This window comes from Meriones unguiculatus, chromosome 17 (assembly GCF_030254825.1).
Source record: "Meriones unguiculatus strain TT.TT164.6M chromosome 17, Bangor_MerUng_6.1, whole genome shotgun sequence".
NCBI lineage: Eukaryota > Metazoa > Chordata > Mammalia > Rodentia > Muridae > Meriones > Meriones unguiculatus.
The window spans coordinates 50858734-51147091 of record NC_083364.1 but is presented as its reverse complement, the minus strand read 5'-3'; the positions used below and the strand labels follow the sequence as shown (position 1 = coordinate 51147091).

Sequence of the window (288358 nt, the reverse complement as noted above, 5' to 3'; positions counted from 1 at the left end):
GTCTCCTGAGTCTACCCTCTTCATATGGAGCGGATGTTTCAGTTCAGAGGAAACTGCTATACAATAATGGATGCTACCTTAAAGTCTAAAAAAGTCCATCTCACAAGGAGAAAAGCAATTCCTTATTTCCTTCTGGTATTAGATAGATTATTTGTGGTAGAATAAAGGCAAGGATATTAGTATAGGCACATAGTCCCTCTCTCTCTCAAGTTTGTTTCCATTTGACTAATAAAATAGTCAACTTATATTAAGACATAAAAAGCAGAGAATATGAAAATTTAGAGATGGGAGAGCTTGAATGTAAATGTAGTGAGCTATGTTCTGTACTGTTTATCATTGTTTTAATCTCGATGGTGATTTGAATGAGAAATTTCTTCTGTCGGCCCACATATTTGAACACTTGGTTCCAGTGGGTAGCACTGTTTGAGGTGGGGGACATCTAAGGCGGTGGAGCCTTGATGGGGGAAATATTTGCTAAATATTTAATTACCATGTTGCTTTTGATCTGCCCTAATTCACTGAACTCCAGCAGGCTCTGGAAGACAAGTTGCCAGCCAGAAATGTTAATAATGAGGCTTATCTCTTGGTGTAAGATGGAGAACACCAGGGGCTAGGGAGGCAGAGGCTGGGGAGATTGCTCAGTTGGTAAACTGATTGCCTGGCAAGCATGAGGACCCACCTGAGCTCACTCCCTATAAAGTACACGAAAACACTGATCATGATAGTGAGTGCTTGTAAGCCCAGTGATGGGGAGGTAGAGACAAATGGGTCCCAGGAGCTGCTGGCCATCCAGCATAGCCTAACCAGCAAGCTCCAGGCAGATGAAGAAATCGTATCTCAAAAACAAAGCAAAGCAAACAAAACAAAACAAAACCCACAACCAACAAAAACAAACACGTTTGGCAATGTAGGAAAACAGCACCAGATGTTGACCTCTTGTGTCTGCACATTCATGCATACATGTCAATGTGAAAGCATACATGCATTCACTTACAAACAGAAAGGCGGCAGGGGTGGGAGTGGGGGTGGGGAGACATAGGTTTTAGCTGGGAGGCAGGAGGTAAGGCCTTCCTGTAGGGTTTGGGACAAGAAAAGCTTGCCATCTCGTAGGCACCTTTGGGGGGTCTTCCTTGCTAAGTTTCTTTTTGTCCTCCAGCCAGTTGCTGAACATTTTATTTCCCTAGGAAATAATCTTATCCATGCTTGTTGACAACTCTTTTGGACAATTTGCCACTCTGTGATAATGACACATTTCTCATTGGCATAATCAGAATGTGTCGAAGATTAACGCCACACAGGCCTCCTCTCACTATTAATAAGTAAAATCCTATCCACGCTTTGTTCCATTTCTGCAACTACAAATGAAGTCTCGGACCTGATTTTTTCACCTTTTCACGATAGTAACAGAATTCCTGAGCCTTATTTTTGAAAAAGGAAAGAAAGAAAGTCTTCACAATTAACAAAAGGAGTCTAAGAAAGATGAAGCAATGTCCTCACTCTCCTTAACTCAGAAGATAAAGCTTTCTGCATCACAAAACAAATTCAGATAGTCTGATTTGCTAAGGTTTTAAATTGGGAACGTTCACAGGAATATCAATCTTGTTTCCTGCGCAACAAGGAGACCTGTGTGAATATTCATAACCGTTTTCAGTTCCTTCTCGTCTCACTGCTAATATAAATTTGCCCTTGGAAGTATCATTGAAAGACAAGGCCCAACAGACTGAAGATTGTTGCCATTTCCTCTGATAAGGCCCAGAGAAATGAGGAGTTCTCTCGGCTTATCTTGCTAGACCCGACATTATTATAATAATTGACCCATCTGTGCTCTTAAGACAATATAAATACTTGCGGTGTTACAAAGTTGTACCCGAAAAGAGACTCTCTTGCACTTTTTTCTTCTTTTATAGGCAGGAGGGGAGAAGTTAAAGTCTACATCTGCAGCTTCTCTTGTTTTAACAAGGAGATTGAGGGTCTAATGTATCCCGAAATACATAATTTATACCTGTTTAAATCTACTTATAAGGCCATTAAGGAGGTTAGATGAGGAGATAAATGTAGAAGTAAACATTATGCAAAAGATGGAATGCTGAGATTTTAAAATGACCTCCTAAGGTATTTTTCTGGCAAATACTTGCAGAAGCCTGCTCTGTACTAATTGTTGTTCTTCTGTTCAAGCCAGCCCAGGATCCATTTTGTCCTTCTTACTTTCTATCAACAATGCACCACCCCTATTTTGTTTATGCTTCGATGCAGGACCCTCTTTTTATCTTACAAGCTATGACCTCGCTGGCTCTTTTTCTTGAACCTCATCTTTTGGGCAAGATAAAAGACAACACAAGATGTTGGAATGTTCTCCTAAAATGCATTCATAATCGAATGTCACTCAAGCTTGACAGGTGAGGGCATGAAATGATTAATTTGATTTGCATAAATTAATCCACGTAGAATTACTTAGACCAAAGTGTCATAGAAAAAACTCACATGGGGTACATTACAACAGTAAATTAACACATTCAATAACTGTTTGGTTTCACTTCTTATTTGAACTCCAGCATTATGTATAAGAAACCCGAGCGTGAGAGAGGTTAGCATCTTATTCAAGAACATGTATAGTATCTGTTACCCATTACTGCCTGCAGAGGTGATACTTGGACTGTCTGGTCGCCTTATAAGCATTGCTGAATAAGCTCAGTATTCCCGACTGTAATAAATTCTTCCATGTGTTTTGGCAAACCAGTTTGGCTTTCCAGCCTCCTGTCTTATACAGAAGCACTTGTGTAAACCTTTCTTGATGGAGGGAAGGTTTCAGAAAGGCATTGTGATTAAACACACAATGTAAAATGAGAAAGCTCATTCCTTCCTATACAAGTGCTTAGAGAATTTACCAAAATTTAATTGTTTGCCTACATTGGGGCAGGCACAGTCCTAGATCCTGAGTTTTGGAAGAGGAAAGAGGCGCAGCCTGTGCCCTGAGAGAACTCTGGGTTCTTTACAGACTCGATACTCTGAGCGGCTTCAGAATGTCACAGAACCCGCTGGCCCAGCCTTAGCAAGCCCTAACAAAGCTATGTTTTCTGTGATGTGGCCACTGGGCAACTTGGTGTTTCATTTCTCAGGAACCTGGAGCCCTGGGGTGAATTAGAATTAGCATTGGGAAGAAGTCAAAACTCCTATCAAGCCTTTGGATTAACGCCTGTCTGGGGTGTTCGTGTGGCTGGAACAACAAGTGCACTAAATATTAACAAAGCAATACTTCCAAACTGACTTCATAGATGCTGACACTGGGTCCTGATTGCTTTATTGGCTGCTGTTTGCTCATATTAGCTCCACTGAAACACTGCACATTTCTGCCTTGAAATTTTTATTGGCTTCATTTTCTATCCAGGATAATCAAACAAATAAAGATAATTGGGCAAATTAAGATGAAAAAAAAGCATGCTAATCACTTGTCATTGTGTTCTCATCAACAGATAAATTCATCTAGTAGCAACGCTACCATTTAATCTACTTCCTTTCAATTTGGGTAATGTCCTACTTTAATCAGGGGAAATAAACGCCTACTCAGTTATAAAGGAAGCTTCCATAAGATAGAAGAACACAAGATCCCAGACTATATGCATCTGCATTTTGTTCAATAGCACCTGCGCATGTGTCAGCAACTAAGAACCCACTCTTTATCTCAACTTTCAAGGGGTGAATGAAAGAGAAGTAAATTTTGTGTAATGATCAGTACTATGTGTTCTGTACAGAAAAGGGACCTATGCTGAAGAAAAGTCTAAACAAAGGCTAGGCTAAAATTCTAACTTCATTCCATGCCTCCAAAATTAAACATGCTCACAATAAATCGTTCCACTGGGTCCCTGGGCTTTATTAATTTAATCACAGTTTATTTATAGTAGGTTTTTTTCCTTTCATCTATAGATTTGGGGGCGGGGTGGGGTCTGGCCAAACAACATAATAACAAACAGCTGTTGGATATACCAGACATTTCCTAAGGAGCAAAATACGAGTAATGCCACTTTTCTCATTTTTGCGAGTTTTGAAAGCTTCTTGTCACTGAACGGTCTGTTCATAATGTGTTTGCCATGTTACATAAAAAGGCAAGATTATACAATGAGCTTAATCAGGCTCAGCATGTTGGAGACAGTTTCTCCCCGAGTATGACCAGGTAAAGAATTCCAATCAAAATCCCCATCCACATCAGTCCTGAGCTGCTGTCTTTCCCTGACATGCTGGACAGCAGCAGTTGCTCTGACATTTCCCCTTTGTTCTCAGGCTCTTCCACGGCAGCTCAGAAAAGTACTATAGTGAAACTGGAAGAGCTGAGACTCAAATCCTGCCACCTAAGAATCTTCTAGAGCATTGTGGGTTCCCTCTAGAATGTGCTTCAAAGCAAAGGGCTTTGTCACTTTTCTGACAAGACATTAAACCCTAGAGGAAAGCTCTTCCGCTTGTTCTACATTAAAATTCAGTTTCATGTTAAAAATAAAAGTTGAGCTAAATCAAACTGTTTGCCTCTTAATGTAAAATGCAAAATAACATCACATTGATTCGTGACCTCTTCAGGGAGCTATGCTGTTCCCCGGTCAAAATGTCTAACAGCTCAGGGGCTCTCTGCGTTGTGTTGAACCCAGAATCTATTTCCTAAGGTACACGCTCATTAGCAACTACACAGATATAACAGTGAAAGGGAGGATTTGATGATTTTTTTTTTAATTTATGAAACTTTTTCTCACTCAACACAGTTCTCCAACATATGAGAGGTGACTTCCTTTCTATTTAATTCATCGCCCTGCCTGCATGCTGCTTTTGAGAGAACTGTCCTAGGCACTTGTTCTGCAGATGTGGCCGCGCCTGTTCTAACGATACACCGTGACTGACTATGGCCTTGTGATGTTACCTGTCAAGCCGAAGCTTAACTGATAATGTATTGAACAATTAGATAACTTTTTAACCTTTGTCCAGTTTTTTGAAGCTATGTTATGATTCCTACCTTACTAATGAAGAAACTGGAAATTAGATACTCTTAAAAGTTGTTAGTTCATTAAGTTCCCCAAATCAGGACTCAAATACATGCTTTGTATCCATCCTGCTGTAGTCTCAATCATAAAACGTGCATTCAACCATTAGACTATGGGGTGAACACATGCTTATACCCACCTTGTTCTTCCCACTGTTACACAGTTTGTAATGCCTTGCCTAGAGAATGGTACCAACCACAGTGGGTGGGTCTCTCCATCTCAGTTAATGTAATAATATAAACACACACGGAGAGAGAGAGAGAGAGACATGCTCCCAAGGCAACCTAATTTAAGCAATCCATCATTAATACTTCCTTCCTAGATGATTCTAGAATGCGTAAAATTGACAACTAAAACTATCATAATCGTGTCCCCTTACCCCTTGTCCACTTGTCACACAAACGTCACTTTTTTTTTTTTCAATACAGGGTTTCTCTGTCCTGGATTCATCTTGTAGACCAGGGTAGCCTTGAACTCACATAGTTCCACCTGTCTCTGCCTCCCAGAGTGCTGGGATTACAGGCGTGTGCTATTGTGCCTGGCTGACAAACATCACTTTTAAGCCATAACGATATATGCTTTGTCTCATGTTTATCTCATAATATAAAATAGAGTCCCCAAAGTCTTTTTTTATTATTATTAATTACACTTTATTCATTTTGTATCCCCCCATAAGCCCCTCCCTCCTCCCCTCCCGATCCCACCCTTCCTCCCCTTTCTGCATGCATGCTCCTCCCCAAGTCCACTGATAGGGGAGGTCCTCCTTTCCTTCCTTCTGATCTTAGTCTATCAGATCACATCAAGAATGGCTGCATTGTCTTCTTCTGTGGCCTGGTAAGGCTGCTCCCCCCTCAGGGGGAGGTGATCAAAGAGCAGGCCAATCAGTTTATGTCAGAGGCAGTCCCTCTTCCCATCACTATGTAACCCACTTAGACACTAAACTGCCATGGGCTACATCTGTGCAGGGGTTCTAGGTTATCTCCATGAATAGTCCTTGGTTGGAGTATGAGTCTCTGGGAAGTTCCCTGTGTTCAAATTTTCTTGTTCTGTTGCTCTCTTTGTGGAGTTCCTGTCCTCTCCAGCTCTTGCTATTTCCCACTTCTTACTTAAAATTCCATTCATTCTGCCCGTCAGTTGGCCATCAGGCTCAGCATCTGCTTTGATAGTCTGCAGGGCAGAGTCTTTCAGAGGCCCTCTGTGGCAGGTTCCTAGGTTGTTTCCTGTTTTCTTCTTCTGCCTTTCAGAGGCCCTCTCTAGCAGGTTCCTAGGTTGTTTCTTTAACAATTTAAAACTTTAAAAGTCTAAAATTCCTTAACTATGACGGATTCCAACATATAATGGTAGAGATTAAACATTTCCCAATTTTTGAGTGATCAAACTTAAAAACCAAAATCCATCAGGGAAAATATCGAATCCTGCAGTTTCATGTCCAGCAATACAAAATATTTCTTATTAGTAATAGAATACAACAATCACCAGTTTCTACTAACACACAGTAATAAATTTATTACAATTTATTCACTTTGTATTCCAGCTGTAGTCTCCTCCCTCTTCTCCTCCCAACCCCACCCTACTCTTCTCCTCCCATGCCCCTTTCCCAGTCTACTGATAAGGGAGTTCCTCCTTCCCTTCCATCTGACTCTAGCCTATCAGGTCTCATCAGGACTGTCTGCATTGTCTTCCTCTGTGGTCTGGTAAGGCTGCTCCCACTGAGGGGTTGGTGATCAAAGAGCCAGCCACTGAGTTCATGTCAGAGATAGTCCCTGTTCCCCTTACTGGAGGACCCACTTGGAGACTAAACTGCCATGGGCTACATCTGAGCAGGGGTTCTAAGTTATCTCCATGCATGGTCCTTGGTTGGAGTATCAGTCTCAGAAAAGACCACTGTGCCCAGCTGTTTTTGTTCTGTTGCTCTCCTTGTGGAGCTCCTGTCCCCTTCAGGTCTTTCTGTCTCCCCCTTCTTTCATAAGGTTCTCTGCACTCAGCCCAAAGTTTGGCTATAAGTCTCAGCATCTGCTTTAATACCCTGCTGGGTAAAGTCGTTCAGAGGTCTTCTGTGGTAGCCCCCTGTCTTGCTCCCTATTTTCTCCCTCTTCTGATATCTATCCTGTTTGCTTTTCTGAATGAGGCTTGAGCATCTTACCCAGGGTCCTTCTTGCTTAGCTTCTTTAGTTGTACAGACTTTAGCATAATTATCCTTTATTATGTGTCTAATATCCACTTATAAGTGAGTATATATCATGTGTGTCTTTCTGCTTCTGGGATACCTCACTCAAGATGATCTTTTCTAGTTCCCATCATTTGCCTGCAAATTTCATGATTTCCTTGTTTTTAATAGCTGAGTAGTATTCCATTGTATAAATGTACCACAATTTCTGTCTCCATTCCTCCATTGAGGGACATCTGGGTTGTGTCCAGATTCTGGCTATTACAAATAAAGCTGCTACAAACATGGTTGAGCAAATGTCCTTGTTGTATACTTAAGCATATTTTGGATGTATGCCTAGGAGTGGTATACCTGGATCTTGAGGTAGCACTATTCCTAATTGTCTGAGAAAGTAACAGATTGATTTCCAAAGTGGCTGTACCAACAATGGAGGAGGGTTCCCCTCTCTCTACATCCTCTCCAGCATGTGTTGTCACTTGAGGTTTCGATCTTAGCCATTCTAATGGGTATAAAATGAAATTTTAGGGTCATTTTGATTTGCATTTCCCTGATGACTAAGGACACTGAACATTTCTTTAAGTGTTTCTCTGCCATTTGATATTCCTCTATTTAGAATTCTCTGTTTAGCTCTGTATCCCATTTTTAACTGGATTACTTGATTTGTTGCTGTTTAACTTCTTTAGTTCTTTATATATTCTGGATATTAGCCCTCTGTCAGATATAGGGTTGGTGAAGATCCTTTCCCAATCTGTAGGCTATCGTTTTGTTCTGATAACAGTGTCCTTTGCTTTACAGAAGCTTTTCAATTTCATGGATGTCCCATTTATTGTTTGTTGATTTTAGAGCCTGAGGTACAGGTATTCTGTTCAGCAAGTTGTCAATGGAATCAAAACGCAGACCTAGAAATAAACCCACACTTAGGGACACCTGATTTTTGACAAAGATGCCAAAACCATACAATGAAAAAAAAAAAAAAAAGACAGCATCTTCAACAAATGGTACTGGTCTAACTGGATAACTACATGTAGAAAAATGCAAATAGATCTATACTTATCACCCTGCACAAAACTTAAGTCCAAGTGGATCAAAGACTTCAACATAAAACCAGACATACTAAATTGTTAGAAGAAAAAGTGAGGAAGAGCCTTGACGATTTGGTTCTTAAATCTTTGAAGGTGGTAGGCATGAGGACTTTGAAAATATTTGGAGATGTAGGATAAGAAAGACTTGGAATTCTGCCAGAAGAGTTTAATAGAAAATTACCCTGGAAGTATAGATGACAATGAGTAACACAAATGAGGAGTCAAAACTACTCATTAAATTTTAGAGAGGAACACATATTCTACTGACAATTGTACCAGAGGTCAATCATGTTACATTCTGGTGAAGAACTTGACTGTCTTTTGTACCTTCTCCAAGAATTTGTATGAGGCTGAATTGAAAGGTTATGGACTAATTGATGGGTGGAATTTCAAGCTGGCTCAGCATTCAGTCTATGGCGAGAGTATTGCTGCCTGCTTTTACAATGAGAATTGTAGAAAGGAGCAAAAGGGAGAATGTAAGGACTTGAAAAACTTACAAATTGGCCAGAGATGGAGCAAGTTGAACAATCTGTACTAGAAGGGCTTGCTAAAGAGATTAGTATCATTGAAAGGAAGCCCAACACTTTGCATTACTATGCTTTCAGAGCATATGGAGACACCACTAATCACAAAGCCAGGGGTCTAAGAGTGTAAATTCACTTGAAAGACTTTCCCTTGAGGAGAGATGACCACTAGGGTATACTCTTCAGAAAGAGCTGTCCTAAGGAGATGATTCCCTAGGTTCAACCATGCAGGCATATGGAGGAATCCACAGTTGTGATCCAAGGTGAGGCAGGTGTTTCTTGAGCTGTTGCTGACCTCATGTTGTTCACATGTGAATAGTTTTGAGGCGTAAAGAATGCAATAGTTATAGGCATAGAGGTTTCCCTCAAGATTCAGTATCAGTTTGCACTCCCACCAGCAATGGAGGAGGGTTCCCTTTTCTCTGCATCCTCACCAGCATGTGCTGTCACTTGAGGTTCTGATCTTAGCCATTCTGACAGTTGTAAGATGGAATCTCAGGTGTTAGAGTCATTTTGATTTGCATTTCCCTGGTGACTAAGGATGTTGAGCATTTCTTTAAGTATTTCACCACTATTTGATATTCCTCTGTTGAGAATTCTCTGTTAGCTCTGTATCCCATTTTTTATTAGATTATTTGGTTTGTTGGTATTTAATTTTTTCAGTTCTTTATATATTCTAAATATTAGCCCTTCGTCAGATGTAGGATTGGTGAGGATCTTTTCCCAATCTGAAGACTGATGTTTTATTATATTGATAGTGTCCTTTGCTTTATGGAAGCTTTTTATTAATTGTAGACCTTTGATCCTGGGCTGCTGGTGTTCTGTTTTGAAAGTTATCTCCTGTGCCAATGAGCTCAAGGCTCTTACCAACTTTCTTCTTTAGCAGATTTAGTGTATCTGATTTTATGTTGAGTTCTTTGATCCACTTGGACTTGAGTTTTGTTCAGGGTGATAAATATGGATCTATTTGCATTTTTCTACATGTAGACATCCAGTTATAACAGTTCCATTGTTGAAGATGCTGTCTTTTTATCCATTGTGTGGTTTTGGCTCATTTGTCCAAAATCATGTGTGCCTAAGTGTGTGGGTTTTTTATTTCTGGGTCTTCTATTTGATTCCTTTTATCAACCATCCAATTTCTATGTCAGTACCATGCAGTTATCATTACTATTTCTCTGTAGTACAGCTTGAGATCAGGTATGGAGATACCTCCAGAAGTTCTATTATTGTATAGAATTGTCTTAACCATTCTGGGTTTGTTTGGGTTTTTTTTATTTGTTTGTTTGTTTTTGCTTTTGTTTTGTTTTTGTTTGTTTGTTTTTCTATATGAAGTTTAGAATTGTTCTTTCAAGGTCTGTGAAAGGTTATGTTGCATTGAATATGTAGATTGCCTTTGGTAAGAAGGCCATTTTTACTCTGTTACTACTGCTGATCTGTGAGTATGGGAGATCTTTCCATTTTCTGGTATCTTCTTTGGAAATCAATCTGGCACTTTCTCAGGAAACTGGGAATAGCCAGACCTCAAGACCCAGATATACCACTTCTGGGCATATACCTGAGAGATGCTCCACCATACAACAAGGACACTTGCTCAACCATGTTTATAGTAGCTTTATTTGTAATAGCCAGAAACTGGAAAGAACCTAGGAATAGAGGAGAGAGAATGTGGGAGGGAACATGGGACTGTGAGGAGAGGTGGAAGTGGCCTATGACTGAGATGTAAATTTAATTAATTAATTAATTAATTAAAAGATTTCAGTATCAGGTCTTGGAAGCTAGGCAATGCGTAGCAGGTTCAAGATCCCTGCAGGCAGCCCTCGTGGAACTCATGATGCACTGGAAACTCTAGGGAGTTAGAAATAGCAGAAACATGGACTATCTGATGTGTAAAGGAATGGATACAGAAATTGTGGTATTTTTACACAATGGAATACTACTCAGCAATCAAAAATGATGACATCATGAAATTTGCAGGCAAATGGTGGGATTTAGAAAAGATCATTCTGAGTGAGGTATCCCAGAAGGAGAAAGACACACATGGTATATACTCACTCATATAGTCCTATAAGATATGATAAACATAATGAAATCTATACACCTAAAGAAGATAAACAAGAAAGAGGACCCAGGCTAAGATGATCAATCATCACTTAGAAAGACAAATGGGAGGTGTATTGGACGTAGGAGAAAACAAGTAACAGGACAGGAGCCTACCGCAGAGGGCCTCTGAAAGACTCTACCTAGCAGTGTATCAAAGCAGATACTAAGGCTCATAACCAAACCTTTGGCAGAGTGCAGGGAACCATATGAAAGAAGGGGGAGTTTGTATGACATCGAAAGGATAGGAGCTCCAGAAAGACCAAATATATCTGGGCACAGGGTTCTTTTCTGAGAGTGACACTCCACCAAGGACCATGTATGGATATAACCTAGAACCCCTGCTCAGATGAAGCCCGTGGTAGCTCAGTAACTGATTGATTTCCCATAGGAAGAGGAACAGGGACTATTTCTGACAGGAACTCAATGGCAGGCTCTTTGACCTCCCCACCTCCCAAGGGAGGAGCAGTCCTGCTAGGCCACAGAGGAGGACTTTGCAGCCAGTCCTTAAGATACCTGATAAAACAGGGTCAGATGAAAGGGGAGGAGGTCCTCCCCAATTAGTGGACTTGAAAAGGGGCAGGGAGGAGATGAGGGAGGGAGGGCTTGGGAGGGAATGAGGGAGTGGGATACAGCTGGGATACAGAGTTAATAAAATGTAACTAATAGGAAAAATAGAAAAAAAAAAAAAGATTGGCCTGTAGGTAAGTTTGTGGGCATTTTTTAAAATAAGAAATTGATGTTGGAGAGTCTAGCCCACTGTGGATAATGCCACTCCCTGGGCAGGTGGCCCTGGACTCTATAAGAAAGCAGGCTGAATAAGCCTTGAGGACCAAGCCAATAAGCAATGTCCCTTTATGGCTTCTGCTATAGTTCCTGCCTTCAGGGTCCTGCCTCCAGGTTCTTGCTCTACTTTCCTTCAAAGATGGACTGTGCAGCTGCATTGTAGAATTGCAAGCTGAAATAAACCCTTTTCTCTCCACATTGCTTTTGGTTGTGATATTTTATGATAGCGATAGAAACATTAACTAAGACTTTGTCTCAAACATGGTTGAAGTCCAGGGTCAATACCAAAGGCTGTCCTCTGACCTCCATGGGAACAGCATGGCAGATGTACATCCATTTTAAAATACAAATGCATCCCTGTGCCCACATATTGATACACTGTATGTATACACACATGTATATGTATTGTATGCACACACATACTGAAAAAATAATAATCTAGATATGAAAGAATTAAATTAGATACATCTCCAAGATATACTGGCAAATGAAATAGTGGTGGCATAAAACAAATTGTGAAATTCCATTGTTACATTCATATCCATCTACACAAACACAAAGAAAATGGTGAATCAACACATGGGTCTAGAGAAGATTTGGGAAAGACATACAAATCAAAGAATGATTAGTGAGCAAAGGTTATGAACAGCTCCAGTTTTATTTAACATTCAAGATAAAATATACTTGAAGATGTTGGGTCCAGATACTGCTCTGCAGTAGAATTCTTGCAGAATTTGTCATTAGACAACTTCCAGAATTCTTGTATCACTTGTCATTAGATAACCATCAACTGTCAGCCCTTTCTAGAACTGCTTCAGTCTCAAAGGGCTGCTTTGCATGTAGCCACACAAATTATAGAATTCTGTGACCCATATTTAAAAATTGATAGACAGCAGAGTGCAAGACTATAGTTATTTTTAAGCAATATTGAATATTCGGATGGCCATTTTAGCTTCAGAGCTACCTAGTGAGGTCATCTGAGGATGTTCAGCTTACATCATGATGACTTTTTCTACTCAGCTCCCTTCCCTTCCCTTCCCTTCCCTTCCCTTCCCTTCCCTTCCCTTCCCTTCCCTTCCCTTCCCTTCCCTTCCCTTCCCTTCCCTTCCCTTCCCTTCCCTTCCCTTCATTTTCCTTTCACAAGAACTCCTGTGATAAGCATCCTATACTGGAACTTCTGGCTCAGGGCTTGCTTCTCACCAAACTTGGGAGATAACAATAATCTTTTTGTTATAATGATGACATTTCAGAAAGGCTATATGTCCTGCAAACTTGCACAATACAACCCACCAAGCTATGGCAAAAAAAAAAAAAAAAATTGGAGCAGTTTGTTTTGTTTCATTTTTTTTTTTAAGACAGGGTTTCTTTGGGTAGCCTTGCCTGTCCTGAACTCACTTTGTAGACCAGGTTGGCCTTGAATTCACAGTGATCCACCTGCCTCTGTCTTCCCAAGTACTGGGATTACAGCGTGGCAAATTTTAAAACTCCACTCAACAGGGTAAGATACAGCCACCATAAACTATAGAAAGTTTAGCAACTAGCTGTGTGTCTCCTTAAACCATGACTCCTGTTTCCCCCTTCAGAATGCAAATCTTCATGGAGCATGCTACCAAGAGGGACCATCCTCGTCCTAATTAACAGGAAGGGGTTGCTTTCTTTATCAGTCATTTTATGTTGCAACCCAGGGGTCAACAGGTACCCTCTTCTATCTGTATCTCTTTTCTCCTTACCTTTTGAGGCAGCTACTCTTACTGAGTCGAGCTCACCAGTTAGCTAGACCGGTTGGCCTGTGACTCCTTGGAATCTGATGGCATACACACACACACTGCTGTTCAGAGTTGTCCTTACAGAGGTGTGCCTGGTTTTTATCTGGAGCTGGAGATCTGAATTCCTGATGTCATACACACGAGGCAAGCACTCAACCACTGAGCCATGTCCTCAGCCTCAATTGTAATATATTATATTAGAATTATATTATGTTATGTTATGTTATGATATGTTATGTTATGTTTGTTATGTTATATTATATTATATATATAATATGTATATATATATATACATATATATTATAGTTTCTTGCTTTGTATTTCTAACTTCATCAGGTGGCCTAAAACAGTGGAAACTGAAGCAGCTCAGCCACTTTCACTGAGCCACTCTTGAGGAATTTTCTCGTGTTTTCTTGCTAAGCTCTTCATGTGTCACTGAGACATTCTCTTTAATGTGCTAAAGCTTATCCTGACCACTTCAAAACACTAATAGGATGGAAAAATCTCTCGCAGGAGTCAATGTAGCTTCAGTGCTGCAGGGCATTAATCCTGATTCTCGTTATAAATGCAAGGCAGGAAAGCAATGAGACAGATCATGCCAGGTTTTTCTACAAGAACCCTCCGAATGCTGTTAGCTGAACTGGGGTTTGAAATGCATACGTATAGATGATGAATACATTTTAAAGAGAGGAAAACCATGTAAAAATGATATCTTGGCACAAGCTCGGACTAACAGGCATATCCAACTTCAAGTCCCTGGGTGTCTTTGGACACCAATCTATCTCTAAGGTCAGAATTATCCTTATCTGTTCATTTATTCTTATTAGCAGGCTCATTGATCTGCCATAAATTAAATTAGTGTTCATTGCTGCCATGGCTTGAATGGGTGCCCTCCAAACTTTAGGTCTTGTCAATGTGACTAGGAACTAGGGTTTTTAAGAGGAGCCTAGGCCATGAAGATTGCTTTGTTGGGGATGGGGCCTTCATGGAGCCTGCTACTAGTTTTTCCATCTGGCTCCCATGAGGGAATGAAGGAGAAAGGCTCTCACCAGTTTAAATGCCACTTCCTTGGGCTTGGACTTTCTAGACTTCCGAACTGTGACAGACTAACTTTCTGTTCTTTGTAAGCTACCTAGTCTGTACAAGCTTGTGATAGATCTGCATATTCCATTTATTCTTGAATAAATGCAGGAGGCAGAGGGAGGATTCCATCCTTCTGGGCTTTCCAGAATTGTTCTCTACCTCCCATGTTTTAAGACAGGGTTAAAAGCAATCATTTGGTACAGTAGAAAACCTTGAAGTCAAATGCTTTGGTCTCATTTCTCATTTCTGCCCTTCACAATGCAGCCTTGTGGGTAAAAGCAAACAATGAATTCATAACTAGCAAGATCCATCAGTGCCACATTCTGTCACACAGTAATGGCCACCTTTTCATACTCTCGAAATGCCCAACTCATCCAACATTTGAATCTCTACAGCTATTCCCCATGCTTCTTCCACAAGTGCTTAACTACAAGACAACAAATATCAAAAACTGGATATATGCACAGGGGCCAAACAGGTGTCAATGAAGACATATGTATCTGCTTTGGGGATGTGCTGAAGTTCTGACAGCCAGGCTCAGAGACACTGGGTAGCTTGCCACTGTTCTCCGAGTTAAAGTGACTAGAGTCACTGTCAAAGGGGAGGTCCTTTTAGATCTACCCTGATGGGCAGTTAGCTCATTAGGTTTGAGATGCCTGGGAGAATTGGGCTATGACTTTGGTGGAAATTTTGTGTGAGATAAATAACATCCGCGCTGCACCCTGACGCCCTGATGACACACACCAGGAGAATTCTTAAGTTGATTTCACTGCGTTTTCACTTCTTGAAATTTATACTTTAAATTTATTGCTCTCAGATCAGTAATTTTTTTCTATCCTTAAGGGAACATATCATTTTGTTTTAGATGGCATGATGATTAATCTTTATTTTCAACTTGACATGATTTAGAATTGCCTAGGAGACAGACCTCTGAGCACATCAGATAGTGTACCCCTTTGAAAGGTTTAGCTGAAGTGGGAAGGCCTCGCATGTTGGTGGCAGCATTCCGTGAGCTGGGATCCTAAGAGGAATAAGAAGGAAAACTGAGCAGCAGCATTTCTCTCCTTCTGCTTTCTGACTGTGGATACAACATGACCAGCCCCATCCTGTTCCTGCCGCATGCCTCTCTGCCATGAGAGAATGTGTCCCCCAGGATTGTAAGCAAACTAAGCCCTTCCTTCTTTCTTATGCTGCCTTTGTCAGGTATTTTGTCACAGAATGAAAAGAATAACTAATACAGATGGTAAAACAAGTTCTGCGTTAACACCGCTGCCCTTACAAAGTTAATGGACATGAAAAGGTATCACAGAGGTGCTGTGCCTCTGTGCACACAAGCCACAACTTCATCATATCGTCCCAATAGAGGAACCAAAACTCCTGAGGCTTGTGGACCGTATCCAGGCGGTTCTCAGATGCATTCATCCCACACACATATCCTGCCACAGTTTTGTCTACAGAAATGGCCTTCTGCTCAGCTGCCCCTTAGGACCCAGACAAGGTTAATAGTTCTCTCATCTTCCTGGGTTCAACTCAGAATCCCACACTGGAATCATTAGAGGGTTACTTATTTATTCTGAAATTGCCCATTTGTATCAGGCATCAGTTGGTTTTAAAGCAGGTTAGACAGACTGGGGACATAATGATGGTTAGAGTGCAGATAATTTTCAGAAACAGATCTGTTAATATCTCCCCTCTTCCAGCCTAAAGAATCCTTTTGACAGGGGTGCTATAGGCTAGGTTTTCCTTTATCGTCTCAGACCCATAGTTCAGTGTAAATAGTTTATAGTCTGAATTGCTCAAGTCTTTTTGGTCTTGGCTTTTGACAATCAAGAGCAACTTTTCATTTGTTTTGTTGTTTGATACCTGCTGAGGCTGCGTAGCCTATTGACTAAACAAACAAGAGTGTTTACTCAGGCCTGCACAGTGGTGCACAGCTGTGATCCCAGCACTTGGGGAGGTAGAGGCAGGCAGACGGCTGTGAGTTTGAGGTCAGCCTGGTCTACAAAGAGAGTCCAAGACAGCCAAGGCTACACAGAGAAACCCTGTCTCGAATAAATAAATAAATAAATAAATAAATAAATAAATAAGAGATTGTTTACTAGATAACAAATAATGCTAAGAACCCATTCTCTGGGTTATTCCCTTAGAAGCTAGTTATAACGATTTAAACTGTGTCACTACAGAACTTCGCTAGGCGCAAACCAACTTCCTGAAACTATTAAGCCAAAGAGAAAATAAAGCACCCAGTCACTGTACAGTGCCACAACCCTCGGTCTCACTTAGATATTCTCCTCCTTTCACCACACTTTGTGCCCAAAGGCAGAACTCCGTACCATGGTGTCTAATTAAACCTGAGTTTTTGTAACCACTGTGGTTTCTGTACCTCTTCCGCCTTCCTGAGTGGCTCACCAACTTTTGATCAGTAAGCCCCATCCCTCTTCCAGTGAAGGGGCTTGAGCGCGATGGCACACTCGCTGGAGGGTAGCGCGTTGGAGAGTGCAATTCAGAACCTCGCATGGATTATTAGTGGCCAGTTCCACAGGTTCCATGTAGCTGCCTGACCTGTCTCCGGCCTCGACTTGACATTTTCTTCCATCCTGGAAGCTCTGACCACCTTTCACTTTGTCTTTGCTATGCTTCCACTCACACAGCTGTATGCAGAAATTGCTTTCGTTTTTTTTTTCTCTGCTTTCTCCGCCGCTATTATCCTTTAAATAATATGTTCTTAGGAAAGTTACCAAAAGTTCCGTTTTTTCCTAGCCACTGACTTAAAACACTTTGTAAGATTTGTTTATGCGCCGTTCTGTCCCTGTGGCAATTGGTTGGTACATAGAGATAGTCGTTAAATGAATGAATAGGCATATCATCCCAGTTGCGAAGCAAGACCCAAGCCTGTTATTTCACAGTGACCTTCTAGACCTTCATTTCCATTTTATCGTCATCCTTCTTTTTCCCCTTTAACGGCAATTCCTGCTTTCAGCAAACACTATACTCAGATAGATGGACGAATGTGTGCGATTTGCTTTTATCTCCCTCGGGGCCAATTACAGGCTGTGGTGATGATTTTCCCATGGGGTCACCCAGACCTTGTTTAATGAGCAACATGAATTCGCCAGGCAAAACCGTGTCTCAGGATTGGGGTCAGAGCCTGCAAAAGGAGCCGCAATATAAAACAACAACAACAACAAAAGTTTTTTTTTTTGCAAAACCCAGTGACAGTTGTTTTTTTTTAAACTCTCCACCAGATATCATTTATTCTGCTTTGTGATAGTTGCAGTATATCTTGTTAATGTAATTCCATACCAATGAAGGGGAAAAGAGCAACTCATTTTCTTATGAAATACTAGAGTTTTCAGGTTGGCTGGATGCTCTCAAGTTTGTCATCACAGGCCCTGCTCCTGTTCTTGTTCTTGGTCTAAAACGCGGGTCATCTGCAGGCCAGACGCCATTCTAAGTCTTTGGCCGTGCGCTTTTTCCCAGTTTCAGCTCGTGCGGTGTGCTAGTTAAGTCACACGTTGCTGCCACAGAACACCTCTAGAAAATGATGTGCAGGAGGAAAGGTTTTCCTGGCTTGCGTCTCTTGGGGTTCGGCCCCTCATGGTGAGGGAAACAGGGGAACGAGCAGGTGTGACGCCAGGAGCTTAGGGCCTTCTTCCTGGAATGCACAGGCCGTCGGGAAGCGCAGAGGTGGGCAATGGCCTGCAGAGAGTTTTCTCTGAGGCCTCGGCACACGGGAACGGCGCTGCCGATGTTCAGGGTGGCCTTCTCATCTCTGTTAAGCTAATCTATGCAATCCTTTGCAGGCCTGCTCAGAGGCTTGTCTCTTAAGTGACTGTAGATCCTGTCAAGTTGGCAGCCAGTGCTAACCACCACACTAGATCCTGTAAAATAATACTAAAATAGAACTTTATTGTCATGGACCTGAGGTACCGTTATACCTCCACCGGACTTCAAGTCTCCATTAAACTTTCGTGACAGCTGACATTCAGTGTAATATTTTCGACAACATATTTGGAAACCTCATTAAGACTAACATCTAGGGAATGTTATTTGTTCTGACCATAACAAATGGTATCAGGAAAACGTCATTAGCTATTCTTCTGGTAACACAACTTTGTATTATAAAATTATTATTTTGACCACAAGAGAAGTGAAATTAAAACATTTAGGGTGGTAACGGTTTGGAGACAGACAATTTACCATTTAACCAGGATTTCTTACAACCAAAATCACTGCTGATAGCGCTAAGGAACAGCCTGGAGCTGAAATCATTACAGTTTATTTGAAATTGACAAAAAAAAACAAATAAATGAGGCAGATATTTTATTTATAGACATTTTATTTAGAACATAATCGGCATTACCAAGAATCCACAGACAAGTATGGATGTAGAACATTTCCCTGCAAATAGCTCAGTTACAGCTGAAGAGCCATAAAATCGACATTAAAGATTGGTCACTTCATTCTTTTTTCAATACAGCATTTGGAAGGAAGAGCTTCCCTGATGATTTATATTTTTCTTAATAAACACTATGAAACTTATTATAAGATATGACAATTTGTTCAACAATAATTTTTAAAAGGATTCCATTGAAAACAAAACAACTCCAAAACTATTTAGATTTTTTTAAAGTTAGATTTTGATCAAGCTATGAAATTTGAGGGCCTGGATCTTAATACTCTTTTGGAAACTGGGTCTTCAGTTTAGTATGGGGTCAGCTGGGACAAAAATTAGGCCAGGGCCTCAAGGGGGAAGTGGGGTGTTGAGAGTTGGGCAGAAAGGGAAGGCTCAGAGGACACTGGATGCACAAGAAGGAGAATTATTGTGTGGGAACTCCACATTGTTCCTCCTTGCTGTTTGCTCACAAATTCTGTTTTGATAAAATCCTGGAATTTGCACATTGTCAGTGACGTTTATCAGTGACTCTCCAACCACTGAAATTAGGGTCTATACACATGGAAACAGCTTTCCACACCCCAGTTCTACTTAATGCTAAGGAAATGACTTAAAAAAATCTCAGTAGGACGAGGCTATCCATTAGAAGCACACTCTCTGTTTAAATCCTGCTTTGAAAAAAAAAATTAGAACATGCTTCTACGCTGTTTTAGAAACAGATGGTTTCAGCACATCAGAGCTGTCCCAGCTCATTCCCGTTCGTGTACGGACTGAAGAAGAGCAATTTTAAATGCTACTGTCAGAGCAGGAGGGAAGAATAATGTGTGACACATTTGGTTTGGGAAATGTACAAACACGGGTACGATCATCAGTGTTTTTCATGCTTGTAACACTGTCATTTTGACAACAGAGGTCATAAAGGAAAATCTGCCTAAGGTCCAATTACCTAGAGGAAAGGAAGTCCCTAAGACAGTGGTTCTCAACCTTTGGATTGTGACCTCACAAGCAAACTTCTATATCAAAAAGAATTGCATTATGATTCATAACAGTAGCAAAACTACAGTTATAAAGTGGCAATGAAAATAACTTTATGGTTGGTGGTCACCACAACATGAGGAACTGTATTAAAAAGTCACAGCATTAGGAAGGTTGAGAACCACCGTGCCTAAGCAAATGTGAGTGAATTTGCCAAGGAAGCCATCTTCCACCAACTGCACTATTTCCAGCAGAGACAGACCCTCCACCTTGCTTCATTTCCTTCATTTTGCAGCTAATCCTGGCAGGAGCTACAAACAGTAGCATCATGGCCCCACAGAGAACTAAACTCCCCAGCACAGGAAGAATGGAAATGGAGAAGAATTGATGCATTTCCATCCATCTGACCACATGGATCACAGCCCCAGCTCTGCTGGGCAAACAACAGAGTGATGAAGTGGAATGAGCAGAGTCATGGGTAACTTATTTACATGGTTCACTCAGAATCTATCATAGGCTGCTCTGCCTTGGACTCTGAGATAGACAATATGGAGACAACATTAATAAAATCAGACAATGCTGTGTCTTCTTGGTGTGTACAAGCTGGCAGGGGTCATTACGCAAATAAATTACAATAGAAGAAGCCTGTCTTGGTGAGCACAGTGAATGGAAGACAAAGTGGGTTTGCCTATGGCTTTCAAACAGCAGCGTGGTTGCTAATTCAGAAGACAGGAAGGCACTACCTTGCAAGAGAGGATCTGGGGAGCCTGTTTCTATGACGGTGGTGTGCTTGACTACTTCAAGGACACCAGAGAGGAGAGTTATGAAACTTGTTTTTACCAAGAAAAAAATATTATGAAGAAAAGCACTGAGTTTCACAGGTTTTTTTTTTTTTTGCTCTTTTTTAAAATTTTAGTTATTATTATCATTTATTACAATTTATTCAATTTGTATCCTGGCTTTGTCCCTCTCCCTTGTCTCCTCCAATTCTACCTTCCCTCCCTCTTCTATCCCTATGCTCCTCCCCTAGTCCACTGATAGGTAAAGTCTTCCTCCCCTTCTATTTGACCCTAGCCTGAATTTCATGTTTAATGAATTATGAACACTATGAAACTTTGGAATAAAATTGGGTACATCATTTGTTCCTTTCTCCTTATTGATTTTCATCTAGTATTAGTTTTTTTTATTTTGTTTTAAGACAAAGGCATACTAGCCCAGGCTGCCTTCAAACTATCTTTCTAACATTTTCTTTAAAACTTTCATTTATTTATCATCTATTTATGTATGTTTGTATCTATTTATCATCTATCTGTCTATCTACCTATCATCTATCTATCTTCTATTTTTATCTACTATCTATCATCTATCTATCATCTAGCAATTTTCTATTTATCCTCTATCTCTATAAATATACATACATCTATATACATATAAAAAGAGACAGAGAATGGATAGATGATAGAGAGATAGAGAGATAGATAGATAGATAGATAGATAGATAGATAGATAGATAGATATTGAGACTGAGATAGATAGATCCATCAATTTATCTGTGTATGTGTGTGTGTTGAGGTTGGGGGTCAGAAGACAACTTTTCAGGAGCCCGTTCTCTCTTCTACCACATGTGATCCAGGGATAACTGACGTCATCAGGCTTGGTAGCAGGGGCCTCTGCCCACTGAGCTGCCTCAACAGCCCTCTGACAGGTTTTGAGGGCTGGGATTGCAGGCATATGCAAACACAACCATTCTCCTTATTCTTTAAATTTTTTATTTTGAGACCATTGCAGATTCACACAAGCTAAGGAGTCACAATACAGCAATCCTTTATTAAACGTCTTTAATGGCAACCACAGCAGTCTACAGTGTAGTGCCAAAACACACAGGTCATTGATACTGACATTAAACCAATCAAGACCCCCATGATTGCCATCACCACACACACCTCATGTTGCTCCTGTACTCACTCTCGCTTTCCTCTTCTGTCCACATTTTTCCTGTTTAGTGATATGGCCTGTTCATTCTTTTCGCCAGGTTTCACTTTGGAAATACTCTGAGGTTGAGTTTTACTGCTTTTTTTATGTTCACAGAATATAATACTAAAAACAAAAATTAAACCAGCCACAGAAAGACAAATATTGCTTGGCTTCATTAAGTATGAAGTGCAAAAATGTCAAGTTCATGAAAGCATAATTAAATGCTGGTTGTGGGAGCATGGTAGGGGTGAGTTGGACAGATACTGGTTAAAGGTTAGGGACTTTAAGTTATAGGGAATAAATACTAACACTATTTTACATTATTATGAGTGTAGTTAATAGTACAGTATTATGTACTGAAAATGGTAAGCAGAAGATCTTATGACTATGCAAGATGATGGATATGTGAATTAACTTGATTGTGATAATGATTTAATAATGCATATTTATATCAACTCATCACAATATAGATCTCAAATAATTATTATTTTGTTGTTTTGTACAAATATTAGGTTAAAATCCTAATTAATAACTTCTACAGTATTTTCTACCACATATTTGGAAAATATTTTAGATGTTTAAAATTTACATAGATTCTGCAAATTTCTTCTTCTGCAGTGTTCTGTGAGAGGAAATTGACTCTATCCATCATTGCCTTGTCTCTCTAAAGAACAGATGGAGGAACACTATCACAGGTGTGAAGCAATCCCAGAGGTTTGTAACTCCGATGTCATAAGCCAGCTCCTCTTGCCCCTTTCAGGAAAAAGAACTCATCTGTGAGATGTTTATTTTTAAGAACGAGTGATGGTTCTCAGTGGCATGGCCCCAACCTTAGAATATACACAAAGTCAGGTAGTGTGGGCAAGTGGGTAAAGCTCACCATGCCCTCTGTTCTGCTGACCACAGTGACCAATGCAACCTAGGCCCAGCACAACAAGCAGTCCTCATTCAGCTTCAGCACAGGTGAAGTGGGAAGCTGAGAGGGAAGTCGCCTCTTTGTAAATGGAGAATTTACTGTGTTGGATTCAATTGCACCTCAGAGAAGACTTGGAAGAAACTACAGTCAATATACAGTGAGGCAAATAGAGATCACATACTCAGAGAGGTGCAAAAGCATCCCTTGTCTGAGTCCTGTGTCCAGCTGTCTACATACATAAGTGGGTAGCTTTTTTTTTTTTCGTTTCTACTTAAAGCTGTTTTGAACTACATGTGTCAAGTACTCCACTAAATGCATTCCAGTCCTTGAGTTATGGGCTGTAGAAGTGCAGCCACCACTGCATTCCAAACCAGGACCCACGTGCCTGCCAAAATGGAGCTGAATTTGTCTGACAATTTCTACGGGTTTCATTCCTACAGCAGGTTAAAATGCCATCACAAAGGATAATCCAAACACTGTACACGTGTCACTAGACTGTAAGTGTGGGGATCCCAGCTCTGCTCAGTCTGTACTCAGGAGCGTTGACTGGGCAGGTGCAGCATGCTCAGGGCCTAACACTGGGCCGAACGCACCATCGCACTTTGTTGCCACATGGGTACTTCATCTCTCATCATTCTCTCAAGCTCATCTACAGTCCAGGACAGTTCCAGTAGAAAACTCCAGACGTCATTTTGTGGAAACTGACAAATTGATTTTACATTGTCTGTAGAAGCACAAAGGGTCAGGACTAACTAACATAACCATAATGAGGATGCAAAGACCGGATGCCAAGACTGATTATGACAACGTTAGTAATTATGTGTGCAGTATAGGCGTGGAGCAAGCTAAGCAGAGCAGTGAAGACTCAGCAAAGCATTCATTCTTCTAGTTAACCTTTAAAACTAATTTTAGACATACAGAAAGTTGAAATGAAGAATGTCTTCCCAGTGTCCTCCAATGTCACAATCTTAGTGTTTTCATTTAAATGTTAAATTTGACATGTAAAATTGTTTTTATGTTTTAGTTTGTTTTTTTTTCCTAATACCTGTGGCCTTACAGATCAATTTTATTTTCTTCTTTGCAAATATTCTTACCCTTTTGATCTTTGAAGTTTTAGTATTTCTCTCAGAAGTCTGCCTAACCATTTACCTAACATATTTAACTGTTAATCTCATTCATACTTGTATATGTTCAATTTAATCGTATTATAATATTTTTCTCAAACAAAATTTTATATGTAAATCTTGTTAAATAATTTATATAAACTACACCAGCAAAATACTTTAAAAAAATAGAGCAATTATATAGTATCTGTCAGCAGAGGCATTTAAGTTTGCAACAGATTAAAACATACCCACACACAGTCAAGTCAATGAATCTCCTCTGTATTAATGAGTTTCTTATCTATTATTCACTCAGTAGTGGCATTCTATTTTTTTAGGTTTCATTTTTGTTTGTGTGTATGTGTGTGTGTACATGTGTGTATACACATATGGGCACAGGTGCCCACAGAAGACAAAAGATGGAGTTGGTGACCTGGAACTGCAATTAGAGGCAGTTGTGAGCCTCCTGGAATCGCTGTGGGTAATGGGAACCAGATTCAGGTCTTCTGCAAGTGCAGCAAGCACACTTCAGCCCTTACGTATCTCCCCAGCTTTATCATTCTGCTTTTAAGAATGGCTTGTGATTTCTTTAAATAACCAGAGATCATTTGTGGTCAAGCTAGGTGAGCAAATAAACAAATGATATTTTGGTGAAAGACTACATAATCAAAACAAGAACAAGCATCTTGGATGATGATATAACATCATGACTTTCTTATGTGGTCAAGAAACTTGTTAAAACGCTGTTTTAGAAAGCATGTTAAATAGTAGCATTAGCTGGATTATATGGGGTTCTCTGGAAATTACTTTGAAGCATAACAGGAAAAAAAATTTCCCCATTCTGACTTGTGTGACATAATGAGGGGACATATGGCATGAAATTACAATCCTGCAGAAGAGAGGCTCTGCTTGGCTTTGCCATTTTTTAAACTTGTGATGATGAGCAAGTTTTAGGGATCTTTATTCACAAATCTGGTGAATGCCAATTGTGTAGCAGGTGGAAAGTGTTAGAGGTTCCCACATTATGAAATTGCAAGAGTCTATGGAGAGGAGTCCTATCCCAATGGAAAAGGCTGTCTCCTTTTCTCAGTTATGATAAATAGTACTGCAAGGAGCATAAGGATGCGCTTTATTCTTTGAAGAAATAATTGTGTTTACATTGGTCATACACACTATAATGGAACCGCTGTGCCATGTGGTCTTCGTATTTTAATTTTCTGAGAAATCTTCACATTGATTCTTTAATATCCTTCCTTCCAACAGTGTTCAAGATTGCTTTTCTCCCAACAGCCTCACCAGCTATGATCTGGTGTCTTTTTAGTGACAGCTCTCTTGTCTCAGAGCCCACAGTTTCCTTGCTGCACCCGTTGCTCCAGGATTCACTTTTTACGTTGTTCTGTTGTCTTCTCTGTCTCATGCTGTATAGTGTCTATTTTCCAGCCTCATGGCTCCTTTCTAGTGTTCTGACTGTTATCCATGTTGACTCCATGTTGGCACGTGTATTTAACAGTAGGACCTGCATTTAAAAGAGAATACATGGTGTTCCTCTTTTCAAGCTTGAGTTGCTCCACCTAATAAAATATTTACTGGTTCTATCAAGTTTCCTGAAAATTACACAATTTTGTCTTTCTTTATGGCTGAATAAAATCCCATTGTCCATCTGTTCTGCATTTTGTCTATTCACCAGCTGATGGATGTCTAGGCTGATTCTGCTTCCTTACTGTGTGAGACAGAAGCATTAACCATGCATGTACAAGTGCCTCTGTAGCAGGATGTTAAGTCCTTTGGGTAAACACTCATGAGTGGTACAGCCAAGACATACAGTCGTTCTACTTTAACTTCTTTAAATGAATTTATTACCTCTCAGTTTTTCCCTTTTTAGTATAATGTTGGTTAAAGTTTGCCCTATCTAACCTTTATTATGTTGAGGTATATTCCTTCTATTGCTAATTTTTTGGGACCTTTTCTCATGCAGATACCTTGAACATTATCAAATGCCTTTTATGCATCTATGGAGATGACTAAGTGGTTTCTTTATTTAAGTCTATCCATGTGGTTTATTTCATTTGTTAATTTGTAAACATTATATTAACCTTGCATCCCTGGGTTAAAATCAATTTGTTCAGGGATATGAGCTTCTTAATTTGATTGTGAATTTGGCTTGCAAGTTTTTATTGATGTGTTATGTCCACCCGAGAGATGTTCTGCAGTTTTCTTTTTTTGTTGTGTCCTTATGCCGTTTGGATATCATGGTTATACTGGGTTTTTAGAATGAGTTTGGTAGTGTTCTTTCTCCTTCTGTTTGTTGGTGTTAGATCTTCCTTTAAAGTTTGGTAGACTTCTTCAGTAAATCCATCAAGCTGTGGGCTTTTTTTCATGGAAGACTTAATTACTGCTTCCATCTCATTGCTTATTATACTTCTGTTTTTACCATTTCTCGTCTCTAGATTTCTATCTTCAGAAAGTCTTACACATTTGAGAATTTATCCATTTCTCTAGGTCTTCTTACTTGTTGGCATTATGAAATATAAATGATACACTGAGGGAGTACCATGGTGGGTCCATGCAAAGGCATACACCCTGAGAAGTCACGCCACACAACAGATCTGGAATAAGGAGGTCTGTTGGGGAAAGGGAGAAGAGGGCATGGAGAAGGGGTAGAAGCAGAGAGAGAGGAGGGTAGAGAGAGAGAAAAAAGGGAGTGTTAAGAACAGAGAGAGAGAGGAACCTCAGGAACAGAGAGAGATAGCTGGGGAGTTCTTTTATCCAACAACCACGTGGAGGCAGCAGGTGATGACCACTTGGTGGTGGCAAATGATAACCTAAGATGTTACTAGGTCCCTGAAGTCCAATGATAACCTAAGATGTTGCTAGTGTGAATGCCCTGCACATTAACAGCTTAAACATAAAATTTCAAAGTATTTTTTGGCAACCTTCTGGATTTCATTGGAATCTGATGTAACATTCCTTTTTAATCTCGAATTTTATTCACTTAGATCTTGTTTTTTATTTCTTTATCTTATTGTTACTTTTTTAAATTAATACTTTTAACATTTCATACCTATTTACAGTATTCCTCCCCCGCCTCTTTTTTTCCTTTTGTTTATTTTGGCTAGAGATTTTCAGTGTTGTTAATCTTTTTAAAGAACACAAAATTATAATGGTTTAATGAGTATGGCTTTGTCATGCATTTGAAATTAAACATTATCATTTTTCAGTTTCTCTCTCCTCTCCTCTCTCTCTCTGTCTCCGTCTCTCTCAGTCTCTGTCTCTCTCTTTCTTTCATATCTTTCTTTTTGTTTCAAGACAACACCTCACTCTTTACCCCAGGTTGGTTCTAAACTTAGGGCAATCCTCCAGCCTCAACCTCTCAGGTGCTTTAATTATTAGTATGGGCCAGCATGCTTACATTTCTGGCTTTGTTCTTTTGTGTTATGATATTATTAGCAGTTTGTGCTTTGTATGTGGGTAGAATGGGAGTATTCTAGAAATTCTTAGGATTTGCTTTTCCTGGTTTTATTATGAAAGCCTTTGGTACTTTGAGAGAGACTGAATTGAATCTGTAGGTTTCTTTGAATAGTGCTGACATTTTACTTTTGTCAAATCTACCAATCTATTAACCTTTGTGTTCCCTCTATCTTTTGTCTCTTCAAATTCTTTCATCAGTGTTTTATAACTTCTCAATCTTTCACCTCTTGTTAAACTCTACTGGGTATTCTATCTCTTTTTGTAGCTTTGTAAATGGTTGCTTTCTTGGTTTCTATCCCAGACAAGTCACTAGTTTACTATGGCATCAATACTGGTTTTGTATGTTGGTTTTATATCTGGCAAACTTGGTACATTTATTAGTTCTACTAAGTGTTTGCCTGAAATATTTGGGTTTTCTAAATAGAGATCATGTTACCTGCAGTGACAGTTTGACAAGCACCTTTTCAACTTAAATGTCTTGTTTCTTTCTCTTACCTGATTGTTCTACCTCCAACTTCTGGAACTACGTTGAGCAAAGTAGTAAAATCCAGACCTTTGTATCATTCTAGATCTTAAAGAACCTTCAGTTTTCCTCATTCAAGATCATTTGAATAGCTAGTGACTTATTACAAAGAGTTTCCATCTGGAGGCATATTCCTTCTACACCAGAATTCTCAGCATTTTAAAACATTATTTTATTTTATTCATATAAATAGAGTATAGGAGATGCTAGGTCTAGGCACATAACATGTAGGCTAGAACAACTTTAAGGAGTCACTTTCCCTCTTGCCACTGTGGGTTCTGGGTATCAAACTCAGCCTTACACAGAGCTAGTACCTTTACAGGCTCAGCCATATCCTAACCCAAGAATTGTCAACATTTGTCATGAAGGAGATACACTATACATACCCACTAAATGAAGAACAAAATCCACATAATCATCTTGAAATACATGTACTTTTAAATGTGTGGTTAATATAACCTAGAACCCCTGCCCATGGCAGCTCAGTATCCAAGTGGATTCCCTAGTAAGGGTAACAGGGACTGTCTCTGACATGAACTCAGTGGCTGGTTCTTTGACTTCCCCTCAGCCCCTGAGGGTGGAACAGCCTTGCTAGGCCACAGAGTAGGACATTGCAGCCAGTCCTGAGGAGACTTGATAAGCTAGAGTCAGATAAAAGGGGAGGAGGATCTCCCCTATCAGTGGACTTAGACAGGGGCAGGAAGGAAATGAGGGAGGGAAGGTGGGATTGGGAGGGAATGAGAGAGGAGGCTACAGCTGGGATACAAGGTAAATAAACTATAATTAACATTAAAAAATTTTTTAAAAAAGGAAAAAAATGTGTGGTTAAGAAAAGCCTCACTAACAACATGACAGTTGATCAAAAGTTTGAAGAAGATGAGGGGAAAAAAACCATTCTCCCATCTGGAGAAACACATCCTGTGGAGACATAAACAAAAGACAAATCTCTGGGCAGGGCTTTTGCCTCCAGTTTTGTAGAAAGAGAAAAGTAGCCAATGTGGTTGATGTGGAAAAAGGAAGCCAAGAGCTCCAGTATCTGCAGTGAATTTATGAGGAAGGAGGAGAGAAGCAGGTTATAGAAATCCCTGAATCCCATCCAAGAACTTTCAGTGTTCTCTTGAGAATGGAGACTGAAGAGTGTTCTGAATGCTGCAGTCTGCTTTGAGCTTTGAGTCACTGGCTGCTCATTGGAAATAGACAGCAGAGGGAACAAGGTTGGAAATGCTGTAACAACCCAGACACAAGATAATGCATCCCAGAGCAGGCTTGGAATAGGCAAGGTAGGTTGGTAGAAAAAGATAACTTCTGAGTACATTTTCACTTAACTTTTTCATATATACAACTTTAAGTAACATATTAAATGCAGGCATAATTTTTACACATATGCCAAACTTAATGAATAACCACTAGCTATGATATTATGTATTTTAATTATCTCCTTTATAAAAACACAAAATAGGGGCAGGGAAGATGATTACGTAGATGAAGTGCTTGCTACCCAAGCATGAAGAGTGAGTTCTCATCTCTAGATACCATACAAATGCCAGGCAACTATGGCATCCTGCCTGGAACGCCACCATACAGGAAACTGAGATAGGAGATCCCCGAGAACGAGTTGAGTAATCAAACTAGCCAAGTCAGTAAGGTCCAGATGTCAGTGAAAGATTAAGCCTCAATACAATGTAGAGAGCAGTTGAGGAACACATTTGACATTAACCTCTGGGACACACATACATAAAAACACACACACAGTGTGGGAGAGGTGCATGATATTAGTGAGACTTATTCATGATATCATATGACAATGGTAGGAATTAATGGTCTGAACAACCGTGCTGAAATAGAAGCCAAGAGTGACATCCATTTTAAATACGTTTTCCTGAAAGTGAGTAAGGCTCATTACCATATGAAGAGCACAAAGTCTAACTTAAACAGGTAGGCTAGTGATAATTTGGGGATTGTTGACATTTGAAATGTTTTGTCTAACCAGAGATAAGAGTTGTCGGACTGTTGTTAACTTAAGACCTCACTACAGGCCAGTGAAAACGGCTCAGAAAAAGAGATTAGACTGTGTAGGACAAGTCTAATCTCCTGCTCAAATGAGGAAATTTGTCCCCAGGAAGTATCCATACCTTTATCTCCCTGAGTGTTTAAAGAGTCTAAAAGTTATAGATATGATGTTTACTAGGCTCACAGTGTCAGCCTGCCACGCCCCTGCTAACAGAGACATGTGTTATCTCATGTCACCCTAACAGTAACTCCATAAGCATTTTATTTTGATTTCATCAACATGGAAATTTAGGGGGGTTTTTTTGTTGTTGTTGTTTTGTTTTGTTTTGCAAAAATAACTTAGCCAGAGTCATACATGTAGTGAGAAATGCGAACATGTGCGAGAACCGGCATTTTGTTCTGTTTTTTACAAAAGAAATATTCACGACTCCACGGTCTCAATGTACTTTAAAGGTCGATGCCAAGAAATAGTGTGTGGCTGTACTCTAGTCATTTCCACGGCAACCAAAGCGCTCTCACAGACAATGTGTGGTGGCCAAGCATTAAAATCGCACTGCATATTGGAGCCATACATTTTCTTTTTGTTTCCAGGTGCATTCTGTGTGGACAGCCTGTTACTCACTTAACATTCCATATACAATAGACATTCAGACTATCAGAGGTTGAGGAATCTCAGAGACTGATCATTTTGCTTTAGAAATGAGAAGACTAAGACTCAGGGTCAAATGTCAGAAGAACCCAGTCCTGGGGCTCAGTCCAGTTCTTCCACAGAACAATTCTACCTCCCTGTATACTTTTCCCAATGTTCCCACTGAGTCCGCTGAGAAAGCCTTCTGTCTGTTGGTTTGATCTGAGCATCTCGCTTTGTCTAGCTGTAGCTGAACTCAGAAACAAGCTCTGAGTATTGAAAAATCTATTCCCTGTCCACTGGGTTTTAATGATTTAGATTTCCCCAGCAAGCATGAAACCTCAGCTTGGTTTTAAATGTCAGGACTTTCCTGTATTTCATTTTCACTTTTAAAGGTTATTCTAATATAAGTTTGGGGCAAGGAAAACCATTTCTCTCAGCCTGCACGTTATTTCTCTGATGTACTAAGTGTTCCTTTAAATTACTGTTTTTTCAGCCAAAAATTGTTTTTTACACAAAGCATATTTTTCTCATATATTTCCCAAATTACTTGTATGCCAATACAGTTTGGAAAGAAAAATGAATCTAAAATTGGCTCTACCTGTATCACCTCTAATCTACTCTTCTACTTGAAGCTTGGTTCTTCCACGGGAGCCAAACCCTAAATGTAGGGCAGCAGGTTACCAGCCTCTGCCCTGGGTGGGGAAGGATGCAAATTGAATCACTGCTTGTCCTCCTGTTAAGTCAACTGCCTCTACATTTTTATTGTTTCTTTTCCTTTGTCTTTGCACCTGTTTGTATCTGTGTATCTTCAACCTTATGAAAACTTTGGGAAAGAGTTAATGCTTTTTCTAAGAGTGTCATTTTTATGAAACAAATATTGTCAGACCCTGTAATATCATCATCTTCATGTTTCTCTTTCTCAAGGATCACCTTCCCTGCAGGCAACAATGAATTATGGAAATAAGACAGCAAAACACACTGAAGAATCTTATCAAATACTGGTGTGTTTCTAATTGAGCTACTACTCTTTGATAAATGGAAGTCAGAGGGTAATTAAGGTCACTTAGGACTCTCATATTTGGGGATACTATTACTCTAGAACCATAAAGAAAGTAAGTGCATAGAATTCTGATTAAGTACTAAGTACCATGAGTGGATGTACATTAAGTCCCTGGACAGCAGGCTCTACTGAAAGCATATAATCTGAAGAAAAATATGATAAATGTTGTGTGTTATGCTTTGAATGTGAAAGGTCTTCTATGGGCTCATGTGCTTGAGCACACCGTCCAAAGCTCATGACACTGTTTTGGAAGGTTTGTGGGCCCTTATGAAGAACCTCTCTAGAGGAAGTGAGTCACTGGGGAGGAGGGCCTTGGGGTTCTATAACCCAACTCTACTTCCTGTCTGGTCAAGGCTTCCCTAATGTGATCACAGCGAGACCAGCTGCCTCCTGCTCCTGCTGCTATGCCTGCTTGTCTTGATGATCTGTTCCACTCAAACCGTAAGCCTTCTCTTCCTCAGATGCTTCTTGCCAGCATGTGGTCACAACAAGAAAATGCTTACGGGAAACTGGATCACGAAAGCAGCATGACTTCACATGCAGATCAGGAGTTTCCTTAGACTCAGCATCCCAAAGCTAAGTTGTAGATGGCATGAGGGTTGTGGCTGGTGTTGGGATATGGGGGAGTTGGATAGTATCTTCAGGAGGAAGGGGGTTATGAGAGGGAGTGCAAGTCTGTAAGAGATGAAGGGTTGAGAGAGATGCAGTTTTGCTTTTTTCAGTCTCTCTTTTTTTTTCCGCGTTCAGCTAATCATAAACTAAGTTAATTTTTTATATTCACAAATTTCAAACTTATCTTCACAGGCCTGATCTTGGGGAAAGTTATGAAATAGATGTAATTTGTGGGGGTTTTGTTCATTTGCTTTTAGTTTGTGTGTATGTGTAGGTGTGTGTGTGTTTTGGCAAACTTTTAGGAATGTCTCTCCATCCCTACTCACCAAAGAGGTTTCTTCGGAAGCCATCCCAGGAGTACTATGTGGATGGTGTGCCCTCCTCCCTGACGCACCAAGCTATTCTTTGTGATGGAATGTGAGTATTCCTTGGCCTCTCCTCCACAAGTATTGCAAATCAGTTTAGGAGATGAAGAGCTGGAGGGAGTCTGCAGCACTGCCTACTACACAGGCTTCAGAAATCAAGAGGTGGCAGCTAAAAAAAAGCCCAAAAGGCATCTTAGAGAACTTAATGAGCCAGTTGGGATTCCCAAGGGAAAAGGTGGTCTAGGATGGACCCTGGAGCGCTGAGGCTTCAAGCTTCAACATACAAAGTAGACAGGCTGGAGGGAAAGAAGGTTTAGACACTCTTAATCTGTACCTCAGGGCAGAGACGATATCCTCAAGACTTTATTAAATGTACTGGACCAACCCTACCTGTGGGGGACACCACAAAGCAAGCTCTAAGGCAGAGCCCTCCTTCCAGAACTGGCTCTGTGAGGCTGACCTAGGCTTATCTACCCACATTTCTCTGTTGCCAGGCATTTCCTGTCCCACTCAGTCCATTGGGGGTGGTAGAGGGAAATTTCTCAGCAGCAGGTGGAAGGGTGTGACCTTCCTGCTCCTGCCCAGCTTGCTTCAGCAGCAACTCCAGCCCAGCAGAAATAGTTGACTCCCTTTGTTTTTTGCCCCATTTGCTCTGTGGCATGCTGTCTCCCTGACACAAATAAAATTGTCTGTCTTTAACATAAGCTAACACATTTTATGCAAATTGTATGAAATTCATGGAACCCTAAATAACTTGAGACACTCTGTCATCTGACAACACAATAACGTCCTGGTTGTCTGTCTTGCTGATATTCTGCTTTTATTTTATTTTAGTTTTCTATATTTTTTAATTTTATTTTTTATTAATTACAGTTTATTCACTTTGTATCCCAGTTGTAGCCACTTCCCTCTCAATCTCGCCCTCCCTCTCTCTTCTCTTCCCATGCCCATCCCTCATTATACTGATATGGGAGGTCCTCCTCCTCTTTCCTCTGACCCTAGACTATCAGGGCTCATCAGGACAGGCTGCATTCTCTTCCTCTGTGGCCTGGTAAGGCTGTCCCCACCTCTCAGGGGAAGATGATCAAAGAGCCAGCCACTTAGTTCATGTCAGAGACATGTGAGTTTCTTTACTAAGCAACCCACTTTGATACTGAGCTTCAATAGGCTACATCTGTGCAAGGATGTGAGTAACCCTTGGCCTCTCCTCCACAAGTTATCTCGATGCATGGTCCTTGGTTGGAGTATCAGTCTCAGAAAAGACCCCTGTGCGCAGATTTTTTGCTTCTGTTGCTCTCCTTGTGGAGCTCCTGTCCCCTCCAGGTCTTTCTATCTCCCTTTCTTTCATAAGATTCCTTGCACTCTGCCCAAAGTTTGGCTGTAAGTCTCAGCATCTGCTTTAATACCCTGCTGGGTAGAGTCTTTCAGAGGCCCTCTGTGGTAGGCTCCTGTCCCATTCCCTGTTTTCTTCCTCTTCTGATGTCTGTCCAGTTTGCCTTTCTGAATGACAACTGAGCAGCTAACAGGGTCCTCCTTCTTACTTAGCTTCTTTAGCTGTACAGATGTTTAATATGATTATCCTATATTATATGTCTAACATCCACTTATAAGTGAGTATATACCATGTGTGTCTTTCTGCTTCAGGGATGCCTCACTCAGGATGGTCTTTTCTAGTTCGTACCATTTGCCTGTAAATTTCATGATTTCCTTGTTTTTAATTGCTGTGTAGTATTCCATTGTGTGAATGTACCACAATTTCTGCATCCATTCCTCCATTGAGGGACGTCTGGGTTGTGTCCAGATTCTGACTATTACTAATAGAGCTGCTATGAACATGGTTGAGCAAATGTCTTTGTTGTATCCTTGCCTAGGAGTGATATAGCTGGATCTTGAGGAAGCACTATTCCTAATTGTCTGAGAAAGTGCCAGATTGATTTCCAACGTGGTTGTACAAGTTTATATTCCCACCAGCAATGGAGGAGGGTTCCTGTTTCTCCACATCCTCTCCAGCATGTTTTGCCACTTGAGTTTTTGATCTTAGCTATTCTGATGGGTGTAAGGTGAAATCTCAGGGTCATTTTGATTTGCATTTCCCTGATGACTAAGGATGTTAAACATTTCTTTAAGTACTTCTCTGCCATTCCATATTCCTCTATTGAGAATTCTCTGTTTAGCCTAGTTTAACCCAATTTTTTAATTGGATTACTTGATTTGTTACTCTTTAAATTCTTGAGTTCTTTATATATTCTGGATATTAGCCCTCTGTCAGATATAGGGTTTATAAAGATCCTTTCCCAGTTTGTAGGCTGTTATTTTGTTCTGATGACAGTGTCCTTTGCTTTATAGAAGTTTTTCAGTTTCATGGAGGTCCCATTTATTAATTGTTGATCTTAGAGCCTGTGCTGTTGGTGTCCTGTTCTGGAAGTTGTCTTCCTGTGCCAGTAAGTTCCGGGCTCTTCCCCACTTTTTCTTCTAACAGGTTTAGTGTGTTTAGTTTTATGTGGAAGTCTTTAATCCACTTGGACTTTAGCTTTGTTCAGGTGATAAGTATGGATCTATTTGCATTACATATAGATATCCAGTTAGACCAGCACATTTGAAGATGATATCTTTTTTTTTTTCATTGTATGGATTTGGCATCTTTGTCAAAAATCAGGTGTCCATGAGTATGTGGGTTTATTTCTGTGCTTTGCTTTCTATTCGGTTCCATTGATCCAGTCTGTTTCTAGGCCAGTACCATGCAGTTTTTATTACTGTTGCTCCACAGAATAGCTTGAGATCAGGGATGGAGTTACCTCCAGAAGATCTTTTGTTGTAGAGGACTATTTTAGATATTCTGAGTTTCATGTTACTCCATATGAAGTTGAGAATTTTTTCTTTTAAGGTCTGTAAAGAATTGTGTTGGTAATAAAATGGGAATTGCATTGAATCTGTAGATTGCTTTTAGTAAGAGGGCAGTTTTACTTTGTTAATCCTGACAAACCATGAGTATGGGAGATCTTTCCATTTTCTGATATCTTCTTCAATTTCTTTCTTCAGAGACTGAAAGTTTTTTTCATACAAGTCTTTGACTTGTCTGGTTAGAGTTACACCAAAGTACTTTATGTCTTTGTGGCTCTTATTAAGGGTGTTCTTTCTCAGCCCATTTGTCTTTTGTATACAGGAGGGATACTGATTTTTTTTTTTTTTTTAGTTAATTTTGTATCCAGCCACTTTGCTGAAGTTATTTATCAGCTGTAGGAGTTCCCTGGTAGAATTTTTGGCGTCACTCATGTATACTATTATATCATCTGCAAATAGTGATACTTTGACTTCTTTCCAATTTGTATCACCTTCATCTTCTTTAGTTGTCTTATTGCTCTAGCTAGGACTTTAAGTACTATGTTGAAGAGCTAAGGAGAGAGTGGGCAGCCTTGCCTTGTCCCTGATTTCAGTGGGATTGATTTAAGTTTCTCTCCATTTAGTTTGCTGTTGGCTATAGGCTTGCTGTATATTGCCTTTATTGTGTTTCATTATGTGCCTTGCATCCCTGATATCTCTAGGACTTTAAACATAAATGAGTGTTGGATTTTATCAAATGCTTTTTTAGCATCTAAGGAGATTGTAAAAATAATGTGTTTGTTTTTCTTTCAGTTTGTTTATATGGTGGATCATATTGATGGATTTCCGTATATTGAACTACCCCTGCATACCTAGGATGAAGCCTACTTGGTCATAATAGATGATATTTTTGCTGTGTTCATGGATTTGGCTTCTGAGAATTTTGTTGAGTATTTTTTGCATCAATATTCATAAGGGAGATAGGCCTGAAATTCTTTTTTTTGTTTTGTCTTTGTGAGGATTAGGTATCAAGGTGACTGTGGCTTCATAGAATGAGTTTGGTAATGTTCCTTCTGTTTCTATTTTGTGGAATAGTTTGAAGAGTATTGGAGTTAGCTTTTCTTTGAAGGTCTGGTAGAATTCTGCGCTGAAACCATATGGCCCTGGGCTTTTTTTTTTTGGAAGGAAGACTGTTGATGACTGCTTCAATTTCCTTGAGGGATAGAGGGCTATTCAATCTTTCTACTTGAGTTTAACTTAATTTTGGTAGTTGGAATATATCAAGAAAACTGTCCATTTCTTTTAGATTTTCATATTTTGTGGTGTATAGGCTTTTTAAGTAAGACCTAATTATTGTTTGGATTTCTTCAGTGTCTGTTGTTATGTCCCCCTTTTCATTTCTGATTTTGTTGATTTAGATAGTGTCTCTCTGTCTTTTAGTTTGGCCAAGGGTTTGTCTATCTAGTTGATTTTCTCAAAGAACCAGCTTTTGGTTTCATTGATTCTTTTAATTGTTCTCTATATTTCTAGCTTATTAATTTCAGTCCTGAGTTTGATTATTTCCAGCAGTCTACTCCTCTTGGGTATGTCTGCTTCTTTTTTTTTCTAGGGCTTTCAGGTGAGCCATTAAGCTGCATGTGTGAGATATTTAAAATTTCTTTTTGAAGGCACTAAATGCTATGAACTTTCCTCTTAGCACTACTTTCATTGTGTCTCTTTAATTTTTTTATTTCTACCCTGACCCAGCTGTCATTGAGTAGTGAGTTGTGCAGTTTCCATGTGCATGTAGGCTTTTTGCTATTTCATTTGTTGTTGAGGTCCAGCTTTAGTCCATGGTGGTTTGATAGGATACAAGGGATATTTCAATGTTCTTTTATCTATTAAGGCTCTCTCTGTGCCTGATTATATGGTCTATTTTGGAGAAGGTTCCATGGGGAGCTGAGAAGATGGTAAATTTTTTTGTGTTTGGGTGGAAGATTCTGTAGATGTGTGTTAGGTCCATTTGATTCATGACATATATTAGAGTCAATGTTTCTTTGTTTAATTTCTGTTTTTTTGACCTGTCCTTTGTTGAGAGTGGGGTGTTGGTATCTCCCACCATTAATGTATGGGGATCTATGCATGGTTTAAGTTTTATCAATGTTTCTTTGATGCCCTTGTACTTGGGGCTTAGATGTTCAAAATTGTGATGTGTTCTTGGTGGAATTTTCCTTGGTGAATATGAAGTGACCTTCCTCATCCCTTTTGATTAATTTTGGTTGAAAGTCTATTTTTATTAGATATTAGAATGGCTACTCCTGCTTGCTTCTTGGGTCCTTTTGCTTGAGGAACTGTCTTTCAGCCCTTTACTCTCAGGTAATGTCTATCTTTGTGACTTAGGTGTGTTTTTTGTATGCAACAGATTGTTGGGCCTTGTTCACACATCCATTCTGTTAGTCTCTGTCTTTTTTTTTTTTTTTGGAGATTGATGTTGAGAGAGATTAATGGCCAGTGGCTGTTAGATTCTCTGATTTTGATGTTGGTTGTGGTAGTGTGTTTGTGTGCTTGGCTACTTTTAGTTTTGCTGTAGTGAAGTTATTTATTTCCTATGTTTTCCTGAATGTGGTTAGCTTTCCTGGGTTGTAGTTTTCCTTCTAGTATCTTTTATAAGGCTGGATTTGTGGGTAGGTATTGTTTAAAGTTGTTTTGTCCCTGAATATCTTGTTTTCTCCATCTATGATGATTGAAAGTTTTGCTGGGTATAGTAGCCAGGGCTGACATCTGTTTTCTCTTAGGGTCTACATGATATCTGTCCAGGCCTTTCTGGCTTTCATTGTCATAGTCTCTGTTGAAAAGTCAGGTGTGATTCTGATGGGTTTGCCATAATATGTACTAATTATTTTTATCTTGCAGCTTTTAGTATTTTTCCTTTGTTCTGTATACTTACTGTTTTGATTATTATGTAAAGAAGGATTTTCTTTTCTGGTCTAATTTATTAGGTGTTCTGTAGGCCTCTTGTATGCTTATAGGCCTCTCCTTTACATTGGGAAAATTTTCTTCTGTGATTTTGTTGAAAATATTTTCTGGGTCTTGGAGACAGGAATCTTCCTTTTCCTCTAGTCTTATTATTCTTAGGTTTTGTCTTTTCATGTTGCCTTGGATTTCTTGGATGGTTTGTGTCAGGAATTTTTTAGAATTAACATTTTTTTTTTGATGGATACATCAATTTCTTCCATTGTCTCTTCCATACCTGAGATTCTTTCTTCCATCTCCTATAGTCTGTTGGTTATGCTTACCTCTGTAGTTCCTGTTTTCTTTCCTAACTTCTTCTCCATGATTTCCTCCTTTAATTTTTTTCAATTTTATCGTCAGATCTTGAACCATTTTGTTGATTTCCTTTACCTGTCTGACTGTATTTTCCTGCATTTCCTTCAATTCCTTCACCTGTTTATTTGAACATTCCTTTGTTTCTTTTATTTCTTTGAGTGATTTAATTATTTCCTCTATGAAGGCCACAAACTGCTTGGCTGCATCTCCCTGTATTTCTTTAATGATGACCATAATCTGTTTGACTTTATCTTTCTCTATTTCTTTAAGCATTTTATTTGTTTCCTCCATTATCCTCTTCATTAACATAGATGTAAGGTCGTCTTTAATTTCACTTATGAAAGAGTGTCCAGGGCTACTTGCCCATTGATAACTATGTTCTGGAGATGCCATATTGCTTTGGCTTTTGTTTGTTGTGCTTTTATGTTGGCCTCTACCCATTTGGCTGTCTAAAGTGTTGGCTGTTAGTTTCTGGTGCCTGCTGGAATCCTTGGGTGGGGAGAATCTTCCTTGGCAGGAAGATGGTTGTTCCTGAAGGAGGCCTCCTCAGAATTTTGGGTATGGTCACTGAATGGCTGTTGCTTCTCAGGAATTGCCACAGCTCATCTCAGGTGTATGGACCTATGTAGTAATTGTGGTCATTGGTAGTCAGGGGGGCTCTCCTCTTACCAGTAGAAGACCTGGAGACAGCTGCCCTGCCACTGGGTTTCTTGCTCTGAATTTAGTGAGCTGCTGCTGCTCTTACACTGTGTTTGCTGGGCACAGCCCTCCTGAAGAAACAGGGAGCCCTACAGTGTGGTCAGCTTAACTAGGGAGAGAGGTTACACTTTGGAACAGTGTCTGGGGGTTCATTCCATGGATTCCAGGCTTCTGTGGGTCTGAGGGGGGAGCTCTTTGTCCCTACACCCAAGCAGTAATCAGTGGCAGGTGAGTGCAGCACTCATACATGTGGCAGGAGGCTAGAGCTTGGAGCAAGCGGGAACTCAGGGAGTTCTCCAGTGATTAGCTGGGTGTCCTGAGGTTGGATCTGATATTTCCCTCAGGTTTTCTCCCAACAGGAAGATTCAGTCTGTGATGTTTTGAGGTCCAGAGTTTAGTTTGGGATGGCAAATAGAGCATGTAAGCGCAGGCAAGTAGCTCCATGCTGGTGACTGGGTGCCTGCAGGAATCCAGAAACTTTTCCTGAGAACTTTGAGCTTTTTTGAGGGGGAGGGAGGCCAGTTTGGTGCCCTGAGGTTGGACCTGTTGTTTCCTTCACTGTGGGGTTTCCTCCCAACAGGGAAACCCAGTCTCTGGTGTTTTGGGGCACACAGTTCTGTCTGGGATGGTGAGTCAGGTGTGCAGGCAGGTCTCTGGGCTGGTGGCTGAGTGCCTGCTGGAGCCCAGGAACTTTTCCAGGGATTGTCTGGGTGACCTGAGGTTGGTCCTGACTGCTTCCTTCACTGTGGGGTTCTCTCTCAACTGGAAATCCAACTCTCTGGTGTTGTGGGGCCCCTAGTTCAGTCTGGGATGTTATCAGAGCACATAGGCCTGTGACTCTGGGCTAGCAACTGAGTGCCTGCTGGGACTGGGAACTCTTCCGGGGTTTAGCTGGATGACCAGAGAATGGACCCAATTGCTTCCCACACTGTGAGGTTTCCTCTCTCCTTGAAAACACAATTGCTGGTGTTTTAGGACTCAGGGTTTGGTTTGTTGGCCGCTGTGTAGTCGCTGCTGTCCTGCTCGACACCACCATCTTGGATCCTTCCCTATTCTGGCTTTTATAATAGTGTCTCCCTTGTAACTTCCACTGCAAGGATACTCAAAACCCAGTAAGCCACCTACAGTTTACAAAGTAGAATGTCATCATACAAGTGCAGTGACATCCCTCGCTTTGTTTTACCTGTGATCATATTACGTCGGCGTACTTCATTATGCAGTATGTATATCACGTCTTGATCTTTGCAGAATACTTAAGGAAAGAAAAATCTCCAAGATATTTCTACTCCTTATACTTTCATTATTTTTTTAACTGTCATTTATCTCTTGTTTAAACCTCTATCCATATCTATGTCTACATTGATAATAAGTATAAAAGACAGGGCAGTCTTGTCTCTTCAGTTTTCCCAAGTTGTGTGCTTTAACTCTCATTTGAATATGAAAGCATAATCAGGAAGCTTTTGACATAAAGATAGTTCACATGTGGTCTTGGAAGCATCGGAGGTGTTTGTTACCATAAGAAAGCCATTCACAGACAGACATGCTAATAGGCCTGTGATATAGGACACAAAACTTAAAGGCCTTAACCCATCAAGAGACCCCATTCATCATTTCATCTTAGAGGAAGAGGATATGAAAAATGAAATGTCAGTGCTATAATATCAGGAGCATTTAAAATGTCAAGTGCTTGTTTTTAACACAGCCTGCCTATCTACTCTTCTGATCAAACTTCCAACTGGTATAGTAATTACAGATAATACACAGGGTTTTCATGTGCAATTGGATCCTGATTCATAAGCACTCTGATGAAAACATTCTCATTGCCCAGCCTTAAGTTCTCAGCTTTTTTGCTGTGCAGTTGGTTTTCCTTTGGAGCAAAACATTATTACAAACTCAAGACAGCATTCAGCGTTCAGCATAAGGAGTGAGAAATAGGGATAGAAAATCAAATTCTCAAATGGACCAGAATTTAGCCCCTTATAATATATAGATGCATCTGGAACCAGGACACAGCGAACAATGGACAACAGTACGCTTAATCCAAGAACACTGAACCGTGGAGACTCTGCCCGGGCAGTGCAGTTGTATTTCAAGATGCAGATTTAGTGTGCAAGAAAAGAAACATACAAGTCCTTTTGTGAACCTTTAGGTACAGGGATATGCTTTCAGTTTAATGATCATGTTGTATTCTGCAGAAAATCGCATAATGCGCAAATCAAAAAACAATGAGTCATCTGTGAAGATATTTGTGTCACTATGAATGCTGCATTCAAAGGCCCAGTGCATTTGTGGGAAAGAATGAAGCCAACAGCCTGTACTTGTGAAAGGCCTCAGTTTTTCTTTCTGTTGCCTTTCTACTGCACGTGTCGGGCTCACTATGAGCTCAGAAGACTGTTTCACGGTTACTTCAGTTCCACTATACACAGCCTCCTGCCTAGGCTGATAGCAGCAGTCAGCCTCTTCTGTCGTCTGTCTCCCATTATAGGAAAAGCCAAATCTCTTAAAGACAATTTCTAGGAGGTCTTGATCGTTTTTTCATTCTTTTTAAAAATTAATTACAATTTATGCATTTTGTATACGAGCTGTAGCCTCCTCCCTCATCCCCTTTCAGCCTCACTCTCCCTCCCTCATCTCCCTTGCCCCTCCTCCAGTCCACAGATAGGGGCAGTCCTCCTTCCCTTCCATCTGACCCTAGCCTATCAGGTCCCATCAGGACTGTTTGCATTGTCTTCCTCTGTGGCTGGTAAGACTGTTCCTTCCTTAGGGGTAGGTGATCAAAGAGCCAGCCACTGAGTCCATGTAAGAGACAGCCCCTGTTCCCCTTACTAGGGAGCCCACTTGGACACTGGGGTTCTTTATCTTTTCCCATAAAATTGATAAACCTTCTAAAGCCAGTTCTCCTGGAAAGCAACAAAGAGCTGTTAAGAAAACACCCACCCTGCTTGTTAATAGGCAGAGTATATTTACTAGTAGCTCTATTGGCTATCTCGTTCTTAGCCTTCTCATCTCTACTAGACCCTAAGATCTAGATATTTGGCAATCTTCATATGAAAAACCATTCAATCAATGTGTTCCAGGAAAAGCAGAGAATAGAACACAACACACTTTTATGTTTGTGCTTGGCTACAGTGGGTAATATGCCCAATGCCATAGGGTAAATATCCCTTTACATCTCTTCTTAATACTGGCTATGTGCCCTTTAGTTCTGAATATATGACTAGGTCATGGATGTAAGAGATTGTAGATTTGGAATTATTAATGTATGTGTGAAGTTTGTAGATGTGTTATGGTGCATGTGTAATGGTCAGAGGGTATCTTTGTGGGTTTGTTCTTTCCAGCTCTCTTTTATGTGCATCCTGAGAATTGGACTCACCTTTACTTTACCCGTGCACAGGTACATGCCATCATGTCTGGAAGTTTTTGGTTTTTGTCAATGATGAAGGTAACATTCAGGTCTTTATGTTATACATAAGCATTTTGCTCACTGAGGAATCTCCCTCCTTGCACATATCACTGGTTTTCTTCTCCTTTTTTGCTTTTTGTCTCCATTTTTTTACCAGAAGTATAGGGTAGCCAAATTCTGCTATCATCATGGACTGTGCTACATGTTTACCCACACAATGTTGCTTTTTCATTTTGAGGGTGGAGGGAATTTCTTGTTGACACAAATCATTTGGTTAGCGTTATGAATATGTTCTAATTGAAGGTTATAGGCACAGACCTAAATCCCATGGAAATATACCCAAAGGGGCTTGTAACCACGTATAAGATCAACCCAAGACAAATCAAGACATCCAGTTACTAGGGAATGAGCACAGAGCAGAAATCCAGCAGGAAGTGAAGTCAGATGCTGCTCTGTATCTATCCAGTAATCACAACTAATGGTCTAGGCAAAACTAAATGTAACAGAAGCAAGGAATGAAACCCCCAAGTCTCAGGGGAAAAACAAAACAAAACCAGCTATGAAATCAACCACAGTGAAGTTGGGAACAGTGCATATGAAAGAGTGTGGTAAGTGTGAGCTGGGGACAGGGGATCTCAGGGAACTAAATCACACCCTTGCTCTTTGCACAGGGAAATCACAGATGGCAAACTCCCAACCATCACATTCCTAGGGACTCAGCTTGAACAGAAGAGAAGTGAGAGTAGATATGAGGCTGTGAGAGTCCATTGTGCCTATTCGATCATGAACCATCATCAGTGTCGGCTTTGGTTAAATGCTGTGACTGAAAGTGACAGGCTAGTCACAGTGTCAGCTGAAAACAGCACAGGCAACTGGTGCAGAACCGAAGCAAAGAGATGGAATTCCTCACTGCTGATGTCTTTATTTCCTTGGTGCCTTTAAGATTTCTGAAATTAACATTTCTCATGTTACTAAATCATGGAAATATTTTCCACTAAAGAGTATTATGCCATCACCAACTTCTTTCTACAGCAACTTAATGTTTCCCGTTGCTAGGCTGTCTTTTGAAATTCTCCTCACTGTTTCCCTCTGGCAGTACACTTCTTCATTTCTTTATCAAATGTGTGGTAAGCCCTGTGCACAATCACCGTTTTCACCTCTGCCTGGTTGCACTGCAGCCCCATGAAGGATTGTAGCCACACAGACACCCCGGGAGCAATGAGAACTGCTTCTGTTGGTCTGCTCTTCATTTACCTCACGTCCTACTCTGCTTTCCGTGGCTGCAATAAACAATTGACCAAAAGCAGCTTGGTGAGGCAAGTCTTTATTTCATCTCCCAGGTCAGAACCCCTCACTGAGACAAATCAGGGCAGGAATTCACGTAGCACCAGAGGCAGGAACTGGGAGGCAAGCTGCTTACTGGCCTGCTCCCTAGCTTCTGCTAAGCTAGTTTTCTTATATAACCCAGGACGCCCAGGCTAGGGGTAGTATTGCCCACAGTGGCATACCCTCTTTAATCAGTTAGCAATATATATATATATATCCCAGATATGTCTGCAGGTCAATCAGATTGAAGCAATCCTCCAACCGAGACAACTTCATATAACTCTGGGCTCTGTCATTTTTGACAGCTGAACGAACAGGAGACCTTGATCCCTAAACCTTCTGTATTTGGCTATCAATCGAGTCCCAAACAAATTAAGTAGATGGTTTCCAGATGACCCTTGGAGGGAATCAACTGTGCGATCCTCCACTCCAATGAGTCATGGACTGGAAAAAGCTTGAGATGTATCTCAGCTGTACCAACCTTACCGAGCATCTATGAAGTTCTGGGTTCAATTCCAAGTACCACATAAACCAGGCATGATGGTCCGAACCTTAGAATGTAGAGACAGGACGATCAGAAGTTCAAGGTCATTCTTTGTTTCCAGTGAATTTGAAACCAGCCTCACTAAGTGAGACACTGACTCAAAAAAGGATGAGGAAAGGAAGGAAGAAATGAGAGAGAGAAATAGGGGCAAGAGATAGTTGATCTGGAGTCTACAGGTGCCAGGAGGACTCACAGTGGCTGCTGAATGTTTTATTTCTTTACTTTATACGTAGAGGACATTTCACTATGTAAGATAAGTTAACATTAGTTTATTTTTATATGCTGAAATAAATACACATATGCATACAATTGTTACCTACCTTATTGAACTGTGTGATGGACCCTCCCTCGGGCTCCTTTTGGAGCTGGACTGTCCTTTTGGACTGGACGTGAATTACAAGTGACCCCTAGGTCCAGCTGCATGATGGGTAATAGGAGAGCTACCCAGGACCCCTGATTTTAGTTCCACTTTTGTAGCGTGGGGTTCTTGTTAATACTCTTGGATAGTACACTTCCCCCACGAGCATCTAACCCTTTTAGAACAAAACAAAACATCCTCCCAAAAAAGCTCACACCTACATTAGCTCTTAAAAAGTCACCTTGGTGTGCAAAGAAAGCTGATGTTTTCAGCTAAAACTTTGTTTCATCAGAATTTGAAGAAAACACGAGCTGGGGGCTGGGAGATTAGCAAACAGGGGATGAGGCTGAGACAGATGATGAGAGCAACCAAATTTTCCAGGGAGAGTGCGGGGATGGGTTTTAACACTTTAATTTTAAATGTGTCCGAAAGGTGGCGCTCTAGGCACGGAGTAGCACCTCCCGTGCTCTGATCGCAGTATCCGCTTCTCATTCCTTCTCTGTACTGTTTCACAGCCTCCCAGTTTGATTCATTCTGACCTTGATGGTTTTTCACATTTTTTTTTCCTGACTGAAGTACTAGTCTTTCAGTTATTCATCCAAGGAAATACTTTCCTTTATATTCTTTCTCTATTTTCTTGTACCTAATATCTCTGCTCATTCAGGACTAGAGAAACGCTCCGTTTAATATCACTCCTTGGAGAGGGCAGATTCAATTCTCAGCACCCAGGTGGCAGCTCCCAACCGACTGTAACTCCAGGCACACCACGCACACACGTGCTGATACCTTGACGTACAAGCAGGGAACACTCCCATGCGTAGGAAATAAAATTTAAAACAATAGTAGAATACCTGCTTAGTAACCACGCCCTCTTTCATGTCTTGCCTGGCTTCTCTTCATTATCATAACTTATTATTATGAACCACTGAGGTCACCCTCTTTTCTGTGCTGTTTGGCTCCTTCTTATATAGTGGCCCAGAAACTTTCTGTATGTTGTGGTCAACATGCACAATGCTTCCTGAATCATGCCAAGGACAAATCCCAACCAGGGCAAGATAGAATGTGAGCTGCTTTCTTCTGGGTAGTGAAACTTAGAATCGGTTGCTTAATGTGTGTGTGTGTGTGTGTGTGTGTGTGTGTGTGTGTGTGTGTGTGTGTGTGTTTCTATATTCTTTCTCTAAGTAGCTTATACCTGTATGATTCTTTCTCGTCACATATTCATCTCTCAGTTATACAGCAGCGGGTTCTGTGCACCCAAGCAGTTCATGAGCTGGACATTGTTATGCTTTCACAGAGCTGATCTCCCTTCAGCTGCTTTCCTAGAATTACCTGTGAACCTCCCGTCTCTTAATTGTTCAGCTTTGACTTCTATCATGGCAGTTAAATAGCCATTGTTTGCTCTCTGTCACAAAGCACATGTTCATCTCTCTCTCTCTCTCTCTCTTTGAGATTTATAATCAAGTTGAAATTTTTGTGTATGATCTTGAAGAGTTTGTGGTGGGGGCTGGGGTAGGAGAATTTATCTTTGCTGCAGTAGTGTTTATGTTTTTTTAATTGACTATATTATCATATACTAATGCTTTCTGTGCTTGTTACTTTGCCATTGCTGTGACAGAACACCTGGCTAATAAGGGAGAAGTTCCTGCACAACTGACAGCCTGTCACAGCCAAGAAGACAGGGCACCAAGTCTCACTCCTTGTCTGTGGCAACAGGAGGCTGCTGGCTCATGTCTCCTCAGAGCAGGAAGCAGACATGGGAATGCAGAGCTCTGCAGGCTTTCTTCCTTTTCATTCAGCCAAGGGTCAGGTCCAATGGACCCTGCTGCCTGCATTAAAGGTCTGTCTTCTCACTCCAGTTAGACATTGTCTCTGAAACGCCCTCATAAACACACACAATGTTTCAATAATGACCTCCATGTTTCCAAATCCAGTCAAGCTAATATTTAAAGACAACATACTTTCTGTTTCATTTTGAGAAATCAAGTATATATAGCATTTTAGTACTATAATTGAACATTGATTTTTACCAACATTGATGTTTTCATAATAATGATAGTAAATAATCATTAGAAACTCTATTTGAGGGCCAACAAGATAGCCCAGAAGGCAAAGGTGATTTTGTCATCAGCCTGATGAACCTGACCTTGGTCTCCAGGACCCAAATGGTAGAAAGAGAGAACAGGCTCTCACAAGTTATTTTCTGACACACTTGCCTAATAAAATTTTGATGAAAGATCCATAGTAACTTGCACCACACACACATACACACAGACATGCTCTCTCTTCCACACACAGTCCTACAGTGATTTTAGGAACTATAATGCACCTGCTCTTGTCATATTCTTCCAGTTGAGACATCCCATTTCTTAACCACAACTCTGGTCTGAATACAATTTTTCTTTTACTGTCTCTTTAGTATTTTTATTTTAATTATGTGTCTCTGTGTGTGTGGGTGTGCATGTGAGTTGTGGCTGCCCCTAGAGGCCAGTGGCATTAGATTCCCATGATGCCAGCGTCACAGTTGTTGGGAGCTATTCAAAGAGGGGGCTGGGAAGTGAATACATTTCCTCTGCAAAAGCAGTATCTGTTTGAAATTGCTGAGCCATTTTCCTAGCCCTGAGTCACTTCTCCTTTCAACCTAGACCTCTCTGTCTTGAGGGTCCCTCTAACCAACAACCCTTCTTTTATTGGCTCCTTGTATTTTGCTCTTTGGGAATCACTCCAGATAGCAAACAAAAAGTCCTGCCTCAATGTCTTGTTTTCTGTTTTGTGTTATCTATGGCCTCAAACTATTGCTGTAGCAGCTTTTCTATGAAGATAGGTTTTTCCCTGTCCCTATGGGAACAAGAGAGTCCTCACCCTTCTTCAGAGGATGTCACTTTTCTATCATTTTTCCTTGAACTGGAATCAGCACCACTGATAGTATCAAACATCTTGCCCTGATTTCTTGAAATTCATTGCATAGACTGTCTAAAATACCCATATGCTCCATTTCCTCACAGAAGACATATCCTTGTACATCAGCGTTATGAAGTACTCTGTCATCTCCACTCCAATCTCTGATAACTTTAAGATTAAAAAAAGAGGAAGAAAAACAAAACCTACAGCACTTTTATCTATCTGATGACAGCATTTTCTGGTACTTATTCCAAGTAAATTTTCACTTGCAACGGCAGCTGTGCTATCACCCCCTATGAGTTGATGTTGGCCAAGGAGGCCACAGGGACCCCAAAATAATACAAGCCATTGTGATCGCACTTGGCTGCCCACAAGCACTAGATCTGAAGACCCAATACTGTAAACAGCTCACACTTTGGACATAGGACCCAGAAAAATCAAGATGGACCTGAATTGGAAGCTTCATGCCTGCTGATGAGCGTTCATGATATTGGAACATGTATCATGTTAAACCATAAAAGCCATCAATGATCTTACCCAGCTGGGGATACCACATGCTACAATACCAACCTGCCAGGCAGTATATGCCTACTGGCTACACAGTGTCATATCTGTTTTGGTGATAACCAGCTGCTTTCTGGTTGGGTTTCAGACCTATCCCATGGGAAGGAATTCAAACCTGGTATTGTAGAACTGGTAAAAGCTTGTAGCTGAGGAGGTCACAGGCCCTAAAGGAGGAGCCTTTAGTGTTGTTTGGCTGAACAGATATGTCAGTCTTCAGAATATTTGTATTTACAATAGGAGAGTGACAAAAGAGGGTAGTGGAAGTAACTATGATCACAATATACTAAATATGTACATGTTTTGTATATGTGTATTATATTTATATGATGTATATATATTTATATTTCAAGTAGTCAAAAACAATATTTAAGGTTTATTTAATCTTACATATATGAATGTTTTGCCTGTTTTGTCTATGCACCAATTGTATCCCTCATGTTTTGGAAGTCAAAAGAAATAATTGGATTCCCTGGAGCTGGAGCTATGAATGGTTGTGAGCTGTTTTGTGGTGCTGGGAGTCAAACCTGGGTGTTCTGCAGGAAAATCAAATGCTCTTGACCACTGAGCTATCTCTCTAGCCCAACTTATAAATGTTTTTAAGATCTCTGTCAAATTCTCTACCCTTCACTTCCTTAGTCCTTTTCACTTTCTCTCGGCCTCCCCCAAAAAGTCTGCAGAGGCTGACCAGGCTTCAAAGAGGCAGATCTCAGACTGATGAGACTCTAAATTGTTTCTCTAGGAGTGAAATTTTCACATGGTTTGTCTTTTCTCGGTGCTGGCTTCATTATAACTTCTTCTCAGCCTCCTTACCACCCCATTCTGTCAAACAGCGTGGTCATGTTGAGCTGCCATATTCTACATAGGAACACAACCATCTACTGTCCTCTTGTACCCATTGGAAGAGATGGCTCATGGTGGGCAAGCTGAGTCTTTGGAAGAAATTACTTTGGATTGGTGATGATCATTACTAGAACTCCCGTTTTTTATCTTTTTTCTTTAACCTCTATTGTTAGATTCTGTTTTTCAGAATTTTCCAGGTTTTTTATGTGTATGAGTGGTCTGTCTGCATGTACACCTGCAGGCCAGAAGAGGGCATCAGATCACATTACAGATGGTGGTGAGCCATGATGTGGTTGCTAGGAATTGAACTCAGAACCTCTGGAAGAACAGTCAGTGTTCTTAATGACTGAGCCATCTCTCCAGCGCCCAGATTTTCCAGTTTTAAGGACCATTTGTAGTTATGGTTTCTCAGTCTGAACTCAAATGTTCACCTACCCTTTACTGGTATCAAAACTACTTGATACAAAGTCTCACTTCTCTTGATCTGTGCCTTCTCTCTCTACCCATGTCTGAACAAGAAACACATCACTGAGGAGAAGCCCAGGCTTTATGTAGAAAAAGAAGATGGCAAACCAAGCATAAAGAATAGAAATTTAGGATGATCAAGCAGCTATGAAGGTAGATATGAACTACTTTCCAGGGAAATGTAGCCAAAAGGAAGGAAGATAAGTACGCTATCAGAAGATAGCACAACTGAGGGAAAATTTTCTACAGTAGAGAAAGCTTCAGTTCATTTGTAAGTCTATGGGAAATCTCAACCAGACAGGTAATAACTGACAGTGTGCCCAGGGTGGCTGGCATATTTTCCCAAATTCCTTGGATACTTATTCACTCTTTTATGTATGTGGAAAAGACAACCAATATACATTAAATACAAATATTTTCAATAAACATTTACTCAGTTGAACTTCAATTATTATAGAACCCTGAACCAGTCAAATTATAAAACCCAACTGTCACCCAGTGTTGCCCTGTGATATCCTTTTTTGGAACAAATGATACTCCCTACCTATGTGAACCAGAGAGTGGCCCCTTTACCACTGTTGTTTATGTCAATCTTATGAAGCACATATTGACATATGTCTAAGGATTCAGAGTATACTGGCTGTTGAGGGCTTGAAGTCTGAGGAGAAAAATCAGAGTTCAGCTTTGCTGGATGCAAATGCTTTCTGCAGCATTTCTACCCAGTGTGATAGGAGCTGGTGATATGTTGCTGTACATTTTGCTACCCAACCTGTCCTAGCTGTTAAAACAAGTAATAAAACAACATTTCATGTGGTTCTTAGTACAGACACTTAGAAATTACATTAATTGTATAGTATCCTGTAATGTATTCAACATTATCAGGTAACGAAAGCTACAAAGAGCCTCTTGGAAAAGATATTGTCATCGTCACGACCATAATAATCATGAAAAGAGGCATAGTTTTCAATTTCAGGTCAATTCTTCCTGTGTCTTAGGGATGAACATGAGAGTACGGTGAGGAGAGCCAGAGAAATGGCTTGCTGTCAGACCTGAGGACTTGCATTGATCTCCGGAATCCACATGGTTGAAGGAGACAATGAACTTCTGAAGGTGTGTCCTGCAATAAATGAAGAAATGAATGAATGAGTGAAGATAGATAGACAGATAGATAGATAGATAGATAGATAGATAGATAGATAGATAGATAGATAGATAGATAGATAGACAGATGAGAAAAAGAGGAAAAGTATGATTAAAACTGAACAAAAACCCAAGGTTTCTTCTGAGGCTTCCACCCTTAGTACCTCTGGTTCTCTATTCCTTCCTATGGGATGACAAATTGACAAGACAGAGAGATATATGCCTTAGAAGGACATTAAATTTCTCTCACACTCTGCCAGCACCTTATTGTCATGAATGCTGTCAGGAGACCCAGGGCAAGTGACATTTTTCAGCCACCTTAGAAGAAAGATTTAACTCCTCCCCTAAGGTAATTAGACTGTAATCCAGATTTGACATAGAAATGTAGGAGAGAACGAGAGAGGAATGGCCATCCAGGATTGCAAATGTTAGTGACTAAACATTAAAGGATCTTCAGAGAAATTGCTGGCAATGTATTTCAGTTGCAGGGGTCTCGGTGGGGTCACAGATTTAAACATGGCTTCTTCTCTGCTGCTTGGCAACCATTAATAACTTTGATTCTAAGATTGATAATTATGAACAAAGCTAGATTGCTTTGATTGTCCTTTACTCTTCTGTGTCTGGAAATCCCTCACTTCTGAAGGTGGTTTTCCTGGAGATCTATGACAACATGCTATCTTCCTCATAAGGAGATCTTTCTCAAAAACAACTACAACAACAACAAAACATTCTTTGAGCTGGGTATGATAGCACATGCCTTTAAGCCCAGCACTTGAAAGGCTAAGGCAGGTTGATCTCTGTGAGTCTGAGGCCAGCCTGCTCTACATAGCAAGCTCCAGGTCAGCCAGAGCTATACAGTAAGAAAAACAAAACAAAACAAAGCCAAATATATATTCTGCCATAGTTTGAATCTGAAATGTCCTCCAAAGGCTACAGTGTCAAAATCTTGGTCCACAGCGTATGGTGAAATTGAAGGTGGTCGAACCTTTTTGAGGTGGGGTCTGGTTGAAGAGAATTAGGACAGTAGAGGCATAGCCAGGAGGGAGGTAGTTGCACTCTTCTCTTTATTGGCATTCTGGTTGCTGTGAGTGAGCAGCGACTGTACTCTTCACCAGGATGTTCTACCTTGCTCCACACACAGGAGCCTACAGCCATGGACTTACAGCCCCTGAAATCATGGGCCATAATAAATCTTCCCTTTAGTAATTTGTTCTTCCTATAGTCTGTCAGAATGATGGAAAACTAATCTGCCTTCTCTTGACAATTTTGTGCCTTTGAATTTGGAGGATGAAGCAAGTAAGCACCTATTTGTAAAACTCTGTCTTCACTGTAATATAGTTCCCACTGCTAATCTCTTGATGTCTCAGTTAAATTCCATTTTCAACAGCCTTACTAGCTGCAGAAAAAAAAATGTATTATATCTCATCTCTGTTCATCTCTATTCTGCTGTAGTCTTTCTTTCACTTGCCATTGTATATAAAATTTGTTCATATTTTGGCAGTTAAAAGCATTTGTTGCTCTTGCAGAGAACCCGGGGTTAGGTTTCTGGAATCCACATGGTGGCTCATAACCATCTATAACTCCAGTGGATCTGACACTGTCCTCTAGCCTCCATAGGAACCAAGCATGCATGTGGTACGTGTACACATCCAGGCAAAACACTTGTACATACAAGCAAATTTGAAAAATATGATCTTAGGCCACCAACTTTTTAATAAGCACATCATCCTTTGCATTGATTCAGTTAAATGTTTTTCTCCTTCCACTCATTTTATAAGATATTATTAGCATATGCACTGAGCAAGTTATATTTAGCAATGTATATGAATATGCATATACATATATGTATGCAATGACAATTAATGAAAAGGAGGACATAAATGTGAAAAAAAGGAAGCTATATGAGTTTGGAGGGAGGGAAGAAAAAGGAGAAATGATGTAATTACACTACAATCTCAAAAACAAAAGAAAATGGCAAAAATAGGTATTTTTACTGTCTTTAGTGATTCTATGATATACATTATGAATTTTTTTCTTAATAATACTACTTCATGGCAAAAAATTATGTAACCTTGACTCTACTATAAACACAGGTTTTAGCTATAATTATCTCAATTAGATTAATATAGCTCAGCAAATTTCCAGGAAATTGTTTTTGGGTACTGTGGTAATGGCATTTTCCTAAGATTTGTATGTTTTCTTTCCACTTGAGTGTTGGTTAGAAATTTACAAAATATTTTTGATTTCTAATTTTGATGGAATCTGTGAGATAATGCAGAATCTTTAGAATTTTTTTTTTAAATTGTGAACTCAAAACAGCATGTTTTGCTATGGTATCCATATGCATTATTGTGCGTTATTTTTAGCACATCCTATGTTCTTTTTGTTGTTGTTGTTGTTGGTGGTGGTGGTGGTAAATGACACACTTGAGAGTAAAGAAGTAACAATTGTTACTGTTACTGCCCTGTTTTTTTCCTGTTAATGTCCTGTCCTTGACCTCTATCCATAGGTTGATTAACTTTATACACATTGACTTTGAGTTTAACCTTTTTAATTGTTTTACCCATTTGTTGAAATGTTTGGCAATGATTACAATATCTTTTACTTTTTTTTTTAACCATAAAGTTTGTTAGCAAGTCAACCGTTTCATATAAAAAAAAAATAATATGGACCGAATAATTTCTAAGACATTTAATTCTTAACTCTCTTCTATTTCATGTAAGTGGTTCAGTGTTTCACAGTTGGACTGTTTATTACACCCCTGCCTTTGTTGTGGTGCAATTTTCACTTAATGTTTTGTTTATTGTAGGATCCTTTTCACTCCAAACCAGAAAAACAGCCCAAACTCATTGAGGAAAGTGGTGATGGAAGCTTGGGAAGGGAAGGGGGGGGGGAATCTGGTCCTGTTTCTCCTTCCAAATAGTTGCCTTCTCTCTCTCCCTCTATCACTCCCTCCTTCCTCCTTCTTCCTCTCTCTCTCTCTCTCTCTCTCTCTCTCTCTCTCTCTCTCACACACACACACACACACACCTTTCATGTCATATATATGTATATATATATATATATATATATATAAATCTAGAATTTACAACTGAAAGGAGACAGATATCTATTTCCCCTGCTACCCTCTCTTTCCCTTGCCCTTCTCTCAAGCCACTTGCTCCCTCACATAGGCCCCTTTTGCTTTCTTACCCCTACACATGTTTCCTTAATATCTAGATTCCACGTATTCGAGAAATGTGATGTTTGTCCTTCTCAGACTGGCTAGTCCCAGTTCTACTCATTTTTCTGCAAACAACTTGAATTCCTTCAGAAAAAAAGAAAAAGTCCATTTTGTATATGTACAGCATTTTCTTTCTCTGCTCGTCTGTTAGTGGGCATCTGAGAGGGCTCCGTATCTTGCCTTTTGTGAATAGAGCTGCAGTCAGCAGTGTTGTGCAGGTGTCTCCATGGTACATTTTACTTAGACTCTGTCTGGGAATATGCAGAGTGGCATAAAAGAATCTCATGGTAGTGAGGTTTTATTTTTAGCTTTTTAAGGCGGCTCCATCTTGATTTCTACACTGGTTACCCTGGTTTACATGCAGGCAGTAAGTGTTCCTTTTTCTCCACCTCTTTGCTGTCAGTTGCTGTCATCTGTTTTCCTGGTGGCAGCCACTCTGACTGTGGTTGGATGGAATCTCAATATAGCTTTAATTTGTATTTCCCTGATAGTTAGGGTTAGTGAAAATTCCTTTCACAATGTAATTCCCTTTGTACTTATTCTTCTGAAAAAAACACCTTTTCTGTTCACTTGCCCATTTATTGATTGGATCCCCTGTCAGATATATTATATATTTGGCAAAGATTTCTCCCATCATTCAAGCTGTCTCCTCACTCTGCTGAATGCTTGCTTACTGTGCTGGATAGCTCATTTATTTTTGACACTGAATAATATTCCATTGTCTGGATACACCCATTCCTCCATTCACCCAGTGAAGGATATCTTGGTTGCCTTCAAATGGGCAATTATGAATAAAGTTCTAAATATCCATGTGCAGACTTTTATCTCTCTGTGCATGTTAAATGCTTTGAGCAAATCATAAGGTACTTGGACAATACAGGAAGGGTAAGTTACTTTTAAAGAAATCACCTTCTTGATTAGTTTCTTTAGGTATACAGATTTTACTCTGGCTAAGATGCTCAAACCTCATCCAGAAAGGCAAAGAGGATGGACATCAGAAGAGGAAGAAAACAGGGAACAGGATAGGAGCATACCACAGAAAGCCTCTGAAAGGCTCTACCCTGCAGAGTATCAAAGCAGATGCTGAGACTCATAGCCAAACTTCGGGCAGAGTGCAGGGAATCTTATGAAAGAGGGGGGAGATAGAAAGACCTGGAGAGGACAGAAGCTCCACAAAGAGAGCAACAGAACCAAAATATCTTGGCCCAGAGGTCTTTCCTGAGGCTGATATTCCAACCAAGGACCATTCATGGAGATACCTAGAACCCCTGCACAGATATAGCCCATGGCAGCTCAGTATTCAGGTGGGTTGCCTAGTAATGGAAACAAGGACTGTCTCTGACATGAACTCAGTGGCTGGCTCTTTGATCACCTCCCCCTGAGGGGGGATCAGCCTTACCAGGCAACAGAGGAAGACAATGCAGCCAGTACTGATGAGACCTGATAGGCTAGGGTCAGACAGTATGGGAGGAGGACTTCCCCTATCAGTGGACTAGGGGAGAGGGATAGAGGAGAAAGAGGGAAGGAGGGTGGGACCTGGAGGATATAAGGGAGGGGGCTACAATGTTAATAAATTGTAAAATAATAATAATGATGATAATAACAATAAATAATAATAGAAAAGGAAGGAAGAAAGGAAGGAAGGAAGGAAGGAAGGAAGGAAGGAAGGAAGGAAGGAAGGAAAGACAAAAAGTTGTTTAAGAATTGAAAGTTAGGTGGTTCCCCTTCCCCTGAGTTAACAGAATAAAACATTTCAGCTGGCACAAAAACAACTGTATTACTATTAATCACTTATTTCAAACCCTGCACAAAAACTGTTGAGCTAAGGGAGACCATGAGGGAGATAGCTGGCTCTGGGAAACTTGCAACTGTGTCTTTGCTATTTTCCCATGTAGCTTCAGCTCAAGAAAACGAGCTGCAAGCTGTGTTCTCTTTGAAACACTCATGATGTCAATACCTGTTTACACAGCAGGTGTAACTTAACGTACCCTTCCTCCTCGGAAACATAGAGCTTTGAATGTATTGGTCTGGGAAATGGCATGCCTTTGCTTTGAGCCTCATGCTTTTGTGAACAACTCGACTAAGACTGCAAGACACACACTGAGAAATCCACAGTGGTTCTGAGAAGGAAAGCCTGTATGTGTGATACTTTACTTTCACAGTCAGAAACCACATAAGATAACATTCAAAAATAAAAATAAAATAAAATAAATAAAAAATAAACAACCCCCATTTCACTACGATAGGTATTAGGTTGTTATGCTTTTTGACTTAGGCATTTTTATTCCATCAATAACCTTAATGTAAGAAATGATGTCTGCTTACAGAGGGTGAGTCTAGCCAAAGGGGCCTCCTAAACAAATTGGTTCAAATGTATAAAACACAGTGTTTTCATTTTTAAAAACCTTTTCTTCATCTGCTCTTCCTACTGCTTGCTGACACTTCACCTGGTTAAAAACGCCCCCCCCCCCCGCTCCCCTCCAAGACAGAGCTATGACTTATATACGGGAAGTAAGCTCTTAGAGAGCTGAAATCCACTTACTATGAGTGGAGGTACAGCTTTAGCAGGATGTGTCTGGCCACCATCTTTCAGGAGTCAGCCTAATGATTTGTGGGGAATAAGTAAGGTGGACAGTCTTCAAAGCCTTTCAAGCTGATCAACTGTCTCCTGGGCAGTTATTGAGTGAGTTTACTAGGGGACCACCCCCCCACCAAAAAAAAACCCATTTATTGGGGTCTTGATCTTCCAGAATGTCTGTAAAAAAAAAAATCTTTTCTTCGATGATGGTTTGCTTTGCTTTTTGAGTTCTGCTTTAGTGATCACCGCTCCTGATGCCCCCTGCATGACAACATGGTGACAGCTATCTTAAGCAATGCCCTTAGGACATTGGGTATTTTATTATTAAGCAAAATACCTGGATGGTCTTAACACCTGCCAATCCAGGCTCTGGACATTCTGAGCAAGACCTACCAGGAGATTAGTGTAAATATTTTCCACAGAATGATTTCTAAATGACCGAGCTAGTTGATTTTCACCCAAATCACTATTTGAGGTAAGAAAACCTCTCTGCTTAAAAAAGTTTCTCCTCTTTAAGACCTCCTGGAAGCTAGGTACTCCTCTGACTTCTATGCATTCTGTCCTGCAATCAGACAGTTCACCACAGTCAGATCTTCTTTCCTGCAGTCATCTATTAAAATTTGTGAAGAAATGTGCATGACTTGGGGAGGGTAATTCAATATCTTATGTTTGCACTGTATGAGAGAAAAATATGTAACTGTTCTCATCCTCCAAGGCGAGAACAAGATTCTTTAGGAACCAGTCCACAAAGTCTTTGGCATCTTCTTGAATACCATCTTTCCAAGTCCCTTTAAAAAAACAAAAAAACAAAAAACAAAACTTGAAAGGAAAGCAGCCTGTATTCTGCACCCAGCATCCTGCAACCTGAATCCTCGGAGCTGTTTCTCATCCCCTTACTTCCTCTGACTTCATGACCCGTGTCCCCCACAATAGCTTTTGCTACTTGCTCTTTTATTTCCAACATCTCGAAGGGAAATCCCTGGGGATCACCAACAGAATCTACACTGTCCGATTTCTCAAGTACCTTCAATCTAGCTATGAATAACATTTTTGGGGGAGTAACTCTGCAATAAATCAGAAGCAGTATTAAAATTTCAGCATTTTGAAATTCCTGTACTTATCAGTAAGTAGAAACTTAATCTGAACTGGACCAGCAGTTCTGAGTTTACACTGGCAACTACAACAGGGAGGACCTGATGAAAAAAAGAAAGAGTAAAAAGCTGGGGTCAGGAGGGCTGTGAGGGCTGATGAGACAAGCAAGTTTATTAGTATCATAGATCCACACATCTCAAATGAAGAAGCATAAAGCACAGCCGTAGAGTTCATCAGACAGAAAGTTTATGAGGATCTCAGAGCAGCACCTCTAGTTCCTTCTTAGTGAGGTGTATGCTGGGACAGTAAGCAACGCAGTCCACCACTCAGTGTCTGTAACATCTAACCACAGGTATACTGTCAAGCTCCAAGTCCTGGCCTCAGGCAAACTTTGGCCTCCTCAAGCCTTGGCCAGTCCATCACTGGCCTTGCCACACATGACCCTGGCAGACAGCAAAAGCGCAGCATTCCTTGCTCCATCCACAAGACCCTGCATGGCCTTTTGCCAACCTAGACTCCTACATGAAGCCATACATGTCAAGGGCAAGAGAAGAAAATAAATATTATTGAGAAGTTAAATATATTCATAGAAAGTTTGCTGAGCTACAGGGCACCTGTGTTGTTCAGAACTTTCTGGAGATGTCTAAGGTTTATGGCCTGAGGCTCACTAGCTCCCTGCATCAGAATCTTGTAGAGGTAAACAAATTCCTACATCACTACCATGAAACAAACAAACAACAAAAATCACAGCATCAAAGCTGTTCAAGACAGACTTGAAGAGACATCATTAACACACCCCTGTGCTGAGCCATATATATCCTAAAATCTGGGAACTGCAGACCTTAGTTATGTTTTTTACTCATATCTTATCACTCTCTATAGGCAACTTTGTCATCTTGCTAACTGTTCAAGTGGTTTTTTAATTGTGATACATTCAGATGTGAATTTGCATAACTCTATTAAGCCTAACCAGAAAAGTTATAACTCACAGATTAGTCCAAGAATGGTGATATAGTCCTAAGAAGATTGTCTAACAAAAATTAATTTAAAAATGATGAATGGTCTTTCCTTGCATTTCTGGAACAAATGTGAGTTGTCAGGAATCTATACTCTGTCTAGAGTGAAGACATGAGCACTCCAAGGTATGGCTGAAGGGAAAGATTTTTTTTTTTTTTTTTAAATAAGAGGGAAATTATAGCCAAAGGCATCTGGAAGAATTCAGAGCAAAGAGTGAGAGTAATAAACTAAACCTAGCTAGTAGTCTGAGGTGGGCCATAAAAAAGAGATTAGGGAAGTAAAAGAAAAAGGAAGATGGGGTAAGAAGAGAGAAAGGAGAGGGGAGAAAGGGAGAGGGAGAGAAAGAGAAGCAAAAGAAGAGAAAGGACCAAGAGAAGAGAGAGGGCCCACAGAAGGGACCAAGAGGGCATGGCCCAAAAGCTAAGGGAAGGGTAGCTCATGCACTGGAGAAGTTTAGAGTAGGGATGGGATGAGAAGGGCAGAGAAGAGCTACAGGAACTGAGTGAGCCTGAAGGCCAGCAGACACTTCAGTACGCTAAAAGGCACACAGTTAGCCATTTGTCCTGAGTGTGTTTTGGACATGACATGTTTTCCCAGAGCTAGCAATGTGGCTCTGCTGTGGAGCACATGAGATCCTGGCTCAGTCTTCAGCACCACAGGAGTAAAGCAACACAAGGATTTCTTTACAACCATCTCCTTCTTCCGTCTACTCCATGCACACCTCGCCACTGAGTGCTCAGCAATTTTCCCAGTTCCTTCACCACCGGATCTCACATGGCAGCATTTCATTCTTTTATCCCATTGGAATTCAGCATTATAAAAATTTTAAAAAAACTCATAGGTATGCCAGGCCAGAACTCATTCTTGGAAACCCAAGGAAAGGAAAGCAACAGAGCATGCACATTAAAAATAATTTTAATCCTGCATATCTATAAATTTATTTATCATGGCTTTAGGATAATGTGTGTTCTAGGAGAAGTTAAAGAAGAGTCTAGTGTGTGGAAACATGATAGCTTCCCAGACTACTAGAGAGCTAGGCTTCATTTTGCAGATGGGTTAGAAAAAATACATATGTATATGAATTTGATTTTAATGATATCCACATGAGAGCTATAAGCACATGCTGTTTTATATCTATAAGGAAAGTATAAGCATGTATGTTTACACTTTCCCTTCTTCCATAAAGAATATAATACTTTACAAATCTAATGTAATTTTAAAAATGAGAACAAGGTCCTAGAGAACTTTCCAACAGAAAAAACACAGGTGAGTTGTAGGGTCTCTTGCCATTATTACATTTCCGAAATATAACCAATTGAAGTGTGAGCAGAAGGCAAATGATAAAGCTTACAAGTACAAGAAAATAAATATTCATCTATTTTTACAGGTAAGAGACACTACACTTTCTTTTAGAAAAAGAAACAAAGAAAAAGCCCATGTCTCCAGGATATGTTCTATATTGCTGAAAGTGACCTTACTATGACAGATTGTCTTATTGTTCTCATTTTATAGAATACAGAAATTTCTTTCAGAAGAGTTAAATAAAGGAGCTAGGTAACAAAATGAGAATTCAGGTGACTCCGCCATCTAAGCCCAGTCAGCCTTGCTTGAAAGCCCTTATTCTTTGTAGCATCCAGGATTGCCCTCAGAACCTGTTACTGATAGAATCCTCTTTCTAGAAGAAGGCCACAAATGTGACTTGATGGGACACATTTGATGCAGTGTGCCATGCTAGGTTTCTGGTGTGAGCTGTTCATGAAAAGATAGAATTGTATAAAGAAAGATAGATTGAGGGACTGGCAAGATGGTTCGGTGGGTAAAGACTTACTACCAAGCCTGAGGACCTAAGTTCAGCTCCAGGAACCACACAATAGAGAAAAGAAACAACACCTACAAATTGTCCTTTGACCTCTACATGCTCACCATGGCAGGTGTGTACATACATAATAATGATAATAGTAAATGTAAAAAGAGAAAATAGGTTGGTGTGTCTAAAGACTCTCACATGCTAGAGCTTGTGCTAGCTGCATCCCTGGGACTGACTGAGGAAACTGGGCTGCATACATTATGCTACTTAGCTTCCAGGAGACTTTGAGACCAACATGGAAGTTTCGGGAAGCTCGTCTACACTCCACCCGGTGCCATTGGTCTTCTCCAGGAGGTGTTCATTCTTATGTTCTCCACCTGCTTCCCGTATTTCATGAGCATTTAGTTTGTTCTTCCTGTACCTCTCTGCTCACCAGCCTAGCCTCCAGCACCCACAAGCTACAGTTTCTCAATGAAATGTTCTCAGTTACTCCTCTATGACTTGGTGTGTCTTCGCTGGTCACATGTCAGTTAGTTAGGTTCATAGTCTTCACCCCAGTTCTTGACTTGGACTCTGTAATCATCTTTTGCTTTTGGCTCACCATCTCTATTCCCCCTCGAGGGCCTCTCACTTCCATGGAAGGCTGAAATAATCCTACTTTCCACCCTGTGAAATCCCACTGCAGATATCACCCAATCCCAACGTGCCCATGATGGTCCTACCATTGCTCCCTATTTGTCTCTTTCCCCAAGTGATTCCAAAAATAGATGCTTAAATGGTAATATATTTTGACGCTGTAGCCATGAAGATTTTAAAGTAACATTATTGAAGGAATAAAATTTCCATTCTAAAAACATTTCTTTGCTTCCAGATAGCAAACATCCTAAACTGGTATTGGTAATAATTATACTACAGCTGTCACAGTGACTGTAATAATCCCTGCTGTTACGGAGTACTCAAGAGTACACATAAGGCTGGGCACTGTGCCATGTGCAGATAAGGTCATGTGAACTACTGACCAAGAATCATGACATCTTGCCATCTAGTAAAATTAAGTTCTTGGAGGTTGAGAGTGAAGCTTCATAACAGGCCTTTTACTTAATATACCCAAAGCCGTGGGCTCAATCTCCAGTTCTCAAACACGACAAAAGCAACAAACACTGAAAAACAAATTGTTACAGCAACTAATGAAGCTAAAAAAGTCCACTTCTAACACAAATTCACCAAACTGTCAACTTCCTAAAAGACATTTTCTCCCACAACCCTAACTGTTAATTTCTCAGAGTTTGTATGAAGGTATTGAAATTTCACTCTGACCTGAAGGTTTTCATTCGGATGTTTTCTTTTATATAGGACATATCTTAGTGACACTTTGCCAGCTCTGATGGGCCAGTACAAACCAGACAGACTGAAACATCTGCCTGAGAGTGGTTATTGCAATGATCAGAATTAAAAGGGTAATAGAAGGAATGACTATGAGCAAAGTGCAATAATACATATACATGAGCATGTCACGATGGAGCCCATTATTTTGTATGCTAACTACAAATTACTTCAGAACATTCTGAAAAATAAAGATGCCCAGATAACTTACATATACACATCCTATGATTAATAAACAACAATTGTCAGTGACATGGAGTTTACACTTACAAACGTCAAAGAAAGAAAGGGCCACTCTAATCATGTCAACACTAATCCCTTTTGTGAAGTTTAAAAGCCCTGTAAGAGAGATGCTGTGTTCAGGGTTATGACCTAACCTAGCTTCTTCCAAGGATGCCAGTAGGAACAGCAAATATAATCTCTAGCAGACCCATAACTGCTAGCATGCCTGAGGAGTCACCTCAGTAACATAAGAATGCTCTGCTGACTTGGGAAATTGATTTCCTAATGTGATCTTTATGCAGATCAGACATGGCTGCTCTTGACTTGACCATGACTCCACACATTTCAGGAGTTCTGAGACAAAGGGCTTCCCATGTTTCTCAGACAAGTGCTTCATGATTAATAGGTTTCCTTGATATCGGGAAGCCCTAACCAGAATGCATCCAGCTCAGGAGATGTCTGCTGTCAAGTCTCTTGTGATCTTGGGAAAGGAGAGGTGAGAGGTCATGTCTGAGCACTTCTGAATGCACCAAATGCAAAAGACCACAGGTTGCAGTAACTGCAGCTTTTTACACAGAGCTATCTCTGCTATCAAACCTGTTTACTATTCCAAACATCTGTCTCCTAAAATTCATAGCAGATAAAATAAAATCCAGATGTGCCTTAATCCAGTCAGTCTGCTTCTTTAAAGTGTTTTACTTTCCACAAAATAATCCTGGGTCCATTAATGAGTAAAAAGGGTGAAGAGGGAACATAGAAAATGCAGACTAAATGATGGGATGGATTTGGCTATCCTTCTAGCTTTTAAGGCTGTGTTTTTCACTAGGTGTCAACTAGACATGACCTAGAATCAGCCTGGAGACAAGCCTCTAGGCATGCTGGTGAAGGATTATCTAGGTTGTATTAATGGAGGTGGAAAGACCAACCTTAAATATGAGTGGCGTTATTCCTGGGTCTGAGGTCCTGAACCGAGAAGAAAAGGGGAGAGGGGAATGAACATTCATCCCTCTGCACTTCTTGACTGCAGATGTGATGTGAGCAGCTACTGCAAGCTTGTGCCTCCATGATCCTCCAATTACAAGCCAAATAAACCTTTCTTTCCTCAACTTGGTTTTGTCAAGTATTTTGTCATGGCAACAAGGAAATTAACTGAGACAGTCTGAAAGTACAACTGTCTGATTAGAAGCTTATTTATATCATCCATCTATCTATCATCACATATCATCTATGTATTATCTATCATCTATCATCTATCTATCTACCTATCTATCTACCTATCTATCTACCTACCTACAAGCTATCTGATGTTGGAATTTCTTTTTACATGTCCCTCAGCTGTCTGGTGACAGGAAATGGGCCTAAGAATCAGTCTTTTACCACTTAGCCTGGTATTTGTAAGATTATGGTGGTACCCGTTCCTGCCTGTTCATCCAAGCTACCCAGATGGTTAAAAATCAAATCAAAGCTTTTCCTGGAGTTGATCTGAAGTAGAAAGTGTGTCCTAGAACATGCAGTCAGAATTAAGCAGCACAGCTTCAACAAATTTGGATACAATATGTATGTTATAACAGCTTATATTTTAGGATAGATATTGTCTAGTAAAGCTGACATCTTTCATAGGTAAAATCCTGTCAAAGCCATGGATGTAATGTCAACAGTTGATGTTATATATGAAAATTCTTTGTAAATTATAAGATTTTAAGCAAATATGGCATTTTATTGATGCCACCAGATATCTGACAATGCCCATGCCAGGGATTCTAAAGGGAGGATCCTTGGCCTTTATCCTGACGATTCTGTGGCTAAATAATCTGTGATACCATAGAAGGTCATGTATTTCCAGGAAGATACATGCATCCTATGAATATAGTAACAGTAATTGTGGTCACCATATAGACAAAGCAACCCAGCACAGTACTGTAGGTGGCAGAGAGTCAGGGGTTGGTGAATATTAGCAACTGTGACACAGGATTAGAGCCAAATTGACTGTTCCCATCTTTCTAGGCTTCCTATACCATGGGTACTAAGGAAGCAGATAATCAAAGGTCACTTCTGAATTTCAAGTACAGCTGAGACTCCCACACATGCATCCGGGTTTAGTCTGGGGTGACAGTCAAAACTCTGACTCTCATTTCATTAGTTTCATTCTGTGGCTGGCAACCATCCCAAACTGAAAATGTCATCCAAAATAACACAAATGAGCACGGGGATAAGTGAAAGCTAAGAAAAGTAGGAAAGCAAGCCCCAAACCCGGAGGAGCATCCTTTCCTCAGGGGAACACAGTTCAAGCTTGATAGGAAGCAGGCTCGTCAGCACGCCAGTCAGACTCGAGATGCTGAGGTCCGTCATCTGCATTCTGCAGACAAACATGCTATCCCTTTGCTGACTGTGCTACATACACTTTTTATTCAAAGATCATTCACCTACATGATGTCACATGCACTCAATGATAATGTAGCCGGCATAGGTCGAGCTGTCCCAGTTTGGGAAATAAAGCATCTGAAATTCGGAGAAGTTAATGGCATTGTCCAAGATTACACTCAGCCAGTAAGGGTCAAAGCTGGGACAGGAACCCACAAATCCCAATTCTTCTCAAGGTCTTTCTTCCACTGTTCCCTTATTGAGCTGTGACTTACTCAAATTAGAAAGGAGTCAGAAAGGGGTACATGCCAGTGATCCCAGTACCCTGGAGACCGAGGCAGGATAATTACTGAGCACTTATAACACATATTCAAGGCCCATTGCCTGCCACTCAGATTACCTGCCCCACTTGTCAGTGTTCACTCATTAGCTCACTCCTAATTCACTGGGTTTGCCCAGGGCTGCTAATGTAAAACAACCTGAAAATTTGTTCTGACTGCTGATTTATCTAGCCTGTGCATAGTCCCCCAGTATAACTAACCCAGTTTAAACTCTAGCTCTATTTGTGATCTCAGTCTCAGACCCACACATTCAGGAAAATGATTTACCCACCTCCAATAGACTTCTGAGGGTCACATTGGACAAGATGGCACATGCCTTTAATCCAAGCACTTAGGACCTGAAGCCAGAGCATTGCCAGGAGTTCAAAGTCATTCCAGGCTACAAAGTAAGTCCCAGGCCAGCCTGGGACTATAGAGTGAGGCCTTGTCTCAAATATACATACACAACACATACATGCATGCATGTCCACATACACTAACAACAAAAACAAATAAACCTCTGAAAGCCTTCATGAGGCAAGGTCTTTAAATTCTTATAGACCCATTTCCTTGCCCAACTTCAGTTCCTGAATCCTAATAATCAGGCCACCAGACCCCATATTTGCCTGGGAAAACTGGCCTCACTCCTGTCTTCTTCCCTCTGACATGACAGAGGGGAACTCTGATCTGGCTGAGGAGCCGATGTTCAAGGTGCAGCCCTCAGAGCCAGAGTGCTAACTTCCCAATCCTGCTATACCATATTAGGCATTGTTTAGCCTCTCTGTGGTTCAGGTTCCTCATCTGTAAAAGGAGAATCACAAAAGTAGCATTCATTCTATAATACATTACTAAGACTCTATGAGGTAATCAATGAATGTAAAATGCCTAATACAGTTACTGGGAGAGAATTCAAGAATGTCGGGTTTTGTTAGTTACTCCTTAATGATCTGAAGATACCTTGCCTTCTCCGGAAGCTCCATGACTTGGCTTGTATTGCATCTTCTGATCCCATTGATGTATCTTAGACAGCACAGTACTTCTGCTGTCTTATATCACAACTTCATCATTCTGTTTGCTTTTTCTCCACACAGACACTGTAAGTTGCCTCAGAGCACAGAAAGCCATGTTTACCTACTGACTTAATGTCACTCCATCTCCCCAAATAATGGGGTGTGATCTTTCTACCATTTCCTGCCTTAGCTGGGTAGAACTGAATTATCCGCCCAGCCATCCTTCCCACCCAGACTAGCCTATCGAGGAAGAGTCTAGATGGTGAGCCATGTTGACAAACATGATTTAAAATCGTGAAAATAGAGAAGTAGAAAAGCAGAAATCAAGAGTTCCATCTTAACTCTTGTACTTGGTGGCTTATACAATTTGGATCTCAGAGGATAGATGTTATGTTATTAAAAAAAAAAAAAAAGATTTAGGAGTGTGCATACAGGCAACTTTCCTGATTTTTCCTGCTTACTCCCAAACCAGACAAAGGCACCTTTAGCTGGGGAGGTGGACTATGACTATGGCAATGCATTTTGATTTAAAAAAAAAAAAATTCTCTTAGACTCTACGAGATGGGACTTCTGCTGGACCTCACAGCCAGAGTTAATAACACACAGTGAGGTGATTTAAGACCACTGTCCTACTGTGTACTCAGACTATGCAGTTTAACCTGGCTTTAAGGGAACAATGTAACAACCAACCATACTTGCTTTGATGGGATTTCCCATTCAACCAACACTTATAACCTAAACTAATATACAACTGTGATCTTAAGTACTTTCCCATGCCTCTGACCTTGAGCAATGCATCATTTGCTCATCATCATCATTTCCTGGAAACAGAGATAATGGGTTGAAAACAATCTCATAAAATGATATCCACCACAAATGTTGAACATCAGTTGGGTATTGCTTAATAAACAATGATGCTTGAGTATATTTTTTTTTTTTTGGGTCAGGATTAATTGGATCTAGTGACTTAATCCCTCATAAAACTCTGTTAAAGATTTCTGTAAAGTATCTCATCCCCTCCTCACATGGTGTTTTCTGTGCTGTTCAATAAAGACAGGGCAAAGCCCTTCGTTAAAGACAGGCATAGACACAATCAGACAGACAGTCAGGGACAAGTTTACAAGGTAGCCTTTAGGCAAGCACGGATTCAGACTCACCCAACAGACAGACAGCAGACAGACAGAGAGGACAAAAAGACACAGTGAGAACAAAATAGAGAATTCAAATTAGGGCTTGCTCTGAGTTAAATAACGCTAAATTGATTTTTTTCTTAATGCTACAGGGAGGTGGTGTTGCTGACTCAGACTTAAAACGTGTTAATCTATGCATAAGACAAGGAAAAGAAAGTTCTCAAACATCAGCACAGTGATGTCTACCGAAGGAAAACATCTGTTGGTCCTTCTCAGTGATGCCCTCAGTAGGCCTGACGTGTGGTTGCTATGGTTGCTGTAGTAAAAATAGGTCCCAGAGTCCTTGTGGTGATGAAACTTGTTAATCACACAATGTACACGCCTGTCAGGCATACATTAAGTACCCCATGTCCTGCTATGTGAAGGCTAAGATGGTGGCAGGAGAAGATCAGGGAGGGCATTAAATACGAGGTTTGGCAACTGGAAGAGTAGAAGCTGTTAGTATTTAGGCAGCCTGCTTCTGGGCTGCCCAGCAGCCTATGATGTCACCGTGTGTCATCCGCCAGGTAGCGACACCTGGCAGGCGCGCCTAAGTTTCTCCTTAAAAGGATCAACCCACCACTTTGTCCCTCTCTTGCCCTCTTACTCTTTTGCCCTCTCCCCTTTCTCTGTTGCCCTCTTCCTTCCCCCTATCATGTCTCCCGCTCTCCTTCTCTCTCTCTCTTCATCTTCCAGCTAATGAATATCTTTCATATAAAATCTGTTGTGTGCATCATCATTTCATTGGTCCTAATATTGGTACATTTGACCGGGAAGGGCTCTCCTGGTATCACCTAGTCTGATCATGCAGGACCTCTTTAATAGGACCATGATGCCCACAACAGATTTTTTTTTTCTGTTCTACCTATCCCTAACCACCCCTGCCTTAAAACCTACACTTTCTCTCAACTGCCCTGCCCTGACCACTTGCAACTGTCCCTCTGCTTGCGGCTGTTTAGACTCAGCATCCTGCCATGTGCTCTGAGCGCCAGGGACACTTGGTGGACACTCATGCTGCACTAAAATCAGCTTGGGAAAACTAAAGCGCTCACGCCAGACGCTGAAACTGCTGCTTCAGACACAGACACAGCCTGCTTCTAAACTATTGTGTTAGGTAAGCAATTGCTGGGGACCCTGTGCACACACAGATGGTTTTAGATTGTGCCCACAGGCGAAGTTTTAAATCTCCCGCAGAATGCCTGCCATGAGAGGCTGGCTTGCAGAGGAGGGTTTTCAGTTGCACAGACTTCCAATCAGCCATGCCTCACACATGCAGAGTTTTGAACTGGGCTGGGACAGCTGTCCCACCAGCAAGCACCTGGTCTCCACGCACTGCACATGGCTAGCCTCCGTGTTGATTTTGGGAAAAGGAGGGTGGAGCCACGGCTTCACTGCCATCTCCAGTAAGGTCAGTACATAGTTTCACCGCCATCTTAACTTAGGGCAATCAAGGGCAGTCACATGATTGGCCGCCATCTTGATTATAAAACAAACAAACAAAAAACGCTGTGGTTTCCCCCACTGCCGGCTGCTTTGTTTCTGTCCCACTCTTTTCGGAACTGCAAAACTGCAGTCACCTGTAGACCCTAAAAGGCCACTGTGCCTCTTCCTACCTCCATTCTAAAGCTGCCTATCTGCCCCTATCCTTTCCCGTGGATGAGATTCCTTCTAGCAGAACTCAGCCTTACTGCTACCAAAGCCATGATACCAGGCAGCAAGGTTCTCTGGCTTTGCCGGGCTAAGCCCATGACCTGCCATGCTATTTGGCTGATAAACTAGCTACATGGTCCATTTCCATTTCCCTTTTTTCATTCGCAGGAACAGCTTCTTCAGATCTCTCCGCTTAGGGAAACCTCTGACTTCTACACCTACATTTGCCCTACACAAATGTCTAATATCCGGTAATATCCAGTAATTCTAAGAGCGATCCATGAAGTAAAAAACAATTCCCTATTTTCTCTTTTCTCAAAGTTTTGTCTGTTTCTCTCTGCCTGAAATCTCACTAAATAAAATCTCTGGTTTCTTTTTATAATCTAAAAAAAAAAAAAAAGAAAGAAAAAAAAAACAAACAAACTTAAACTGTAAACCTAAGATGACCACGTGGTATGAACAATTTTAATCATAATTAATTTTCTGTTTACCTCCTTTTAGAGTAGGACTGCAACAAGTCTCATTTTAAATTGGTATGGATTTTTATAAAAATTCAAAGTTACATTTTACAATATATATGATTCAACACTGGTTCAAAATACTTTTTATATAATGCTAAAATTTCAAAGTTATAAAGGTCTGTTCAAATAAAGCTAATTTAAAATTTATGTCTAATTGCCTATGTCTTTACCAATTCCTAAATTAATAAATGCTGTTTCTACTGCCATGAGCTGCCTATGATCCAGATTCACTAGGCTTTTTGGCTAATATAAATGTAATTTAAAAATTGTTTTATACCGTTCTACTATATTGTTGGTTTTAAAACTCATAACTCAAGGATTACTACATACAAGTTTTTACCAATACTCTAAGATCTATTTGGGCATATGTTTATGTAAAAACTTGATCATTGTGCTATATCTCCACTAACAAAAGATTAAAATATGCTTGGTCTTGTTCTCTAAAAATGGTAATATTATTAATCTATAGTATAGCCTTTAGATTTTTATAAGCTATGAGCTTTTTATATACTAAATCATACAGAAAACTGCTATGCTCTTACTTTAATGAACTATATTTATGATATTTAAGGCTCCAACTTAACAAAACCTAAAGTTCTAATATTTAATGGTTAATGAATGCAAGTTAATAGTCAACTCATAGATGATCAAGTCCCTTAACATGTTCAAAAATATGTTTATAGTCTTATAGATGCAATGCCATCTTCAATAATCAGCTGAGGACAGTCCCTGAGTCACCATACAGGAGTTGGTAAAAATAATAAGAGAGGAGACTTCCCAACAGGCTCATGTATAGCAAAAACTATGCTCCAGACCTTGGATGTTCTGAGGCTGTTGGCATTCCTGAACAGAAAACAAGAGGTCTGCAATGCCTCATCCCACTGGGGTATAGCCTAAACTCAACTCCACCAGGTAGCTATTTCAAACACAGCCAAAGGGGACCAGTGTCTCATGGCTGCCTCAACAAGCCACACACTGCCTGCTGGCAGACTGGCTTGTGGAAGTCAAAATGCTCCCATGCAGGCTTGCCCTCTGTGTCCAGCCATGGAGGCTCAACCAGCACAAGAGCCACAAATACTTCCAGCCCTCAAACTTCTTGGCCTGGTGGAGGACAAATGGTTCCTAGATTCAGCAACCTCCACCACCCTTGTCCAGCCCAGGGTAACACTGTAGGTCTGTTTTGGCCTCACACTTGGGCCCCACGGACATATTACCAACTTCTGTGTTGGGAGACTTCAGATGCCTTTTCAGTTCTCTTCATATGCAGGAGACCAGACTGAGTCCTAGAGTTGCTATTGTCAGGCCTAGACACAATATGCCTTGTTGCCAGACTCAAGAAAAAGGCCTCAAAAAGAAATAGATAAATAAATAAATAAATAAACAAACAAACAAACAAATAAATAGATAAGGAACAGGCCTCAAATGTAACCTTTTAACATCCCCTTAGCTAAAGGACAATTAATGTTCATTACAGTCTCATCTATGTCTCATGGTAAATAACTAGATACAAAGGCCTAAGAAAAATATTGTTTGAGGGTCTAATAACATGTTTTAAGGTTGGTAAATGCAAGTTATAAATGTTTGAGGATTAAAAAAGTGTTTTAAAGTTGGTAAATGCAAGTTATAAATGTTTTAGGGTCTAAGAAAGTGTTTTAAAGTTGGTAAACATAAGTTTCCGATGATGTTTGAGGGTCTAAAAAAGGGTTTTAAGGTTTTAAATGCAAGTTATAAAGGTCACAAGGTGACCTACGGTGATTTAAGGTATTCTTAATAGGTTAAAATGCTTAATATTTCTTCCTGTTGCTATGCTACTGTTATACTGACTGTCCAGATCTTTGACCTTTATCAGTAGAGCTCTGATTAATATAACTCTAATACAAAAACATTCCACTATACCACTCACTACCCTGATTTTAAGCTCAAGATTTTAAATCTCCATAATGTGTAATCATAGTAAAGGTTAAGATCAAGTGAGCTTTTGTTCCTTCTACTTCACAAAAGGCTTCTGCCTTTCCAGATCTTATGCTGTTAACACAAATGTGTATGTCTACTGCCTTTTCTACAATGTATATTGCAGTGCAGATTGCAATTGTGATGCTGACATGTCTAAAGTTTTATCTCCTTTGTAAAATTTAAAAGTAATTCTTGTAAGCTGCAGGAAATCCACCTGAATCTACCTCTCAGGTCATTTGGACTCCAGACAAGTACTGTACATATTGCTATCTCAGAGGGTGGGATTCCTCCCCTTTCCCTGGTTTTGGGACTTCCCTTTTCTGGCTACCCATTGCTACATGCCTACACCCAACACCAGCTGATTGGTGAATCTTCCCTTCTGGTTGGCATGATTTCCAGGCTACCGATTGCTACATTCCTACACCTAACAATAGCCATTTGGTGAGTCTTCACTTCTGGTTGGTGCTAATGCTTCCTATTGCTCTCGCCAACCTACATCCAAACCCTTCATCTAGGACCTTCTTCTCACTTGGGTAAGATTTTTCCCTCTACCAGTATGGTCTCTCTCTCCCTCCCTGTCTCCTTCATGTATGAAAATCCTACCACTAGGTAAACCCTGTCTGCTATGGGCAACTATGCCCATGGTCTCTGGCCAATGCTGATGAGCTGTTGGAACAGACTGTACCAATCTACTAAGTCAAAACTTGCTCTTGGGACACCTTGACAAGTCACTGAGTCCTATCTGCCTAATGGGAATAGTCCATTTGTCTGTTCCTCCAGATTCTCCTCTGGGATGTCTTCTGGAGAATTTCACATTTTTATAGCCAGTGCCCGCTTTAAGGGCCTCTAAGCTTACACACCTCTGTAACCAAACTTGGTCTCAATTTCCTTAGATGACAGATCAAAAGCAAAGCCTTTTAAATTACTGCCAGTGATTGGGTAAATGGAGGTTCCCATGTCCAAGTTTCTTTGATCCAAACCTTCCACCTCTTTTCACTCTCACAAAAGTTTTAAATGTACACCTAAAGAATTTTTTTCCATAACCTACCTAACTTTGTCTTCTGCCTACATATGTGTTTTAGTATCCTGCCATACCCAGGTGCTTCCTACTTCCACAACAGTGCCAAAGCAGCTACCACAGGTGTCCCAGTCTAACCTCACAGACTTCCATCCGGTTGGACCTACACTTTCCCTCCCAGCCATGGATGTTTTCATAGACCCTGGATAGCATCAAAATAACCTGTTCTTCCTGACTTAGCCAGCATTTCAGCCTTTTGACCTCCCTACAGTACCCCCAGTGTCAGCAGGAAGTAGCAAGAAGAGAATCTCTACCCATTTTTCACTTATTATTAACAAATGGCTGGAATGGTGTGCTTCAGGCCCAGGACAAGTAGCTCCAGGTTCTCTCAGGATTCCTCAGTCCCTACCTGCTGCATTGTGTGGCTGGCAACTCTCTGCTGGAAACCCTCTACCCTGAACTTTCCAGGGCAGGGGCTTCCCCTCCTCCTCTTGACCATGTAATCTGGACATTTTGTTGCTATTATTTTTCTCTCTCTATCTTACCCCCTTGCATGGCAACCAAGAGCTTCTTCCACTGAATCGAAATTTATATACTTTAACTTGCCTTATATGAGAAGCAGCCCAAGCTCCTCATTTTTTAATTATAGAAAAAGGGAGGAATGTTAGTATTTAGGCAGGCTGCTTCTGGGTTGCCTAGCAACCTATGATGTCATCATGTATCGCCTGCCAGGTAGCCACACCTGGCAGGCATGGTTAAGTTTCTCCTTAAAAGGATCAACCTGCTACTTTGTCCCTCTCTTGCCCTCTTGCTCTCTCCCCTTTCTGTTCTGGACTCCTCCTTTCTTCCCCCTATCATGTCTAGCTTTCCTCTCTCTCTCTTCATCTCCAACTAATAAACCTCCTTCATATAAAATCTGTTGTGCACATCATCTTTTCATTGCTCCTAACAGAGGCACCTGTGATTCACTGCTGAGGTAGAAACACACAGGTTCCCACGTGGCCAGCAGAGCTTGTGGGCAAAAGTGTAAGGCTGTCTATCCAGCCAAACTGAGTTTTCTAAAGGGCTTCCACATCTCAGTGAGTAGTAAAGCTAAAGAGTACCTGCCCTAGGTGGTTCAGCAGACGAGACTGAGCTTATTAAGCACCAGTGCAGACAGATACCTGTAACCCCTATCAATGCCCCAAAGTTTAGATCTATAGTTGGGGGGTTATATGCATCCTAAAAAGGTAGGGAGTTCATTCAGACAAGTGCCCCTCTGAAGGGAAACAAGAAGGGAGTCAGGGAAATTCAAGTACTTGTCATCCCTGCGTGCCGTCTTTATCTGGATGAGGTTCTGTAGGGAACAGCCATAGGATGTCTGTTGTGCTGCATCCCTGTGGACGGTCTAAGCACAGGCAGCATGTACTCGGCACAAGCACACTGATGTCTTCCAAAGGAAAGCATGTGTGGGTCCTGCTCAGTGATACCCACTTCTAGACTCAAGTATGGTTGTCATGGTAACTACAGTAAAATAGGCCACATGGTCCTTGTGGTGATGGAATTTGTTAATCATGCAATGTACACACATGTCAGGCATACATCAAGTACTCTAGAAGCAGCTGTTTTGAATTTTATTAAAGAATAACTGACAAATAAAAACTGTATGTATTTATCAGGCCAGGGAGATGCCTCAGTGGGTAAAGGCACTTGCCACCAAACCTGTCAATGTGATTTTAATCTCTCAAATCCATGAGGTAAAGAGAGAAACAGCTTCTTTAAGTTGTCATCTGACCTCCATATGCATGCTGTGCTGTTAATATGACCACACATAACACACAGACATTGAATAAAGGTAGTTTTATAACTTTTAAAAAGAACTGCAATATTATAGTCTACAACATAAAGTATTATATGTGAATACACATAAAAATGATTAACACACACTTATATCTCAGCTCTCACAAACTTATTTTGTGGTAAGCAGGTTCTTGTAGCAATTTTCAAATACAGAATGTGTGATTAGTAATCCCAGTTTTTATTCTTTAGGTAATGTCTTTCCTTCCTCCATCCATCCTGGCCCTTGCAACTGCCATTCTACTCCCTGCTTTTATACTAATTCAGCTTCCTTTAGAGCCCACATATAAACAAAATTAATCAGTAATGAGCTCTCTGTGCCTGGGTTATTTCACTTAAAACAGTGTGCTCCGGGCTCACGCATGCTGTACCAAGCACTTAGACTTCCTTCTCATTTTAAGGCTGAAGCATGCTCCTCTGTGCTTGCATCATCTCTTTAACTCCTCTAGACACAGCTGTTTCCATGTCTTATCTACTGCAGATACTACAATAGCACACATTGGGGTACAGCTGTCTCATCAGCATGATGACTTCAAGTTTTGGGGTAAACACCCAGAAATGATGTGGCTATTTTCAATTTTTGAGATACTGCCATACTGTTTTACCATAATGCTGTACTTACATTCTCACAACGGTGTACAAGGGGTTCCGTTTTCTCCCCGAAATCTTTTTTTTTTTTCAATGCAGTTTATTCAGGAACCTTGAACAATCATCTGACCCTGGGGAAAGCCAGCCCACAGCTTAAATAGCCTCTGGGTAGCCAACCCTGGCATGCCACGTGGGCAATGCAGATAGGTCCACATACATGGAAGCAAGCCAGATCCTCAGCCTTAGCCAAATGTGGAATTGTTCGTGACAGAGAGCACTCACCATCAGGAAGGTGGAAGGCGGAAACCAGCTCCATCTTTAAGGCATAGCATTCCGCAGCTCTCTACAGTTCCCCCTAAATCTTAAACACTTAAAATGTATGTTTAGTGTACAAAAGGGAAGCCCCACAGCACGTTCAAGAAGGTGAAAGAACTGTTATAAATTTTAGCCTCTAAACATCAAGATTACTTTAAGTGCTGTTCAGATAGATTTGCCTCGCTGGAGTACAAGTCAAAGCCAGTTTAGGAATAAAGAGTTAAAAAGAGATAAAAACAAAAACATAGTATTGAAAAAAACAGAAAGCTGTGAAAAGTTTTGACAACTGAAGACACAGAAACAATAAGAATCAAGTAGAGGAAAGCAGTGTTTTCAGGGTTTTTTAACACTCAGAATCCCAGTTCCCACTTAAAAAGACATGTGCAGACTGTGATAGTGCACAAGGTGTCAGAGCTGATGCTCATATTAATGACTGACATACCAGAAGTAAGTCTTGCCAGCACTTAGAAGGGGCAGGAATCCATGAGATTCATATTAAATTATTTCTTTCCTGGACACTTAAGAACACCACAGTGTGACTCCATCAAAATCTTCAGTCCCTGAGAATAATGGACAGCTGATATTACACTGATTTGCCTAAATAAACATATGCCTTTTTATTTCTCTGTGCCAAATCACCCGTTTGTCACTGGATAATGGGCAATCCTTACAATTCTCATTTTGCGTTTCGAATTTACACTGACATCCCTCCGGCACATCTTGACTATGTGGTGGTTAAAGCAAACCTAAAATCACCTTGGTTAGGTCATGAATCGCAACAAAATGTCTAAGCCTCTTGTGCTGGGCTTATAAATGTGGCCAGCCTTCGCTGTGACGGACACTAAGTGAGCTTCCATGCCAGATATCACCTACTCCTGCATCCTTGGAAACAGGCTTCATTTGGACAGCAGATCCTTGCTCCTGCCCAGCCTGCTTCTTCACACATTGTTCCTGCTCTTTCGTAGAAGCCACTGGTGTACACAGTGCTTGCACAGTCGTTAAGCCGTAACAACATTGTTGGCACGAGATGAGACACCCACACCTCTGAGACAACAATGTAGAGTTTGAGGACCTCTCACCAACTAATCTCAGGGGCTCTGTGAGAGCTCAGAACCTTCTGTCTAGAACAATGTCTTCCACACTGAAACAGTGTCACTTACAGCAAGTACAGTGGGATAGCACTGTGGGATAGCTAGGAGAATTGAGAAGTGAGAAAGAGGTATATACCTAGACAAAGGCAAACATGCCAATGGGTTTATAGGGTCTGGAAAGTACTTCAGAGTTAAGAATAAAAGCAGACCTGGAGGGGGCAGGAGTCCCACAAAGAGGAAAAAATAAAATAAAACTGGGCCTAAGGTAGACTGCAGGGACTGGTGCATCAACCAAAGACTATGCATAGAGAGGACCTAGATCCCCTGCTCAGATATAGCCCATAGACAGCTCAGTCTCCATGTGGGTTTCCTAGTAAGGGGAAGAAGAGACAGTCTCTGACAGGAACTCAGTTGCCTGCTCCTTGATCACTTCTCCCTGGTGGGGTGACCTAGCCAGCCCATAGAGGAAGAGGATCCGGGCAGTCCTGATGGGGCCTGATAAGCTAGGGTCAGAGAGTAGGGAGGAGGACTTCTATCAGTGGACTTGGGAAGAGGGATAGGGGAAGAAGAGGGAGGGGTGATGGGAGGTGATAAGGGTTGGGGCTACAGCCAAGACACAAAGTGAATAAATTGTAAAAAAATAAAACTACTACTACTATACTCTAATTACTAATAATACTATGAAGAAGAAGAGGAAGAAGAGCAGAACATGCCTCCTTTCCCACTGGCTCAGGTTTGCATTTACCTGAAGTTAAGGAAGACCTTACATGCTCTGTGGTCAGCACTTAATTCATGCCAGCTAATGAAACACAAAAGACAGAAATGTCCTCCAAGAAATAAGCTATTTTCACCCAAGTTTACCTTTCCCCAGCTGTTGGCTTTCTTAGCTCGCTCTTTTAGGTTACTTGTTTCTCAGCTCTAGGAAATGATCAGAGGTGTATGCTAAACTCCAGACATCTTAATGCCAGCCCACTGTTGCCAATTTTACTCATTTTTCTTTTAGTGGTATCCCTCTCTGCCCCTTTCTTTGATTCCATTTGGCATCTGTACATTTTAATTATATGCAGCTCTGTAGGTAATACGCAAGGAAAAGCAGGAAGAACTTGAGCCTGTGACTTCATGTTGCTACTTTTTAGCTCTTTCTTGTTTCATGTAATTTTTCTTCTCAGATTTGCTTTTCTTTTTCATGAAATCTAAGTAAGTATTGTCAGTTTTTTAGGAATTAGTTTCAAAATACTAGCCAAGTAGTCATCTTTACAAACTAAAATGTACATAAACTAAAAGTCAAATTGTTTTATTTTTTGCTAAACTAAACTGGTTAGATGTAAAAAGGGGCAATGAAAGGTATTCTGGCTTTTTTTAAGTATGGACAACAATTGGCTAATTTGTATTGATTTTTATCTGCCAATCTAGATATAGTCACACTTTTAAAGGCAAATTCCTACAATCTGCTTTTTGATAAAATGTCACCAATGCAATACATACTTAGCAAACAGTCTTTGTAAATCAATTTGCACTTATTAGATTTATTTAAACGATAGCATTAGAATTCCATGCTGAGATTTAATTTGGTTTAAAATAACTCTCTACATGCAGAACATTTCCAGGGGTGGAGAGGCGATTTCCCAAGTATTTTCATGTCACCAATGCCAAATGTGTTTAAATGACTGATTCACCTGAAAGCTGTGCATTGTGTGAAGACAGGTCTGGTCAGTGGATGCACATTTTCCCTGAGGTTAATTAATAGGGAGCAAATGAGGAAAAATAAAGAATTACAGCCCAATGAAAAGCAAAGGGTCATGGCGAAAGCATTATAAACTTGATCTGGTTGACTGGCCTTTGCTTCAGACCTTACATACCCAAGATGCTTTGAATTCACACAGTGTTCGCAGGCTGGATAGATATTACATCTTAAATGCTCTGTGCCACTCATAGATCTCTTTGCAAGAGTTGCTGCCTGATCATCAGCTATGGATTCACTTCCCCTCCCCCCCCCCACCCCAGGATTCTTAGAACACAGCCATTTACTCAGGTTGGTTTTTGCATAAATTACCTCTTGATTTAGTCCCTCATTCTTCACTACAAAATGAGGCTAACACATTATGATGGTTTGCATAAGAATGGCCCCTGCAGACTCATGTATTTCAGTGTGTGGTACCCATTTGGTAGAACTATTTGAGGATTAGGAAATGTGGTCTTGAGGGAGGAAGTATAGAAAGAAAGGGTAACCTTTGAGCTTTCCAAAGACTCTATCTCCAGTGTTTTCTCTCTGCCTCCTGCCTATGGGCTAGGATGTAAACTATTCCCTCTGGTGGTTTTGCTCCCTCATCATGGACTCTAACCCTCTGAAACTGTAATCCTAACTAAACACTTTCTTTTGTTAGTTGCCTTCGTCAGGGTGCTTTGTCACAGCAATAGAAAAGTAACATAGACACTTGTGTTCTCAGATAGTGACTCTAAACCTCTTTATAGCTACAGGCTAAATAAGATCAGAAAGCTTGTGAGATTAAGCTAGTGAGAATAAATCCACTTTCTACTAACTGAAGATTCTGTGCTACTGCTTTCTAGGGGTAGTTTGCTGTGAAAGGCAGAGGCAATGTTTTCCTGAGTGTGTTCCTTGTGGTGTTATTGGATGTACCTTAGGCCTACATTTTTGAGTGAGTAGAAAAAACTACTAAGAAAAGGACGATATTGGCCAGGTGGTGGTGGCGCATGTCCTTAGCACTGGGAGGCAGAGTCAGATGGGTCTCTATTACTTGAGGCCAATCTGATCTACAGAGTGAGTCCAGGACAGCCAGGGATACTCAGAGAAACCTTGTCTAGAAAAACAAATAAACAGAAAATAAATAAATAAATAAATAGAAAGAGAAAATAAAGGAAAATGCTACTTCTATTTTACAAATAGGGAAACCTAGACTTGAGAATCTAAGTAATGTTTCAGTGACATTAAAAAGTGATAGGATAAATCCAACTATGGATACATGGCTTCTAGACTTTTGTACCACTTACTAACCTCACAGAAGATCACTTCAAAGTCTCAGATCCCATTTCCTTATCTGTATAGTAAGAAGTGTCTGCCTGCTTATACCTGAATATTGTAAACATGTATTTATATGAGTAGTGGGGGTATTTGTACATGGAAAAGTATACACAGACTATTATTAAATCAAAAGTCTATGCATGAGGAAGAAAGACAGCTAGAGGTAAATGGATTATTATTAAGTAGCATTCTAGATGTAGCTAAACTTTGAAGATAAAACAACATATTGGGATATCTTCTTGTCTTCTTCACACTATTTTTTCTCCCTGCCCCTGCCTCCCTTTATCAAGTTGTATCTACATATGTCCTTTGCCTGCTACATTGCAGTTTATAAGTTAATCTTGTCCTAGCCAAGTCCTAATTAGATCTGGAACTATCTAAAAATTCAGCGATAGAAACAAATTCTTCCATTGTTCCAAAGATTTTCCTGTACCTATACATAGAACTAGATACTCCAGATCGAAATCTAATTGTTTTGATCATAAAATCTAGTTTCCCTCATCTAACTTCACTCCATTCATTTTCCCATTCCTATACTGGCTCAGCTTATGGCTGGGACTCTACATTATTCCTAACTCACTGCCTATTTAGTATCTAAGGTTTCCCAAGACCAGGATCCATTGGAAGCTGAAGAACTGCCACGATAGAAAGGGAGGTAGTTAAAATAAGTACCATCAATTTTGTTTCAATTATATCAATGTAGATTTCCACTAAAACATTTCTGTTCCATAACTAAATTTAAATAACAGATGCACAGTAGTCATAGAGTTTCATATTCATTCTCTTAGAGGTTTTGCTTGAAACCATTAGAGTGGATGAGATTTCTTAGGTAAAAGATGGTGAGGTCTTGATGACAGTACTGACAATGAGTTAAGTAGAAAGTATGCTCTAATTAAGTCCCTCTTCAACCCCTAAATGTCTGCCAGGAGGTTTACAAGACTGACTTCATATTATCCCTCACTTTTATTAATCAACAATTTTAACATTAAAGAAAAAGTGTGCATTGATGATAATACAGGAAACCAATTCGTTTTCATGTGGAAGAAAGGTTTGGATAGATTAAAAATACAAGGACCTGCAATACTAAAATTGTGTTTCTTCATATAAAGTATGCATATTTTATTATTTATAAATTATGCATATTAAATTTTGCATAATTATGACTTCCTGATGCAGAACAAATTTAACTCTCTCTTTTCTGGGCATTATTATTTAGTATCAATATTCAAAAATTTGAACTCTTTCTGCTCCAAACACTTTGCAGTCATATGAGAATGAGAAAAATATCATCATTTATGATTAGCTAGAGAACAAAGCTAACTACAATAAATATATGTAGAAAGTCACAGAATACTTGCATGAAAAATTTAAATGACACTATGGCATGCCAAGGCTGGGATGCATAGAAGGATTAATCTTTTTTTTTTTTTTTTTTTTTTTCAATGCAGTTTATTCAGGAACATTGAACAATCCTCGGACCCCGGGGAAAGCCAGCCCACAGCTTAAATAGCCTCTGGGTAGCCAACCCAGGCGTGCCACGGGGGCAATGCAGATAGGTCCACATACATGGAAGCAAGCCAGATCCTCGGCCTTAGCCAAATGTGGAGTTGTTCCTGACAGAGAGCACTCACCATCGGGAAGGTGGAAGGCGGAAACCAGCTCCATCTTTAAGGCATAGCATTCCGCAGCTCTCTACAGTTCCCCCTTTTTGTTTTAGACGCATCAGGCAAGAGTAGAGGTCTGATCTCTGATATTAGAAATAAATTGGGACTTTGTACAGATGTTCATTTAGGTGTCATCCACCCAAAGAGCATCAGACCGTCCGATATCTTGATTTTATCTTTTGAAAGACTTAATTTTAAAAACTGTATGTTTTTCTGTAATATCACTACAAACCCCAAAAATGCAAATAAAATTTATGAGTGGGTGGTAACTTAAAAGCTATTTTAAGTTGAAATGAAAACTGAATAAACAAAGATATACACAAAACTACGTAAAATGAAACTATTAATTACACTGCCATGGCACTGTGGGTCTGGAATGAGAAAACAAACAGTTTTAAAAAATAAAATTTTAGAAGTAGGCTCAATGTAAGATCTTTTTGTAATGCTTTAAATTTATTTTTACTTCATACACACACACACACACACACACACACACGTATAAAAAGTTTGTGATCATGCTCACCCCATTAAATTTAGATAGTAAATATGTTTTTTTAAATCATTTATTTATTTATTTACACATTTATTCATTTGGTATCCTGGCTGTAGCCCTTTCACTCATCTCCTCCTGGTTCCACTCTCCCTCTCTCCTTCTTCCTCCCCTATCTTTCTCCCCTAGTCCACCAACAGGGGAAGTCCTCTTCCCCTACTGTCTGACCCTAGCCTATCAGGTCCCACCAGGACTGTCTGGATCCTCTTCCTCTGTAGGCTGGCTAGGTCCCCCCACCAGGGAGAAGTGATCAAGGAGCAGGCAACTGAGTTCCTGTCAGAGACTGTCTCTTTTCCCCTTACTAGGAAACCCACAAGGAGACTGAGCTGTCTATGGGCTACATCTGAGCAGGGGGTCTAGATCCTCTCTATGCATGGTCTTTGGTTGATGCATCAGTCTCTGCAGTCTCCCTTTTGGGACTCCTGTCCCCTCCAGGTCCTTCTATATCCCCCTTCTTCCATAACCCCAATACTCTGCCCAAAGTTTGGCTGTGCGGCTCTGCATCTGCTTTGATCTGCTGGGTGAATATCTTATCCCCTCCCATCCCATTTCTGCTGATCCTATTCCTCCCAACTAGTCCTCCTTTCATGTCATGTTAAAGATTTATACAGAAAACAATATCATATACAATAAAGGTGTAATTTCATATCAACGGGGAAATGATTAATATAATAATGGGATCAGGCTCTAGCTATGTAGAAATAGACAAAGGATTTCCAACTTATATCTTATAACAAAATAAATTCTAGGAGAATCAAACATATAATAATATATACATAGTTATTAAACATATTATAAAAGTTGTTATTGTTAAAAATAACTCTGGCATCATAAATGTCTCTCTAAATATTACTACAAAAGGCATTAACAAATGGATATGAGACCAAACAATTGAAATCTCATATGGGTGCCCTATAACATAATAAAACACTTAAAACCTGAAGAGTATATGAAAATATTCTCAAATATACTATAAGAAAAAAAGATAATTTTCCATATGAAAATTGTTCTTATAAATCAGAAATATACTTTTCACCAAATAGAAAAAAATATACAAAGGTCAAATTTTAAAATTTGGGTAGCAATAAAACATAAGAAGATATGTAACTGGTATCACAGCATATGGACCTTAAATGTACAAGGATACACAACTATTTTATTTGATCAGTGAAACAAGTTGATAATGCAGGTAAAGCTGGGAAGACACAAGGGCTCACATGTTATATAGGAATGAGAAATGTATATTAATACATTTTCAGGACTGTTAGATGATATATTGGTTACTTTTGTCATCGCCGTGACAAGATATTTGACAAAACTAACTTAATGAAGGATTTGTTTTGGCTCACAGTTTTGAGGGACACAGTCAAACATGTTGGAGAAGACGTAACTGGAGGAACATGAAGCCTGAGGTCACAACCACAGCTGTAGTCAGGAAGTAGAGACACATGAGTGCTCTTGCTCAGCTGGCTTCCTCTTTTCTGATTTAGTCAACCTGGGGCCCTACTCTAGGATGGTGCCACCACACCTTAGCCAAAGGGTCTCCCTACAGTTCAACCTTTCTGGCAATATCCACTCTGCCATACTCAGAGCTGTATTTCCTATGTGGCTTCATACCTAGTCAAGATGGCAAGGAAGAGTAAACATCATAAGCTCTAACCAAGTTCACTTTCTGATATCTAACTGCTATAACTACACGAGTGAAATTACCATACTTTCCAGGATATTGACTCGTATGTATACATGCATCCAGTGGGCAAACCATCACCACACAAAGAACAAACTTGAAAGTCCACTGATGGAAAATGGCTAAGTATGTTTTAGTATTTCTGTAGAACTGAATAATAAGAAACCATTAAAGAGGAAATACCTTATTGTCTCAACACATACATACTATAAGTAGAAATATGCCTGTGTGATTTCTTATATCTTACATCAAAACAAATTCTAGACAAAACAATTATTTTGAAGTATACTAATAGTTTCTAAAAGTGTACAGAAGTAACTTTACAATAAACTATATAGTAATATATGATATAAAGTAATCTTGGAAGATATCTTGAGTGTCTTTTGGATACCATTAGATCCATATTTTCAGCTGTGTAATGGCTGGTATGGCTTCTATACACTCAATTACTCATCACATACCAATGTAGAATTTTAGTGAGAAAACTGGTTGGAGCAAGACTCTTAGGAAGACTTAACAAGTAGGTTAATACACAAGTCAGATGAAGGCTCTCACCATCCCGTTCACATATTCCAAATGTTGTATAGGAAGTACACTCTATAAATTAAAACACAATTCCACAAAGGAATGTTTAATGGTTGTGCTTTCCAAAGTTTCAAACGTTTCTAATCAAACAAAGCAACCAGTGAGCAAAATGTAAAACAAGTCTTTACACACATAGAAATGTAAAAATACAATTTTTACACATGTGCATATTAGGCTTACAATGATTATTTTACTCCACCTAAATGATGAAATTAGCATAAAAACCATATCAAGGTCCAACTAAAGTAAAACTTAAGCTTAAGTGACAGTTCCTTTTTCTCTCGAGCTCAGAGGGAAACTAGAGAATGCTAGAAATTACTTCTGATGGAACGGGAGGAGTTAGAGAACAGCTTAAAGGCATGCAGGAATGGCGAACCAGTCCCCGTTTCAAGACCTAACATTTTAAGAGTTAGACCAAATCTTACAATAGCAATAAGAAGGAAGTGTTTGCTAAAAGAATCTCCAATTTTTCTTATTAGCAGTTTTAAGAGGTAAAAACCTCTTTTGCCTTTTGAAACATCCTTTCACTGTTCTGTATCTTTTGCTTGCCTTGACTCTAGACTCCTTCCCTTTAAAGTGGTCGGGAGATGATCTTCTTTGAGCAAATCTTCTACGTAAGCATCAATCTGCTCGAGGTCCCCCGCTGGACCACCCTGGAAGAGAAAAGCTGCAGTCACTCCAGGGGAGAAGCTCAGCTGTCTTTCCTGTCATTCTGGCAGCCTCCTGCTGTCATCATGCTGATTCCTGTGGCAACAACCCTCCATCATGTCTGATTAATGCTCTTAACCTTTGCGTATGTTTTCTCTCATTTAATCTCATTTTATGCCTACGAGTGGTTAAGGATTTGAATAATGTTTTTCTCCTTCGGTGGGAGTTAGTGTTTTTCTCCTTCAAGAACTGGCCGAAGTGGAGGTGTTCAGAGAAGCACAAACACAATTACCATGATGTGAAACTACTTAGCATTAATTATCTTTTTGCTCTTAAGTAATGTAGCTTTTTAATCACTTGCCAGATCACCAAAATTAAGGGGGATTTCTCTTCTGGCAATGTGCTGAAAGTTATGCAGAAGTATTTTCTGTGTCTCACTCTGTACTGATATAGAAGGCATATATAAGGCTGACGATGAATATACGAAAGGAAAATGAGCTCTCACTTCAGAGTGTTCACAGCCTGGACAGAAGCGCAGGCAGCCTGGATTCAAACCCATGCTCACCACACTCTGCAGTAATGTATGGGGAATTTGCCTCTCTCTTTGCCTGTCTACCCTAGGCCTCAAGGTTTCCACTCAGCTCCTGCCTTCTCATACGTCTAAGTTCAGGAAGATTTATCTCAGACCTAAATCTAAGGCCAAACTGCCACAGAGTCCTTAAACTCAGTTTGGGCTACTTCTCCATTTATTTTTAGAATCCACAGAAAATCTTCACAACATTGGCTACTATACTTAAATTTTTGATATAGCTAAGATTTCTATGTGCTATCTAGAAGCTGGACCACTTACAGGGCTGGAGGGATGTGGAAAAGGGGAATGCTCTCCTTGAAAAAATTTTTTTCTCTTGTTGTTGTTTTTGTGAAACCTATCATTGTGCACAGTGAATGTATGCCAGTAAAAGAAGACAGGCCAATACTTATTACTTCAATTCATCATGGAAGCATACAAAAAAAAAAAAACTAGCAATAATTCACATTTATGATTTTTCCAGGTTGTTTTTGTTTGGGTTTAAGTTCTCCCTCTGGGATTAAGAAAATTTATCTTCACTTACATATAAAGATAAAATGCTTTGCAGGTTATCTTGACTGTGTTGAAGGAGGTGGTCAGACCCTCCCAGGATGAGAGCCTTCTGCTCCTGACTGAAGATGCAAAGTGATCAGCTTCAAGCTCCCTCGCCTTGACTTTCATGATGGACCACATCTTGCACCAGAAACCAAAATATACTCTTCCTTCTTAGCCTTACTTTGTCCAAGCATTTTATTACAGCGAAAGAAAAAGGCACTAAGACAATCATCAACTAACAGCCCAAGCCAGGATTCTGGTGCTTTCTTAGAGAAAAAAGGTACAGAAAACTTGAAACGTTCTAATCTATGCCTTGAAGGTTAACTCACTTCTGATTGTGTATGGATAGCCAGACCAGATTGCTGCTTAGGTCTCAGTGTCTGCAGCAGGCCCTCCCAACACAGAGATGGACAGGTACTCCACTGGGGGTATTGTCTGTAACTAGCTAACAGAATTCCAGGTTCCTAGTCTTCCTGCTTAGAAAAGTGAGTTTTTATTAAAGAGCTATTTGGTGTCCACAGATCCTGTCCCCAGCCCCTTCCCTGCCTGGCTGAAGACTCCTACACAAACCACCCCACTTGCTCAGAGACATAGAAGAGACCCCAACTATGTGCCTGATTCTTTTCTTCACAGCACTCAGCAGTTGCCTCTCTGTAGCAGTTTTAGGGTCTGAACTCCGTTCAGAGCCCTGCCATTCTGTTCTGTGTTCTTCTGTCCCCAAAAATCTATCACTGTATCAGTCTTGAGCCCAGATCTGAACCCTTTCGGATTTTAGTATCATTATTAGCAGCAAGGGCGGGCTTAGGCCGTTTACCCAAGGCAGATAAGCAAAGCACACCCGTTAGGAGAGAAATCCAGCCACAGGCTCTTTCCGCAGAGCTTGTCCCTGCTCCTCAGCCTGTTACTCACCAGCCGAAGTTTCTGCAGCATCAAAGCCAGCTTTGCACGAAGGTCACTGAGTTTCTCCTCTGTCTTTTTCCTCTTTAGTTCACACTGTCCCAGAAAAACTTCATTAAGCACTCCTCTTCTGTTTGCCTCATAGATAATGGACTGCACTTTTCTCTTGAGTCTTTTCTCATATTGAACCATGTAGATATTCTGGATCTGAGAATGTTTTTTAAAGAATACAGTATATTTTTAAATACATTATTATCTTCCTCTAATACCACAAAGCAATTTCACATGCTAACCCTGTACACGCTGGCTAACAATCAACTCTGACACTTAAACTTACTCTCTGAGACAGAAGAAGACGGGGAAAAGACACGACATGGGGAAGTAATTATCATAGAAGGGGTAGTGAGGAAAGTTTAAGGACCTGGCTTTGGAATCAAGAAGAAACCTCAGGAAGGTTCTCGCATTAGTGGTATAAAGTCATCTCCATCATACCTCACAGGCACTGGCAGGTGGCCAGGTGCATGGATTGTCTTGACGATGATGTGGCATTGGAACTCAAGTCTGTCATGTTCCGAGAGCACAAAGACCACAAAAGAAGGAATTCTGCTCTCGTGGGCTTTATAAAAAAAGATCCAAAGCTAGGGTCAGACAGAAGGGGAAGAGGACCTCCGCTATCAGTGGACTCAGAGAGGGGCAGGGAGGAGATAAGGGAGGGAGGATGGGATTGGGAGGGAATGAAGGAGAGGGCTACAGCTGGGACGCAAAGCAAATAAAATGTAACTAATGTAAAAATTTTTAATTAAAAAAAAAGATCCTAAAGTAAAAAGTATTGAAAGGGCCCCAAAGCCCCTCGAGGACTTAAGGTACGGGCTGTTTTCCAAGATGGCATGCTGCTCCTTCAGGGCCCTCTTCCATTTTAGAATGGTTTTACTTATTTGTAGCAATGGTTTTACTTATTTAAGAGGACCAGGAGAAATTCTGAGGGAACAGATAGATACAGGACAAACCCCACTTTGATAAACATTTAAATATTTTTATCCTAAGGTTTCTGTGTTCTAGTATTGGCTAGGTGACAAGGAGTTGCTGGGTAGCCTCAATCATCACATAAGACCTACATACTCACACTTCACTGCCCTCACTCACATGCATTAATATGTTCAGAGTTCCTCCACACCGTTTACAACATAGTAACCAAGCTGCTCTCGTGAATTTCCCTTCTATAAAACCATGTGGGAAAAGCCTTACCTGCCCATCCCTCTGCTTGATAAACACTAAAAACTTCCTATGTCAAGGCACTGAACTCAATTATTACTGATGCAAAGATGTACAGAGCTGACTTTGCCGAAAGCATGCTTCAGTTGGCAGCATGAGGTAGTGCAATCATGCAATAATTCTATCTGCTGTGAGGAAGAGCTCTGTGCCACCAGCTGGGGCCTGTGCTGCACTGGAGAGGGCATGGCTCCATTAAATTAAAGAATACTATGTTTCACCATAGCAGGGAAATGCAAATCAGCATAGGCATCCATTAACAGGTGAGTGGTTAGTGAAAATACATACCTACACACACAGCATAATCTATATGGCTGGAACGCAAATGAAATTAGGAAATGTATAGGAAACTGGGTGGGAACTAGTAAGCATTACATTGAAGCCACTTGGGCTCAGAAAGACAAATCCAACATCTTCTCTCAAATTATGTGTGGAGCAAATATGGGTAAAGATGGGACTCTAGAAAGGGGGCTGTGGAGATGGGGAAAAAAAGAAAGAGGGGGTTGGGTGGAGGAGGTAGAGAAGAGGAGAACCCTGAGGTGAAAGGGAAGTGATGTGGACCAGAGTGTGGGGAGAGTCAACCAAAATGAAGCAGGTATGGAAATTCCATGCGAAACCTGGGACAGTAAAAGCTACTTTAATCAACCAATAAATTAAAGCTTTGGCCTACAGCACTTTGACTCAGGGCTTGTGTAACGTTCCCTCTGATTACCTATGCTTTTCATAAACTGAGACGAGTCTCTGAGAGTGCTCCCCATCAGCAAGCAGCGGCCACATGTGTGCGCACACAGCATGCTCAAGAGGAGACAGACTATGAGGTTTGCCGATGGTTATGTACACAAATCTTAGATTTTTTTTCAGAAGCTTAAGCTCCCAGGGAGCTTGTTTATTTTGCTGTGATTCCTTGACAGTTTCTGTTTTATTCTAGTGTTCCAAAGATTAGGAGAATTCATTTCCTACAAACTGAGAACTTTCTATTTCCTGTTCAAACTAGAGTCCTGCACCAGTGCCTCACAAGCTCTAGCTGTGGGAACATTTGCATTTTCAAATTCGAAAGGATGTTTCTCCGTGACATCTAATGGGCTACAAATTAATCTACATCTTGATAAGGACAGGAAAATTTGATTTCCTTTCAAATCTAACATTTCAAAACATATATTATTTCCTCTTTGGAGCATAGGGTCATTTAGATTTCAGAATATAAATGGCTTCATGGAAAGGAAGCTTACCTGGTTGAAACATATTTTCAGCTTTTCATTTATGTTCTCTGGGCATTGCTCCAGCTGTTTTAATAAACAATAACAGAAAAAGACATTAACTTTAGAAAGTGATACGTCTGGAATACAGTTATAATATTGATCTTTCTAGCATAAAACAAAACAAACAACAACAACAACAAAATACAAGCCTAGAACCAACCAACACTGGTACTGAGGATCTTTTAAACATAATTAAGTTAATTAAGAGAACCAGACCTTATAATTTTCTTTAAAGAACTATGGTAGCCTACATAAATAATAAACAGCATATTGTTTAGCAATCTGCAGATAAAACAAATCACAGTGAAGGAAAATAAAATGACAAATATTCAAAAGGCAATGTGAAGAAGGCATACTTTGAATGGAAAGAGACGAAGAGTTACTGGCATACTGGGCAGATGAAAGTTAAGAGACTAGGTGATGTCACCCAGAAATGACACTTATCAGAGCAATCAACACAGTCCAGGAAGAGGTCCTGAGATATGGTAACATCCAGAATCCAAACAGAAAATAGTCACTGTAAAGAGGGTGGGGGAGGGAAGAAATCAAGGAAGTGAGACATGTGTGGTCATGGAGGCTATACAAAAAACACACTCAGGGAGGAATCAGAAAACTAGGTTGAAAACCTGAGAACTCAGGTAAGAAAACAACCGCCGCATTTGGCCCAGGGATCACTGGTAACTCCAACAGGAAGGACCTCATTTGGGTCAGATGGAAGGGGAGGAGGACCTCCCCTATCAGTAGACTTAGACAGGGACAGGGAGGAGATGAAGGAGGAAGGATAGGATTGGGAGGAAATGAGGGAGGGGGCAACAGCTGGGATACAAAGTAAATAAACTGTAATTAATATTAAAAAAAAACAAAAATTAAGAAAAAAAGTAATGCAGTAGACACCCATGAGAAAGGCTGTGGTGAGAGAGTAAGGTGAAAAAGCAGAAGCGATGACTGCAGATTAGAAAGTTAGAGCCGTCATTCAATATCACCTGGGCATTGGCACCTCTGTCCTACTAGCAATAAGTGCTCTGCTCGCTCACAGCCTTTCCTTGTGCACCTGCCAACCCTACAATCAATATGGTCCATAGTGTTAGAGAGGGACCTCTCAGATGCCTGCCTGAGATGCCTCTTCCCTGCATTGGCCTGCAACATGTACCATCACCTCCACCTGAAGGATACTAAGCCCCTTTGGGACTTTTCCACTGGATCTGAACCAATGCCTGTATGAGACTCTCCCTCTGCTGTAGCTGGCCAAAGTTTCCCATCACATCTTACACGGCACTGTTGCCAAGAGGAGCTTTGGTGAATGCACTGTCTTCATCATTCCCCGGGATATTTACAAAGAGTAGTACTCTGAGCTGATCTATGCAATCCTTAGCCCAGCATATCAATACTGGAGAAGAAAATCAGAAACTCTATGCTCACTGGGAGAGAGGTGTGGTGGTTTGAGTGTGAATGGCCTCCACAGGCTCATGTTTGAATGCTTGGTCCTCGGCTGGTAGAACTGTCAGGGAAAGATTAGAAGGTATGTCTTGGTTGGTGGAAATGTGTCACTGGGGGTGGACTCTGAGGTTTCCAAAATCTCATGTCGTTCCCAGTTAGCTCTCTCAGCCTTGCGCTTATGGATCAGAATGTAAGCTGTCAGCAACTGCTCTAACACCATATTTGCCTGCCTGCTGCCATGTTCCCACCATGATGATCGCAGACTCACCTTCTCAATTGTAAGCACAAAATAAACTCCTTTTTTCTATAAGTTGTCTTATCACAGAAACAGAAAAGTAACTAAGATAAGGGGAAGTCTTTGCAAGCAACCGTCTCAATATATAAGACTTCTACCTTACACTGCCTTTAGTAATCACAAAGGTTTCTCACATCCCTGGTAAGGAATTTCCATCTCCAGTCACTAACTGCTTTCTGAAGCCCTCTTACGTGGGTTTTTCTTCACTGAAGATTAAATTCAGGCTAATCTGCCATGCAGTTACAAGATAACCAGCTTACCTCAGGACTTATGAGTTTTTCTATAGACGTGCACTCAAATTCTGATGATAGTTGAAATTCAGGAATAAAATACAGAAGAATCTCCCTAAAAAAGACAATTATAACAGAAATGAACCCATACCCAGACCACAGAGGCAGCACCTGCCCACCAAACAGGGTTTGTCTCATAGGTGTTTAACTTCCCAGCAAAGATGAAAGTTAGTTCCTATCAATTTTTTTTTTCAGCATTGACATCAAAGTGCTCTTCAGGAAACTGAAATGAGGGCTAGGAACTTGGCTGTGGTTATAAAAGAGCAACAGGAGGGAGCCTCTCAGTGATCGAAATGCTCCGAGTCTTGACTGTGTCAACACTAGCACTTTGGTTGTGATTCTGTTCTGCAGTTGTTCAACATATTGCCATTAAGATAAACTGAATAAAGGGCACAGTTTTGTTTTTATATTATTTCGTTATGCCATGGAATCCATTTTATTATTTATTTCAAAATTAAAAGAATAAAGAGAAAGGAAAACCAAAGAAGAAAAAGAGAATTAGAATGGAGGAGTGGCATCGGAAAGGGAAAAGAAAAGAAAAAGAGAAAGGAGGGGTTGGGTGGATGGCTTAGTGGGTAAAACAGAAGTATGCGGACTGGTGTTTGGATGCCCTGCACCCACATACCTGCCAGATGAGCACGCTGAACGCATTAAATCCCTGTGCTCCAGAGGCCACACACACACACACACACACACACACACACACACACACACCCCACATGCCACACAGATGAGAACACACAAAAGGCATGCATACCATAGATACATTCCTGCTGGGGAGACAGAAAGACTACAGAGAGACAGAGGCAGAGACAAAGGAGAAATATGTAAAAAAGATAAAAAAAGATTCACAGTGCCCAGAAATCTGCAACTAACTATTCCAGGAAAGCCCTGCACCTGTGTGAGTGTTCACTTCTAAGGAGAATTCAGTGTTGACAGCTTCCTGGAGAATAACTGCTACGGACTTTACTCACTTCCCCTCAAGAACAAAGGTGCTTAACTACCCAAAGCAATTCCCCTCATTGGAGCCTGCAGAGCTAGGCCCGATGTGGTGGCATAGCCTTTAATCGTACCACTTGGGAAACAGGCAGAAAACTGAGTTCAAGACCATCTTGAGCTGCATAATGAGACTACATCTCAAAGAATAGCAGGAAAGTCACTTCCGGATCTTAGCCTTGTCAGACAGTGATGTCCCCTCGTCTGAAGGTGCCTCATTTTACCAGAACTTTTGGGATAAGTTGTGGTCATGATATGTGTTTTATTTCTAGGAGAACATGGAATCTAGAAGTCTGCAGCCAGCACATCTGAAGAATGTGTGGGGTTTCTTTCTGATGCACTCCCTGTGTTCAACCTAAATAGCTACTCCCTTGGGCATTCTGCTCCACAGGAGAAAGGGATGTGATGCTGCAATGTGCAGTCTCTAAACACATACACCCAGACCTGACTTTTTTCTGAAAATTCAATTCACAACCCCCAAGAGTCAAACACTAAAAGGGAAAAAAAAAAATTCATACATGCAAATTCTAGCTATTTAAGAATTCCTAATTTCCTTCAGTCATTGGCATGGGTCCCATTCTCCTACGCTGTTTTTTAAGGGTGCTTTCTTTTGTTCCAGGGGTCTATCACATTTAACCCCTCTCAGCCTCTTCAATTTCAGCTTTCCCATACCCCAGATACAATCAGCCTACAATCCACGGGGACCCCTAAAGGAGGTGTGCCTGCAAACATGCAAGGAAACACCGCAAGAATCAGTGCTCATTATAATGACTCTGAGAACTGATGAGTCTACACGTTCACTAGGGAGATGGTTTCTGGGAAGGTTTTATACTGCATTGGTGCCGAACAGTAAAAGTGGATGCACTTTTAGGTCTTGGTACACTCAATCAAATTGTTTCTTTTTGATCACATGTAACTCATTAAAATTAATAGTTCCAGTGTTACACTTACATGAAGAAAAAAAAAAGACTAACCAAGTGAAAAGAAAAAAAGACAGTGAATTTGAAAAGAATGTTTACACAGCTGGAGAAGAAAGTTCCGTAACAATGAATTAAAACTGCTACAACAGACTCAGGCGAGTCTCTCCTAGTCTTGGTGTAGAGTGCTGAGAAAGAAATCCACCTAACCATGGTTTTAACTCAGAATAATTCTTGGATTGATATCTAAAATATTATAAAGGCACAAAATGATAGCTATTATTATCAAGAAATTTGGGTTTACTCTCAGCAGTGGCCCAAGAGAGGATTAGGTAATCTTGTCCACACATTTTAAAAGATATTTACATATCAATTCAGATATATACATGTATAAATAATACATCAATATATAAATATAAATGTAATTAATTGAGTATCCAGTTGATATTCCTGAATCTTAACATCAGTAAATAAACTGGGCTAAATCTACAGCCACCTAACCATAAGGCAAAGGATAAGAAATAGATGATCCTCTGGAAAAAGGGTGAAGAACCATAGGAAGAACCCATTTTTCAGACATTCTGTTGACAGGCACAACAGTATGAAACTGTCTGACATCATTCCATCCACCCAAAGTCACTCAGCTAGTGGCCTTTACATCTTACAATCTAATAAATTCACACAGTTGAGTGTTCCCTGTACCTGTCTCCTTCCCAGATGACAGTAGGATTGCCAACTCAGGCACAGTGGGTGCTTAGCATGAGCTGATGAGGAACTTAGCATGACAGTTTTACTGTTCCATCAATTACTTGTCCCATTACCAAATGCCCTTCAAGCTCTTGGGGCAGGACTGCTGTTAGGCATGATTCCTGGAGGATAGCTACAGCCTTCACATCCAAGTAAATGCAGCCCTTCAGCCCCCAATGCTGCAATAGGAGCCCTGTACAGCTGCTCAATTGTCTGCAGTAGCTGTCTGCTTCCTTTCACACAGGGGACCACACATAGGCCTTAGCAGAGGCCATGACTGGCTTTTCTTCCTTCCCCCTCCTTCTTATACCATCTATTCTTTGAGAACTCCCATCTTCAAGGGAATTAATTTAGTTGCTAAGAAAATCAAGGCCTTAAGAGGATTATCGCTGCGGGAAGGGTAGGTCTAGTGTTCTTCCTGGCTCAAAGCCTCAGACTTCACTCAACATATCCTTGAACGTGGCAAAATTAATGGTGCACACTGAGTGAATGGGGCTGCTGCTCCCTGCCCTGCCCTCCCTTATGACAGCTCTCTGAAAGCACACTTCTGAACAGTCTTCCATGATGCTGACAGTTAAGCCCTCTTCTATTTTAGTCCCTGTTCAGAAACATACACACACACACAAACAAACAAAGACAAAACCCAGCAGAATCCTCATTCCTTCCCAGTCTCTCCTTTCAGAGGTAAGATTTATGACAGCTAAATCCCCCAAGAAACCATGTCTGCAAATGCAAATGCAACATTCAACTGACCAAAGAGTGAAACCCAGTTGCTCTAAATTTCCTATCTAAAGCCACAAAAATAGACCGTTTAAAGGCCATAAGAATGTCATGCATCTCTTTGTGGATAGAAAAAAAATATGAAATTCAATAAAACTTTATTACATTCGAGGAAAGAATATCATATGTATTCTTCATCCATCACACTGGTTGGCCATGTAACAATAGGCAGTCAGTGACCACAAGTAGCTTTCAAGGGACCATTAACTGTGGTGTATCTAACTGAATATGGTTAGGGAAATAGGTCATAAAATCATTTCACTGCACGTATTCAAAAAAGTCCCCAATCTGTACAAAACCAAAATAAAATGGTGTTTGTCCCTGCTTACTTTCAACAAAGCATGTGGAAAATTAGTAATTATTTTTACCTTAAGTTAGACATCAGTTTCTTTGCTGTTTCCTCGATAGATGAGCTTTGGGAGGGCACCTGTGAAGAAGAGGGCTGGCCTTCGCCATTCACAGAGCTGACTTTGTGCTCAGAATGTGAGCTTAAATCTTCCATTTGCATCCCGGGCAAGCTGGGGCTTATGATGTCAAAAATAACTACATTAGATTCTACCCATTTCAGAAAGATTGACACAAAATATTAATACACAACAAATGAAAAAACAGGCATCAGTGAAACACTCAGAGTTTCCACATGTGTGATCATACAAAAGTCTTATATTAGTAATCATTTATTTTCACACATTGCTTCAAGGTTTCAGGATAGCACTGATTAAGCAAAATTGATGATAATTCACTAATTATTTAGGATTGTTTTTGAGACAGTTTAATCTGGACCAGGTTGGACTTGAATTCCCTTCTTGCCCACTTCCCAAGTACTGGGATTATAGATGCATACTATCACACATAGTCAGCAACTGTTTATTCTTAACGATAGTCATATAACACTCACTTCTTCTCTGCAGGAAGAGACTTCAGGTCTATTTTACACTTGCAAGGATGAACAACAAAACAAAGAAGGGTCAAAGGTGGTAAGGGAAACTCCTAGTGGAAATCTGAGGGAAGAGGGATGATCCTGGGTTATATGAGTCGATGTGAGGGTGCACAAAAGGGTGTCCAAAACGTTGGGTATGGTTGCAACACACAGTAAAAGAAGCCAAAGGTGGGAGAATGAGGCAGGAGAACGTGGGACAGAGTTAAGATGGGTGGAGAAGGCAGCACCCATGAGGCAGCTTATTTTCAAGGAGCAAGAAACGTGTTGCAATCCTTCCACACTGACATCTAGAAACCTCAGCTTTGAAAAGTTTTGTTTCATCATATTGTGAAGGCCTTTAAAAACTGGGTAGGAGTTTACATAACAAGAAATGTGCCTCTACTGTCAACTGTTTGCTGGCATTAATTATACTGGCTTACTTCACCTGTCCGTAAGATGAAGAATATGATGTAATCTAATCCTTAGTCATCTGTTAAAGAATACACACACAATGTCTGGATGCTCATTAATTATAACCTCTTTTATATGGAAATTTTATTAAGGATCTTTTTAAAGACATTTTAAAGTTGTTGGAAATTCTCTTCCGTGTTAGGAGTGAGGGTAAAATATTTTAGGCCAGAGCCCAGAAGAGCATTTCTTCTGTGAAATGTACATAGGCTGGAGACCCTGTCCAGCGCCTGCCCAGCATCCATAAGCACTGTGTGAAACAACTAATAGCTGGGCCCATCTCACCTCAGTATATCAAGGACTGGTTGATAACTAGTTTAGGTCAGTACTAAGTATTCAGTGCTCAGCAAACAGTATCTAATAATTACTGTTATTATGATTATCTTTATCATAGGTGCCATCAGTTCCAATTGACACGTTTCTTCCATTAAGGTTGTTTTAGTGAGATTACAGTTCTAACATTCATTTTATACTAAGTCAACAGTAGGCTTCTGTTGTTGGTGGTTGGCTGGTTTGTGTGAGACAGGCTATCTTCCACCTCAAGAGCTCTGCCTGCCTATGCCTCCTGAGTGCTGGGATTAAAGGCATGTGCTACCACTGTCCAGCCTGGGTCAACTGTGTTAAAAATGAACTTCAAGATCTAAAAGTCATACACTCCCATAACAGAGAAAGAGAGAAAGAGAAAGAGGGAGTAAGGGAGGAGGAGGAGAGACAGACAGACAGACAAACATGCATTCTAGTATCTGTATCTATCTTAAATTTTAACTCACATTTTAACAAATAACTGTATTAAAGTCCCATTCATGAAAAGGCCTGGCAACAGCACTGGGAGAAAGCCCTATCATTTAGTCAAATAAACATCAAGTGCTCACTATGCACAGGCATCTTTCTGGCTACTGAAGACACAGGGAGGAAGAGGCAGACCATGCTCTCATGGAGGTGGGTTTATTTCTTATGGAAAAGAAAGGGAAAAAAAGAAATCATACAAGCTAGAATGAAAATGCTAAAGTGTTTAGCAAACAACCTTGGAAGCTGAAGGAACTGTCGTGTCACATGATCAACTGCAGTAAGGGGTCTAAGGATATTCACATCTGCCTAGGAGAGCTAGGAGGACCTAAGGAAGAGAACGTTGACCTGTGACCACTATAACCGGAGGGCAGGGCAGATGGAACACAGACTGGCAGAAGGGATCCAAGTAGCCAAGTACAGAAAGTTTTGTGGACAAGAGGGGAGGATGTCTAAGTTGTAAATAATTTAGAACTCTTGGGAAAAGAACTGGAGGCTAATAGGAGAAGTACAATAAAGGTGATGTGTACCTTGGGGAAGTTTTTAAATGTCACCTTCAAAGTGACAGGGCTATAGAAGAGTTTTGAGTAGCCAGGCAGAGCTGAATATGAGCATTGAAGTGACGTCAGAAAAAGAAAGCTCTACCATCTCCCTTGCCTTTTAATATTTTTTTAATTTATTACAATTTTTCACTTTGTATCTCAGCTATAGACCCCTCCTTCACCCCCTCCCAATCTCGCCCTCCCTCCTTCTCCTCACATGCCCCTTCCCCATTGCACTGATAGGGGAGGTCCTCCTCCCCTTCCATCTGAACCTAGCCTATCAGGTCTCAGAAGGACTGACTGCATTGTCCTCCTCTGTTGCCTAGTAAGGCTGCACCCTCCCTCAGGGGAAGTGATCAAAGAGCCAGCCACTAAGTTCACGTCAGAGACAGTTCCTGTGCTCCTTACTAGGGAACCCACTGGGAAACTGAGCTGCCATGGGATACATCTGTGCAGGGGTTCTAGGTTATCTCCATGCATGGTCCTTGATTAGAGTATCAGTCTCAGCAGAGATACCTGAGCTCAGATTTTTTTGGTTCGGTTGTTTTCCTTGTGGAGTTCCTGTCTCCTCCAGGTCTTTCCATCTCCCCCTTCTTTCATAAGATTCCCTGTACTCTGCCCAAGGTTTGGCTATGAGTCTCAGCATCTGCTTTAATACCCTGCTGAGTAGAGTCTTTCAGAAACCCTCTGTGGTAGGCTCCTGTCCTGTTCCCTGTTTTCTCCCTCTTCCGATGTATACCCTGCTTGCCTTTCTGAGTGAGGACTGATCATCTTACCCAGGGTCCTGCTTCTTGCTTAGTTTCTTTAGGTGTACAGATTTTAGGATGTTTATCATATACTGTATGTCTAATATTCACTTATGAGTATTTACCATCTTTTGTAAAGCAAAGGAAACTGTCACCAGAACAAAATGACAGCCTACAGACTGGGAAAGGATCTTCACCAACCCTGTATCTGACAGAGGGTTAATATCCAGAATATATAAAGAAATCAAGAAGTTAAACAGCAACAAATCAAGTAATCCAATTTAAAAATGGGGTACAGAGCTAAACAGACTTCTCAACAGTGGAATATCGAATGGCAAAGAAACACTTAAAGAAATGCTCAACATACTTAGTCATCAGAGAGATGCAAATCAAAATGACTCTGAGATTTCACTTTACGCCCATCAGAATGGCTAAGATCAAAAACTCAAGTGACAATACATGCTGGAGAGGATGTGGAGAAAGGGGAACCCTCCTCCACTGCTGGCGGGAATGTAACCTTGAACTCCATTGCCTTTAAGACAGTGCACTGCACTAGAAAGGGCACAGGAATGTAGGGTCGACAAGAATGCCTCGCGCCTGCTGAGATGAGTGCCAGGAGGCGTAAGATCCCATTTTCTTGAAAACAGCTCTTTGACCCACTCTGTATATCTACAAGATCTAGTTGATTTTCAGAATGGCAGAATTCTCCTATCAAGGAAATTCTAGAGTGCAAGGATTGTAATAATTACAAGTTATGTCTGACAATAAGTTAATCAGCGATGCAGGAAAGCATTAGTCCCACGATTTCATGCTCTCACCTTGTATGTTTGTGACTCTCACTGCTTTGGTGACGGTATAGTAATCTGAGATGGTTACCTATTGTGAACAGGAAGTGAAGCTTTCTCCCTTTCATTATTCCCAAGTCCTCACGAAACGAAACAAAAGCTTTGCAGAAAAGAATTTCTAACCTTTCTGCTCTCTGTGCAACAATTCGATGTCATTCTTAATTGCCTTTGTTGCTATTATTTTCTTTATTTCTTTCTAGTTATGCACTGATAATTACTTTTCAGCAGCATAATTACACTCGTTTAGAATCTGCATAATTATAGTATACACACCTTTTCAAGTTAAGTGCGGAAGACTTTCTTTCCATTACTGGAGTATCATCACACAGCCATTGCTTTTCTTCAAAAGAACACAGACAAAATGAAGACAAAATCATTCTGATGATTACACTATAAACCGTACCAAAAAAAAAAACAACCCAAAAACAAAAAACTATCTCATTAACTACCTGTGTAGAATTTGAATATGTACTAAACATCCATTTGTAAATTATGCCAATTTCAAGGCAATTTATAACATATTCTTAAGGTAATTTATAATAGTTTTAATGAAGAATGTGTGAATGTAATACTAAGAAGATCTTGAGAAACCAAAAAGATTAAAATTAGCAGCTATTATTAAGGGCTAAACTATGTGGGTGGAGAAGTCTGTCGATGCCCTGAAAGGAAGGACTCCTTACTGCATTCTTTCCCCACCTACTAGAGATAACAGTTGCTAGGAAACTGGCCCATCCCCCTAGGGAGGGACACCAGGTCATTATGGTCTGGGGACCTTCCTATAGCCAATCAATTAAAAATGTAGCATTTTGACCAATAGATGCTTGCCAGGCAGGAATCGCCCCTGCCTTGGGCATGCTGGGAGGAACTAGAATCTATATATCACCCAACTAACCTGGGCATGGCGCGCTCAGCTCCCACCGCTTCGGCAGTGGGTGCTGTGTAGGCCCACTGCAGCTTGTAATTTTCAATAAAAAGACCCTCATGTGTTTTGCAACGGAGTCGATTCCTGGAGATCTTTTGGGGGCTCGCGAACTGGGTATAACAATCTGCAACCTCTTCTGTAATTTTTCACTATGCTTTGCACATGTGTCCAGATACCTGATACAGTCCACTCAAACTCCATGCTCACTTCAGTTTTCCCTAAGATGACCACCTGTCTTTCCTCTCACATGATTCAAAGTCAAAGAGTTCTGATGCATCTGGATGAAAACCGAGTCTCCAGTAGGGAGATGGAACTTTAGAGCAGGAAGAAGTCTGCAGTTTCTAGAAGATCTGCTCACTCAGAAAACCTCAGAATTATATTTTGAGAGAGGTTGGCTTTTTCAGTCCACAATTTTTGTATGGAATTGCAGCTCCTGAGCTAGCTGACTGTTTCTTCCATTTAGCTCTGTAATTCTCTGTTATGACTATCCTGATACTTTAGTTTCACAGAATTAACCACTGTCACTGTTTATTGCTACTAAAGGCCACATAAGAACATGGTGGGTAAATGCTGAGGACCTGCCAAATTCCCTTAACATGATGGATGGATGGACAGGTTCTCCAAGTGCACAGTTGGCAACTTTAGCTTTGTCCAGTGACTTCTCTTCAAAGTAAAACAAAGAATAGTCAACTAGTCCATAATTACAACCATTGGAAATATTTCACAATTCATTCTTCCCAAACTTAAAATACATATTTGAAGTTAAATATAAATCATAAGATCAAAATTATATTAATAATTTTTGCATCACAAATTAGAACCATACTTGACGACAAAGTAGTAGTTGGACTAGTCTGTGAAAAATTGGCATTAAAATTAAGATGTTGGATTTAAATTCTAAGATGTTGGCTAAAAAAGTAAAAGAGATCACTTCCCCCCCAAAAATCCTGGATGTAGAATTGAAAATCATCCTAATTAAGATGAAAAAAACCCTGCGATTTCTTAGGGCCTCCCTGATAAGTTCAAAAGGTATAGTTGTGAATCAATAGCTGATAAGGTTACCCAAGCAACAAGGGATGTAGGAAAGAAGTTACAGAGCAAAGTGACCACAAAATGAAGATGTGGATAAACAACAACAACAACAAAGAAGTACTAGGAATGACAAAGTCAAGGACATAGGCTGAGGGTCACCAAGGAGACTAAGAAAGACTCTGAAACTTAATGTAGAATGAGGACAATTGCTGGGGGTGGCAGTGCACACCTTTAATCCCAGCACTAGGGAGACAGAGACAAAGAGACCTCCATAAATCTGAAGCTAGTCTGGTTTTACAGCTCATTCCGGGCCTGCCAGGACTAGAGTGAGACCTTGTCTCAAAACAAAACCAAACCAAACAACAAAAATTAAAAACAATGACCATGACAGTGAAAGTAATACGTGTGTTGCCTGGACCCAATGATGGACTATTAAAAGAGAGAATGCACAAGGACAGCCTTATAATGTGACAGACATACTGTCATGATGATGAATAAGAAGTATAAAATTCTTCCCTAGGAAAAACTATGCATGGAGTTTATGCTGGGCTGAACATTGTTAGATTACAACTTTCTGCTTTAAGTTCAAATCGTACCTGAAATGCACTACATCCTACAGACATGAAATAAATGACAAATAGCTTTGCTGAGATATTCTTGGGGGGTCTCCAAGAAATTATGAAAGCAAGAAGGGGACTAGAAGACTGAAAACTGGGGTAACCCACTTTTAAAACAGATTACAAAAATTATTTTCCATAAAGAAGTCAATGTCGCCTGGCTCAGGAGTGTGCAAGCTGAAGACTGTGGCAGTGAGGGAGACACTTCCCAGCCAGGAGGCATCTCTCTGCTCTGGCCAAAGCATCTTCTCTTTCCATCCTTTCTCCTCCTTCTAGAACAGCGGTTTGCAACCTTCCTGATGTTGCAAACCTTTATTACAGTTCCTCGTGTGGTCACTCCAACCATAAAATTATTTTGTTGCTGCTTCATAACTAATTTTGCTTCTGTTATGAACCGTTAGGTAACTATCTGATAGGCAGAATATCTGATATGTCACCCCCAAAGGGGTCTTGGCCCATGGATTGAGAACCGCTGTTCTCAAAACAAAATTCTACAAAAAGTTTATTGGAACAAGTCCAAATTGCTGACCGACAGTCAAAGACAGTCACGCTGAAGACGGCCTCAACCCTAGAGTCACCCATTTTGTTTTACCTGTCTTTGTGAGCTGCACTTCTGTTATTTCTTGTTTCAGTGAGACTTTGGTGCTGCTTTCATCCCAAACCTGAAAAATAAATTCATTTAAAACTGTATGAACCCATGGGACAAAGGACAGAGTTCATGCAAAGACTTGAAAAGCAGTGTCTAAGGACAACCACCTTTGCAATACTCCTAGTATTTCTATAGACTGTTTTCTAAGGACCTCCTTATTTCCAAAACTGATCTTGTATGTGGCTGTAATAGTGTCTGCAGCAAATGAGTCAAGTATTTGGTTCACTGGGAATGAATGTGTAGTTTGGATGAGGCAGCCAGCGGCAGGCAGATCTCTAGGAAGGACAAAGGTGAGGTGGGGGTGAGGAATGACATTCCGTACATTTGTAAACCTCACCTACCACCACTCTGGGTTCTCCAGGATCCCTTTTACAGGGCTCAGTAGAAACAAACTTAGATTTCCTGAAGACAGTTCCATAGACACAATGAATGGCATGGGAAAAGGAAAGATGAATGTGAGTATGGCCTTCAAGAACACACACACACACACACACACACAGACAAAAAAAAAAAAAAAAACCCAAAAAACAAAACACCCAAAAAACAAAACTCACATGTTGTAAATCTTATTAAGGTAGAAAAATAAGCAGTTTAAGAAAATGACAAATTTAAAAAAAATCATGAAAACAGAAACAAGGCAAAGTCCCCCCACCCCAACTTGGAGAGCCCATCCCTAACCCTGGATGCACACTAAGACAGCTGCTGGGGTGGGGGCGCAGCTTGTTTTTTGATGCTTCTCCATAGTGAACGTTTTCTTAGCTTTTCTCATTAGCTTTTCTCATCTGTACATATCTGCTATCAAACGTGGCGAGAAGAGGATGTCAAACTGCCTCTTCCCCTCTTCCAGGAAACAGAGGGAGATTTCTGCACAACACTTTGGAAATCTCACTGTCTGAAAGCAGGTTAAATGAGCACACCTGTAGCCTAGCAACTGAGTAACTGTAGCAATCCATCAGTGCCCTCTGCTATTCCACTCAAAGAGAAAGAAGAGCCTCCCAGGTAGACAGAAACAGTTGCCTTTCAGCTCCTGTGGTCCATTTTTAAATATTTTCAGATTCATACTCTAAGTATCTGAATTCTACAAGAAAAAAAAAATGAAAATGAACATTTCTCAAGTTCATTTTGTGAAAATCTTGAAAGTGACTTTCAAATATATGCCCTTCTACATTTCTGACGGCACATAAAATTAATGGTTTTCTCTGCTGTATAAAGAAAAGCTACATGATAATAAGTGTCTCTATGTTTGGACTAACCAGCTTTTGAGCAGGTTACAGGTAGCATAAACTACTTTCCACAGCAGTTAACAGGGACTGTAAGGTAAACTTAGGAGAACTCTGTATGCTTTGGATATCAGCACTTTATTCTCATGTGTGATGATCTGTTCATGCATATCGATTTCCCTTGGTGACTTTGCTTAGGATGAAATAAAACAAGACTTTGTCCAATGGAAGCATCCAATCTGAACAAAACTGCCAGTATTCCCAGCAAAGAACACGTCTTGTTAGCGTTCTTTTTTTCCAGCATATTTTTATTGATTATTTGGAAATTTCATATCATGTACCTTTATCAAACTCACATCCCAGTTTCCCCAGGTCCATCCACACCGATGTATCCTCTCCCCTCCAAAAACAAAAAAGGAGAAAAAACAAAACAACAACAACAAAAAAGCTTACAAGTCCAATCTGTGTTGCTCATATACTCACTGGATCATGACAGCCCCTTGAAAAATAAACAAACCAACAAAAAACAACTGAGCCCTTCCCCACCCTCACCCTGGCCAGAAGCCCTCATCTGTGGAAAGCTACAGTTCAGCATCCTTATCACAGTTTTTAAGAGATCTCTTTGATGGTTTCCTGTCTAGGCTCTTACTTTGGGGGGTGGGGGGTGGGGGATGGAGATAGGGGTTGTCACAGAAGCCCTCTGTGTTCCTCTTTCTCAACTGTGAGTCTGTAGTCATTGACACTATGGCAAAAGTAGCTCCTTGTCCTTTAACATCGGTGGGAGCATAGATCATGGACTCCCTCCCACAGGGTCTCCAGCATCAGCATGTGCCACAGACATCAGCACAGTCTCTGGTGGCAGTACAGACCACAGACATCAACATGGTCTCTGCCACAGCATGGGCCACGTACACCATCATAGCCCTCGGTGGACAGCACAGGCCAAAACATCAACACAGCCTTCAGGGCAAAAACGGGCCATGGACATTTCCATGGCACCCTGGTGGTAACATGGCACACATCGACATGACTTCAGATGGCAGCATGGACCACAGACATTCATGTGGTCTTCAGTGGTAACACAGGCCATTGACACCAACAGAGTCCCCAGCTGAAGCAAGACCTGGACACGGTCCTCTTTGGGGCAGCACTGAGCACAGACATCAACATGGCCTCAGGTGGCTGCAACATCAACATGACCCCCAGCAGCCGCATGGTTCGAAGACATTATCTTGTTAGTGCTCTTAACACAGACTCAAAAGTTATTATTTTTTTCATCCTGTTAACAATGCTGAGTGCAGCATTGTTAGGGCTCAGCATTGTTAGGGCAGTCTCCACGAGAAAGCCATACAACCAAAGACACCCATTTTATTTATTTATTTATTTATTTATTTATTTATCTATCTATTTATTTATTTATTGCTTGTTTTGATTTTTTTGAGACAAAGTTTCACTGAAGAACTTGCTCTATATAGATCAAGGCTATCCTTGAACTCAGAGAGCCATCTGCGTCTGTCTCCTGAGTCCTGGTACTGAAGGCTTATCCCATCAAGCTTTATTCTTTAGATTTGAAGTATAGAAAGAAAATTTAATAAACTTATTGCTAACGCTATTTTTCACTATGTAACATTCTGGACATTTATTTCAGTAAGACATTATCTTCTCTCACAATAATACAGTTTTGTTTAGAGGGTCTGAATTTGCTCAGGGTGACAAAAGAAATTTGTCTTTTTAACAATGTTTCCTTATGTTTTCCAGTAGCTAGACCTTGGTTTGTGCTCTGCAGTTTTGGAATATCTACTAAGATTTTTAATAAAACCACAAGACAGAAAACACCTTCCAAATGGGTAAATGAGATTACAGTTCAGTCTTGGCATGAATTTTAAAGATGTCTCAGCTTCATTTATGTCAGCAAGAGTAGGGTGGGACTTACCAGCTCTGTGGCTGGCCTGCTCAGGTGGAATAAATATATTCTAAAGGGGCCTGTGTGTCCTCCTCACTGGAGATAATACTACAGAAAGACTGGATACCAAGAAAGTAGAATCTCTGGACAAAACCACACAGAGAAGGGAAATTAACAACAGTGCGGAGAGCTGCTTGTTTGTCAAGCTGCTTAACAAAGCAGTGGAAAAACAGGTTTTCACCCAGACCTTCACCTCGAGACAAAGAAAAGAGGAAGTTTTCAAAGTTCCTTAAAACTTTTTTGTGTGACCTTGGACCATATCTGTTATAGAGAAGTAGTTTTAGAAAACAAGTTTGGCAGTTCCACAAACTTCTTTCTTGTATGGATGTGACTTGTTTTTGTTTTGCCTATAGAAAAGGAGTTGTGGAATAAACTCACACTGCAGTCTTACTGACAGCCCTCTCAAGCCAATCCTGTGTGCAGTGTGACTTGTACTCTGCCGGCAGGCTCTGACACAACAGCCCTTTGTCAAGTTCCAAAATACCATATGAAAGGAAGAAGGGTGGAGGTATTAGGGCTTGCCCCAGGCCCATTAAGGGAAAACTACTTCCCCCTTTCACAAGAATAGAATCTGGATTTTATAGTTCAGGTCTAGGATGGCAACCTGAAACTCCAATCTACTCAGTAACCACAGCATTACCTACTGTTGTCCTTCCCACAATGGAGTTATCTACAATCTTTTCTGATAAGCCTGACTATCCAAGAGTTCCAAGGAAAACAAAACAAAGCAAAACAAACAAAAACAACAACAACAAAACCCTAACATGCAATTTTCCTTCTTTCTATTTCTTCTATAGATCAAAATCCTACACATGCCTTTCCTGAAATTGGCCATTTTTGTCCATACCTTAAAGAATTCTGCTCCTCCATGCAACTCTGTGCAAAGTCCATTGCTTTCTCTCAAACTAAGTGGCCCTCAAGTTTCCTTCTGAGTCCTGTTTCCAAATTCCTACATTACCAGGACTAAGTACCTGAAAAGGAACCCTAGACCTCCTGTAACATACTTAGATATTAAAATATAGAACTGGAGACAGAGGGGAAGAGAGGAGGAAGGAGCATGCCAGGGTTAAGCATGGAGAAGGAACCACATGGGCAGAGAAAAAGGACTCCCAAGAATGGTGTACAAAGACACAGATGAAAAATATAAGCAAGTATTTTGGGGTTATGGATGGAAGGTAGCTCAGACAGGAATGGATAAGGTGGGTGGCCTGCAATGGGGCTAAAGATGTGAGACTTCATAGGTGAAATCTCTGCCCAGCCCAAGGTAAATAAGGCAATTATAAAATCTAGCAGGTTTCTTATTGATTGTGATAGTGGGTTAAATAATAAACTATAATAACTATGGGGCTAATAATAAATGCTATTTAGCCTGAGACAATTTATTTTCAACAACAAACATAGTTATGGAGAGTGGCTTCACCATTTTTGTATCTGTTGTCTTATGAAAGAACAGCATAGCATGCAGGGACTACTGCTCCAACCTGTGTGCCCTCAGAGTGAGAGGTGAGAGGCTTGAAGACATTCTACCCAACTGGATCAAAGCCACAGCAGAGCTAGACCCTTAATATAATAAACGTAGGCACACCAGGCAGGAGTGGTTCAGTTGTTCCATAAAAAGATCAACCAGCCACTTTGTCTCTCTCTCTTGCCTTCTTTCTCTTGCTCTCTTCCTCTCTCCTGCTCTTGTCCTCTCTGTCAGAGTGTCCCTCCCCCCATGTCTTTCTCTCCCTCTCCTCTCTCTCTCCAACCCTGCCCAGAGATGATCTCTGTGACTCCCCTCCCCCTTCCCTTAATAAAACCTCTGATTTATGAACCCGCCTCATAACTTCGCTGCAGAACCCTAACATTCTGGTTAAAAAATGCAAATTAATAGTCATTTATAGATGATCAAGTACTTTAACAACATGTTCAAAAATATATTTACAGTCCTACAGATGCAGATAAGGCCTCATTGCCATGTTTAGTGAAGAGTGAGGATGGCCCCTGAGTCACCATACAGGAGTTGGTAAAAGTAGTAAGAGAGGAGTTTTCCCAATAGGCTCATCTACAGCAAAAACTATGCTCCAGACCTTGGCTGTTCTGAAGCTGTTGGCATTCCCACACAGAAAACAAGAGGTCTGCAATGCCCCATCCTGCCAGGGCATAGCCAAGTCAACTCTGCAAGGTAACTGTTTCAAATGCAGCCAGGGAGGACACAGGTCCCAACGCTGCCTCAACAGGCCTTGACTGCTGGCTGGCAGACTGGCTGCTGGAAGTCAAAAAGCTCCCATGCAGGCTTGTTCTCTGAGCCCAGCCATGGAGGCTCAGCCAGCACAAGAGACACAGACACTTCGGGCCTTCAAACTCCTTGGCCTGGCAGAAGACAAATGGCTCCCAGATTCAGAGACCTACACCACCCTCGCCCAGTCCAGGGTAACATTGCAGGTATGTTTCGGCCTCACACTCGGGCCCCAAGGACATAGTGCCAATTTCTGTCTAGAGAGACTTCAAATGCCTTCTCGTTTCTCCTCATATGCAGGAGACCACACCTTAAGCCTGAGTCCTAGAGTTGCTACTGTCAGGCCTAGACACGATATGTCTTGTTGCCAGACTCAAAAAATAGGCCTCAGATGTTAGTAACCTTTTACCATCCCTTTAGCTAAAGAACAATAAATATTCATAGCAGTCTCACCTATGTCTAATGGTAAATAAATACAAAGGCCTAGAGAAAATGTTGTTTGAGGATCTGAGGAAGTGTTTTAAGGTTGGTAACTGCAAGTTATAAAGGTTGCAAGGTCTAAGGTGATTTAAGGTATCCTAAATAGGTAAAAAAAATGCTTAACATTTCCTCCTGTTGCTATGCTACTGTTATACTGACTGTCCAGAGCTTTGACCTTTTATCAGCAGAGCTCTGATTGATTAATCTAACTCTAATACAATAATATCCCACTATACCACCTACCATTATGATTCTAAACTCAAGATTTTAAATCTCCTTTGGTTTGTCTTTTAAGTATAGACTTAAAAATTGTTTCTAATTCTGCTAGACTTATGTACATACAGTCTCTTCTGGATAGAGAGACAAAAGCCTCTCTTCCATAATGTGTAATCATACTAAGAGTTAAGATCAAGTGAGCTTTTGCCCCTTCTACTTCATGAAAGGCTTCTGCCTTTCCAGAGCTCACCTTAAAAAATGTTTATGATGTTAACACAAATGTGTATGTCTACCACCTTTTTCCATAATGTGTATTTCACTGCAAATTATAATTATGATGCTAATATGCCTGAAGTTTTATCTCTGCAAAGTTTAAAAGTAATTCTTGTAAGGGGCAGGAAATCCACCTGAATCACTTCTCAGATCAATTGGGTTCCAGATAAATACCGCAACTACTGCCCATCTCAGAGGGTGGGATTCCTCCCCTTTCTCCGGTTTTGGGACTTCCCTTTCCTGGCTACCCATCGCTACATGCCTACACCCAACACCAGCTGATTGATGAATCTTCCCTTCTGGTTGGCATGATTTCCAGGCTACCGATTGCTACATTCCTATACCCAACAACAGCAGACTGATGAGTTAGTGCAAATGCTTCCTACTGCTCGCCAACCTGCATCCAAACCCTTCATCTAGGACCTTCTTTCTTGGGTAAGATTTTCCCTCCACCAGCATGGTTTCTCTCCCTCCATTCACTTGTGTATGAAGATCTTAGCACTAGATAAACTGTGTCTGCAACTATGCCCATGGTCTCTGGCCAATGCTGAAGAGCTGTTGGAACAGACTGTACCAATCTACTAAGTCAAAACTTGCTCTTGGGACACCTTGACAAGTCACTGAGTCCTATCTGCCTAATGGGAATAGTCCATTTGTCTGTTCCTCCAGATTCTCCTCTGGGATGTCTTCTGGAGAATTTCACATTTCTATAGCCAGTGCCCGCTTTAAGGGCCACTAAGCTTACACACCTCTGTAACCAAACTTAGCCTCAATTTCCTTAGATGACAGATCAAAAGCAAAGCCTTTTAAATTACTGCCAGTGATTGGGTAAATGGAGGTTCCCATGTCCAAGACTCTTTTTCCATCTCTGTTCACTCTCCCAAAAGTTTTAAATGTACACCTAAAGAAATTTTCTCCATAACCTACTTAACTTTGTCTTCTGCCTATATATATATGTTCCGGTATCCTGCCAGACCCAGGTGTTTCCTCCATCCATGACAGCACCAAAGCAGGTACCACAGGTGTTCCAGTCTGACCTCACAGACTTTGGTAAGCTGGACCTGCAACTTTCCCTCTCAGACATGGATGTTCTTACAGACCCTGGACAGCATCAAAACAACCTGTTCTTCCTGGACTTGACCAGCATTTCGGCCTTTTGACCTCCCTACAGCACCCTCAGTGTCAGCAGGAAGTAGCAAGAAGAGAATCTCTACCCATTTTTCACTTATTATTAACAAATGGCTGGAATGGTGTGCTTCAGGCCCAGGACAAGTAGCTCCAGGTTCTCTCAGGATTCCTCAGTCCCTACCTGCTGCATTGTGTGGCTGGCAACTCTCTGCTGGAAACCCTCTACCCTGAACTTTCCAGGGCAGGGGCTTCCCCTCCTCCTCTTGACCATGTAATCTGGACATTTTGTTGCTATTATTTTTCTCTCTCTATCTCACCCCCTTGCATGGCAACCAAGAGCTTCTTCCACTGAATCGAAATTTATATACTTTAACTTGCCTTGTATGAGAAGCAGCTCAAGCTCCTCATTTTTTAATTATAGAAAAAGGGAGGAATGTTAGTATTTAGGCAGGCTGCTTCCGGGTTGCCTAGCAACCTCTGATGTCATCATGTATCACCTGCCAGATAGCCACACCTGGCATGTGTGGTTCAGTTGCTCCATAAAAGGATCAACCTGCCACTTTGTCCCTCTCTTGCCTTTCTGCCCTCTTTCTCTCTCTCTCACTCTCCTGCTCTCTCTCCTTTCTCTGTCAGGGCACCCTCCTCTCCTTCCCCTATCATGTCTCACTCTCTCCTTCTCTCTCTATCTTCATCTCCATCCAATAAACCTCTTTCATATAAAATCTGTGCACATCATCATTTCTCTTAAAGGATTAGGCTATGCCTCACTTGTGACCTTAATAACAAATAGTTCTGTACTTTTTGTTCCAGGAAACGGCAACCACATCTTTATTTCAAAATAATCTTGCAACCCTACCTCTGTTTCAAAAGGTTGTTATGACTATCTTATTATGGCCACCTTGAACTTTTGTCTTTGTTTCAGCAGATTATTATGACTACGTTGTTGTGATTATTTCCTGCTCCTGAAATCCTGCCTGTTTTACCCAACAAAACCCCATTTGGAAATCCCTCTATCCTTGTCTTCCTCGCATTGAGTTCTGACCTCTCAAACCCTGCCTTAAGGAGGAGGCAGCCTGTGTATAAAAATTAAAAAATATATTAATTTGGCCATGATGATTTGGGTTGATCTTTCGCCTTGAATCTTTAGAATCAACATTTCAACTTCCCAATGCAACTGAGATTTGTGTTTCTCTAAGGATAATAGCCCATACACAACAGAACTCCAAAAAATAAAGCCAATCATTAAAAGGCATGCACCCCAAATGGTTCAAAAGATTCTGAAAATTTTGAAAAATCCCAAAAGCACACAGATAAAGCAAAGTCTGAGGTGTAATGATCAAAGAGAAACTTTCTTGAGAGTCTAAAACAAAGTCCAAAAGTTTGTTTTTTCTCTTCAACAAATAGAGGCAAAGGTAGAAGAAATGGAAGGACAGGACAATGTCCTTGAAGTAAACAGCCTTCAATAGATGTTAGGAACAGCCATCTTTCCTCTCAACTTTCTGTAGGCACTCAACACCCAAAAAATGTGTTTCCCCCCTAGGTTTGGCCACCTGTCCTCTTCAATAAGCCACCTAAAAAGGCCAAATTAGGCTAGGAATGCAGGGGCATGCCTTTAAACCCAGACCTCCAACTGACCACAGGTAGAAGAATCTGGATGAATTCAAGGCCAGCCTGGTCTAAGGCTACATAGTGAAAGCATGTCTAAAAAGACAAAACACACACACAAAAAAAAAGAAAAAAGAAAAAAGAAAAGAAAAGAAAAAATAGGGAACAGGGAGAAAGGGAGGGAAAACTAGAAGAACAAAAAGTCAAACTAATAGTAAAAAGTAGAAAACAGAAAAAAGGAGATGTATTCAAGATGGCCATATTCTGAAGAGTACAAAGAGATCTGGTGACAGCCCAAACCCATCTCTGGGGTCCCTGACATAAGGGTAGGCTTTAAAACAGAAAGCATGAAATAGTGTAACTAAACGATCCAGCAAGGTATGGTCCCCTGCCTACTACTGTCTCAGTTCCCAATACCATCTGACAAATTTTAAATCCTTCAAGAAACAAATCTCCCAGGAGAGTCACCTAGGGCTTTAGCCATTTCCTCTCTCAGCAGGAGATTTCTAGGGAAATTCAAATTTCCTGGAGTCCATTCTTTCTCATGGTCTAGTGGGAGACATGAGTCTCTTCAGAATGTATTTATTCCTGCCAGATAGGCCACTTACAATTTCACCTGCTCACTTTGTAAAGTCTCTGGGTAAAAAGACCGACAAACCAGGACTACATTGGAGTGGAACACGGGGTGCAGGAGGCTATGCAGTGCCTGATTTAAGTGTTGCTAGGAAACTCAGCAAGTGGGTGGCACCATTTTATCTAGTTTCTTCCCTTCTCTTCCTTTGTGTCTTTGCCCCCACTGGGTACACGTTTTTGTCAAGGACTTTAAAAAAAGGTATCAAATAAGTAAATGCCCTTCTACCAATTCAACAGGCCATTTTTCCTCTTTATGGTTAATGTTTTGTCACGGGGCCCTCCCCTTCATGCATTGAGTTTGTAGTGCGATCAAGCCCTGATGTATTGTGGAGTTCAAGGTCCTGCCTTTTGCAGCCTGTTGTCTACTGCATGAGAAATAAATAAATAAAATAAATAATTAATAAAAAATAAATACTCAATGACTATCAAGTGATGAAATTCTGTGAAGAAAAAAAAGAGTCGAGAAAGAAGAATGCAGGAGGCTACATAATGTGACCCAGCTGATCCATGTTCCTTGTTCCTCTCCACCCCCCACTTCTCCTTTGTAGCCATTCCCCCAATATGTCAACCACCCTCTATTCTCAAGGGCTTTTGGTTTGCTCTGTCTGGGAACTTATTTCTTCTGTATCCATCCTTTCCATCCTTGAGCACCCTACCAAAATTTACAACTCAAGTTTACACATCACCCAAGGAAGATGTGCCTATCACTTTCCCCTTGCCTCATTTTCTCCTGAGCGCTTAACATCACCTACCACACAACAAAATCAATTCTCCACCTTAAGTACCAACAGATCCCTGCCCCCACATATCAGGTCCAAAAGGAACCCCAATTCCCCAAATGCAGTGAACAACCCCCAAATGACAGTCTTAGCTCAGAGGCAGCTGGACTATAGAAGGACCGCTGACAAAAGCTCACCCACAGAATTACTCAGTGACCTGTGAAATCAGTTTTCTGTCTGCCAAAAGGAGCTGCTACCTTATTCCCTGCAGGCTTTACTCACATGCATCCCTCATGCATGTCCAAGTCCACGCCAGCACCCTGGCCCTTTTCATCTCCTCCTCTACCCTAAACCATCAGGCTGTTTCAGTTCGCAGGCTCCTTTCCTCCCCAGATACTCATTCTGTTCCTTTATGATTTTTTTCCTGCACACATACACACCCCATCACCTTGGCAGTCTGGAATAAATGTTTCCTTTTCCACCATGGAGCAGGCAGTTCGGCACTTTCTTTGTGAGCTTTCTGTTACACCACAGAATTTCACAAGGACAAGGAGTGAACACTGACACAAAACTGTCTTCTCTGCTGGGTCCCCAGCATCTAAGTTAACAACTAACAACATTTTAACAACACACAACATTTTAAAAAGACGTGTGTGCTGTTTGATGGTGGTGGCAGGGACTGTGTGCAAAATGAAACCAGGAATTGGAAGCCACAAAGGTAAGATTGGGTTCACACTGTCTTCTTACCTGTTCCCCCTGCCACACATACACAAAATTTACACTACCTGATAGTATGTTCCATTTTTAATATTTTTTGTTCATTAATATTCATTAGAATGCTAGAAAAAGGCAAGGACTTAGTAGAGTGTTGAGAACTCCAAAGATGCTAACTCAGGTCATCCAGGGTTCTGGAGCCATAGGAAGGACACTGAATTTTGTCTAAGAATGGGGGACTATCAGAATAGCTTAACCGGACTTGTACTTCGAGTGAGACTGAAATTGCTGAATAAGCTACCTCATTTATGCAAACAGTAGCTTGATCAGTGTCATCACTGCTCCCCTTTCTCATTTGCTCTAGGTATTTCCAACTTGTCAGGTCCAAAAGAAATTAATTCCCCAAACTCCAGGGCAGTCCGCATATCCAGAAATGAGCTCAAGCTGGGCTCTAGGATTTCTGGCAGTAAGACAGAAAACAGCATTCCCTGGGATCTTGTGAAACTGTTTCCCATTTGCCAAAAGGACTCATTACCCTTACTTCTGGCAGATGAGACTCTTGGCTTTTCACTGACATATACCTTTGGCTGCATATCAAAGCCCGTGCCTGCCTTCGGGCTCCCCCAGTCCCTACTTACAAGCACTACAAATTTCAAAGTCCAAATGCTAGCCTCCTGGCCCTCCTCTCCCACAGCTACTCACCCTCTTCATGACCCGCTACTCCCTACTACTCTGGCACTTGATCTCTTTTATTCTCTTACTCTCTTGACGCTATCTTCATTATTCTCTCCCATTTCTCTACCCTGGCCATGACCAGTCTACTTCTTTATCTCTCTGCTCTAAACTCTTCCAGGTGCCTCAGGCTGTTATCTCCCATCTACAATAAAAACTTACCCCAAATCATCGGGCAGTTATGCTGGCAGTTTCTTTACTGGGGGCCCCTCACCTACACAACTGACATAACGTTTACAAATATCTAGCTGACACCTCAAATATTCAGTGACGTCACTGGCCATTAAGCAGATTCCTCTGGTTGTCTGTTCCTTTCTCATTTACACATCTGTCTCAACACTGATTTTATTACTTAGTCTTCATAGTCCTCACACCACATGTATAATTTTTCTCTCAAGCATTTGTTTACCTCATCTTCTTTATAACTGTCAGGTGGCAGGATCCCACATGACAATCTATACTCCAAAAGAAGCTAAACAACAAGGAAGACCCTAGAAGAAGATGTTCAATCCTCATTCAGCAGGACAAACACAATAGACATCAGAAGCAAGAGAAGACAGGGAACAGGACAGGAGTCTACCACAGATGGCCTCTGAAAGACTCTATTGCGAGGTATCGAAGCTGAGGCTGAGACACACAGCCAAAGTTTGGGCAGAGCTCAGGGAACCTTAGGAAAGAAGGGGGAGATAGAAAGACTTGGAGGGGACAGGAGCTACAAAAGGAGACCAACAGAACCAAAAAACCTGAGCCCTGGGGGGCCCAGAAGAGACTGATACCCCAAGCAAGGACAATGCATGGAGAGGATCTAAAACCCTGGCTTAGATGTAGCCCATAGACTCAATCTCCAAGTGGGTTCCCTAGTAGGGGGAACAGGGGCTTTCTCTGGCATGAACTTAGTGGCTGGCTTTCTGATCACCTCGCCCTGTAGGGTGCAGCCTTGCCAGGCCACAGAGGAAGACAATGCAACCAGTCCTGATGAGACCTGATAGGCTAGGGCCAGCTAGAAGGGGAGGAGGACTTCCCCTATCAGTAGACTAGGGTAAGGGCATAGGGGGAGAAGATAACTTAAGGTTCATCCAGGAATTCCCTAGCAGAATCACAGAAGTCCTGCTCTGATGACTCTGTCCACATATATGGAGGTTCGACCTTCAGTGTCCCCTTACTTTCCTCCTTTCTTAAAATTTGTATCCATTTTAAAAGACAAATTTAGGTCTTGCTCCTTCAAAATATTTTTTTCATTTCTCTAGCACAGCCATTCTTCCTTTTTCTCAACAATGCCTGTGAATATATAGTAATGCTTCTGTCATTAGTGGCCAAGCAACTATGACTTAAAGAATACTAGATCATTCAGCAGCCTTGATTCTTTATTATTAGTATTATTATTAATTATTATTCACATACTTTCAATTCTTGCCATGACACTGAATTCACAATTTGGTTGAATCTCTGCAAAACAAATATAAGTCTACCAAAAAAAAAAAAATTCTGAGAACTGTATTAACAAGTAAAAAAAAAAAATTTCCACCTAGCAAAAGCGTAAATCAACTTAAAACTGCCATCAAACACCTACTTCATAGGTACAGAGTGTCGCAGCAGAAGTGTGCTGTGTCCACCAACACCTGTTTCATCCTGTCTTACATCTTCCCTAGTTAGCCTTTCTGGTTTGCAGGTCCAGGTTTCACAGCTTGTGGGGTCACTCCCTCACCCTGCCTCATCCCACGGTCTCCCTAGACAACTGTGCTTTCTCTGCTTCCTTCTTCTAGATTACATAATAAAGACTGAATCTGGCTCCTTTCAATTTACAGAAGGTGGCTTTACGAAACATTTTCAGGCTGGGCAATGGTGGCGCTACCCTCATCCCAGCACCCGGAGGGGGTGGGGCGAAGAGGTAGGTAGACAGAGTCCAGCTTGGTCTACAGAGTGAGTTCCAGGACAGTCAAGACTACACAGAGAAACCCTATCTCAAAAAAAAAAATAAAATAAAAATAAAAAAACAAAAAAGAGAGATATATTTTTCATTTACACAGAATTATTTTCATTTCACAGCAACCAATTATTCCATTCATCCATTCATTCTGTAGCAACCATGACATGAGGTGACATTATTCTTACTTTATTTACAAAATACAAACCATAGCAGGTCAAAATTTTATAAAACTGGCAAGCAGCACAGAGGCTTGAATTTGAAACTGCATCTTCTCTTAGGCTACAGATTGTCATCTTCCCATAATACAGTATTCCTCATGGGATATGGGTATGAATGCCTTTTAATTTTCCCTTTCCTTTAGGGCTACAGATATGCCCTTTATCTTTCTACTGTCTCTCAGAATCCCTGGCACAGTACTGTTTAGTAAATTCGCCTTGATGATTTGACTCATGGGCGCTGGTAGTTCACTCACAGGTCCCTAACATTTAGATTCGGTCTAAGTCCCCCATGAGCTGCTCCTATGCGTGTTTCACACATTCATCTTGTGGCTCTCGGCACAGTCTGCTGTGTGCTGATGGATGGGTCAAGGGAGGCTGAGGATAGATAATTTTCCTGAAGCCCTTGGGAATCTCTGCACTGTAGCTTATGAATAGATTCTCCAGCAATGTTTTGGTGGTATTAGAAACAACCCTAGTACTTTCCAGGTTCACAAGAAGGCAACCAGGAAGGCTGATTAAAAAAATGGTCTTCTTCTGAAATCTCGTCACTGTAGTATTCAGTGTATGTTACAGAGATACCAATGCATTTTCTTGAAAATTTGTTAGGACTCAGAACAAGGAACAGGGTGAAGAGAGCAGGGACTCATTAGGCAGGCTCCTTGCTACTCTCTTGTTCTTTATCTGGTTTTGGGTCAGTCACTCTTTTAAGCTCCCTGCCCTATAATACTGACGCTCAAGATTTAGCTGCAGCTGTTTCGGGCTGTGCTCTGGGTTGGTATTTTACCCCCGTTAACAAAGTCTAGATTGACAACTCAGCAGTTCACGAAGTGTTTCTCAGTTTTTACATGGAAGCTCTGTCACTGGTCCTAGGAACTCAGATGGCCCTGGTGCTCTCAGGGAGCTGCAAGTGGCCCCTCTGAGAGGATGGCTAAGAGAAAAAGAGCGAACAAGGTGTCATTTAGAGGCTTAACTTGGCTATGACACAGAGATATCCCTCCAGCCACTTGACTCTTTATTCACAGACCCTTCTCGGGCCCCAAACTGTGTTGAACTCTTTTTCTGAACAATGATGTTTATATCTCCCTCAAACATCTAAGGCTCCATCGACTCTTAAAATATTTCTGGCAGAATGACCTGGCCATCAAGCTTTTGAAGATGTGGAGAGAATTTTGTTGACAGAACTCCTGGGTTTGGAAATGCTTGAGACAGAAAACAGGTCAGAATATCAAGTATTCATCAAAAAGGAGAGCAGAGCATGCGCTCTGAACACAGATGGCAAACCCATCTGCCGGCCTGTCCTCAAGACCTGATCTGCAGAGGAAGGAGTATTTACAGAGGACACAGTTAAACTCAGTCTGATCAAAAGGATATTACAACAGGCTGGAATAGAGCGCTCAGCATCAAGGGCATTTACTGCCCTTGCTGAGGACTGGAATTCAGTTTACAGCAGCCATGCGGCAGCTCTCATCCACTTATGGCCATAGTTCTGACCTCCACTTACTCCTGCATACATATGGTGCATATATATAACATGAAGGAGCACACTCACATGCACGCACACACATGTGTACACACACAAGCAAGCAAATACTTTGATACATCTGAAAAAATAATCTCAGCTCAACTCACAGTGGCTGTGAAGACTGCTGACATAGGGACAGTACTTTTTAAAGGTTGTATAATATCTCATTAGTTTAAATCAAAACTATCCATGTATAACCATGGTAAAGACATTTGTTCATGTTTTAACAAACTATACTCACTTCCTACGTTCAGACTAGTAACTGAAGATTACTAAAGATGAAAACACACACGAGAGAAGAATATATGGTGATTCTTACTAGAATCAGAAAAGCTCTTCATACTTCTGGAATGTGTAGCTCAGAAAAGTGAGCTAAGGAATGCATATGCATAGTCAAGATCTGTTTCTCTTCTCTCTCATTTGAGTCTCAGAAAATTATTCTCACTTAATTTCTCAAAATTTTTTTTTCCAAAGTGAACTTTCTTCAAATTTATCATTTGGCTTTTGTAACCATCTGTTAGGGTCTGACAACCTGATTACGCCACTACTGGCTTTAATCAAAGAGCCTCTAGGGAGGTTAGTCTATAGTTGCTTCTCATCTTTCATCCTGTGACATGACTTGAATGAACACTTGCTAGTCTCTTCCCATTGCTTCTTTTTATTTATATTGCTTCTATTTTGTATGGTGTAGAGACAACTACTCTGAATGCCTCACTTTTGAGTATTCTGGCAGGGCATGGGGAGACCAGTCTCTGTTCTTGGGTATAATACCCAAGTCCCAAATTTTTGGCTGGAGTCTGGAGTCAAACTTCCAGTATATCACACAGCAACGTATAAGGGTTTTTACTTGAATTTAGGTAAATCCCTGGCATAGATGTAGCACTATAAGCAGAAACAGGGAAATACAATAATATTTACTCAGACATTGATTCTACTGGCAAAAGCTGGCATACTTACATATAATAAAATAGCTTCAACTTCTTTCCTAACTGGAATTAAGCAGGGAAAATTAGAACTTTACACATAAGTTTGGAAATGCTCAAAACAGAAACCAGGTCAGTATATCAAGTATCCATCAACATATGTGAGGAAATAATGGATTTTCTGGTGGTCAAAGGTAAGAGAATACTAAGTCATGGAAAAAACTAGTGGTAAGTCTATGGCCATGATGGCATTAAAAAATGAAAGACTTTCTCCTTCCGCCCTAAAAGCAGAGGTGAGGGGATGCCCAGAAAGCAATGCTCTGTATCACCTATAAGGTGAGTCTTGGGGACTCCCAGTTAACCAGAAGAAGAGATGAGTGCTGAGAAAAAAAAAAAAAAAAAAAGTATGCTGTTCAGGTCAGAAGTAGGGAGGACAAGGAAAGAGACAAGCTTAAGAAAATTTATATTAATCTGAGCCAGGACTCAATGCCTCAATGCTGGATTGAATATTTACGATTTATTTTTACTTATGTGTATACATATGCTGTGTGTGTGTGTGTGTGTGTGTGTGTGTGTGTGTGTGTGTGTATGTGTGTCCATGGAGGTCAGAGGAAGCTGAAGCCTGGGCAGCTCACAATGGACATTGGTTCTGGGATTGAATTTGGGTCCTATGCAGAGGCAGAAAGTACCCTGACCACTGAGCCATTTCTCCAGTCCCATGGATTGGCCACTGAGAGTTTTTAATTGGCATGTGAGTACTTGTCTTACCTATGGGTAAAGTACCAAATGTCAACACATATATACAATATGGAATGGCCCATCACAGTAATTAGCATTTCTATATCCTCAAATATTCTGGGTTAGTAATTTTTTAACTCTTCTGCAGTTATTTTAAAGTATAGTAGGAGTAATTACTGTGGACTACAGTTCCCTTCTGCACTATATAACACGATACTATTTCTCCTTTTGGAAATGTGCTTTAGTAGCCATTATCTACTCCATTGCTCTCTTGCTACCCTGCCTACTGACATCAATGTGGTCAACTTTTTCAGCTTCTAGAAATGAATGAGGACATGTATGATTTGTCTTTGAAGCCTCCAGCTGTATGCATGTTGCTAACAATGGCAAGATTTCATTTGTGTGTGTGTGTGTGTGTGTGTGTACATATACCAGTTTTTAGATGGTTTGGCCCCTAAAAATTGATTCAAGATTCTGGCCTGTAGATATCATCTATACAACACTGGAAGTCCTTTAGGCCAAATTTCTTAATGACAATCAATATACTGCAGAGGTATTTTTTGGAGTCGTTATGTTTGAGTAGAGAAGCTTGCTATGTCTCAGCTGATCCAAGTGGAAGAGGTTGCATTGATATTTGAGCAGTTACTACAGTCATGGTGATGAGGGAAGAGAGAAAGTCACAAAGGGCCTTCAAAAGAGAAAGAGTTATGGCTGAGGCTATGTGACCACCTCCAGCAGTGAGAGACCTTTTGTTTTCCTCATCTGTGAAGTGAGAATGGAAATATTTCTCCTTAACTATCAAGAAGATTTGATAAAGTGACACAGGGGAAGAACAGCACCCAGATTTCATCCTGGCCACACAGGAAAGAGAACTGATTTCAGTAAAACACTCAGATGCTCCCACATTCCTTGCCCTCCACAGACACACAGCGACAGGTGAGGACACAAAAATACACACACACAGGCATACACACAGACACAATAATCACATACACACACAAACACACACACAGAGACACATACACACACAGACATACATACACAAACACACGTAAGACACACCCAGACACATACACACACAGACATTCAGGTAGATACACACAAACAGACACAGACATGTACATACACACACACACACACACCAAACTGGGATCAGTTCAGGTTTACAGAGACAGAAGTGACAAATTTGGAACCCAGTAGTTCCATAAATTGTTGGAAAGGATGACATGTGGGCTAATGGAATTGTGGAGAATAACAAAAGAAGTGTGCTGGAGTTCAGATGAAGGCTCCCACACCAATCTGACTGGGAGGCTAACTAGCCCATTGGAAAGTGGATTAAGATGTCTTTTAAAAAGCTCCTCATTATTTTCAGGACAGTGTTTTAATGTCTAGAAAGAGCCTCAGGCTCACTAGGCCCCAGTTGGAAACTTCCATAGCTCTGAATGATGTGCAAGGTCTGACCAAGAACACTGTATGTAGTCCACTCTCGTCGCATGGACTGAGAAAATGAATGGCCTACGCTGGCTGAAAGGCTAAGCATAAATTAGTATCAAAACTTTAAAAAACGCTGCAGCAGTGACAACAGTCTTCACAGCCAGAAGCACCTGGAGACAAGGCAAACAAGCCCAAGACCTAGGGAGTAAAGTGGGGGCGTGTTACGTGACACGGGGCATAGGAAAGGGAGGGGCACTGAAATGTAACTCTTCAGGGCAGGGCCCGTGCCCAACAGAAGATGGCCAACACAAAACAAACTCAACAGAAACTCTGGAAGTTCTTTGTCTCATAATGTTGTGTCTAGGCTTTTTATTTTTTTTTAACCTTACAGAGCCTTTGCATATATATTATGGCTTCTGGTTTTATATTTTCAAGGGTGCAAAATTTATATTTTCTTCTGTGTGCAAATGTGTATGTGTCTGCATTTACATGTGTTCTCATGTTTTTTTTTCCTTTGTCTCTTTTTCTTAGTTTGTTCAGTCCTAGTCCAATTTGTTTTTGTTTTATCTCATTTTTATTTTATTATTACTCCTTAGATGCCTGTTGTTTTCTGAGTAGAGATAGAAAAGGTGTGGATACAGATGGAGGAACTGAATAGAGTTGGGGGAGGGGAAACTATAATCTGAATATATTGTGTGGGGAAAAATCTATTTTCAAAAAAAATAAAAAAGAAAAAAATTTCAGGGAGAGGAAAAGGAAAACGTTAGGATAATAGATGAAACGGTTAGAATACTGAGCCCAGCAGTGGGGTTATTTGGGAGAACAAGTGATCACATGGCTGAAATAAACAATGATGAAATTAAATGAGAGTGTGAGGGGCAATTGATGCTATCATCATTTCACCTGAACTTAGAAAACTGTCAATACAAAAGCCACTGAGGTACCCAAAGGCAGGAAGGAGGAAAATTAAGTACCCTACTGTGAAAATGCATCTTTTCTAAAGGCAAGTGGGTAGACATTATTAACACAGTCAAGGAAAAATATGCTAATCAGAATGAAATTGTTCCCCAGACAACAGGAAACCTGTACAGTAGAGCATAGCCAAGCATGAGGTAAGGACTTCTATGGTGGGCTGAGCACACCATATATCTGAATCTATTATCCCTGTGAATAAGGCCCTGGGTTCCACACTCAATTAAGTTCACCAAATAATAAATAGAAGCATGGCAGGTGAAGGGAGGGTGTCTTGTGTTGTAGCTCATTTTTCTTCCTTAAGTAACAACCTCCTGTACCACTTTCAGCACTGACTGCTTTCCTCCTTTATAGTCAACAAGCAGAGCATCCAAAAGAAACACACACACACACACACACACACACACACACGTACTACACCACAGGTACACACATACACAGTCATCACAAGACAACTGTGAAGGATCATAGGGCTTAAAAAATCTTCAATTTTGTTTTAACTTTAAGAAAGTAGACAGATACGCATTCATAGGTAATTACTTCCTAGTTGAATTATTCCTACTACAAACAGAAATTAATGTGCATCTCACTAATACGCATTTATGCAAATTAATTTGTTGTGAGTCTGAAAATGAACACCCCACCAAGATTGCAGATTTACAGTAAACCACCTACCACACCCACAAGAAAACATCAGAGCTTGAGAAATGCACCATACAAAGCCAGCATTGCTCACTTCCAAAGAAGCACTTACTAAAAGCAGTGAGACAGCTCCATGACAAACAGGAAGAAACTGATGCCTCTGTAAAACAAGCGCTGATCCCTAACAGTCCCGGTGCAGCTGTTCAAACTGTGCAGCACAGAGGCCTTGAGGTTTTAAGACAGCTGGTAGCTCTCTCTTCATTTTCAGCTTCGGTTAAATTCTGACCTCCTTTCTAACTTTGAAAATGCTTTCATGTCGACTTGCTGGATGTCCTGGATTTTGGTGTCCCTGATCATTGATATTAAGGGTTTTGGGACTTTTTTCCCTCCTCCCATATACAAATTACTCGTTTTCAATGTATTCATTCTCATTCTCTCTCTCTCTCCCTTTCTCATTTAATGGTTTCTTAAAATGATTGCAGTATGCTTGTGTGATGTCAGGAAGTAGCAGGGACTAGGTAAGTGTGGAAGAAACCAGACTACCCAAGATGGTCATAGTTAAATGGGCACATGGGACCCTATGAGGCTCTGCTTGAAATTTTCCGTATTTACTTATTTTTTTCTAAATAAAACTGGCTTATAGTCCTACTGTGTTAATGACACTCTGCTGAAGGAAAGAAAAGTTGGAAGAAATATGTTCTCCATTGGGTCCAGTACAATTTAAATAATTCATAAATAAAAAAGGATGCTATGTAACATATGGACAGTGCCTTTCACAGCACTTCACAAGTGAAAGGGCAATGAAATGGCCAGTCCTTGAATCAATCCTCAATACCAAGAAATTGTTACACTTGGCTTAGTAAAGTCAAAGTGATTCCACAGTTGCCAAGGTTGGTTTGATACTAACCATTTGTTAGAATGAAGATGCATTATGAGTGCCCATGTTTCCTAAATAGATTTATCCCAAGGGCTTTTGGTAGCCATGTCATTTAAGACAATTCAAAATTATACTCCAGGGACTGATGCTGTAACTCAGTGGCCCCTAGCAGCATAAAATAGACAGGCAGACAGGCAATAAATAACAAGGACCAAGAACATCAGAAAAAGAATTACAATTTCTGACGGAAGTTCATAATTAAAATTGCATGTGATCTGGATTGGGCCATGGGACTCTGATATGCTTTGCAAATTATATGCATAATGTTTTTCTTTTTTTATTAATTAGTTTATTCACTTTGTATCCCCCTTGTAGCTCCCTCCTTCCTCCCCTCCCAATCTCACCCTTTCTCCCCCTTCTCCACCCATGTCCCTCCCCAAGTCCACTGACAGGGAAGGTCCTCCTTCCCTTCCTTCTGATCTTAGTCTATCAGGTCTCATCAGGAGTGGCTGCATTGTTTTCCTCTGTGGCCTGGTAAGGCTGCTCCCCGCCTCAAGGGGAGGTGATCAAAGAGCAGGCCAATCAGTTCATGTCAGTAATAGTCCCTGTTCCCATTACTATGGAACCCACTAGGAGACTGAACTGTCATGGGCTACATCTGTGCAGGGGTTTTATATGCACAATTTTTATGCCTTTACATATATGTCAAAGTTCTCTCGGCCTGAAGAAAGGGATCATGGGCTATAGTTTAATTTCATGTCCACTGGTTAGGGCAGCCACAAGTAACAATTAATGTCTCTGTGACATGCTCATTCATCCTCCATATAGTCCAAGTGACTGAAATACATGTTTTACTTACCCAGATCTAACAGACCCTTTTCTTTTTATGAATGTGAAACTGTCTTAAGGTGTCGTTCAACAGTGAAGTTTATCTTACCAGGATTACATCTGGATCTTTGCTGCCAGTTTCAACATCAGTGGATGCCTCGCATTTCTGTACAAGATTTTCACTCTGCCTCCTTTCTACTTCCCACGAAGATGCCTAAAATAATGACAAAAATTAACGAGGGATGAGAACCAATCAATGGTATACATTAAGCCACTTTCAAGTCTCTATTTCAAGAGACTTGAAATATTTTTAAGTCTCTACTTCATAGAGACTCTATTAACTGCTCAATAATTAAGGAAATTCAACTTCTGATCTTTGGCTGGTTGTGGTAACCTACAATCTTAGAAGGCTGAGACAGAAAGACCACAAACCAAGGACAATCTCTCTCTCTCTCTCTCTCTCTCTCTCTCTCTCAATACACACACATACATATACACATTAAAAAAGGCAACAAGAAATATATCACTCAAATATGTACATGTAAATATCAACAACACATAACAATGTTAAAAAAAGAATAATTACCTTTATTTTAAATACTTATAAAAATTAAATGATCTCTATCTGCCTCACTTTTTTGATATTTAATTTTTTTTTTCTTCACAATTTATTCATTGTATATCTCAATTGAAGTCTCCTCCCTCAACTCTCCCAATACCACCCTCCCTCCCTCTTCCCCTCATCCCCTTCACCTAGTCCACTGAAAGGGGAAGTTCTCCACTATTGCCATCTGCCCATAGCTTGTTAAGTCTCATCAGGACTACTTGGATTCTCTTCCTCCGTGGCCTGGCAAGGCTGCATCATCAGGGGCGAGTGATCAGAGAGCAGTCAACTGAGTTCATGACAGAGGCAGCCATTGATCCCCTCACTCAGAGATCCACATGGAGACTGAGCTGCCAACCAGCCACATCTGAGCAGGGGGTCTAGGAATCTCCATGCACGATCCTCTCTTGGTGCATCAGTCTCTGCAGGAGCCCCTGGGCTCAGATCTTTTGTTGGTCTCCTTGTGGGGCCTCTGTCCCCTCCATGTCTCTCTAATACCATCCCTCTCTTCCTCCATAAGACTCCCTGCACTCTACCCAAAGTTTGGCCATGAATCTCAGGATCTGCCTTGATCCCCTGTTGGGTGAATCCTTTCAGAGGACCCTCTATAGTAGACTCCTATTCTGTTTCCTCTCTTCCACCGTCTGGTGTCTATCTTGTTTGTCACTCTGAATGAGACTTAAGCATCTTCCCTAGGGTCCTCCTTAGTGTTTAGCTTCTTTAGGTCTGCAGATGGCTGTCCTATATTATACAGCTAATATCCCCTTATTACTGAGTATACACCATGCCTGAAATAAGTCACTCAAATAATTACATGTAATGATCAACTAACAACACATAATAATGTTACAAAAAGAATAATTACCTTTATTTTAAATACTTATAAAAATTAAATGCTCTCTATCTGCCTCACTCTTTGATCTCCATAAATATGATGTCTTCCAAAATGAAAATAACTTAGTTTTCGAGAGCTGACATAGGGGCGTACATCCTGCCACCATTTCCTGTGTCTCCACCTGCGAATTAGTCCCAAGCTGGCTTCTGTTGTCTGCATTCCACGTGCAGCAGCAGCAGCAGCAGTCTTCCTTTTATTATTCCTACTGCCGCTACACTTGGATAAATCAACAAGCATTTCTCAGACCTACTTTAGCCCCTCTTGCCCAGCTCTTTTTGAATCTCCTTATTCCCCAATTGGCTTTAATGATAAAATACATTCCTAGTGACTTGCTAGTCCTGTTCACTTACCTTCCTAGCCTTAACTGTCTGCTTTCCTCTCACCCTACCCATCACCCTTACTTGTGCCTAAATGTGTCAGCACTTCATAAGCTCATGTGTCTTGTGTAGAGCTCACATCTAAATCTAGGGTCACATATGCAAAGACCAACTCCTCTCCTTGGAAATCTCACATTTTGAATTCATAATTCAACTTCACAGGCCACTTGCTCTCTAGAACCCTCAATTTCAATGGATGTCATCACTGTAAAGCCAGGTTAAAGAGCTCAAAACTCAGCTGCCATTCTTGACCTTTCTCTCTGTTCATTTGGTACCCCTAATATATCATGACCATCTCCACTACCATCATTCCAATTATTTCTCCTCTGGAGCAGCCTGGAAATAGCCTGACTTGAACCCCTGACTCCAGTTAAGTGTAACTGTTGAGCAGAACTCATGTTCCAGTTATCAATCGCAGAGAGGGACTTCTGCCCATTGCATGTTGGTATTGATATTGGTACACAATGTAAGCAACCACCTGATGGAATACTGCTTTCCTTACATAAAGAAGAAACAGCACAAACGAAGCCTCAGTACTGTGCATCCCTCCTTCATGGCAGAGTGTGCCTCCAGGAACCAGTGCAGGGAGCTATCTAACGGCGTTGCTTTCATTTGGCAGAAGGACCTCACATCTTCCCAGAAGAAGTCAGACTGAGCAGTGGAATTAATCAGATGCTATGTGACATGTGACAGGCATACATAAGCAAAACACTCTATAGACGAGCCCTGCCTCTGTCTATGGGTCAATGGGTTTTTAATCTCTTGATAAGGAAGTGCCCCAAACCCATGAATCATCTTTACGTGGCCAAAGAGAATACACAACCTGAGACCTCTCTAACCAACTCTGTACTAACTTTCCCTCTATACCATGCCAGACTAACCATTTCTGAAGGAAAATCTGGCCACACAACTATTCCATGTAAAACAAAACAAAACAAAAAACTCTAGTGGATCCTCGGTGCTTTTAGGATAATTCAACCCCCTCCTCAAGGCTGCCAGGACCTAATATGGTTACGATTCCTGCTCCTTTCCATCCTTCTGTGTTACCACTCTTTGTCCCTATAAAATCCTCTGTACTGATCTGTGTGTCAAACGTTCTGCCCCTATAGTTATCAATTTAATTGAATATAATCTTAAAAATGCAGGGGCATTTTCCCCTGGAAAGACATCTCTGTCCTATTCTTAGTTATAAATTCCTGAGTTGAAGTACTTGTGCTCTTGTGTCACAGACAGCTGCCATAACAGGAGCTGCACAGAGGGCCACACAGTTAGGCACTCTTACTGCTCATGTCCAGGACCAGAGTCTGGTTTCCAGCACCCATATCCAGTAGCTCACAAGTGTCCATAACACCAGTTCCAGAACATCTGACATCCCCTTCTAGTCTCTGTGGTATACTCAGGTATGGTGTACATCTACACATACATGAATAGAAATAAAAGTAAATCTTTAAAATGCTACAAACAACATTCCAGGCAGAGCGGCACCTAAATCTAGTTCCAGCTACTTTGGCGGCTGAGGAGGGGGAGAAGCCTGGGAAACATAGTAAAACGCTCTCAAAACAATGGGGGAAAATCTTAGGCAGCCTCCACAGTTGCAGTTTATGTTTGTCTGTGATAGTGTTAAACTGTTGTATAGTAAGCTTGACGAGGGAGGAGCCACATGGGTACATATGCTGAAAGATCCAAAATAAGATTATACAGAAAATAAAAACACACACACACACATATGTATATATACCATGTAAAACTACAAAAGTGTTTGTGTATGTACAAACAGTAGGTAAATACATTCATTTCATGTTAGCTTTACATACATGTATATGTTTATATATGCAGGTATGTATATACACACATACATATAGTAGTATACTAAGTTAATGTCTATATTTAACATCTAAAATATGTGGTTTTAACACATGGGCACATGCTACATTTTTGGTTTATTCTATTGTGTTTTTAAAGCATGTAACTTCTATACATACATACACACACACACACACAAAACAACAAATCCCCAATCTTGAAACTGCACAGCTAAAGAGATTTTCTCAAAATCCAGAATAAAAGAGATATGACTGTAAGATTTTTATTTTATAAACATGCAGTGCATAGAAACAGCAAGGGCTAAATAAATTCCTGCTAAACACATGCAGGTATGTGGCAGGTATGTGGCAGGTATGTGGCAGGTAACTAACCCAAACTTGAGATTCTGTGGATGGTGAATGGCTTGGCGGAGCTCACACAATCTCAAAAAGAGGCCAAGGACAAAATTTCAAAGGAAATAGGTTTCAACTATTTTGAGAACACAAATGGTCCCAAAATACAATGAGAAAACGCTGTTCAGGGTTAAGGCTTTTTCCCACAGGTGTTAAAGGTACGTGCACCTACTGTTCGTCAATGATCCCTCAAAGGAACGTGTGTGATGGGTGGGAGCGGGGCCGGGGAAGCCTCTATGAAGTAGTTGTTCAAAATAATTCCTGTTCAAAGATCCACCCCTCAAGTATCTTTTCTCCCACCACACCATGTGGGACAAGAGTTAGCAGATACTTGGTCTTCAAAAGAGTTTCCTCATGCTGCTTCAGAGCCAAGGGTAAATCCTGGGACTGTTTTCCTTGGTGGCCCTTATCTACCCTTTGAGGGCGAATTTTCTCAGAAGAAACAATCAAGAGGAATAATAAGCCAGATCTGATGAACCAGGAACATTAGTGAACAATAATAAGGCTTACAGAAGAAATTAAAAAGACTCCAGTCAGAGAGGGTCTCTGAGCACTAAATACGGTGCACGATGAATGTCACTCGACCACAGGCATCGCATCCTCATCACCAGCACTGCTGGTAACCGAATTAGTACATAAACTCCTTACAGCAGGAAGGAATCAATGATAGCGATGTACGGCCGTGTGTGTGTGTGTGTGTGTGTGTGTGTGTGTGTGTGTGTGTGTTCTGATTCTTTAAAAGAAACGCATACTTGGATAACTGAAAATTCTGGCGTGATGTATTTAGTAGTCTGAAGATTTGGGGAAGAAGAAGGAGTTGCACAGGCGTAGAAGGGGGCTGAAGCAGGTAGCAAGGGTGTAAATGTCTCAAATATATTATACACATGCTCAAAATTACCAAATAATAACAAAACTCAAAAAACAAAAACATCAGTCTCTACACTTAAGTAGCATACTTATATTTGATGCCAACCCTCCTCTCCCAACTTTTACTATTGGGTGAAAAAGCATGAATGCTACAAAGTAAAGGTTAAATACAAACGTGAGATCTTTTCCCATCCAGGCCTTCTTTGGAGCACCATCACACGGCTGAGCTTTGCACATTGTGCTGGTATTAGCAATCTAATTTTCTTCCAAAATAGAAAACCCAGGGGGGAAAAAATAGAAATTGGGACCCTATCCAGCAAACACAGGTTGCAATGTACATCCCATAATTAGAGTGAGCTAAAAATGTGAAAGTGAAGCAAAACCTTTACCAGATGCTATTTCCAGAACAAAGAAATTATTATGCATTTTGTGAATAAGAGAAAAGAAAGGAAAGAAAAGGGGGGGAAAAAACCTGCCTGTGATGCATGCACGTGCTTGAAGTTTTCCAACAGAGCTGGCGCATGACTCGGCGGCTGGTGCCTCACTTTCTTCTTTGTAGACCTCTTCAGCATCTTGGTCACGCAGACAAACTCCACATCAGAGTCTTCGGCCTCTGTGCTTCTCTTCTGGCCTCTTTGGCTGGACGAAAGCTCCAGAGAGGAAGGGGTACCCTGAGCTGGGTCACCCACTGCAGGCCTGGTTTTCCCAAGTTTGGACTTTTCCTTAATTAAAAAAAAAAAATAAGACATAATTTTGTGAGTTATAGTTAGATAATTTATGATGAACTGCCATTTTCTCTCATGATACAACATTACAATTTTTATAAAATATAATATAGTTTGATCATATTCATCCTCTATTAATGTCCTCCAATTTCTCCCAGATCTTCCCAAAACATATGGTACGGTGGTTTGAATGAAAATGACCACCATAAGCTCATATATTGCAGGTTTCAAAAGCCCACACCAACAGTTAACATGCTTTCTTACAGTCTCATACATGTGTGCTCTCTCTTCCCCTCTCCTTCCCTCCCTACTTTCTCCCTCCCTCTGTTCCTCCCTCCCTCCATAGTAGTTTTCAGCTGCTATTCCAGTGCCATGCCTCCTGCCTGTTGCAATAATCCCCATAATGAAGGTCATGGACTCTACCCTATCCTCTGGAACCATGAACCCCCAAATTAAATGCTTTCTTTTCCAAGTTGCCTTGGTCATGGGGCTTTGTCACAGCAGTACAAAGGCAACTAAGGCACACCCATCCCCTTTCCAATTTCATGTCTTGTTTTTGTTTGTTTGTTTCTTTGTTTTTCCTTAAATCCACAGAGTCCAACTGATGCTTCACGTGGGCGTGGCACCACCCACTGGAACACAGCCACCCCTCTGAAGCCCTGTGCCTCAGCATGAGGTGGGGCTCCTCTGCCCCTCCCTGATCCGTGTCGGAATACAGTGACTTGATCTTGGGCAGGTATTACACATGTAGTGACAGCACCGGTGAGTTCACGAGTGTGATGGCCTTGCCCTGTCCACAAGACGCTGACTCACAGATCTCCCTGGTCTCCAACTCTTACAGTCTTTGTACCCCTTCTCTGTGATGTGCTCTGAGTCTGGAGGTGCAGAGGGTAGTACAGACGTCAGCTGAGGGCCGAACACTCCACAGACCATAGGCGAGTGTTCTCTGCACTCGTACCAGTTGTGAGGTTCTGGATTATCAGTCACACTTCTTACTGCTGCTAATAAAAAGTTCACAAATCAAAAGTTGTGGCCATCTGTTTTAGTGAATGTGCGCCTCAGTAATAGCTGACTCGAAGGTGGGCTCGGAAATTGCTGCAGGGTTGAGTTCTGACTTTGAGAACACACAATACAGCCTCACTTTCTCCCAGCAGAGATGCACTTGCCTTTCGTTCTCTGCTGCGTGTGAGGAGAGGCCAGGTCCCATTCCTAGGCCAATCCCACACCTCACATCCTGCATGCTGCCCCTGCTGGCTACCATTTTAACCTGTGAAGGATGTGTGTGCGAAGAGTGTGCTAAGAGAGAGAGTATGTGCACCTGTTAGCTAGAGTCTGTTCTGTATGCTAGAAGCCAAAAAGAATTAGGAGACGTTGGGTTAGAATGTTGGTGATGTTTCAGCATTCCTAAGTTTCCTGCAGGTGATTAATGGGTTGATATCCAAAAGAATCAAACTAAATACAAATGGAACATATTGCTCCTACGCCTGATTCTGCAATGCAGCTATGTGGTGAGTTAGGTAACTTTCTATGAAAGGAGGGGGTATGGTTATGAGCTCATGTGCATTCCGACTTACTACTGGATTCACAAGCTTTTGATTCCTATATAGAACACAGAAAAATGCAAATAACGGCAATGCAAACTAACGGGACACTCTGGAAGAAAATGCTTCAATATTTAAAGATATATGGAGAAATTTCAAAATTTAAAATATGTCTTTGTCTATTACGACATATGAGCAGTTAAAGTCTGGGGAGAAGGCATACAGGAAGACCTTAGTTTGGAGCTCCAGCACCCACAAAAAAAAGCGGGCTGTAGTGCTGCACACTTGTAACCCCTCAGGAGGAGAGGACAGGCGGATCCTCAGGCTTGCTGAGCAGAGACAGTTGGTAAACTCCAAGCTTCCTGTGAGGCCCTGACTCAGATAATAAGATAGAGAGTGGTTGAGGAAGACCTATGATGTCAACTTCTGACCCTATGTATGACCATGTGCACATGCACATACACAGGACACTCAAAAAAACATGTGCACGTACACACACCCGAAATAAGAATAACGGAAACTGGGGTTCCCTCCCTGTGAAACTCTGAGGCCTCACAACCATTCCATTTTACAGACGCTGGCTGAAATGATTCAAAGGTTCTCTACATTTGATTTTATGTTATTGTAGTGTGTATGTGAGGACAGGGCACGCACAAAACCTCACCACGTACCGCCCGGCAGGCTGCAAGCTGGAAGAGTAAGCTAGCCTTGAACTTAGGGCAATTCTCCCACCTCTAGATTCCTAATGTTGATATCACAGGTATGAGTTACTAAGTAGGATCCTAAATTTTAAATCTTAGATGGTGGAAAATTGAGAAATATAACATTACATGACATTTACCAAACTTAAAAAAAAAACAAAAAAAGTGCTTGTCATGCAAGCATGAGAACATGAACCCACTTTAAAAAGCTGGGTACAGTGACACACTCTTGTAACCCAGCCTTAGGGAGGTAGAAACCAGGGGATCCCTTCATCTTGCTGATGAGTCTGCCTGGCTAGTCAGCAGGTTCAAGGCCAGGTGAGCAACTGTTCCACAAAAAACAAACAAACAAACGAGAAAAAAAGGTGGATGATGGCATTACGAGTTGTCCTCTGGTCTCTACACATATGTACACACTCGTGCAAGCATACCTGCACACACACGTATACCACACAGACATGCATGTACACACACATCCATATGCAAGGATTCTGTATACAGGATATTTCTGGGGGAATATATCTCCAAAGACTAAACCATCAATAACTTCCTCAAAGAAACTATTGGAAAAATATAGTTCTAGTAAGGAAGATACAGAGCCCGGATCAGCCATATTCTATAACCAGGCAAGGCTTCCAGTGGCGGGTCACTGGAACAACTCAGCCATAAAAACCTTCAACAATCTGTCTTGCCTTCAGGATGTGCTGGGGCAACAGTGGTGGGAGTGGCCAACCAATGACTAGTCTAATTTGAGGCCCACACCTCAAGAGGGGGCCCATGGATCACCAGGAACCAGAGTCTGGATAGTTCAAAGACCTAGGGTGGAACCAAACACAAATACAACTGGCCAAAAAATAAAAATAAAAAAATAAAAAAATTAAAAAAAGAAAGAAAAGAAGAAGAAGAAAAAAGAATTTAATGAAATGATTCCTAATGATATTCTTCTATCCTCATAGATCAGTGCCTCATCCAGTCATCACCAGACAGGCAGCCTCTGACATCTGATGGGACTAGATGCAAAGACCCAAGCACTGGACAGTGAGAGCCCAGGTTGCAGGTTTCCACCTGGACCCTCCCCTGGAGCTTGGGCAATCCATCAAAGAGATGGCTGAGAAACTGTGGGAGCCAGAGGGTCAAAAACACCAGGAGAGCACAGCCCACAAAATCAGCTCACAGGGCTCCTGAGGGCTCACAGAGACTAAAGAGGCAGCCATGGAGCCTGCAAGGGTCTGCACTAGGTCCTCTGCATGTATCTTATGATTGTTGCTTGGTGTTTTGGGTGGACCCCTGACAGTGGGAGTGGGGGTGTCTCTGACTCTTTTTGCCTACTCTTAGGACCCTTTTCTCCTACCAAGTTGCCTCACCAGACTTGATGTGATGGTTTATACCTGGTCTTACTGTATCTTGTTGTGCAGTCCCTGGGAGGTCTGCTCTTTTCCTGGGGGGATATGGGAGTGGGTAGACCTGGGGGGGAGAGGGTCAGTAGTGGGGGGAGCTGGGAAGAATATATTCTATGAGAGAAGAATAAATAAAAACAAAAGAAAAGAATTGTCATCATTCCAACCAGTAAGCTAATGGGTTATTTCAATATTATTTATCTCCCAAGTATTTTGCTGTTAAACATATGTCACTCTAGTGAGAAAACAATTGTCAGCTAAAATCTATTAGCGCTTCATTCTGTGAGGTCACCATCTACAGTAACATTTGGTGATCCATGAAGCTTATGTGAGAAACATAACACAATGGCTGGATACTGGTTTATGTATTTATTTAAGGTTTTCTGAGACTTTAAAAATATGTTCTGTATAGGTATGTCTTGCCTGCATGTTACGCACCACCAGCATGCAGTACCCACAGAGGCCAGAAGATGGTGTCAGACAACAACCCCCCCTCCCGAGAGCAGCCAGCGCTCCTAAGAGCTGAGCCATCTCTCTAGATCCTGAATCCTGCTTTAATCACTCACCTTGGGTGCTGATGAAAGGCAGGTGGACTTGGACTCCGGGTTACTACCCACGGCTATGAGGTGAGACGTCTATGGGAAGAAAATATTAAAGCAAATTTAATAACCAAAACAATACCTTTCGGTTGGCAAATTACAGAAATTTTTCCTGAAGTGTCAAGATCACAGTCCTTACCCATAATCCTTCAGTCCTGCCGCAAGGATGTTCTTGCAGTGGTGTCTGGGTAGCATAAGAGCATCTGCTGTTTTAGTAAGCACTACAGATTGAATAGCTTACAAGCAATTTGATCAAGCCCTGTGTGGGTCCAGCCTCTGCGTCCCATAGTCCCTTGCCTCTCCTATCTGGAGACCCCCAGCTCTGTGCCTGCTGAGCTCAGGGGCATGCTGACCTGAGGCATCCAATTCTTTCTTGCTGGGAGCACTGGGCTGAGCTTCGATGAACTAGTGAGCATTAACTGCCCTTCACTATGCCTCTCATTACTGAGATGTTTGTTATGCCCTGCACCCAGGAGCTTCCTGTATCTCCAGGCAGACTAGAAAGGAGAGCTGATGTTCTCTCTGAAAAGGGGACTCCTTCCATCCTCATGCTCTTGTTCTTGCTCTCAGCTACTGTTTTTGTTGCTGCGGCTGTTCTGTTCTAAGACAGGGTTCTGCTACGTAGGCCTGACTGGCCTGGAGCTCACTATCCTGGAATTCACATGGATTTGGCAATGCCTTACACCTGCAGGTATGTTCAAGACAAGCCTTCTAAGTCTGAACTGGTTATTTACACAGCACTTTCTCGTGGGATCTCTCGACTGGTGGATCATCAGCCCAGACACCCACATTAGTGGCTCTGGACATTCCAGGCTCACAAACCCTCTCCACTCCGCATACCTTCCAGCGATCGATCTATGTAAATTAGATCCCACAGCCTATGTAAGGGTTGAAGGAGACAACTGATTCCACAGAGTTGTCCTCTGGCAACCATAACATGGCATTCATACAGCTCATATATCAAATATATACTGAATAAAACTAAATTTAAAAATAAAATTGAGAAGAGAGCATGACAATCAAATTTGCATACGTATTATCCAAATCCTCAGATAAGCCTCTGAAAATTATGGCACATCCTTCCACATGGAATTCTAATCCAGTTACTGGGGGTGGGGACCGGCAGCACATCTTCTAGTGTTCTGCAAGTGGTTCTGATATGCAGTCAGGGCGGAGAAGCACTACCCTGGAAGGGGGTACCATTGCTGAGCCTCAGGTGCTTGGCTTGGCACACAGACTTCCAAATTCAGATTGAGTGCAAACTCACTACCCCTGTGCGGCTCATGAGCTGTTTTCTAATGCCCCTCCCCCCATCTTGGCCACTTCCCATCTCTCTGCCACCCTCTTGCCTTCATGCAGTCAATGTTCCTCCCTGTATCTCTGGACAACCCATGTCTTTGGCCTGGATGGTCCTGTGCAGCCTCATCTCTTTGTGAAATCCCATTCATCCTTCAAGTTTCTGTCCCAAAGCACCCATCCAGGTCCCTAGGGAAGAACCATGCTGCTTTTCAGCTCACACATTTCAGATAACGGATTTTTAACTTTTTAATAGGTTTTGTTTTACAGCTACAAAATAAAAACAGGTATATTAGTTGATTCTTTAAAAATACTGTTTTGAGTTAGGTTTTCCAAGATTGCTCTCGGCCAGAGTGTCTCCACGGGACAAGTAGAATAGAAGGTAAGATTCCAGCAAGTTCTTCACAAACAAAGCCACTCCTCTCACACCTCCACAAACTGCTGCTCTGCTCAGTCATGGCTTCTTAAGCTCTTTCACGAGCATCCCATGTATTCTGCTTCCACGAACCGGCCTTTGTCCAGGAGGGTCTCAGAAGCCCTCCCCCATTACAAACAATAGCTGTCTCTTTCCCGTGTCTACTTGTGCTCTTCTCTGCAGGTGCCTGTGTGCTGATTCTTCTGACCTGCTCTTGCTGGGGTCTCTTCAACTGCTTTCTCCTTTTTCCTTTGAACCTCCTGTTTCATCTTGACTCCCCTAAGCAACCCTGAGAAATATCTTTGGTAGATGTCTCTTAGCTTAATGGAGTTTACATCTTTGTCCTCTGTGTGCCGTGTTCTTAAAGGACTTTCAGAAAAGAGTGGAAATGATGTGCATTTATAGCGACATTCACACCCAAAGTCTCCCATGATGCTACCTATCCATCTGGTTTTATCGTAATGCCATACAGTTACATGTCAATGACACACTGCAATAGGATAAACTTCAAATTCGTTTCCCCTATATGGGGCATGGAGAACAATGCTTAGGGTGTTCCAGAGCTCAGTAGAGGGTTGCTGATATAGGATAAACAGATGTTCCTAGAATGTGTTGCCTATCTTTCCACAGTTGAAACACTGCAAGGGTCTACCCTACATTCATGGCTTGACAGATTCTATACTCCATGCTGGATGCTATCACACCTTGCAAGCGCTTTCATGGTGTCATGTACATTCATTTCTAATAAGTATTGGCAACCCTCAAGAGCATAGTCCTTACCCATAATCCTTCAGTCCTGCCGCAAGGATGTTCTTGCAGTGGTGTCTGGGTAGCATAAGAGCATCTGATGTTGTACAGGAAGACTTGTAAAGAGACTGATTCTTGATAGAGCAAAGCAGACTGAGCCTAACCTAGCTATAACATATGACTCAATTATGTTATTTGAGTTTACAACATTTTAAATAACAACTTAAAGATAATTATTCTTTGCTGTACAGTTTTATTGTAATGGAATCAGACCTGAATTACTAACTACATCACTAAACAAAAATTGTGAATAAATGGACATTTTATTAAGTCCCATAACTTCAGCCTTTGTTTTAACTTCAGAGCTGTTTCTACAAAAGGACAGGAGACACAGAAAAGCACAGCAGAATTTCCCATCACACTTTGAGTAAAAAAGGTGTTAATAATTATGCTTAACCAGAACATTTTGAAGTCATCAAAAAGCCAATAGATGATACTGTACTTGCTTCAAGAAATAGAATGAAGGTAGAGAGACAGAAGGGGGAGGAAGTAAAAAAGCCACTGTGGTGAACACCTTTCTCCCTCAGTTCTGCACTCAGCAGACTTGAACACAGTTGACTGATGGCTATTAATTCCTGTCTTTCAGTAAAGATGCATGATACAGCCTTGAGAATCCGTACTTGCCTTCCTCCTACTCACGTGGGCTATACAGCTTCTGGGTTCTGACCCTCCAGACAGTGTCAGAGGTGAGTTCCCTCTCATGGGATGGGTTACTTTCTAATTCCAGGGATGGCTTAACTTGAGATTTTTGCACAAGTATTTTTATTCCTTAAAAATTATCCACCTGCATTGCAGCCAGTCTTGATGAGACCTGATAACCTGATAGGCTATAGAAGGAGAGGAGGACCTCCCCTAGCAGTGGACTTGGAGAGGGGCATGGGAGGAGATGAGGGATGGACGTTGAGATTGGGAGGGAATTGAGTGAGGGGGCTACAGCTGGGATACAAAGCGAATAAAATGTAATTAATGTAAAAAAGTTAAAATGTATTTTAAAAAGTTAATATTGACATACTATCACATTAAACAATATGCAATAAAAATTATCCACCTATAAATTTTATTTACTCTACCTTAAAATTTATAGCTTTAATTGTGTCAGAGGTATCTGTGACACTATGGCTATCAATTAAAGCTTCTATTTACTTCACTCCACCTCTCCTCTCTCTTACTCTTCTTGATTTTTCTTCCTTTCCTAATTCTACTGAGAAAAAAATCTGGCCCTGGGCTGCACTCTGCCCCAGCCCTCCTGACGGTCCTCAGGACATTTACAATTCTCCTTATGATCACTATTAACTCTGAATATATTAATTTCTCCTATCCAAGTGAGGTTTTATTCTCTCAACTGAAAATGGGGAGCAGAACAGTTCAAAAGCTCAAAAATTTCAAGCCTCTAACACTGTCAATTCCATACTTCAATGGCATTTTGTCCTGGTCCTAGTCACACAAGGCCATTCTTCTGAGCACCTGAACTTCACTGTTTTTGGGTGGTCCCGATTCCTCTTCAGAGAAGACAACATTCAGCTTATCAGTGTATGTGAAGGCCCTTAACTGCTCTCTTTGTGCCCTGGGAAAACATGGCTCCTCCCACTCTGACCTAAAGCTTCACCCTAGGCCTCACCTTCTCCTTTCTCCCTCCGGGACTTCTCCATCAGTCAGACCCCATACCTCTCATGTATGTTAAGGTTCTTCAGTTTCACTGGCTATCTTTCAATAGTTCAGAAACACTGCTGAATCTCTCTCAGCCACAGATTTACCATAGTCCTGTGTGATCATGTAGGTGTAATCCCATGTTTACCAGTTTTATATACATTTGTTTTATCTCTTTACACTCCACTGACCACTTCTCAACTTACCTGACCCCCATCCAGAATTTTTCTTGTAAAACCCAATGCAACAGAACTAAATGGATAAAGCTAAAGCAAAAATAAGAGAGGAGGAAATGTGCTAAAAAATTAAGACAGAGCAGGTTATATCAGCTTTCTTTCTACACTTGATCTTAGCCAAAAGGCTGAGAAGCGATCAGCTTTCTTTCTAAAGCACCCTCTACAAAAACAGATATAAATAATTGGTCCACTAAAATCTTCTGTGCACTCTAAATGAACTGACTGAGGCTTGCCCGTTGGTTCTAATTTGAAATAGCATTTTCCACTAACCAACACAGGCTTTCAGCATCAGTTTGCAGGTTGCTCTATTATTTTTAAGTATCTTTTTAAAATCACATATATTCAGTTTTAATTTGAAGAACACATTTTTCCATCTCTGATTGCACTTTTATAAAACTGAACTTTGCTGGCACATCTAATCCACTTACAATTCTGTCTCCGTTACCTAATGACAGGACCATTTTATCCCCATCATCCTTTCAGATTTATAAAAAGAATAATTATGATAGAAATATTACAAATACATGTATTTATTTTTTTTAATGGTACTCATAACCTCTTCAGGCAAGATGACTGCATTTTTCTAACAAGTTCAGAGTCTTGTGAACCACAATGGGATCAGCAAAAGATGCCTTGGGGGTTATCTGTGGAAGTAGAAAACCGAGGAAGCCCCAAGGTAGAAAGAAAGGGATGGGCATTTATGCTGGACACAACCTGAAATGAGGATTCCGAGGCTCCAGCGGCAGAAACGTTTGTTCTGTGGACCCAGTGTACATACATAAATCTATATTTCCACAAATGTAATGTTCCCTCAGACAGATGACACCCAGTCACCTCAGACTCCAAGCCTTAGAGAACAGAACGATTTCTCTCTCTCTCTCCCTCCCTTCCCTCTCTCCCTCCCCCTCCTCTCTCAGTTTATCTCTCCCCTCTCCCCCCATTCCCCCCACCTTTATGTGTGTGTGTTGTGTGTGGAACTGTAGAGAAAAATGCTTTCATGTTTCTGCAGCAACTTCTGACTCAGTTTACTTAACTTGAGATCTGGAAGAAAAGAATGCACCTTGGAGTTTAATTTGTGAGTGATTACTACTAAACATTTGAAAAAATTTCCCTCTTGAAACGGTGGGGTCTCTGAGAGTGTATTTAAATTTGAAGGGATGTTTTTGTAGTAAAAAATAATAATAATAATAATTAAAAAGAATTTTTTGTATTTCTAATATCCTTCTCTTCTCATAAGGTCTTAGTTTGCCCCTCAGAGACATTTACTTGTACTCCAAACTGGCAAAATTCTCACCACCATTTGCTGCTTCCTTTTCCAACTTAAAAAGCTGACAAGCCAATCAGTTCATGTCAGAAGCAGTCCCTGTTCCCATTACCATGGAACCCACTTGGACACTGAACTGCCATGGGTTACATATGTGCAGGGGTCTTAGGTTATCTCCTCCTCCTGAGGGGGGGAGCAGCCTTACCAGGCCACAGAAGAAGACAATGCAGGCACTCCTGATGAGACCTAACAGACTAGGATCAGAAGGAAGATAAAGAAACCCTCCCCTACCAGTGGCTTGGGGAGGGGAGTGTGTGGAGAAGGGGGAGGAAGGAAGGGATTGGGAGGAGAGGAGGTAGGGAACTAGAGGGGGTATACAAAGTAAATAAAGTATAATAAAAAAATAAAATAAAAGGCTAACAAGCAGGTCAGTGTTGTGCTGTTCCCAGTGTTGTGAGTTCCTTTGTGGATCAGCGCTGTTGTGTCTGGATGACATTGTTGTCTGGGAGTCATCCACCACCTCTGGCTCTTACAATCTTTCTGCCTCCTCTTCCACATCACTGAGCCTTACGGGGAGGGGTTTGATCAAGCCAGCCCATTTGGCGCTGACTGCTCCAAAGTCTCTCACTCTCTGTACGTTGACCAGTTGCGGGTCTCTGTTTAATCACCATCTACTGCAGGAGGAAGCTTCTCTGATGACGGATGAGCAAGACACTGATTCATGAGTATAACAGCATGTCATTCCCCAGTGGAATGTTACTAGCTGTATTAACCACCAACTGTAAGGCAGGCCCCATGCCCCTGGAGTAGTTAGCTAACACAAAACAGACTCCATGTTTTATTGTTCTGTTTTGGTTTGGTTTGCTTCTTTTTGTTTTGTGGATCTTGTTTATTTGTTTTGATGTTTGTTTCTTGGTTTTTTGTTTTTTGTTTTTGTTTTTGTTTCCTTTTTAAAGAGAGAAAGAACAAGTTGGGTGGGTAGGGAGATAGGAGGATCTAGGAGGAGTTGGGAGAGAGAGAACATGATCAAAGTATACTGTATGTAAAGAATTAATAATTTTAAAAAGCCACTAAAAAAAGCCCAAGTGATCAACTTGCCCTCCAAATCTGCCTAAGAGTCCTGAGACAGAAATCGCTATTTAGCTTTGGATTTCCCCGTTTCTCCTATACACACAGGGGGATCCATCCCTGCAGTACTAGGTCCTGGGGTGTCAGCAGCACTTCCCCACACTGCACGTAGGAGGCTGGGAATGGTCAGGGAAAATGGGCTAAAGGGTTAAATTCTGGGAAAGCCCAGGGTGGAAACAGAATCAGAGAGTGATCTAGTCTGAATTTTACCTGAGCCTATAAAGCTGGGATAGATGACAGATCAGAAAAATGAAGGGGTCGACCAGGTTCAACGAGGATTAACAGGCTGATGGTACTACATGTAAGAATTTAAGTTCAAAGTCAAAACAGTAATAAAATCCGGTCCTTGAACTTATTTCAAAATGTGAATTCGGGTTCTGAATGAGAAGAGAGATTAAAGTCAAACGAGGTGAGCAACAGCACTCCAGCTCCCAGGGAAGGACACAGGCACGCGTGCCCAGAGCTGCAGGCCCAGAGGCCTGGCTGTCCCTTAGAGAGGGGCAAGGATGAGCCTGCTTTGGAAGGAAGCCAAACACCTCACTCAGCCGAGTAGAGGAACAGGCTCCAAAGAACATCCAGGATGCTGGGGAGCTCTGACAGCCCCTGATTAGCCAGCACGCTAATTAAGAACTGGTGGTACATACAGTCCAGGTGCTTAAGGAGGGTTTGCAGGGCAGATAACAAACAGGTATGTCTGCACTGGAATCTAAACTAGCATTGTCTCCTGCTCAATTATTTCAGGCCACACATCCAGACCTCTCCTCTCATCCTTGCTGATGTGGATAGGAATGACTGACTGGCATGCAAACAGAGGAGTGTCACACAGCATGATTGCAAGAGACTGACAGAGCTATTTCTGTCCTCCCAAAAGAGACATAGTCCCCTCTGGAGTTAAAGTCATCTTGACCCTCAGTATCAGTATCTGGTCACTTCTGGAAAGCCCAGTAGCAGATGACAATGGGTAACGTGCCTTAGTCCCAACGTCCTGAGAAAACAAACAAAAACAGGTAATTTATGAATCCAGATGTTGGGTACCAGGTTGCTGACTTCTCTCTAGCTAATGATCCTATCTGGGTATGTCAGCACACAGAAACTGCTGTTTTGGCAGAAGGTTTAACACCAGCTTCTTGAAAAGATAACTAGACCAAAGCTGGGGAGAGAGGACCACCTGCCAAGGTCAATCTATTGTGCACAACCTTGAGCCGGGCTCGGTAGTGAAAAGCACGAAGACAAGGGCAGCCTACTGTACCTGCCTTCAGGAGGCTTGTGGGTGAGTTAATCAGAAGCAATCCTTCTAACCTCTCATTATTATGTATGAACTCTAGGCCTACAAGTGTGAACACATCATGCATTTTCCATCTTGGAAAAGTTATGCAACACCACGGACAAATGAGATCTTTGCAGCCAGGGTAATAAAGTAAAATATTTCAACTACAATGAGCATAATAGCCTCTTGCAAGACAAGAGGTCTTTAGGTGCCATAAATTTCAGAGCATGGCTGTTTATGTAAGGAGGATGGAAAGCACTGGTGATAAATCAATACACTTTCTAAGGCATTTGTCACTGTATCGATGCATTTTTGAAATCAGCATCCTACACAAAAATGGCACATTAAAAAGATTAAATTCTAGATGGGGAAATGTGTTCACTTTCTCCATTACAAAGTTCTACTCAGATATATCATTTGAACTTCGAAAACGCTGCTAAAAATTCTGCAAACCGCCTTTGCTCAATATCTACAGCAGCAATGACCAACATGGGAACTGCCAGATTATTTAAGTTCAACATTTTCTGTGTGACCACATGAGCTCTGTAAAACAACAGAAAGCTGTCGCTGCCTTTCACATTCAAGAGGCAGGGAATTCCATCAGGACTATTGTGGGAAGACTGTAAACAAGGAAAATGGAATCCAGATGTGGACTCTGTATTTCACTACACATCACTCTGCTTTGACCGAGTGTTAACAAAAATCTGTCTCCAGGGATACATGATACAGAAGTTGGAAAGTCTCACCTGAGTAGGACCACTCAGTCTTACTAAATGAAAATACCAACTTATTCATTCTGCCCTCCACATCATTTGCTAAATACCTCTAACCCAAAAGATCCCATCCCAGCTGTTGCTATGATTGTGGATATGAGTAAATGAAATGAGACTTCTTCTTTCAAAGAGCATGTGGCCTGATGAAGGAGATGGATCTCATAAGTAAGTATCTATAAAGGCAGGGAGGCAGGGAAAGCGTGCTGGAACACTTTTTGGAGTGGACCAAAAAATTGAGATCACAAGGGACTGGAGAAAGGGCAAAGGCCCCTGTGGAGGAAAACAGCAGGAACAGAGGCTCTCAATGCAGCGCAGACATGAGCAGCATGTGGAAGAACACAGGGAAGAATCAGGCAAAGCGTAAAAACCGCATGTTAGGGAAGAAGTCGTCTCAGAATACAGAAAGCCTCCACTGGGCTAACGTTACTTCCGGCCACAAAGCCTAGAGGACACATAAGCAGTGTAATAAGCACTGTACAAACATGCAGATTCCCAGCATCCCCCACAGCTCACAACCACCTGTAATTCCAGTTCCTGAGAGCCCGATGTCCTCCCCTCCCCTCCCCTCCGTGAGCACCGAGTGCACGTGTGCAGATATACATGCAGGCAAAACTCCACACACATGAAATAAAAACAACTTACAACTGTAAGTAAAAGGTAGACACACAGCAGGTTAGTTTATAGCAGAAAACTATCATCCATATTTTAATGACTGAAGGTCATATTTTAATGTGGTCCCTAAAAAGCCCGAACCAAATGTAACTAAAATTCAATGTGTAGTCATCCTTGATGTACAATGGAATATAGAAATTTAAGCTGGGAGTTAAAACTGGGAGCTTAGAAACTCTTAAATTGCATGGAATTTGATTTCATAGGTCAATGGTATTAAAAGTATTGCCCCGGCATATTAGAAAATAGAAAAGCAATTATCCAGTGAATTTGTCAAGCAGCAGCCAAGCACTCAAGCACTCACACATGAGCATTAAAATGCTTCTCTTGGCCAGCAGGTGGCGCTTGTCACTCAGTATAGAAAGCCAGGTAATGGGAGAATGAAGCCTACACTGGAGTTGGGTACAAATTTCTCATTCATCTCTTCAGAAGAAGAAAAATTACAAAGGATTGCTCCAGCCACACAATTTATAACCAGGGTTTTGGCTGGCTGACACAGATGATCAATTACTTGATTCCTTTATTCCAGAAAAATGTTACCACCGTGGGTGACAGACCTTGAGGTGGCCTTTCTTTTCAGCTTTACTGAATTTAGGGGTTTCTTTTACCAAATACGATTTGTCACATACCACTCTGTTGCTATGTAAATGTTTGGGCATTCTTTTCTTCCATGATTGTGTTTTATTTTTTTTTTTTAATTTCCCCGTGAACAAAATGGTACAAATATTAGACAGAAAAAATCTAATGTCACCATTTAAAGGTGCATGACTTCACTAATACCTGACTCATCCTTTGTTATAATGGCTATAAGTAGCTGGAATGTTGTGGGGAGTAGTATAGCCATTTGGGGATGCAGCTTAAGCACAAACTATGCCTTTCACACTACGGCATGCCATTAGGATGCCTCTTCTACCACGCAGTTTCCTGACTGACTCTGGGTTCTCTCACAATGAGGGTGACCTGTCTGGGTGCTCCTAAAGCTAAGAGACTGTCGTTCTACACCCAGGTAGGGTTTATACAGAGTGGGGAAAGAAACCAAAGCTCATGGGTTTTGAGGGGAGCAGGAGTATAAACATTCTACTCTTGTGGTTGTAGAACTTTAGATCCAGAATGATCTTGGTGCTTGGATCTAGTGTGGTGTTTAGTGTTTGTTCACTGTCAACTTGACCTGAGCAGGAGTCACCTACAAGAAATGCTTCCCATGATGAGTTACTTCGGTAAAGTGAGCCCCAGGCTTGGAATGATTTGAATTGGATCTAACCTGAAATATTCCTTCCTGGGGTCTGCCTCTCTACCAGAAGGCACTTTACCAGCTGCCAAGAAAGGGAAGCAATGAATAGTCCTACACCGATGCAACCCCTATGAACCATGACAATGACCAGCATGGCCACTGTCCACTTAGCTATCCCTAAGTATGCAGTAAGCGGCACACGCATGTTGAAAACCTGTCTCATCATCCTTAGGGCCCACGCAACAAGAAAGAAATCATGCCTGGTACTGGAAATCTAGCCAGCTTATTCTGGCTGGTGAGGTCAGGAACCTCAGGAAAGAATCTATCACTGCCAGGTTGCTAGAGCAGCATACTTCCTTACTCTACTCTAAATCTTATTCTTGTCCCCACAGGTAAGCTTTTACCAGCCCTGTCAAAGAAGCTTCTCTGTCCAGCAGCTGCACAGAAACAACGGACACAATGCAGAGATCAACGGATTGTGGGGAGCCTTGACTCCCAGCATTTGATGGACATATCCTTGAACTGTGGGCCGAAATACGGTATTTTATCACAGCAACGGGAAATCGACGAAGATACCGAGTTATCCTCTTCATTTTCCAGATCAGCCTGCCAGCTGCTATCGATGTTGAACTGCAGAGGTTAAGAGCTAAATGTACACAGTAAGCTATGGCTACACTTGGTCCCCAGGTCTGTGGGCATCACTGCTGGTGAAAGAATACAGGACAGAGGAAGGAGGTGGGCAAGCATAATTACACAGTTTATACTGAGGACTGAAGCCTGGCTTCAAGCAGATAGACAAATGAGTGCCCGCCAAGAAACATGCTGAATCATGGTAGTAGATTAGCCTATTCTTGATTTTCTAGCAGTGTCCAGCCTGCATCTGAATGCAGTTTTTTTCTGATACTGACTGGAACCAGTACTGCTTCGCTGACCTCCCCGTTCCCACATCTATCCAATGTCCACATGTAAAGACGTTCTAAGGGTAATCAAGAAGACGTCACCCTGTCTGCAGCACGGCTTTCTGTCTTGCTTCCGGCACTGGGAAGGTATCACCGAAGGAGAGTTATGGAACACCCACATTTCTCTATTATTTTTGTAAAAGAAGAATGGAGGTCTTTCGAAATTCTTCTATTCGGTAATTACCATGTTTTATAAAGACCTCTGCAATTCTGAAAAGGTAACCACATCATACAAATACTGGGTTTGCTTTTTTAAATATCTAAGTACCCCATGAGGGACCAGAACAGTGCTCTTTGCCAAGTCCTCATTTATACTGTTCTTGCCTTGAATGTTCTCTCTGATTCCTTCAATTTACTTCAGTTTAACTCAGACTTGAAGACAGAAGTACAAGGTCACTTCCTCACAGTCTCCTTAAAATAAATTTGTACACCATTTCAAGTGTGATCCAGTACTATTGAACTAACACTGTCATATTGTGTTTGGTAATTTGTAAGTGATCATTAGGTTTTTATCTAGAAAGGGACTGTTTATTAGCTGAGAGCGTGATATATTTACTGTTTCAACAGCAGCCTACTGAGTGCCCAGTACCTACCAGGTACTGGTTTAGGTAATGCTGAGTCATGGAAGGCAAAACTGAGACTTTCCCTGCCTCCAGAAACCTTAAATTCTTACACTCCTGTTACTATGAACGTCCTACATGATTTAGCCTCCGGCATCCCCAAAAGCAAGTATTCAAAAGTCGATGACCACTCAAAATTGACCAGCTGCCTAGAGTTGGGTCACTGACTAGCACTGAATACTTGAAAGTATGTTAAGATTCTAGAACTGTTTTCCCACACAGATTTTTTAGGAAACTTTCCTTTCAGTGAAGAAAAAAAGACAGTGAGAATTCGTATATCCTTTGAACAAGATGTCTACATAAGTGATCCTAAATTGCTGTTAGAATAGAAATGAGAGGAATCTATAATCTTGACTTAAATTTGTGTGCAGAAAAAAAAAATCTACCCAGAAAAAGAGAATGAACAGAAGAGATGGCTCCCATCTACTGACTTTATCAGCTGCCATTAAAATCTCCACCTCAGTAACATAATCCAACTTTAAACAAACCATAAGCTAATTAAGGCTCTGAATGACACTATCAATACCCAATGGTCAATAGTGACCTCTAAGGAAGGAAAACAATATATTGAGAGATGGCCAAAAGATAAAATCAATTCCAACGTGTTGAATGTCTTCCCAAAGCTTCAAGGAATAGAAGTCAAATTAAGAAATGGCTTTTTAAAATGAGGTATTTCTGAATGGAAGCACTTGTGTTTATCTATTTGCCTGTTAATAAAAATAATGACAGCCTCTCATACCTTTATTTCTGGTTTCTTTTTTTTCATACTCAGGGCTTTATAAACTAATTAAGCGAGGTGAGATGTGTTTCAGCAGTAGGGAATGTTTAGGGGATGTGTTTCCCAAGTAATCCTCAATATCATTCCAAGATTGCAAGACACTAGAGTAAAGGGGGGAGGAGCAGTCCTGTGACCACCTCAGATGGTGTCCGACTTGCACAGCAGATTCCTAGCAAGGTGGGAAGGTAAGAAGAGATCATGTTTACAGCATAAGAAACTGAAACTGACATAATGTAGAATTGAATCCTATGCCTGTATTTTCCATTCTGATGAGTCCTCTTTTTTGTTTTCTGGCATCCATAGAGTTAATCATTCTGCACACTAACTGCTGGCCTTCTCAAATACTACTTGAGCAAACTATCTATAGAAAGCTTAACATGCTGAACTTGGGAGGGCTGAATCTATCTATAAGCAGTGATATAACTCTTGGTTAAGAAAAATCTCAGCTGGGGACATGGCTCAGTGGGTAAAGCACATTCGACATGAGTGTGAGGACTCGAGTTGAATCCCTAGGACCCACGTAGACCATGTCAAGTGGCACACATCTATAATCCTGGTGTTCCTAGGAGATAAGAAGTGAGCATTGGAGATCTCCAGAGGTTCACAGCGAGCTTGGCAAATGCAGCTTTGAACAACAAAAGAGACCCTGCCTCCAACAAGATAGAAGGTGAAGACCAACCAACACCCAAGGCTGTCCTCTAACCTCCACAGGTGCACACATGCACAGCCATGCAGATGGTCACACACAGTCACACATAATGCGCACACACACACAACACACAGAGGGAGAGAGAGAGAGAGAGAGAGAGAGAGAGAGAGAGAAACGCACGCACACTCAAGCAAACAAATCAAAGTGAAAAGGAAGACAAGAAAATACACCAAAAATGTGGAAGGGGAAAGGACAAGGGAAGGAGAAAAAGTTAAAAGAGTAAGAAAGGAGTGAAAATAATCGAAGTACATCATGTGTATTATAGAATTGTTGTGAGGAATTCCCTTACTCTGGACAGTTGCTACATGCTAATAAAAACATTTTTCTGCATGCCACATCTTTCACTAAAAAGTTGTCATAATCACCTATTCATCCACAGTAATGTTTATTCTGAGTTCTCTTAATAATCAAAAGTGCCTTTGACATTCTGTATTAACAAGCCAGGGTTGTCTAAAAACACTCTTTACTCAAAATGTCCCCTTCCTGGGAAGAAGCCTGGTGGTGCAAGACGTGAGTAGGGGTGTAGCCTAATCTTTGGAGTCATGCAAACCTAGTTCCCTGCCTTGAACGTCTGACCTTAAACAAGTACACAACCACAGAGTAGAAACAAATGTCCTGTCTCCCACATGCACTGTGTGTAGACAGATGGCCTTTGAGTGTACATATGCAGGTATTTGTTTATAGAAACCCCCCCTTTACTTTTAAAATAATTCTCAGATGCAAAATTGAAAGGAACTGGTAAAATGGAAATAAAAAAGAAAACCATACTGGTCGATTCGCATGTAAGAAATCAGCAGCTCAAGGGCAATTGCTGAGTTTGGAAAGATGAGTAACAGCTCACCTGTGACTGTATTTCCACCAGTCTGTCCTGGTATCTTTGGATTGACTCTTGAAGCTGCTTCTGTTTCTCATCTTTTGAGGGTGATCTTCTGCTCATGGTGCCCAGCGGGATAGATGGCAGGAGTTCTCTCTGATTACAACTTCATAATCAACAAGTAACAGGTTAGCATCCGAAGGAAGTATGAAGGTGTTTGCTGACTGTGAAAGATGATTTGCTTCTCTGAAGTGTTATATTCTCTCTCATATACACAGAATTTGAATATAAAGCAGGATTATATGACTCTGGGACAATATGGAATCTTAAATGTCTAGCTGTCAATGGGAAAGAGCTACATAGAAAATGTGGGCGCACATGTGTTTACGAGGATGGGAGAACACAGATTATTTTGCCAATGACCCACTTATCAGAACTCTATTATCATAAATCAAGTCTTTAAAGACATTTTTTTTTTTGGACCATCTCAATACTGACAAACATTTCCCCACCCAAATCTGGTGCAGAAATATCACAATAGAATATCACAAACAATTCTGGCTCAGGGTCTCTTATGTGGAACCAGTGAGAGAGCAATGGACATCCTGTCATGCAGTGTTCAGGGACAGCCTTGGGTTTATGGAGGGTGGCACACAGCTCACTTGATAACTGAGCATCCCTGACTGGCGTATCTTTCCCAAATGACCTGTGGTCCTCAGCAGTCTAGTGTCTGGCAATCACCCTGCCTCCCAGCCCTGTGTATTTTACAACCACAAACAAGTCTCATGGTGCAAAAATAACTAAGCTTTTATTTTGGAGGGCTTGAGGCCACTTTGCTTTAAAAAAATTTTTTTTTCTTTTAATGCTATGGCTATGTTCTAGGGAGTAGAATCAGTCACACTGCCTTTTTTAAAAAGTGAAATAGTTTGTTTAGTTTGCATTGGTATCAAGACTTGATGCATAAAAAAAAAAAGAGCTGAACTCTCTCTGAGTACAGCTCTGATTCTAGGCATGGCATGAAATACAGATGTCAGTTCTTTCAGTTTCTTCTAGGATAAGAAGTTTTCTATTATTGTGAGAGGAAAGGAGGGGGGAACTGCATCCAGTCAGCACAAGAGAAGGAGAGGGTCAGAAAATATATGTGTGTTGGGCTCAAAGAGGGAGGAGGCCGGGAATGGGGAAGGCCTCCTGCCACTGGAAACAGGCAGGAAAATTTGAAGCCCATGGAAACTACCTGCTCTGTGTTTTAGAGCTGTGAGCATGTATTTTTCTCGCCCCCTACCAACAGAGAGAGTGTGGAACTACTATCAAATTCAGGCACTGCTGTGAAAAAAAACACTCAATCCTACCTTCATGTGGTGTTTGCTATTATTGTTATTTTCAGAGAGACGTGCTGCATAAACAAATCACAAGGACTGCTGTATATCCAGCCACTGACAGCAGGTATTTGAAGACCTCTGTGGGATGGTACCCAAACTCTGTTTCATTTGAGAAAAGAAACCTCACGGCCATGTTAAGTTTTGGGTTTTTGTTTTTTTCAGAACAGAGAAACCTAAGCATTTTATTTAAATGAAGCAATTCAACTGTCTTCCTCCAAGGATTTTTGGACATCAATTTTAATATGCAGTACAACCTCTATACAGTTTTCATACTTTCCAAAATTCAGGGTGTTTTGGTTCAGTCAAATAACGGCCATCATTTTTACCCTGCTTGTGATCCCTGCATTCAATACAGATGAATGCATATCATGAATATAATGGGAGTGTGCTGATCGCTTTCTCAGAGACTGTGACAAAAAATGTAGTTTCCTTCTGTGCTCAAACTAGAAAACAAGTAAGACTTCAGAGGCCTCAACAAGCCTGGCTCCATTTTACTTGTCCAGGCTGTGGGCCCTGAACAGTACTGACCTTAAGATGGTTTCAATCATTAAGTGCATGTAAGTGGAACTGGGCTCCCTAGGCTGTCACAAGATGTTTTGTGTCAGACTCTCAGCTTCAAATTCAGCTTGAAGGGGTACTCCCCAGCAAGCCAGTGAAGCCCCTGAGTATCTGCGCTTTCTCCTCTTAGAAACGGGATGAGTTCACAGGGCTTTTGTAAAGGTGGAAGAAAAAGCCATGGTGTTTCTGTCTCAAGTTCTGTTTACACAGACCATTGTTCATCCACATGCCACCAACTGTCAGTGACTTTCACAGGGACTAGGAAGCAGTTTTGGACTACCAACTGTATTCTCTCTCTCTACGTACAGACCACAGCATGTCTCATCTCTTGACTCTGCTCTTGTCCCCACAGGACATGCCCTAATACACAAACACTTCGGTTTTGTTTATATGATTTTATTTTATATGGTTCTACCCAAACTTAAGAGTACAGAAGTCTTGGGGCCTATTTCAAGCCCCATTCTTCAAGAAGGCAGGCTCAGACTATGATGCTGAACCAGAGGACTAAGTGGGGACAGGGAAGGAGTTCCTGGTCTCCCCAGGAGTCATCTTATCTACACCCCTGACTGTGAGTTCCTAGGGCAGGAAGCACCCACTCTCAACTAGATGCATTTACATCTTGCTAAGCCTCCTGCTGCTGTTTTATGCATATCTTATTGTAATCTTTTCAGTGGAAATGAAATACAGAGGGTCAATATTATGTCACTGTGTTTAAAGGTTCAGGGATTTCAAGAAGCTATAAATAGAAGCACTTTCTAGAGTTTATTTAGATTTTCAAGGTCCATCAGTTTTCTGTCAACACGACTAAGTTTGTCTTGCCTCCCCTTGCAAATGGTATTATTTGGATGTGTAAAAGGGACAAAATTAATGTAGTCTTGAAGATGACTCTGCAATGCTCTGTGAGGCATCACTAGTTGCTAAGGGAAGAGGGCAAGAGCATGCCAGTTCAGGGTCACTGGAAAATTGAAAGTAAAGAAATCTGTGAAGGACAGCTTCCCAGACCTGTATGATTTGTTTTCAATGCTGGGTAAAAAAAATTCAAGGGGAATTTTTACCCTACTTTCCATATTATCAATAGTGATCCACTTACCCATCAGCTCTAAGGACTTAGAGATTGTACAGAAAAGCAATGCTGGGGTGAAGGTGCCACTATTAAAAAAGAATACTAACTCTTTTTCCCTAGGGAAGGCTATTAGTCTGAAAGGGCTTGTAAGAACACTGACAGCCATCAATATTTAATCAGCCCTTTTTCCGGTTTAGTCTGAACTTCCTCCCAGCATATAAAGCAATGAAATCAATATATGACTTAAATCGGAAAAGAGAGAAAAAAAAAAAAAACACTCATTCTAAGAGTTTAGTGCCCCTGGATGTACCCTATCATGAACACTCCAGTAAGATCAAGTTGTGTGAACATGAATGGGAAGGCAGAACTCAGGAGATGGAGCTTCGCATACTTTAGAACCTGTACGTCATTATAGCAGGTCTCTTTAATCGATGGGAAAATAAACTGACAAAATAATATTCTAATATATATCAAGGAGTTAAAAAAGGGCTTTAAAGAGAACCTGGCTTCTAAGCTAAAATCTCTCTACAGCTAACACTTTCAAGGCTTATAAGGTACACCTTAGGAATTTTAAATTGATAAAGAGTTTTTAGAAAACTGATCAAAATTACCTGTTTTCCAGGTTGTTGGGATCATTAGCACAGATCCATATGTCAGGAAATTCTTTCTCCTGGTAATTATAAGAGGAAGGCAGGACTCTCCATTTGAGACAAAGATCTGACCATCAAGATAAAAACACAAAAGAAGTGAATCCATCATTAAAAAAGAAAAAAAAAAGATATCAGTTCTGACAAACCAAAAGCAGTGACCCCTTTACCACACGCCCCATGCCTGCTGGCACATCTGTCCCAGACTTCCAAGGGCTATGTGATAAGATCGCCAAGAAATGTGCAATCATCATTATTGCTGCTCCAGCTCTCTCCCAGTTGGGTGCTGTTACTTTTGAGCAAAGGAACCTTGCCAGATCACACTCTCCTTCTTCCTAAGAATTCTAGTGACCTGACTCCCACTGTTCCCAGCCCATTCCTATCTGCTCCATTTTCCATGCTGAATCCCACAACGAAGAGAAGAAGGAAAGCTCGGACCTGGAGGTCACTCATTCATACACTTCCCTCCTCCATCCACTCTTCCCTCGGATCTTACTCCACAACCCACTCTGATTTCCTTGTAGGTTTCCCCTTACAATTCCCCATTGCCTTTAGGCCCAAGGCACACAGCTGTCTTTAGGCTAAACCTAAATTTAATCCTGGACTCCCTCTTGACACAGAGGTAAACAGTGTGTGCACTCCGAAGGCAGAAGCCGTTTACACAGCAGATAAGTCCCCCAAACCTCCTCCCACAGCCCGTGGATCATGGGAGAATGACTCAATTTCTGTTTCAGTACAATCATCTGTAAAAAATGAGATTTCTACTAATATTTATATAAAGAGGAGCTAAGGATAAAATGGCTTTGCAGTACTAATGACGATAAAAATCAACATCGCTAAACACTTTCTTGCTCACTTGGCAAACCTGACACTTATTAGATCGTATGTTCACAGCTTTATGAAAATAACCATAAGCACCAGCCTCATTTTCTAAGCAGGTGATTAATCCTCAGAGATATCTGATGACTGCCCCAATCCCATACGGCCCTTGGCCACTGGAGACTGTATTTACTTGGCAGACATCAAAGATACAGTCATTACTGTCCATTATCATTGCCACCTGCCAGGCTGTCACATGCTGATATCAATTATCTCACTCATACTGTCGAAGAATGCCATATATGTTCCTTTTATCAAATCTCACAGCCACACATTAGTTCAGGCATCTACATCTCTCACCGAGGTCTTCTATTCCAACACACTCTACCGTCACAGGTTTGACCTTTCCTTAATTCTGACCCTGCACCAAATCATGCTTCATGAAGTTGCCTTAGGGCAAGTTACATCTGACTCTTCAGTTCCCCTGGAATGCTTCCAGGAGAAAGAGATGCTTGGGGATCCCTTGGCACTTGCCTGTCTTACCTACTGGATTGGGGTGATAGAAAGTACATTGTCCTTAATTCTAAGCCTTTGTGCAGTGGCTGGAAAGCATACCAAGTGCTGGGTGACACGATGTTGCTGTCCTTCTACCTTGTTTTGCAATGCCTCCCACTATTTACCAAAGTAAAAACTTGCCCTGGAATTCAAGAGCTCATAAAGACATTTACCCAAGAAAATACTTCTATCTTTCATCATTTACTCACCCTTATTCTGTTATTAAATTATCATTATTTTGTCATTACATTACAGAATTCCCATTAGTGCCAGACACAGTGTTATATATTACAAGTAAAAACGTGTTGCATACTACCAATAGGAAAGTGGCTGTTTCTAGTCCTCCATCTCAACTAAGGTGTTGAGATATCTAGTATCAACCATCTTTCCCTATGCTTTATCCCTGTTCTCACAATCTCATCATAGTGACTATCTCATATGCTACCTCTGTTGTGAAATCTTGCCTCCATTATTTCACTCCACTCCTTTTCACGGCTTGTTCAAAGACCTCTCTGCCTCTAGTGTTTCACTTCCAACTTCCCCTCTATTGTACTTAAGCTTTTGCCTAGACAGTAACTACTTAGAAGCAAATACCATGCTTTATCCTGTTTTATCTCCTTATTACCATGACTTGAACACTTAGAAAATCATGAATATCCGTTCGTTTGGCATTCAGCACTCACCGCATTGGAGCATGAATGGGATAGCCATGGCTTGTCTTCTTTGCCTTCGGAGATACTCTAAAGATTTGTCTGTGTCTTTGCTTTGCTGGTATTTGAATTCATCCCAAAACAATGTTAGATTTCTATTACCTATGGCGGAAAAACAGACAATGTAAACACAAAGTAAGTAAATTTGACACAATCAAATGATTAATAAAGGAATATTTCATGTAAATATATATACAATATGATTTCAACTGTGTAGGAGCCAAAGCATAAACAAAAAATTGATGTATTTATAGATACATCTTTATAGATGTATCCTTATAGATATATAGGGTCTTTACAGATAAAATGTTTACTGATTTATATGCTCTTGCATTTTCAAATCATGTGCAGTAAATGGGCACTATCTTTACAATGAAACTAAAGACAACAGCAACTATGAAAAGTTATAACTTTATTGTTGCAATCAGGCACAATGGCATTGAAAGTATTATTCTTAAATATTACCAGGAAGAGCTCGGATAATTGAACTGTAAAGGCCACTTTTAAAATTATCACCACAAATGTTTATCTTTCCAATCACACAGCCAGAGTTTTCTTGAGCCCTTATATCATTTCTGGTTCTGGTTTCTTCCTGGGCTGTATTTTATGTTCCACCCTAACCCCAAGTTCTATACCCCTCCTTGTGTGGAAATAGCACACTTTTCAGAAGACCATTAGAATTTCTTTAAGAAGCTATATTCTTATTCTTTGGTCTAGAAATTGCACAGCTATGAATACATTACAGCATTGTTAGAATAGTAAAAAAAAAAAAAAATGGAAATAACATAAAAGCTTATGGAGTACTGATAAACTCCATTTTCAAACAGTGGACAAACTCTAAGCACCTTGAAGAGGAGGGAGGAACAGCTAAATGCAGTGTCTTACCAGGCTCTACAAGACATAGCTTTTATTTTTAAAAAGATGTAAGGCCACACTAGAGAATAATGTTTTTGTAATTTACACAATAATATCAGGCTGGACACACTTTTCTCAAAGTAAGGAGAAAAAATTTTATTTTTCAAAATTTTAAAGATTTTTTTTTTATGTGTATGGGTGCATTGTCTGCACATACTGTTTGTACCCTGCGTGTTTGGTGCCCACAGAGGCCAGAAGAAGATGTCAAGTCCCCTGGTACTAGAATTACAGGCGGCATGAAATGCTTTGCTGGTCCTGGGAACAAACCCTAATCTTCTGCAGAAACACCAAGTGCTTTTAACCATTGATCCATCTCTCCAACACCCAAGTAAGATTTTAATAGTAGATATCTTTGGGGGGAGGAGAGAGAAAGGTTATGGGAAAAGTTGGGGAAGATATTTTTCCTTTTTGTGAACACTTTTTTCTTTTTACACGTGCATGTACTATTTTTAAAAGGCTCTTTAATAAAAACGTAAGGAACATGTTTTACTATTTTACCTCGTATGAGAACCACTAAATGCCTAGCCATATGTCTATGGAACTTCTGAAATACATCCATAGAGAACACTGTTACCAATGTTCAAACTTCCAAAAAGTATGTTCTGAAGCAGTAACCTTAGAGATACTGGAAACTTGGCCATTCTTGCAGCAACTTCCACACCTGATCATGGAATCACACAGAATGCAAATAAATGAGTCTTTATACCTTATTGTCCCCATAAAACCTCAGGCTCTGAATATTACGTGCTTAATTTTAAAGATCAGCAGCCCAGAAAGTCAGTCTTCAAAAGAGAATTTTCTCCATGGACAAGGCTACTAAAAAAGACCTCATAGATGCCAAAATTCCTGTCTTGTCTCGTTAAAAAATTTCTACTTAGTCTTTCCCTCAAATCCTCCTTTAAGTCCCTGCCTTGTGAGGTTTCAATTCAGACTCAGTTTCTACCCTTTGCTTATTATCTGGCCTTGAAATTCCATGTAGCTGAGGATGCCTGCAGTGGTTTTAATGAGAATGGCCCCCATGGGCTCATTTATCTGAACGCTTGGACACCAGGGACTACGCTATCTGAAAGGATTAGTAGGAAGATTAGTAGAGTTGCCTTGGTCATGGCCTCTCATCAGCAATACCACACTGACCAAGACAACTCTTCCTCCATCTCTGAGCGCATGCACAAACGAGCTTAGTTTATGTGACGCTGGGAGAAACCAAACTCACCAAAGAATCTCTAGGTAGGACAAACTCAAACATATAGGAATACCCTTCTAATCCAGCTGTTAAAGGATAAAAACAGCCCTGACTGGCCTGTCTGGATGAGGATGAGCTCTCAGTTATGATGCAACTTGATGTGCTAGGGTGGGCTGGGGGGGCTCCCCTTTTCTGAGGAGAAGGAGAGGCAGAGTAGGGAGAAAAGGGTGAGAGGGAGGGACCAGGAAGAAAGGTGGGGGGAGCTACAACTGAGATGTAAAGTGAATATATAAATTAAAAATAAATTTTAAAAGTAAAATAAAATCAAGAGGAAAAAAATAATGAATAAAGGACCACAAGGAGAGCAACAGAACCAAAAATATTTGGGCACAGCGGTCTTTTCTGAGACTGATACTTCAACCAAGGATTATGCATGGATATAACCTAGAATCCCTGCACAGATGTAGCCCATGGCAGCTCAGTCTCCAAATGGGTTCCCTAGTAATAGGAACAGGGACTGTCTCAGTGGCTGGTTCTTTGATCACCTCCCCCTGAGGGGGTAGCAGCCTTACCAGGCCACAGAAGAAGACAATGCAGACAGTCCTGATGATACCTCATAGGCTAGTGTCAGATGGAAGGGGAGGAGGACCTCCCCTATCAGTGGACTGGGGGAGGGACATGGGAGGAGATAAAGGAGGGAGGGTAGGGTTGGGAGGGGATGAGGGAGAGAGCTATAGCTGGGATACAAAGAGAATAAACTATAATTAATATAAAATAAATTAATTAAAAAAGAAAATAAAAGTTTTCAAGCATAAAAAAAGATAAAGATAGTAGAAGCAATAGCTGAGCAGTAGAGCCTGGTAGTTTTGGTATGTGTGCATGCATATGTGTGTATATATGTACATATATGTACATATGTATTTACATATAAATATACTTACTGAAAATAAATGTTTTCATACAATATAGTCTGATCATAGTTTTCCCTTCTCCAACTCCTCCAAGATCCCATCTAACTCCAAGCCCTTTCTTTCTCTCGTTAGTAAACAAACACACACACAAAACAAACAAACGAGAATTTTAAAAAAGAACACTCATACAGGATAACGTTACTGAAGTAAAGCTGCCACATATTCAAATCAGAATGTTATGTTATTGTGTTAAATAGGATACACACAAAGAAAATGAAGATACATAACGGAAAGTGGGACGTGAACTCAGGAATGGTGGTGCATGCCTGTCAGCCTGGGACTCTGAAGGTGGAGGCAACATCACCAATCTGAAGCCAGCCTGGGCTGCATAATGAGACCTTGTCTGAAGATAAATGAGAAGGGGATTTAAGTGTCTCATTACAATAATCAGGCAGACATGATGAAAGTAAAACAGGAAAAAAACAAAAAGCTGTAAGGCATCCAGAAACAATCAGCACAATGACCAAATCCCCTCTTTATCAGTGATTACTTTAGTGTAAATAGAATGTAGTCTCCGTTCAAAAGACACATGTTAGAACAAATTTAAAAATATGACTTCCGGGTGTGCTGTCTAGATGCAAATTAGTTGCACCTAGTGAGACAATGGAGAAAGATATTTCTTTTGATACAAAGATGGAAACTGGTTACAAATGAAAGTATTAAAAAGAATATCTGTTGCAAAAAAAAAAAAACAAAAAACAACCAAAATAGAGCAAGCATGGCCCCGCAAACATTAAGCAATACATATTCAAAGCAAAACAAGTCACAAGGGACAATGGAGAATCTTATATATTAATAAAAGGCTCAAAAGAACAAGAACATAAAAGAGTTACAGACAGATGCACCTAACAATAAGCTTAAGAAATGCAGGAAGCAAACTGGCAAAATTCTAATAAAAACCAGTTTTACAAAAGAGGCTGAATACTTCACTCTTAACAAGGTTTTTTTATGCTAATTATGTTATTCAGTTTTAGAAAGAAGTATATAAAAATTTATTCATTTCATGTAGGTTTTCCAATTTGTTGGTGTATAGTTGAACATAATAGTCGTTAATGATGCCTCGTGTTTTTGTAGTACTGGTTGTAATGTTTCATTCTTTCTTTTGGGGAGGTCCTTCTCTCTTGTTTCTCATTCTAACTAGAAGCTTGCCTGTATATCGTTTATGACTGCCTCCCCCCCCCCATTTAAAGGCCAGGTAGAAAACGAGTAAAAGAAAACAGCTATATATGTTGTCCTGAATTAACCAGATCTTAAAATTAAATCTCAAGAGTTTTAAGAAGTGAGAGCAGTATACAGTCGTGGACATGCCACTGTTGTGTATAAGCAATGAGAACCACTTGCCAGGATCTCTGTGCTAATGCAACAAATTTAAGTAGCAGTACCAGACAAGAGGAACTGTAAGACTTCAGTGCTGAAAACATCCTCAGTAAAAGACTCAAGGGGAGACCTCAGTGAGTTACTGTCCTCTCCCCATGTCTGAGTTCACAGCACAGGTCACTGAGCGTACAGCCAGGTGGCAGCAATCTAGAAGCCAGAAGAGGCCTCCAGGAGAAAGCCTTCTCACTGTAACTCACCAGTGGACTGTCCAGCCTCTAAAACAGCTGGAGAACAACTTTCCGTTGTAGCTGCCTATGGAATGTTCTTATGGAAGCCACAGCGAATGGCTGTGTGGCTCCCCATACCTTCAGACATCTCTTGGTTCCCTCACCAGCAAAGAATTTCAGATGTCAAAGTGTACTCTCTGCTTTCCCTTTTGCCACTACAATCTTACATGCACCACAGGAATATGGCTTAAATAATATGGCTTACAACGGGTATGGGGCCTCACAGCTATAATTCTAGCACTTAGCCTGCTGAGGCAGAAAGACTGCTATTTGTTTGAAGACAGTCTAGATTACGTAGTGAGTTTTGGGATTAAAATGCGTGACCTTACCTAAAAAAAAAAAAAATCAACCAACTAATTTATAAATAATATAAATAACTAAATAATTAAAAATAAACAGAGCAAGCGATAATGTTCAGTGGTAAAACACTTGTTACCATGGACAGTGCCCTGGGTCCAGTCCTCAGTACCTGATGATGATGATGAGGATGAGGAGGAGGAGGAGGAGGAAGAAGTGGAGGAGGAAGAAAATGTTTCAACAAACTCCTTTTCTGCAACTTTTCTAATGACTTCCCTCAGTACCAAGAATAAAATGAAAACTTAGGGTTTCTTTTATCTTTCAGTTTTGATTCTAGAAGTTCATCCCATCCTCTTCCCTGACCCCATTACACTACACTTTAGCTATAGAAATTTTCTAAACCCTAAACACAGTGAACCTTTCCAAATTCAGAAAAGAAATAAAAATGTGTGGCATATATAGTGGTTTTTTCTGGCAATAATAAAGTAAAACCAGATATCATTTTAAAAACAAAACCAACAAACTCCCACTGGGTCAGGCATGGCAATGTGACTGGTAGAGCCTGAGCTCGAAAGTCTAAGGGAGAGGATCTCTGAGTATGGCAATTTGAGTCTGGTAAGAGCATGTGATTTTTCTATGAATCGGAAGGAGAGCAGGGAGGGGTGCATGTAAGGCTTTTAAGGAAGGAATAGAAAGGGGGAAATACAATAATTATTTTGCAATCTCAAAAATATCTGTTGCTATGAATGACCAGATGCAACTGGAGGAAGAAAGAGTGTATTTGGCTTCTACATCTATGCCAGAGTCCATCCTTAAGGGAAATCAGGTCAGGAACTCAGGCAGAAATGTGGAGGCAGAAACTGAAGCAGAACCACTGAGGAATGCTGCTTACTGACTTGTTCCCATCAGTTTTGTTTTCTTACATAATCCAGAACCACTCCTCCAGAGGTGGCACTTCCATCAGTCAGCTGATACCTCTCACATCAATTATCAATCAAGAAAATACCCCACAAACTTGCCCGTAGGCCAGACTGGTGGAGGCAGTTCCTCAAGAGGTAGCCCTCCCTTTTCCCAAATGACTGCAACCTGTATGAAGTTGACAAAAAAATAAACTAAAAGAATCATCCAACGAATCAAGGAAGAAGTCATAAAGAAATCAGAAAATCATCAACACATGAAAGCCAAACAACAACAAAACCTGCAATATACTAAAATTTGGGGATATAACACGTTAAGGTGGAAAATGTTCACTTAAAAAAAAAAAAAAAAAAGATGATCTCTATAAAAAAAAAAGATAATTTTACAATTTAAACAACGAGAGAGAACAAAGGGGTCAACCAACCTAAAGCTTGCAGAAAGTAGTAAAAAAGGTCAGATAGAAGATGCACTAAAAAGAACATCAATAAAATAAAACTTTGGTTCTCAAAAGAATTTAAGTGACTGATAAACTTTACTAGATGGACTGAGAAAAAAGGGAAGAGATTCAAGTCATTAAAATAATGAATGAAGGGAGGGACGTGACTGCCAAATTCGAAAAATAAAAGCAAATCCTACCAAGATGAAACCAGGAGGAAACAGAAAAGGTGAACAGATTCATGGCCAGTAAGGAATTTGAATCTGTAATAAAGAGCGTGCCTTGGGAACTGGTCCTTGCTTTTCAGTTGCTTTTCCTGTTGCTGTGATAAAGTCTCTGACTACTGCAATTTTAGGGTGGAAGGGCTTATTTTAGCTCATAGTTAAAGATACTGTCTATCACGATAGATAAGGTAAGGAAGCAAGGACTTAAGACAGCCAGTCATATCACATGCACAGTGAAGATGCTATAGCAATGAATACTTTGACGCAACATCCTACTTCTTCCTAAGAGTCTAGATTCCCATGTCCAGAGAATGGCCCCATGCACAGTCCCTAGATATCTTCCCATGTCACCTAGTCATTACAATGTCTCACAGGCATGCCCAGAAGCACATTGTCCAGGAGGTCCTTCATAAACACTGACCATCAGACCTATTCAACGAAAAATAAACATTAAACTTTCTCAAACTTTTCTTAAAAAAATAAAAATTTAAAAAAATGAGTGGTGTAGCTGGATCTTGAGGTAGCACTGTTCCTAATTGTCTGAGAAAGCACCAGATTGATTTCCAAAGTGGTTGTACCAGTTTGCATTCCCATAAGCAATGGAGGGGGGTTCTCCTTTCTCCACAACCTCTCCAGAATGTTTTGTCACTTGAGATTTTGATCTTAGTCATTCTGAAGGGTGTAAGGTGAAATCTCAGCGTCGTTTTGATTTGCATCTCCCTGATGGCTAATGATGTTGAGCATCTATATTCTTCTACAGAAAATTCTGTTTATCTCTGTACCCCATTTTTAAATTGCATTGCTTGATTTATTGCCTTTTAACTTCTTTAGTTTTTATATAATCTGGATATCAGCCCTCAGTCAGATATAGGATTGGTGAAGATCCTTTCCCAGTCTGTAGGCTGTTGTTTATAAACATACTAAAATCTGTACACCCAAAGAAGATAAACAAGAAAAATGACTCAGGGTAAGACGATCGATCCTCACTGGAAGTAGGAGAAAACAAGTAACAGGACAGAAGCCTACTGCAGAGGGCCTCTGAAAGACTTTACCTAGCAGTGTATCAGAGCAGATGCTGAGACTCATAACCAAACCTTGGGCAGAGTGCAGGGAATCATATGATAAAAGGGGGAGTTAGTATGACCTGGAGAGGATAGGAGCTCCACAAGGTCCAAATATATCAGGGCACAGGGGTCTTTTATGAGACTGTTTCTCCAACCATCTAAGGACCATCTATGGATATAACCTAGAACCCCTGCTCAGATGTAGTAGCCCATGGTAGCTCAGTATCCAAGTGGGTTCCCTAGTAAGGAGAACAAGGACTATTTCTGACATGAACTCAGTGGCTGGCTCTTTGACCCCCCTCCCCAGAGGGAGGAGCAGCCTTGCCAGGCCACAGAGGAGAACATTGCAGGCAGTCCTGAAGATACCTGATAAGCTAAGGTCAGATGGAAGGGGAGGAAGACCTCCCCTATCAGTGGACTTGGAAAGGAGCAGGGAGGAGATGAGGGAGGAAAGGTGGGATTGGGAGGGAAAGAGGGAGGGGGCTATGGCTGGGATACAAAGTAAATAACCTGTGATTAATATAAAAAATAAAAATTAATAAAAAAAAGTGAAGAGGAAGAAACACTCCTGTGCAACTCCTTCTATAAAAGAGGCATTACCTTGATGCCCATTCCATAACAAAATCCTACAAAGAAAAGAAACTTACAAGTCAACAATCTCCTGACATGGATGCAAAGCTTCTCATTAAAACACCAGAAAACTTAATTCAACAGCATATTTAAAAAGGATATATGTTACGATCAAGCAGTATGTATCCCTAATTCAATGTGCAAAATCAGTCAATGGGATGGACTACAGTAAAATAACAACAGGAATATGAACAGCACAATCATTTCAAACAATGTAGCCATCTGAAAGATCCAGCATCCATTCATGATAAAAATATTTTTAAAAAACCTAGGTGGGCATTCACCACATGCATCATAATAATGTCAAAAAAATTGCAAGGTTTTCTCTAGGATCAAGAACATGATGATGATATCAGCTTTTACATTTCTATTAAATCAAATACTGAAGGTCCTAGCTAGACCACTTAGACAAGAAAAAGAATAAAGGCATTCAACTTGAAAAGACAAAGTAAAACTGTCTCTGTATCTGATATAAGCTTAATATCTATGCTAAAAGCCTGTTAGAACAGGTAAACAAATTAAAATATAAGAAGAAAAAATAATTGCCCACAAATTGATTAAAAATTTATAGACAAACGACAACCCAACTGGGAAGTAAATAAAACTAATTTACAATAACCAGCATCAAAAAAGTAAAATAACAGTGAAATTCTATAAAGAAAGGCTGTAAAACACAAAAAATTTGAGTAAGATGCAAGTAGAGCAACACATAATATTTATATACTGTGAGATGTAGGACTGATTCCAATACTCTCCAGAAGATCTATATATTATTTAACCCAGTCCCTACGGAAATCCCAACATCTTCTTTTTCTAAACAGAAAAAAATCTTAAAATTCACACCTGTTTGTCTATATCCCCCATTTTTATTCATTATTAGCCAGATAGAGCCAAGTAATTGTGGTAATGATACTTGCTTTTTTGCCCAATGCTGGAATGCTAGTAAATTTAGGTATGCCCTGGTTACTCGTATGTCTCACTGCGTGCCTGTGCCCGTTGATGCCCCTCACGCTATGACTCTCTTCAGACAGAAAAGGGATCTTGGAACTACAGCCACCATTGTTACTACCATCTCATTGGCGGCTGTTGGAGCTACCACCGGGGCACTAGCCATGAGTCATACTGGGCAGACTGCTCAGACCCTGAACAATCATTTAGCCAATGTAGCTCATGCCTTAGTTGTACATAAAGGAATTAATGCTCAACTAAAAGGAAGCTTGATGGTGTTCAATCAGAGGATTGACCTCTTGCAGGAGCAAATTGATACCCTATGGCAAATCGCTCAACTTGGCTGTCAATGAAAATATGCTGGACTTTGAGTCACTAGCATATAACATGAGAATTTTTCCTGTGCTGCAAATCTGTCTAAACAATTGTCGAGCTATATTTTAGGTGATTGGACTGGAGAATTCGATACTACGATGGAGCAGCTGAGAGTGGCCATTGTCACAGTAAATTCTACCAGAGTGGACGCAGGACTAGCCACAGGATTATCATCATGGATTGCTGCAGCCATGAATCATCTGAAGGAATGGGCGGGCATGGGAGCGTTAGCAGGCCTTCTGATGTTGGTCTCCTTGGTTTGCCTGTGGTATATATGCAAGATTAGAGTCTCACAACAGTGTGATGCAGCCATGATCATTCAGGCCTTTACAGCCATTGAAGCAGGACAGTCTCCCCAAGCATGGTTGGATACCATAAAAAGCTAAAATGTTACGCTCAGGATGCGAGGCTAAGCACTGCACTCAGGGTCAGCCGCTTTCGACCCAGAGAAGAGCATGTCTGGTTGCATGTGGGTTGATGCCCCAGGTCCTGCCTCTGAGAAAAAGGTATCAGACGGGTCTGATGCTCTTTGGGTGGATGACACCTAAATGAACATCGGTACAAAGTCCCAATTTATTTCTAATATCAGAGATCAGACCTCTACTCTTGCCTGATGCGTCTAAAACAAAAAGGGGGAACTGTAGAGAGCTGCGGAATGCTATGCCTTAAAGATGGAGCTGGTTTCCACCTTCCACCTTCCCGATGGTGAATGCTCTCTGTCACAAACAACTCCATATTTGGCTAAAGCTGAGGATCTGGCTTGCTTCCATGTATGTGGACCTCTCTGCATTGCTCACGTGGCACGCCTGGGTTGGCTACCCAGAGGCTATTTAAGCTGTGGGCTGGCTTTCCCCAGGGTCAGAAGATTGTTCAAGGTTCCTGAATAAACTGCATTGAAAAAAAAAATTCACATAGAAACCGAAAAGAACTAGGATAGTCCAAATAATCCTGAAAAAAAAATTGGAAAATTCCTACTTCCTGACACCAAGGCTTACTAATGCTCCAGTATTCCCAACTCTAAACAATGTAGCAAGGATGTATAGATAGACTTGTAAAGACGACAGAGTCCACACACTCACATACATAGTAAAATTATTTCTGACAAAAGTGCAATATCCTTTGACAGGGAGAAGATAATTTTTTGAATAAATTTTTCTAAGTAAGCTGAATATGTACACGTAATAGAATAACCCTGGCCTCTGAACATCATACACATACACAACATAAACTCCAAATGGATTTACTGTCAGAATGTAGAGTGTAAAATGATGACACTCTAAGATAAAAAATACAAGACAAAAACTTCATAGCATTGGACTCGGATTTGGCTACAACACCTTTGATATAACACAAAGGTATTGACAACGAAGTTAAAAAACAGGAAAAAATGGACTTCATGAAAAAGGTTACTGAGAAACACTATCAACAAGGTAAAAAAAAAAAACAGTCAACAGAACAACAAGAAGAAATTTTTTAACCACGTGTCTGATGATGGTCTAAAATTCAGATTATACCAAAAACTCAAAGCTCAACAACAATAACAAAAAAAATCTCAGCTCAAAAAAAAAAAAAAAAAAACAAAAGAGCAGGTGTGGCTCATTTCTGTAATATCGACACCTAGACACCCAAAAGGCTGAAGCAAGAGTGCCACTGCGAGTTCGAGGCCAGCCTGGGTGTGTTCCAAGCCAATGTAAGCCATCTCAAGTAGTAAAGGGAAGAGATATGTTTAGACATTCAAAGGAGGCACACAAATGGCCAAGAAATACATTAACGAATATTCAGTATCTTGATCATTATGAAAATACCAATCAAAATCACGAGATGCTTAGACTCCACCTCACCCATTACAGTAGCTACTTAGCAAAACAAAACAAATAAAAAAATCAGCAGTGTAAAAGCAGATGTGGAGAAACTAGAACCCCTATGCACTGTACAAAGAATGGAAAATGGCAAATGGCAGAAGCCACCATAGGAAAAATGCTGTGGAGCTGCCTTTATGTTGGATACGAAGTCAACTTCACAGAAAGGGAGCAGTAGATAGAAGATGAGGGCGGTTAGAAATAGTTGCTCTTTCATGAATGTTGACTTTCAGTTTTAAAAGATGAAGAGAGTTCTGGAAATGGAAGCAGGTAGAGGTTACAGCTACACAGTTTTATGTACTTTATGACACTGGCTTGTACATAAAAATGGTAAAGATGGTTAATGTCATATATATTTCACCATAGTAAAGGGAGGGGGGAGGAGATGAGAGACTCACAAATACACAGATGCAGTTGTACTGCATCCGTCATCTCCTTAAATGTCACTTCCCCACAACCACCATTCTCACAGGAAGGATGTGCTTTACAACAGCACGGCTTTAGCATGGCACCTAGCATTCTGCAGCAGAGTGACTACTGCTGTTCCTGACAAGACACCTTACTAACCTGCTTGAGATAAAATGAAGGTGAAGTAAAGTCTCTGCCGGAAACCATTAGCTAAGACAGTTAAGGACTGCAGCTAACTTGCAGGATGAATACCGCTGGCAATCTCTAACACAAACGCTGTAAGAGTGGGAAACCCAGGAGGCTGTGAACTGACAGCAACGTGCTCCAGGCTGGGTGCTGTTCTCCTCACTGCTCTGTGATCACACCACCCTTCACCATTTAACACCTCGTGCCTTCAACTTTCTGCCTCTGTTCCCTGCTAGAGGATAAAATAGACACTGGCTGTGCACTGTATCATGGCCACAGTTCCTGACACAGACAGCTGAATATTTTCGTTATTAAGTATCTGCTTGCTTTATTCAGATTGTTTAATATACAGTTACATAACTGAAGTCCATCTTCCTTAAATGTCTTCTTAGGGATTATACAATACTAAAGAATTGCTGCGTAGGTGCTGAAATGGAAATTTCACTAGCCCAGACATGGGGAAGACCAGACCAAATAAATGACACAGGGATACACAAGGTTGGTATCAGGCCGGTGAGCTGGCTCAGCAGTAAAGGAGCCCTGACTTCGATCCCTGGGACCCATGTTGTGGAAGTAAAGAACAGACTTCAGAAGTCTGTTCCTGACCTTCATCCATGTGCAATGGCCTGGCCTGGTCTATACAAACACAAGTTAGAGATCAAGGTGAAGAAATCAAGTGGATTTTGAGGCACTGAAAAGAGTTCTCACTCACTCCTGGGGCAATCTCAACTATTTCCATTACAAAGAGGCCACTCCAACATCAACAACTTATATCTGTGCCCTTCAAGCTATCAGAACAAATTTGCTATGGACTGGATTCTGGAGATGAGGAAAATGAGCTCATAAGCAGGAAGGCCATAAGGATAACAGGAAAAGGAAACACAGCATCTTGGCTCCTATTTTCCTTAATGTGCCACATAGTCCATGGAGATTTATACAGCTATTCCAACTTTTTTTTCTCTTCAAAACCCATGTATTCCAAAGTGATCATGATGATTGATGTTAAAAAGTACCTATGTACTGACATTTTCAAACTGTAATGCAGGGAGCATGCTCACAGCCTACACTTATAAAAATTCTTCTCTAATGTAGCCTGGCAAGAAATAAAATCAGGAACAATGATACCTGAATGTTTTAGGTCGGCCTTTGCAAATAGAGTGGTGTACAATAATAGATATTTAAATACATGGCTTAGTAACTGATACTTATGTATCTTAATGAAAGTGTTAAATTTTCCCTTTTGCATGTAATTCAGAGGCCAAAAATGAAGTTTCAAGACTTAAAGAGCAATTCATTTTTCAAAATACCTTTGAAGTGGTACCAGTCACCAATGCAATAAGTGATGCAGATAAACTACAATTAATGACTAAAAAATTATTATTTCTTTGGCATCTCTCAGCTAGTCTGATTTAAAACTTCCATTACTTCTGTGAAGAGCAAAACGCCAAAATCTCAGAGTTAACATGCAGAATTATAACAATATATAACTGGAAAGTTGTGTTTGAATACTCAGAAAATTCATTACAGAAAAAGGATAATCTAGAATTAAAGTCTCACTTTCTAGAACAGAGATCTGTGGGGGGAAAATTCAGAATAGTAAATTTACTGCTAGATATGCACAGAATGTTGTATTCAGAATTATTTCAAATGACAAAAACGTAATGCTTATTACATTATCGCAATTTTCAGGAGTCATTTAAAACCTCTAATAACTTATTTAAAAATTGCTGAAATCCAATAAGTAAAAGACCAGTTCACACAGCTCTTGTCTATAGAAGATAAGAGAAATAAGAGAGGAAGACAAGAAAACCTACCTCGATGTGTGTGATTAAAACATAGTGTGCACATACAAGAAAGCATCAGGCTGACACTGTTATTAGATATATTTAATGCATAGTAATAAAAACATCAAAAAATAGGAAAACTTTTGCAACTGAACTGCAAAACAATAAAGCGATGAATGTTGACGAGGGTGTGGAGAGGAAAGGAACTGTCATTCACCACAAGGAAATGGAACTAACATATCTCCTGGACCTCAGTTTTCTAGAAAACACACTGGCATCCGGGCATCAGCTGCCTCAGGAGAGAAGAGCCACCAATCAAAACCAGCTTTCCTTTACACACACCCTCCCTTACCACTGCTCCACATTCACGTAATGTGGATGTTCACCGCATCGGACACCGAGCATGTACTTGTAGAAATCTGACTTAATTACTTCAAATGGTCTTTCAATCTTATCACCTTTCTGAAACGTTCAGGATTTCATGCTTCTTTATGGCTGGACAATGTTCGGGTGTGCGCACTTACTGTGTTATGAAGTCTACTCACCCACTAACGGGCACCAAGGTTGCTCATCTTAGTTATTGTGAATGGTGCAACGAACAGCATGAAGGTGTCTTTGTATGGTGGTTTCATATCCTTGGAATGAATACCCAGATAGGCAATAGCAGAGTCAAAAGTAGAACTGCTTTTAGTTTCTGAAGGCTCTCCATAATGTTCTTCACTGAAGTTGTACTAATTTTCATCACCTAAGACGATGACACCTCTTTTCCTCTCCATACCCTCATATGTGTTTCCATTCATTTACTTTATTGTTTTGGTAACAGCCATTATAATAGATGTGATGGCTTTATTGCAATTTTTAGTTGCATTTCCGTCATGAATAAAAGTACTATGTTGAACTTTTTATGTATTGGTTGGTCACTTTTAATTCACCTTTTGAGATATGTCTATGCAAACGATTGGTCCATTTATTTCATTTGGATGTTTTTGTTGTTGCTAAGTTTAGAGGCTTTTGTATATACTGAACATTAATCCTTTGTCCAGAGAGACGCTTACCAACTTTTTCTTTCATTCTATAGGTGTCCCTGTACTTTGCTTCCAAAGATGCAGTAGATATAATTCTAATGATATATTGCTTTACTGTGCTTTGAAGTTGATGTTTAAAAAAATCACTGTCTACCCCAATGACTTCATGTTTTCCTAGTGGGAGACTTCAACACCCCACTCTCAACAAAGGACAGGTCAACAAAACAGAAATTAAACAAAGAAACAATGTCTCTGACAGAGGTCATGAATCAAATGGACCTAACAGACATTTACAGAACTTTACACCCAAACACAAAAGAATTTACCTTCTTCTCAGCACCTCATGGAACCTTCTCCAAAATAGACCATATAGTGGGTCACAAAGCAAGCCTCAACAGATACAAGAAGATTGAAATAATCCCATGTATCTTGTCTGATCACCATGGAATAAAGCTGGACCTCAACAATAACAGAAATAACAAAAAGCCTACACACACATGGAAACTGAACAACTTGTTACTAAATGACAGCTGGGTCAGGGAAGAAATAAAGAAAGAAATTAAAGTCTTTCTAGAAATCAATGAAAATGAACACACAACATACCCGAACTTGTGGGACACAATGAAAGCAGTGCTAAGAGGAAAGTTCATAGCACTAAGTGCCTTCAAGAAGAAATTCGAGACAGCTCATTCAAGCACCCTAATGGCTCACTTAAAAACCCTAGAAAAAGAAGAAGCAGACACACCAAGAAGGAGTAGACGGCTGGAAATAATCAAACTCAGGGCTGAAATCAATCAATTGGAAACAAATAAAAAAATTCAAAGAATCAATGAAACCGAGAGCTGGTTCTTTGAGAAAATCAACAAGATCGACAAAGCCTTAGCCAGGCTAACTAAAAGGCAGAGAGACACCACCCAAATCAACAAAATCAGAAATGAAAAGGGGGATATAACTACAGACACTGAGGAAATCCAAACAATCATTAGGACTTATTTCAAAAGTCTATATGCCACAAAATTTGAAAATCTAAATGAAATGGACAATTTTCTTGATCGATTTGACTTACCAAAGCTGAATCAGGACCAGGTAAATCAACTAAATAGTCCTATATCCCCCAAGGAAATAGAAGCAGTCATCGAAAGTCTCCCATCCAAAAAAAGCCCAGGACCAGATGGCTTCAGCGCAGAATTCTACCAGACCTTCAAAGAAGAGCTAACACCAATTCTCTTCAAACTATTCCACAAAATAGAAACAGAAGGAATATTACCAAATTCATTCTATGAAGCCACTGTCACTTTGGTACCTAAACCTCACAAAGACTCAACAAAGAAAGAGAATTTCTGGCCAATCTCCCTTATGAACATTGATGCAAAAATACTTAATAAAATACTTGCAAACCGAATCCAAGAACACATCAAAGATATTATCCACTATGACCACGTAGGCTTCATCCCAGGTATGCAGGGGTGGTTCAATATACGGAAATCCATCAATGTGATCCACCATATTAACAAACTGAAAGAAAAAAACCACATGATAATCTCCCTAGATGCTGAAAAAGCATTTGACAAAATCCAACATCCATTCATGTTCAAAGTACTGGAGAGATCAGGGATACAAGGCACATATCTAAACATAGTAAAGGCGATATACAGCAAGCCTATAGCCAACATCAAACTGAACAGAGAGAAACTTAAAGCAATCCCACTGAAATCAGGGACAAGACAAGGCTGCCCACTCTCTCCATATCTCTTCAACATAGTGCTGGAAGTCCTTGCTAGAGCAATAAGACAGTTGAAGGAGATCAAGGGGATACAAATTGGAAAGGAAGAAGTCAAATTATCACTATTTGCAGATGATATGATAGTATACGTGAGTGACCCCAAAAACTCTACCAGGGAACTCCTACAGCTGATAAACACCTTCAGCAAAGTGGCCGGATACAAAATTAACTCAAAAAAATCAGTAGCCCTCCTGTATACAAAAGACAAAAGGGCTGAGAAAGAAATTAGGGAAACAACACCCTTCACAATAGCCACAAATGACATAAGGTACCTCGGAGTAACCCTAACCAAGGAAGTCAAAGACTTGTATGAAAAAAATTTCAAATCTCTGAAGAAAGAATTAGAAGAAGATATGAGAAGATGGAAAGATCTCCCATGCTCATGGCTTGGCAAGATTAACATAGTAAAAATGGCCATCTTACCAAAAGCAATCTACAGATTCAATGCAATGCCCATCAAATTACCAACACAATTCTTTACAGACCTGGAAAGAAAAATTCTCAACTTCATATGGAATAACAAGAAACCCAGAATTGCTAAAACAATCCTCTACAATAAAAGATCTTCCGGAGGTATCTCCATCCCTGATCTTAAGTTGTTCTATAGAGCAACAGTTTTAAAAACTGCATGGTACTGGCATAGAAACAGAATGGTGGATCAATGGAATCGAACAGAGGACCCAGAAATAAACCCACACACTTATGGACACCTGATCTTTGACAAAGACGCCAAAACCATACAATGGAAAAAAGATAGCATCTTCAACAAATGGTGCTGGTCTAACTGGATGTCTACATGTAGAAAAATGAAAATAGATCCATACTTGTCACCCTGCACAAAACTGAAGTCCAAGTGGATCAAAGACCTCAACATAAAACCAGACATATTAAATCGGCTTGAAAAAGAAGTGGGAAATACCCTAGAACTCATTGGTACAGGGGAAAACTTCCTGAACAGAACACCAACAGCACAGGCTCTAAGAGCAACAATCAATAAATGGGACCTCATGAAACTGAAAAGCTTCTGCAAAGCAAAGGACACCGTCATCAAAACAAAGCGACCTACTACAGATTGGGAAAGAATCTTCACCAATCCTTTATCTGACAGAAGACTCATATCCAGTATATATAAAGAACTAAAGAAGCTGAAAAGCAACTAACCAAGTAATCCACTTAAAAGCAATCTATAGATTCAATACATTTCCCATCAAATACCAACACAATTCTTTACAGACCTTGAAAGAATTCTCAACTTCATATGGAAAAACAAAAAACCCAGAATTGCTAAAACAATCCTGTACAATAAATCGTCTGGAGGTACCTCCATCCCTGATCTCAGGCTGTACTACAAAGCAATAGTAATGAAAACTGCATGGTACTGACACAGAAACAGAATGGTAAATAAACAGAATCAAAGAGAAGATCCAGAAATAAACCCACACACCTACAGATACTGGATTTTTGACAAAGAAGCCAAAGCCATACAATGGAAAAAAGACAGTATCTTCAACAAATTGTGCTGGATTATCTACATGTCTAACTGGATTATCTACATGTAAAAAAATGCAAATAGATCCATATTTATCACCTTGCACAAAACTAAAGTCCAAGTGGATCAAAGACCTCAACATAAAACCAGACACACAAAACCTTTTAGAAGAAAAAGTGGAGAAGAGCCTTGAACTCATTGGCACAGGAGATGAATGCCTGAACAGAACACCAATAGCACAGGCTCTAAGATCAACAATCAATAAACTGGACCTCATAAAACTGAAAAGCTTCTATAAAGAAAAGGACACTGTCATCAGAACAAAACGACAGCCTACAGATTGGGAAAGGACCTTCACCAACCTTGTATCTGACAGAGGGCTAATAAAGAACTCAAAAACTTAAACACTAACAAATCAAGCAATCCAATTAAAAAATGGGGTACACAACTAAACAGAGAATTCACAACAGAGGACTATCGAATTGCAGAGAAACACTTAAAGAAATTCTGATTGGCCTGCTCTTTGATCACCTCCCCCTCAGGGGGGTGCAGCCTTACCAGGTTACAGAGGAATACAATGCAGCCAGTCCTGATGAGACCTGACAGACTAGAATCAGATGGAAGGTGAGGAAGACCTCCCCTATCAGTGAACTAGGGGAGGGGCATAGGTGCAAAAGAGGGAGGGAGGGTGCTACAGGTGGGATACAAAGGGAATAAACTGTATTAATAAAAATAAAATATTAAATAAATAAATGTTCAATGTCCTTAGTCATCAGGGAAATGCAAATCCAAACACCCTGAGAGTTCACCTTTCACCCATTAGAATGGCTAAGACCAAAAACTCAAGTCACAACACATGCTGGAGAAAATATGGAAAAAGGGGAACACTCCTCCATTGCTGGTGGGAATGTAAACTTGTACAACCACTTTGGAAATCAATCTGGCGCTTTCTCGGAAAATTAGGACTAGTGCTTCCTCAAGATCCAGCTATTCCACTCCTAGGCATATATCCAAACTATGCAACAAGGGCATTTGCTCAACCATGTTCGTAGCAGGTTTATTCATATACCACTATTACATAAGAATATTTTGCAGGTGGTCACTATAGTAGGTCACAGGGTTTATAGCTCGATAATTTGATTATTTTTCTCCTCTAGTAGCATACAGAGTACATTCCAATACCATGAATGCTAATCAGTAAGAGTAAAACTTCTAGTTGAGGCAGGAGCTCCATTTCTCCATATTCCATGAGGAAGCATAGCCAGCAATAGCGTCTTACTGTTAGGCTGGGAAGCCTTTCCTACTGGCAATATAGACACTCCTGGTACGGAGACTTTTATTTGGTATCATAAGATTAGAGACTGTCTTCACCACTAGATGGTGACTCCAATAAATCAGGAACTTTGTAGAATTATTAGAGCTGATAAAAATATAAACGTGGTAGAATTAGAATGTGTCTCGTTTGAAGTTATATGTGATTTAAGATTAATAATCCACAACTAGGATGTTTAAAGAGAAACAAGTATACATGCATTACTCCCAATAGAAGACAAGGTCTAAGGTATATCAGGTTGGCTGAGGATGACCATGATCTTCCTGATCTTATCTCTACTTCCTAAATGCTAGAATTATACGTGTGAGCCATTACACCTGGTTTATGCAATGCAAGGAATTAAAACCAGGGCTTTGCTGTCTGTCCCCAAAAAGAGCCCTCAACAAAATAAAGAGTAAAAGTACCTAAATCACATCTGATTAGGTTTATAGTGCACATACTGCCACTGTAGAAAAACAAAGCAAAAGCAGAATAGAAGAACGTATCAAACAGTAACACAGTGAACAAATTCTATACACTGTGAAAAACCACAGGACAACAAAAGCAGTTCTAGCCAAAAACAAGCTTCAAGAATAAATAAAGGGGAAGGAAAGGGTTTAAGATGGGGAAGAGTTCTAAGGATTATAATAAGACAGGAAATGATTTATAAATACGAACAGTATGTTACAGAAAGTACTGACAAATTCTGTGTATGGTAGTCACACTGTGGACTTTAGAAACACACACGAAAGTGCTCACAGATATAATTACAGAATTTCCAGAATTATGCCTTTCACAATTCAAGTGGGAGAATAGATGAAAGCAGAGTTGAAAATCAACTTCCCCACCACTTGATCACCGTCAAGGCTAAATGAAAGGTTTATGGCGCTTCCAGGTAATTATCCTTATTCTAATTTTGAAATTTCCCTTGTTTTCCGTGGCCTCCCCTAGAAGCTGGCACTCACAGACTCACTAGCTCAACAACACGTTCTCCTTCCCTTCCAAGGTGCCCTGCCTTACTTGCAGAAGGCCACTTTCCTGATGTATTGTCTGGTCGCCTTTTCTTTGTGTGCACCCGTCCCTGGGGTCTCTGTCTTTCTTGCAGATGGCCGCCTTCTGGTATATTTCTCTGTAGTCTTTTCCTGACTGTATCTGTCCCTGGAGTTTTTTTGTGTGTCTAAATTTCTTTTGACAAAGATTCTGGGCTTGTGGGATTAGAGTCCATGGGAACAGTTCCATCTTAACCTAACGATTTCTTTAAAGGCTCTATCTTCAAAAACAGTCCCACCCTCAGGTACTGGGAGGAAGGTTTCAAAAACTGAATTTCAGAAGGACACAATTCAATCCACAACAGTATAATAAAACTTCAAAGATAAAACATAAAATACACTATTTATAACATAATATTTAAAGTCAAAATAAGCAGACAGATCTCATAACTTGATAAAATAAGATTCACAACATATGAATTGTTTCTCGGCCTAGATCTTGAACTTGTCTCTTGTTTTCACTCTTTGTTTACAGGGGCCTCCTTACCACACATGTCCATAGAAGGGGGTGGCAGTGCATTTCCCCTCGAGTGAAGTTCTGACATTTTGGAAACTAAAGTACATAGATAGAGCAATGAAATCAATTATCACCCTAAGAATATCTAATTTCACTTTCAAAATTAAGCACAAATTTGGAAATTGATAGGATTTAGGTAACAACCTAATTAGGAAAATTTGTCATTGTATCAGTTTGGTCCAGCCAGTGTCCCATACAACCATTTCTACTTGGTGGAATCAGAGCCATAATGTTTGTCTTTCTTCATCTTACACAACAGGATTTACATGAAATCATAGAGGACATTTACTTTACACAAATGTTGTAAGATAATACTCCGGCTGCAAGTCAGCAACAGATAAAATCCTGACAATTCAAATGAACGGGGCCAATAAGGTAATAAAATTTAACAGGAGTAAATGTACAAATTGTACACAAGGGACTAAAAATGCTTACTTTTAGAAAGATAGAAAGTACAGATAAGTCTGGCTTTACACAAACTCACATTAAATTTTTTTATAGAAATTTTGAGTTAGCAGTAAGTGCACTGAGGTCAAAAGTGTGCTTATGGAGAGTTAATGTATCATCAAGCTATGAAAATACCACAACCACTCCAAAGAAAGATAATTTGATTTCAGTCAAGGCTGTCTATACTTTCTCTACATACTTCAAAGTATGCCAGAATGGTAGAAATATTGAATTCTGTCCACATGGAGAATAACAATGAATTTTGAACTGTTAGTCAAGGTAAAAACAAGGCTGAAGAGAGATCTGACTTACCCTCAAAGATTTTAAGGGCTGACAAGAGGGATGACTTTAAGCCTAACCCCCATGGCCCATGTAGAAGAGTAAATTTGGCCTGTCCAATCTTATTTGTCCTTCAAAAATAATCACTTCCTCAGGGAAGGATCATTCTCTAGCCCAAGGACTGGAGCTTGCCAAACACTGACTGTGGCTTGCTTCCCTTTTCACTCTTCTCCATTAGGCAACCATTCTGTTTCTAATTGTTTGTCAGAGCAGGCTAGCCCTGTGTCTTTGGTCCATCTGGGTTGCATAGACTAGGTGACTTGTAAACAATGGAAATTTATTCCTCACAGTGCTGAAGGCTGCAAGTCCTGGAGAAACGTACTGGCAGATCTGTGGGCTCACTGCCTGGTCTAGTGATGGCATCTCTCTCTACCATAATTTGTTCCCTTTTTATAATAATAATCATGGGGCCTCTGCTCTCTTGACCCAACCACGTCTAGAAGTGCCCTCCTTCCAATACCATCCTCTTGGGGAGTCAGGGTTTCAACTTATTAATGTGGGGTGGATACAACATGTACACTACAGCAACCTACAGGAATAAAAGTTACCAGATCACGTTTGATTGGTCAGCTCAAGAGCACTCACCCCTACATAGCTGGTTGAATGAGAATAATCATGAGAAAGCTTAAAGAATATGAAGACATTTTGAAATACTGTGGTAATGAGCCACAGACAGCCTAAAGAAGGTAGTATCATTGCTTCCATGGAGGCTTTGTCTCAAGGATAACCAACACCGAGGTTGAGGGAATGAATGTGACTGGACTAAGTGATTTGCAGATTCTTTGTTAACTAAACACATACTGAACTTTGTTGCAAAAGTTTGTATTTATTACATCATAGACTGTATTTTAGCAATCAGTTAAAATCTGATCCACTTTAGACAGTTAATAAGACATTTCTACATAATAGAGTCCATTCAACCTCAGATGCCATTTGATGCTTCACACCATGATTTCTATCTTCTCTCCCTACTCCTCAATGCTGATGAATAGCAGTAGCATCATTAGGATGCAGCAGACTTCAGGAAACAGTAGCAAATACTGAGGTGAGGTCAGACTCAGAGAAAACAATTTCTGAGATCCTTAGGATCCACTGTGCCAAAAGTAAATGCACATTTGGTAAATGATAGAGTCCTTCCCTTTGCATTTCTCTTCCTGCTGATTCAGTTTTTTACAGCGATCCAGTTTTTCATAGGAACAGATCGGATTTACAGCAAATACGAAGACTGCATCTTTTATTTATAAGGCAAATAAAAGCCTTCTCAAACACTTTTCATTAAAATCATGTACCCTGGTGTACTGGCTTTAAGAGTATTAGCCAAGCATTACATAACTTTTGCTATTCCAGCGAAGGTCAGTGTAGTCATAAGTTACTGAAACCATCAGGCCAAACCTTGATGACTGAATTCCACTTTGCAATGAAATTTAGAAGATTGTGTAATACACAAGCCACTGTCCGTATTTGCTGCTCTGCTTCCATCCTGACATCCTTCCGGGGAAACATTTATACATAAATACGTATACATACATACTTCATCCCCAAATTAATTCATAGCCAGAAATATTTGCTTGGGGAAATAAAACAATGTTACTAACTAACATTAATAGAAACAAAACAGATAAATTGTTTTGAACCATATTAAACCACTTGAGAGAATTTCGAAGACAAGTGTGGGGAGTATAGATATGATAGGGACAGGGAGTAATAGAGTTGCTGAGAGGAGGTGGCAAGTAATATCGAGACAGGAGAACAGGACTTCTGAGTGTACCTACACACGAGGCCAGAAGACTGAGGGGGCTCCACACACAGTAAGATGAAGCTATCCCACGTATGCTGGAGCTATCTCCAAGACCTTTAAATGTACGCTAGCTCTTTCTGAGGACTTCATGCCTTACCACCAGGCTATAAGGTGAAGGCCTGAATTACTGAGAGGATACGAAGAGAACAAGAGCCCCACGGCTTCAAACGCTCAAGGCTTGCTTCCGTTCTGCACGGTGTGGTGTTAGTACTTGACATCCAAAGAGCAGATGCTTGGCTTCGATTTCACTGTTTATGCTTATGGTTATGTTGATATTTATATCCTCTTATGTGTTCTCCAGCTTTAAGTAGGACCTGTCCATCAGTGTAGTAATTCCTGTGGCTCCTTCTGAGAGGCAGATATGGTATGGACGCTGCTGACCCATAGACCACAACATACACAGACCATGATAATAAGCACACCCTTGGTAGAGCACCTGTCTGTTCTGTTGCCCTGTGAATCCCTGCATCCCTCCCTCTGTGTCACCGGTGAGGGATTTTCATGTGTTACTACAGTAAGCACAAGAGAAAAAAAAAAAAAAAAAAAAAAAAAAAAAACAACTCTGAAGTTACTACTTGAATCTGAGCAACAATAAAATCTTAAGCTGTCCCAAGTGTAAAAGACTATTTTTGATATGCTTAAATTGTGCATACTCCAAGCCAAACACTGAACAGACTCACAGTACCTAACGTTTCCTTTTCATGAAGGAAGTGCTATGTCTGCCTAACTTTAAAAGCATTTGTGTAAAAAGACCTACAGAGCCAACTAACCTGTCCCCATGGAGGTCTCTCAGAGACTGAACCACCAACCAAACAGCATGCATGGACTGGTCCTAGGTCCCATGCACATATGTAGCAAATGTGCACCTTGGTCATCATGCTGGTCTCCTAACAATGGAGGTAAGGGATGTCTCTGACTCTGCTGCCTGCCTCTGGGTCCCTTTACCTTAACTGGCCTGCTTTGTCTGGCCTCAGTGAAAGAGGATACACCTACTCCTGAAGTGATTTAATGTGCCAGGCCAGGCTGATACCCATGAGGGACCTCCCCCTTCTCTGAGAAGAAGGAGAGGGCAGAATGGGAGGGAAGGTGTGTGGGGGTTGAGTGGGAGGAGAGGGGAGGGTGCAGTCAGGATGTAAAATTAATTGATGAAGAAAAAAAGTATTTGTGTAATTAACACAGAGGTCAGATTTTCCAGATAACTGGTGTTTACCTTTTAAGTGTCCAAACATTTATTTTTAATTGAAATGCTTCCAGTGTTAGTATTCTCAGCAAGTAATGGGTCTACTGAATACCATTTGATATATCTACTCAGGTTGATTCGTATTATTTCTTGGTATGAAATGGCAAGAGATTCTCAGGTCCACGTGTGATTATGTGCTCCCAGACAATGGAGTCTCGAGGACTCTCTGAGGGTTTCTCAATCTCTGGGAAGCAATCTTCTCCCTCCCTCTGCCATGCCCAGCTAACACAGCACACTGCTCTGATTGCCCTCTTCCTGAAATATCTAGTCTGATTGTGTGTGTGTGAGAGAGATAGAACAGACAGACAGAGAGAGAGAGAAAAGAGACAGAGATGACAGAAAGAGAGAGGAGAGAAACAGAGAGTGTATATGTGTGTATGTGTATGTGTGTCTCACTATACAGCCGTAGGTAACCAGAAACTCCTATGTAGACTAGGCAGGACTAGATTTCAAAAAGATCCCCCTGCCTCTGTCTCCCAAGTGCTGAGAATAAAAGTGTGCGCCATGATGACCAACTGATGCTTTGTTTTTCATATGACATTCTGGGGAAGATTCTGAAACTGGCTTTCTTCTCACTTGCATTTGCTTTGTTTCTGTATCTCAAAGGTGCAGAACACAGCTAAACAAAGGTTCCATCATTGCACCACATCCCCAGTCCTCCCTTCATGTTGTCACAGCAGACACCCACCTTCATAGCTTTGGGTTACTGGTTACTTGAATCAATATAATCTTTTCAGCTTAAACTAATCACACGTTTGAGTCCTCTTAACTCTTACTATGTCCACAGAATACTCACTGATCCCGGTGTCCTTACAGTACTGGACCAAGTACTGTCCCATGACTTTGAGCAGATTATTGTATTCGTGGACGTTGAGGAATTCTTGTTTATTATGGGATGGTTCCATGATATCCAAGGGTATGTTCACAATTCCAATCACACCTGCACCAAGTCTGAGGGAGTAAACATATGAACTTTGTAAAATCTAGCTAAAGAAAAAGCAAAAGCCAAGACGCACTGGTTCACTTACACAAATAAATCTTGCACAAATAAATCCATTGCTGTGGTATGGGCTGTATCAAAGTTATTAAGCTAACTTAAAGATATTCCATCATCCACGGTGACTTCTGGAAAGTGTGGTTCTCTCCTACAGTGTCATACCAGTATGTCCTTACCTGTTTTCAATACTCTTTCCAAACCTGTGGGAAGTCAGGGTTGGTAGAAAGGAACAAACATTTGGAAAAAAAAAAAAAAAAAATCCAACCATACCACCAGGATCTTCATGCATGACCTGGCCTGGTCTTAAGCCTGATACTGGACAAAACCTACTACCTCTGTTCCCACTTCATCTGTCAGGCTACATATCTCACCAGTACATTGGCTCTCGGGCATTCACTGAGTTCTACTGAGAGAACATAAGAGGCCCAGAGGGTGATGATGGCTATCTGAGTGTTACCTTGATGCACAAAGGTTTTTCTTCTGCTTTTCTAGGAGCACAGGATATATATCCACCTGGGATATTCTGATTCTTGACATCACCAGATTTGGGGAGAAAACCTCCCATGTTCCAGAACATGAGAGACTGGTTCCTCACTGCTCTTGCCAGAGCATATCTCACACTTTCCTAAAACTGAGGCCTCTGGCGACTTTGTACTTCACAACTTTCTTCTTATGCCCTGTCCTCCATCATTACTCATTGTGTGAGTCTAAATTTTTATCTCATTCAGAAGGCCTGATGTGACTTCCTTGTTTAGTTTTCTGCCCTTCTCACATGACATTCCTTTATTTATTTATCCATGGATCCATTCAGATAGTCAATCACTCAAAGTTAGAACCTGGACCTGTTCCAGGGACTAGGAATGTAGACAAGAGCAAGAAAGACAAGGTCCCTAGTTCTCATTCACTAAAGAATGACAAGCTCCGCATTAGTAAGTAGACAAATGTACAACGTCATTTCACATGGTGATAAATGGTTTTAGAAAAATAAAGTAGGTGCTAAATTATGTGAAAAGTGACAAGAGGGTGTGACAGTAGGACTCAATGTTAATCAGGTGCTCGGGGAAGGAGCTACAGCATTCATGCCTGAACGGCACGCCAAGGCTAACAGAAGATCTAAGGGCAGGAGGTTTAATACCAACTGCTAAGCTAACTGCTCTATGATTTTAAGCAAAAAAGATGATTTGAGGTTTTTAAAAAAATTGCTCCAGCTGGGCGGTCATGGAACACCCTTTACTTCTAGAACTTGGGAGGCAGAGGCAAGCAGATCTTTGTGAGTTCAAGGACAGCCTGGTCTGCAGAGCTTATTTCAGACTATCAAAAGAAGACAAAAAATTACTCTGCAAATAGTAAAGGAAAAACTCAACTATCTCTACTTGCAGACAACATAATCCTATGCTCCAGAGAACCTAAAGATTTCACGAGAAAATGTTTGGCCTTCGTAACTCCTTCCAGCAATATAGAAGATATAAAGTTCACTGTACAAAAAAAAAAAATCAAGTAGCTATTTTTGTATCTTTTTATCTTTTAATATTTTTATTGGCACATATTAATTATACATAAGGGCTTATTAGCTTTTTAAAACAATGGGGGATCTCATTTACAGCAACTAAAAAAAGAAAAAAGAAACAAAGGACTTCTACAGTGAAGTCTTTGAGACAATGAAGAAACTTAGGAAGAATCTCCCATGTTCATGGATAAAGATAATAAATATTATAAAAACATATATATTATCAAATACACATGCAACCCTGTCAAAATTTCAATAACATATCCCCAAACTAAAAAAATAAAAATAAAAAAATTCATATGGAAGCACAAATCCCCCCGCTCCCAATAACTAAAGCAATCCTTAGCAGGAAAAACAGTGCAAGAGGATCACAATAATGGAGGCTTTACAGAGCCATACTTAAAAACAGTATGACGTAGGAGAAACAAGTAACAGGACAGGAGTCTACCACAGAGAGCCCCTGAGAGACTCTACCTAGCAGTGTATCAAAGCAGATACCAAGACTCATAACCAAACCTTTGGCAGAGTGCAGGGAAACATGAAAGAAGGGGGAGTCTGTATGATGTGGAAAGGATAGGAGCTCCACAAGGACCAAATATATCTGGGCACAGGGTCTTTTCTGAGACTGACACTTCACCAAGGACCATGTATGGACATAACCTAGAACCTCTGCGCGGATGAAGTCCATGGTAGCTCAGTAACCAACTGGTTTCCCACAGTAAGGGGAACAGGGACTATTTCTGACAAGAACTCAATGGCAGGCTCTTTGACCTCCCCACCCCCCCAAGGGAGGAGCAGTCCTGCTAGGCCACAGAGGAGGCCTTTGCAGCCAGTCCCAAAGATACCTGATAAAACATAATCAGATGAAAGGGGAGGAGGTCCTCCCCAATCAGTGGACTTGGAAAAGGGCAGGGATGAGATGAGAGAAGGAGGGCTTGGGAGGGAATGAGGGAGCAGATACAGCTGGGATACAAAGTTAATAAAATGTAACCAATAATAAAAAAGTAATAATAAAAGAAAAATTAAAAAAAAAAAACAGCATGACGCTGACAGAAACAGACCTGTGTGTGCCAGTAGAATAGAAACAAGCTCACACAATCACAGCCATCTAACATGACAAAGCTGTCAAAAACATATATTGCAGAAAAGACTGGTGCTCAGAAAAGAAATTCACAGAGGAGTGAAAGTAGACCCGTATCTCCCACCATGACCCCAAAATTAACTAAAAATGGATCAAAGGCCATCATCATATAAGACCTGAAACACTGCAACAGCTAGAGGGAGTCAATGAGCAAAAGACCTAAAACATTAGCACAGGCATGGATTTTCTGATTGGAATTCCTATGGCATGTGAAATAACCCCAAGAACTGACAAATTAGATTACTGATTTAAAAAGCTTCTGCATAACACAGGCAACAATCACCAAAGTATAAAGAGAAAGCCTACACAGTGGGAAGAGTATTTGCCAATTATTTATCAGACAGGGAATTAATGCCCATGACACATAACTGTAAAAATTAAACATCATAAAACCAAATCATACCATCAAGAGCTGAGTGAATGAGCTAAAAGATCATTCTCAAAAGAATAAAGTCAAATTGCCAAGACATATTTGAAAAGGTGTTCAACATCATTAGCTATCATGGAAATACAAATTAAAACTGCTTTGAGATTTTTTGTTTTGTCTCATCCCAGAAAGAACAGCAATCAAGAAAAGGAAGGACAACAAATGTGATAAGGGTGTGGACCAAGAAGAACCTTATTCACTGCTGGCAGAAATGCAGACTCATTCTGTCAGTACAGAGGTTCCTCACAAAATTGAAAAGAGACATACCTGGGACCCAGCTCTCTTCATTCATAGGCATCTACCTAAAAGTTTCTGCATACACATCCCAGAGATGTTTGTACATCCGTGTTTACTGCTCTGTTAGTCAATATGCAAGGAAATGGGATCGGCCCAACTGTTCATTAGTAGATGAATGGATAAAGAAAATGTGCTCCATATATGAATTGAGATTTAATTCAGCCATAAAGAAAAATGAAAATATGACATTGGAGAAAAAAAAGCCTGCAATCAGAAATCATCATGCCAAGAGAAATTCGGCTCAGAAAAAAAAAAAATCAGAACCTATTTTCTCTAGTTTTTATTTAAATTTATACATATGATATACATATGAGTGTGTACTAAAAATATATTTATAGGTCATAGAACTAGATAAAGAATCATTAGAGGAAAGGAAGAGATCTTAGACCATTCATGAAGATAACTTAGAACCCCTGCACAGATGTAGCCCATGGCAGTTCAGTGTCCAAGTGGGTTCCCTAGTAAAGGGAACAGGGACTGTCTCTGACATGAACTGATTGGCCTGCTCTTTGATCACCTCCTCCTCAGGGGAGTGCAGCCTTGCCAGGCCATAGAGGAAGACAATGCAGCCAGTCCTGATGAGACCTGACAGACTAGGATCAGAAAGAAGGGGAGGAGGACCTCCCCTCTCAGTGGACTGGGGGAGAAGCATGGGTGGAGAACAGGGAGGGAGGGAGCTACAGGTGGGATACAAAGTGAATAAACTGTAATTAATAAAAATTAAAAAAGAAAACTGTAAAATAGAGCAGATAGGAGACTACATCTGGTAAGAAAGCAGAAAGGCAGACTCACTAGGCAGAAGGAGGGGGAAGGGAGTTTAGCTAGAAGGGGAAGAAAGCATGGTGAGGGCAGGGGCAAAGGAATGAGTGAAAACAAAATATAAGGCCATATATAAGACGTCAAGATGACACTGGTCACTTTGTACGTTAATCTTAAAATTGATAATAAAGAAACACCGTTTGTCCTTACTCTTGGTGCATAGCATTAAAGTGTGCTCAAGCTCCTCAGCACCAAGACCTTGACCTTTCTGTACACAGAGCTTAGAACAGGATACTGCAACACACGTGCTTTTTGCCTGAGCAATGAGTGACGAGTTGGTTCCCGAGCACAAGGCAGCAGTAAGACAAAGCTCCCGAGTTAACCTGCCACTCTTGGACGTCTTACACAACTCTGTCCTTTTTTATGATGTCTTTGCCCTTTGTCCTTTTGGTTGTGAGACCAGCTTTTAATAGCTGGACCATCTTCCTATTTCTCTATGATGCCTTTGCAAGATTCCACATAGCTGTCAAAGCAATTTGTAGAACTTCAACAGCAGAATACATTTTTCTAGATTCTAAACAGACTGGAGGTGTTTATTAATATACATCCATGCAGGTAACTAACAAGATACAAGCTGAGAAATCCATAACATGGTTCCTTAGAAGATTAGCGTTTAGATTTTCTTTTCTCCATTAACTTTTGTGTTTTTTTTTAATTGGAAAATATTAGAAACCTAACAAGATGGCATAAGGGATGGGAAGACATAGGGAAATGTACTGGAAACAATATATTTTCCACAATGTGATTTCTTCTGAGAGCCAGCACACAGCTTCATGGTATTGAAATTAGGCAGATTCCCTGAATGCTGAGAGGAAGGATGGGTAGAGAACAGGACACTTAACTGTTGTTATGATGAATCTACAGACAGAATTATGCAGATAGAAATAGACTATGGCCTCCCTACCCTGCCTTTGAATCGAGAAACATTTTACTTACAAGGACTTCATTTTCAGCTGGGGACCAACCTTCTCATGCATTTTGATCAAGCGGTTATTACTGTAAATGAACATTCCAGCTTGGCTTTGGTCTTCTACGTGCACTCCAAAGAACAGGGACAGTGTTCTTGCCTTTCTTAGTGCCCTAGAATTTTATTTAGAAAGGCTGTTAAAAGTGATCAATTAAGGAAAATTATAAAATTTGTAAAATGTATAATAAATAAATTCAGAAGATAAATATCAAAACAATGACCCATAACACACCAGATATTTTACAAAACCTGGAGGGTATAGCTGATATCTATGTATAGCCAAGTATTCTGTATATGCAAATTACTACATGTCACAAACAAGCATTCACTCAAACACAAGTCTTCTCACTTAAATCTAAAAGGACCAGGAAAATCTCTGTTTACTGGTCTGACACATGTGTGACAACTGTAGTAGTCAGGGTTCTCTGGAAGGACAGAAGGTACAGGCTGATTAGAAAGACATACATGCCTGGTCCAGCTAATCCAAAAATGGCTATCTACCAAAGGAAGGTTAAAAAAGTCATTACCTGATAGACTAAGGTCAGAGGGAAGGGGAGGAGGACCTCCCTTTTCAGTGGACTGGGAGAGGGACATGGGTAGGAAAGAGGGAGGGTGGGATTGGGAGGGGTGGAGGGAGGTACAGGGGGATACAAAGTGAATAAACTATAATTAATAAAAAAATAAAGCTAAAAAAAGACATTAGCTGTTTGGTTCGTAAAGCTGGAAGTCTCTGCTGGTCTTCAGTATACATCAGAATCCCAAAAAGTAAACTCTAATGCCAGTGAAGGAATGGATTTGCCAGCAAGAATGAGAGGAAGCAGGCAAAGAGCAAGATTCCTTCTTCCATCTTCTTTACATAAGCTGCACAGGTTAAAGGTGGACCTTCCCAACCACGGAAGACTGGGATTAAAGGTGGGTCTCTGAATTCAAATGAAGAAAAACTCCCTTACAGGTTCACCAAGGAGCTTGGATTTTAGTTAACTCCAAGTAGAAACAGGTTGACCGCCAAGAACAGCCATCAGAGTCCCCCCCCTTGTCAACCTGACACACAACTATACCTCCTTATGTCATACTTAATTCCCAAATAAAAACAGTAACAAGGTCACAATTATACCTATCATGATGTAACTATCCCACTTACAATCACAAATGCATTATATATTTAACTAGGTCATAATTATACCTAACATGATAGAACTATCCCACGCGCAACTACAAACACATTATAAGTTTTAGAACAGATGGCACTATCTCTTGAAGGGCATTCTGTTAGTATCTCAATTTACATATGATAACCACTAGTATTCTCCGAATTGATGAAATGTTACATGATAAAAATATTGAGTGGGGAAACAAATATTTGCACAAACACATTCTGAACAAGATATGACAGAAAAACCCATGTTGATTATAAACCCCCATTTCTGCAACTGGTCACGTGGCAATAACTGATAATTATAACTACTATCCTATGTTACCCACTCTGTATTTCTTCCACCCTCAGAAAGCACCTCAGAGGGTCTTGGCTCTTTTCCTGGAGGAGTGGCCCATACCCTCATTGCTGATGTGTCTGTACCCTTTGTAATCCTGCCTGCATTAGGTTGTTGTAGTTTCCTATTGACTTTAATTACAGGGCATGTTAGTACCAAGATATGCCCTAAAGGATCTCCTGAAGTCCAGACATAATCTTTATTACCTCCATTATAGAGAAGCAACCCAATTTCCCCTTGGTGATCTGGATCAATAATCCCTTTTAACACTGTTATTCCTTTCTTAGCCTGTTTGTTTCCGGGCATCAGAAGCCAAAAGTGGCCAGGGCTGAGTTTGAGCTTTCAGTTCAATGGAGTATTTGTTGTGTCTCCTGGCAGGAGAGCTTTCCACTCTGAAACCAAAACATCTAGGCCGGCAGAACATAAGGTCACAGGAACAGGACCCTATGGGTCACTAGGGGTGATAATGAGTGGAATTCCTTTTTCCACCCATTGATTCCTGGACCTGTGGATCCTGGCTATGGAAGAAACTGGACTATAAACTTGACACTGATATATAATCCTGCTTTCTGGAGAAACTTGCCCCAGCCTCCCAGGCTGTTGCCACCTAATTGGCACTGAAACTGTATCTTCAAAAGTCCATTTCATCTTTCTACAGCTGTTTCAGCATGATGCGGAACATAGTAAAACAAAGTGTATTTCATGACTGTGGTGCCCACTCTTGCACTTCTCTATGAAGTGAGTTCCTTGGTCAGAAGCAATGCTATGTGGAATATCATGACTATAGATAAGGCATTACTGAAATCTATGGATGGTGGCTTTGACAGAAGCATTATGTGCAGGAAAGGCAAATCTAATGAGAATAAGTATCTACTTTAGTAAAGTATTGCTCTTTCCATGGAGGAAGTGTTTCAGTGCCAACCTACCACCAGCTCACTGTCTGGTTCCCCGGGGGAATGGTGACATACCTAGGGCTCAGTGCTTATGTCTGCTGTTGGCAGATCTGGCAGTCAGCAGCAGCTGTAGCCAGGTCAGCCTTGGTGAGGGGAAGTCCATGTTGTTCAGCCCATACGTAACCTCCATCTGTGCCAGGAGCCACTGTGCTCATGGGCCCCTGGCTTGATGACTGTGATGGCTATGGAAAGATCTAGACTGATCACAGAACAGGTTATTGTATCTACTTAACTGTTGAACTCCTCCCCTGCTGGCATCACCATTTGATGAGTATTTACATGAGACACAAATATCATCACATCCGTTACTTATCTGCAGAGATCTGTCCACATACTTCTCTGGATATATTTCTCACCAATTTTCCATCATGCTCTTTTCAAGTCCCTGTCCATCCACCCAATCCACCCACATGAATCAGTGAACAACTGCACATCTGACCATTTATCCTTCCAAACAAAACATATGACCATATGTATTGCCTGAAGTTCTGCCCACTGTGAAGATTTCTCTTGTGTCTTTCAGTGTTTTCCCAGAAAGGGGCTGTAATACTGCAGCTGTCTACTTCTGGATGGTCCCTGCATAACATGCAGAAACAGCAATAACTCAAGCCCTAGTCTCCCTTCCTCAGTCAAGACATCACAGCAGAGGGCACTGTAACAGGAGTCAAAACCATAGGCATTTAGGCAACTTCTCCATGTAACCTGGCTGTGCCTTCAGGAACCTGCTCTGTCCAGATCACATATATACCATTTCCATTTGATAATGGATTGCTGCTGAGAAGGTCCTATTTTATGGCACAGTGGTTCAGATAATACCCAGCTCATGATGAGCAGCTTGGACCACATGGTAACTTGGTGGCCCATTGTCAAACTTTCAGTTTACATAAAGGCTCAATAGCAGGGCAAGAGCTGTCTCACAAAAGGAAAATAGTGTCTGCAGATGATGGTAGAGTCTTACTCCAAAATCCCAAAATTCTCTTTTGGGATTCACTTATAGGGGCCTGCCAAAGGCTCCAAACAGCATCCATATGACAGTGACACCTCAAGTACCATCAGGTCTGCTGGATTATATGGTCCAAGTGGCTAAGCAAGCTGCACCTGTTGAATATCCATCTCCTGTTCCAAGCCCCACTCAGAGCTGGTAGCTTTCCAAGTCACTTGGTATATGGGATAGATTAAGAGGCCCACTAAATGGTGTGCTTCTTTCTTGGTGGTAGGAGGGGTCAGTGAAATAACTTATCCTTTACCTTAGAAGGAACTGTCTCCACATTCCCCACATCTCTTGCCTCCTAAAAATTTCACTGAGGTAGAAAGTTTCTCGAATTTTGGGTTGATTTATTTGGCATCTGCTGATGTACATATGTATTTCCACCACATACAAAGCAGTTGCTACCTCCTGTTCACTTTGTTCAATCAGCAAGTCATCAACATGCTGCGACCCAATGTAATATGTTGTGGAAGAGACAAATGATCATGATACGTTCAAACTAAGATATGATAGGAAGGTGGAAAGTTAATATGTCTTAGGGAAACAACACCCTTCACAATAGCCACTAATAACATAAAGTACCTTGGTGTGACTCTAACCAAGCAAGTGAAAGACCTGTTTGAGAAAAACTTCAAGTCTCTGAAGAAAGAAATCGAGGAAGATATCAGAAGATGGAAAGATCTCCCGTGCTCATGGATTGGTAGGATTAACATTGTGAAAATGGCCATACTGCCAAAAGCAATCTACAGATTCAATACAATTCCCATCAAAATACCAACTCAATTCTTTACAGACCTTGAAAAAAAGATTCTCAGCTTCATATGGAGAAACAAAAAACCCAGAATTTCCAAAACGATCCTGTACAACAACAGATCATCTGGAGGTATCTCCATCCCTGATCTCAAGCTGTACTACAGGGCAACAGTAATAAAAACTGCATGGTATTGGCATAGAAACAGAAAGGAGGATCAATGGAACCACATAGAAGACCCAGAAATAAATCCATACACCTATGAATACTCGATATTTGACAAAGAAGCCAAATCCATTCAATGGAAAAAAGACAGCACCTTCAACAAATGGTGCTGGACCAATTGAATGTCTACATGCACAAAAATGAAAATAGATCCATATTTATCACCCTGCACAAAACTAAGGTCAAAGTGGATCAAGGACCTCAACATAAAACCAGATACCCTAAATCAATTGGAAAAAAAAGTGGGGAACAGCCTACAACTCATTGGCACAGGAGACAACTTCCTGAAGAGAACACCAACAGCACAGGCTCTAAGAGCAACAATAAATAAATGGGACCTCATGAAACTGAAAAGCTTCTGTAAAGCAAAGGATACCATCATCAAAACAAAACAACTGCCTACAGATTGGGAAAGAATCTTCACTAACCCTTTATCTGACAGAGGACTAATATCCAGTATATACAAAGAACTAAAGAAGCTGAAAAGCAGCAAACGAAGTAATCCAATTAAAAAAATGGGGAACAGAGCTAAACAGAGAATTCTCAACAGAGGAATATCGAATGGCAGAAAAACACTTAAAGAAATGCTCATCCTCATTAGCCATCAGGGAAATGCAAATCAAAACGACCCTGAGATATCACCTTACACCCATCAGAATGGCCAAGATGAAAAACTCAAGCGATAACACATGCTGGAGAGGTTGTGGAGAAAGGGGAACCCTCCTCCACTGCTGGTGAGAATGTAAACTGGTACAACCACTCTGGAAAGCTATCTGGCGCTTTCTAAGACAATTAGGAATAGCGCTTCCTCAAGACCCAGCTATCCCACTGCTAGGTATATACCCAAAGTTCGTTCAAGTACACAAAAGGGATACTTGCTCAACCATGTTTATAGCAGCTTTATTTGTAATAGCCAGAACCTGGAAACAACCCAGATGTCCATCAATGGAGGAATGGGTACAGAAATTGTGGTATTTTTACACAATGGAATACTACTCAGCAATCAAAAAGGAGGAAATCATGAAATTTGCAGGTAAATGGTGGGATCTAGAAAAGATCATTCTGAGTGAAATATCCCAGAAGGAGAAAGACAAACATGGGATATACTCACTTATATAGACCTAAAAGATATGATAAACATAATGAAATCTATACACCTAAAAAAGATAATCAATTGAGCGGACATGGGGTAAGATGATCAATCCTCGTTTAGAAAGACAGAAGGGATGTGCATTGAACATATGACAGAAGTCTACTGAGCGCATCTGAAAGATTCTAACTAGCAGTGTTTTCAAAGCAAAGACTCATGACCAAACCTTTGGCAGAGTACAGGGAATCATAAGAAAGAAGGGGAGTTAGTCTGATGAGGAAAGGATAGGAGCTCCACAAGGACCAAATATATCTGGGCACAGGGTCTTTTCTGAGACTGACATTCAACCAAGGACCATGTATGGATATAACCTAGAACCTCCACTCAAATGTAGCCTGTGGTAGCTCAGTAACCAATTGGTTTCCCAAAGTGAGGGGAACAGGGACTATTTCTAACAGGAACTCAATGACTGGCTCTTTGGTCTCCCCACCCCCCGAAGGGAGGAGCAGTCCTGTTAGGCCACAGAGGAGGGCTTTGCAGCCAGTCCTGAAGATACCTGATAAAACAGGATCAGATGAATGGGGAGGAGGTCCCCCCTATCAGTGGACTTGGAAAGGGGCACGGTGGAGATGAGGGAGAGAGGGAGGGACTGGGAGGGAATGAGGGATCGGGACACAGCTGGGATACAGAGTTAATAAAATGTAACTGATAAAAAAAATAATAATAAAATTAAAAAAAAAGAAAGTTAATATGTCCTTGAGGTGAAACTGTAAAGGTATACCTGATGGCCTTGCCACCTAAAAATCAAACTTCTTCATGTGGTCCTCATGAACACGTACCAGAAAAAGGCATTTCCTAGATCAATAGCTACATACCATGTACCAAGAGATGTGCTAATCTGTTCATGTAAGGAGACCACACTAGTACGGCAGCTGCAGTCACAATTTGATTGAGTTTTCTACAGCCAACTCTCTTTCTCCATAATCCATCTGTCTTATGCACTGGACATATAGGAGAGTTAAAGAAAGATGTGGTGGGAACCACATCCCTGCATCTTTCAAACATTTAATGGTAGCACTAATTTCTGTAGTTCATTCAGGGATGTGATACAGTTTTTGGTTCAACTACTCTCCTCAGCAGAGGCATCCTTTAACCTTTTCAAATGTAATAGTCCTCACTCATGGAAACAATGTTATAACTTATCTATCCCAATTACACATTCTGTGACTGGGAAAATAATCACAGGATGAATTCAGAAACTTGTTGTACCTACTGTGACTCAGACTTCAGCCAAAAATCCATTAAACAACTGACCTCCATATGCCTGTATAAGGCAACAGTGTTTCTTGGGGTCTCTTGTTATCAGCATTAATTCAGAAACAGTATTCAACAGACCCAGAAAAATCTGATTGTTTCCTTTCCCCCACTGTACTGTTATCCTTTTTTTTTTTTTTAAAGTCACAGGTCCCCTGGGGAAGGACTAGAGAAAGGCCAACAGTGCAACCCTTAGGTGTGTCAGGAAGGTCCTCCCTCAAGGGAACCAAAGGGTACTGGCTCTGTAAACTGGTCCAAGTCTAGAACCAGCTCACCAGGCCAAGACTCCTTTTTGCCACAGTCCAATGGCGCCTTTCTTTCATTTGAGAATTTTTCTGCTTATACAGACTACAGACGAAACAAAATGCAACAGGACTCTTAATCCATTTCATGCCTAGAAACATCATGATTGATTAGCCAGGATCAAAGGTCCAATAAGCTATAAAAGTCACTCTCCCTGTGCTGAACGTTACGGGTCAGGCCATTATACACATTGCCCATGCTGCTTGTTATGGTAACTATGATCACCTTGCCTTTGGTGATGCAGTGCTGCCACCTGGCCCCTGCTCCTTTAGGGCCCAATCAAGCCCACTGATTATTCATCCAACTGAGGAGCAGCATCTCCAACTATATGCTCAAGAAATGGGGCAACAACAGAGCTCTTCAAATGTGCTGTTGCCCCTGTCATCATTTTTCATCTTACAGGATTAGTGAAGGGCGTGTCTTCTGGACCTTCCATAGTAGAGGATTAGGCTTTACACCCACTCTAGCATTGCAATTTCCCTGAGCCTTAAAAAATCCCTTCATCGAGCATGTCTGGTTGCATGCGGGTTGATGCCCCAGGTCCCGCCTCTGAGAAAAAGGTATCGGACGGGTCTGATGCTCTTTGGGTGGATGACACCTAAACGAACATCGGTACAAAGTCCCAATTTATTTCTAATATCAGAGATCAGACCTCTACTCTTGCCTGATGCATCTAAAACAAAAGGGGGAACTGTAGAGAGCTGCGGAATGCTATGCCTTAAAGATGGAGCTGGTTTCCGCCTTCCACCTTCCCGATGGTGAGTGCTCTCTGTCACGAACAATTCCACATTTGGCTAAAGCTGAGGATCTGGCTTGCTTCCATGTATGTGGACCTATCTGCATTGCCCACGTGGCATGCCTGGGTTGGCTACCCAGAGGCTATTTAAGCTGTGGGCTGGCTTTCCCCAGGGTCCGAGGATTGTTCAAGGTTTCTGAATAAACTGCATTGAAAAAAAAAATCCCTTCATCAACACTAAGCCAAAGGATATCAGGAATCTCCAGCTCCTTTTCAGTAGGTCATCTTTTGACAAATGCTTCAGCCAACCATCCAAACTTCTGACAACATTTTTTTTAACTTCACCTCTTCCATATTAAACCTAGAATCACCCAGTCAATACTCTCAGCTTGATCCAGTTTTATGTTCCTTCTACCATTATCCCATGCCCTTAAAACCCACCCCCACAATACTCCCCAGACTTCTATGGGCATCAATCAGTAAACTCATTAAGCTCTTTAGTGGTGTAGCACACCTCCTCATGGACTACACACTTTCTAACTCCCCTTCAGGAGCCTGCTTAGTCTGGTTATAGGTCTGGAGGTAACTATTTGCGGGCCTGGAGGGACATCCATATTGTCTTGCCTGACATTCCTTCACTGTTCACTTAGAAGACAATAAAGAATTAATTTCTTTTGTCAGAGGTATAAAAGGCAGTATTTAAAGGTTGGGGGGGTATGTCTTCTGTTGAGGGTAAAAAGACTACTTCCTCGGGTGAAATAAACACTTGAACATCCGAGGATTTGAAGCTCTCAGCCTCAGCCTTCTCACACATCTCCATCCCACATCACAGGATCCCACTCTTCACCAGTCCATGCCCTTAGTTCAACCTCGGACACTCTCTGAGACAAGATCTGAACTTTCACTGTAATTCGCCCAAGCTTATAATGAAGAATTATCAACTGATTTTCCACAACTTGGGCTCTGGCTACCAGGGAGAAGATTCTCTTTCAGGGCACACTTAGAAACCGTTAGACTATTTATGCACATCTGGAGGTTCACTGTCATCCTTCACCATATTCTAAGATGTGAGAAGTTGCTTGATTTTATCTCAGAACTCATTCTTTTCCTTTGTCAGTTTATCTAGAGATGCTAGGAACAACTGACCAGCATCATCATTTTTCATATTTTTTGCACAAATTGTCAAAAGTTTTATATATGGGGTCATCAAATCCATTGCCTCTCATAATTGGTGAATCAGGATAACCAAATGCATTTTTCTCCTTAAGTTTGTAAAACGGTTCACACCATGGGTTTTCAGTATTCTCCAAGCTCCCAGAAGAGGTTTCAGTAACTGTAGGTGCTTGCTAACAAATTAAAAACCTTATTCCAGATACCTAAAATAAAATTATCCTTATATTTCTGTTGGTCTAGCACCAGTTCTGCTAAGATTCCAGTAGTTGTTCAGTCCACAAAGGCTGGGTGTCTCAGGATACATCAGAATCCCAAAGAAGTAGTCTCTAATGCCAGTGAAGGAATGGATTTGCCAGCATGAGTGAGAGTAAGCAAGCAAAGACAACAAGCCTCCTTCTTTCAATGGTCTTTATATAGGCTGCCAGCAGACGCTGTGGCCCAGATTAAAGATGGATCTTTCTACTTCAAAAGATATGGATTGAAAAGTGGATCTTCCCACTTTAAATGATGTTGTTAAAAAGATAATTCCCTGGCTGTCTCTGACATGGACTGTGTTGTCCAATCTTTGATCACTTCCCCCTGGCAGAAAAACCTTGCCAGCCCACAGAGGAAGAGGATCCAGGCAGTCGTGAGGAGAGTTGGCAGTCTGATAGTAGAGGAGGAGGACTCTCCCTTTCAGTGGACTAGGAGAGAAAGATAGGGGAGGAAAGGGGAGGGAGGATGGGACTGGGAGGAGATGAGGGAGGGAGCTACAATCAAGATATAAAGTGATTAAATTGCTAAAAAATATTCCCTTATAGGTGGACCCAGCCACTTGGATTTTAATTAATTCCAGAGGTAGTCAAGTTGACAACCAAGAACAGCCATCACAACAGTATTATTGAAAAGTGGTAACTTGGCTCTTTAAAAAAAACATGTTTCTGGCACTGTGTATGTTTCCCACTTGCAGTGTGTTCTCAAATTCCTAAATAACCTATGTAGATCAAACTGGGCCAAAAAAAATATATATATATTCTCTTGCTTTCTCCCTCACATGTGCCAAAACTCTAAAGATAAATGATAAAGTGAATTTACACGAACAACAAATAGACTACACCCTACTAGTTTGTTGTTGTTATTTCTCTATCCCTATACGTAATTTTTTAAAACTTTTCTATTAAGCGTTAAACCAAAGAAACAAACGAAACAGTGAGAAACTGCAGCATGTGATACAGACAGCCACGGTAAAAAGAAGGTGCTGGAAGCACTTGGATGCCATACACAGACTTGGCTCACGGTCACAGTAACTGGGCAGCCTTGAGCTACTTGAACACTGTGCCACACCTGCAGCACGGGGACAACATCTACCTAGATGCGGGATATGGGGAACGGCAAGAGATGACTTTAGGAATGAATTTGAGATGATAGAGGTATAAAAATCTTCCTTTATCAGCTACAAATAGGATCTTTCCCCGGTTCTCACAGGTTGACCTGATAACACAGGTATTATATCATACTAAATGCATATACACCTCGTGCAATATACAGATCATGGCTTTTCTCAACAATCTCTGCTTAACCATGACATCCCAATTCTCCAACACATTCGGGTACTGAAAACAAGGGGTCCCAAAAAAGGCCTTTAAAAGATATTACATCTTGGGCTGGAGAGAGAACTTCCACTTCCAGAGGACCCAAGTGCATTTCCCAGCAACCGCACTGGACAGCTCCCAATCACTTGTGACTCCAGTTACAGGCAATCCAACACTCTCCCCTGAAGAGCATCTGTGGGCACCTGCATGCACACGGGTGCATGTGCACACAAACACACACACCCTCTCTCTCTCTCTCTCTCAAGCATCTATTGAATAAAATATACATTAAGTATCCAAAAAGGGAAGACACTGAATGAATAGCGAGTGCATCAAAGGGAAACTGTATCGGGACACACTGGTATACAACAGTCTGTTCTTCAGAAGAATTATCAGCAGGGGCACCAGTGGGATGGCTTGGTAGGTAAAGGCTCTTGCTATAAAGCCTGATGACCTAAACTTCATTTCCAGGAACCCACACGGTGGAAATAGAGAATAGACGTCTGCAAGTTGTCCTCTGACCTCTACACACATGCACACATGCACACGCAGACAAAACAAAAATGTAATAAAAAAAAATACCATTAACTGCGATTATTTTTAGATAGCAGGGAGAGGTAGCCTCACCAGCAGCTGGAAGCGGACTTCATCAAATAATAAATGATAGTAAGGAGGTCAGGAGCCCTGGGTATGCTGTCTAGTTTTATGTCAACTTGACACAAGCTGGAGTCACTGGAGAGGGGGGAGCCTCAATTGACAAAACGATTTAAAAAGATCAGGCTATATTCAGGCCTGTGGGGTGTTCAGTGATTGACGTGGGAGCACCCAGCCCATTGTGGCTGAGGCCATCCTTGAGCTGGTAGTGAAAGCAGGATGAGCAAGCCAGTAAGCAGCACTCCTCCATCGTCTCTGCATCACCTCCTGCTCCCAGGTTTCTGCCCTGTTTGAGTTTCGGCCTGACTTCTTTCAGTGATGGATTACAATGTGAAAGTGTAAGCCAAATAAACCCTTTCTTCCCTAACCCCGCCCCCCTCCCAAAAAAAGGTATTACATCACCACTCTATGGTAAGGGACATTCTGATTGTCCAGAGAATTAAGAGCGCCAGGTGTGGTGGCATACACCAGAACTCAGGAAGCACAGGCTCGTGGATCCCCGTGAGTCTGAGAACAGCCTAGTCTACATGGTGAGTTCTAGGCCAGCAAAGGCTCCAAATCGAGATTCTCTCCAAAACAAAATTAACACAGAATTTTCATAATTCATAATAATGACATAATGCATTATTTGTGTGCTAAATTTTAAGTTTAATTTAAAAATTAGTTCTCTCCTATAAAATCATTCAAGGCAACGGCCTTTATTGCCAGTACAGGTTAATTTTAATACATTACACTATGGCTGGAAATAAGTTATCAACAAAATTTTTCTTCCTGAGGTCTAGACATGTTAAGAGTTTTCAGCAGAAATTTCTATGAAATTTAAATAATTTTGGTAAATGAATTAGTAACATCCTACATTTACTTTTGACATCTGTACAATTTACATGTTAAGCTTATGTTTAAAGTGGTAAATATATGACCGAAATGATGCTGAAAACTAATCACTGCTCCCTAAAAAGAATTTTCTCAAAGATGTCAGTTTTCAAAGTCTGACTTGGTTTATACAGCAGTTGTTGGTTTTTATTTTTGTTTGTTTGATTTTTGTTTTTTATTTAACGTACTCAGCGTCTGAGTCGGCAAATAAGTCAAACTTACAAACATAAATATTTGTTTTATAAGATAACCTTGCCATTTTCATTTTAAATACATATAAGTGACACATTCCTTCACGCATTATTTCTTATCTTAAATTTTAAGCTCTAGAGTAAATGACAGATGACAGAGGGACCATGAGGCTGTCGTATGATCTCCTGCTCGGGTCTCTTCATATTGACATCTTCATAAAGTCTAAACTGCCAGATTCTGAGAGGTTTTCTGGCTTGTTTTCACCATTATATAGTCACAAATGTACACGTCAATAAACACTCCGCCAGTGTTTTACAACGTGTGTCTTGAGTGGGGAAAGCCTCATCGCGATAAGATTTACCATCATAATACATCAAACTCTAACAAACGTATTAACTACCAAATCTGCCCACTTAGGGACACAAACTTGACCCAGTGCCGGGGTCCTCATAAACAGAAAGTCTTGGGCCTTACCTCTGTTTCTGGAGAAGATTTTTGTGCTTTCTCTCCACATCTTCCAAAGCTTTCTGTAATAAATCCTGGAGAAGGATATTTGGTTGAGAGGAAACTTGAGAACATTGGACTGGTGCCAATTGAGCTGATACCCTGTTATCAGAAGGTTCAGGGGCAGCAGTGACAGCTCACCTTATCTAACGCAGTTCTCAAGGTAGAAACCCAACAGGCACCCAGCACTAGGCTACGCTCCAGTGTTTCCAGAATATACCCTAAGCCCAAATCTATCATTCTCTTTTTGTACAGTCGAAGATGGCCCCTTCACCTTCATTTTACTTCCTATATGGCAGAAGGGTTTTGACACAAACTACGTGAAAACTTGAGTGAGTTATTCAATGCATACAGGCTCTGACTTTTGTCTGAGGGAACAGGAGTTCTACATTTTGCAGTCAGTGAGGCATATTTCAAGGGGGAAAAAGGAGTAATAACTTTTGTCAGTAGACCTTCTCAGTATGTCTCCTTATCAAACTATTGACTAAAACTTCCCAAATGTTCCGTTTATAGGTTCCCTGGGATTTTTTCTTTTCAGAGTGCTCTAAAGCGAGACCCCAGCCTTTCTTTCTTTTAAGCCGATGCATTAGCTTATTCCTTCCCTTATCTCTGGTATGTTTCCATTCCCTCTAATTAGGCTGAAAAGGACGAATTCATTACTACTATTAGACTTTTATAGGGACTACTTGGGAAGACAAAGGCATCAGTGGAAGTCAGAGGAGTACAAGATAGGGCAAAGGAGGTGAATGTGATCAAAATGCATTATATGTATATATATAAATGTTATGATGAGGCTCCGTGTATATGACATATGCTAACTTAAACCGTTTAAAAATAAAGAATAGACATTTAAAGAGCTCCATCCATCACATATGACCAATGGCATCTCGTGATGGTGGCCATCTTGATGGCTGAATCACTAGTAGAACACCACTTTTACTATCTTTCAAGTAAAAAAAAAAAATGGGCAGGGGGAGGGTAGAGTGCAAAAATTTTTCATATTAAGCTTCCTAAAAGCATGTTATGAGGTCAAAAGTTCAGGAGTTGAGGTCACTCCCCTTTGCTTTCTTCTCTGCATTAAAGTAGCCAGGGCACTTTACAGCTACAAAGCAAGCTGGCCAAAGACAGCCCACCCTTCCTGGGATAGCATTCAGAACAGAGCAATGGCACAGGGAAGCAAAACCCTGACCCATGAGAGTCTATTTCTCTCAGCTTTCATATGCAGAAGGCAAAGGGCATTGATAATCTTAGAAACAAAAATAAAAAAGCTTATATTACAAAACAAAACAAAAAAAAAAAAACAATAAAAGTGAGTTAGGTTTACTTTCTCCTTTAAAATGACAACAAGAACATAAGACTCATGAGAAAGCCATGATTATGCTTTGCCTGAGGCATTAACACATACCAGTCTCTGATTTCATCCATTCTATGTAACCTATAGACCACAGCCTTTCTTAGACAAGTCCCTGGGTTTCAGAGCTAAGGCCAAGTCATTGCGAAGATTTACTTATTTCTTTAATAATTTATTTTTACAGCATTGGTTTGGTTAGTGTTTTGCCTGCACATATGTCTGTGTGAGGGTCTCATATCCCCTTGAACTGGAATTACAGACAGGTGTGAGCTGCTGTGTGGGTACTGCGAATTGAACTTGGGTCCTCTGGAAGAGCATCCAGTGCTCTTAACTGATATGCCATCTCTCTAGTCCAAAGATTTACTTATTTAACATGTAGAAGAGGCAAAAGGGAAGGTGAAAGGCAGAGAATTCTCTCCCCATTTGAGTTCATCTCTTCGCACACAAACAAATAGATGCAGTACTTAATGAATCACGATGGTGGAGGTGTTATGCCGTGGTTTTGGTAAAAGCAGAATTCCAGTGCATATCTTGCAGCCATATTCTTTTTCTGTTAGCTGCAGTATGCTATAATTAATAATTATAGTTCTTTATAATGTGCCTTACTGGTGGGCATATTACAAGGATTGCAGAGATTGTTTATGAACTGTGTGAACCGAATCGCAAGAAAAGAGCTTTGTAAGCTGGAAGCATTGTGATTAGTATTCATAATTATGGTCTATGATTCCTAGCACTGGGGAGAAGGATTGCTTATTAGCCCTCTTCTTGCTTTCTCCATTTATCTGGGTCCATGGAGAACTATAATTTGAATAGATATTTTTGAGGATGCTTCATAGGCTAGATATTTTTCTGCTATCCTTTTATTATTTTAGCTTTTCCTTGTACTGACTTCCTTTTCATTTTAACAGAAATTGGCTGTAAAGCTCTTTTGCCCTGCTCCAAATTCACCACAGATTCTGCTCACCTTTGCTTCACCCGAGCCTTCCCCCTTCTCACTGGGTTTCCTCTCCTCTCTCTGCACCCACCTCATCTGTTTACCTGTGCTAAAATCGCCTTCATCTCCTGAGCTTGTCCGTGTTTAAGAGTACAGAAGGTAGTGATCAGAGACAGCTATGCAAAGTGGGGGGGGGGAGAGCTAGTGGCGTCGCTTGCCGCTGAAGATGACTTTTGCATGTCCTACCTTGGCAGAAGACAAATAAATTCTGTCGGGCTGGTTTACCTCAACTTGCACTTCTTTAAACGTGAGTTCAGCTGGGAGCAAAAACACAGCAGTTACAACACATACAGCTATTTCTAAGCACATGTTTTCTGCACTTGTTGCCATGATCACTGGGAATGTCAGACAGGCCACAGTCTGAAAACCTTCTGTTCCTCTCAGAGCTCTTGTTCATTTTAAGGCTTCTATTTGAGGTAGACAGAAGATGTTGCTGTAGGCAAGGGTGCCTTCTCTGCAAGCAGCATGAGCTGAGTTTGAATTCCAACCATGAACATAAAAAGCAGGGCAAGGCTGCACGTGTATGCAACCCCAACACTGTAGGGTAGGGACAAGCAGATCTAGAAGGCTCGCTGTCCAACCAAGTCCAATTGGAAAAGAGAATGTATCTTCCCAAACAGAGGCAGTGTTCGTCTTCAACATGAGCTTGCCCAGCATCATGGCATCCAGGGTTTCTAATGAAGCAATTAATTCTTAATATCTTAGGGATTGTGCTGGATAGCTTTATGTCAACATGGCACAAGCTACAGTTATCTGAGAGGAGGGAAGCTCAATTGAAAAATATCTCCAAAAAGTTGGGCTGCAGAAAAGCCCAATTAGTGGTTCATGTGAGAGGACCAATCCCATTTTGGGTGGTGCCATCCCTGGGCACGTTGTCCTAGAACCTATAAGAAAACAGGCTGAACAAGCCATAAGGGGCAAGCTAAGGGGTACCCCCTTCATGGCCTCTGCATCAGCTCCTGCCTCCAGGTTTCTGCTCTGCTTGAGTTCCTCAACTCACTGCTTTTGATGATGAACTATTATGTGGAAAATGAATGAGATAAACTATTTCCTCTCCAAGTTGTTTTTGGTGTTTCACCATACTAGTAACTCTATCCAGCACAGGGATAATACTTAAGATACTAACTTATAGGTCAGTGAGATGGCTTAGTGTGCATGCACAAGGCAGAGAGTAAATGTGAAAAAGATATTAAATTATATCATAACTTAAAACTAGAAATATTCAGTGTAGTTTTAAGTTCCAGAGATGGGAGCTCTATTTGACTGACAGTGACAGTGCCCACAATTCCTACAGCAGTGTCTTCTGAGAAAGAGTGCTTGGCTAGCATTTGCTTAGTGGATAAACCATTAATGGTTTGGCTGTAGAAACGCACATACCCATCTTCACTGCTTCTTCTGCTTTTTTAACTTCAGTTTTAAACTTCCCTTTGAAAGAAGAGGTAGTATATTCGTACTTCCTGGAAAAAAGAGAAGAGCACAATCAAGTCAGGTTGCCATTTTAAAGAGTATTAATAAGAGAGTATTCCTCAGTAAGAGTAACACTATATACTCCAGAGGTATGCAGATATTAAGAAAGGAAGATTCACCGAGGAAGTTCCCTCTGGCATTAGCATTAGCAGGCTACACACCTAAATCACCTGCCTTTTAATACACGGTACTTTAAGTTCAGAAAATTCATAGCCAGGAAACCATGAGTCAAGAATGAGATAAAACCTCTTCCCACATGTGTTCACGTCCATATGTAAAACAGGAGAACTCTCAAAAGGGAACACAAGATCATCCAGCTGCTCCACTGTCCAAGTTTCTGGTTAATATACATAATCCTCTCACTCAGATCACTGACATTGGATAAATGGCTTCTCCCGGTCCCCAAGCAATTATCTTCACCGGAAATGTTCAGAAAAACACATAAAATGTCATTTTGACCTACTAAAAGCCCCACTTTCTACTGTGTTAAGAATCTTTTTTTAAGGTCCATTGTTTGAGTGACAGCAGACAGAAAATATATGTATATACCTATATATCTATGCATTAAAGGAAAAACAAAGCAGGAGTAAGATGGGGCACATTTCCAAGAGTTGTTAATCAAGGAGGCTCCAGAAAACTAAAAAAAAAAAAAAAAAAAATACAGGCAATTCACCTGTATTTGTGGTGGTGGTGGCAGCGGCGGCACTCACTGCCTTTAATCCTAGCACTGAGGAAACAGAGGCAGACAGATCCCTATAAGCTTGAGTCCATGACAGACACGGCTGTGTTGCACAGAAAAACCCTGTCTCAAAGAATAACAGCCAAACATACCAAAAAAAACCAATCAAACAAAACTCTATGACAATTGTTCCTGCTGTTAGTTTCCTACAGAACGGGGTGCTAAGACCCTGACACATGCTTTAGTCACAGGATATTGAGAAAGCAAGAGGGAACTGGGCTGGAAGTGTCCTTCCTGCTATCTGGCCTTCACTGTGCTGGAAGGTGCTAAGGCAGGCTTCTGGGAAAAATTATTGTCACTAGTCACACAGCTGGAGACTCCAGCTGGGCAAGATGAGGCCACTCATGCAACAGTAGCAAGTCTGTTATGGGAGAAACTAACTGCTTTCTTACTGGACTTGATGACTGCTCTAAGGGAGGGGATTCACATCTGGTACCACAAACCTGGCTAAAAAGCCTTATAGTCCCTAGTGGTAAAGTTGCTGCAGTTTTTTTGCTAAATGGACATGACATGGCTGTCAAACTACCTTCTAAAGAGGTTATGTTTGTTGCTGGAGAGGTTGTGGAGAAAGGGGAACCCTCCTTCATTGCTGGTGGGAATGTAAACTTGTACAACCACCTTGGAAATCAACCTGGTGCTTTCTCAGACAATTAAAAATAGTGTTTCCTCAAGATGCAGCTATTCCACTCCTAGTCACATATCCAAAAGAAGATCAAGTCCACAACAAGGACATTTGCTCATCCATGTTCATAGCAGCTTTAATCATAATAGCCAGAATCTGGAAACAACACAGATGTCCTTCAACGGAGGAATGAATACAGAAAATGTGGTACTTTTACAAAATGGAATACTACTCAGCAATTAAAAACAAGGAAATCATAAAATTTGCAGGCAAATGGTGGGATCTGGAAAAGATCATCCTGAGTGAGGTATCCTAGGAGCAGAAAGAAACACAAGGTATATACTCACTTATATAGACCTCTAAGATAGGATAAACATACTGAAATCTATACACCTAAAGAAGATAAACAAGGAAGGACCCTGGGTAAGAGGATCAATCCTCACTTAGAAAGACATATGGGATGGACATGGGAAGGAGGAGAAAACAAGTAACAGGACAGGAGCCTACCACAGAGGGCCTCTGAAAGACTAGCAGTGTATCAAAGCAGATGCGGAGACTCATAACCAAACCTTGGGCAGAGTGCAGGGAATCATATAATAAATGGAGGAGTTAATATGACTGGGAGAGGACAGGAGCTCCACAAGGACAAAATATATCAGGGCACAGGGGTCCTCTATGAAACTGTTTCTCCAACTAAGGACCATGTATGGATACAACCTAGAACCCCTGCTCAGATGTAGCCCATGGTAGCTCAGTATCCAAGTGGGTTCCCTAGTAAGGTGAACAGAAACTATTTCTGACATGAACTAAATAACTGGCTCCTCTACTTCTCCCCCCACCTCCCCGAGTGAGGAACAGCCTTGCTAGGCCACAGAGGAGGACATGGCAGCCATTCCTGAAGATACCTGATAAGCTAGGGTTAGATGGAAGGGGAGGAGGACCTCCCCTAGCAGTGGACTTGGAAAGGGGCAGGGAGGAGATGAGGGAGGGAGGGTGGGATTGGGAGGGAATGAGGGAGGGAGCTATGGCTGGGATACAATGTAAATAACCTGTGATTAATATAAAAAACAAAAATTAATTATAAAAAAAGAGCTATGTTTGTGCTCACAGAACAGTGCTACTGTCTGCTTTGGCCAGAGAAGATTTTCTGCAGTAGTCCAGAGACTGCAGAAGCTCACAACTTGTCAAAGCACATAGAATGAATGACTTTGAATGACAAGACATAAATGGCCCATGCATAGCACTACTTCCAAGACTTGGGGAACACTGGAGAAAAAGAATCTGAAAGAGTGTAGGAGCAGAAGAAATTGGGTGGAGAAAACAGTGTGCACAGGAACTTCCGGGCAGGACATGGCAGGTGCACTCTTGAAGGCACAGCGGCTGCGGTTAAATGGTAAGATCTGTACAAGATCAGATCCATCAGCATCCTGTCATAGACAAGGGAGGTGTTCACAGGGCTTGCCCCCTCCCTGACAACAGCTGATGGAGGGCAAGCTGGTTAGCTGTCCGTCAGCTTGATGCAAGCCATGGTCACCTGGAAGGAAGAACTTCAACAGATTAGCCGACGATCCTGTCTGTGAATACATTCTGGATTGGTGATTCATGTGGGAGGGCCCATCGCCCTGGGAGTGGGACTGCCCCTGCTCGGGTGGTCCTGGTTATTACAAGAAAGCAGGCTGAGCAAGCCAGTAAGCAGCCTTCCTCCTTGGCTCCGGCTTTACTTCTCGCCACCTGTTTCCTGCTTTGAGCTGCTGCACTGACTTCCCCTCAGGGCAAACTAGAAGTATAAAATACAATAAACCCTTTCTTCCTCCACACTGCTTATGGTCATGGTACTTGTCTCAGCAACAGCAAAGGACAAGAAAGACATTTTCATCATTTTGCATAAACAAGTTTCCACCCATGGTCCTCTAAATAACCAGAATGAAGTATATTCCCCAACCCACCTCTCTCTCTCATACACACACACACACACACACACACACACACACAGAGAGAGAGAGAGAGAGAGAGAGAGAGAGAGAGAGAGAGGCAGGAGGAGCTGAATGAGAAGAGGGAGGGATAAAGAGAAGACAGGAGAAAGTAATAAAGATGAACATGAAATACATCATGTTCATGTATGAATATGTGATCAATAAAACTTATTTTCAGGGATGAAGAGATGGCTCAGTTAAGAGCACTGGCTGTTCTTTCAGAGGTCTTGAGTTCAAACTCCAACAACCACATGGTGACTCATAACCATCTATAATAGGATCTGATGCCCTCTTTCATCATACAGACAAACATGCAACTAGACCACTCATATGTATAAATAAATAAATATCTAAAAATAATAAAAAGAAAGCTTATTATTATTACAAATAATATATGCTAATAAAAACCTCAAAGAGGAAAAGCTTTGTGAAATAGGTCACCTTGATGTTGGCAAAGCTACAGCTATCCATACAGGATCCTTGGAAACTGGCTCTTAAGGTTTGGCTTAAATCATCATGGGAAGAAACATTCTAGAGTATTAGGCTCGAGAAAGCCCAAAGCACTACAACCTCCTAGAAGCTCAACAGTTACTCAACATCTCATTTAGAAAGGCATGGCACAGCTGATTCTATGTGTCAACATGACTAGGCCACAAGCTGCCCCAAGAGTTGGTAAAATATTATGTGCAAGTATATCTGGGAATGTGTTCCTGGAGGAGATGAGCATCTGAAGGGGCAGACCACAAAAATAATCCTTTCTCATCAGTGTGTATGAACATGGCCCAGTCCTCGAGGGTAGCAAAAGCACAAAAAGAAGGTAGGCTAACCCAAGCTCAGCTTGAGCTAGGACACCCAATTCTCTTGTCTGAAAACATCAGAACCTCAGGTCCTGGACCTGCATGTGCTCTGACTACCCACTCTTTCGCTGCCAGGGTCCTTAAGCCTTTGGACTCAGACTGAAAGTCATGCCACCCAGTGCCCTGGTTATCAGGCCTATGGATTCAGGCTAAGCTATACTGTGGTGTTGCTGGGCTGACAGTATGCAGCTGTGGATGGTAGGGTGTCCTAAAATCTGCACACAGGCGACTGAAGTCTCACATAGAGTCCCTGACTCTGTGTTAGAGGTTCTGTTTCTCTGGAGAATTCTGACTGATAAAATCACCATCAGTCAAACATACTCAAAATCAGAGCTCATATGCTGAAGTGCAAGCTGTCCTAAGTGTGCGGCAGCACAGGCGGACTACTGACTCCTTCTGAGACAGCCTCTCATCTATTTGACCATACGGGGGGGAGGGGGTGGTTAAATTACAAGAATATGCAAGTGTGTCTATGTACTTCCTAACATGCTTCCTGCAGAACAGCCTGGCAACCCAGGCTTTAATTACAACAGCCTTTACATGGCGGTGTTCCGACATTTAAAAACTACTTTAAAAAATCGTTTTTATTTTTATGTATTGGTATGTGTCTGTGTATGTGTCATATGTGTGGGGGTGCCTGCAGAAGCCAAAAGAAGGTATCAAATCCCCTGATGTTAGAGTTAGCAGGCAGTTGTGAGCCTCTGAGTAGTCAGAGCTGAACTCAGGTCCTCTGAAATTAACAGCAAGACCTCTTACATACTGAGCTATCTCTCCAGCTCCATATACTAACTTTAAACAATATAGGCAAAAATGCAAATTCTTCACTGATTGCGGATACCAACAGGTCACACATCAACTATATGGATGGCAGCTACAGTCTGTTTACAGTTTATTGAGAAGTCTTTTCCATTGTCTTAACAGATGTAGTATAGATGTACACAAGACACGACAGCTTCATGAACAAATGAACATGTACTGGACTTCCCAGAGTCTTTCTGCCTGGGTTCAAGACAATATGTATTCCTTATAGTAATGTAAGGTTGAGCCAACTGCATTTGCAGCAATTGCATTTCATCATCTGTAGTTGTGTGATAGCAATGGTTCCATTCTCATAGGGTTGTTACAAGAAATAAACTTTTAACACATTAAAGAACTTAAGACAATGTTGGTTCACAGTATATGCTGTTATTGTCTAATCCCTCCAGGGTATGTTTTTGAGAAAAAATACATTACAGATTGAAAAATGAATTGTTTTTCTTCTCATAATGTGAAAGCCCTATAAAATTCGATGGGTGACTAACATAGGAAAGCAAATACTTTAAAGTAACTGTTTGGACTGTGTGTTTGCTAGTTTTTTTGTCACTTTGACACAAGGTACTCATGGGGGGGGTAACTTCGTCGAGAAAGTGCCTCCAGAAGATTGGGCTGCAGGCTGGCCTACAGGCAGTTTCTTCATTAGTGGTTGATGTGGGAGGGCTCAGCTCATGATGGGTGGTGCAAGAAAGCAAGCTGGGCAAGCTAAGAAGAGCGAGATAGTAACAGCACTCATTCATGGCTTCTGCGACCGTTCCTGCCTCCCGATTCCTGTCCTATTTGAGTTCTGCCCTGACGTCCCTCAGTGACATATGGCTACCTGGATGTGTAAAGAAACAATCCCTATTTCCCCAATTTGCTTTTGGTCATGATGTTTTATCATAGTAATAGGAACCCTACCTAAGACTAGTTGTGCAACTCAGTGGGAGAATGCTCAGTTAGAATACCCAAGGACCCAGGATCTCTCTCAAGTACAATAAAAAACAACACACGTCAACAGCAAAACCAAATGGCATCCTGTATTCTTGCACCGCAGAGGTTTAATGGGAGTTTTATTCCCAGACCTAACTTTGTAGATCTCATTACTAACTTCAATGTCCATTTTGAGAGAAGAAACACATCTAAAATTGAAAGTGAAGTTGTAATAAGTCTGTTTCCTTGATTTTCTTTTACACTGAATATTGCTCATTCAAATCATAACCTTGGTGTAGTTCAAATTAATCTCCACTATGCTCAGAGAAAAGCAAACCTGAGCTTGAAGTCATACAATTATTGGTGACCACATACTGAAATTATCATTTGCTTTTAAAAAATCAGGTTCTAATCATACACTTTATCTGATTTGAATCACTTTCATTTTAGGTCAAGTCATATTTTTGAATCAAAATGAAATTAAGGGGATATTGTTTAAACAATGAAGTTTTTTTCAAAGAATGTGAATTAAACTATTCAAGTCTTTTTTTTTTTTTTTTTTTTTGTAGAAAGTAAAGGTGGCACTAGAGGTGCCAACTGTGCATTAGTGCTTAATTTAAAACAACAGACCAGCACTGAGTGAAATAACTGGATTCCAGACCATCTGCATAAATAACCTGATCCCAGGCCATCTGCATCCTGGTCTACAACTTCAACTGCAGAACTGTCTGTGACAATTTAAACAAACTCTGTGCATGCATTTCTAAAGGTTTAATGTAGCAAATCTATCTATCGTCATAACTGAAAGAAAGTTCAAATCTCCATTCCAGAAACAGAAGCCTCCACCACCCTGACACTTCTTATGAATATTTCCTACCCACCCCGACTCCCTGAAATGAAATCTTCAAGGAAGAGAGTTGGAGTAGTGCATCCACTGAAAGAGAGGAAAGGCGCTCCCTCTAGCTCTTAGTTTCTCGGTTACTGCCTCCGAGACCACAGGATGTGTGGGGGCTCTGGGTCAGGCCTCTTATCTCAGTGGGTAGCACTTTTCTAATATCTACCTACTTCTGCCCACAACTCAAAGGTGAGGTGAAGGAAAAGCAGTTGTAGGGGCTACCTTGGCTGGATTCTCTGAATATCCTCGAACAAAGCAGCAATGGGGAAAGGTCAGACACGTGTCTCTTCTTTGTGAAAGCAGACTAACACTGTCATACTGGGCTAGTTCTGTCTTCTGCTCAGCCATCCAAGGTCTGCCTCCCAGAATTCTACCAATCACACGGCATCCTTTCCTGTTTTCATTCAGGGTGTTCTTCCCCTCTATGGGAAAATCCTCAGCTCTGTCAGTGGTCTCCTGGCAGATAGTTACTTCCTATGAAATAGCTATTATCTCAGCAGCATGTATCCCTCCAAAAAGATCTCATTCTGGACTTCTCCATGTAGCCATAGTTGACTGACGCTGTGACTGTCTTGTTCTACAACTAAGTTCCATAACCATGTTTAGCAACCGCATCACACTAGAAGATAAAACTGAGATTCTGGGTCAGTCAAAATGCCTATACGCTTTTTCATGTAAATCACTACCAGGCCTGTTTACATAATAGAGTTTTAAAAATCTAAAGGCTGGGGTGAAGAGATGGTTGCTAAATATGGTTATGCAATTAAGAGTACTGACTGATTAGTAGTGTTTGATTTCTTGAGTTCACTATATATTTTGGATATTAGCCCTTTGTCAGATGTAGGATTGGTGAAGATCTTTCCCCAGTCTATAGACCATCATTTCTTTCTATTGACAGTATCCTTTGACTTACAGAAGCTTTTCAGTTTCATGAGGTCTCATTTATTAATTGTGGATCTTAAAGCCTGAGCTGTTGGTGCTCTGTTTAGGAAGTTGTCTCCTGTGCCAATGAGGTCAAGGTTCTTCCCTACTTTCTCTTCTAATAGAGTTAGTGTATGTGGTATTATTGAGGTCTTTGACCCACTTGGATTTGAGTTTTGTGCAGGAAGATAAATATGGATCTATTTGCATTTTTCTACATGTAGATATCCAGTTAGATCAGCACCAACTGTTGAAGATGCTGTCTTCTTTCCATTGTATGGTTTTCACTCCTTTGTCATAACTCAAATGACCATAGGTATGTGGGTTTATTTCTGGTCTTCGATTCTATTCCATTGATCAGCCAGTCTATTCCTATGACAGTACTATACAGTTTTTATTACTATTGATGTATATTATAACTTGAAGTCAAGGATGGAGATATCTCCAGAAGTTTTTTTTTTTTAATTGTATAGGATTGTTTTAGCTATTCTGGGTTTTTTGTTTCTCAAAATATATGACGAACTCAAGAAATCAAATACCAATAAAAAAAAAACCAATTTAAAAAGCAGGTACAGAACTAAACAGAGAAATCTCAACAGAGGAATCTTGTATGGCCAAGAAGCACTTAAAGAAATGCTCAGCTTCCCTAGTCATTAGGAAAATGCACACCAGTCGTAATGGCTAAGATCAACATCTCAAGTGACAGCACACATTGCTGAGAGTGTGGAGAAAGAGGAACACTCCTCCAGTGCTGGTGGGAGTGTAAACTTATATAACCACTTTGGAAATCAATCTGATGCTTTCTCAGAAAACTGGGAATAGCTTTACCTCAAGACCCACCTGCACCTCTCCTGGATATATACCCAGAAGATGATCCACCACACAACAAGAACACTTGCTCAATTATGTTCACAGCAGCTTTATTCACAATAGCCAGGATCTGGAAACAACCTAAATGTCCCTCAACTGAAGAATGGATAAAGACACTGTGGCACATTTACACAATGGAATACTACTCAGCTATTAAAAACAAACAGACAAAAAAAAATCATGAAATTTGTAGGCAAATAGATGGAACTAGAAAAGATACTCTTGAGTGAAGTAATCCAGACCCACAAAGACACACATACTATATACTCACTTATAAGTGGATTTAGCCATATGGTACAGGATAAGCACACTACAAGGCACAGATCCAAAGAAGCTAAGTAACATGGATCCAAAGGAGGATGCATAAATCTCACTCAAAAGGGGAGATAGAATATACAGAGATACTGGCTGAAGAGAGGGAACAGGGTCAGAGAGAGGGCACAGAGAGTTAAGAGGGTGGAGATCAGACCTGGAGAGGTCAGGGCAAGAGGACAGAGGCCTATACAGAAAAGAGAAACTGGGGGAGGAGGGACATCTCTGTGATAAGTTGGAGACCTAAGTCAGGGCAGGCTCCTGGCAGGATGTGAGGGGGATTCAACGAGAGACTCCTAGTAGCAGAGGCCATAGAGATTGAAGAGAACATCCTCTAACTAGACTAGTCTCCTAGCACAGGATGGGGTACACCAACCTACCCACAAAACTTTGACCCAAAATTTACCCTGACTCCAAAATGTGCACATGTAAGGATAGAGCAGACAGAGCGGAGGTTGAGGGAATGCCCAACCAATGCGTGGCCCAGCCAAAGGCCCACCCTATCGGAGAGTGCCAACCCCTGAGACTATGAAAGATACTCCACTAAGCTTGCAGAGAGGAGGCTGACAGAGCTGTTCTCTGAGAGGCTCTACCCAGAAGTACCTCAAAACAGATACTGAGACTCACATTCAAACACTGGCCGATGCTTAGGGAGTCTTGTGGAAAGTGGAAGGAAAAAGAAAACGACCTGGAGGTGACAGGAGCTCCATAAGAAGACCCAGAGCCAACTAATCAGGGCCCAGAGAGGCTTGCTAAAACTGAAGCATCAACCAAGGACCATGCATGGACTGGACCTAGGCCCCCTACAAAGATGTAGCAGATGGGCAGCTTAGGCTTCATGTGGAACCTCTAGTAAGGGAAGTGGGGACAGCATCAGATGTCCCCACTTTTTATCACTTCCTCCTGGCAAGACTGCCTTGCCAGGCTACAGGGAAAGAGGACACACTCAGTTTAGTCCTGATGCAACTTGATGAGCTGGATGGAAAAGGAAGATCCCCTTTTCTGAGCAAAAGGGGAGGGAGCAGGAGGGTGGGACTGAGAGGTGAGGAAGGATGGGGTTACAACAAGGATGTAATTGAACAAATAAAGAGTAGTGACTGCTCTTCCAAAGGACCTGGGTTTAATTCCTAGCACTCACATGGAGGTTCATAACTGTCTGTCACCTCAGTTCCAAAGGAGCTGATACCCTCACACAAATATACATGAGGGCAAAATACTAATGCATGTAAGACAAAAATAAATAAATTATTTTTAAAACTCTGAAGTAGAGAGAATCACCCCTATCAGTGGACTGGGGGAGAGGCATGGGAGGAGAAGAGGAAGGGAGGATAGGATTGAGAGGGGATAAGGAAGGGGACTACAGCTGGGATGCAAGGACATTTGCTCAACCATGTTTGTAGCAGCTTTATTCGTAATAGCTAGAATCTGGAACCAACCCAGATGTCCTTCAATTGAGGAACAGATAAAAAAAAAATTGTGGTACATTTATACAATGGAATACTCCTCAGCAATCAAAAACAAGGAAATCATGAAATTTGCAGGCAAATGGTAGAAACTAGAAAAGATCTTGAGTGAGGTATCCCAGAAGCAGAAAGACATGCATGGTATATACTCACTTATAAGTGGGTATTAGACATATAATATAGGATAATCATACCAAAATCTGTACACCTAAAGAAGCTAAGCAAGAAGGAGGACTCTGGGTAAGATGCTCTATCTTCATTCAGAAAGGCAAATGGGATAGACATTGGAAGAAGGTGAAAATAAGGAACAGGATAGGAGTCTACCACAGACAGCCTCTGAAAGACTCTACCCAGCAGAGTATTAAAGCAGTTGCTGAGACTCACAGCCAAACTTTGGGCAGATTGTAAGGAATCTTATGAAAGAAGGGGAGATAGAAAGATCTGGAAGGGTCTGGAGCTCCACAAGAACAACACAACCAAAAATTCTAGGCACAGGGTTTTTCTGAGATTGATACTCCAACCAAGGACCATTCATAGAGATAACCTGGACAGAGGTAGCCCATGACAGCTCAGTCTCCAAACAGGCTCCCTAATAAGGGGAGCAGGGGCTGTCTCTGACATGAACTCAGTGGCTGGCTCTTTGATCACCAGGCCACAGAGGAGACTACAAAAGATAGTCCTGATGAGACCTGATAGGCTAGGGTCAAATGGGAGGGGAGGAAGACATCCCTTATCAGTGGACGTGGGGAGTGACATGGGAGGAGATGAGGGAGACATGGGAGGAGATGAGGGAGGAAGGGTGGGTTGGAGGGAGGGCTGGATTGGGAAGGAATGGGGGGGCTATAGTTGGGACACAAACTGAATAAATTGTAATAAAAATCATATTAAAAAAACAAAATGAATAAATTATAATTAATTAAAAAATAATTTTAAAAACCTCTAACGGCTGATCTATCATTTATCTATATCATACTTGTTCAATGGACGTTAACTCTTTTCATACCTTGCTTTTGGAAACACTTATGCTATATCTCCACTAGACCACGGTCAACTATAAATTGAAGAAGCATTCACATTTACATTTTTTTTATCCAAGTTACTACTGAAAATACTGAAGAGAGTGTATTTAAGGAAAGAAGCCAGTAACACTGACACTTACACACTCACAAATACGCACCACACACACACACACATTTACATAGTGCCTGCATCTGGGAGTATAGAGCGAAGAATGTCACTTCGAAAGGTGAATGCAAACAAGGTAGGATGGGAATAGCAATTGATCGACAAAAGTAACTTAGATTATAAAATTCAGCTTACTAAAATGTCTGTCTTCCAATGGTTTGAACATTTTCTTTTTTTTTTTTTTCAATGAAGTTTATTCAGGAACCTTGAACAATCCTCGGACCCTGGGGAAAGCCAGCCCACAGCTTAAATAGCCTCTGGGTAGCCAACCCCAGCGTGCCACGTGGGCAATGCAGATAGGTCCACATACATGGAAGCAAGCCAGATCCTCGGCCTTAGCCAAATGTGGAGTTGTTTTTCTTAATCAAACTCACTAAGAGACAAATAATTTGAAAAGACTAGCTGGTTGATCCAGGAGACCCTGGGTACCTCCCACAAGAATGAGTCTGATGGAGAGGGAACACTGTTTGATATTTACTAGGGAATGAACAGCCTGACATGGTCTCAGCCTACGCACACTTTATTTTCAAAAGATGATCTTCAGTATAAACAGAAATAAAAATTAAAGCTTCTGAGAAATCCACTGTTGTTTGGAGAGGGCACAAAATCAAAGTGATCTGTATTTTTAATATTACATCTCTGTAAGGAATTTTCAAGCCCCAGGCGAACAATTGATTTTTCATGACATCCTGGCAACATAATAGATCGTGAAGGTGTTTTATCAAAAGTTAATAGGATATAGGGAAAGGAACACCAAATTTGTATTGGAAAAAAACAGAGCCAGATTTGAGTTTTTAATGCAGGTCTCGGACATCATGATGGTTTCAAGCAAAACAAAACCACAAAGAATCACTGAAGAAAATAATGTAAGTTAAAAAGTACCATTTAGTCTTCATTAAAGCATTGTTTCTCCCAGTACACAGTAAGCTCCTTATGTGACAATTATCTTTCCTCTATTTCTTGTACCAGTACAATCTGACTCACACACTGTGCTATTCTCTTGTACAAGCTAATGACCACCCAGAAAATACAGCAAACATGAGGAAGGACCATTAGAACTTCATGAATAGTTGGGCAGGACCAAATTCTGTAATGTGAAGCATTCAAGTTTAATTTTTATATAGCACATTTTATATACATATATAAATATATTTATATAAATATAAATATAAAGTATATAAAGTAAGAGTCTAGAAAAATGGCTCAGCAGGTAAGAGCACTTGCTGCTCTTCCAGAGGTCTCAGGTTCAATTCTCAGCACCCACATGGCAGTCCATACTGTCTCTAAGCCCAGTTCTAAGGACCCAATGCCCAATTCTGACTTCAGTGGGTCCTGCACGGAAGTAGTACATAGACATACATGCAGGAAATACCCACAAACATGAAATAATAAAGTAACCATAAAAAGAAAACATTTAAATATATAATAAAATATAAATGGATCAGGTATTTTATATATCTGTTATATATATATATATATATATAAAATCATGCATAACTGTAAGTCATGCATTGCTTATAGACAGAGACACTAAATCATAGTCTGAAGACTGTGTTGTCAGCCATCGAGTGGACTTTCAACACTAAGACACTTTTGCCACCATTAAGTGGTAAAAATCCCATGGGATCACTTTCTTATAAACTCATCCTGAAGAACACCCCTATACATAGCAAGACCCTACGGAGTTTAATAGTTCAAACATATTATGTAAACACAAAACATACATAGTGTTCTCTGCATGGACACAATCACCACTAAAGTGAACAAGCAATTCCTATGAAGAGTCTTTATTAAACTTATCATGTTCCCTGAAGTGTTCAGTCTTTCCCAAGAGCAAAGTCAATGCCTTCATCTTGACAATGGAGCTCCGTCAATTTCATATGTAAAAATACCAAAGAAATAATCAAAAGGACCCATGTTACCTGGGTTTGTAGAGGGAATAACATAGGTGCTTTGTTTGAACTCTTTTGGCTTGAATAAATATTCTCATCCGAGGGTTGAAATACAGAACAGCTGTGTAGGCTCTGAATGACCGTCTCTCTGGAAATCTGAAATAGAAAATGCCAAAGGTCACAGTGTAGAGGATACAATTCTCTCCAAGAAGAAAAAAATAATCAAATGTACTCCAACTAAGCTCTATCATAGTTATTCTTCTTTTGCTATGATAAAACACTATGATCACAGCAACTGGTATAAGGAAGGGATTACACAGGGTCAGGGTTCATCATGGCAGGGCAGCAGGGCAGCATAGTAGCAGACACGTTGGCTGGAGCAGCAGCTAAGAGCTTACATATCAAACCACAAACAGAAAGCAGGGTGAGCTAACTGGGAATTGTAAATTCTGCTGTATGAAATCGGACATTTCTACATAGCCCTGCACTTGGTCCAATATAGTGGACTCCATTTTCTCAGCTGTGTTCTCGCTCCACCTGATGTGATAAGCCCAGACCTTGTGTGGAGCATCACCTAGCGCCCAGAGAAGATTACAGGCCTGACCCTCTCCTGATAAGCCAGCACCTGGGGATTCCTGGAAACACCCACCCTATGATAATAAGAGGTCTTGGTGTCTTGACTTTCCAAATGATCTTTGACTTTACTTGGAGATTTTCCCCCATTCATAGGATAATTAGGTACTGAGTTCTCCTTGTGAGAAGCCCCCCCCCCCCCGTGCTACTGCATGTAAATGAAGCAATTGTACCACTATATGTAAATCAAGTATCCCTGGAACACACACACACACACACACCCTGGCAAACCAAACATTCACCTTCAATACTTCTCCCCCTGCCCAAAATTTATAAATCCCTGATTTCAAATAAATGCGCTGTGTGCTACTCGCTACTCTCAGCTTTTCACCGCGGCAGCCTGAGATTCATTATTTATTTTGGGGAACAGAGGCTCCGCTCCTCCCTGGAGAATAGCCACTGGACACCTGAACTTGGCTGCCATTTAAGTAGCTACCTGCCCAGCACCTCAAGCTTCTGGACTACAGGGGGCTTGACTGCAGATTGGTCACATGCTGCTGGCTGCCGCGGGCTTCGGCCTTTCCCTGGTGTGAGGCACTGCTTCAGCAGCTGCTGGCCTGCATCTCACTGGAAAACGGGCCTCTGCTGTACTTAGTGCGGCAGCTGAAGCAAGGATCTGTAGCAATTTGGTATCATCACCGTTTGCGGAACTCTCGAATCTCTTTTGCCCCTGATACGGGCAACCTCATTTAAAAGAGCTAAACTGTAACACTCCGTGGAAAGTTCTTTCCACAACCCTGCCTAGTGCATGGGCCTCGCTCTAAATCGCTCTAGCCATTCCTGAGATCCGGGACCTTTGATTCCTCAGGATGCAGCATTCTAGGAATGGCCTAGGCTTTTGAAACCTCAAAGTCCACATCCTCAAGTGATACATCTCCTCTAAGGACATACCTCCTTCTCCTTCCCAAACAGCTCTACCAACTGGACACTACGTATCCAAACCTATGAGCCCATGGGGTTCATTCTCATTCATATTACTGTATGCTCTTAGATGCTTTGCTTCTAGAACTAATGATGCTGCAAACACAAGCAAATCTTACAACATCTACTGCATTAAGTCTCTGAACAGAAGGCAAACAGAAATGATGTATGCTTTGGTTAGTACTGAAATTTGTTGCCAACTAACCAATTCCACGAAGACATATCAATCACAGAAAATATATTTTACATTAACTTACCGAGCAGGTGACACAGAACAACAAATTCAAGCAAACAAACAACATAATCTTCCTGATCAAACATAACTCAGAGATGGTAGGCTCACGTGAACAAAAAGAATTTCTACTAATCAGTTGTGAACAGAAAAATGAAATTAAAAAAAAAAAGTCTCATTTGCTCTCAGAACTTTGAAGGGGGCATATAAAACTTAACTCCATACGTACAACCAGTATTAAAATAAATACTTATCGTCAGATGAGACTAACATGCTGGGTGAAAGAAGAGAAAGAGAGATAATAGAAGACAGTAAAACAGGAGTAAAGTCAATGTCAGCAGCCTGAGGAAAACTACTGTGGTAAACAGCACACAGCCGGGAGGTTGCATGAACACGGCGCCTGCTAGCGGGCCTTCCACAAAATCCCCGAGTGAGCTGTAAATAGTCTCCAATTAGACAAGAGATGTGGGACAGAAGCTAACGGAGCTAGGCTTAAGAGGTGGCATTCTGCGCTTCTAAAGTGCAGAAAAGGCTCCAAGGTTAAAGAGAGATTAGGGGAGCCATTCTGCCTGGTCCAGAAGGAGAAAGAGATGATGAAGTGAAGCTAGGAGCTGCCTCTGAGGGATCTGTTCAGCAAGCACTCAGTCCGAGGGCAGAACTCCAAGGGATGCTGAAGGTGAAGCCCTGAGTAATCCAAGGGCTTTCTGATAATATATAATTTCCTTTGGACACCATCTGAAACTCAACAGAAGATAAGGAACTTCTTTTAATTATTCAAACTTTCTGACATAAATTATGTCAAAGTACCTAGTACGTGGCTGTTGTGCCATAAATATCAATGCACTTTTTAATTTATTTTTAAGCCAGCATACAAAGTAACGGGTTTCTCTATTATAGCATTTCCATGCGTGTATGTCATCACTAATGCATTTTTAATATAACAAGAGAAGCTATCTGCATTATGGTATTACACTATTATAGTGCAGCTCCATTTAGTACCCCAGGGGTTAGACAGACAATTCAGTATCTCTTCACTTAGTCAAGAAAAGAAAAACAGGAATTCTTGTGATGCTATAAACATTCCAAGGAATCCTGCCATTGTTGAAATCTTTTCTGACTGTGTGATTTGAAATTGCCCTGGAGCTGGTAATTCCTTTTTTTGTACCCTTATCAAAATGGACACACCACTATCATTTGAATGCTAAAGGCAAGAGCAGTTCAGAGAGACTGGGGATTTTGATTAGTGTTAGAGTGATTGCCAAGCATGCACAGAACCCTTGGTTCAATTCCCAGTATAGCAAAAACAGCAGCATAATTTAGAACACAGTTTACGAACTGGGAAAATATGATGAGAATTCAAAGTGATTAGTTCTGGTATAGATTATCCCTCCCACACACACACAACATATGAATAATGACATATGAAAAATCATATTTCTGTTTGTTTTGAGGCCCAGGATAACTTTCTTTTTTTCTGTGTAGTCCTGGCACTCTCTATGTAGGTCAGGCTGGCCTCCATTTCACAGAGATCCTCCTACCTCTGCCTCCCAAGTGCTAGGATTAAAGATTTGCACTACCATGACACTCCTAATGACGACTTTGGTCCTACAATCCTCTTGCCTCAGCCTCCTTAGTACAGGGACTACAGATGTGTCACTGTGATAATTCCTCTACCTGTTGATGCTTCATGTCTTAGTTCAAAACTATTTATAGGTAAACAGATACAGCATGCCAGTCAGGGGTCCTCAAGACCTTTCTTCTGTGGGACAGCCCACTGGGAGGACTCATGACTAAGATCTGTTACAGATCTGTAGAGTATACACATAGGTGCAGAGAGGAAAATGGGGAAGTCTGGAGGAACCCATTTGCCAGCTTCCTTACATTTTTTTTCATTTACATCAGTTTTTCATTGCTATGATCAGGTATCTGATAGAAAGAACTTGAAGAAGGAAGAATGTATTTGGGTTCCTAATTCCAGAGACTTAACTCCATGATCACTTGGCCCCACACACTTAGGAAGAACTGTCATGGTGGCAGGAGTGTGTGTCTTTGCATGTCATGGCTAGTCAGGTAGCTGAGAGCTGAACAGGACAGGGCCTAGATAACACACCTCCAAGAACGGTTGCACGATGACCTACCTTCTCCACCTGGGCTTCATTTCCTAAGCCTCCACAACCTCACTTAACACTGCCTCATGTTGGAATCCAATGATTCGATACATGAGCCCTTTGGTGAGACATGGCATTTCCCTTTCAAGAAGGTCCACACAGCACCATTATTCCCAGCTATGAAAATTTAGTAACATACACAGTGTGTTCCAGCTGAGGGAAATCCCTCAAAGACTCACAGAGTACAAGACCTGGGTTTGTGGGGATCTGGTAGTATTAAGCACCTGTTACCTATGACATGTCCAAGTTCCAGAGTGCCAGAAGGAAAGTGTGCTTTAGGGTGAAGTCATTTCTGTTGCTGTGAAAAAGATCCTGACAAAAAGCAGCTTAGTGAAGATGGAAGTGTTTTGGCTTGTAATTCTGGGTGAGTTTATTATCCCAGAGAAGTCATGGCAGGGATTTAAAGCTTTGCACCCACTGTCAAGATCTGAGTGAGAATTCCATGTGTGAATCCTCACCTACTTCCTCTGAGCTACATTTTTCCTCTCTCCTGTACTTCAGGGCTCTCTGCCTAGGGAATGGTGCGGCCCACAATGAGCTGGGCCTTCCTACATCAACTAACAGTCAAGACAGTCCTCCACAGCCATGTACAGAAGCCAACAAGATACAGAGAGTTTCAAATTAAGACTCCCTCCCCATGTGATTTTCGTGTGTGACAAACTGGCAGTTAACTTGACCAACACAGTCTGGTTCTTTGCATAGTAGAGATGTAGCAAGGGAACGTTATCAGTTAAATGAAATTCTATCAGTGTTGGGAATTTAAGCTACCAGAAGCCAGTAATGGGCCAACCTTACAAGTCAGTTCTTCTGAGGATCAACGCAGCCTTACTTCCTGCTTTAACAAGCAGAATGGTAAAACTTCTCATTTGTGAACTCTGCGGTATAAAGAAAGCAGGGCTAAATGCAGAATGAAAAGCTTCTTCATGTTCTGGGAAAATTAACCCTGTAGCCTTGTTTTGGATAGCCCTTTACAACTACCCAAAGTTTTTTTAACGAGTTTAAACGCCATGTCATCTCCAGCCCATGGCATATGCCATTCTTGCTCACCCTTGGCTAGCTCCTTCAGACCTCTCCAGATGCATCCTTGAAATCCCACTCCCACTGAACTCCTCCCTCACTTCCAAAATGGTAAAGCCCTCTCCTGTGTGCTTCCCTCCTTCTGTAATTGACACACTACCTGTGTATATTTGTCTTTCCATCAGGCTGTAAATTCCATGAGGATAGTGACCTCCTCCATTAAACAAACGCTAGTTGAATGAATGAACAGTCATTCATGGCTTCTCTTTCTTAATGCAGAATGAGCAGCAGAGCATCCCCATGTGATGAGGTCTTTTCATGGAAGAACGTCTTCAGGGGTGATGGTATCAAATTATAAATAAAGCCATGCACTTGAGGGACTGACGAATAACCGCCCAGTAGTTGGAATTTCTTCAGAAGACAAAGGGCTAGTCTGTGACTCTCCCTTCATAAGGACCAGCTTTGCGTATATTCTTCAAGGGCTTTTCTTGATTCTGCACAAACGTCCTCCCTTTCTGTCTCCCTGTGCTCTGCCAGGGGAGTCCGTATCTCTATCACTGTGTGGTTTCCTTTTTCACTTTCAATTTAATTGACTCTGATAAGAAAATGAAGCGAGCCACTCTCTCCCACCTCCAGCCCTCCCAATACAGTCACGTGATAACAGCAGCGTAAAGAGGTTATTTTAAGGCTGAACCTGCTGCTGAGTCTGAAGAGTAAAGAGCGGGAGGAAGAGCAGATTAGAATGAATGTTCTTTTCTCTTACTCAGACTTGAGAATTCTTAGACGTCTGCCTGCAACGTGGCTTCTAGGGTCGGCTGTCATGTTCTGCTATTTCCGGTGTTGCTCCTCCTTTGGCTTTTAGAATGCATGTGGGCTAGCATAGTGGTCACCCAACAGTGATAAGAACAGGCAAAGGCTGTCTCCCACGGGGTGAGTCTCAGGTTGGGCCAGGCATTGTTTGGACATTCCCTCAATCTCTGCTGTATTTTTTTTTTTTTTTTTTTGTTCCTGTACACCTCGTAGGCACGGTAAATTTTGGGTCAAAGTTTTTATGAGTGGGTTGGTTTTCCCTTCCCTCCACTAGGAGTCTTGTCTAAGTAGAGGGTTGTCTCTCTTAGTCTCCGTGACCTCTGCTGCTAGAAATCTCAGCTAGAGTCACCCCTGTATTTTCCCAGGAGTCTACTACCCTGTCGTAGGTCTCCAACTTGTCATAGAGAATTCCTGCCCAAGGTTTCTCTTCTCTCCTCAGGCCCTCTGTCTTCCCACCCCCACTCTCCCCAGGTCTGATACCAATCTTCATTTCTCTCTGTGTTCCCTCTCTTACCCTTTGCCCTCTCTTCAACCACTTCCACTTTCTATTCTATTTCTACTTCTGAGTGGGAGGTAAGCATCCTCCTTTAGGTCTTCCTTGTTACTTATCTTCTTTGACTCTGTGAGTTGTGCTCAGTCCTGATGCAACTTGATATGCTGGCTGCGGTTGGTAGAGGGGCTCCCCTTCCCTGAGCAGGACCTGGGTACAGGGGAAACAGGAGGGAGTGTAGGGTGTGGGAGGAGGGTGGCTACAACCAGGATATAAAATGAATAAATTAAAACTAAAATAGATAAAAAAAAAAAGAAGGGAGAGAATGGGGGGGGGGGTCTGGATCCAGGTCTCACCTTTATCTACTGATTCAGAACCTTTAGGGCTAGATTTTGAGAACATGGGGTCTTTAAGGCTGCCCTAGATTCCTCCCTTTTATGAAGTTTGGAAGTTACTACCTGGTAGACCTGGCAGGTGATATCTAAGGCAAAGGGGCACGAGAGAGGAGAACAGACTCAAAGGTGTTTAGAAATAGAACATTAGCTGAGAAAGCTAACCCCTAAGTATAGCTACAAAGGAACCCAGACAACAGGCTCCCACCCGGGCCATCAACTGAGCTACCCTTGTGCTATAGTATGAATGTCGCCATAAAAACTCACATTAAAATTTAAAGTCCAATGGGTGACATGAAAAAACGTGACCCCAGGAAATAAGAGACAACTAGGTCATCATAAACCTATTCATCTATCTGTACATTAATGGCTCAATAGGCTAAAGGTTATCACCAGAGCAGGTCTGTTATAAAAGTTCTTTTGGCTCTGTCTCTCTCACTGTGTGGTGTCATCTGATGCTTTAGGATGATACAGCAGAAAGACCCCAACAAAAAGACCTTTACTATATGGGCTCACAATGTTACATCTCCCAGCTTCCAAAAACATGAGTTAGGCAAACCTATTCTGAATAAATAACCCATCCTTATATATTTAAGTACGGCAACCGGAAATAGACTAAGATACCTTATACAGTCCATGCCTGGAATACAGGTTCTGAATTCCAGACACAACACTGAGCTAATTCCTTTCACAGTACCTCAGAGGTGACATATGTTATGTGTAAAATAGTTATATCTGACAACTCAAATTGTGTTCCCTTAAAATAGATGAGTTGATATACTTGACACTAATGAAGTCTAAATTATCATGAACACAAAAAGCTCCATAAAGGTTTTTAACTAGTGTACATTCTGAACAGACTGAATGTCGTGTTAGGGTAGTAGATTATACCTAAGAGAAATGTCAACTACAAAAGGCAGCTTCAAAGAAAAGTCCTAAGCTCTGTGGAGTAAGGGGAGTGCTTCTTTTGAGATTACCACAGGATGGTAGGCAGCGTGTTAGAACAGCCTGGACCTGTAGCTGTGACGAACTCTAGGCACCCTGGTTAAGAAGTCAACTACAGTCATTAAGGAATGCTGCCCAATGATTGTCAGCTTAAAAGCTGCTGCCAATGTGGCACCTAATTTCAAAACACCACATAAGACAAAATCCTCACTCTAGTTCTGTGCATTATGTTGTTGGTCTGAAAGCTGGTGTTTGGATGAAGCTCTCCAGGGGCCTGAGAGCCTCAGCCATGACAGGTTCAAAGGATGTGGCAGGCTTTTTTAAGAACAGACAATTCCACAAGCCTTAGTTTCTTCTCTTAGGGTTAATGCTTTTACCTAGTGTCCTATAGTCGGGATGCTAATTAAATATAATATGGTGTCCTATATTTAATTTATAATGTCCACAAGACACTAAGTCATTGAAGGTAATACGGGCACAAGAAATCCATGTAGAAAACAGAACAGCTGCAATAGATCAAAAATGCATTAGGAAAAGATGCCTTAGAGGTGAGCAGACACCGAGTTTGAAACAGCAGAGACTGCAGTGGTAACAAGTTCCTCTCACGTTCCGGTATGGATCTTCAGTGATCTTGAGGGATGGAGAGCAGTAGAAGCTACCACTAAGGATCCCAGTGCCTTCCTACCACAGACCTACCATACCCTTAGAGAACCACACAGACAATGGCATTCCTGTTTTTCACTTGAATCTAATTCATTTGTTGTCTGCCCTGTACCAGATGCTGGCTTAGTTTCTTACTGTAAAAACTAACCATACTGTGACAAATGCCAAGAAGAAGCACTATGGGAAGAAGGGGAATGTAAGAGTGGAAGTAAAAGGCACTGAGGATCTCCACAGGTCAGGTGCTCTGCCCATTTTATCTGTACAATATTTATATAAGATAGATGCTGTGTAGGCTTCTTTTATGGATAGGAACACAAAAGTTTAGAACTGTAGACAACTTGTCACCAGAACAAAAGCTCTCCAAAACCATCTATGAACACACAAGCTTTCATGTCCTCAACTTGTTCATACAGATGTGGACCTAATGATCTGGTGGCCCTGTTTTCTGATCCTTTCTATCACTATACATAGAACAAATTATATGGCATTAGGCAGCCAACAGCTCCTAAACATCCAATTAACCCTAATGTCTCTACTGGCAGGCCAGGCCATTAGGTAGAGGAATAGGTTTGTGAAAAATAAAAATAAAATCAGGTTGTCAGAGTGAACATAACATATTAGTATCCTGACAGAAGACAGTCAGTGAAGCCTGAGAGCCCAGGAGTTGAGGCTGGCTTGATGGATCCAGGGAATTTAAATTATGCAGCCAGCTACAGAACAATCTAATTTTCTCTCGGAGTATAATGGAATGCTGGAATGCCATAGAGACTTTTCTTTCTTTTTTTTTTTTTTTTTTTGCTTTAAAGGTTTAAAAGATTAGTCTGGTGGCTATTTAGGCACCACAGGATAGGTTTAGAGGACCAAGAGTGGATGGATGTAGAGAGACCCAGGTGACAATGACAATGGGAAGGTGCTGCGATAATACAAGCTAGACATCATGAGGGGCTGTGCGCCACGACATCATTCACTGGGCGCATGCAAAGCTTTCTGGAGAGTGAGCCACTAAGAATTAACTGAGAATTAAGAAGTAAGACACAGATAGGACCCACAGGTGACATGTAGCGAAAATTCGCTGGTGATGGTAGTGTATTTCTTCAACAGCAGTACTCGAGAAACAGATAAAGGTGGTTCTTGAGTTGAAGGCCAGCCTGATCTCCATAGTAAGATCCAGGCCAGCCAAGGCTACAGTAAGTCTTTGCCTTAAAAAAAAATAAATAAGGAAAGAGAGAGAGAGATCTCAATAATTACATCTTTATGAGATTTCTCAATAACTTAGGCCAGAAAGTTAAAAGAACACTAACTTTTAGCGTATGCTTTTTGAGGTGACATTTTCATTTACGTAAATTTTGTAGTGAGAAGAAAAGGACACTTTTAGGAATCATATTATGTCCAAAAGTTTACTTCTAACAAACTACGAAATAATCATCTGAGGACCTAGTCCAGAAAATGAATAATAAACCCAAGAAGGGAGAAAATAGTGTGGATGACAAAGGAGTGCAGAAAAAAAGAATAAATTGTGTAATTACACCTAAATAATTGTTTATGCATGATTTGATCAATACTGTAAAACTGTGCAACCATAATCCTAGACAATTCCAAAAGATTAGGATGTGAATGCATTCTATGCCTTTGAAATGACATCAGTAAAAATGAACTCTACAGTTAGATAATAGAATTTCAAGTTTAGGCATGTTTATTAGATGCAAAAGCAAGCACTGAAATAATACAACACAACAGCTCATTTGCAAACCTTTGGGACAGAATAAGAGGGTGTTCTCCCGTGGGAAAACAAAACCACAACTGCTTTTACAAAGGGGGAGACGGGGAAATAAGGCAGAACAAAAACACTAAATAAAATGAAGTATGTAAAAATGATAAAGGGGAACTAGAACATGTGAAACATACTGTAAGCAACAGCCTGGGCACAGTAAAGGTGAATTACACAGAATGCCAGCACCACTGGAAAGAGTGAATTAATCTAGTTACTGGCTATTTGTAAGCCCAACAAACAAACAAACAAACACAAAGGACTGATGGGAAAAGGCTGTGGCCCAAAACACAGGAAGAAGGGACAGGCAGAAGAAAGCCAGTATTGAAAGACTCGTTCCTACAGAACTGATGCAAGTAGAGGCATAAGCTGGTAGGTAGGAATATTACATTTTAATGAAGGGTTCGCTTAAGAAGTTGTTTAAGTCAGAAACATGTATTACTTATTACTCAGAAACATAGATAGCGAAAGCTCGTGGAAGTCATGAAACCTACATTTGGCCATACACATTATAGAGGATCCCAACTGCTCTTAGGAAACTACTACTAAGAACAAGAAAAGAAGGATTTGTATAACCAAAAGATAACTCAAACTTAAAAAAAAAATTTTTTTTTGAGGAGAAAAAAAAAAGATAAATTAAATGTAAACCAACATATACTGAAAAGCAGGAGATAGAGTTTAAGATTCAAGTTGTGGGCATGGTAGCATATGCCTGTCATCCCAGCACTACGGTATGCTGGCTTTTGTCTTTCCAACTTGACACAAGCTAGAACCATCTGAAAGGAGGGAGCCTCAACTGAGAGAGAGCCTCCATAAAACTGGCCTGCAGGCCAGCCTGTGGGCAGTGTCTTGATTAACGACCCACAAACAGTAGGGCACAGGCCATTGTGGGTAGATAAGAAGGCAGGATGAGTAAGCCGGGAAGAGCAAGCCCGTAAAGCAGTATTCCTCCACAGCCTCTGCTTCAACTCCTTTCTCCAGGTTCCTGCCTGCCTTGGGTTTCTGCTCTACTGTCTCTCAATACACGGTGATGTAGAACCCTTTCCTCTCCAACGGGCTTTTTGTCATGGTGGGTTATCACAGCAATGATAACACTCAGACAACTATGGAGGCTGAGACAGGATGTTCTTGTGTTCAAAGCCAGCCTAGACTACAGAGTTAGACTTTGTCTCAAGAGAAAAAAAGAAAGAAAGAAAAAATAAGTTGCTGAAATTTTCTAAAGTAGAAGGGAGGCTGAGGGAGCTGATTTGAGAAGGAAGAAACATTTTTATATTACTTTATGTATTTTGACAGGTTTGAATATTTTGAATAAAAATATATCTGTATAGTAATAAAAAAAAAATCCTTTCATTCTCTTCCCATCTTCTGGCTTGAGGATAAAGGCCCCAGAACAGGTGTTAGACAACCTAGGTGAGAAAGAGAAGACAGTCTGACAGACAGTAAGAGACCTAACGCTTAATCCAGTGTTCGATGGAATATCCTACCATCTACTTCAAATGCAAATGACAAATCTGTAATTCCATACTCATCCTCACATGAAGGATTCTGTATCCTTTAAGAGAAATGGAAAACACCTGAATGTGTGGTTATGATTCCATATTTAGTAGCTACACAGAATTTTGCATGAATGGTACTGAAACAGAATCCACACTAACCAAACACTTGGGTACGATGGACATCTGGTGCAGACAACACTGTCCATCAGCTGGTCAAATTCTGATTGCTTAGTCCTACTGTTCCGGTTAGTGCAGCATCCTTGGAAATGACACTAAGTTTTAGTTCTCTGTGTAGCTGAGACCCAATGTCACTGACGATACCAAGGAGAAAGAGATGACAGTTACTAAAGACTTGCTTTGCATGAATGGAGCACTTCAGCTGAGAAAATAAATCACGTGTGCATTACATGACAAGGGTGGAGGTCTACAAAGGTAGCTTAAGACATGGATCTTGGTTCAGACTTCCAAAAATGAACCCAATGTTAATTAATGAATAGCACCCAAACCTGAAGAAATACCTTAATTTCTATTCTTTAATGGTTTTGGCACAGTACTCCCTAGTATATAACTCTTGGCTTTCTTTTGAATTTTTAATGTGTGTCTGTGTGTGTGTGTGTGTGTGTGTGTGTGTGTGTGTGTGTGGTATGTGTGTAACATGTTTGTGCATGTGTGCTTGTGTATGCAGAAGTCAGAAGCAGAAGTCAGGTAGCCTCCTCTCTGAACTCTCCACCTGTTTGTTGTTTGTTTTTGAGACAGAGTTTCTCAGTGAACATGGTAATAACCAACTGGCAAGACAAGCTGGTCAGCCGGCTCTGGGGATCGAACTGCCTCCCCTCCCCTAAGTGTTAGGGTTACAGACGTGTCACTGCCACTAGCTTTTTTGCACAGGTGCTGGGAATTCAAACCTAAGTTTCACGCGTGTACAGCAGACACTCGGCCACATAACCATCTCTCTGATTCCAAGGAAGCTAGTTTTCATGCCTCTTTTTTCAAAGAACACTGCACAAGTTTAACATGATTACACTCTAACTCATCCTGCAAGGACTGCCCATTTTCTGCATATTGCCTGGACGTGTGTCCAATTCCTTTTTTCTCTTAGCATATGCTCACAGTTATAAAGTCTAACTTAGTGTATGGTACATAAAATGCAAACTCCTGCATCACCTGCATTCTGAAACTCTGAGTTATTATATACCTACAATGTCAGTTCAAATTTTAAATGAAGAGTTGGGTGTGGTGGCTCATATCTTTAATTCTAGCACTCGGGAGGCAGAGGCAGGCAGATGAGTGTGATTTCAAGGTCAGCCTGGTCTATAAAGAGAGTTCCAGGACAGCCAGGACAGTTACACAGAGAAAACCTGCTAAAAAAAAAAAAATTAATGAAGAATGTTGCATACCTTCCTTTAATCCCAGCACTTAGGAATCAGAAGCAGGCAGACCTCTGTGAGCTTGAGGCCAGCCTGCTTAACAGAGCAAGTTCCAGGACATCTAGGGCTTTGAAAATAGTCCCTGTCTCAAAAAACAAACAAACAAAATGGGCACTGGAGAGATGGCTCAGAGGTTAAGAGCACTGACTGCTCTTCCAAAGGGCCTGAGTTCAATTCCTAGCAACCACATCGTGGCTCACAATCCTCTATAATAAGGTCTGGTGCTCTCTTCTGGCATGCACATGTACATGCAGGTAGACCACTGCATACATAATAAATAAATCTTTAAAAAACAAACAAAATATAACAAAAATTTGAAGTGACTGGAGCATGGTGGTGGCTGAACTAATCCCAGCATCTGGGATGCAGAAGCTGGCTGTGCTCCAAGGCCAGTCAGGGCCACACAGTGAGGCCTTGTCTCAAAAACAAACCAAACAAAGCAAGGCTAGAGAGATGACTCTGTGGCTAAAAGCATAAGCTAGCCTTCCAGAGGACCTGAGTTCAATTCCCAGCAACCACATACAGCTCGTAAATGTCTGTAACTGCAGTTTCGTGGGTTCTGACACTTCACACTCCGGAACATGTATGCACATGTTGCAAAGACAGACGGACATGCAGCCCTAACACCAACACATAAAATATTTTTAAAGAATTAAAAACTAAAAAAATTATATATGTGTACATGTGTGTATATGTGACATTTTATGCATTGACCAGTTGTACTGATATGTTCAGAAATACAAACACACATATACACATACATACACACACACACACAAACAAGGCATGAATTTGAGAGAAAGTAAAAGAAGGAACATGGGAGGGTTGGAAGGAAGAAAGGGAAGGGGGAATAATGTATTTAGAATATTAAAAAAAAACCTTAGAATTTAAAAATGTAAGTGAAAACTAACCATCTTCGGGGTAATACCACCAAATCACTGGACGCCACAGACGACACTTCCACCTCATCGCTAACATCATGAGCTTGCTGTCATACTGTCATGGAGCAAGGCCTGCTGCCCCCGCCCACAGCAAATTGAGAGAGATCCTAATTCCTACTCTTCAGATCCGTGTGAGACAGTCACAAAAACCACACAAACATACAGACTCCTTGACCAAGTAACTGTCTACCTGGGTAGACAATTTAAGAGAATAAATTGAAAGAAAGGGACGTCAGGGAGTGTAAATAGAAGATACCCGGGGAGGGTATATACATATACATACATACATATATATATATATATATATACATGAAAGGCGTTCAAAAAATTTAAAAAACCTATCGGCACGAATATGTTTATTTTGGTCTTGTCTGTAAATAACATGACGCGCTGAGAACAATGATGTCATCTACAGGGTCACGTGCAGCTGTGTACAGTCTGACAACTCAAAATCAATATAGGCGCTTACAAACTATTTTATGAGTGGAGAAACTATTATGAAATCTATCTTACCAATGCCACGTAATGGTTTGCCAATGCAGCCTATTATCGGCTTGTCAATTTAATAAAGAAAAATAACACCGTAAAACACCAAAATGAAGTACTAAAATTGGTGCTCAGTTAGCATATGTGAGTTTATCTGTTTTCTTAAAAATTTAAAGAATGTTTTCTCACAACAGAATTTATAATGAATAGAACGGAAACCCAGACCCAGTGGTACAAGTGGTACAGGCTTGCAATCCTAGCACTTGGGAGATGGACAAGGAGGATGTTGAATTCAAGGTCATTGGCAGCTACAGTAAGCTAAAGACCAGCCTGGGCTATTTGAGAGTCTGTCTCACACAAAAAACAAACAAACCAACAAAACAAGTGAAAGAGAGTAAATACTGAGGAAAAGCCTGTTCTCTCAGTCCAATATAAGCTTAAAAGCTTAAATTTTCACAACTCTACACACACACAAAAAATAAATAATTTTCAAAATCACCTCAATTTCCAAAACTGAAAGTTACATAGTTCTAAGATTGAACAGTTAATTTCGACAGATGTAGAAAGCTGCAGAGCAGCTAAAGTGGGATGTAATAATAAGCACAGAGAAAGAAATGCAGACAGCTAATTATACTGCAGACCACTTGCTCTCAAAAGCGGGATGCAAACCATACTTAGCAGAACATTTTTCAGAAGCCATTGATGACAGCCCAGGAGACCTTCATGGGCTATTCCTCTGGTCCTGTTAACTGCTTTCTAGCCTGTTGAGGGTAGCTTTGGTACTACCTATAAAAACCTACTAAGCACCCCACTATCTCGAAAGCTTTGTGACACACTTTTAACAAATAAAAAAATACGTATCCTCTTAAATTTTAAAGGATTTTGAGGGTGCTGAAGAGACCGTAGGCCAAAGCCAACATGTAGCCCAACTACATCTTAGAGGAGAAAATAGTAATGATACGGCCAAAGACCCAGTGCTCTTGCCCCTTCTTGGTGCCACCAGGGTCCACCCTGCAGGCTAGAGAGCATCGTACCCTGTGTACAGAAATCACTGTCGCCTCTTTATGATAGCCCTTCTTCATAAGATCCCATTATCTCAGAAAGCCGTCTCGTGATTGAACCATGAAAAAAATTGCTCAAGAAACAAACAAACAAACAAACACAACCTGCCAAATTTAAAAACTCAAGTTAATTCCCTACACAAAACCATATGGTGCCCTAGGTCTGATTCATCTTCTTTATTTTGTAATTAACTGCATAAATGTCTCGAGAAGCTTCAGGCATCATTAGACAATCTGGAAACAGCGAGAACTTTCTCCCTCAACTTAGGCTGACAAATTATTCCTCTAATAATGTATCGTTTTCTGACATTAATGTTGAAATGCCAAGGCACGCTGACAGATAACTATTTGAAAATTTGCATTCAGGGCTTTTAAATAGCATGAAATATCAGTTTTGGAACCAACTGTTAAACAGAAGGGCAGGGGCAGCGGGAAGTGTGGAGAGTGTAATGGAGGTGCCGGTAACAACACTGGCCTCCGTCCTGATATTGGCATATTAATGCTGGCAAGGGGGTTCCCAGCACTACAGAAATTAGGCTGGATGCATTTTTTTTTCTAAATGAACAAAATCCTCCCTGTTTGCATTTATTCAGAATTCCACGTGTTGGAAACTGAGAAAAAAAATATACAATGGAAAAGTTACAAAAGGTGATGCAAGAGTATGTTGGCAAACATTTGGCTAGAGTAGACTTTCTAAGGTTTGCCTCAAAGGCAAAAGAAAAGATGCTCTCTGCTAAACGGATGTGTGTACATGAGTCATGTGGCCTCAGGCGAAGGCCATCATGTTGAGCACCGTAGCTACTGGCTACTACTGCTCCTGGACACCACTCCAAATTCTTGTGTGATTCTGGAGTTACTCTGGAGCCAAAGATTTTGTAAGGAAAGAAAGAACAGGAAATACCTCATGTGCATTTTTCATATTGACACTGAAACTGTATTGTTTTGGATATATGGGATTAAATAAAATAGTACTAAAAGTGTTTCCATGTGTTTCTTTTGACTTAACATAGCTAGTAAGAAATTTAAGATTAGATTAGGTATGCCCTGGCAATGGGCAAAGAGACACCTTGCTGTTGGTGTTGTCAGTCAGGGGCAAAGCAGATGGAAGTCCTTTGCCCATCCTAGCTTGATGCCTGGCTTCGTGGCCAAAGCTGTTTTATGCCTAGGACTCATAAAAATCAAATCAAATCAGATACAGCAGAGAAAGGGGAAGACAGACAAAAACCTACAGACCACACGCCACCCACAGACTGCCCTCCAGTGCACGGTACAGGCAAGCCATAGACACCTGCTTGCCCACACACCATGCAGTGTGGGTAGAGGATGTCAGCCGGGGGCCTGCACCTGCCAGCCTGAAGCTGAACCACCATCGTGTGTGAGAGTGTGGTGGTCGGATGGGAGAGGAAGAAAAGTGGAGTAACGTAAGCACTGTAGAAGAAAGATGGGACTGGAGACTCAACGTTGGAGAGAAGTAGCCTGTTGTCAGTGGCCAGCCCTGCCACCTGGGGCCATGGTGAGGTCCTAGACCAAGTGGCTGCTGCCCATGGTCAGGGCAGCCACTGGGGACCACGTGGATATCCAGGGACTGCGCAGGACTGGCCCTGCCCCTCACTGGATGCGGCACTCTGGAGAGCTGGCCAGTCTTTCAACACTGGCAGCAAACCCACTGGAGAGTGGGCCCTGTGCCTCACCAAGGCAGCAGTGTGGAGCTGACCCTGAGAGTGTGGGTGTGAGCGAGCTGTCCCCAAGGGTGTGACTGTGGGAGAGCTGACCCCACCACTTGTCTGCCATGGGGTGGCACAGGCACAGAGGTGAATGCACCCACACACACTCCTTCAGCAGTTAGGAAAGCTGGCCACAGGGTCATGATCTCAAGAGAGCTAGCCCTCACCAGATGCAGCTCTGAGGAGAATGGGAGAATGGGCCCTGCACCTGGGAAAGCACAGCAGAACTGACCCTGGTTGGGGGGAGGGAAAGGCAAGCCAGCCCCAAGGGCAAAAGCTGGGAAGAGCCCAGGGGGTCTTGAGAGCAAGGGAGCTAGTTTGATGCCTGCAGCACTCAAACAAGCCCTGCACCTCTCCTGGGCAGTACAGTAGTGCTGTCTTTGGTAGATGGGGCACAGGTGAGCAGCCCTGAAGACGAAAGCAAGGGAGAGCTGGCTCCACCACTCATCTGCTGTGAGGTGGCAAGGGCATGGGGGTGACACCCTTCTCCCTTCCCCCTTGCCACCTGAGATAATCAGGAGAGCTGGTCCTGAGGGTATGAGAGCAGGCAATGAACCCTGGCCCCTCACTGGCTATAGCACTCAGAAAGGCGGGTCCTGAACCTCTCCTTGAAAAACACAGTGAATGAGACAGCCCCAGGGGCTGCTCACAGGCTGCAGCACTCGGGAGAGTGGGATCTGGGCCTGGACTGGGCAGCACAGTGGAGCTGGCTCTGGAGCAAGGCCGAGAGTGAGCCAGCCCTGAGGGCATGAAAGCATGAGAGATGACCCTGCCTCCTGCTGATGGTGCCATTGGGTGGTCTAGCCAGAGCAGTGTTAGAAAGCTTGCCCTGATGGGCAGATAAGGAAGACTGAGCGGGTTGACCAGCTCTGCCAGCACCCAGGCCCAGATCCAGGGCTCTGAATTGGCCCACCCCAACATCTGTATTATTTGTGAATGGTTGGGGCATGTGAAAGGGAGAGTCCTGCTGATCCAAAGCAAAATCTCTATGACACAGGGCAATAACAGGATTACTGGGAAAAGTCCTGATAAGGATTTAATATTGATGACATCACAGAAGCCAGGGATCTTGAACCAGACCAATAACTCACTGCAATGAACGTTTTCAAGTGAAGATGTGTGGACAGAGAGATATACTGTGCCATACTATAGCTTCCACAATGAGTGTTTTCTATGCTCTGTGTGTGTGTGTGTGTGTGTGTGTGTGTGTGTGTGGCACACACACACAAAAGTTTTATTTTGGGGGGAAAGCTGCAAGGGCAAAGGGTGGGTATGAGGGGATGGAGAGATGAGTAGAATTGGGGTGTATGATGTGAAACTCACAAAGAATCAATAAAAAGTTAAAAAAAAATTAGGTAACAATACATAAAACAAATTGAGTTATAGTAAGTTAATTGTTTTTTAGAAAACTTTTATGTGCTAAGTATATCTGTATGTGTGTGCACACATGTGCACATCTGGAGAAGTCAGAAGAAAGCATTGGATTCCCTGAAGCCAGAGTTATAGACAGCTGTGAGCTGCCCAACTAGGATTCTAGGATCAAACTCAGATCCTCTGGAAGAGCAACAAGCCCTCTTAACTGCTGAGCCAACTCTCCAGCCCCTTAAGCTGCATTTGAAGTCCCTTCTAGTCTAGAGTCTGTGACACTGCATAAACCAGTTGGCAAGCCTTGGTAAGTTATTTTAAAGCAATCTCACTCTCTGTAAGATCTTTCTTGGCCACAAGTACCTTCTCTCAGTACTTATAGACAAGAATGATTATGCTAGTAGATTTTTTTATGTACAGGGAAGTTCACATAAGGCCCTCTTGCACACACAAACTCTGCAATTGCCTTCTCATCATATTCTTTTTGTTTTCAATCATATTCTTTTCTGCTCCCTTCTCCATCTGCAGACCCACTAATACCAACCCATCTTTGTTGGCCTTTGATAGCAGAGAACTCTGATGTTGTTTTAATATATGTGAAATAGGAATACATTATTAAGGAACGTCATAGGTCTTATTATCAATAGTTTCCAAATGTTGTGGCACTCTGTGTCACCTGAAAAACATCTGGAATATTTTTTTTTCCAACCTTGATATCCAGAGAGTCTGAACATAAACTCTTGATGAGACCATCACATATTTAGGAAGCTGCCTAGGTCACTGGAAGTTTGAACATGTTTTGGGGGCCACCTATCTTGTCTATTTCTTTCTGTGTTTGGTATAAAACGAACTGTCAGAGTGGTAAGGGTCTCAGACCTGCAGCTGGAATGTAAAGCTCCCAACTCCATTCGAACAGTGCCCACTACCATTCAAACACACTGTTACTCACTCCTCCAGAGCTTCGGCCATCAGTATATCTTCTTTGTCAGTTTTAACATCCAACTCTGGCTCTCCATTAAGCAGCAGCTTTAAGTTATAAATAACCAGCAAAGTTCCTATAAAAAAAAAAAAAGGAAATATTGACTTGTCAGTACTTCAAGTACACTAAATTCTAGACATTTCTAATCACTTCATCTGCGGAATTCAGTGTGTGCTAGAGCCGTGGTTCTCAACCTTCCTAATGCTGAGACCCTTTCATACATATAGTTCTTCATGTTGTGGTGACCTCCAACCATAGTTATTTTTGTTGCTACTTCACAACTATAATTTTGCTACTTTTAAGAATTGTAATGTAAGTATCTGATATGCAACCCCCATGAAAGGGTCTTTTCACAGCCCCATCCAAAGGGGTCATGGCCCACAGGTTGAGAACTGCTGCTCTGGAGCAAATTTCAAATTTTTTGCTTCAGCAAAATACATTTGGATAAAATGCAAGCTGTGTCTTATGGAAAATTATATTATCTGTCTGAGACTGCTGGACTTCCCCAATACTCGGCTCTTAGTACTATTCAATCCACTGTCAGTCTTGCAAGCTTTGGCAGACTTTTCATAATTTTCAGTTTTAACAATTGCTAGGAGTCTGAGCCAAGTTTGTACTGTAGGTGAAGCTCACACTGGTGAAACTGGAACAAATGCAAATGAGAAAAATTAGCTTAAAACACTGTACTTGCTTTCTGATTCTAGAACTGGCACTGGCAAAATATTCTATAAAAGCCAATCAGTAAATATTTTATGTTTTCAGTCCATACATCGCTGTCATAGCCACTCACAACGACTCAACTTGGTCACCACTGTACCATGAAAACAGCCAGAGAAAAAGACATAAAGGAATGAATGCAGGTGTGTTCTAATAAAATTTTATTTATAAGTATAGAGCACCAAAAAGACCAGGTAGGCTACCTGCAGCAATCCTCTTCTCCCTCTATTCCCCAAGATCCAATCCCTGAGCCTCATCCCTGGCTCTGCATCAGAACAAGGAAGAAAGAACACATCCAGCAGAGGCAAAAGCAGATAGCATTACCTAGTCCTACCATCATCCCAATCCCAGATGCTTAGATGTCACCACAAAAACACCATCAATAATGGCCAGAACAGTATGTCTCCACTGCCATGGTAGGCACTGAATATTCCAACCTCGCTGAATCCCAAGGGGGAAAAAAAAAAAAAAAAAAAAAAAACGAAAAACAGCTTTATAGAGAATGCTAGAGGTCCTTAAAGAGAAAATTAATAAATCTCTAAGGAAACCCAGGAAAACCCAAACAAACAGTGAGAGGAAATTAATAAAATTGTTCAAGACCTTAAGATGGAAGTTGAATCAATGAAGGAAATGCAAACTGAGGGAATGCTGGAATGAACAAAATTAGGAATACAAATAGGAACTACAGAAGCAAGCTTCACCAACAGACTACAGAAGATGGACGAAAGAGTCTTAAATGCTGAAGATATGATAGGAAAAAAAAATTGGATACATTGGTCAAAGAAAATGTTAAATCTAAAAATTTCCAAACCAAAAACAAACAAACAAAAAGCATCCAGGAAATCTGGGACACTATGAAAAAAAAATCTAAAAATAATAGGAGTAGAGAAAAAAAAGTCCCAACTTAAAGAAAGAGATACATACAGAACACCAAATAGATTGAACCAGAACAGAAAGTCCTTTGGCATATAAAAATCAAAACACTGAACATACAGAGCAAAAGTCGATAAATATAATCTCCTACATAAAATAAACTGAAAGAAAAATCTGTATGATAAGATGTAACAAAAGGCCTTTGACAAAATCCAACAGCCCTTCATGATAAAAGGATTAGGGATACAAGGGACATACCTAACTAAACACAATGAAAGCAGTTTACAGCATGCCCATAGCCAACATCAATTTAAATTCTGCCAAAATCAGGAACAAGACAAGGTTGCCACTCACTCTTATCTATTCAATATAGTACCGAAAGTCTTATCGAGAGAAATAAGACAACCAAAGAAGATGAAGGAGATACAAATTGAAAAGGAAGAAGTCAAAGTATCTTTATTTGTAGATAATATGATATCATACACAAGTAACCCCCAAAAATACACTAAGAGCTCCTACAACTGAGGCTGGATACAAGACTAACCCACAAAAAATCAGTAGCCCTTTTATTTACAGATGACAGACTGAAAAAAAAAAAATCAGGGAAACAACACTTTTCACAATAGCCTCAAACAATATAAAATTATCTTGTGGCAAACTCTATCCAATCAAGTGAAAGACTTGTAAGATAAAAGCTTCAAGTCTTTAAGAAAGAAACTGAAGAAGATACTAGAAGAGGAAAAGATATCCCATGCTCATGAATCAGTAGGATTAACATCGTAAAAATAGCCATTCTACTAAAAGCAATCTACAGATTCAATGCAATTCCCATTAAAATTCCAACAAAGTTCTTTATGGACCTTAAAAGAGCAATTCTCAGCTTCATATGAAAAAACAAAACCCAGGACAGCTAAAATAATCCTAACAATAAAGTAATGATGGAAAGTCTCACCATTCCTGATCTCAAGTTATACTAGAAATCTACTGTAATAAAAACAGCATAGTGTTGGTATAAAAATAGATTGATCAGTGGAATCAAACTGAAGATTCAGACATAAACCCACATATCTATGGACAACTGGTTTAAAAAAATAAACCCACAGATACACACTGGAAAAAAGATAGCACCTTTCACAAATGGTGCTGGTACTTTTATGGGACTTCTGAATGTATAAATGAGTGTGTCTCTGATTCTTGTCCCTTCTCTTGGGGCCCTTTTGTTTTCCTGTTGGCTTGTCTTGTTCAACTTCAATACAATGTTTTGTTTTGTTTCATTTTATACTATTATATTTTATTTTGTTTAAAAATAATAAAATAGAATAAATAAATAAATACAAATCACCAAATTTGGTCTTTGTCTATGACTTGTTGATTCCTGCTCTAAAGGTATCATTAACCAAAAACATCCAAACAATTCACAGAACTGTTTACAATATGAAGACAACTGTGATTTTCAGAGAAATCAAAAAGGGAAACTAATTTTATATATATATATATATATATATATATATATATATATATATATTGGTAGGGAGACTAACACATGGGTTAAGAACAACAACTTTGTAGTCAAAATGGGAACTATGCAGTCTAAATGTCTATATCTAAATCCTGGATCAACCACTAGACAGTGGAGTGACCTCAGGTAACACACACAGACACAAAAGTAGGAGGGGACTAGTTGGGAAGAAGGAAACCACAGAAGTAGGAGGGGGATAAGAGATGGTAATGGAAGAGTGAGAATGATCACAAAACCATGCATACATGCATGAAACTAACAAAAACCCCTTTTTTCTAATCTAGCCAATGGAACAAGCGTAACAAAACAAGCAAAAATAAAAACCACTTACTAATATTCATATGAGCACTTCACAGTAAGAAGTCCTCTGAGAGACTAAATGATCATTAAGACATATAAATACGGCTTGTTTTCCCTCATACATAGAGCCTGCATTTAACACTATTATCTGTGTGTATATACAAGTATTGATGTGTGTGAAGGGGTCACAAGATTGAAAAGAAAATTAAGACAAGGAAGAAGAGATCTTAAGGGAGGGGATAAAGCAAAGAGTGTAGTGAGTATGATACTAGGAAAGCAGAAGTGGGAACTAACTCAGGGAAGGGAAGGGACCAGCTGGAGCAGGGAGGTGGCCATGAAAGAGAAGAAAATATGAGGACATGTCTGAAGATGTCATGAAAACCATTACTTCATAGTCTAACCTAAAACATTAAGATTATAGAATTTATGCTAAGATATCAATGCTAATTTAATTACCATCATTGTTTTCCATTGACAGAAGAAAAAAGTAACATTTTAAAAATACAATGCCACAGGTTATAGAAGGCATCTCAGAGATAAAGCAGGCCAAGTTGGACATGAAAGTATCAAAATCTTGCTACAAATATTATATTAATCAACACATTGCTAAGGGCAGGCAGGACACATGCAGCATTCCCTAGAGCAGACTTCTTTTTATGTTTCCAGATACAAAAAATAGGGACTGTCTGAAGAAAGAATGACAGGGAAATTCCAGTAATTGGTGCAGTCTAGACCCTAAGAGGACAGTGGAAGCTGACAGAAATGGGACTGGGGGAGAGGGGATCCATCAGTCTGGGATAAGAATGTAGAAGAAGGTTTGCTTACTCCCCCACGGGCAACAGCACATTACTGCATCTGTTGCTAAGTCTCACAGCAATGTAGCATCACACAATCCTAGGGGATGCAACTGACGACTGACTGCTATGAAGTTCTGGTATGAGGAGCCCGGTGGGCACAGCCTCTGTGGCACCCTCAGCTCATTCAGAAGCTCAAGCCTGAGCCTTTCTCCAGTGTCAAGAATGTACAGTAACTCGTATCTGAGTTCTTTTCAGATAAAATTCATATGGATAGGATGAACGGCCACCCTCATGTGAAACCTGAGATCATTGATAACAAATTAAAAGTACGAAAACGAATGCTTCCATGGAGAATTTGGCTTTTGGTGACCTTACCACAGCGCCCATAGATCATGTCGAATTGCTGCATCAATTCAGCTTCGGTTTTAAAGGGGGAGTATTTATAAATGATAGACAACTCTGTGCAGAACTTCTGGGGGTCGTCTGTGACACTCTTTCTCGTTCTTGTTCGCCATGAAGGTATCGGAACTACAACCTGGTTTTTAAAAACATGTCAATTTATTATGAAATATACACACAGGTATTCCTTTGTTTTATTCCAATTCATTCTGTTCTTCTTCAAAATTACAAAACACAAAGTGAAAAGTTATTTTCCTCCTGAAGCCTAGATTTATAAGAAAGAGACAGACACTAAACAGATATACTCAGGGCTTTGTTTTTCAAGTTTCCATTGTCAGCGCTGCTGAGATTGCTCAGCGGGAAGAAGCATTTGTCACCAAGCCTCGAGTTCAACCACTGGGATGACACACGTGGTGGAAGAAAAGAACCAGTTTCCACAAATACCCTCTGGCCTTCACAAACATGCCATGGCACAACAGGCAAACATACACACACCCATACCCACACCCACACACATGCACACAAATGAAAATAAATGGCAATAGGTAGAGTTACTCCAATAACACAGCTAGATAGTTTACAGCACTCCCGCTGCCAACCCCTCCCCGCATTCCCAGCTTTCAATAGGTTAACCTTTGAAGTATTCAGGATTCATAAGCATAAAAACCCTGATATGACAGAGAACATGGATGTGAGTGGACAGGGAGGTGGGGGGGAATCTGGAAGGAGCTGAGGTGAAGGGGTGAAAATGATTGAAATATACTGTGGGGAATTCTCAAAGAATAATAATAATAATAAAATTTAAAGCCTCTGCTACGTTAAATAGAAACCAGGTTAAAAAACAATTCTGTGGGTACAGAAGCCATCAGAGGGAGACTTTCAGGGAGACAGAAAACAAAAAAAAAAAAACAAAAAAAAAACGTTGAACCCTTCAAAATAAGCTGCCTATATATGCCCACATACCCTCTACTCAGAAGGCACAGGTCCGAGGGTCACAAGTTCAGAGCCAACCTTGGCAACTTAATGAGACACTGTGTCAAAATAATTTAATTTAAGCTGAGGATGCATCTCAGTGATAGAGAATTTACCTAAAATGTCTGAGATCCTGGGCTCATTCTCCAGTACATATAAAAACAAAAAATTAAAAGAAAATAGCTCAACTGGCATGAGTAAAAAATTTTAGTTATAAGAGAAAATACTATGTCCCTGAAGTAAAAACAGAATTATCTCTGAAAAAGAAACAATGAACAAATAAGGAACACTTCTTGGAAATTAGAATCATTACAGGGGAAAATGTCATAAAGGAATGAGAAGATACCTAATGGAGGAAAAGAAAAGAAAAGAAAGCAAAAATACAAAGACACAAAAGTCAAGAATTTTTTCTTTTAATTTACAAATCTAAGTGTTTTCTGTTTCTGGGTCACCTTACTCAGGACAATCTTTTCTAGTTCTCACCATTTGCCTGCAAATTTCATGATTTCCTCGTTTTTAATTGCTGAGTAGTATTCCACTGTGTAAATGTACCACAGTTTCTGTATCCATTCCTCAACTGAAGGGCATCTGGGTTGTTTCCAGGTTCTGGCTATTACGAATAAAGCTGCTATGAACATGGTTGAGCAAATGTCTTTGTTGTGTACTTGAACATCTTTTGGATATATGCCTAGAAATGGTATAGCTGGATCTCGAGGAATCACTATTCCTAATTTTCTGAGAAAGTGCCAGATTGACTTCCAAAGTGGTTTTACAAGTTTACATTCCCACCAGCAACAGAGGAAAGTTCCTTTCTCCACATCCTCTCCAGCATATGTTGTCACTTGGGTTTTTGATCTTAGCCATTCTGATGGGTGTAAGGTGAAATCTCAGGGTCAAGGGGACGGGGGGTGGGGGGGCTACAGCTGGGATACAAAGTGAATAAATTGTAATAACAAGAAAAAAAAATTTAAAAAAATCTAAGTGTTGAAAACAGGAGCTATAAAAGGAGACAAAAGAGAATCCAGGTGGGAAAAAAAAATCATGGGAACCACTCCAGAACTGAAGCATGAGTTTCTAGAATGGAAAGAGGCTACTATTCCCAGCACAGTGCTTGCAAATAGACCACACAGGGAAAACGCTGAAATCAGGACTGGGGATAAGGAAGGATCTCTCAGAGGGAGAAAGAAAGAGAAAAAAAGAAAGCCCATGTGAGAGGACAGAATGAAGTTAAATGGCTTCAGATTTTTTTTTCTTCTCCCCCTCCCTACCCTGCCCATGGCCAAAAGCCACAAGCACCCAGTATTCCCAGGTGGTCTCCCACCCAAGGACTACCCAGGCCCGACCCTGCTTAGCTTCTGAGATCAGACAAGATCAGGCACGTTCAGGGTGGTATGGCCATAGATGGCTTCAGATTTTTCTATCACAAGTCTAGAAACTTGATGACAGAGCAATGCATTCCAAATCTCAAAGGAAAATAAAGCCTAGCATAGAAATAACAGCAAGCCAAACTATTACCAAGTGTAAAGGGCAGGATCAGATGTTTGGGCATGGAGAGTCTCTCTGCCTCAGGAACCAAGTATCGTGTGGGTTACACCAAGTGGACATGCTATACACACACACACACACAAACACACACACACACACACACACACACACACACACACACGGGAGATTTAGCATCTGAGAGCTGACATAGGAGATGGTTGGAGAGGGTTGACATACAGGATGAAGGAAAGACAAATCCTGCATGGCAGCTGAATGCCAACCTTGGAGGCAGAGGCATGAGCCACAGTGAGGGGAGGGCTCCAGAGCAGAGCTTACTGGGGAAGATGGTAATGACTGCAGCGTGAGGATGGGGTTAACCAAATGGTGCAAACAGGGAAAGCCGACCACACTGTCCATGACAGCGGCAAGCACACGCAACACTAGGTAACTGTTCATTTCAGATAAAACCAGAGGTGCGTGAGAGAACAACCACCATGGGATAGTTTATGGCATACGCTCAGGTGACATGGTATCACCTTAAAATGTAAAGCCCGAAGACCAAAAACTCAAGTGACAACACATGCTGGAGAGGTTGTGGAGAAAGGGGAACCCTCCTCCATTGCTGGTGGAAATGCAAACTTGTACAACCACTTGGAAAATCAATCTGGTGCTTTCTCAGACAATTAGGAATAGTGCTTCCTTAAGATCCAGCTATACCACTCCTAGGCATATATCCAAAACATGTTCAAGTACACACAAAGACATTTACTCAACCATGTTCATAGCAGCTTTATTCATAAGAGCCAGAATCTAGAAACAATTCAGATGTCCCTCAGCGGAGGAATGGATACAGAAATAGTGGTACATTTACACAATGGAATACTACTCAGCAATTAAAAACAAGGAAATCATGAAATTTGCAGGCAAATGGAAGAAACTAGAAAAGATCATCCTGAATGAGGTATCCCAAAAGCAGAAATACAAACATGGTATATACTCACTTATAAGTGGATATTAGACATATTATATAGAATAAACATACTAGAATCTGTACACCTAAAGAAGCTAAGCAAGAAGGAGGACCCTGCGTAAGATGTCCAATCCTCATTCAGAAAGGCAAATGGAATAGACATTTGAAGAGGGAGGAAACAGGGAACAGGACAGGAGCCTAATACAGAGGGCCTCAGAAAGACTCTATCCAGCAGGGTATCAAAGCAGATGCTAAGACTCATAGCCAAACTCTGGGCAGAGTGCAGAGCATCTTATAAAAGAAGGAGGAGATAGAAAGACCTGGAGGGGACAGGAGCTCCACAAGGAGAGCAAGAGAAGCAAAAATTCTGGGCATAGGGGTCTTTTCTGAGACTGATACTCCAACCAAGGACCATTCAAGGATATATCCTAGAACCCCTGCACAAATCTAGCCCATGGCAGCTCAGTCTCCAAGTAGGTTCCCTAGTAATGAGAACAGGGGCTGTCTCTGACATGAACTCAGTAGTTGGCTCTTTGATCACCTTCCCCTGAGGGGGGGAGCAGCCTTACCAGGCCACAGAGGAAGACACTGAAGACAGTCATGATGAGACCTGATAGACCAGGGTCAGAGGGAAGAAGAGGACCTCCCCTATAAGTGGACTCAGTGAGAAGCATGGGAGGAGAAGAGGGAAGGAGGTTGGGATTGGGAGGGGATGGGGGAGAGGGCTATAGCTGGGATACAAAGTGAATAAATTATAATAAATAAAAAATAAAAGCGCTACTGGGGTATTTTCTAAGAAATAAACTCCTTAATATGACTTCATAGTAGGAGTTCTATTTCCTTTATTCTAGGGAAGGAAAAAAAAAAAGGAATGTAAAGCCCAAACAGGATGCACATTGGGGGGGAGGGGAGAATGTCTGTGTGTGTGTGTGTGTGTGTGTGTGTGTGTGTTCCTCTTTGACTAAAGGCTGTTGCTTTGGTCCAGACACAAACCTGCAGCAGGTTCATACTGCCATAGTTCAAACCCCACACCCATCTTCACAGACCAGCCTCCCCGGATGCAAGTCATATTGTGACCTCAAGCCCCTCACTGGCCACTCATGGCTCTCTAAACTCTCCCTCCACACTGCTGATTCTTGACATTCTGCTAATAACAGCCACACATGCTCACTGAGCAGCATTCTTTCACCAACACTCCGGTTTTGTTATTTAACCATTTTCTGTGTGTCTGTCTTATCTTGTGATGAAGCAGAAAATGTTTTAATGGTGACAGTGTCTTCAGCTGGTTTTGTTTCCCCCTTCCAAAGACTCTAACTATTGCTAAGCAGTCAGCATTTGAAATATGCATATGGTGTACTGAATTACAATTGACATTCATAACACGATTCAAACACTGTAAATTAACGAACTGCCTGAAGTTCAGCTAAAGGAGCTGAAAATGTGGCCACCAGAATTAACAATTTTTAAGTCCATTTTGCATTCGGTTTCTTTATAGACTGTGTTCTAAGTCTCTGACCTCAACAGTTTATTTATTTAAAAAGTGATAAAAAGTATGACACAAATGGTGGAAAGATCCCTGGAGGCTTCCCCAAGAAATATTACTGTGCCAAAGACAGCTTCTGATTCTGGGAGATTTGGGCACAAGGAGAACAAAATTAAGTTCTCCAAAAAGGCCTCCGGTGACCCCATAGTGTACAGAGACCTTCTGTCCATTCCTCAAACATACGCCCAAACCTAATCTGCAAGGACTATAGCCAATGTCATTTCCTGAGAGGCTAAATGAAAATTGCACTGTTGCCATGGAAATGAAAAGAAAGCCCCATCTCTTACCTCAGTGAGACCTTCTTTTTCACAGAAAGTCTGAGAAAAGAACAGACAGGTCATGGTCTCTTCTTTCTTTGTGAAAAGAATGAAGTCTTTGCCAATTCTCATGGACCCACTATATTTAAAAGGAAGAGCATCATGATTTACATACAGATACCAATAAAGGAGAACAAGAGGCGTGTTTTCATTCACTGTTACAGGCTGTTCTTTTGGATAACCCTTCTCCTTGGCTCATCCCCAGGAGTACACAAATGTTTTCTACTTCTCAAAGTAGAAGGGATGAATCTGAGCAGATCTTGCTTTAGATATGGCTGCCTGAGAGAAGTTCCAGCCAAGGCTGAAAAGACCAATTACTGGGGCCTGAAAGGAACCACTCATGTCTCACTTACATTGAAGCAAACTAAAGGAAACTGCAGATACCACACCAATGCTCAACTATCCTTTGAGAAACAGAACATAAAGATGCAATGACACCTGGCTGCTTTTGGATGCCTATGAAAAGACTCAACTTGTTCTACATAAGAGGCTTTTTAATGCCATAAACAGCTGAGTCAGTTGTGGGTATAAATATTCCAAAGTAAGTTTAGAGGATACCTAGAACTTCAGCCACTTGTGCCTACTTGTAAATATTGCTTCCATATTCCTTTCAGTATCAGCCAATAACTAGTATCTTAAGAAGAAACAATTCTCACCTCTTAAGCCCATTGCCATATTGCCCAATGAAGTTCAAGGTAGACAACCGTTTCTTGGATGTTCCAAAGTAAATGATGTCTGAAGCTTCCTCTGGAATCAACAGAGATTTCTTAATGTAGTTACAAGAGTCTGACTTCAGCATGGGGTTAGCTATTTCGCCCATGCCTCAGGACAAGTCCATAGCTTCTGATACAGCCCAAACAAGGAATCTGGTGTCATGACCCAGAATCACAAAGATTCTCATGGTGATGTATGGAAGGTCAGACAGGCCTAGCCAGGTGACCTTGGATAAAGTTTAAAATAGTGGGCCTTAGTTTCCTTGTTTTTAAAAGGGAAGGGCTAATATCACAGTTGTGACAAAGATGAAGAAAACAAATTAAATTAGCTGATACAGCTGTAAAATGTTTCATACACCACCTTGAGCATAAGAAGTGTTAAATGTGAATGCTGCAGTTTGTCTGCTAGCTAGTAACTTTCTCCTGGGCATGGTCCTGGTTCAGGTCTGTGTAACCCTGAGGACAGAGAGATTTCTCCACTGCTGCATGGGGAGCAAGGAGATTGTTTCCAGACTTGTAGATTCATTGTTCTCATCTCTCCAAAGCACTCAGGATTCCAGGAAGGAGTCCTCTGCACTTCAGCATACCTGATCTTCTGACTATGAATGTTCTTCCTATTAGCCTGCCAAGGACACACTCAGAGTGACGTGGGGGCCCTATGCCCCTTTGGCCACAGACAGGCATCACAGTTCAGCATCACATGGTGTAAGGTATTTAAAGGCCGCTAACATCGTTAGTCTGAAACTAAACACATTTGCCAACATGTTCTCCTAAGGAGGTAAGCCAAGCCATAAGTGGAACATCCATGATAATATTAGCCAGCATTTATTGACAGGTTCATCAGTATTAAAAATATACCTCACATGCATTTTCTACTTCGCTTACAGGAGGACATTAAAATCTGTATTAGGGTAGGAAAAAGAAAAAGAAATTAAAATCATGTCCTGTATGTTTAAGTGAGGGGAAAACAGGGATGTGACAGAGGAGCAAAGAAGTATGTCCTTCAGATAGAATGATTAGGAAATGGCATTGAAGAAGGTCAGCCCCTGAGAGGAAGATTCAAATGATGAGGGTCCTGCCAGATCTGGCTGGAGAGCTGTAAGTGAGAAAGTGAGTACTCAGAGAGAAATACCAAGAGGTAGATGGATCTAATTGTAAGACTATGAGCTGCCTGTAAAGGGAGGGAGTCTGAGCCTGGCTGCATTGTTTTCCTCTGTGGTAAGGCTGCTCCCCTCTCAGGGAGAGGTGATCAAAGACCCAGCCACTGAGTTCATGTCAGAGTAAGCCCTATTCCCCTTACTAGGAAACCCTTTTGGACACTGAGCTGCCATGGGCTACATCTGTGCAGGGGTTCCATGTTATCTCCATGCATGGTCATTGGTTGGAATATCAATCTCAGAAAAGACCCCTGTGCCCAGATTTTTTGGTTCTGTTGCTCTCCTTGTGGAGCTCCTGTCCCCCAAGCAGGGCATCAAAGCAGATGCTGAGACTCATAGCCAAACTTTGGGCAGAGTGCAGGGAATCTTATGAAAGAAGGGGGAGACAGGAAATCATGACTTTAATCAAAAGATACCAGGAAAAACTATCTGAACAAAGTAAGAACAAGCTGATGAATGGGGCATCCGTGGGCATTTTCTAACCATGCCCAGTGGCTATTAGGAACAAAAGATGGTTATCAAAGCTAAAGAGAAGTTAACTGCTTTCCTTGTGTTCTCAGTCGTGATGGCCACCCTTTCCTCACATGTGTGAAGGACTTGGTCTCCATCACTATTTTCTAAATAGAGTGGTCAGAAACCTAGCTTAAGAAACATAAAGCATTATAAGAAATGCAGGTGGCGCTCAGCTCCCACCGCTTCGGTGGTGGGGTTGTGTAGGCTCAAACTGCAGCTTGTAATTTTCAATAAAAAGACCCTCATGTGTTTTGCAAAAAAAAAAAAAAAAGAAATGCAGGTTAGATCCAAAACAACACACAGCCAGGTTCAGAAGCATCATCTGAGCTGTGCAGAGTCAGTACTGTGCTCCCATGATGTACTGACTGTGGGCTACCCTTAAATATACAAAGATAAATCCAAAACTGTATTGTGGATGTATTTGCTATGATGAGAACATTCAGCCAACGCAACTGAACCTTTGAACAAGAAGAGGGAGAAGACCCACAAGCTGCCAAGAACAAGGAGAAACAACCTCTCTCTCTCTCTCTCTCTCTCTCTCTCAAGGTTATGCAGAAAATTAGTAATAGCCTAAAGGCATTGGAAACTGCCTCAGGGCTCCTGCAACTAACAGGTAAAAAAAAAAAAAAGCAAGAAAAAGACCTCGATGTCTATTCTGTTCCCATTTGTAGTCTGTCCATTCCTGGGTGCTTTTGTCTTACAATCAGTATGATTTGTCTTTCATGTGCTCTGACTATAGCATGTACAGTCATTTTGTGTCTTGGTTTAGACGGTTAAAATGAATTTATTTTGCCAGCTAGAATATTTTAAGCCTCAAAAAAATCCAAAACAAGTTGTCTGCAATGTATTTGCCCTAATTGTTCCATATCTCTTTTTGGAATAGATAGTTCAATTTATTTTTATTTATTTTCCAGGTTTGCAGACTTCTTCCTTCCACGGCCAGCTAGGTAACAAGATAATTAACTTACCAGGGCTCATGCCACATCCATCATCCAGGAAACACAACATGAATCCTCCCTGTAGTGTTTCATTATACACTGTAAGAGAAAGCAGTTATTCCTAATAAATATTGGGCTTAATTTGCTCATCAGAAAATCACGCTGCTCCCGTAATTATTTGCCCTACTCCATGGCAGTCATGGAGCCCCAGATACGGAAGAGAGATGGGCTCGGAATGGAATCTTGGCTATAGCTTCCTAAGAAACTGCAGGGGGAAAACAATCACACAGCAAAAATTATTTAAATTAACACACAGCATCTGCAGGTGGATAAATTATGCATATAGCAGGACAGAGCCTGCACAGGACCTGGACTGGTCCTTTAAATTCCAGGTAATTTTCCCGAGAGAAGGGGGAAAATGTTACTGTGAGAGGTGACCCCCAGGATCTGTTTATCATCCTGATCATCTCTTATGCCCTTCCAACAATGCAGTGATTCTGACATAAATCTGGGCCATTCTTATTAAATTCATCAGGCTCCCTTCTAAGTAGTTAATTCCTCTGAGAGCCTTTGGTGAGTGTTTCTTTGTAGCAGCAAATATTTGCTTCTTAATGATGCTTTTGATTTCTGGAAAGGGGAGAGTCATTTGAAGTCAATTTTGATGATGAAGAGATGCCGTTAAATTACATAATCTCATCTGCGGTTTAAAATGTTAAAGGTGTAACCACAACTAATAAAGCTAATTTTAGTATACAGTCTGTAAACCAGCTCTGACAATAATTTCGACAGCTGGATATGAGTACTAACACATTTCCTTTTTAAATAATAGTGCTATTGAGGATTAACATACGCACAACAAGTAACATATGGCTGAAGCATATAGCTTTATTAACTTTGACATGTGCGTGAAAACATCACAATCCAAGAGAACACACCTAACAGCTCAAATATTTCCTCCTTCCATACCTGATCTCCATGACCTAGTCCTCAGACAGTCATTGACATGCTTTCTGTTGCTTTAAGTTTTTATCATATTTAAATCAACTATATATTCAAAGTCCAATTAGAATTCACATTTAAAATTCAAGTCAGCCAACGAACAAATATCAAAGGATACACTCAGTTGTACTAACCCATTTTTTGTTACTATAACTAAACACTTGAGGCTTGATAATTTGTGAGAGAGAAAAACAGCTCATGAATCTGCAGGTCTAAGAGCATGGTGCCATTTTCTGCTCAGCTCTGTAAGGGCTTCATGGCATACCAAATGCCAGCGGGAATACCGAATGCAAGAGCATGTGAGAGAGTGACCACCTGCCAAGTCAGGAAGCCACAAGCCCAGAACCAAACTTCATGACAACCTACTTAGAACAGCATTAGTGTCTTCTGAGGATGAGCTCCCCAGTGCTCTAATCACCCCATACTATGCCTGACCTTTAAAGTCCCCTTATCCCTTACCATTTTCCACTGAGGGCTAAGTGCCTAAGATATGAATCTTCAGAGGACAAACCACATTCAAACCATAAAACTAATTTGGGAGCCAGGCAAGGTGGTGCACGCCTGTAATCCCAGCACTCAGGGAGGCAGAGGCAGGCGAATCTCTGTGAGTTCTAGGCCAGCCTGCTCTACAAAGTAAGTCCAGGACAGCCAGGGCTACACAGAGAAATCCTGTCTCAAAAAACCAAAGGGGGGAGGAGGAAACTAATCTGGGGAGATTCATAGGGGTTTGATTTTGTACTAGTGCTAAGAGCTGCTCCTCATTATCCTCTGTCTTCGGGGACGGGGACTGAGAAGCACCTGGCCCAGGGTACTGCTTAGCCTCAGCAGCTATACACACAAATGACAGCCAAATCTGAAGATTTTTAAATATAGTAACTCATGGAAGAGGCCAGCAGACACAAAAAATACATTTCTTTCAAAAACAGCTTAGAAAGACCAAGATTCCCCAGACAGACACACTAAAGACATATATTCATATGTCTTTGGGGGCTTAGGGGTAATTCTAGGCATCCCCACTATCCACAAGGAGACAGTCTCATCTCACCTCCTTAAAGCAATCATTCTGGGACTAGAGAGATGCCTTGGGGGTTTAGCTCACATGCTGCTCTTCCAGAGGACCCAAATCTGGTTCCTAGCACCCACATTAGGCAGCTCGTAATTGCCTGTAACTCTGGCTCTTGGGGAACCCAACATTCATTTCTGGATTCTGCAGGGGCATTCACTCACATGCACAAACCCACCCACGCACAGAAATACATACACACATCATTAAAAGACAATGAAAATGAATCTTTCTTTAAAAGGTATGGGGCTCAGAGCTCTACTGCCTGTTAATCAGCCTGTCTTTCCCCAAGCAAACACCATCACCTCGTCCACAGGACTTAACCCTTTCTCTAGGTTTCTTGGCTTTGGCCAAGTCAAAACGTGAGTACTACCCACCTCCTCCACAACAAGGACATGAGCCCTCGGTGTCCTGGCTCTCTACTTCTCACTGCCTCTGAAATTAAACTACTCTATTCGGCTTTGTTGATTTCACTCAGAAAATATGGATTTTCTGAAGTGACAGCAACAGCTCCCTAACTTTGTGCTCTCCTAATCACAGCGTGCAAACCCTGGCCAGCTGTTCACGTCACCTCTCCTGCTTAAATCCTATCCTGACTTCCCACTGCTCTCTAGGAATAAAAAAAAAAAAAAAAATCCAAGCTACATCACATATCATACTTCTCTGTCACGCCTGCCCCCACTACCTCTCCAACTCCAAGCATCCCCTCACTTGACCATAATGCCAAACAAATACTTTCCCTGAACTAATCTTGAATATCTCCTCAGACTGAATGCATAGCACAAACCCTCCCCAAACCAGATCCACCAGCTAGGTCATGTCTGTTTCCCTTTCAGATGAGCTGGTATTAAGGTTTCTTCTAGAAGCTTTCTTAATACTTCCATGTCTTTAGGTACCTGAATGTTATCTATTTGTTTTCCCTTTGTGATCATCTACTTCTAATGTTGGACCTGTGAGCATATTTACTCTCTCTCAAAAAAAAAAAAAAACAACCTACATACCCCATCCTAATATTATGTCTCACTGACAGAGACTCATTTGTTCATTTATTTCTCAAACTTTTCATAATTTGAACAGGAAGACCGAAGAGAGCATCATTTATTGTGTCCCATGCCTTGGGATTTTGATGCCTACAAATCTTATGAAGCCTAAGTGATATGAGACACATTTTGCACAGAGATGGAATCACATCATGGACAATATCCTCTCTCCTGTGACCAAAACTAACAGAACGATGGCTGTATTGGTGTAGAAAGGCAGCATTAACTGCATCACAGAAACTAATGTCGTTAGCATCATAATCTACCAAGACTCACTAAGAAGTGCTCAAAACACTCAGGGACCACAAATGAAGCCAATAAAGAAAATACTCTTGCTTTGTGCTTTGTAGCAGTTGGACAATTATCTGTACCACATAGTCACTTATGCTTTTTTAAACTGCGGTAAGTCAGAAGTGATGTATGCTTAATTATGAATAACTATTACATTAATGTGATTTTTAAAAATAAAACTGCTTCTCATGGCAAAAAATTTCATGGCTCTGTATCACTCAGAGATTTTCACAAAACTCTAGAAGACATCATTTTGTAAACGGACCCTCCAGTTAGTGAGCAATTTGACCCTCAAGAGTATGCATTTCTCAGTTTGGTTTCCCACAGGGTCACTGTGTTCACAAAGCACTTACATTACATTAAAAATCTATAGAATGTGGTGCGATCCGATGAAATAAAATAGAAGCAAAGTAGCCACAGGCTTTTTCTTAGAAGAAAAAAACAAGAAAGGAAATGTGTGCTCACCTGAAAACACATCAAGTCTTAAAGCCCCAGCATCCCTGGAAACAATACAAAAATAACATTGGTTCATAGAAAAATTGGATCTTAAAAATAACATCAGTCTCAATAGCTTATGTGAGGTATGACCTATTATCAGATATCAAACAATACAGAAATCATAAATCACTTAAGATCAATTTCTACGATGGTTCACTGTGCATTTATATGCAAAGAACTGTCATCACCCATAATTTAGGAATATTACAAAAGCTAAAACTTAGTAACTTACAAGACTGGAGATGGAATTTAGTGGCAGTTATTTAAAAAAAAGGTTCAAAATGAATATAAATATAGTGTTTACATTTCTAAAACTTCCTGGAGAATAATACAAAGCCACAGGAAGACTTTCATAATATGTTCCAGATCAAAACCGAAAAGGAAAATTACTATGTCATTTGTACCATATGACCACATTTTTAAAGGCATATATTATACACATGTTCAAATAAAACATATTTCTTTGCAATGATGGGGGTGAAGCCCCAAGCCTCACACATGCTGGGAAAATGCTTTATCCACCTCTCAAAATGTTAATAAAGGTTTTTTCTATAAAGATAAACTATGGCCTGTGGACTCGGTGTAGCTCATCAACTGTTTATAAATAAAGTTTTATTAGAACACAATCATACTTGTTCATTTACATACTGACTATGGCTTTCTTAGTGCTATGTCGGCAGAACTGAATCATTTCAGCAGAGGCTGGACAGCCTTCTGAGACAAATATACTTATTTTCTCGTCTTTTACAGAAAAATATTCTGATTCCTGCTTTATGAGATGAGGAGATGAGATTACCGATGATTTTTTTTTTGTTTTGCTTTCATTTTTGTCTTGTATTCTCAGTCTTGTAAATTCACAGCCATTTTTTGTATTTCAAGATTTATTAAAGTGAAAATTATAAAGCAAAGGAGGAAGGCCCCCCAGATCCAGGCTACCATACCAGGTGTGAGAGAAAAGACAATGACAGTGAGAGATGAGGTCTCTGTTGATGAGGAAGAACATGTCTTAGGGGAAGGGAGAGTCTGAGGAGAAGGGTGGGGCTGGGTCAGCTCTGTCTGACTGAGTGCTGACTGAGTCATCGAGAGACTAAGTTCTGTCATGGGTATAACCAGTGATAGCGAAGCCCACGACCCTCAAAAACACCCACCAGTCTCAAGCCATAAACCACACCAAACAGACTGAGAGGAGGCATACTGCATTCACCCTGCCAGCCAGCAAGATAATGAGCTACTTTTGCTTCTTCCTGTAGCTGAAAGTACCTTGAGCTTATCGTTATATAGAAATTCTGCAAGAATCCCTGCCATTTCTTAACGATTGCAATGTAAAGCAAGTGCTATGTGAGATATAACTTTATTCTCCTCCAGCCCTAACTACAGTCCCACGTTATCTATCAATACTTCCACTGAACAGTTACACCTTTCACTAAGAACCATGGACACGCTTGTGCTCAGTAAACGCTATTGAACTCAAAAGTTTGTTGGTTTGTTTGTTTTTGCTTTCTGTATGCTAGATATCTAATAAAGGACCAGACTCATGAGAACAAATATTCTAATACTCCCAGAGGAAACTGAAAATTTTAAAGAAATGGTTGGTTTATATAGAATGCCCACTAGATGCTTTATGTCGTATTTAAATGTTGTGTGTGCCATTTCTGCTTCAGCACAGGAAACATTCCCTCTGGATCATTACTGTACTAGCCAAACCTCCAGCCATCCCTTTCTTTGCTGCCACCCTTCCTTCCTCTTCTTTCTATGATATTCTTTTGGGATTCGTAAGTTCTGATCCTTATACCCACAGGAAATCACGAAAGTCTTGAACATAACATAAAATAATTTATTAGAGTAACAGGGAAGTTTATAAAATCCTTCAGGAGGCTGGCTGAGCATCTTAAATAAAACATTCAACGTACATTTTCTTTTGATGTTTGCTATCAGCACCTAAACAAGGGTGGAAAGCATCAGTGTCCACCAAAGCCAGAAAAAAAAAAAAAAAAAAAAAAAAACAGACATCCAGGTTCCCAATATGACACTACAAATGAAGCAAAGGTGAATGACTCTCTCATTTGATCTTTTCTTAAGGAACCTGGATTGTATAGGAAAGCAAATTACAGTTTATTCCAGATGGGAGATAACAGCTGTTGGGTCTCAAACCTGGGACAAAGTGCCAATTAACTTATCTAGGTGGACTCTGGCTGCCAGCCTCCCTCTCTGTTACATGGCCCTCCTGGCTGGCATGCCCTGGCCCCTATCCTCAACTCTCTGGCCAAAAGACTGGACTGTCCTTCCCTCAGCTGCTTCTCCCTGTATAACCCAGCCAATTTTGGTTATGCCATTCTCTTGGTCTCCTGCTTTCCTGGTCTTATGGCTCGTTCCTGGCCTCTCTGGCTCTCCCTGTCCCCTCACCCCTTTCCTCATAGTTAGGTTCACTCTGAGCTCTCCCAGATATCTCTGCCTCTGTCTGCGCTCTTCCTAGTATCTATAAACAAACAAAGAAACAAACAAAAACCTTTCAATCAGTTAGGAACATTTATTTTTCCTTCAATGGCATTATAATTTTATTTCAAATGTAGACTGTACTTGTGTCTTGAAATTTCCTTGATGATCTTTGTTTGCAGATACATCTTACCTTGCATTGTCCAGCAGCTCAGCCAGAGCTCCAAAGAGGAAACTGTGAGTTGTGCTGGTGAGGAAATAAAGGGAGAACAAAAAGGTCAAGACGGTATGCAATCAATTAAGGCTTAAGATACAGTCAAATGCTCTCCTGTTCTGAACAACTCACTAATTAAGAGGGGATGGAGCAGCCTTACCAGGCCACAGAAGATGACAATGCAGCCACTCTTGATGAGATCTGATAGACTAAGATCAGAAGAAAGGAAAGGGAAACCTCCCCTATCAGTGGACTTGGGGAGGGGTATGTATGAAGAAAGGGGAGGGAAGGTGGGATTAGGAGGGGAGGAGGGAGGGGTTTATGGGGGAATACAAAGTGAATAAAGTATAATTAATAAAAGTTAAAAAAATAAAAATTATAAAAGAGGGGATGGAGGATCTAATTATGGACAGGGGAGGGAGAACAACACAGAAGGGGAGGGAGAGAGGAGGGACAAATGACACTACAGATGCTTGAAAAAGACACAGGGAAGTAATTATATTTACCTAAAAATACATGTAATATCTATGAGTGTGCATCACATATACTATTAATTCTATTTTAACTAAATTGAGTTAAAACTTGCTGAGCACAGTGAAGACTCTGAAGCAGAACCTGCATTTTGCAAGGCTGGGATAAGAACACAGTATTTCTGGTTAATTTTTTAAAGTATCTAGGGGGGATGTTTTGTTTTGTTTGTGGATTTTTTTCAAAACAGGGTTTCTCTGTGTAGCCCCAGTTGTCTTGAAACTTGCTCACTCTGTATACCAGGCTGACCTTGACCTCAGAGATCCACCCGCCTCTGCCTCCCAAGTGCTGGGATTAGTCATGTACCACCACTGCACAGCTTCTTTTCCACATTTTATTTGCTTATATTTTTATGTGTATGCGTGTTTTGTTTGCATGTAAGTGTGTGTACCATGTGAATGCCTGGTTTCGCAGAGACCAGAAGAAGGTGTGGGATCCCCTGGAACTGGAGTTACAGATGGTTCTGAACCACCATACAGGTGCAAGAAATTGAACCCGGGGTCCTCTGGAAGAGCAGTCAGTGCTCTGCACTGCCAAGCCATCTCTCTGGCCCCTTTGCTTGTTTCACTGTTAACACTTGTTAGCACAGAAAGAAAAAACAAAACGCTTCACTGTAAGATTTCGTATACCCATATCATTATATTTTGTTCTACAACATGTTTTCCCAAAACATCCTAGTAAAAGGGAGACACCAAAGGAATATATTATTGCTACAGAACAGTTTGATCTTTTAAATTTGCTTCATAAATATGTATTCAAGTGAGGTTTTTTTCTCATTTCTTATTAAATAATAGTATTTAAGATCAAATTATTTTTGGAGAGTATTTCCTAAGACCTGTGGAAGCAGAGGTTGGCAGGTGCCCTGTTCCCCCCACTGTCTGTAATTTTGAGTGGAGCCTTTCCAATGTTGGAAAGGTGCTTCCCATATATCTGTGGTCTCTCTCCTGAGCCCTAATGCCAGGTTCTCTCCAGAACACGGTGGGCTTTCACTGCGTCCTCCCTTTCTAACACGTGCAGGGGGTGAGTGAAATCCGGCTAACTTCAGGGTCAGATGCCTGCTTTCCATTTCCTAATGTAGACACTTCAGCCATGAACCTTATCACACCATTAGGGAAAATCCAGTCTGCAATTTTCTCTTTATATGTAATACATACATGCACCAGAAGCAAAAGAGACATTTACATAAGCAAACGCAAACACACACACATATATACACACTTGTACAGGGGAAAGGAAGCACAATTTTAACGCTTAAAAACTTCAGGCCTGCAGCAGCACCTTACTTTAAAATGTATTTAAGAAAATATTACATGCCAGGTGGTGGTGCAGCCAGGGCTACACAGAGAAACCCTATCTCAAAAAAAAAAAAAAAAGAAAAGAAAAGAAAATACACAAACATAACCCCATTTTTTTTTTTTTTTTGGAAATTTAAACTTCAAACACTGATGCTAAAAAAAAAAAGACTTCTGAATAAATTCATCTTTAAAAATTTTCAATTCATTTAAAAATAAGTACGGGGAAAGAAAGAATGAGAGAGAGGTGGGAGACTAAAGGCAAGAGAGAAATTTCATGTGTTTTCTCTCATATGTACAATCTAGAAGGGGAGGAGGGAGACCAACAGGAAGGCGAGGGGGAGACTAGAGAGTGTAATGAGGGAACATATAAGCAAAGTACAATGACACATGTGTAAAAATATCTTATTAAACTCATTATTCTGCAGGCTATTTTTGAATTATTTTTTTTAAATTCTCCTGTTAATATGCAGATGTCCTTTGCTAAAAAAAAACTAGTATAAAAACTAAAATGTAGAGGCTGGAGATATGGCCCAGTGGTTCAAGGCACTTGCTGTTCTTCTAGACTAAAGGATCCGAGTTTGAATTCAGTTCCCAGAATCCAAATGAGGTGCTGTAACTGCCAGTAATTCTAGTTCTGAGGGGTCTGACACCTTCTTCTGACCTCCACGAACACCTTTACACATATGAAAAACATACACACACTCAAATTATAAATAATTGTTTATTATTTATACTATTTTTGAATTAAAATTTAACACATGACCAAACCCATCAGAAAATGGCAGTAATTCTAGACAAGCATTCTAATGCTAAGGTATGTCCCTGGCTTTTCAACGTATAAAACTTCTGACCCGAACGGCCATGTGATTTTTCTCTTCTACCTCATTCAAGAGATTTTTGTAAACATTTGCCCATATCTCCACTGTGTACAGACGGGGTCTTTACTTCTTGGAATTCAAGTCAGGATTGAGAAGGAGGTCATGGGTTTCATAGAAAACAGACAAATAACCATAGTTTCCAGAGCTTGCTCAAGGCTACCTTCACAGTGGTAACAGGGAAGAGCAGCCACAAAGGAGGGACAAGAGATCACAGAAGACTGTCACACCTGACAGTGATACCTCTGAAGGTATCTTCTGACCCCTGAAGATGAGAACTCTATCCTGTGAAGGACCAAGGTGGAAACTCTCCGGACAGGGAAAGATCCCAAAGCGAAAGAGTGATGGAGACTATGCTAAATCTTTGATGGGTACAGAAAACAGGCACAAGTGAAGGCATGTCTGGATCATGCAGGAAGTAGAGAGGGGTTTGTTCAGGCCCCGTGCAAGTGGAAAACACTGTAATGTTTTCTGATGAATGGCCTTTCCACCCAGGTCCCTTTTAAAAAGCTCCGCCTGGAAGCTTTACAAAACCTGGTACTGCATAGCACTCGGTTAAGAGGCTGTACAGAGGGTGATTCAGAAAGGAAGTGGTGTGGCTCGGGCTAGAGTCAACGGCAGCAAGGATGGAAAGAACTGTTCAGTGCCTTAGAGAAAGCATGGGTTTGACTGCAGGATATGATTCTAGGATGTGGAAACTGAATGTTGAATAGAGAAATCCCAGGACTGGAGAGGATGGAGTGAGAAGAATTTCAAGTGTGAGACCACCCGGGGCTATACAACAAAACCTTACTTAAAATGTCGAGCAAAAAGTTTTTACTCCTGGTTGTAAGGAAGAAGGTCTACCAGGGAGCTGAGGAGATGTCGATTTGTTTCAGAGTTCAGGTGGCATGGTGAGGTCCTCTTTGTTGTCACGCCACTAGCTGCAAACTGAGCTGCAGAAGTCAGTATCACCGGGCAGAATGTGGGAAAGCGGGGCTGGGACTCAACAGCAACAAAAACGGCACACAGCAAAGGTGGGGCTTTTTCTCAACCATAAAACTCACAGTCCTCCAGGAACCGGCCTCTTCTTAAACCCACTCAAAACTGTTCCTTTTCATTTGCCTTCTATCTAGCAGACCCTTCCTTCCAGCTTGGTCACCATTTTCCAGGACAGGCAAATGGGCAAATATCTGCTTGACATCGCCTATCCTCCTCTGCTACCTCAGAATCTCACAGACTGGACTGTACAATACGACCACCCTTCCCTGGCTTTCTTTATACCTCCATTCCTGTGGTTCACACTTGCGCCATCCATCAGAACAGCTGGTCCTTTCAGCAGACAGAAATTTTAAGGTAATTCCTAAACACCAACACACCTTATGAACGACAAATCAGTCACTGTTGGACTGTGCCGAACTCAAAGTGACCAACGACACACAAAAAAAGCAGTCACTTGACCCCGCAATCTGTCTGTATCACTCCGAAAGCACTGGCTGGAAAGTTCCAGTAATAAGCTGTCCATAATTTCAGCGGTATACCAGGCTAAGCAGCATCAGGATCTGGCTGTGCCCCTCTTCATCATGGTGTGTGGTTGTAACTGATTTATACTGTTGTTCTTGTTCGTCTCTTACCCTAGCTCTTTCATAGATTTTATGGCGGGCATGCATGCACAGGGAGAACCAAAGACATACCAACGCATACAAACTCTTATGTCCATTTGTAGTTCCATATTGCCCCAAATTTTAAACATGCTCTTTGGAAGTCTTCGTCGATTGTCATCGTTAAGAACAGACTATACTATTTCTTTTCTATTTTCTTTTGTTGTTGTTTTGGTTTGGGTTTTGTTTTCTCAAGACAAGGTTTCTCCGTGTGTAGCTCTGGCTGTCCTGCAACTTGCTTTGTGGACTAGCCTTGAACTCACAGAGATCCTCCTGCCTCTACCTCCCAAGTGCTGGGATTGAAGGCCTGCACCACTGCTCTTTTTTATTTTCAGCTTTGCGGGGGGGGGGGGGGGGGGTTTCGATGCATGCCTAGTGCCTAAGGAGAACAAAGATGGGCGTTAGGAGTTACAGGGGATTGATTGTGAGCCGCCCTGTGGGTGCTGCAAACTGAACCCTGGTCATCTGGAAGGGCAGCCAGTGCTCTCAAATGCTGAGTCATCTCACTAGCCCTGACTACACCATAGCAGCCAAAAAGAAGGCGCAAAATGCATCTTACTCAGGCACAGACAAAAAAAACTACAGGGTTGCTGTACACAGCTGTTGAAAACTACGAAGGCGAATTACCCTGTAAAGCAACCTGACTTTACAGTGTCTTCCACAGCGTAGGAATGAGGATAGAAAAGGATGGGGAGTGAGTACTTCTAATCTGCTGGCCAACATTTAAATTTGTTAAATGACAAACATGGGACCAACGTTCCACTTGGTTTTAACTGAAGAGCATCAAAATGATTCAGTCTGTCCGCGGGTGTAGAGTTATTACTTCCTCACTACCTACTCACACGCGGTAGAAATACCTTCCTCAGTCAGTCCGACCAAGTTCATTAAGCCTTTTTCCAATTGAATATGGCGGTAAGCACGCGGACAAGCCCTACCCCATCCCAACCCCTCTGGAAACTCACGAGTTTGCGTGGATGAAATCCAGATGCAGCCTGGCCCTCTGCAGCAAGGCATATTTGTCCATGTCCTCAGGCACGACCTGCGGGCACGGAAAACACCAGTGCTGGGTCCGAAACTGTAGCCCCACCCCCACCGCGTGGGCCACGCCCACGCCCTCGACGGGCGCATGCGCCCCCTGGTGTCCTCAGCGGGAAGTTCACACTGCCCTGCAGCACTTCTCTAGAAGGTTGTTTTGTTTTTCCTTATTTACTTCTTTTATTTTTTATCTATTTAATCACTTTCCAGCTTGATCCCAGGCCCCTCCCTCGTGCCCTCTCAGACTTGTCTTCGTGCTCTCCTCCTCCCATCCCCCCTCTTCTTCTCAGAGAAGTAGATGAACTGTGTGAGAGAACGGGTGGGGAGGGTCACCAGGGAGATGTTGTTTTGTTTTATTGTTTTGGTTTTTGTTTCTGGTGTGGTTGTTTTGGGACTGGGTGTCCCTTCTTCGTCCTGAGTATTCTGGAATTCACAGTGTAGACCAGGCTGGCCTCAAACTCACTGAGAGATCCGCTTGCCTCTGTCCTGCAAATGCCGGAATTAAAGACCTGTGCCACTATGCTAGGCCCTCCTGGGCGGTTCTTGATTGCTCAATCGGCATCTGGGTTTGGCTTCCTTTCAGAAGCTCAAGGTTTTCTCTTTCATCACTGCTCATCTGAAAAATGGGGGATTGGAACTGAATCAGACGTGAAAGCTCTTCTCATCCCCCTGCATTTCCTCTGTTCCCTCACCTGAATCTACACGAATCTAGTCGAGTGCACCGCATGAGGCCTGCAAAGGGAAAGCCATTTGCCCTGGCTTGAGTGGTGCACTTACACTCTTGTGTATCTTGGAGATAATTATGTTTTCTGCATTTGGAGGGGAAAAAGAGAAAACAGCAAACAAAAGAAAGAACAGATAGCAGAATATAGACTGGCTGCAAAGTGAGGCGTTTCCCTCTCCACTTCGACAGCTGTTGCCACCTGGAGGAGTCACAAGCATTTTGTCACAGGCATTTTCTGTTCTTCACACCCGAATTCAGCTCTTTGATGTGCTGGCTTGGGTCCAAATTCCATCAGCATATTCACTCACCACAGCACTGAATTCGGAGTCACCGAAACCCAGGAGGAAGCGGAGTTTGTGAAGGGCGCTGGAGGGGCGTGACTGATAGGCTAGGCGGTGACCTGACCTCTGTGACCTCTGAGATGTAGTCAAGCTGATTCAAAGGCTAAGGTTTCTTTGCCTGGAGACTAACAGGGTTCAGTCCTACTCAGCAAATATTTCACACGCTGTTCTCAGAGTCCAAAATCCAAGTGTGCTGAGCAGAATCTGAGGTAGATGTTTAGTGACTTCAAGGTGTCATCCTGGCAATAAAGCCCTTCAAAAAATAGAAACAAAAATTTTAAATGTGGAATAATCATCCTGTTTCGAAAAGAGGGGTTCTTTTTCCAGCTGCTACATTTATAGGAATCTGGAGAGGAAGTGAGGGTTGGAACTGCAGCCCTAAGGAACGGGATGCTCTGCTTTAATTTGAAAGCTGGAAGTGAACGTGAACATTTCAAGTAATTTCTCCTGATTGCATTTTTGTTTTAACGGTGGCTGGTGTGGTTGGTGCTGTTTCAACAGCCACATTCTCTTTGCTGAGCAACCTAAACCGTCTTCCCCAAATTATCCTTCAATAGATCTTTACAAATGATATTTTATTTTCATTTTTATGGGAAAGAAAAGCTTGACAAGCCTCTTCTGGATTCATTTCACAATTCCAACTGCTGTCTCAAATCAACTTATTTCGGGAGTTGGGGCGCCGGAGCCACTGGGCTGTAATTAGTACAGGCTGTAATGTCTACCTGAGGAAAAGGATCCAGTTATCACAGAAACAGTCCTTCTAATAATCTGAACAGAGCCTTCCTGCCGTCAGTGGCCAGCCCCAAAGCACTGGGCAGTGATGGCTGGTGTGATGACAGTTGGGGTGGGGGTGGGGTCATGGATCTGTTAGGTTATGCTAAATAAGAAGTCTAGAGTCACAGTACACCATCCCAAAAGCCTTCCTCCTCCCTCATTTCAGCCATTTGTCAGGCACCATTGTACCATAAAAGCTAAGCATATTCCTTTTCCAGATACGCTCAGGGGAGTCTTTGTTTTGCTTATTTCCCTCAACGCTACTTCAAGATCCATTTTAACATTATTTCATGATACAGACACTGACAAATGAACCAGCATTTTATGATTTTTGAAAAACGTATTTAAACTCAGAATAAGGTTGATAAACTTGAAAATTGAAGTTTGAGTTGGCATCCAGAATAAGCTGCCATATCAGTAAGAGTTACAGATTGTTAGCTTGGCTACTGGAAAGCTGACAACATTTGAAAGGGTCAATGACCTGTTGCAGATGTAAACATGTTTTTGTTTTGAACCCAGGTGTAGTCTGTGGGAATGATTCAGATTGTCCATGGCAACAAACTATCTCCCTCATGAAGGCTCTGAGAGGGGCTCCTTGTCAGCTGCAGATAGTTTACTTCTAAGGGACTCTAAGAAAGAATGACGGCCAGAGCCGGGAGAGTGTTGGGGGGCTCCGAGAAAGAAGAAGGGCAGAGGTGCTCCCCTTTGCTGCTCCTGGTTGCTGTTGATGCAGTGTGACAAGGAGAAGCTGGAGCTATCCTGAAACAAGGATTGGACTTTCCCAAAAGAATCCTACGACCCTACCCAGCAGGAAGACCTAAAGAGGGCTACCTCTCCTTTCCCTTACAACTTTCTTTTTCCCCTACCTGGGGTTGGGGAGGGGGGTTGGAAGGGAGGTGGATAGTTTAAGAAACCCCCCCCCAATAAAGTAGCATTTGAAAAACTAATGCCTACAATGACCCTCATTGAGACAAATCCACTTATTCTGAAAACTATGCATAGCATCCTTGCTAAGTTTCTTACATTCCTTCAAGTCTGAGCCTCCTTACTGGGCCTTCATCTCTCCCGGTTTACATCATACCAGCCAATGACGAGTGCCATCACAGTTCCTACTCACCTTTGCAACCGCAGTCACAGCTGTAGCACAGGGATAAGCAAGCACCTCTAGGCAATGTGGGAAAATAAGAGGCCTGGAGCTTTCCCAAGCATAGCAAGGATGTTAGAGATGAAACCACGGTGATTACTGTTGAGTAAGCAAACCCAAGAGCCGTTCTCAACTCTTCTTTCCCTCACAGAGCTTAAAACCCACTCCCTTGTGCTATCTTGTCACTAGCGATGCTCACCTGAAACAGACATCGCGACTGAGACAGAAGCAGAAAGGGCGCTTGGTGGCATCTGAGATGGCCCTTGCTCGCCTGATAAAAGCTGTCACACAGCTCCAGGGTTCCTTTATGAAACTAACATTTATTTGTGTGTGCATTCACTTAGGGCGTGTTTGTGCATATTTGTGTGTGTGTTTATGTGTGTTCACGCAGGAGCCCACAGGCACCGTGTGTGTGAAGGTGCCTGTGGAGGTCAGAAAAGGGCATCAGATCCCTTGAAGCTCGAGAGACAGGTGGTTGTGGGCCACCCATCACCTACTGTTAATCATTTTCCAGCCCCTGTACTTCTAAGTGACTTTGAGAAAGTACTGGGGCACACTTACATACGTCACTGGGCAGCTGCGGGAGAGTGTGTATTACTGAGGGGATAGTTCCGGCTTTTTTTTGTTTTCCTACTTGTGCTGAACGTGTGTGATGATGGTCAGCAGGTATGGTAGATATAAGCAGCCATCGGCACAAAAAGATAGCAGAGACAAGATGCAAGGAGCCAAAACTTAGCAACTCGAGTCGTCAGAGCGAAGTTCCATCCAAACAAGATTAGGCTGCCCGGGAAAGACGGGGCATTGGGAGAGCGGTGTGTGCAGTGGGGTGAGGATCCTGAGTATTGTGGTAGTTAGTTTGCAGACACTGTGGGCTCATTATGCAAATCAGACACTTACTTCAGGAGAGGTTGTTCTTTATAACAATATCAAAATCAAGTCACTTTGTTTGTCCTTTCAAAGGGGGAGACAAAGTGTATACGTGTAAGCATTAGTTGCCATTCCATTTACTCACAGGATGAAAAATACAGTTCAGGGAAATGACTGTTCATAAAATGTTTGGGAAGAACGTGGGGGTCTGAGTGAAGGGCCTCCCGCTGGATAAGTGAATTCAGTCTTGTGACTTCAAAAGCGCACAGTAGAAGCCGTTGTGACAGCTGTCTCCAGTTACCGTGAGGATGGCCTCCGGCTTGTGGGATTCGGATGTCAGCCACTGCCTTCCTAGGTCACATCCTGGGAAGATGTTCCTCAGATGGCAGGAATACCCGGGTGAAAGCTAAGACTTCAAATAGGACAAGACGGGAATGGGTGGGGGAGACAGGAATATGCATGGCCTGCCTTAGCTCTTCTCAGATATGACAGAAGCAGAAAAGGAAGCAGGAACCAATACTATGCTTTAGGTGTTCTCTTCTGAGGGTATGACCTTATTAACAACATTGTGCAAGTCACAAAAAATAATTATTAGGTTGAGAGATTAGGAAAGAATGAGTTCATTTTGGGTATGATAAAACTTATCATTAAGCAGTACATCCAAATACAATAAAATTGTCAATGCAGTTAAAATAAATGTATGCCTCCCCTATCTTTAATGGAAGTAGATTACAGGTTGTCATTTTTTTTTCAATGAAATATAATTCTGTTTTTGGAAAATATTAGTGAAGCTGTTGAGCCAGAGTCCCTCTGAAATCAGAAGCTAGAAAGCTGGTGGCAATTGAAGAAGTCAGATAACGAAACTCATTATTTGTGCACACCTTTAATCCCAGCACTCAGGAGGCAGAGGCAGGCTGATCTCTATGAGTTCAAGGTCAGCCTGGTCAACAGAGTGAGTTCCAGGACAGCCAAGGCTACCCAGTGAGAAATTCTGTCTCAAGCAATAATAATAACAATTGAAAAAATATACAGGAGGAGAGGGGAAGGCAGATAGACAAGGAAATGCAAATGTTGTAGCTACAAGTTAATATTTTAAGATTTGCCAAAAATAAAAAAGTATTATCAAGAACATTTTCAGCATTGGCTCAACGGTAGAGTATTTGTTTAGCATAGGTGGGATACTGAGTCCATCCCCCACCCCACATACACAACAGAAAAAAAAAATTCAGTCCACAACCTTCATTTAGATACAATGTCTAACTCTGAACTAAAACAGTATGTGAGCTTCCTGACTCTCTACCAATCAGGCAAGCTTGGATTTGAAAAGACAATACAGGGATTGGAATTGTTATCCTTGAAAATAACAAGGGAGGCAGGGTGAGGTTGTGCACAAATCCTGTTGAAACTCACACCAATTTCGGCAAGCTGTTTTTTAAAACCAGTGCAAGCAGCCAACTTTGGACAACTATTAGGATGCAAAGTGATAAAACAAGAGGGTTGAACTTTGGAACACTCCGTAATGAAAATCTTTTTAAAAGTTCAAAGGTAGGAAAAAATCTCACACATGTAAGGGAGATGGGTACCTTGGCTCAGCACTTACCAGCATGAGATGAATTGCTGGCAATTCCAAAGAAAAAGTAAGCATATTTTTTTCCCTGCTGTAACAAAAAAGGACCATCTCTTAAGATGTCTTTTCTAACTCAAATTGCAGAGCTCTGAAATGAATCAAATTGTCCTATTTGCTCTCTAAGGGGTCATTTCAGTCTAGGGACCTTACTTATCCACAATTGGACTATCGTCCTGTCATATGCCACAACAGTATCTTGGAGGCTATCTGGTGTAAGTTATTCCAAAACTACTTTTATAACATTAAATTGCTTACTATTTGAATATATATGTATATATCACTATTTTCATATATCTTCAGTATCAGCTTCCACTACTTAAGATCAAAGGATGTTGCCATAAAAAAAAATTGTAGAGCATGCATGGTGTTTATACAGAGCCAAAGTGGACAACACTTTGAAAATAGTCTTTGTTGGCTTTATTATATTGTTGAGCTATAATTGTCTTTGATTCACTGTAATTACCACATGGTAATAAAATAATGAAAACATACAATATGCAGAAATAACAGGAGCCTATTCTGTGATGTAAGAGGCCCTATGCCTCTGATGCTCCAGCATCTTTTGATTTGAAGGATAAAACTTCTTCAACGAGCCCTAATACTTTGAATATTTGTGACAGAGCGAAACAGGAGGGTGTGGCAGGGGAGAATTGCCCTGTGAACTGAACATGGCTGCACTTCGTTTTGAGGTTCCAGGTTGGAACACGGACCTGATTGCGCCTTCCTCATTCAGAGACGCTGGCTGAACAGCCTCTGTTTCCATGGGATCTGAAGCCCTGCCCAGAAGGCTTCCTCAGAGACCACTATTATGGTCACCAGTGGAACATCTTCCTAAGCCTCTGACTGAAAAGCGTGAAAGCCTACTGGAAGACACTGAGTCAAAAGGGGTGTTGGGGGCTAACGAAACAGGGCGTAAGGTGGCCTTCCAAATGTCACATTTTTCCAAACCATACATTTTTTTTAAAGATTTCTTTTTGTTTATGTGTGTGAGAACGTGTGCTAGTGGGTGCCCACAGAGGTCAGAGGAGGATGTTGGGTCACCCCGGGAGATAGAGCTGCAGGCAGTTGTGAACCGGCCAGTGTAGGTGCTGGAGAATGAACTCTGGTTCTCCTCAAGAGCATCAAGCACTCTTAACCACTGAGCCAACCTTCCAGACCCCAGATTACCCGGTTCTAGTGCAGAGTAGGAAGGCCGAGGGTGGGAAGCGAGGCACCTGTCTGCAGCCTACTCACCCCATTGGCTTCCCCGTATGCATCATTCTCTGTCAAGCCTAGCTGAGTCTCTTTCCTTGAGGGGATGTCTGTCTCTTTAAGGTCCTGCTTTTCCCATTCTTATGTAGCACTATGTTGTATCAGTTAGCACTAAATAGGGAAGTTGGCATCTTGATTCTATTCAGATCATCACTCCTTTCCACAGCTTATGGCCCTATTCTCTGTGCACCCACCATTATCACACCAGGGCTAATGGATGAGGATGCCACCTTGCTTAGAGTGACGTTTCCTTTCTTGTTTGTTATTCAGTTTTTAATTTTTTGCATGTGTGTGCTTGTGTGTAGAGGCCGGAAGATGAAGTCAAGTGTCTTTCTTGACTGAGCCGGGATCTCTGACTGGCTACTCCAGTTAGCTGGTTTAGAGATCCCCCATTTCTGTCCACTGAGTGCTGGAGCTACAGATGACCTCTTCTAGCTGGTAATCTTTCTGTGTGGATGTTGGGGACCCCACCTTCCTGACATTTGCACAGCAAGCACTTTCCTGAGCTGTCTCCCCAGGGCCCATTTGTTTTTTGCTAATACCTAATCCACACATGATAAAGCTGTCCTTAAACCCCACAGTTTATGAATATTCATTATTTTCAAGTCACCGGTAGTCATCCTTCTGTTCCAGACACTGGTAGGCCATGATTTATACCAAGTAATTCAGGGCACTGGACTCATGAGACTTGTCTATATTTATTAAATTTTATTCATTTAGTTCAAAACTTTCTTCAAGAATGCTGGGTAAACTGGGTGTGATGGCTGCCTGTAATGCTAACACTTAAGAGGCCAAGGTAAGAGGATTGCTATGAGTTGGAGGCTAGCCTAGGCTACAAATTCAGACTATATTAAAAAGAAAACAACAAGAAAGAGCTAGGTATATGAATACATGATGAAATAGCATGTGATCGATCATATAATAGCCTGTCGTCTGTCTTCTACCTTTTCTTGGTCATAAACCAAATATGACTTTGTCCTATCCCCACTTGTGTGCCTGTATCTAACTAGACTACACAATGGCAATGGTGTTATTTAATTGTAATGTTGCTTATTTGTTCTGAGTTTATCACTTCTTTCTCTCATTCTGCTTTAACAGAACTAGCATTCCACATGTGTCTCCATGACAGTTTCTTTATCTGTGGTATCATAATTCTCATTTCCACTAATTGGAGGATTGTTGCTCCTGGTAGAATCTCTGATGGCAGCTGAGGGTACCCATCTTACCTAAAGGACACTGAGACACTAAAAGGGCCTGGAGACCTCAGTTAAAAGTTACAGTCCAAAATTTCCCTTGCAGGCATTCTCCACTCAGGGTTTGCCAAAATGTCAAGACCCATGTAAAATGCACTAAATTTGATTTTCTGGCTCCAAAGGATAAGTTTTTGGCAGTCTTGAGAAGTTTGTTACAACTGATAACAAAGAAAAATGACTATAATGTTGCATTTATTCTTTGTTCCAAGGCCAGGAATGAGACAAATAATCTGGTTTTAGTGATCATGCACACACATGAAAGCATGTGCACTACACACATAATCTCTCTCTCTCTCTCTGTGTTTCTCTCTCTCTCTCTACATACAGAGCACACACACACATACACACACACACAATCACACAATTGTGGCTCCTGTGTAACCTCCTAAGTGTAAAAATAAGCCAGTCTACACCCCTAGCTCACCAGTGGCCATTTGTACCTGTCCTGGCTTAGCTTCATTCCACCAGACAGAATATCCTGACCCAGTGGCTGACCTCAATAGGAACACACTAACTGAAACTGTACCTTAACTTTGACCTGTTGACAATGGACAGAGATACAAATAATCTAACCACCTTGGAATTCCTAAGAAAGAAAATGTATTGGAAAAGCTAAGAGGGAAGACACTGGGACCATGTTTCTTATCTTTCTCAAAGCTCTGTTCTAGCCACAAAGGAACAGCAACCTTACCAAGAAAAACCATTGCATTGTAGACAGGCCTCACTACGGCTCCCGGCCTGAGACATCTCAACAGACCTTCGAAACACTCATCTCTTGTATAGCAATGACAGTTAGGAGGAACAAAAACTATCCATGTTTGAAGGGTCTTCTCTTTGCTACTGCTACAGACTAACAGACTACTGTTTCCTGGAAAAAGTTTTAACCTTGCTTCTTGTCTTCTTGAAGGAAATAATTCAGCCAAAGATGAACAGTTAAAACAGAGTTTAGCAAAGTAAAGCACTGAATACTAGAAAGCCCGGAGCCAGCTGACCCAAAGGGTCTAAACTCTAAAACTCTTTTATTCATGAGATGGGTGGTATATTACTGGGAAGTAAAGTAACCTTCCCACCCCCAATCATGGTGGATCAACCTCCCTTTTAGGGTAATTCTTCCGAAGATCCTCTTGGAAAAGGTCAGAATAGGTCACAACCTTAGTACAAATGACAGTACAGTCAGCTGGGCTCCAGAAGACACAGAGCCTTGTTCGTTTGCATGGGTGGCAATTTGGAAACTCCCTAGTGCCCCTTAGCTTCTACAGAATGTGAAGAACCCAAGTGCAGCTGAGATGTGTAAGTACAAAGGGATGTTTTAACTCTCAGGGGACACAGCTACCAAGGTACACAACAGTTTCTTTGATCCCTTGCAGCCAATGCTTTGATTGCCAAGTTTCAAAGTGTCCCTTCAAAAGTCGTACATCAAGTAGGGCATTGAGGCACACATCTATTATCCTAGAACCCAGGAGGCCAAGGTAGGAGGCCCATGAAAGTTTGAGGCTAGCCTGATCTACATAGCAAGATCCAGGTTAGCCAAAGTTCCATAGTGAGACCTATCGCAAAAATGAAAGGAAAAAAACGTCAAAGGTTGAATCCTTAATCATAACTCCTCCACCCAGAATGTGGCTGTATTTGACGAGGTACTTCTAATGAGGTAGTTATTTTAGAATGAGATTGTTAGAATGAGCTTTGATCCGATCCAACTAGGTTCCTTTAGGAAGAGGTCATTAGGACACAGTCATCGGGGATGCTTACAGCTGTGCGTAGAGAAGTCACCATTTGAGGAGACAGCAGGACAGTGGCCAGTAGGACCTCAGAGGACACAGAGCCTACCAACACCAGGATCATAGACCTAGATCTCCTAAAATTGTGAGGAACACCTTTCTGGCTTTTTAAACTGCACTATCTGTGGCATTTCACTAGGGCAGCCCTGGAAAATTAATACCACTACCCAACCAGCCATCAGTAGAAATCAACAGGAAGTTATTTCTCTTCTGAAATGGTGTCTTTCTATATACTCCAGCCTGGTTTCTAAATAGTGGTCCTCCTACCTCAACCCCATAAGTACAGGAATGACAGGCATGGGTCACTAAACCAGGCTTTTGCTATCCCTTTAACTTCCTGTATTTTCCAGACAGTTGAAAATTCTCAATTTGTTTTTCCCCCAATCCTCCTCTCCAGCTGTGATATCTGATTTTCATACACTCTCTCCAATATACTTTTGTTGTAGCTTATGTCTCCTGTCTATTCCACAGGGAAATTCATCTCAATCATTTAAAGCTATGCCTTTCCCTGGAGAATCCAAACATTATCTTTCTGTGTATGATGCCAAAACACACACACATAGTTATTGTAACCTAAGTCATGCTGTTGCTCTTGAAGGCTCAACTACAGGTTAGGGAGGAAAGGGGCCATCATAAAGTGACAGCACAGCCCTTATTTCAAATCTGTCCTCCATTATCAAGTGTATCTTGTGATATTACCAGCACGATGGGAGCAAATTGCCTCCCCACAGAACTAATACTAATGCCCAAGGGGATGCCTACAGAGAAAATCTGGTCCCATTCACTTCCACCCTGAATCTCCAGCGATGTTTTCTTTGCTTTTGGCTTAGTGAAGCATGGATGACTTGGCAAATGACAGACTGCGATTTGATAGTGAGCCAAACGGACAGCAGCCCTCAGTAGCTCTGTGCTCTGTGAACTACATAGCACACTGCTGATGCTCAATAAATGTCACATTTGTCAACTAACAATTAGTCAGTGTGTAATGAGAAAAACGTCTTAGCAAGCATTACCTTCAAAATTTAATCAAGAAGCTGTGGAATTCCAACACCATCTCACAGAACAGACTGTCACTTTGCCTCAAACTGCAAGACTGTATATATTTGTGCTAATGACACATCTTTAAATTACTCTAATTTGTTTATAGTGACAATTGATGGATGTCACCAAGTTATTAAATATCAGTAACAGAGATTTTCCCCTCCCTACTTTTTCTGAGTTGTTTTTAGAGTTTTAAGACAGACAGTGTCATGGGTTAGCAAGCTGACTTAGTGGGTAAAAGTACTTGCAACAGGAGCCTGAGTTTATTCCCGGAACCCAGGAAAGGAGAGAACCAACTCCTGAATTTGTATTCTTGATGCACAAAAACCCACATACCTTAATGGTATTCTCAAATATTAATAATAAATAATAACATTAATAATATGAAATTATTTAAAATGTTAGAAGACTGTGTCTTCTTTTGAAACCCAGGCTGCCTTACATTTGCTGGGTAGTTTGGGCTAGCTTCAAATTCATAATTCTCCTGTCTCAGCCGCCCAAGAGCTGGAATTGTACATGTGGGCAACCATACTCAACTAATAAGAATTTTGCTTTTGTTTTTTAAAGTGTGTGTGTGTGTGTGTGTGTGTGTGTAACAAGTAGATTTTTGTGCTTCGAGAGTAAAAATTTAGAAGTTGGTTCTCTCCTACCCTGGAATCCAGAGATAAACTCAGACTCCTGTTGCATGTAGTTTTACCCATTATGCCAGACTGCTAACCCATGACACTGTTTTAAATTCCACCAGTAGATTAACCACAGTATTGCTTTGAATACCCTAAGCCATACCCTGCTAACGTGTGGGGTACACTTAGTTCCTCGGATCCAGTATGCTGGTAGTGGACTTTCCTTCCCTGTAATCCTCTCCCAGCCTTTCGCCCAATTCATTTGGTCTTCAAGGAAAATGTAGTGAGCCACATTTCCCTCGGATTCCCATGAAAGCATTTTCTTCCTCCCTGGTAACAGTTTTATTGCCCTTTTGTAATTCTAGTATGTGAAACAAATGTGTGTGAAATGTGTCTACAATAGATAAATAGATTGTGAAAATTACCTAAAACATAGAAAATGCCCATGAGATAGTTGTTGAATGAATGAACTACAGCTGTGTAATCAGACTATTATCCCCACCTTCTGTACTGTTATTTGGTCAGTTTGGGGCATACAAGTTAGACATAGAATCAGGCGGTGGCGGTGCACACCTTTAATCTCAGCATTGGGGAGGTGGAGGCAGGATGTTCTCTGTTAGTTCAAGGCCAGCCTGATTTACAGAGTGAGTTCCAGGACAGCTAGGGCTACACAGAACAACCCTGTCTACAAAAAACAAAAGTTAAATTAATAAAATAAAAAACAAGTCAGCACACAAATGCGAAAATCAAAGAGAAAGATCCTGTACAACCGAGACCCGAGGGTGACTCCTCCCTGTTCCTCAGATCAAGTAAGATCTGTGCAGTGTTTCAAAGACGGTGAGTGACCTGTACCTGTGGAAAGAAAAGTCTGTTCTGCAAGTTCTGAAAGTAGTTTCCAGATGCTCTTAAGCCTTAGGCCTCAAAGGCTGTTGCAGATTTTTAAAATCTGCATCACACATATCAAGAATGAATACAAGGGCAAAATATACCTCTCCAAGATTGTAGCTGCTTTCTTCAAACTAATCCAATTCCCGCCTTTATCATATACTGAGTATGCCCCATTATCGTGAAAGCAGCCATGAAATCCCGAGGGACATAGAGGTGAGAATTTAGTGTGCTTTAATGGAGGGAAAGGGCTGAAGAGAAGCAATGTCTGCCAATTGTCCACAGAACTTTTCATGTTATTCATTTATTAATCTGAATAAAATGAAAAAAATCCACCTTCCAAGACAATAGCAACACAGAAAAACTTTGTCTCGAAAACAAACAAACAAACAATAAACAAGACAAAAGGATACATAGGATAAAGAAACCCTTCTTCATTTGTTGCTATATTGTTCTCTGTCTAAATATTAAGCAACTCCAAGCATGATGGGAAATAACCTCTGGAAGAGTCCACACACAGTGGAGTGATCCCTTCTGTATGCTGGATTAGGCACAACCCACATCCAAACACCTGTTTTTGTAGAGAGATCATGTATTAAGCGTGGAAGAAAAATAGTGACTGATTTCTGACTCAGGCAAAAAACAGCAGCAAATGACCTTGTAGGTGTCATTTTTCAAGAGGGAAAAACAGAGGGAGGGAGGTCTGTGCTAGAATGGGCTAGGCTGCAGTGTTAAGTTTTGATCGGGCATTTTAAATTAAGATAATCAAAAAGGACAGCTGGACTTCAGTATTTTGATAGTTGGACCTTGGTGATCAGTCTTAGAATTAGTTTGACATAGAAAGTGTCCAAATAAAGGAACAGACCTTGATGGCTAGCTTTGGGGATGTAATCTATGGTTTACAAGAGAGAGAGAAAGGGGAAGATAAGGCCTGCCATGCCATGGTGGCATGCTTGGGCTACCTAGAGTCTCTTCATCCTCAGTGGTACGATACCCAGAATACAAATTGTGGTGAACCTGTACCTGACATCAAATCTGTTTACAAAAGCCCCCCTTACCAGGTGCTGTAAGGAAGTGCTGTTCCCCTAAAGCTGTTCTGAATACCTCCATTAACTTCACAGAAATGAGCTTTCCACAGAGCAACGACGGCTCACGGTTCAGTGCAACAGTCAGTAAGGTTTCCATCTTCTCCCGGAACACTGGCTGGCCCTCGCCATCCACTGATGCTGAGACAGTTGAATCAAGTCAGGCTGTACTCTGCCCATCTTCACTCAGTAACAGAACCTCAAAAAGGAGAGCTATGTCCTCCAAGGCTCTGCAGTTTGTGGAATCAGACAGCACTGGTGGCTCTGCAGTCCGAGGAGTCTGACGGCACTGGAGGCTTTGTGATGTACACAATATGGAGGCACTGGTGCTTTGCATTCTATGAAGTGGATGTCATTGGTGGCAACACCAAGTTCATTTTCCTCCTCAGTGGAAGAAACTTTTCTCTCCTTTGTTTTCCTTCTTTAAAAAAAAATATTTTTGATGATATTGGATGTGATTTTATTTACCCTCTTCTCTCCTCACATTTACATATCATTGGTATGCAAGAGATTGGGAGCTGATGAGGTCTGTCCTATCAAATAAAAGCAATGATTTTCAAGTGGGAAACAAGCTATAAACAGCCTAGCAATGGGCTTCATTAATCCATGCTACTTGATCTATTTTTTTTCTAAAGATAGATGTTTCAATTTCATTTCAAAGAGCATTTCAGTTTCTTTAGAATTAAGGTTGCCAATTTTCATGGATTCTAGCTTCTTTCATTCGTAGATCACAAGAGGAGACAAGCTCTGAAGGAAAATATTTAAAAACCCAAACCTCAACATAAAAACAAAACTGCTGCATGTTGCTTATTTTGTGCAGCCAGCCAGATAAGGCTGCTGACAGACCTGTTCAGGAAAATCCTGGCTGGATTTAGGGCAGTTTTGATTACATTTGAATCAATTGATTCCATTAACTTCAGTAATGCTCAGTAAGGACTGTTATAGGACAGGTGACTGCTAAGCACTGAAGACACCTGGGGGGGGGAGGGGAAGAGAAGCAGCAATGGCCTTCAGAAGGTTTGCTATTGGGAATATCATATTACAACGCAGGAAAGCCTGGCCCTAGGACTACAGCAAGGCAGATGTTAGAAAGAGAAGCCCCGTCACACTTGGGTCCCAAGAAAGGCTTCACTCTCAGGAAAGTATATTCTGGCCTAAGAAACCAAATTCATTGACCAGGCCACGTTTGCAGTTAGGACTGCAAAATACCTCATTTGATATATTACCCAGCTCCCGCCCATATGTATGAATAGCATCTGGGTTGCTCTGGGAAGAATCATCCTGAACTTCCGAAAACTCCTTGGACAAGCTAGGGAATGTCTGTGAGCCTAAGCTCCCTCGACTGTGGTAGGACAATATACTATCTTTCTCTCTCTCTCTTTTTTTTTTTTTTTCAAGATAGGGTTTCCCTATGTAACACTGGCTGTCCTGGAACTCACTCTGTAGACCAAGCTAGCCCGGGACTCAGAAATCTGCCCGTTTCTGCCTCCCTAGTGCTGGGACTAAAGGCGTGCACCACCACACCCATCTCATATTACGATCTTCTACTCCCCTGCTACACCACACCCAGCAGAGATAAATAGCAGCTTGTTAGGTGAGAACAAAAAAAAAAAAAAAAAAAAAAAGGCAAAGCAGCCGCACCCCACCCCTCCTTTAGAGAAGCCTCCTTTTTAAAGGTCACAAACCGAAAAGTAAGGAGAGGGTAAGACATAATGTTTCTTTTGGTCCTGTGAGTTTAAAGTTAAGTATTTTCCCGAGATTCCAGGACACAGCACACAACTAAATCTCTTACCTCTCCCCAGAGTCAAAGCAAAGGAGGCCCGTAGGGTTGTAGAGGTGGAAGCTGCGCATCTAGGAGGTGTGGGGTGGGTGGGGCCTTGGGAAGTGTGGTGTAGATCAGTGGTTCTCACCCCGTGGGTCACGACCCCCAAAGACCCTCGGAAAACCTATTTACTTTACGATTCTTACCAGTAGCAAAAGTACGGTTCTGAAATAGAGACAAAAAAAAAATTGTGCAGGAGGGTATTAAACAAGGGTCTCAGCGCTAGGAAAGTTGCTGGTATAGATAGACACCTGGAATGGGTTTCCAAGGTTACCATGTTTCTTTTCGGATCTAATTCTTTTACACTTCCATCTACAAGTTCATGGAGACACCACTCCAGCCAGAGATCCAGGTATTCAAACGCCCTGCACAACTCAGATGGCCATCAAGAAGTTGTTTTCAGGGGCTGGAGAGGTGGCTCAGTGGATAAGAGCACTGTCTGCTCCTTCCAGCAACCACACGGTGGCTCATAACCATCTGTGCTGGAATCTGGTGCCCTCTTCTGGCATGCAGGTGTACGTGCAGATACAACACGGGTACACGAAATAAGATCTTTATTATTCCTCGTTAAAAAAAACAAAAAACAAAAAAAAAAAAACAAAAAAAAAAAAGAAGTTGTTTTCACCACTTTTACAACTTTATGCATATTCCAGATTGCAACTCTTGGTGAGACTGGGTAACAGATGTACAGTTTGCCATTCAGAACAAATTGTATCAGATGATGAATTCACTCAGTTCATCACACCAGGGAAAAGAACAATTGTTGCGGACATGAAAGTGGGGTGCTAGTTTCACAGTTACATTGTGTTGTTGGAAACAGACATTACCCTGCAGCTAAACACTTTCTTCCTAGTTAAGTTTTATTTTGAGATGTGTACATTTGCACACACTTGTAAGGAATAACTCAGAGAGGTCCCCTGTGTGATTTGCCAAGCTTTTCCCAATAGGAACATCTTGTAAAAGGAGAGTACAGTCTCCTAACACAGAGTGGGAATCTTTAACATGAATATAACCTGCTAGCTCACAGATCTCCCTGGTTCAGCATGGGCTCGTTTGGGTGTGATATGTAGTCAGTTCTATTTAATTTGATCACATTTTTATGTTCACATCTTTACCACAATTCAGATACGTAGGGAGATATACCAACACATTTTTATTGGCCTCCTTTACCCCTTCATTACTAATCTCTGACAGCCAGTATTCTGTTCTGAATATCCTGAATTTTGTTGTTTTCAAAATGATTAAATAAATGAACCATAAAGGAAATAACCATTTCACTGTCACTTGATTCCCTGAGATTCACCCAAACTGCTGTATCAACAAATGACATTTTTTACTGATGGCAGAAATCCATGATACATATCTTAACATTCAGTATTGAACAGCATCTGGTTTGTTTCATGGCTATGCTTCCTATTAACAAAGCTTTTTATTAGGCATGAGTGTTAAGTCTCTGACATACATGCACAGAAGTAGAATTGTGGGTTGAATGCTAATTGTGCGCTGTGATTTTTTTTTAAAGGAATTGCCAAACTGTTTTCTGACAAAGTTGCACTTTTTAAAAATACTTCCACTAAGAGGTGAAGCTATCTTGCTTTCTTCTTCTTTTTTTTTTTAACATATGTGTGGATAGTTAAATCAGTAAATGAATAAGTAATTCATGTAAGTACAGCGTGTAAAGTCAGTTCAAAAAGTCCAAAGGGTACAAAAGGCAAGAGGTATATAAAATGCTACGTCAAGCAAGAGCCTCTCCCTTACTAACTCTTTCAGGCATCCAGGTACACAGTAAATGCTTTATATGCCTGGAAAAAATATCTAGTGTACCTTAAAGCTTTGTCTAGGCTAGATTAAAGTAAACAATCTTTTTCTTTCTAAAACGGGATCATGACCTGTAAATTGCTTCAAGCAGCTGTGTGCTCCACCTTACTAATAGGTAAGAGATTGTTTCTTTTATTGTTTGTCATTATCTTTTACAACTGTCAGGGTGGTAGCTCCTTTTGGCTTCTGAAAGATATGAACAAATATGCCTCCTCGGTAGACCTCAAAAGCATGGAGGGAGTCAAGGAAATATGCCACAATGTATTTTTGAAACTATTACAGAAACTGAAACTTGTGTGTGATTGTATTATTCCTAATTATAATTTAACATATTAGCATGCTGGCTTAACTGTTACTTCCGAAGAAGTGTTCTGATGTCCTTGAACAAAGAAAAGATCAAGTATCTTTTGAAAATTGTAATGCTCACACGAAGTACTTTGGAAGCATGAATTTATTAACCTCTGAGCTGCATCTTTTGAAGACAGATCAAGAAAAGCACAAGAGTCCAGGTGCTTTTCTGCCAAACGGACCCAGGAAATTTATAAGTTATATCAGAATTGAACAGGGTGGTCATTTGTTTTCCTTGTAACCAAACCTAAAAATACTTAAAGTTAACTTAACAGTTAAGCCTATATGATTTATAAATATTTCTGATGAAGATCCATAATCCAGAATATATTTGTTTCTTTCATAAGTTTTAGGCTCATGCAAAAAATTATTTTTTGCACAAAACTCCTCCCATAGATAGAAGCAACTCTTTATGTGTGCTTAGCCATTAATTCGTAAGCTCTGAGACACAAATACGTCCATCCGCAGGACAGCTGAATTGGCTGACCTTACTTTAACAAAAAGAAAATGAAGTTGCGTAGCTAAGGCTCAAGAATAAAAGTAAGACTAGAGAATTATTTGCCATCTTAGGTCCACCTGACCAAGCACTCGGGGAAGGAACCTGTCTTATTTGCAAGTGGGAGGAACTGATGTCTTTGGAATGCTCATTCATTGCACCAATGACTTGTTTAACAAAAATCTTCTAAATGAGACAGTTCTAGAGTGTGAACTGGCTTTGCCTCTGCCTCACTCCCTGTTCAAGTACGAACAAAGATTTCTCGTGTGTACTTTTCAAGAGTCCTTCCTATCAAAAAATAATTTGAAAGCTTGTTTCTATTGTTTAACAAGTTTTCTTCATAAAAGATTTGCTCTGCAGCAAGTGACTATCCCTTGCAACTTGACTTCAGGTGGGTAGGGAGAAAGCCTCATTATCCACTTTCAAAAATGATCGCAAACTTCACCAAGTCATTAAACTTAAGAGCAGAGGGCCCAAAGTATCTTACTGATTCTATTTTCAAAATAGCAATTTAGACACTCCCTGGCTAGGGAATTACAAGTGTGAGTGCTGTAGTTTGATTTGAGAAATAATTATACCTCCTTTGAACATTTAGGTCAAGAACTGCCTTCTCCCAAATTAAAGTCAGCAAATATTAATTCTGCCATCTAAGTTCCTTTTATATGTCGGGGGCTTTCCGTTTTCTTGTAATTCACGTATCCCCGTCACTGTGAAAAATCAGTCCATGCTCCCACTTTATCAAAAGAAAACTGTGATGTCTGAGAAGCAGGGTGAGCAAACCACACAGTTAACCCCGGGTGGATGCCAAAGCTAGTTCACGTTGTCACGTGGAGTACAGCTGATAGCAAACCCTTTTTCTGGCTACATAATGCTTTTATTGCAGCATCGCAGTCAGGGCTGAGATGGGTGGGCATCAGAACACAGGCAAGACCTTGTCCTGAAGAACTAGACCCACTAAGGTGGCCCGTGGTTCCTCACCAAAAGAATGGGAGTCGGCAAGCTGGATGACCATATTTGACATGATAGCAGGGCCCAGCCAGCAGCCTTTCCAAGTAGTTCCTTGTTACAGCACTGCTCGAGATAGTGCTAAATTCAGTGTGTATCTGTCTCAACTGGGCAGTTAATAGAATCAAACAGAGAGAGTAACTATGGAATCTGTAGCTGGAACACCATGAACATACCTGATCTCCTCTGATCTTGAAAGCTCTTCAGGGTCAGGCCTGGTTAGGCCTTAGATGGGATACCTCCTGTGAATACCAGGTATTGTGTGTGGAGGTGGGGGGGGATATAGAGATTGGAGCTGTAGCTCAGGAAGTGGAGTACTTGCCTTGTATGAAGCCACATAACTCTGCTATTGTAGTACATGCCTGTAAACCCCAGCACTCAAGAGGTAGAAGTAGGAGGATCAGAAGTTCAAGGTCATCCTTGGTTACAGAATGAGCTGATGGCCAGCCTGGGCTATAAAGAACTCTACGGAAAAGGGAGTGATAGTGCATGTCTGCCATCTCAGTACTCACGAGGCTGGGGCAGACGGTTCGTGAGAAGAGGGCTAACCTGGACTACATAGTGAACCCCCTGTCTGAAGCAAAACAGTGACTGCAGAAGAATTTGCTTGTTCCCAGTTTGCTTTTCAAAAGAGAGTTTTCACTGTTAGTCTGTTAAAATAAAAACCAGAGTTCTTTGCCTTGACATCTATACCTTATTGTTTTGATTTAGCAAAGTAGTTGACCTACATGTAAAACAAACAACTTGGAGATTCATGTCCATGCTGTTGACCTGTGGCCATGTTTGCCCATAAAGGACATATGCTAGCAGCAGACAGGAGGAAAAATCATAAATGCATTTATGTCTGTTTGTCTCTGGTCATTCCAACCTTTATCTAGTAAGCCATGACAATCTGTCTTGAAGGGCTTTTCATTTTCACTATCTTTTTTTCTTTTTGACAAAGAGGTTTAGGCTCGCGCTTTCTCTTTAGAACCCCGTCTGCACCTTCAGCTCCTCTCTGCCACGTTTCTTCTCAGCCACAGCAGTGGCTCTTTGCAGCCACCCTTTGAAAGGCTTTAATTCTTTGAGAAGTTGGTATTTCTTGGCACAGCTTTTATTTTTATAAGATTTTATTACTATTATATCACCTGCTTAATTGTATTTAAGAATGAGTGAGACAGTGTTGCCTTATGTAGCTCAGGGTGGCCTGGAATTCTCTATGAAGCTCAGGAGATCTGCCTGCCTCAGCCTCCCAAACTCTGAGAGTCCAGATGTGCACCTATACTGGTGTAATACTGACTGATATTCCCTTAAGGGCCTGCATAATGACAGTGAGTAACACTGGCATGACTGGAGAAAAAGGAACCTTCGCTAAAGACCGGATTCATTGTGTAATCTGGGTGGAGTACAGAAACTGTTTACCTGTTCATGTGGTACCACGGATTGTGGCCCTAGAGATATGGATGTCACCAACACACCCAGGCAGTGCCCCAGGGGTCACTGTCACGTTGTATGAGATGCTGCCTTTCATGGCTTCTCAACTTTCCTGTCCATGTGAATAAAAATTAACAAAAGCTTTGCCACTCCCAAGACACACCCAAAGAACTGTGTAGTATGTCTGTCTGTCTGCACATGTGTGTAGTGTGTCTGTCTGCGCATGTGTGTCACCGTATGTGTGCTGGAAGCTGGAACAGACGTCACTTAAACTCAGATGATGCTACTCTCCAAAATTCTCTGCAGACGCTATAACACCAGCACTCAGTAAGCTGAGGCAGGGGGATAGCGGTAAGTGCGAGGCCATCTTGGGCTATAATCAGCATTTCTCAGGTCAACAAAACAGAAGTCTCTTAGCTAAAGTTTCAGATGTGAAGAATCCTGCTAAACATTTCAATACACCAGTCTACAGTTTAGCCTACCTTTCTATTTTCCTAGCTCTCTTCTTCCCACCCCGAATGTCCCTTTTTGTTTTAACGCCCAAACCTGTTTCTGTGTCCCATGGCTTCTTGCCTTTTTGTGACCTTCTGTCATCTGTTCCTTTCCTTCTGTGTTCTTTGGTTTTCACCCTTTCTTTGATTCCTTTTACCTCTTTCTTTCTTTCTTTCTTTCTTTCTTTCTTTCTTTCTTTCTTTCTCTTTCTCTCTCTCTTTCTTTCTTTCTTTCTCTCTCTGTTTTTTACCTATTTTTTCCCTTTTGAGAGGGGGTCTTATGTAGCCTAAGTGGGCTCCCCCTCTCCCTGCTTCATTTTAGAAGTTCTGGGATTACAAACACATACACCATCACCAGGCTCTTCTGTTAGTTTTTTAAGAGAACCTTTTACTATGTAGCCCAGGCTGGCCTCAAATTTTTAAGTCTTCCTGCCTCCGCCTCCTTGGTGCTAGAATTATAGGCACATGTGATAATATCAATATTGTCTCTTTCCCTCTCTTTCTTTCCAATTTCCTTTCTCTTCTTCATTTTTCTCTCATAACCCAAGTCTCCTCACTTCTGTCATATTCATCTTCCATCCCTTTCTCCTGCTCCATTTTCACCTGACTTGGCACAAAGTAAGAAGATTTCTTGTACTAAATACGAGTCATCCGTTCCCCAATCACAAGTAGAATCGGTGACCAAAATTAAGAGTAAAAAGAGAGTGACGTAAGTGGCTTCATCATGCTTTAAGAAAAGAACTTATAAGCTAAGTCTGTTGCTTGTACCTGTAGTACCAAGCTGAGTTAGGAACATAGCAGTGAATTTGAGGCCATCTTGAACCATAAAGCAAAATCCTGTCTTGAAAATACAAACAAAACAAAACAAGAAAATGAGAGGGGACTAAAATAGAAAACTTAACAGAGAATATCTTATCTTTCTCCCTACATTTACATAATTTAAATTTTTAATATTATTGATACATTCATATATAAATTTCATACTATCCTCTTGTATCCTTACTTCTTAGGAACAATTTTTACTTTATTCCGATAGATCTTAGAGAGCATGCAATCAGCTTCCCTTGACACATGGAAGCCTGTAGGAAGAGGCTCCATGAAGTAGGCAGTCACCACCCGGGACAGGAAAGCATGGGTCTCTTGTGCCTGATACCCTGAAGAACTGTCCATCTTGAAGTCTCTGCCTTTAGCACTTTTCTTTTCTTGGAGGGTATTTGAGAACATTTGGGTAGAACACAAACAGATCTTATTAATTCTGACTAATAGGGGATGAGGAAGGGATAAGCTATAAAGAGAAAGACAGAAATATTTTTATGGCTTATAAAGATTTTAAGAAAGGTGTTAACCTGGCTGGTATTAACTGCATTAAGAAAACAAAACCACAAAACACCCCTTTGAAAACCAACAAAGCAATAAAACTCAGGGTTTAATTTCCAGGCCCCAGTAACATTACATAGACTCACAAACTCAAACCCCTGTTCTTGCTTTCACTAACTTTCAAGGTTGGCCAGGCAAAATGAAAAAGGGAGGAGAAATTTCTCAAGCAGAGAGGGTAGTTAGATTTTATTTCCAGCCGGGCCACTAGCTTCCTATGTGACCTTGAGTGAGTCATTTCACCCCCCAGTGTCAACTTTCCCATTTGTAATGCCAGATAATAAATAACACTTGCTGCCTCTCTCTCTCCTGGGTGATGTTATTATCACCATCGATTAATATTTATTGGCTGCCTATTGGGCCTGTTCTGCTGAGGTGGGTCCTTTGCCCTGGAAAGGAAGAGAGGGTTGTATCAGTAAAACATGTTCCATGAGGAGAAAGGGAGCAGAGTTCCAAAGATAGGGTTATTAAAGCTTAAAATAGCAATGGCATATATTTTAAATCACACTTCTCTGCTGAGGCTTATGTAACAGCTCCTTTGTTCTCAGAGGTTGGACAATGCACTAGGGTAATCAAGCTGTAGAATATGAGTTTTACTTCTGCATGATCCTAAGGAACACTATGCCAAGCAACTACTCCAATTTGTCTTTCTACCTGGAAATTATAACCTAAGAACCAATATTTAGCAATATCATGTTTTGCTCCTAGTAGTCTGTCCATTTTCCATCACCTAGTTTAGCAAAACATCTTTTTAACAGGCTTAACAGGCCCGGGATATGCAACTTTGTGACTTAGCATCATGACTTTTCTTCAGGAAGAATAAATGAGAAATCTGAGGAGTCCCCCATGAGCACCTCTTTCCAGAACAGAAACCAGTGCTGGTTTTCCCAAACTATGAATGGATGAGATCTCTTCAGATCAGGGCTGAATTCCCATCTCCACTGCCATTATATCATGAATATCTGACACACAGATGAGTCTCAGCTGTGTGTCTCTTGATAGGTTCTTTCCTTTTCCCATCTGCCCCTCTGCTGACAAACTAGAGCTGTGAATGAGAAGATAGATGTGACATGTGTATACAGTGTTGTTCTGCCTTAGAAAGGAATGGTATGCCAGCCCTTTGCAGCATGGGTGGGCTCTGAATACAGTTTGCTAAATGAAATAAAGCATGAGTACTGGATGAGTCCACTCCCTGAGGGTTCCTGGAGCGCATTGTCAACAAGACAGGTGGGAGAACATTGGTTTACCATTAACTGGGAGAGGATGGGTTGGGAATCACTGTTACAGTGCTCAGAGGTTCTGTCTGGGATGAGGACTTGGGTCTGGAACTGGACAGAGGTAATGGTTAAAAAACATAGGGATGAGCTTAACGCCCTGAACCATAACCTCCAAAATGGTTAAGCTGCATGTTTGTAATCACATACACCTTTGATTCCAGTGCTTGGGAAGCAGAGGCAGGTAGGTCTCTGTGAGTTTGAGGCTAGCCTGGTCTAGATACTGAATTCCAGGCTGGCCAGGAATACAGAGCGAGATCTTTTCTTAGATAACTAAAAAAAAAAAAAAAAAAAAAAAATTAAAGTTAAAATGCTAATTATTCTGTTACATAAGTTTTTAACAAAATAAAAACAACTGGAAGTAAATTTGACCTCTTATTTCTTTGTTCAGAAATGTTCATAAAACATTTACAAAATAAGACCCAAATCCCTCAGCATTGCATTAAGCATCCCTTGGGCTTCAGGTCCAACTGACCCTTCAAAAGTGTCTAAGAATGCCTACAGCTCAACCATTCCTTTCCACCATGCTGGCAAAGTCAGAGTCTCTGAACCTGGTCTTGGTTGGATAGACTGTTCCGTGGCTCTCAGCTCCTTTCAGCTTCCAACACATATTCTTGTCTTCTGCTGTCTTTTCCTAGCTATTGAGACCTCTCTGTCTGCTGACAAAGCCAGATTCTCTTCAAGGTCTCCAAAGTTGTACCAAAATTAATTATACACTTAAAGCTGGTCAATAGGAAACATGCTTGTATTTACAATACAGAAGAGGGTGAGGTAGAAGGACTGATTGATTGTTGTGAATTTGAGGCCAGCCTTGTGTGCATAGTCAGTACCAAGTTAGCCCTAGTTACATAGCAAGACCTTGTCTAAAATGTAAATAAAATAAAATAAAACAAAATATCCCTAAAAGGTAGTTGGACATGCTATAGATGCTCTGGTCCCAGTGTGTCTTCTTCAAGTTATCCATTAACTCTAACTGTGAGTTCCCAGGAGGCACAGGTGGCTTATCACCTATCTTTGCATGCATGCAGAGGTTATGGGCAGGGTTATCTTCTGATATCTTGCCATGCAATGACAGCTATCAGAACAGGGAATAAGGAGGGGGAAGTGAAGATTCTAGGGCACAAATTTTACATACCTCTGAGAATGTGTCCTTTGAGTGTGATGTGCTTAGTCCCCCCCCCCCCCTTATTTCATTATACGTGCACCCTTGTGAGCAAGAACTCTCCTTGATCTTAGGAAGTGCCTACTGTGGACGTTATCTATTATGGTTTCTCTAATTGCCTCAAACTGTAGCAGCCTTAAAAAATAACATTTACAAGTGAGTATATACCATGTGTGTCTTTCTGCTTCTGGGATAGCTCACTCAGGATGATCTTGTCTAGTTCGCACCATTTGCCTGCAAGTTTCATGATTTCTTTGTTTTAATTGCTGAGTAGTATTCCATTATGTAGATGTTCCACAATTTCTGTACCCGTTCCTCAACTGAGGGACATCTGGGTTCTGGCTATTACAAATAAAGCTGCTACAAACATGGTTGAGCAAATGTCCTTGTTGTATACTTGAGCATCTTTTGGATATATGCCTAGAAATGGTACAACTGGATCTTGAGGAAGCACTATTCCTAATTGTCTGAGAAAGTGCCAGATTGCTTTCCAAAGTGGTTGTACAAGTTTACATTCCCACCAGCAGTGGAGGAGGGTTCCTCTTTCTCCACATCCTCTCCAGCATGTATTGTTACTTGATTTTTTTTTTTTTTATCTTAGCCATTCTGATGGGTGTAAGGTGAAATCTCGGGGTCATTTTGATTTGCATATCCCTGATGACTAAGGATTTTGAGCATCGCTTTAAGTGTTTCTCTGCCATTCAATGTTCGTCTATTGAGAATTTTCTGTTTAGCTCTGTGTCCTGTTTTTTTTCTTTATTAATTACACTTTATTCACTTTGTATCCCCCCCCCCGTGTGTCCTGTTTTTTAATTGGATTACTTGATTTGTTGCTTTTTAACTTCTTAAGTTCTTTATATAATCTGGATATTAGCCCTCTGTCAGCTATAGGGTTGATAACAATCCTTTTCCAATCTGAATAAGTGGATATTAGACATATAATATAGGATAATCATACTAAAATCTGTACACCTAAGGAAGCTAATCAAGAAGGAGGACCCGGAGTAAGATGCTCAATCCTTATTCAGAAAGGCAAATGAGATGGACATCGGAAGAGGGAGAAAACAGGAAACAGGACAGGAGCCTATCACAGAGGGCCTCTAAAAGACTCTACCCAGCAGGACACCAAAACATATGCTGAGGTTCATAGCCAAACTTTGGGCAGAGTGCAGAGAATCTTATGAAAGGAGGAAATAGAAAGACCTGGAGGGAACAGGACCTCCACAAGGAGAGCAACAGAACCCAAAAATCTGGGCACAGGGGTCTTTTCTGAGATGATACTCCAACCAAGGACCATGAATGGAGATAACTTAGAGTCTGCACAGAAGTAGCCCATGGCAGCTCAGTTTCCAAGAGGGTTTCCCAATAATAGGAACAGGAACTGTCTCTGACATGAACTCAGGGACTGGCTCTTTGATCACCTCCACCTGATAGGGGAGCAGCCTTACCAGTCCACAGAGAAAGACAAAGAAGCCAGTCCTGGTGAGACCTGATAGACTAGGGTCAGATGGAAGGGGAGGAGGACCTCCCCTATCATTGGACTTGGGGAGGAGCATTGGAGAAGAAGAGGGAGGGAGGGCAGGATTGGGAGTACATGGGAGAGGGGGCTACAGCTGGGATACAAAGTGAATAAACTGTAATTAATAAAAATAAAATAAAAATTTTTTAAAAAGAAAAAATATAAGCATTTACTATTCTCATTTCAGGGTTTGGAGGTTGTTTTGTCTGTGTGTGTGTGTGTGTGTGTGTGTGTGTGTGTGTGTGTGTGGCTTAGGCCCTAGATTCTGGCCCAGGTGGTTTTGTTTGTTTTTAATAGTGACACATTAAACAGGTGTGTGGGCATTTCAGTTATCTTAAGACCTAGTTGGAGCAAAGGCATTAGGGTCCAAGGTGGCTGTGTGTGTCAGGTTCCCAGATGGCTGTGTGCACCAATAAATAAATGTGTTTCCTTGAGGTGTGAGCCTCTCCCTTGGCATTACTTAAGGGTTTTCAGATAGTCGCATCTACTTTCTCCTAGAACAAGTGACTCAATAAAGAACACAGCAGAATCTGTACACTAGCCACAAAAGAAGCACATGCCATCATTTCTGCAGTGTCCTGGGCTACACAGGACAGCCCTATGAACTAAAAGAGGGGACTGTGCAGGGTGCGACCATATGGAAGCAGAGGGGTTTGGGAGCTGTGGGGAAGGCTTCCAGAAATATCTCAGCTGGACTGCATGAAACTGGATTAGCTACATTAAGACAGGATTAATCTGGCACTCTTCATACAGTATTCTGAAATTAAATATTAACGGTTATGACCCTTCCTTCTGCTTATTTCTAACCATTGTTTTCAGACATATGCTTTGTAGATTCCCATTTTAGACTCTTTTCCACACATCATTCCACTAATTTAAAGTGAAAACTCCAGCCTCTTCTGCCATCCTTCTGATCTAATCTTCATGAACATACATGAAAACAGCTGTTTGTGCCCTATGCCCCTTCCTCAAGAACAGCGTAAGTGGATTATGAGCTGACTCATTCTGCCGCACAGCATTGTCCTTTGACCCCACCTAACCAGCAAGCCCTGTGGGAGAGAGTGCTGTATGCCAGCATAATCTGGCTATTTGCAAAGCGTTGGTCATTAGCCCTGTTAATTATGAAGCTGGAGAGCTCCTAACGTGGCATTCCTTAACGTTGCATTTTGTGAGAAATGTTCATCCAAAATGAGGCACAGATTGCATGGTCAGAGGGCGTAGTTCCGTTTCTTTCTTTCTTTTTTTTCCCCCCTCCACATTGACTACATTGTGTTGAATTTCTATGCTTAAAACAAAAGACAATGTATTATTAACATAAAGGGTCCAAGATGAGGGGAATCTCACAGGGCTCTACCCCTAGATGAAGGACTCCATGCCGATAATGGCTTCTGAGAGAGAGAGGGACATTCAGCCTTTTCCAGGGTGGAGCCTCAGATAGGTCAACTAATCCCTTGTCAGCTTTAAGCAAATGTATGTATGAGGAACACGAAGTGAATGAAGAAGGTTGAGTGTGTATGAGTGTGTGTGAGTAAATACATATTCAATATACAGGGAGGTCCATACATACATATGTAAGGATAATGATTTAAAAGAAAGAGTTCGCAAAATTGAGAGGAGTGAGGGGCGTAAGGGGAGGTAGAAGGGAGAAGTGGAGGGGAAAATAATGTGAGCATTGTTCATATATAGAAAATTCTCAAAACATTAAATAAACAATAAAAAATAATAAAGATTCTAAGAACGTCTGTTTTTGTTGCTGTTGTCCATGTGTATGTGCAAAGTGTTTGCAAATGTGTCTGTGCATCATGTGCAGGCCTGATGCCCATAGACACAAGAAGAGGTCATAAGAGAGTGCGAGATCACCCACAGTTGGAGTTATAGATGGCTGTGTGGGTGCTAAGAATCAAACCCAGGTCCTCTGGGAGAACAGCCAGTGTTCTTAACCACAGAACCATTTCTCTAGATCTTTGTAATTTTTTCCCGTGTGTGTTTTATTGTTTTGTTTTTTTGAGACAGGATCTCATGTAGGCCCAGTTGGCCTCATGGTCTCCATATAGCAGGATACAAACATTAGACCAGGAGCCTGTGTCTATTCATTTATGCAGCCCACATAGCAATTCCATGTGTGTTGGTACTAGAGCCCTTTACCTAAGAGAAAGCAACAGCTTAGAATAATAAAGTAATTTCTGCAGAATTGCAGTGTGGCTGGATTTTTACTCCAGGCCATGAGGCTCCTGCACATGCACCACAACTCTGTCCTATTTTTCCATCCACTTGTAGGTTATAGTGGTGACACTACAGAGGTTACAAAGGGCCCGATGTATCCAGGACTTAGTATTCCCAGAGTGCCCAAACACCAGAGCCGTGCCTGTCTTAGAAGAAACATAGACATGCATTGTCCTGAAAGATTCTGTGCCCTTGGTCTAATTGCAGAAGTACTGGGAGCACCATTTCTGATGGAGGATCCAGCAAACCAGTTCCTACGCCTGAAAAGACAAGTTGTACACTTACAAGATTTCTGGGACCCAGAT

At 41.1% G+C, this 288358-nt stretch overlaps 2 protein-coding genes and 2 pseudogenes across 2 annotated transcripts in view; 2 read left to right on the top strand and 2 right to left on the bottom strand.

The window, feature by feature from the left end:
• Positions 1–83938: 83938 nt before the first annotated feature.
• Positions 83939–259704, bottom strand: Morc1 (MORC family CW-type zinc finger 1). Its single transcript, XM_060370992.1, has 27 exons — positions 259643–259704; positions 254322–254375; positions 251663–251697; positions 247835–247903; positions 245140–245230; positions 244454–244562; positions 239173–239332; positions 234562–234667; positions 215104–215229; positions 201530–201609; positions 200339–200409; positions 197778–197842; positions 184960–185103; positions 179632–179786; positions 154008–154136; positions 151915–152020; positions 148331–148469; positions 133658–133726; positions 129204–129449; positions 123878–123982; positions 101730–101799; positions 98840–98906; positions 94629–94778; positions 90791–90875; positions 88769–88822; positions 86283–86477; positions 83939–84255 (listed from the first exon to the last, which is right to left on the bottom strand). The coding sequence occupies exons 1-27, from the start codon at positions 259702–259704 to the stop codon at positions 84127–84129; spliced, it is 2871 nt and encodes a 956-aa protein (XP_060226975.1). The 3' UTR covers positions 83939–84126.
• On the top strand, positions 231564–231698 carry LOC132648832 (small nucleolar RNA SNORA48; annotated as a pseudogene).
• LOC132648809 (5S ribosomal RNA) lies at positions 241452–241571 on the bottom strand (annotated as a pseudogene).
• A 16968-nt stretch (positions 259705–276672) lies between the features above and the next one.
• The window catches only part of C17H3orf85 (chromosome 17 C3orf85 homolog), a 13546-nt gene continuing 1860 nt past the window's right edge, over positions 276673–288358 (top strand). Inside the window, exons 1-2 of the mRNA XM_060370991.1 lie at positions 276673–276863; positions 288261–288358. The exon at positions 288261–288358 is cut by the window's right edge and continues 39 nt beyond it. Of these exons, the coding sequence (XP_060226974.1) occupies positions 276815–276863; positions 288261–288358 (147 nt within the window). The 5' untranslated portion in view covers positions 276673–276814. The remainder of the gene's footprint in view (positions 276864–288260) is intronic.

Bases quoted from the DNA above. Each gene is read 5' to 3' on its own strand.
- Morc1 (XM_060370992.1), bottom strand. From the start codon at position 259,704: ATGGACAAATATGCCTTGCTGCAGAGGGCCAGGCTGCATCTGGATTTC. The intron at 197,843-200,338 runs GTAGGACATGCA...ATCCTTCTCCAG, and splicing joins TTTATTTGTCTTCTGCCAAG to GATTTATTACAGAAAGCTTT. The intron at 185,104-197,777 runs GTAAGGCCCAAG...ATAAAATTCTAG, and splicing joins AATCTTCTCCAGAAACAGAG to GGCACTAAGAAAGGCAAGAA.